The following is a 288,358-nucleotide window of genomic DNA, read 5'->3' as shown; positions in this document are numbered from 1 at the left end:
CGGCTTAAGGATGTTTGGCACCAAGGCTGATGAGAGTATGGAAAAGCTGCGGACCGTGAAAGCAGAAGCTAAATCCCTTAGTTCCGCCATTAGACAGCCTCAACACCCCTACCCCGGTTCATCTTCTTGGAGGGTTAAGTCCTTTCGATTCTACTCCTCAATTGGAAGAGGACAAGCCAGTCAAAAATGTCACAGAAGATTCCCTTGTGGTGGACGAGGGCGAGGTGCTAAGCCAGCCCAAGCAGCAGCAGTTTTACCTTCAGCCACCGCTTCAGCCACCTCAAAACCACTCTGAGGCCTTGACTCACAAGACCCCGGTGGGAAGCAGACTTACTCAGCATCTGAAAGAATGGCGGGCATTACTTCAGATGGTTGGGCACTGGAAACTGTAGCCCAAGGTTATTGCCTTCCTTTAAAAAAAAAAAAGCATCAGTAATCAGTATCATCCACCAGAGAACAACTCAAAGTTCTGGATCCGCTCCATGTGCAGGAAATGTTGACTCTGCTAGAGAAAGGTGCTATAGAACCAGTACCTGTGGCGGAAGGAACAAGGGTTGGCACTCCCCATACTTTCTAATTCCCAAAGAGGACTGTAACGCTCACCTGATTCCCATGGAGGCGCTGATCCCGGCTGGGCTGCTATCGTTTCTTCAATTGAGAAGCATAGAGCTCGGACGACTCTCAGGACTGGGTTTCCTCTTATCGAATGTCTGACTTGCAGGGTAAGTTTTCTGCAGGTGGAAGAAAAAGGGTTAATCACCGTTTGATGGGATTCCTTCTCCCACCAATCGCCAGTTTCTCCCACAGCCTAGCTTTCAACTTGTCTCGGCGAGCTCTCACCTTAGGCGTATAAATGCTGAGCTCTCCATCCTGCGTCTGGTGCCGGGGTGTGTGGATTCCAGTTACGTCACTGGATGAGTTCAGTGTTGAGGCTCAAGTCTTTTGTGGCCTTAGTTGTGGCACTGGTGCTGGGATGCCGAAGAGCGATGCCGCCGTTACTGCACGAGCGGATGCCTGTAAGTATACTGTAGTCTTTAGGCTTTAAAAGATGGGCACCTCAATAATGTCCCTTTTCCTTTGTTTCAGGCCTCGGGATGCTGTGGGCGTAGTTTTCCGTTGCCACTGCACGTGCCGATGCACGTAAGTATAATGATCGTTGGCCGCTTTTAATGGCACCTCTAATAATGTCCTTTTTCTAGTTTTCAGGTGCCAGGATGCTGCGGTTGATGCGGCCGCTTCTGCGCGTGCAAAAACTGGTAAGTTAAGATGAATGCGACTGCCTTCACCCGAACCCCTTTTTAATTATGTCCTTTGCCTTTCAGGTGCAGAGAAGCTGCCGAACAGAAGGCCGCGGTTAGCTCCGTTGCAATCACGGATGGATCAGGTAAGCGGGCGCGGCTGCGAGCGAGTTGCACTTTTCTAACCTTATGTTTGTTCTTTGCAGGTTTTGCCGGTGACTGGATTCCGGGATCTGGTAAGTATTGTTCTGTGTCTTTCTTCATCCACAGGTTGCTGCGCGGAAGCTGAAGATGACTCTGGACCTGGAATGCAGGAGCCGACTCGGTGAGCGTCCTGCTGCTGCTGCAGAATAACGCGAAGCACGTGTTTTCCATCGGGCGTGGTTTAAATAGCAGATAAGTGCTTCCAGTGTGTGTTCTTCCACCGGTTCCACCCAGGTAAGAAAAGAGTTCCTGAAGGGAGGGAATAGTTCCTCCCAGCCCTGATGGCTGGGGACTTCAACCAGACTGGATTGTTCTGGGTAAATATGCAGCATGGTCTGCCTCAGGTAAGTCCACCCAGGCATTATTACACTGTTAATCAATATGAGCCCGGCGCCTATGGCGCTGGGACTGAAACCCTTCATGAGCCTGCACCAAAGGCGCCAGGACACGGTCCAAAGGGCCCCTGTAGGGGTCTGCTGGGTCCGGAGTAGTGGAAGACGGGTCTGCTTCCGAGGGCGCTGGGCCAGTCCTGGCCCCTCGGGAGTAGCGCCCATGACAGCACCCCCCCTCAAGGCCCCTCCCAAACTTGTCCTCCCCGGGGGTTTTGGTTTATCGGGAAAGGTTCGGTGAAATTTCTGGACTAGACGAGGAGCATGGACGTGGTCATAGGGTTCCCATGACCTTTCCTGAGGTCCGTAGCCTTTCCAGTCGATTAGGTAGAATAGCTTCGATCTGATGATTTTAGAGTCCAAAATGTCTTTTACTTCAAATTCGGGCTCCCCATTCACTTGAATGGGCTCTGGAGGATTGGTCAATCTGGTTCCAGGTTGCATGGGTTTCAAAAGAGATACGTGAAATACAGGATGTATTCTCATATGGGTTGGCAATTCTAATTTAACGGCCACTGGATTAATTATGGCCGTAATTGGATATGGTCCCAGGTATTTGGGGTTGAAGGTGCGAGGCCCTTTAAGCGATAAATGTTTGGTGGACAGCCAGACTTGATCCCCAACCTGGTATTGAGGGGCATTGCTTCGGTGTTGATCTGCTCCTTTTTTGTACCTCTCTTTAGCTTGTTGTAGATGTGCAGTCGCTTCCTTAAAAGCTTGGGTAATAACGGTGTGCAATTGATCCACGGCGGGTGTTCCAAGATCTTGAGGTGGATCAAGGTTGGAGGTTCGAGGATGAATCCCATACAAGATGTAGAAGGGACTCTTCCCGGTACCCGAATGAACTGAATTGTTGTAAGCATATTCAGCTATCCAAAGGATGTCGTTCCAGTTACTCTCCGACTGTTGTAGCATGCATCGTAAATATTGCTCGAGAGTCTGGTTTGTTCTCTCGGTTTGCCCGTCGGTCTGGGGATGATGGCTGGTCGAAAGTCTTACATCGATTTGAGCTAATCGACAACAGCTACGCCAAAAGTGGGAAATAAACTGGCTCCCCCTATCTGAGATTAGTACTGACGGGAAGCCGTGTAGCCGGACGATGTTTTCAAGAAATACTTTGGCTAGGACTGATGCTGAAGGTAAGCCTTTTAGCGGAATGAAGTGGGCCATTTTAGAAAACAGGTCCACAATAACAAGAATGGTGTTGTACCCGGAACAGGAGGGTAAGTCTGTGATGAAGTCCATGGAAAGGGTATGCCAGGGACACGGTGGGATGTCTAATGGTTGCAGAAGACCAGCCGGCCTCTTCTTCTGACCCTTGTTTTGAGCGCACACACCGCAGGACATCACGAATTCCTTTATGTCTTTTCTCCACGAAGGCCACCAGAAGTGTCTCTTCACCTTTTCTGTGGTTTTGGCAATGCCAGGGTGACCCTCAATTAATGAATCATGATAGCAGGAGATTACCTGTCTTTGTAAATCGGCGTGTGGTAGGAACAATCGTCCTTGGAAATAAGGCAAGTCATTGCTTACGGTGAAATCTTTTCCTTTTTGTAACCAGTTCAGTAAGTCTGGTGAGGTTACAAGTTGTTTAGTTTTTTCTTCAATATCCTCAATGGATTGTGAAGAAATCAGACCCACGATCCTTTGTTCAGGAATTATTGGCACAAGTTCTGGATTGGCAACGTTATCTCCCATTCCAATTCGGGAAAGAGCATCCACTTTGCCGTTCTTGTTGCCGGGGCGATAAGTGATCACAAAGTCAAATTCAGCAAAGAATAGAGCCCAGCGAAGCTGTCTGGAGGATTGAGTCTTGGCGGTTTTCAGATACTGCAGATTTCGATGATCGGTGATCACTGTGACGGTGTGTCTGGCCCCGAGGAGATAATGCCGCCATGCCTTAAAGGCTGATTTAATCGCTAGAAGCTCTTTGTCTGTGATGGTGTAGTTGATCTCAGGTGCCGAGAACTTCCGAGACCAGAATGCCACAGGATGCAGTTGGTTAGTCTCTGGATCTCTTTGTGATAGGACTGCTCCCATTGCTAAGCTGGAGGCGTCGGTTTCAACGATGTAAGGGAGGTCTGGGCGTGGGTGTTTCAGTATTGGCGCCGAGGTGAATTTAGCCTTTAGCTCTTGGAAGGCTTGTTCTGCTTCTGCGGACCATTCAAAGCGTTTATTTTTTCTTAAGAGGGCGGTGATGGGTTGTACCACTCGTGAAAACTCTGGAATAAATCTACGGTAAAAATTGGCAAAGCCTAGCATGCTTTGAACGCCTTTCACGGAAGTAGGAGACGGCCATTTGAGGATAGCGTCTACTTTTCGAGTCCATGTGGACTCCTTTGGGTGTCAGAATAAATCCCAAAAATTCGACCTCAGTGACATGAAAAACACATTTTTCGAGCTTGGCAAAAAGTTTATGTTGGCGAAGTTTTTCAAGGACCGCCCTAACATGATTTCGATGGTCAGCTTCTGAAGATGAGTACACAAGAATGTCATCTATGTAGACGACAACGCAGACATCAATGAGCTCTCTGAGGACATCATTCATAAAATATTGGAACGCGGCCGGTGCATTGCATAGTCCAAAGGGCATCACTTGGTATTCAAATAGCCCATACTTAGTGCGAAAGGCCGTCTTCCATTCATCTCCTTCCTTGACCCGTACCAAGTGATAAGCTCCCCGGAGATCAAGCTTAGTATAAATACAGGTGTTTTTTACCTGGTCAAGGAGTTCCGGGATCAGAGGTAAGGGGTACCGGTTTTTTACTGTTATCTGGTTCAGAGCACGATAATCTATACAGGTTCTGAGGTCACCTTCTTTTTTTGGTACGAAGAACAGAGCTGAGGATGCAGGGGACTTCGACGGACAGATAAAGCCATTGGCCAGGTACTGGTCTAAATACTGTCGCAGATGAAGGTTCTCAGGCTCGGTAAGGGCGTAAATCCTACTGTAAGGGGGAGTTGCACCGGGTAGCAAATATATCTGACAATCGTATGATCTGTGGGGTGGCAAGTTGTTAGCCTGTTCCTTTTGAAAAACATCTTGGAACTCTCGATACTCTAGAGGTAATTGTGGACCGTCAGCCGTTACTGACGCTAGGCCAATGTTGGGTCGTGGATAACAAGTTGGTGTGCACTCTGGGAACTTTATCGTCTTTGCTCGCCAATCAATCTGAGGATTGTGTTTCTCCAACCAAGGAATCCCTAGAATTACTTGGAATTGAGGAGCCTTGATCACGTCGAACACAATTACCTCCTGATGCCCGTCTTGGCCTAGTATCTTCACGTCAGTAGTGGTATGGGTCACTGGTCCGGAGGCGATTTCCGTCCCATCCACCGTGGTAATGACGTCTTTAACCACCTTTGGACAAAGAGGTAAGTTCATCCTGGAAGCCAATTCGCGGTCCCCATAATTTCCAACTGCTCCGCTATCAATGTATGCCTTAATTGCATGCAAACGATCCGGTTGCTCTGGGTTTACGAGGACCATTGGCATTATGAAGTGCGAGGTCAAAGAACTGGTTTTTACACTCGGCAAGCGGACCTCTACACTTGTCGGGCGAGGTTGTTTCCCGGCTCAGGCTTTTCAGAACTCTTATCAGAAGCTCCCACTGTCTTCTTAGGTGGTTTCACCGGGCAATCTCGAAGAAAATTTCCTGAGTTTCCACAATAGAGACATAGTTGCATTTGTCATCTCCTGTCGCGTTCTTTCTGGGTTAGGGGACCCTTTACAACCCCAATTTGCATAGGTTCGACGGCTTCAACTCCTTTGGTGTGACTTTGAGGCTTAGGGAACACTCGTGTTTCAAACCTGGATCGATCTGCCTTCCTGTTTTGTAGTCTGTGATCCAATTGGACCACCAAATCAATGTACTCTGAACAATCCTGAGGAGGATTCACTACCTGGGCAAGGACGTCTTTGAGTTCGCCACGCAAACCCCTGTGAAAAAGCGTGATTCTTTTGTCCTCAGGCCATCTGGTTTCCACGATTAGCCTATTGAATGATGCAATGTAGGCCAAAAGATCTTGATTGCCCTGTCGTAGGGAAAGGAGTTCGTTGTCCAGGGCCTGCCCCTGGGAATGCCTTGCAAAAAGTCTTTCCATATTTGCCTGGAAGGTCGGGAAATCACAAAGGATCGGGTCATCCTGTGTAACCAGAGGGATCGACCAATCAGCGGCACTGCCGCTAAGATACGAAAGCACAAAGGCTACCTTAGTCTGGTCAGTCGGAAAGGCTGCAGGTCTACAAAGAAAGTGCAATCGGCATTGATTTATAAACACCGCAAACCTTTTAGGGTCACCAGAGAAGCGTTCAGGCGGTGCCAATGGCACATTTCCGGGTAGGTTGATTTGAACAGGATTGGCTGAAGCCGCTGGGATATAGCTCCCTCCTGAATTAGGTAGCGGGGTTTGCCCCGCTTGTGTCTGTAATAACTGTCTGGCGAGATCATCAGTTCGTTCTTTTGATATTATCAATTCCCTCCTAAGGGCATTCGTTTCCTGGCTGGCAGCATGAACTTCAGCTCTTAATTCCCCTAATAACTGGGCCAGTTGGTCTGTGTCGGAAGTTTCCATAGCGCCTGGGTAGGAGGTTATTGGTGGGCTTCGTGTTCTGTAACGCTCACCTGATTCCCACGGAGGCGCTGATCCCGGCTGGGCTGCTATTGTTTCTTCAATTGAGAAGCGTATAGCTCGGACGACTCTCAGGACTGGGCTTCCTCTTATCGAATGTCTGACTTGCAGGGTAAGTTTTCTGCAGGTGGAAGAAAAAGGGTTAATCACCGTTTGATGGGATTCCTTCTCCCACCAATCGCCAGTTTCTCCCACAGCCTAGCTTTCTACTTGTCTCGGCGAGCTCTCACCTTAGGCGTATAAATGCTGAGCTCTCCATCCTGCGTCTGGTGCAGGGGTGCGTGGATTCCAGTTACGTCACTGGATGAGTTCAGTGTTGAAGCTCAAGTCTTTTGCGGCCTTAGTTGTGGCACTGGTGCTGGGATGCCGAAGAGCGATGCCGCCGTTACTGCACGAGCGGATGCCTGTAAGTATACTGTAGTCTTTAGGCTTTAAAAGATGGGCACCTCAATAATGTCCCTTTTCCTTTGTTTCAGGCCTCGGGATGCTGTGGGCGTAGTTTTCCGTTGCCGCTGCACGTGCCGATACATGTAAGTATAATGCTCATTGGCCGCCTTTAATGGCACCTCTAATAATGTCCTTTTTCTAGTTTTCAGGTGCCGGGATGCTGCGGGCTTTATATCCGTTGCCACTGCACATGCCGATGCATGTAAGTATAATGATCGTTGCCCGCTTTTAATGGCACCTCTAATAATGTCCTTTTTCTAGTCTTCAGGTGCCGGGATGCTGCGGTTGATACGGCCGCTTCTGCACGTGCAAAAACTGGTAAGTTAAGATGAATGCGACTGCCTTCACCCGAACCCCTTTTTAATTATGTCCTTTGCCTTTCAGGTGCAGAGAAGCTGCCGAAGAGAAGGCCGCGGTTAGCTCCGTTGCAATCACGGATGGATCAGGTAAGCGGGCGCGGCTGCGAGCGAGTTGCACTTTTCTAACCTTGTTTGTTCTTTGCAGGTTTTGCCGGTGACTGGATTCCGGGATCTGGTAAGTATTGTTCTGTGTCTTTCTTCATCCACAGGTTGCTGCGCGGAAGCTGAAGATGACTCTGGACCTGGAATGCAGGAGCCAACTCGGTGAGCGTCCTGCTGCTGCTGCAGAATAACGCGAAGCACGTGTTTTCCATCGGGTGTGGTTTAAATAGCAGAGAAGTGCTTCCAGTGTGTGTTCTTCCACCGGTTCCACCCAGGTAAGAAAAGAGTTCCTGAATGGAGGGAATAGTTCCTCCCAGCCCTGATGGCTGGGGACTTCAACCAGAGTGGATTGTTCTGGGTAAATATGCAGCATGGTCTGCCTCAGGTAAGTCCACCCAAGCATTATTACACTGTTAATCAATATGAGCCCGGCGCCTATGGCGCCGGGACTGAAACCCTTCATGAGCCCGGCGCCAAAGGCGCCAGGACACGGTCCAAAGGGCCCCTGTAGGGGTCTGCTGGGTCCGGAGTAGTGGAAGACGGGTCTGCTTCCGAGGGCGCTGGGCCAGTCCTGGCCCCTCGGGAGTAGCGCCCATGACAAGGACAGAGGCTTGAGACCCATCTTGGACTTAAGAAACTTGAATAAGTTCCTCAGGAAGGACAAGTTCAAGATGGGTACCCTTTCCCAAATCCTTCAGGCTCTCCAACTCCAAGACTGGAGGGTGTCATTGGACCTTCAGGCTGCTTACTTTCATATGCCTATCCATCACAAGCACAGAAAGTACCCGAGGTTCGCAGTTGGTAGTTCTCATTATCAGTTTCTTGTTCTGCCATTCGGGCTGACCTGCGCCTGAGGTTTTTCACCAAGTTAATGGTGGTGGTGGTGGTGGCAGTGAGTCTCAGGGGGGGGGTATTCACATCTATCCCTACCTCGATGATTGGCTGATCAGGGCACAGTCACCTGAACAAGCCCTGTAACCTGCCATTCTCTCCACAAACTGGGCTTCTCCCTCAATTACAAGAAGTCCCTCATGATACCATCTCAAAGACTGCAATTTATTGGAGCAGACCTGGATGCTCCCTCTGGGAAAGTCTGGCCACCCGATGTGAGAGCTCATCATAGTCTGCAGATGGTCACCAAATTCCATAGGGCCCAGCATCTTCCAGTCTTCGATTTATTTGAGGTTGCACGGTCTCATGGCATCCTGCATTTTTCTGGTGCCAGAGGCTCGCCTCAGAATGAGATCCCTCCAATGGGCTCTCAGGACTCAACGGTCCCAATTCCCAGGCAGATTGTCAGACCACCTGAAAGTTCCAAGCAGAATCTCAGGAGCTTCTGTGGTGGGCTTGCAAGGACAACATTCTCAAGGGAGAATCTTTTTGGCAGCCATGGCCAGAGATATCGTTAGTGATTGACACCTCACTCATGGGGTGGGGAGCCCACGCCAACGTGCTGACAATCAGCAGTCATTGGTCTCTATCGGAGTCCAAACTACACATCAACCTTTTAGAGCTGAGAGCAACCAGACTAGCGCTGAAGGCCTTTCTGCCCTCTGTACGGAGTGAGAATGTCCTGATAATGACGGACAACACAGTGGCCAGGTACTACCTCAACAAGAAAGGAGGCGTAGGGTCACTACCACTGTGCCGAGAAGCAATGGTTCTGGGCAATTCAAGAAGGAATCTATCAGCAATTAACCTAGCCGGAGAGGAGAACACAATGGCACATGAGTGGGAACTAGCTCAGGAAGTCCTTCTAGAGATCTTCACCCTTTGGGGAACCCCACAAGTGGATCTGTTTGCAACCAGTGTCAACCGAAAATGCAAACTGTTTTGCTCCAGGGAATTTCCTCCAAGTGGAGGTCTAGGAGACGCCTTCGTAGTGGACTGGGAGTTTCCACTCCTGTACGTGTTTCCTCCAGTTCCAGTCATTCCTCATGTGATCAGAAGGTAGAGAAAGTTCGGGAAATCCGTGATCCTAATTGCTCCGGATTGGGCCAGGAGGACATGGTGCCCGAACCTTCTGGACATGTCAATCTGTCCTCCAATGTGTCTTACCACAAAGAGGGGTCCTTCTCTTGCAAGAGGAGAGTCGGGTTCCCCATCCAGAGGTCAAGAGACTCAATCTTCTTGCATGGTTTAAGAGGTTGGGATACAAGGATTAGGACCTCCCGGATGACGTAATGGGAGATCTTGCCTTTGGCCAGAAGGCCAGCAATGAAATCTTTGTACCGCTGCCGTTGGAACAAGTTCAATAGTTGGTGCAGGGATAAGAATGTGGATCCTTTTCTATGTGACACACCTATGGTGCTTTATTTTTTGTTACATTTGGCAAATCTGGGGCTCCAGATTGGAACAATTAAAGATTACCTGGCGGCGCTTTCAAGCACTCTTCAGAGGAATATTCATATTTTAAAATCCCTCTAATTATTCGATTTCTAAAGGGTCTAACTAACGTATTTCCACCAGTTCCATCCAAAGCCCCTGTATGACATCTTAACCTGGTGTTGACATTTCTTACATGCATTCCTTTTGAGCCTATACACATGCCCTTTAAGACTATTAACCCTGAAAACTGTTTTGCGAATAGCAATAACATCAGCCCGCAGGGTAAGCGAGTTGCAGGCACTTTCCTGTAAACCCCCACATACACTTTTCTATACAGACAAGGTTGTTCTCAGGGTGAAACCTTTCCTACTTAAAGAAGTCTCTGATTTACACTTGTCGCAAAAGATAACTTTGCTAACTTTCTATCTAACTCCTTATATTGGAAAGGAGGAGGAAAGATTACATAGGCTGTACCCATATATCAAGAATGGCTAAATTGTGTCAAAATGACCAATTATTAATTGGCTATACAGGCCCTAAATTGGGTTTAGCTGTTACAAAACAGACCCTATCCAGATGGATCAATCTGGCTATTGGCGAATGTTACAGGTTAGTGGGCAAAGACCCGCCGGAATGTTTGAGAGCACATTCCACAGGGGGCATGGCAACCTTTGCTGCTCTTCAGAGAGGTGTTCTAATCAAAGACATTTGTTCAGCAGTCACTTTTGTATCTCACAGAAACTCACCAGTTAGCGCAATGCTGTTGGGAAGGCTTGACAGCCTCAGAGCTGAGGTCAATGTCTCACCACCTGCCCCTCAGACATCCGTGGGTTCTGATACCTCCCAGGGAAATGAGCACTGGCTTAGCTGGTTACAACAGCGATGGGTGTCTCCTGGCCACCGAGCAGAGGATCCAGGGGGAGAAGGAGTGAGAATGCCCTCCGGTTTCTCACAACTCTCTAGTGTTCCGCCCTCTGTGGTGAATATGGATGCATCAAAATCTGACCTCAAGGAGGAAAGGTCATCGTGATTGGCAGTGGTGAAATACTTGCTGGAAGTGGACAGTTCTTGCCACTGGGCATTCAATAACCAAAGGAAACTGAACATGGGCCTGCTTCTCGCCTAGGTTTTCTGTCTCCTCTTCCGGCAACTGGGAGGGTCTGAACCTTGCACTCACTCTGTCAGTCTTAACCTGGTTGGCCGTCTCTTCTGCATCAGTGGGGCAATTTTGTCTGTAAACCTGCTAATGTATTTCTATTTAACAACAGGATGTTATTTTGAACAGAATCTACTTACAAAGTAGGCAATAACAGAGCAAAAGCAGTCCTAGGCTAAGATGCTTTTACAGGAATCCTGGTACCCGGTGCTTGTATACCATTTGGAAGAGGGGAATATAGCTAAGGAAGTCAAGGCCTCCGGGGGAGGTGGCGCAAAAGTAAGAATTGAGGTAGCGGTTGACCCCAACCGACTAATAATTGATTTGACGAGAAGTGAACTTGAGTCAAGATTAAGGCAGACTGAGCCTGGAGGCTAACGACCATCCAAGCAGGCTCTGCAAAAGGTATTAGCATGCGCCTTGCATGTGCCGCCTTGTAGAGCGGGTTCGAGAGATTAGCCTGGAAGGAATAAAGAGGGGTGGCAGCAGTGGGGATTCACCCAGAAATGGCAGGGCTAAAGTTCAGTTTAATTCACTGCCTAAGAATAGTGGGGCAGCAGGGGATAATTTTTTTCCAATTGGACCCTTGATGGGTATAGGGCCTATCATATAAAGGCAAGGTGAGGTAGAAGGGGAAGACCCTTTGAGGGATGGCTACCCCATTTAAGAGTACCCTTAGCTGCAAAAGAGTCGAATTGGAGGGGCTTTGCAGATGTCCCCTTACAGGTTTCTCATTTTGGAACTACAGATGGCGAGTCAAAATACTTAGCCAATGTTTACAATAGGGCATTGTCTCCAAGTGCTACAAATACCCCCTGCAATTCAAATGTGCCTTAAGGGGCTGCAGAAGATAAAACTGGGAACGTTTGAAGGCTGATATGTGGCAGAGACTGGCATCTCAAATTTGGAAGGGGTCTCCCGGAGGGGTTGTATGACCCCGAAGATAAGAGTATTGGCCATCCCAGCTCTAAGAATGAACGACCCAAAATCTAGCACAGAGGGCTTGACATTCTGGCACTGGTCAGTTAATATGAGATTGTTAAATGGTAGGATAGATGGAGACATCCGGGGTGGGGTAACATAGTAGGACCGGAGGGAGTTCATCCATTGATTATTTTATGGTGACTGTAAACCTGTGGAAGCAGATTGTGCACCTTAGTATACTGCCTGCCCTATACAGCGATCCCTATGGTCTGACTTTGGTGGTTCAGTCTAAAACACTATGTCAGGCAGGCAACACAATTAAACATCTTCAGTGCCTCTGCTGCAAGGGCAACGTTACCTAATGTCTAAGATGGGAGTTCGCACTCAAATCCAGCATAACTGAGCAAATCTTGAGGTTAAACACCCATAAATTCATGTTGTTGCTGAAGGAGTTGGTAACACCAGAGGCAATCATCTGAGACTGAGGATCTGACGAGGGGGATTAAAAAAAGATTTCTACTAAAGTGCACATCAGGTAAGAAGAAAAAAGTGGTTAATGGCTGGTTTGATGAGCAGTGCAGAGAAGCAAAAAGGAAGCTTCTCTTGTTATTCAAGTACAAGCTCTATCAGAGGCAAGAAATAGTATGAGCCAGGGCCTGTTACAAAAGAGCGGTGGAAACCCGGAAGCTGCAAATCGATGTCAAAGAATGGCAGGTACTGGAGGGTAGCCAGCTTGGATAAGAACTCAAAAAGCTTCTGGGCACAGGTGAATAAGATCCAAGTATTCGCACCAGTGTTCCAGGCTCGAGACTATGATCTCGGACAGTAGCTGGGTTATTCATTTTTCAAATCTCTACAGTAATAATGCTTATAGTGTTGGGGTGGTAGGACCATCATTTTGGGACTCTTAACTAACAACTCAGTGAAGTTGGAATATGCAGATGTAGTAAAGGCAATCAAGAGGTCAAAGAGGAACAGAGCGCTGGGTTCGGAAAGAATCTCGGCACATTACTATCAAGATCATATTAAGATCTGAGGACCCATCCTAACTAGGTTAACACATTTATGGTCACGGTTATTGCCCCGAAAGAATGGAATAGAATGATTATCGTTCCCCCATTTAAGAAGGGGTGCAGAGACTCTCCTCAATCTTATCGACCGATTTCACTTCTGAACTAGAGTTGTAAAATGCTTGGAAGATGCCTTCTGCGGATAATGGAGGAATGGGTGTCAGCAAATTCGATCTTGTCATCAATACAATTAGGTTTCGGTCCCTCACTGGGGTCTATTGACCAATGCCTTAATCGCTATTTAATAATTGCACTCTCACTTTAGATAAAATAAGATCCAGTGTATCTTGCATTCATGGACCTCAGCACTGCATTTGACGAGGTTAATAGAAGTAAATTATGGGAAATGCTGAGGTCCCACGACACCCACCTGGTGTCCTGGCTCCTCATCTCCCTACACAAGAAGAAAGTAGCTTGTGTTAGATCAGGGTCTGAGGGTCACTGCACGTCTTGGTTTTCAATCCAGGCTAGGGTCAGAAGAGGGTGTGCGTTTCCTCGGTTTTATTTTCCCTATGTATATGAACACAAAGTACCAGCAGACTGTCAGGTGGACATTCCTAAAATAGGAGGCAAGTCACTGCCGGTCCTAGTCTATGCGGATGATTCTGTGCACATAGCTCATTCCCCTAGAGGCTTGCAGTGCCTAATTAACATATGCAAAAATTATGGGAGAGTTGGACCTCCAGGTTAACTCGAAATCTGCAGTCATGTTTTGCGGCCCCACCCACCGAGGCTCACTTCAAAAAACTATTATGTAGCATGAGGCAATCACTCGGATATTTTTCGCTTCATGGGGCAGCATAGGCAACAGCCACTGAAGATAATTAGATCAATCTCTATGGCTAGAATCAGGCATATGGTAAAACTGTGCAGCTTTGAGGGGCTATGTGCATCAGAAGGCCATTCAATATGAAGAAAACAGTTTTTGGAAAAAATTGTTGGCAGTCCAGAACGAGCTGGGCTTGAGTTATATTACAGATGAGTTAGCAAGTGAACCCGTCTCGTTGTGGTTCAGGGTCTGGTCTAATCCCAATGCCTCGCTATCCCAGCACTTGTTAAAAAAACATTATACGGCAGAATGGTGCTAATAATATTATATGGCTTCTGTGTATTAAACAAATGCTGCAGAATGTAAATGGGGGGGGGGATTTCTAGGAACCAAGGCCATTGGCCAGGGCAATTGCCCGAGATTTGAAAAATAAGAGTTGCTGTTTGGCTTCATGAAGCGGGGCAAAACCTGACGATAGCAAAACCCTAGAACAGACGCAGGGTCGGATTTCCCCCCTCGGCCTGTTTTTTCCACATTTTTCTTTTTTTTTCAAAAAGCCTTTCATCCTTCTTAGGTCGATAAATGAGTACCAAGAGAGGTTGGGTGCTATTGTATGCATATTTGTTCTATAAAAGAGAGCTTAAGCGCAAGTACTACACAATAACATTATCATTTGGCCTTGGACGTCTGCTTGGATTCACAGTAATTTAGTGTACTTGGGACCAATGCTATTTGATGCCACTTCCTGTTTTGTCAAGGGGAGAAATGTCATGTTTCATCACTTCCCGGTATGTCACTTTGGGGTGGGGTCAAATGACATCACTTGCAGTGATGTCATCAGAGGTCAAGGGTCATGAGGCGAGGATTGGGACACTTTTTTTGGGTGACCGGGCCTATTTCTTGTCTCAGTCTGACCCTGAACAGACGCTTCATGCTTCTGGCCACAAATGACATTAAGGATTACTGGTTTTGGTCGCACAAGAGATCTCAGCGATGCCACATCATGAGAGCATATTTTAATTGTCTAAATCTGGGGCAAGTTACAGCTAACAGAACGTGATTAAGCATCCACGCATGATGCCCCTTATGTTGGGCTGGCAGTCCTAAAAATAAAAGTGGGGGGACTCGTCAACAAACGCAGTGGGGTGTGACGTCGCCAGAAATTAGCATAGCAATGTGAAACATGCACATTTCATCAAAATGGCTTTGCATAATCACCCTATTTGCACAGAATGAACGACATTTGCCTTTCATAAAATCAACACACACACAAAACCAAGAGAGGAGATTTTCTTCTAAAAGTATTTTTTAAAACATTAAAAGGTGTGCATGTTTTAAACTCCAAGAACCAATACAAATGTTTTGCCTGGAACATGCAGTACCGAAATGAGAGATTTCACCTTTAGTTATTTGTTATTTCTGTTATTTTTTATCAGGTTATATAGTGCAGTGGTGAAGTGTCCGGCCTGCAAACCTAACGACTGCGACTTCTGAGATTGCTTTAATTCATAAATTCAAAGAAGACTTTCAATGTTTCTCATTTCAGTTGGGGGGAACGGAGTCCACTCTTAGACAAAAGTGGGTGGACGAGTCCACCGTGTATACCCTCGACTTGAGCCCTGTGGGCTGGGGTGGAGGACCTGGCACACTTCCTATTGTTCTGTCCCTTGTATGCAAGGCTTACGAGGTGGCTGTTGGTTCCCACGCTTAGAGGGGAAACATTTCCCCCAGTATCACACAGCGCCTTTATTTCTGTTGATGGTGTAAACCCCCCCTATAGTTTGGGCTTTGTCGATCTTCATTAGCAGGGCACTGGAGCTCCGGCAGAAGCTAATACAGGAAAAGGAGCTTTTTTAGCTATGAAGATGTGTGGGGTTAGGCTTATGTTCATGATTTATGGGCGTTGGCCAAGGGGTTTGTTTTAATGTTTTTAAATGTGGTATATGTGTTCTTGAGTTTTAACTGTTTTTTTTGTAATTTTATGGATATTTATTCCCGAATAATGTTTTATTGACCGACTGGCTTTTACATAATAGAATTGTTGTATTTAAAGAGGTATTCCAGGTGGTGAAGGGGTAAGAATGAGAACGTAAATCAGTTAAACGATTTTTAATATTGCGAGCCTGAAGCCAGTATTTATGCATTTAAAAATTGTAGAGTAGTCGAAGGGCAGAATTCAGGGGAAGTGGGTTGGGCCGTTAGTTTGGATAGGAGGTTGGAGGGGCTTAGGATGCTACTTCTGTTCTTAGAAGGTGCAGTTTGAGTAAAGTTTTAAAGAGCTGAACTGAAGATATAGCTTTGTTGGCTAGTGGGAGACATTACAGTGGAGTGTGTCAAGAAATGAAAATGAGTGAACGCAGGGGGCAGCACAAAGTGGAGGGGGCGGGGGACTGCTAGCTTGTGAAGAGTCGAGAAGCGCATTGTTAAAGTGGGAGCGTACAGTGAGATGCATTCAGTGAGGTAATGAAGGGCAAGGACATGGATGGATTGATCAATAATTAGCAGAAATATAAATAATGATTTTGAATTCTTTGCACAGATAGCCATCCAGCGAGGGGATAATGGGTAGAGGTGGGAGGATCTAGGTAGGTTGAAAAGGGTGCCTATTGCAAAGTTGAGGAACAAAAGAGTAAAGAAGGAGACCTAGAAATAGGCTTGCACAGAGTCCAGTTTTCTAAGCACAATAGTAGAGAAGGTTTTAGTTGAGGTGTAGGTAGATTTTTCTAATGTTTAGGAGGTTGCGTCGAGTGACCGTGGTTATGATGAACTGGTAGAGTTTAATGAGAGCCATGGATGAGGGAGGACACTGTCTGGGGAAAGGAGAGAGGAGCATATGGCGACACTGGAGACAGGGAGAAAGAGGAATTCTGTCTTTCAAGAGTTTAGCATAAGACATACTAGAGCAATCCACTGGCAGATGGCAGTTAGGCAATTGGTTATACGTTCAGACTATCCAAATATCGTCAGCAAAGAGGTGTTAATTAAAATCAAAGGAGGAAATCAGTTTGCCAAAGAAGGGAGTAGGGTGAAGGGAAGTGGGCCCAGGACTGATCCTTGAGGGACACCCATGGGAAGGGTTGTTGGGAAAGAGATACTGGAGTGACTAGATTTGGAGAAGGAGCGATCAGAGAATTAAGACACCCACACAAGTAGGGTGTCCTTAAAGCCAAGGAGGGAAAGAGTTTGAAGCAGGGAAGGATGACCCAGTGTCAAAGGCAGCTGAAAGGTCTGACAAAAGAGAATGGAGGGCCATGTGGATGAGCTCAGACTCAGTGGAGTGTTTGAACCAGGATCCAGATTGGAGGCGATCAGCAAGGTGTGGACCTTGAGATATTTAAATATGGGGTTGAAAACGATCAAGGATTTTAGACTAGTAGAGAGAATGGTCTGTTGAATAAGTTGGTATCTTTAGGAGAGGTATGAGCGAGGGTGTTTTGTAGCAGGCTGGGAAGATACCAGTTGAGAGTCAAGTTGGGAAAGTAAGCAGAGGTAATAGGTGATTGTTCCTTAAAGTGTGGTGCAAAGAGTCAAATGGTGCACAGCATGGGTTGGCAAACTGAAGGAAGGGCTGAAGCCTATTGGAGGAAATGAGAGAGTAGCATGGTAGAGAGAAGAGTGTGGGGAAGATGGCATGAGGGAGGAAAGTGGGAGAAATATAAGTGTGGATAAGGTGTCCTGTATTTTGATGATTTTAGCAGAGAAGTAGAAGGCAAAGTAATCGGCTGACAAAGGAGTTAATGAGGGGTTCTGCAGAAGGAAAGCATGGACTGGCAGTACTGAATAGTTTTAAATATGTGGAATCTGAGATAATCTATTGTAATAAGAGACTTTGGCAGTGTTGAGAGCAGTGGTTGGGTCAGTAGAGTCTCCATATGCGTTAAGAAGAGTGGGGGTTGGGGGTTTGCACGATTGGCACAGCGACACAATGTTGTCCTAAAGCATTAGTTGGTCCGGGAGATGAAAGATTGAAGACGCAGACGGGAAGAGGTAATGGAGCGTGCAGGGTAGTCTTTACTGAAGGGGGTAGACTGCAGAGTTGAATTTGGTGAAGGCAGGTTCAATGAGGGAGCAAGCGGAGGGGAGCTCTTTGAGCAAGAGGTTGACTTTGTCGAGGTAGGAGACAATAGAGTTAGGCTTCAATTCACATTTGGAGTCAGGTGAAGGCGGTGGATAGGAGAGTGGGGGGGACTAGATAGGTTAAAGTGAATGAGAGTGGTCAGATGGGGGTAGGGGGGGTCAATTGTGGGAGCACATCAGCCCAGGGTCGAAAACAGGAATACAAGATTGAGAGAGTTGTCTTGGATGTGGGTTAGAAGGTTATGTAGGTTGTCTAGTGAGTGGTCGGAAAGTGTACTCAAGCTGTGGGTGTTGGGTATTAGTCATATTGAAAAGGTTGGGTTCCCCAATTACGACAGCAGGAACATCAGTTAGGAGTGCTTCAAGTCAGACATCAAGATCCGAGAAGAGGAGGTTGAGTGGTGGTGTCATGGGGAAAATCCAAGTATCAGTGATACGCATCACAGAGTTTGGGGTGATGGAAATCATTTGTGAAGAGAAAAGAGGTATTTTGCAGAGGGTTTGGGCAATCCTGATAAACTCGGTGAGATCTAAAGGGGGAGCACAGATAGAGGAGTTGGTTACTGGAGCAGATGAAGGGAAGCGTGTAGGGTAGATTAGGTTGGAGTGGGTGAGCTGGGAGAGGAGCAGTCTGAGTGGCGTTTTGGAGGTGAGTGAATAATGGGGAAACCAGGGAAGGAGGAGCCAGAGGAGTGTGGAGAAGAGAGGCAGTGGAGGGAGGCTAGAAGAGAGTGAGAGGGAAGGGAACAGGAAGGAAGGAAGAGGAGCAGGATTGTCAAACATGTGATAGGCAAGGAGTGATAAGGGGACCACAGGGCCTGTGTGACCAAGACATGTAATTTAAGAAATCAGAGCATCCTAGGCGACCAAGAAAGTGGCCAAGAAATGCAAATGTACAAATCACAGGGTCCTAGTTGACAGAAATGCAAATTAGGAAATCACAGTGTCCTAGGTGACCAGGAAATGCAATTTACAAGGTGCAGTTGGTATATGCATTGGTGGACGTTCATAACAGTGATTCTGTAGATTTAGCTGGTAGTTCTGCATTGATAGAAAAATGGAGGGAAGGGATCATAGGGCAGAATGCGAGGCCTGGGAACCCAAATTAGTCAAACAGAACCTGCCCTTTTCTGCACAGCTCTTTGCTGTAGACACAATGAGCACAGACACATTTGGACCCCCCTTCAAACTACAGAAATACATGTATCAAGAATCTATGGTCATGCAATAAGCAAGGGTAACCCCTTAAAGTCTCCTTGCCCTCCATCCTTTTGGAAGCAGAATAATAAACATGTGGCAATTTCTTATTTATTTTGTGATTTGGTTTATAAGTGGCATTTCAAGAGGAACATTAGCAATTTACCACCATTGTACTCATATTCTAGCATAGGTACAGGGCAGTTTTAAGCAAAAGGAGCCACAAGGAAGGTATATTGAACATAGTATAAAGGTAGGACACAGATCAGAATCTTTATGAAATCCGAACAGCAAAAATACAGAACACTGATTAGAACCCTCACAGAAAATACAAGTTCTCAAGCATGGATATAGGAGACAGATCTGAAGAACCAAGAAAGGCCCATACCATAGCATAGATGGTGTACAGATTAGTATCTACCAAGAAGGGACACATATCAGGACCTGGACTGACTTTTTATTTTTTATTATTATTTATTTGTTTTGGTTTTAAAAAGGAAAACCTTTACAAAAAAGAAACTTTTTCACAGAATACTTTTAATAAAAGAAAACTATGCTTAAGACAAGCAAGAAAGAAAAAAGGAAGAAAGTCCAAAAGGCTACAAAGGGGATCAGTCATGACACGGTAGCGCTCTCATGTCGCAGGTGTCTTCTTTTTACAATAGGATGGAGCTTTATTTCAAAACTTGCACTATTGTTGCGGTTAGCATGATCTCATGTCCAGCCATCAATCTGTCCCAAAAAAACTCTGATACGAGGCCCTCCTCTTTGGCCACAAATCTCCTGAGCAACAACAGTCTGACTTTCCAGGTTTCTTCGCACTCCATTAATAAGTGTCTTAGGGATTGTTTGCTGGGAGAATCGAAATGTTTTTTTTGCTTGGTCCCCCTGATTTCTCCTTGCCAAAATTTCCCTGATGTGGGCTATATTTGGCTTGAGTCTCAAGAAGATGCTTCTTGCTCTTTTGTCTGGAAATTTGTGTAGATAGCGAGGAAGAAAACTTAGCTTTTTATCCACCTTTAGAAATTGATTGGGAGGATTAAGGTATATCATTCCGGCGATTGTGTCAATCCAGTCACTTGATTCTAGTGAACTTTTCACTTTCAAAGGATTTGACACCAAGGTTTCTAGATTCAAATTGAGCCTGAGCAGGATTCCTCTAACTTTCTTCTCCAGGCTAAGGAGTATCTGAGATCTTGAGTTTTTAAGATGTTCATTCACATCAAAGAAAAGGGAGGCTTTTGCTGCAGTGATTACTTCGCGAAATAGTGAAATGAGTTTCCAGTTTGCTCGACACCCCAGATAGACTAAGCCTAGTTCAAAGCAAAGACTCAATAATGGAGTGCACATCGGGAGTGCTAAAGTTTTTTTTCCAAAGCAGACCCTCTAGTTTGTTCCATTTTATGTGCCATAGTAGAGGTGTTGCTTCCAGGCCGTAAAGTAGCACCGAGACTGCTTTGGCCATATAAAACTTGATCAGCGGAAGGATGGAAAATGTGCAAAACTTTGCATTCAGTTTTTTCATTTGTGGAATGATCTTTGCAGCTTTCTCCATGATAGCCATATTAACCTTGTTGTTAGCAGGGGAGGCAAATATCTCATAGCCCAGATATGCAAGTTCCTCAACACGGGGGATAGCTTTCCCATCCAAAAACCAGTTTCCATATCCTATTTCTTTTTTGGATTTTTGAATATAAGGATTTTGGATTTCAGAGGTTTGATTGAAAGCACATTTAGGGTGGCACTCTCCCCAAGTTAGTTTAAGAGACGCTGAAGTCCAATCGCAGATCTCTCCAATAGAACTATGTCGTCAGCCTAGGCTAGCCAGTGCATCCTCCTGCCATTGATCACTAGACTGGCCAGCGCCGACAAGAACGGAAAATCTCCCAAATCTGATAAAAAGAGGTCGAAGAAAAATGGAGCTCCCAGACAACCTTGCCTCATGCCTCTGAAAACATGTATAAGATCCAACAGATGTCCTTGGTCGTCCAGCCGCAATCTTATAGTGGTGTTCTTATGTAAATCAATTAGCATTGCTAACAAAGAGTCTGGGATCCCCCAACTGTATAGTTTGCACCAGAGTAAAGATCTATCCACATGATCGAATGCTTTGGATAAGTCTACGCAAGCCCCAAAGAGGGGGATATTCTCTTCCTCACTTGTCTTTTCGCTGAGCAGATTTAAGATTAGCCCATTAAGGCTAGTAGACAGCCCTTTTCTAAAGCCCGTTTGATGGCATAATAATATCTGCCTTGACCCCTCCCAGTACGATAGCTCTCTGAAAAGTAGCTGCATAAAGAGTTTGCTATCGAAGTCAAGGAGGGTGATTGGGCGATAGTTTGCCGGGCTTAGACGATCGCCCCCCTTGAAGAATGGAATAACAAATGCGTTCTTCCATGATGGGGGAAAAACCCTGGTCTTTAGGATTTCTCGAAAGAGATGATTTAGGATTTTGGCCCAAAGTTTTGGATTGTTTCTTACGACCTGATAAATCAGGCCATTTGGGCCTGCGGCTTTGGATGTAGATGAGTTAGATATTAATTCCAAGATGTCATGTTCGTCAAACAAGAGGAGCCACAGGGGGGTGGGGGGTCCATGGTCAAAATAAATTCTAAAGAACCCGAGGGTGTGAAATTTTCTGATAGATATTCCACCCATTTTTGTTCTGGGACTAGGTTGCACGGGGAGCTGTTAAACCCATACTCTAGTTGACCCAGCACTGCCCAAAAGTTTCTGGAGTTGTTTGCATTTAATAGGTTTAGCATTCATTCTCCGTCTTCTTGCAACCTTTGATGTTTTTGTTTTTTTTACCAATTTCTATAGGTCTGCTTTGCTTTTTTTAGTTCGTATCCAAGCATAGTGGAGGCACAGTACTTTTTTTTTTATATAGCGCAGTGTGTGTCTAAGTTCCCTCTTATTCCTTTGAGTTTCATCAAAGATATGAAGGTGTTCTTGTTTACCAAAGGCACCCATCTTGCTTGGTGGATGTATGGACCAAATGCATTTTCTGAATTTCTCTGGATGGGATTCTTCCCTCCAGGTCGAGGACGGTATTTCTTCTAGTAATTTATTTAATGTTTCCCCCCCCCCCCCTTGCTTATATTTTGTCACTCTCAACTTTCCGTTGAGACCCTCCAGTTCTTGGCCATTCTTGATGCGTCGCTAGTTATGCACATCAGGAAAAGATAATTCCAATCTTGCATGGTCACTGCCACCATCAAATTTTATATTTAGGTTAGAGCGAAGGCCAGACAGTCCCAAGGAGACAAAGATATAGTCCAAGTTGGATGCTGAATTCCATCGGTTCCAGGTCACTCCGACCTTGTCGTGTTCCATAGACTTTTCTTGTAGCATCTCAAGATCCCAAGTGGTCAGGAAGTACAGCCACAGTTTCTTTTTTTGATGGTCTCCTTCATGTTTGCCGGAACTCGCAACATTGATTGGTGATGCAGTCTGTGGTGAAATCACCAGCTAAGAGAATGTTTATTCCATCATGCTCAGTCTTAACCATTGTTAGTAAGGAATCCAGTGCTGCTAGAAAATGCTGAGTTTTGAGCTGGCAGGGTTCCAATAGATATTGATAATTGCCACTTCAGGGTGCGGTATATCTATTTTCAATTCTATTTTGCAAGCTTGTATTCCCATTATGTTGTTATATAATGGAATCATCGTTTTGATAATAGAGTTTTTAAGGGCAATTAACAGACCCCCCGCTCGTCTCCCTTTGGCTTTTTGGGAGGCATGAAGGTTTTGAATTGAGAAGCCCTCGATTTCAATTGGGTTTAATAACCATGTTTCTTGAAGTAGTAAAATGTCATTTACCCAAAGAGGTACTCTCAATCTTTTCTTTTTCAGATAACTAGGGCCTCGCGTATTCCAGCATACCAGTTTCAGGCCTCTTTGCCTAAAAGACCATTTTCCTCCACTCCTAATTTTAAAAGCATTTGGGAAATAACCTCTTGGAGCTTTGCTATGAGGTTTCCATTTGTACTTGAACCTGCGACCAGGCTCAAATCTAACGCTTTTGTTTCTCCAGCGTTGCCCCCCTTCTTGATGCCTTCTCCTTCCCCCGGGCGTTTCATGTTTGTAGGGCCTTCTTGTTTGTCTTCTTCCATGGCTTTATGTACCATGAGTCTTCCTCGGCCCAGCTCATTCCTGTTAAATAGTGCTTGCTGCGATCTTCGCGACTTTAGGCCAATTTCCACGAAAAACTGGTTCCCTTTGCATGGGAATTTCACATATTCAATATCCTCACTTGCAAATAAGTACAGGTTTTTAATGTTTTTGACATAGTAAAATATCACTGATCTACTGAGTGATTTGCTTTTGTTGTGGCCGATCAACCTTAGCCACACTTTTGGAATTATGTAGTCGGTCACTTCTAATTCCTTCTTATCGGCCAACACTTTGGCCGTTATTTCTTAAGGCTCCTACATGAGACTCCTGCCGCTTGATGGCTCCAGATTTTTGCATTTTCCTAGGCCATTCCAAGTACCATTTACACTGGGGGTGATCTCTTTAGGTGCCTCCTCTCGAGCATTTAAGATTTGTCTGGGAGGACAGGTGCCCAAGAGCAGTACAGATTTCTCAGTCTGTCTCAAAAAGATCAGTGGTAGTTTCATGGGACTCTTTGGGGTTCTTTTGCAGTTATAGGATCTGCAGCAGTTTGAACACCGGTTTTGATGTTTTAAAAAAATATTGGGGCTATTTTAATACTCACTTGTCCTTTTTTGGAGCTTTGCTCACTCGTGGTCTTAAGAGGGGATTTCACTGGGTCAGTTTGCAGGCCAGTCCTTGAACTATGCATCTTATTTTCTTTTGGGCCTGTGCTTTGTCTCACTTGGGACTTTTTCCCAAATTTTTTCAGGGCGGGTTCAATCAGCCTTTTTTGGTTGTCGCCCGTACTCTAGGCCGGTTCTGGAGGTGGAATGACGGAAGGGAGGGCTTCCAAAGTCTTATGATCCACAGGCACCGACAGATTTTTCAAGAACAAATTTGCTCTTGTGTTCTTTACACCATGATTTTTCTGTTTTTTGTATTTTTCTGTGTTCTTTGCTGTGGCAAAGGTGTTCAAGACCGAACTCTGCTCCCTTTTTCCCCGTTTTGTCCTCCTTCTTCCTTTATAGTTTTGGCAGGACGCTGAGGTCCAGGTGTCTTTGGTGGAAATAGTTCCTTGGGTGATTTTTTTCCTCACTCAGCAAGGGACTTCCTATGACCACCACGTCCTCAGACAACCACATTTGCTAATCTCCGGAATTCTTCCAGGTTTGAGTCGGATAATGGGGTGTCGTCGGATAATGGGTTACCTTCTAGGACCTCTTCACTGGAGGGATATCTTGGATTTAAGGGTTGCGATAAGCTCACTGAAAGATCTTTTAAGAGCTAGTGCGTGGTGGTGTTATCCTTTTTTCCCCACTTTAAGTAGCTGGAAGATTTGTGCAATGTTGAGCCCTTGTTTCGCACCTTCCAATTGAGTCTCCTTAAGAGTTGAGATCCGAATGGTATTCATGACATTGCTCAGGGCCACCATTGCCGATTCGCTTTTGGTCGTCTCATTTGTTAATTCCAGCAGAACACTGACTTGGGCTTGAACTTCCATTTTTAATAATTCAAATACTGAAACCAGAGAGTTTAACACAACGCTTAATGCCGACAATGTGCTTTCGCTGGCTTGTGGGGGAATATCTTGTGTGACTTTGGAGGGTCTGTCTGAAAGACCTTGCATTGTAGAGAGGCTAGCCTCACTTTGGATGTTAGATTTTGGCACAATGATTTTTCTGCAAACCCTTTGCAGGAGAGGGGCCATGTCTTCAGCCTCCTGCAAACATTCTATGGGATGCCATACTCTGTCTACCAGCTCTTCTGCATCGTTTACACTTTTATTTCTTTTTCTGGCGAAATGATTGTTGATTCGGTTCTGGATTTTGTTTGTAGTAATGGTGTATTCCAAACTCTGCTTCCATCCTTTCCGTAATGAGGTAAAAGGGTCAGTTTCCCCAGCTGTTTGTTGACCATGCGTGTGAACAAGCGCGTGTATGGTTATGGGAGTGTTCTAGTTTGGGGCTTGGATATTTGATGCAGCTGTCCTGTGTACCTCCCCTTCACCCTGAGCCTGTTCCAGGTAGGAACCTTCCTGATCAGGCATGCTCTCCAGGATGGGAGTGCTGTGAAGTCTCATTTGCACTGAGAGTTTTTGGTAAACAGACGGGGTGCAGAGTTTCCAGTGGCTCAGCACTTTTTTGTTGCTGTTATGCTTGCAGTATGGCACCGTTAGGCTCTGGTATTTTTTTTGCAGGATCCGGATGCCGGTTTCAAGTCTAAATTTTTGCAAACAAAGGGGTCGCTAAGATCTGGACAATATCTGGCGCCTCTATGGGGCTCCCGGTTTGCCACTGAACCACTCCGAGCCCCCACTTCTAGTAACTTGCTTGGCGTTACGTAGTCGTGTGTTGCAGCAGGAACAGCTATAAGGCTTTGCACAAGTCGCAGGATAGAATTTAAAATTGCCTCCGTAAATTACCTTTTGAAAAGGCTCCTTTCCTAGGAGCAAGATGATTCAAGTGCCTCCACTGCTTGCCTCCACAGGGGAAGGGCTGTATAGATCTTATTCTACGCCGTTGAGGATCCTCGAGCCCCCAGAGGCAAACAGCAGCAAAACAGCGTCGGGGAAAAAAACAGAACACTGCCCTTTACTCCGCCAGGCTTCACATTGCAAGGGCTCGGAGCTCTAGGTTTTACTTCCTGACCCATGGGGGCGTGGCTTGCTCCATAGATTGCCTTAAAGACAAAGGCTCCGATTTCCAATGATGGTACAGCGGTACCAACGTACTTCAAAGAGTCAGGTCTGCAACATGCAGGTCGCGTAGGGAGAATGCTGTTGCTCAGAGCTCCAGTGGTCTTGCAGTTCAGACCAGAGCCACAGCAGCAAAACAGCGTTGGGAAAAAACAAAACACCGCCCTTTACTCCACCTGGACTGAAATTAGGAAAGGGACATGGTTTTCATTACTGATAGCGAGCAAATCAAATATCAGTTTGGCATTCGATATATCAATGGTCACTGTTATGGTATATGAAGCACCATGAGTGAGTTTTCTGAAGAGTACCCGGAGAACAAAAATCACTATTGGTCGCTGAATAATTTGAAATATTTATGTGCTGGCAAGTGAAGCTGGTTAATTAAGTTGCCCTGGATCACACACTTCAATTAAGAGGTGAAGTTGGAATTGGAGAACATTGCGCATTTTCTGAATTTGACCAAACTATTTTCAAGTTCTGGTCATATAGCAAGGTGAAACCATTTGTGAATGTTTAACTTTCATTAACTAAAATCATACCTTTTGTGCCTTTGAAACTTCAGAAGCATCACAGTGCTTTTTTTCACTATTTGGGAGCCAGACACATCAGTCATGGATTGCAGTACAAAAGAATGGAGGAAGAGGTTCTTGGCTTGGAAAGTAACCAAATCCCAGAACCCAGCATTTAAAACAACTTCTTAGAAGCAGGTTTTGCTAAAGGTGAATGATTTTCATTTAATGTGCTCCATCATTAAGTGAAGTATACAAGTAACCCAACTTTTCTGGTTTCTTTTCCACTGTATTTAAATACACCCAAAAGGATGACGTGTAGATTGTCATTTATGATGCGTACATTAGAAATGTTACGAAAAAGCAAACACATTTTGGTGACAAATAAGCAAACTTGCAAATAAGCTTGCCACAGGCCTGTGAGATTGGCCTGACTTGCTTCTTTCCACCCAATGAAATGACCTACATAAAAGGGAAAAGGAGTGAATTTCCTGAACAATTCACCAAAATGTGAGAGTGCTAACATTTTCAAAGACAGAAAATTATTATCTAGTGAGATAAGAGGATTTGCCCAGGATCACTGTATGGTCTGGTGGTAAAGCAGGAATATGAGCCTGAACACTTTGGTTCCACAGCCTTGAATTTGGGCCCCTAATCAACCCTCACAACTAACACTTTATGCTCTTCACCAGGGGTCGCAGGCCAATGTTTACAACCCTCTTCAGAGGAACAGAGCTCTGAAAGTGCACCGTACTGATGTTATGTTCATTTTTATAACTAGTGCGATCGAGTAAAGTTATATTGTTCTGTAAGAGAGTAGGTTTTAGTATCCCCAAAGTATGCGTACATGTACGTTTATCAGCCTCAGACATGGGAAAGGCATTTAGCTTTGCCAGAATTTAATACCATGAGCTGGCATATGAACAAAGATCTATTTAACAAAAGCTTAACACACGGAGCTATCGTCTGAACCATACTGGCACTCACAATTATAAATATGCATTTCAACTTTGGAGTTGGTCTATATTAAATGCACAACTGTATGCACCAAGGAAGCATTATTAATGGATCTGAACAGAACGTACTTGTCTGCAACAGCTTGGCAGCAGGCTTGTAGCCTACCCGCTGCACTATACCATACCCTGATGTTTTATTTATGATTTTAAACAAATGGGTAATGACTTATTTCCATCAGGCAGCCATTTGCAGCCTCGATAAGGTGGGGGCTGGGGCAACATAGAGCCCTTTTTCCCTCCCATAAACCAGTCTCTGGTAAGGCGGTGAGAAGCCTTTGGATTGGGATTTGATGGATGAACAAAGGTTGGAAGGGCCAATGAGGGAGTTGCCTGCTTCCGGAATGGCCACTCAAGGGCAAAGGCCAGGCAAAATGGTGGTCCAAGTGCACAGAAGTCTTCCGCTAAGCTCCAACTTCACCAGGGAGTGAGCAGGTGGTGCTGGCTTCTGGCATTCACTAGCCACCTGGGTAATAAGGTCACCTCTTATGCCCATAGCCTCTTGGTGCCATTATTAAAGAGGAGGAGCTTAACCACCCATCTAAAGTCTGATCGACAGCACCCGATCCCACAAAAAATGCCATATTTAAAAGCTATCCCAGATATTGGGGCAAGGTGCCCCCAAGTTCCTCCTGGCAGTGCCACCTTAAGGTCGCAGAGACAAGACTGCCTCATCTGGGAAATTCCTACCCTGTCTGTGATCTAGAACTTAGATCTAGCTGAGCCTGGGGTGCCCCGAGTGGGAACTGAAGCCATGGCTGTCATACGTACCAGCATCAGTTTAAGGGTAGGGCAGACTTTTATAAGTCTTAGCAAATACCACTTCTGACACCACTTCTCAGGAGGCCCATGCAGGATGTACAAAACACCATACTCGGGAATGACAGCTCACAAGATTTTGATACAGAAATTAAACAAATGGAATGAAAGCAACAAGCCAATTTTGAAACCAAGCCGCTAATTCTAGGTGTCTAATACTTCTCACCGCCAGTGGCATTGTAGGTTTCCATGGGGTTTCCAAACCCAGTTGTCAGTCCAGGTTCTGCCAAGATTCTCCAGTTGAGACCGTCATTGGTAGTACCGGTAGGTGTTGCGACACAGACCACACCAGGTAAATTGTAAACCAGTTTTATTGTTCTGTCTTAACAATGAATAGGATACATGGAAGAAGACCCCCACCCAGCTCTGCAGTCCTCAACCAACTGTCGTTCTCAAACAATAACAAAGCTGAGGATTCCATAGCCTGGAATCATCTGACCTCACACATGACACAGAGTGGAATCAACATAAGAATTGCTTCCATCCATAATATACATTCATTGGAAAGCATATACTTAACACACCCCCCTCCCTCATCTAAAAAAAAAAACTATATTTTAATTTCATTGGTTATCTCAACATATCTACACAGCCACGTAAATTAACAGGGTCATAAAATAACATTGACAGTCTATAAGACTAAATATGCACACACTATATATATTAGTTCACTTCCTCATTCTAGCAACTCTGGACATATTCCATACCTGTCCACTTTCTAGCCTCACAGCATTTTCAAACACTTGGACAACTCTAACAGGATCCGAGTAAAGAGGTTCCCCCTTTCTGGGAATCACGGCCCTCCTTATCCTGATAAGATCCCCCACTTCAACCACAGTCCTTTTTCTAGGAAACCTCACATTGGTCTTTTTAACCCATTTATCTTTTCGAGCATCCATCCTCTTTCTTATATCATCCACCACATTGTCTGTTTCTCTCGCCCTGCCCAACCAAGCTGGAGACAATAATATATTCCCTTTTCGACCCGTCATCAGTTCAAAAGGGCTGAGACCTGTTTCAACAGACGGTGCCATTCGCAATGCATATAAGCGTTCTTTTACTGCAACTTTCTTATCTAATCCACATGCACTCCCCCCTCCGATTCCTTCCATGATACACCCGTTTACTCTCTCAACCATTCCATTCCCTGGGGATAATATAGCGCAGTCCTTTTATGCTTTATCCCACACTTGTTCAGATATTCTTGGAACAAACTCCCTGTGAACTGTGGACCATTGTCCGTTAGAATACTCCTTGGTAGGCCTTCCCTCTCAAATACATCTTCTAAGAATCTCACAATATTCTGACATGTTACTTCCCTCAACACCCTAAATTCCGTCCACTGCGAAAATGTATCCACTAAAACAAGTACAAATCTTCCTCATCCTCTACCCATATCAACCGGGCCCAACATCCATTGCCAAATCATGCCAAACTCCTTTTGGTGCATGCACTTTCCTCACCGGCTGAGCCACAGCTGACAAGTTTTTTCCTGATTTGATACAATCAGTACACTCTCCCACTCTTCTCTCAATTTCTAGGTCAAGACCTGGCCCCCAGTAATTGGCTGTTATAATCTCTTTGGTTTTATACACTCCTATATGGCCTTGATGAGCAATTTTTATCAATTTCTCTCTTAAACACCCTGGAACAACCAACTTGTCCCAACGCTAGAATAATCCCTCTTTCACTGATAACTCAAACCTCACCTCCCATAATGCTATCTCTTCACCAGATAACAGCCTCTTCTCCGGCCATTCCTCTGTGACAAAATTAATTATGCGCTTCCACATTTCCTCCGACTCAAACACATGAAGCCATTCCTCCCTCTGTATGATACCTTCCACAGTCACAAAGACCATATTGCCCACCTCCTCAAACTTGTCATGCTCATCATGAACATTTTCCACTATTCTTACTCTGGACGCATGATCCGCCTGTACATTCTATTTGCCAGATACTACCTCTATGACAAACTTATGACATTGAAGTCTGGTTACCCAGCAGGCAACTCTCCTCGATACTTTATCAAGTCCTTTGCTTTCAAAAATTGCTTTTAGAGGCTTATGGACAGTCCTCAGAGTAAATTCTTGTCCCCACACAAAGTTTCTAAGTTTCTCTATGCCCCAATGACATGCCAGGGCTTCCTTTTCCAAGACAGAATAATTGAGCTCAGCACCTTTCAACATACGAGAGGCATGCATCACAACTACCTCACTCCCATCCTCTCCCAATTGGGACATCACAACACCTATCCCCATATCACTAGCATCTACCGAAAGAATGGTCCTTTTCCTGGTATCATACATGGCTAAAGGTTTTGCCATGTCAATCTTCGATTTAATTTCCCTAAATTCCTTCTCACACTCTCTGTCCCATTTAAACTCCACTCCCCTTTTTAACAATGTCCTTAGTCTAGTCACACTATCGGCATATTTTTCTACAACACGATGATAAAATTCAATCGCGCCCAGAAATGATCTCAATTCTGCTTTGTTTCTCGGCACTTGCATCCTCACAATACCATCCACCAAGTCTCTTTTCTGTCTTAACCCATCTTCTGATATCTCATGACCCAGGTATTCTACTACTCTAGTTGTGAACACACATTTCTCCCCTTGTAACGTTATACCTCTTCTTTTGAATATCTAACACCATTTCAACCTTTTCTTTTAATTCCTCCTCGCTCTTCCCACATATCAATACATCGTCTTGAAAACACCATACACCGCATATATCCTTAAGAAGCTTATCCATAACTTTTTGAAAACAGATGAAGCAGATATCAGACCAAATGGCATGCAACGGAATTGATAACTCCCTTCATACGTAATAAAAGCTGTAAGTTTGTGAGATTCCTCATCCAAATTTATCTGGTGATAGGCACTTGCCATGTCTAATTTGGCAAAGAATTTTGCACTACCAATGCAACTTAATAGTTCTCCCATATTTGGAAGTGGATAGCGGTCAGCTATCACACACCGATTCAGTTCCCTTAAGTCGACACAGACTCTCAGATCGCCTTCTTCACCACTACCACTGGAGAAATCCACTCCACAGCTTTAGCAGGTTCAATAATGCCTTCTGACTCTAACTCTCTTAGCTCCTCACGCACTGCATTTCGCATTGACATTGGTAAAGGTCTGAGTTTAGCTGCAACCGGTATACTTTCCTCACAATTTTGTGTAACATCTCTTTAAGACATCCTACCCACTTTTTAAAAACTTCTGGGTATTTCAAAATTGTATCATTCTCCTTACAACCGATTTTATCAGTTTCTGATATAACATTCAATACTTGTTCTTTACTATTGGGATCTAACTTGATGCTCAAACCTCTTTGCTCCTTCCAACCAAGCAAAGTTTTACCCTCTTTAGTGACATACATTTTTCCACAGGTCGTTCTACCTTTAAACTTAAATTGAGCTTCACAGCATCCCAACACTTCTATTTTGCTTCCATTGTAACCCCTAGGATTCTTGTCTGAAGGCTTCAAATCTTTCATACGTCCACACACTGCGTTTTCATACACTGCTCTGGACATTAAAGTGATTGTTGAGCATGAATGCGCAAACATTTTCACTTGATGGCCATTTAGCTCAACCCAAGCAGATGGATGTTCAGAATCATCGGCTCCAGTACACTTCACCATATGCACCGTAACAATCTTATTCTCTGACATTTCACCTTCCTCTGATGATGCTACATCACACTCATCAACCAACATAGTGCCTTTTCCTCCGCCAGCGCAGTAATTCTCACAACAGTTTTCGAAATGCCCCTTACAAATACTACAATTGACCCGTCTACCCGGACATACAGGAGACGTCGATAAATGGCGAGCACTTCCACATCAGAAGCATAAATCTGTCATCCCTTTTAACACTTCCTTGCACCCCATCCCTCTGGGCTGGTTTATTCCACAGCTGACTTCCTCCCCCCTTACTCTGGTTGGGGTCATAGTGCTTTGCAGGTTTGGGCGTCTGTTTCTTTTTGTCTCATGTTATCTTTCTTTTCATCTCCCACTCTCAGCACCTCACAGGACTGAGGCACCTTTGTCTGTTTAACAGACAACTTAGCCACACATTGTAGCGTATGTTCAAATCTTGTGGCTATAGCCACGACTTCATCCAGGTTAGGGTCATCTTTTATCCACACTTCCTCACGTATCTTATCATTGGCACAATGTAGCATATTGATCTCTTATATGTTCATCCAATGTTGCACCAAATTTACAATTTATTGTTAAGTGTCTCAAAGCTGTAATATAATCTTCTACAGACTCCCCTTCGTGCTGGAACCTCATATCAAAATGGGACCGTTCAAGCACTGTGCTTATTTTGGACTCAAAATGCTTATCTAACTTTGCTAGGGCTTCATCAAAATCATTCGCTCTGGCTTCCATATCTAATTCCATTGTGGCTGGGAGCGTTTCAAAAATTCTTTGGCCTTCATAACCAAGAAAGTGCATCAGCATCGCTACTTTTCGCTCGACCGACATACCATTTCCACATGTAGCCTTCACATAATGAAGAAACCCCTTCTTCCAGGGGGGCCACTTAATCCTAGGTGGGCCTAGTGTGGGCAAAAACATTTGGGGTCCAGGTACACCTGACAAAGCCATGATATTCAGCACTCAGATATCAACCGGTTGATACTCTCCACTCAATCCACACTCACGCAGCTTAACTTGCTGAGATATCGGTCTACCTGGGTGCAGACCGGTGTGAGCACTATTAGATCACTGTTTCCAGTATTACGCGGTCTCACTTTCGCTTGCACCCTCACCTGTGCACCATTAGGAATGTGGTGAAAAACATTCACAGTGAGCTTACACCGCCTCCCCAATCGGGCCCTGGGCGGTCAAGTGAACACAGCTGGTTTGTTTGTTTTTCGCTCCTCCGCTGCAGGAGCACTTCCTGGTTGTGACCGTGCTTGTAATTTAGGCCAACACTGCCTCCCCAATCAGGCCCTAGGCGGTCAAGTGAACACAGCCGACTCGACTTCGCTCCTCCGATACAGGAGCACTTCCTGGTTTCTACCACAGAGAGCGGTCACGTGTCGGGATCTGCCAAGATCACGTGACAGTAGACGAGCGTGTGAATGGAGTCTCTCGTTTCTCCGCCAATGATTGGCTCAATCTGGGCAGCGCCCCTCAGCAGTGGGTCGGGCACAGCTCACAACTCACAGCGCTGGGTTAGCGTAGGAGGAGCCAATCCCCATCCGCAGCGCCTGGTATCCACTCGGCGCTCCCAACACACGATCCCTGTGCAGGGCAAATGAAGGAGCGATCCTCCACGTCGCCATTCGGTGCACCTCCTTAGCTGTAACAACAATTTCCCTTTCGGCTGCAGGAGCGGGGGGGTAAGGGGGAGGGGAGGCGGTGACTCACGCCCACAACCCGTACAAATCCGTAGTTCCAACGACGGGCTCCCGCCTCTCCTGGTGGAAGTAATAACATCCACTGAGTTGTCCTCTCCAACAACGAAAACAGCTGTCCTGCCGAGTGTTTCGTCTGTTCCACGGACCGGCGCGTTTCCAGCCTTGAATCCATCTCTAATCCAGTATGCAGCTCGAAATGAATAAGTAGAACGCCAGTCTCTCCTTCCTCAGGTTTGGGGGTCTTCAGGTCGCGGTCTGGTCGCCAGTGGATGCCGTTGACTTCAGCATCCCACCCTCGTCACCATTGTTGCGACACAGACCACACCAGGTAAGTTGTAAACCAGTTTTATTGTTCTGTCTTAAAAATGACTAGGATACATGAAAGAAGACCCCCACCCAGTTCTGCAGTCCTCAACCAACTGTCGTTCTCAAACAACAACACAGCTGAGGATTCCATAACCTGGAATCATCTGACCTCACACATGACAGAGTGGAATCAACATAAGAATTGCTTCCATCCATAATATACATTCAATGCAAAGCATATACTTAACAGTAGGTGCATCTTCTCTGTTGGGGTGAGATAGCGCCATGAATAGCCCCCTCCATTTCAAAACCCCTTACTTAATCCCAGGGCAGGAAACGCTCTTTCCCCAAATTATAGGGTCTCCAGCTCTTGGTCGCCCTAACTGTTCTGCTGGCATCCTTGCCTAGGTCTAGTCATTCTACCACCTGCAGATCCTACAGAGACACATGGCCCGCCAAAATCTTCCCGATATATATATATATATATATATAGTCCTATTAAGAGATTGCTCTCCTTTACTTTCACTACTTCTTCCACCAGCACCTACTCGGATCTTACTCTGCTCTTTTCCAGCTCTTATGCTCCTACTTTTACCACTTCTTCCTCAGAACATACGCTGCCCTCCTGTCATCACCTCCTGAAATCTTACTCCCCTCATTTGGTTTGCTATAAGCTTTGTAGAGTTGAAAATAGGCTTCACATTTGGGTCCCGTCTCAAAGACATGGGACGAACATGACCATACATTGGCTAAAAAGAAGTTATTTATTTGAATTTCACACAGGAGTGTCCGTATAGCACTAAACCCGTTCAGTAAATCTGCAGCAATAGAAGCTAAATAACTTCTCGTAAAATAGAGGAAGTTATAACAAAAAAAACATTTCTGATTCAATAAACTCAGGTTCGTCAAACGGTCTCTGGCTCATCCAAATGCTGCTGTTCCACAAAGCCACGGTCTATCCAAAACGTCAAATTCATTAAAATGCCGGATCACTCCCCAGAATCCATGGTGCTCGGAGGCAGGCATGGATAAGGGTTGCCACCTGACATAAGCTCTCCTGCTGTAGTTCTAGGGTTTGTCTTCTCAGAGTCTACATGCGGCATTCCCTCCTGGTCTGAACATATCTCACTAGTCTGTTCTATCACTCTCCTCACCGAACTGCCGCTCACTCAGGTAGGCTCTGTCCCTTTAGCCAGCTGTCAGCTAACTGTCCAGCTGTTCCGCAATGATCTTGTTCCACCCCCCTCCTAACAAATGGGCATTATCTCGCTGTTTTACACTAATCCTGTCTTTCCACGCAAATCCCCACTGCAGGGGTGTTAGGTCTGGAAAAGATCCAGGGCTATGCCATGTCAGGCCTGTCGGGTCTCAGGGCTAGCTAGCCTTTTGGTTATAGTCCCTGACCTATCCGGGGCTACAACTAAAAGACCTGGGGCTATAACCCGTACTGCCCCCCCCTAGCACCTCCTCTGCCCTTCTCACTAGCCTCTGGCCTTCTGCCAACCTATCCAATTATTGCTGCTTTTCTGAGTCGTCCTTTCCTCCTTCTCCGGCTCTTCCTCCACCCCAGTTATTCCTTTTCTCTGATCCTCTCTTGCACCACATTTTTCTCAAATGTACTCTCCTCCTTGATGGCCTTGGATTCCAATCTCCTCAATACTGTACCCTCCTCCTATTAATCCACTCCACTCTGCCCCTCAATATCTTGCTGCCACATTTCTTCCTCCTACTTCAACTCCCTCAAGATCTATTCAAGATCACTTGTTTGGCTCCCGTCTTCAAGTGTATTTAGTTGTTTTTTATGCAAAGGACTGATCACAGATTGTGCCTTTATTAGGCTGATCTCAATACCACCCATTCAACAAACTTCAGCAGTCATGCTCCGATGAAACACACCCTCGAGCCTAAACCTACCGCAGCCGGGTACACTCAAGAACTCAACCTCAACAAAAGAACCATCAGAACACAAGAAAAGACTGGATGGCAATTCATCAGTGCATCTGAACTTACCCTGCTCAAGGAACGCCAAACTACAGCCAGATGACTGATCACCATTCAAAGGCCAACTACTAACAGAAAACCATAGCACAGGGCCAACAACAAAAGCAGAGCCGTCGTCAAGCATTGAATCAACCCACACTCCCGACCACTGGTACCACATTTCATTAAAAAAAAAAAACCACCACCACCACAAACTCTTCATTAACAGGATCAGCATGATTCCCCCATCACATAGACAATGCCACAACTGAGTGAGAGCATACTATACATCCTGTCTTAACAAACCACCACTACCTAGGCTCAAGACAGACACCATGGAAGACCTCACTACCACCCAAGCATCCCTAGGACTATATCATACAGGAGACATCCTCCCTGTCAGACACATGCCCACCCGCCCCTCCCTTTCATGCAACAAACACTCCTCCTCGAGCCAACGTAACACTCACCTTCTCCCCCACCAGTCCATTTCACACTACATTTTCCCTCAAAATACACAGACATAAAGACAAACATTAAAACACTTAACTCTCATGCCCATGACTTGTCTTCCCCTACACGCTCGGCCATAACTGTCAGGCATGACAGTTGAATTTAGAACGACTGCTCAGATCGGTCTTTCTAAATAGTTTTTTTCTATTTTTGCACAAAAAGAAAGACATTTTCACCTGACACCTACTGAGTCACCCACTCATGGCTAGGCAGGCGGCATGATCACAGACCATTTTGGTAAGGTGGTGCATCACAGTTACCACGTTTTGAAAACACACCGCAAACTGTTGAGATTTCTCTTTTTTCCTTTTAGATTGATACAGCTGGATCAAAAAGGTATCTTTTCTGTTACCTCCCGCATCCAACGGATTGACAGTCAACTCAAACACACTCAAATTTAAAGATTAGGTTCTGTGGTTCTCAATCCATTGATCAAGTCAGCGGGAAATTGTCACTTACACTCTCTGCGATGTATAATATCTCACTTTTTTCTTTTTTTGGCGAGTCTTTATAGCTCATCCAAAGCTGTCACATGGGTCCTCCTGGACATCTAGGTTACGTGGCACCACCTCCCCAGGTGCCTTGGTTCACCTGGTTAGGGATCGAGCAGCCGACACTTTTAGCTTTGTGGGACCTGCAGGGGTCATCAGGCTACCCCTCCCAATCATAGCAGTGTAGTCTTCCCAAATGGAATGTGTAGACTCCCCTCCATGCAACACTTTACAGGATTGGGATAACGTCTCTTGTTCTCTTCCCCATCTTTCTTCTGCCCTATCCTCGTCCACATTTTCTATCTTGCTCCTACTTCACTTCTTCCTCTTTTCCTGCTCCAACACATTTCCTCCACCCCACACCACTTTTCGTCCTCCCATTCTTAACTTAACCCCAATTTGTTCTCTTCCCTTCCTATCTCCTCACTTGCCATACCTCGTCCTGCAATCTTCTAACACTCACTCTGTTTCCTCCTCACCTACTTCCCTGCTCCTCTCACTGTTCTTGCCTGCTTTCCACTCCTAACTTTCAGGGCCACCTCCTTAACTCCTTCCTCATCAAATCCTCAACTCTCCCACATGCTCCAATCTGCACTTCGAACTCCATATTCCTTAATACTACACTGTCCTCGCCTTCAGGACCCTTTTTATATCTCTGCATGTTCTGGAGCATGGCGTGCAATTGGTGGTGTGGAATATGCAGCTTGAGTGTAATGTGAATGGATTGAGCCTCTGCCAACTACAACTTTCTAAAATGAGGCATTGACAAGCTGAAGCTGATCACTCTTTGCCTCTGCTAATGAAGGTTATAAGAGTTGTGTCTGCCATTTTCAATTCTCTCAGCTTGTGCTGTTTGTTTCTGCAAGACTCTGCTTGCCCCGCCTACACTGCTCTGAGCCACTGTAAACCAGCATCTTAGATTTCATAAGCACATTTGCAGTTTCCTTTGCTCGCTGGGACTGCAAACCTCTGCATGATACTTTTCTAGTGCTGCTGGAAGGTTTACAGGAGCCCTCAGGTGCAGACCCATGAGCCACAACTCTCCCTTCTCGGTTTTAAACTCTTCCCCAGGCACATTTATGTTTGCCTTTACCTCTTCCTAGGTATGAGTTGCTGAGCTAACAAGGGGTGGCAGATTGGAAGTCAGGCCTGAATAAGAAGCTCCTGTCACTGCTACAAGATTATCACCCAGAGTTGCCTGCTGTCCAGTTAGGTTTGCCAAAGAAAATCTGCAACATTGTCCATAGACCACACTTCCCCACTCCCCCAGTGCCTATTTGCAGCCAGGCGACAGACAGGTGCCGGGAAGTCATTCTCCTGCTTTGCTTCTGCCTGGGGAATGGTGGGAGGGGATACTCACTCCTCACCTATACTGCCTTAAGGATCCCCCTGCAAGAGGGGATAAGGGCATTAGTCACACCCATGCCTACAGCTTTGCCCTTCTTCAGGTTGTGTCCATTCGTCGTAGCTCAGGCAAGTGCTAATTTAAAATGCAAGCAAATCATGCAAACGCTTCTGGATTGCGATGATGCAGACATACATTTGGGCAGAGGTAACATTAAAAACGGTTTTACAGGGCTATGTTAGCAAGTATTGTGGACACAAGCCATCATGAACATTTGCTTCATATTGGCTTGACTCACAATTATTCTGAGCATCATTATGAAAGTGTTTTATAGAGGCAATGATGACATATCGTTGGTGTAGAATCATGAAAGTGTACAGTGATAATGCTGGCATATCATTGGACAAAGCCATCACCAAAAGGTTGGAAAATGCTCCTGTGTACGATTAATAGCCGGAAATCTATGTCTGGTATATGGGTTATTTCATACATTTAGTTTCATTTAATTTGCTCCTTTATTCGGTATAAAAACCATAGAAAACAAATATAAAACAGAACAAAATCACCTTACAGATTTAAAACAATTTCTATGTACTCATCAATAAAAAGAATTTAAAAAGGAAAGTGGAGAGTACACTCGTAGCCTCATCAAAATTACCCAAATCTAGGTCAACCACTAAAAGCCTATAGTATGAGTTCTATATAAAATAATGTCATCACCCAATGGTCATAACCTAATTTCAACCAGTGCAACCAAGACCTGTGAATATAACCGGCTACAGCAAATACAATATGGTGCTCAGTGGGACATCTACATAACTTAATTGCTTTAATGGTTGATCGAAGCCTAGTGTCATGATGCCTACCTCCAAGGAGCCAGGTCCGACCCAGCAACCCCAGAGGCAGGCATCATCCCCCCCAGGGAAGTTCCAGCGGGCCCAAGCTGGGGCCCTTTGGACGCAGTCCTGGCGCCTTAGGCGCCAGGCTCATGTTGGGCGCCAGGCTCATAAAGCTGGACAAGTGTTTTTATGTGCACTTACCTGATGCAGACCATGCTGCTACATCCAGGACCTCTTGATGCCTGAATGGGACTACTTTACCTGTGGGACTACTTTCCACCTGGGTGTGGTCGGGGAAGGATACATACCTGATCGGTGGAAGGATACATACCTGGAACTTCTTCCAAAGCTATTTAAACCCCACCCGAACAGCCACACGTGCTTCGCGTTGTTCTGCACCTAGCAGCTGGACGCTCACCGTGTCTGCTCCTGCTTCTGGACTTCAGCCACGCCTGTCAGCATCCTGGGACACCTGCAAAGGGTGATAAGAAGAGAATTCGAGAGGAAGAAGGCCTTACCTGCTAAACCTGCATCACAGAGACATTTCACCGACGATCCTGAAAAGGAAGACATCATTTTTAAAAGCATTTCGCTCTGATCGCTGCAGCGCTGCATTTCACTCACCTTTCTTGGGCGCCTCCATCTTCAGCAGCGATCAACCGGATCCACAGCCACTTCCCAGAGCCTAGAGAGAAAAAGACAAGAACACAAGGTGAGAGAAGGAAGGGAATAGGAAAAGCTCAGTTTCCTTCTAAGACTTACCTGTTGGGTCATTCCCATTTCATTTCGGGTCTTGCTGCTTGCAGGCATTTTCCGGACCCCGGCCCCTATGGGGAAAAAAGACAAAGACATTAGATGAGCGAATGCAAAAACATTACCTGAGCGCTCATCTAGGACTTACCTGATCTTTACTGGAACTGCACTTTTCACTTCGGGTCGGCGCCATATCTCCGGCATTCCGAACCCCGGCCCCTACGGGGAAAAGACATCAACATCAGCGCTTTGTTGCAAGAAGTCTCCAAAGGAATCTTCATTCATCACCTGAAAAAGACAATGAACATTATTATTTAAAGCTTGAATTTTTGAACTTGCAACAGAACTTTTACAGCGCCTTACCAGTATAATCAAGCTTACCTGAACTCCCATCCAACCTCAATCCAGTGAAGTAACTGGGTTCAATGCGCCCCTGCGACAGAAGCAGGATGGAGAGCTCGTCCTTTCAGACCCTAAGGTGAGACTTCACGGGGGATCGTGGAAGGGTATCGAGGAGGGTTGGAAGGAAGTGGGAGGCTCGAGCATTATTCCGCCAGATTGTAATACTCCCTTTTCACGTACAGGAGGATATTCCTGCGAGCCAGTTTAGCCAGAGTAGAGGGGCCCGTCCTATCCATCTTCAGAGCCCTGCGCTTCACCATTGAAGAGGCATCAGCACTCGAAACCAGGCCAGCGCCCCCGTGGGAATCAGGTGAGCGTGACACCTAGGTGCCTCAAAAAGTGGCCTTAGATATCAAGTTCTCAGATATTTCAATTTAACATAGATAAACAAAAAAAATTGATAACAGTTCCCATGCCTAGGCCACATACTTGATCCACCTTGACTCCAAGATTTAGTAAAGGACAATAATTGAAGTGTTCCCCATCCTACACCAAATATACAAAGATTGGTCATATGGTTGTTGTATAAGGTCAAGCTAATGTTCAAAGCCAGGATCCAATTTACCCTCAATGTAAGTAGGTCCCAACTTGAAGCTTCTAGCCGCTTCCAACATCAACTCTTTGTTCCTAGTTTTTATCTGTATCCTAGGCAAGACAGGCGTAGCAATTTGTTCAGGGGTTCCCATAATACAGCTTCATTCAGCCCTATTAGTTGCTTCTTAAAGTGTGAAACTCATGGAATACATTTCCCCCCTCCAAATTCAACTGATTTTTTAATGCTGCTCTGTATTTCCCTAGGCTATCTGAACACCACAACCTATGCCAGTAAAATACGGGTTTTGCAGCTAATAAATTTCCGACAGGACTGATATCCATTTCCAAATGTAATAGTGCTGACGGTGAGCTCTGTGGCAACATGTGCTCAGTATGACTCCCACTGAGCTTCGGAGACGCCCTCTGTGTAGTGAATACTACTGCTACATTAAATATGTGTTTCTTTTTTCAAAGTTATAGTTAATTCAACCATTAAAAGGTTAAAAAAACATAAGTCCAAAGTTCTTTGTGCAAATTATAGCTTTTATCATTTATTGTGGCAGAGGCTCCAGCCGATGCATTTCGGACATTCTGTTCATCTTCAGGGCATGCTCTGTTACAATATAATCTATATGCAATTACTTCTTCATTCCCATAAAAGAATCAAACATCAAATTATATCACGGTTGTTTGGCTAGCACGTCACGTACTTCACTTCACATATGCTGATTGATGACAAGTCCTCTCATTCTCATTCAATGTTTGAGCAATCAACCGTTTCGTAGACCGCGCTATTCGGGATGCCCGCCACCTCGGAGCATATCACCTCAATCTTTATTGACAATTTTGCCCACTGGTAAATGAGAGGTAAACCTGGCCTTGGAAACCAAGCTCTGTGACAACAACAGTACATTTTTTAGAAAGGTATTTTCCATGGTCTCCAATGCTCCAATATTACCTTAGCCCCAAAATCTGCACCAAAAGATGAAGCCGGTATCACCTGCTTTCAGTGTAACACCAGGGCAGGTGAGATTTCTCCCCTCCCATGTTTTACAAAGAAAGAGTGGGTAGCCCCACTAAACATTCCCAGGTTGGAAAAAGCTTTGGTGACTTGAGAAGACCATCCACAGTTCGTATGATAACAAATGCCCAGATAATCGTTGAACACTGTCTGTTCCAATTTACTTTCTTTTACATGTCCACATTTGTTTTGCAAACTGTGGATTGAACACCAATATCTTAGTTGTATCTGTGTTCAGATGTAATCCAGGGATCTCTCAGTTATTTAAAAATATATCCAGAGTTCTTCTCAATCCCATTTAGTTTCATGGGAGACCCAAACGTCACTTCATCACATCAATGCTATTTATACGGTACTTAAGTATTTAGAATTTCAGGTGTATTTATTTAAGATTTATATAGCGCAAATCCACTGACCCTAAGGCTTAAGGGCGCTGACAAATACAAAAACAAATAAAGCAGCCAAAAATAGGTCGCATGAGATGAAGAAAGGGCCAGAAGACAGAAACTCAGACCGAGATGGTGTTAGTTGAACAGATAGGTTTGGAGTCCTTTTCTGAACACTCTGTTGGAGTTTTCAGTTCTCAATTGTAGAGGGAGGTTATTCCAGGCAATGTGGGCCGCAGAGTAGAAGGCTCCAACCTTGGTCTAAGATAATCTGCAAATTGGGACGGTTAGCTGGGAGAGATCATTAGATCTGAGGCTATAGTTGCTAATTTTAGGCCTGCATTCCTAGTTTAATGTGACAGTCAGTGATCTGACCATGTCAAGAGGGTCTGGGAACCCCTCTCAACCTGGGGCAGGAGGCCCATCACATACTTGCAACAGCCGATCCGGCCTTAGACGTAGGGGTTGTTAGTTGGGAGGGCTCCAGTCTACCTGTGCCTAAATTATCAAAGTGATATAAGTAATATAAAAAACAACTTTTACAAAATACAATCATCATCATCATCTTCCTACACAGTACCACTTTTACTTGCCCCATATCTGCTCTGCAACATGGTAACCAGTGTTCTTTCTTTTTCCCTAGGACTTCAAGTACCAAGATTTCTAGCGGTAAAGACCAAACCTGCAGCTAACTGGCGAGAGAAGCTGCAACATACAGAATATATGAGGTTCATCACAGACATCAAACCAGCAACCTAGACATTCCACTTATTCCAGATACAAACTGAAATTCACTATACCTTTAGCAGGCGACCATTATCAAACACTGGCTGGTCGGCATATGAAAAGGGAGTGGGGCTTAGAGCCAGTTATATGATCTCTGATGCCTAAGACCGGGCACCAGGGGAAAAGGAAGCCAACAGTTGGCCAGTGGAACCAGCTGAGGGGCAGACCCAATGGAAAAAAAGGCAAATGAGAGGAGGGAGGGTAAAATCAACCAAATTGAGATGCTTTGACCCAATGCTGATTTAGAGATTCTAATTTATTTTACTCATTTGTTAATTTTCCAGAATCTAAACATTATGCACTGGCTCCCCGTTTCTTTAGATCAATATACACTACTTTCTAATATTTTGTAGAACCCCCACACTTATACCTGCAACAGGAATTTGTTGTTAACCACTTTTATGCTTTAGCCACAATTCTCTTCTTCTGAATTTCATATTCCCCGGACAGGATTTTAACCTGTCTGTTGGCAATAGTCCAAAGCCATGGATGCAGAAATAGTGAACAGGTTATCACAGAATCTGCACGTGTTTTAGCAAGGGGCATTAACATTACACTAGGTTCCTATTCAAGCAAGCAACCAACTCTTCAGAATGATGTTGTAGAACTTTGAAACACAAATGCTTTAGCCTTGCAAATACAGTTTCAGAAGGAATAGTTCAAGGGCCTGAAACAGAACACGCTCCCATTCAGCTAGGCTGGCCAATTCCACCCAGATGGCTGAACCCCAGAGGTCAGTGCCTCACCAGACATAGCTCTGTCCTTAAACCATCCTAACATCCATTTTCTACTCTAATGCCCTATTATGCAAATTATATTCATAAAGGTCCGATTCTTCCCATTATCGAACACCAACCCCCCTCCCTTGCTCAATACACTCAAAGAAATATCTTGCGCCCACCACCTTCCCCTTTTTTAATTATCCCTGCTTTGTATACAAGATCTGACACGGAAAATATTTAATCGATATGCAGTCTTTTTCCCGCAATCTATTGATCGTGGGCAAAATAAAAGACAACAAACCGTCAGCCGCATTCTTCTTTGACAGAGACTGAGCCCTGCCCCATGCTGCACAGGGGCTGAAAGGTTCTTCCTTAGCAGCCTGGAAGAAAGACGGGGAGAGCAGGTATGTGAGCGTGTGTGTTGTGTTAGTATGCGATTTGGGTGCGGGGTGCAGTGTTTGTCCCGTGAGTGTACGTTTGAGTCTCTGCTTGGGTGTATTTTGGGGGGACGCACCAGGTTTGTGGTGGGGGAGGGGTTGTATGTAGGTTTGTCTGGGTGTATATGGTGTTTGGGGATGCACAGTGGCAATGTTTGTGATGGGAAGTGAGGGTCTGGGCGAGCGACAGCGAGGTTCGTTGGGTGAATTCCCGAAAAAGAAATTTCCACCAATGCAAGAGGAAAGTGATGACGGGAGAGGGGTGAGCGATTCCAAGGATGGCTTCAGGGGTAAACCCTCAGAAATTGGTCTTTCCCACAGGTTGAAGGCCCCTCCGAAAATAGCCTAAAACAAATGTCCTTTTTTGGATGCAGCCTTCAACGTGCAGGATTCTGACATAGAGCCTTATCACCCATGCCTGGAGCTACACTTCTGCCAGAATACGCCCTCCCACTAGCCTCCTCTAGCCACATGAAATCTTTGCTTTAGTCATCCCAACTTCTTGCAACAGAAGAGAGTAGATTTATTTATGCATCATTCTATTACTTCTACCTCTCATCATTCTCGATCTCCTAAAATAGGCTCACAGCACTTCTTGACATCACACAGCAGGTTTCTTCACATCAATCTATGACTCACACCACTTATTCACCCATGGGATCCCTAAACTCTCTATCTTTCCTTTCACCCATCAGTTCACCGTCACCTCCCTAGATACACTTCCCCTTCTCATCAAAACCTTCAGTTATCCCTTAAAACTACCTTCAACCTTGCTTCTACCTTAAGATACGCCTTTGATCCTATATATTCTGCCAACTCACCAATGTGCCAGTCTAGCCCCCTCCCATTCTCCTCACACAGTGATTGTCCAGAAATCCTATCACCCCGTACCCTGGTGATCTAGGTTTTCCAAAGAATTGCATTCAGACACTGCTATTCCAAATATAGGAAGGAGCCTCAAGCTAGCTCGGAATTATTCGAAATTAGAATTCTGAACATCAACCCCATCTCATGTATACCCCTCAACCTATCTAACAGACCCACTCTATCATTATAGACTTCAAAGTTCCAACGTCCACTTTGCAATTGGTGTTAGTCAATCCTCCTTAACCACACATCCCAGGAATCGCTCCTCCACCCCATACTTCTAAGGATTCTAGCCCTACAAAAAGGTGGATGCAGCATGTCAAGACAACTTTCCCGCACAGGTTTTTAAAGGTGCCCTACCATTTCTTCTTCCTCCTCCTCCCCACTATTAGACCAGAGGTTCCACTAGCAACTCCCCTATTCTGTCGAATAAACAGTGTCTCAGCCTCAGGCACCCAAATAGAAACTGGAGGACACTAAAAGCATCTACCTTCTTCTACATTCTTTTTTCTGGACTCACCAGTATCTAAACCTTGCACTTTTGGTACACTCAGTGCTGAGAAGATCGCCCTCTGCCTAACTACACCAACTTCATGTCAGGCTCAAAGGATCCGGGACAAACACTGCAGCCATTTTAACAACTGCGTCTTTTAACAGTCATTACCATCTAGATTGCCTGTTGTGCAGTATGTATACTGTTCTACTTCATGACTTTGCAAACCTATCAATAACTTCACAGCATGTCATTTTGAATTGCCTTACCCACCTTAAAATACATCGCAAAAAGCTCTAATTTCATTGTCTTTATACTTTATCCTTGTGCTTTCTCTTACGCTCAAAACGTCTATCCTGCCTACCACTACCATCCTTATAGTATATTATAAATAGAATGTGTATTTCCTTGTCTTTGTATTCTGTCCCTACATTTACGCTTATGTTCTAATAATAACTTGTATTAACTATGTTCAATAAACCTATTCTAATTTGCATGACAGTGTTGTATTTACTTTACTCAAACGTTACCTCTATCGTAAAACCCCTCAAGGACTAGTCAACAAACAGAAAAGTGTCTCATGCCTAGATGTATGGCTAATTAGAACGTACAATTTAAGAGGCACTTCAGTTAACTACTTTACAATATCTAAAGATATGCTTACAAGAATCCTATATTCTGCATACAGTCACAAGGTGATTAGACGCCCCGTGACCATTAGCTTTTTTGCAGTCAATATAACTAGGGCATGGATGGTTAACCATGTAACACTGGTTTCTGCCCAAAGCCGTTGCCACGCACCTAGCAGATACACTCGGGGCATAGTTCTCCACTGACTTAGTATTCTAGATGTGCTATAAAAGTTTGTGGACGTGTTGGTCAGTTTTAAAAAGTGACAAAACAAAGTTTGAATTTTCATACCTTTTGTTGAATTTACCAAACATATTATGCTGCATTTGAATAATGCATTAGCGTTAAATGTCTCATAGACATTCATCAGATGGTAACGGGCAAAAGCGGGGAGAGTGAAACCATTCAATTCGGAGAGTTTTGCATCCAAGGCTGGTATGCCAGGAATGCAGTGCTGTGATCATCTGGTTTAACGGGTAAATATACACACCTGAATCATTAGCTTGCAGGCAAAGCACTGAGAAATATTGAACTTTTTACAGAGCTGCCTGCATTTATATAGTTGAAGCAGTCCAGCCTTTTGTGAGCAGCCACACATTGGAGAAGTGCTTTCCAAAAATGGGGACTAGTGGATTTGAAAATATGTATGTCAGTTCGTGGTAAAACGGTCTTAGAGTGCAGGGTTGAAAAAAGCCGAGGAAGCATGTGCTGTGTATTTGTTTCACAGGCACAATTGCATTGCTGAAAAACTATAAAAAAAATATACATTTTCAAATTAGGTTTGTTCAGAGGGCCAAATACTGAATTATGGCAGTGGTTCCAACTCTTTATATTTGTCAGGAAAGCATCTTACGCTGCTATGCACAGTGATCAATCCGTTTTAGGTAGGTATGAACTTCATTGTGAAACCAATGTTCTGTGTTTGTTTTATAAATCCTAGTTTGTTTCAGTCTTTTTTTTTAGCAACTGCCAAATCACATTATGGCTTTTATCAAAGAGATGGCCACTGGCTTATCTGTGGTAACTTCGTTGTACAACAGGAAATACAATTATTCATTAAAGTGACTGGAATGGCACTTCTGTCATGCAAGATAGTGACTGGGTTTGACTTTGCTTTTCTTTATACAGCAGATCTTGCAGGACATTTCTTTAAAATGGAAGAATCAAGGAAGTCAAAATCTTATCTTGAATGCAATTCCTTACCGAGACTGCAAGCTTCCTCGACGACACTGCAAGGAAAAGTTGTTTTGGGCCCACTGCCCTTTCTCCAGCGTCCACTCATCCCCCAGCCACATCCTAACGCTTCCACGTTACAGGCATTGCCCAATCTCCCTTCCCCTTAGGCCCTCCTTCTCTCACACCACCACCCCCCACACCCCGAATTGGTATTCCTGCAGTTCAGGTGACCCAGGATCAAGCCCTCCGTCTCGGCTGCGAGATTCATATTCCTCATCGAGTATGCGAGAACTCGCCTCCTAGCAAGACTTTGTGGTAAGTTGTTTCAGGCCCACTACCCAATCTGCTGTGTTCCAGTCTCATTTCCCCTCTATCCCCCAGCCCCCACCCTAACCCTTCTGTGTTACAGGCATTGCCCAGCCTCCCTTCGCCTTAGGTCCTCATCTTCCCGAAGCCCTCACACAGACACCCCACCCCACCCCACCCCCCCCCCCCACACCCATCCCCTGATCCCCCCCTCCGGATTGGTGTTCCTCCAGGTCAGGTAACCCAGCAACACAGATTATTAAAAGAATCTCATAGGGCAGCCGGCAAAGGGCACCTTCCCTCCGAGTTTGCCTGTACGCCTGGCACCCTAGCCCTGCTAGATGCCATACTCTCCATCAACAGCTACTTTCAGGTAAGGGATGCCTGCTGTGTTGTCACACATGTAATAAAGTGTTCTGGGTTACTGTTTTTCTTCTGCGCCCTTATGGAAAGAAAAAATATGTATACCAAACTTTTTTCTTGATTTTGTAACAAATAGATATCTTTTATTCAAACATATTGTTATGTTTGTTGAATTGCCCTCTATGATAACACGTGTTTCGGCGAAACCATTGCCTTTTTCAAATTAGGGCTAGTTAATAAATCAAAATAGATAGTGATTTTTTGAAAACATAAATTGACAATCATGAATCAGGTTGTTGAAACATTAATGTACATGAGAAATGAAAACATTTTTGTTATATTCCTGCAATAATTAAATGGTTCAAAACAATATAAAAACATTTGGTTGGCCATTGGGGAGGGGTGAAAGGACGGATTGGTAAGGGATAAAAAATAAAACAACAAAGAGAAAGAAATTTGCAAAAAATAGAGATTAACGAAAAAGTTTTCAAGTACATTGTATTTGAAGGTAATTCAAATATTCATTTAAATTACATTAAAATTTGGTTTCATCAAATTTCTTACCTAATGTTTTAATTTGGATATTTATAATACTTGAAACGTTAATTACTGTGGACTCGAATAAGTCATGGGTTAAATCTCTGTAAATTCACACAAAAGGTAATGTTAAGCTTTACAGGTTGATTTCCCTTTTAATACTTAGATACTTCCGCTTATTTTTTACATTGCGTCAATGTTCCTGTACACTCTACTGGTACATTAAGGTGCTCATTTTTAATATTCGTCTACGGACTGTAGGTCCTCAAAAAATGGCCTCGGCTTAACTTAAATGTTTGTGTTGGTTTTACCATTCTAACATTCTGTTGTCGCTTAAAATTGCAAATGTCAAATGGGGTAATCTTTAAGCCTCAACGCTGTACTGACGTCCTGATAATTTCTCAAAAAAAACCTTTTTTCCATCTGCATGTGGGCTCACATGTTTGCGCTAGTTCCTAATGCAGCCCCCTAAGGGGACCCGCCTGTACGCTTACCTTCAGCCGCAAATACTGTTTCAAATGGTCCTCACGGTTCTTTGTCGTCTTCCTATTTATTTTCAGCATGATGTTAACTAGTCCTATCATTGTGTTTACTATGCTCTCCATATTGGTTTCCTTGCCTCACGTACGGGAGGCTAAGGACCACTTAACATTCTTTTTACATATTAGCATGAAAAAATGACTTTTATATGTACGTATATTTGAAACATTGTGAGATACGAATTAAAAGAAAGTATTTATTAATCTCCTAGTTACGCACCAATAGATACTACGTGTTGCTAAAAAGTTGTTTCCGACCTTGTGTTCATATCCATGATGGAATTCTATGCGAGTAAATGATTACATGTCTATTTTTAATCATAGTAACATATGTGTGTTCCTTGCTTGTTTACAATTGGTCCTTTTTTTGTTTTCTTTGTCGCGGCCATCTTTTGGTCAAAAATGCACGGAAAAACGCCAAATTGGTGACAATGGTCATTATTAATTGACACTCTGAAGTGTGTTGTTGTTGTCTGCCCCTGATTTAATTGGAGATGAAACAAAATAAATAAAAAATAAAAAATTAGAAAAGTGCTGGTCTGAAACAAGCCTTTACAAGGAAAGAGAAAATGTAAGTTCTTTCAAAATATGTGACAGCACCAATGTATAAAAATCATCAATTATATTAAAAGAGAATCCTTCAAAAGGTCCTGATTTTTGAAACAGACAATTTCATAAGAAAAAGGCCATTTCATGGTCTGAGTTGAGACCCCTTTCTACTGTCCGAAATTTACATATCAATTTTGCTTCCTCTTGTCTGAGTTTTGCTTCATGATCACCTCCTCTTGGGCCCAAAGTCACTTTAAGGCTGAGGAATTTTAATTTTTGTTTGGCTGTTAATTGGTGATTGCTTTGCCAGTGTTGTGCCAATGGTAAATTAATGTCCTGGCTTCCTATAGTTGAAAGTTGTTCTCTTACTCTGTTCCTGAGTTCCCTAATTGTACTCCCTATATACATTTTCTGACAGTCACAAACAATCGCATAGACCACAAACTTCGTTTTACAGTTAATGGAGTCTAGAATTCTTTCACTTATGCCATATGAATCTTTGAATATATATCGTGTTGGTAAGTGCATATCTGCACATGGAACAAGTACCACATTTTCGGAAACCTGCTGGTGGTGGAATAAGCCACGTGATAGGATGGTCTTTAACTTCTGGAAGAAAAGAGGGACTGAGAATGTTTTTGATGGTTTTCGCACGTCTGTAAGTCACTGTTGGATTCGTTCCTATGTACTTCTTTACATTCGGGTCCAATTGTAGCAAATGCCAATTTTTTCCTCAAAATTTTTCTTAGTACCTTATTGTTTGCACAATAATTCATGATGAAGTTGATCTCTTCTTTTCTCACTGGATCAACATTGATCATTTTAAGAGTGCCTTCTCTTTTGCTTGTAAAATTATTTTATCTCCATAGCCTCTTGTTTCGAATCTCTTTGTTAGCAATTTGCATTCTTCATTGAACGCTTTTTGTTCACTCCAATTTCTACGTGCTCTTATGAACTCTCCCTTGGGTATATTCCTAATCACGGAAGTGTAGTGACAGCTGGTTGAAAATAAAGTCGAATTGGCCTCTGTCGGTTTCCTGAAGGTTCTGGTGTTAAGATGGTTTTGTGCAACATATATATTTAAGTCTAAAAAGTTTATCTCTTCTTTACTTGATTCTCCTGTAAATTCAATTCCCATCGTGTTTTTATTTGCTCTTAATCTGAAATTCTCTAGTGCTTCTTTTTTCCCATTCCAAATCAACAAAACGTCATCTATGTATCTGGTCCATAAAATTACATGTTGTTCGTAAGCTTCATCTGTATAGATGTGCTTGTCTTCAAACATGGCCATAGTTAGATTTGCAAGTGCTGGGGCATATTTGATTCCCATCGCTACTCCTCTGGCTTGTTTGAAGAATTGCCCATTGAATAAAAAGACATTCTGTAGTGTCAACAATAACATTTCTTTCAGCATACTGACTGATTGGAAGTTTGATGCTGTTTCTTTCCGGAAAGTGTAATCCATTGTTTCTATTGCGGTATCATGCCTGATTGATGTATACAGAGATTTCACATCCCATGTTGCTAGTAGAAAACCCTCTCGCCATATAATTTCACCAAGTTTATTTATCACTGCAGTTGTATCTCTTAGGTAAGATTTAGTTTTCATGGCCAAGGGTTTAATGATATTGTCTATGTACTGAGCCATGTTCATGGTTGCCCAACCTATTCTGCTCAGAATTGGCCTTCCTTCTGGAATTTTGTCATAGTTCTTGTGTATCTTTGGCAAAAAATAAATAGTTGGCAGGGTTGGTTGTTTCATTTCCAAAAATTGTTTCTCGTCATCGCTAATGAGTCCTTGTCTGTGCCATGTTGTAATGGCTTCTTTTAGTTCCACTATGATCTCCAATTTTGGGTTGGATTTCAGTTTGGTGTAACAGCCGGGTGAGTTGATGTGGTTCATTGCCATTTGTACGTAATCTCTATTCATTACAACTATTTTGCCTCCTTTATCTGCTCCTTTGATAACTAGGTTGTTGTCATGTTTCAATTCTTGGAGTGCTTGTCGTTCCTTATTTGTTAAGTTGTCAAAAAAATTTTGTGGTTTTGATTTCTTTTTCATTGTTGAGTCACAATAGTCATTCAGATCTTTGGTTACTGCTTTATAAAATGTGTCCACCAAATTATCTGGCATTAGTTGTGGAGTAAATTTGGATTTCAATCTCAATTCTTGGGTGGAAAAGCTTGTTTGTTTTATTTGGAGTTCATGTAAGGTCTCATGTATTGGTCTGTCTCCTCCGTCTTGTATAGTTCTCAGAGTATGTATGTTTGTCAAATCTTCAATAGTCAATGGACTCTCCTTGTCTTTTCTTTCCTTAATTCGATAGTCTGTTACTTGAGTGTCGAAATATTTTTTTAATTTCAATTTCCTTACAAATTTAAATAAGTCAATGTGAACCTCTATATTATCAAACGTTGTGGTAGGTGCAAAAGTGAAACCTTTGTTTAATAATGATATTTCCTCTGGTTTAAGTTGGTGATTTGATATGTTGAATACGAGGTCCTTTATTTGTTCTTTTTCACTGCTTCCCTTGCTTTGGCTCTTGTCAATCTTCTGAAGTCTTCTGACGCTTCGGGATTTCCTGAGTCTACCACCCCCTCGTTTCCCCCTCCTCCTGTGGGTGGTTGTTGGTTGTGGCAATAAAAAACGTACTTGCTTTTGGTTTTGGTAAGTAAGTCTGTTCCCTTTTTTGTACCTCCGTATTTGGTTTAGAAAACCTTGTCCTTCTGTTGTCTCAGTTGTCTCGGTTGAGATTTCTTGATCTCCTTCAGATTCTGCATCAGAGCTGCCCGGGGAAGTATTAGGTGTGCTTTCATGCGAGGATGGTTTGCTGAGCGACTTATATTTATCATGGAAGGTGTACACCTTGTCATCTTCATAGTCCCTATTATCTCTGAAAAATGTTCGCATTTTTCTTAGTTTGATCTCATCTTGATATTCTTTTAGGATCTCAAACATCTTTTGATAGTTTTTCTCTTTTGTCGCTTCAAGGGCTTTCGCTTCTTTGATCTCTTTCTTAGTTTCTTCAATTTTGACTGTGATTCTTTTATGTTCCCTGGATGCATGTTCAATTAGGATTTCCAAAATGTTACAAGAGCTTTGGTTCAAATTCTTCTCCCAAGAGTCTGCTAGGTCCTTATCTTCATCTTTTGTAAAATCGGGAAAGATTAATATTCTTAAACCTCTTGGGATCTGTCTTAGATATATAGTTGTTTAAGGATTTGATCTCCCAGAATTTGTCTACTTCCTTTTTTGATAGTCTTTCTAATTTTACAAACTTGTATCGCAGATCTTCCCTTTGTTTGGGCAGGTTGGATCCAAATGCATGTGCATTACTGCCTTTTGGTGCAAATAGATTGATGGCATCTTCTTCTCTATTCTCTAGATATTCTGCCATTATGGTTTATTCTTGTTTCCTTTGGTGTTTGTTGGTCAGCGAGGTCCTGGGTGCCCTTCAAACAAATAAATAATGATTGAGGAACCTTTCTGGTGTGGGTTTCCCAAGGGTTTGACCCTTGTAAAGCTTAACATTACCTTTTGTGTGAATTTACAGGGATTTAACCCATGACTTATTCGAGTCCACAGTAATGAACGTTTCAAGTATTATGAATATCCAAATTAAAACATTAGGCAAGAAATTTGATGAAACCAAATTTTAATGTCATTTAAATGAATATTTGAATTACCTTCAAATACAATGTACTTCAAAACTTTTTCGTTAATCTCTATTTTTTGCAAATTTCTCTCTCTCTTTGTTGTTTTATTTTTTATCCCTTACCAATCCGTCCTTTCACCCCTCCCCAATGGCCAACCAAATGTTTTTATATTGTTTTGAACCATTTAATTATTGCATGAATATAACAAAAATGTTTTCATTTCTCATGTACATTAATGTTTCAACAACCTGATTCATGATTGTCAATTTATGTTTTCAAAAAATCACTATCTATTTTGATTTATTAACTAGCCCTGATTTGAAAAAGGCAATGGTTTTGCCGAAACACGTCTTATCATAGAGGGCAATTCAACAAACATAACAATATGTTTGAATGAAAGATATCTATTTATTACAAAATCAAGAAAAAAGTTTGGTACACATTTTTTCTTTCCATAAGGGCGCAGAAGAAAAAGAGTAACCCAAAACACTTTATTGTTTCTCAACCAAAACGGAGTAGAGGAACCGGAACTCCGTTGTTACAGTCTTTTGCGATCACCCCGAAAATCAGTGAACATATTACTAAAACAAACAGGGCGCTGAGGTCAAACTCTTGGGAAACCCACACCAGAAAGGTTCCTCAATCATTATTTATTTGTCACACATGTATTTTGCCTTCCAGAGTTTTTCATACGTAGGTTTGGCATTTAAATCTCACCACTGTTAAACTTTGCACCTCTTGCTGTTCCCAAAATAGGTCAGTTACTTTTGAATATTGCCACTGCAAGATTCTGCCACACTTACATTTTGCCTCCCAGAATCTTAACAACATAAGTCTGCCATTTTTATCTCACCTCTGTATATTTTGCTGCACTCTCATTTCGCCTCTCGGAGGCACTGCAGTGTCCGGTTTCTTACAATACCAGTCCAGAACCAAGTAAAACTGCTCTGGCCTTATTGCTTCACCCTTAAGACCCCAAAAAAGTAACCCCACCCTCCAACTAAGATACACCTCCACACTCACAACATTCCACTAGGGCCATCAGCTCCGACAATTGGAGGTTTCAATTAGTGCAGGAGAAAGGCCCCTATTCATCCTGTCAGACACCATCCTTACAGGTCGCCACCACCCACCCAACTTTGCACTCATGAGAAGCAACAACTAAACCCCCCCGCTCTCCCTTTCCTGCTGAGACAACCCACTCCTCAGTACTCCTTCAATCATCCACCAACCCTCAGATAGGTTGTCTTTCCAGCTCTCTCCCTTCCACCAGGCCTACCCCACTTTTGACCACTCCACTTCCACCCCTACTAGCTTCACCTGCCCACCAGCACTGCAACCACCCCATTCAGATCCCTTCTTTGCATCTCTAAGCACCTTGCGAGCAATCCATGCATCCACCCACCGCTCAGCTGAACCCCCAACCCTTAACCACATGCCACCAGCGCCCTCAAAATAGCTAAAGAATAGACACATTGCTTCCTGCATCATTTCTATGGAGCAATATTTCCCTTACATACGCCCAGCCATAATGGGAACTCTCACATCTACACCCTTGCCTCCTCCCCAACACTCCCAAACCCAGTGAAATCGCTCCTTAACCTGCTAAATATCCCCCAAGGTTCACAAGCCAGGCACCTCCCCACACACCTCTAGGAGAGTGTCACTGAACTCCCTCCTCCCTACTGGAATCCATCCCCATCTCAGAGACCTTATGATCCCTTCTCCCCTCTAACTCTACAGAATCCAACTCCACTAACCTATGTCGTCCCAGCACCTGGCACAATAATCCACACCCTCCACCACAAATTTCCATCTCTTGTAGCCACATTACCTTCCGACAGCCAGAAAATGTCCACCATCCCAGCCCTTACCACACATCCAGAACAATGCATAGGGCCTCTGTCTCCTCACCCTCCACCAGAAACAAACTGTCTTCCCCTGTGGGGACACACACACACACACACACACCTTGGACCCTGCACCAATTCCCACCTTCCCCCTATGATACACCACAAGCCAAGTGCCCAACCTCTCCTTCCAGCCCTCCCCCCCCTCTACAGCCTCCATCACTGGATCAGTCATCACCCTCTCCTGCCTCTGCATCGAGCCAACACCATCCCTCTGTAGTCATCCCTTCTCCTCCCTCAGCACACAACCAGAAGCTATCCCCCCCCAACTTCAAACAAACAACTAACCAGTTGTCAATTGCATTCACATCAATGACACAATAGGTAGGACCTTATTTCATCTGAATGCCCCAACATCATCTTCATCACTGAACCTGGTTCTCCCAAGACCTAGGGTCGATTGTAACCTGAGGGAAGGCTTCATGTGCAAATGTATTGTGCAAAACAGGGCCAGCAAGGCAGGTGGCATTGACATCGTTCACAAAGCCTCCTTATCCACCTCGCACTCCGATGAACAGGCTTGCAGTGCATACTGTGAATCCCTCTTGAAAAGATTCCTGTTCTCCCCCTCTTAGTCTTACAGTGTCATGCTCATCTATTGACCCCCAGGATACAATAGAAGCTTCGTAGAATCCCTAAGTGACTCTATAGAAGCAATCATGGTCTTCCACCTCATCTTACTGGACAGTCCACATAACCCGATCACTACTGGACAACCTGGAAACCTTTCATCTAACACAGCTAGTCTCTGGGCAAACCCACTCTGCTGGTCACACCCTAGATGCAATCTTTGGTTCAGACTTCTTCACCACACTACCACCACGCCCGCTTGTCTAGTCTGGCCACTTTACCATCCTCTTCATCCTCTCCTCTGTGGATCCACCCGCCCCTCTGGGTCCATTAACCCAATTCCACCTATAGAACACAATCAAAGTAACTCCTGATCTGGCAGAGACCCAACTCGCCTCCCTGACCTCCATCCTCCACTACTCTGGCCAGATCACCATCTCCAACTTCGATCACTTGCTTTCAGAAGCGCTCTGCTCCCTCTCAGATCTTTCTCTAACAGACAATGCCATTCACCCAGATGGTTCACCCCAGCCCTCAAAAAACAGAAAACCTTGAACCATATCCTGGAGCAGCATGAGCTATGCCTCCCAGATCAAAGTAAATTGTGCAGAAATACACAAAGCACTAAACATCCTACTATTAAAACAGAATCTCCAAAGCCCTACACCTGTCAAGGGAACTCTTCCAGCCCATATCTGAATTCAACGCCCCTGCCTGCACCACCAACACTCCCAGCCACACCCAATTCCTCTGACTCTCTCTGACCACTTCCACAACATAGCACAAGAGACACAAATTCATCCTCTCTAAAACTCATCGCACTCTCCCCCTCGCCCACGACATCAGAACTGCCCTCCATCCTCCCACTCATCGCTACCTTTCTCACCACTCCCCCCACCCCAGAATTCCTCAAGCTACTACCACTCAGCCGGGGCTCAGGATCTCCTGGGGAGTACCAATGCTGAAAGAAATCTTGACACCCACCTGCGCCGGCACCCTCGCAAAATACATCAACTCATGTCTTACTTCCTGTACCTTTCCAGCAGAATTCAAGACCACCTACATCAAGCCCCTGCTCAAAAAGACCAACCTCGACCATCTTAGCCCGACCAACTACAGACCCACCTCAAACAATGCTACATGGCTAAATTAGCTAAACGAGCAGAATACTCTAAACTATGCCTCTTCTCAGAATCAAACAGGAGCCTAGACTCTGCCGAATCTGGTTTCAGACTTTTACGAGGAACTGAATCCTGCCTGGTCTCCATCAGAGACAATCTCAACAGACACTCGGACTCTAATCCTACTCAATCTCTCGGCAGCATTCGGCACCATTGATCACTCCATCCTCACTAAGACTACATACCCTCGGCATCAGCTCCAAATTTGATATCCTCCTCTCCAACAGATCACAAATAGTACAACATGCCTCCGTTCTCCTCGGCTCCCCGCCCAGTCGCTCATGTGGTGCCTCTCTCTCCTGGCTCCTCTTTAACCTCTACCTCTAAAATAGCCCTGCGTCTACTGCCCCGATCTCACAACCGGCCTCTCAGAGATTGCACACTTGATGACGGCCAACCACATCCTACTCAATCCAGGCAAAACCGGGATCATGCTATGTGGTTATGTGGCAGGATTGCGATGCTAAGCAAGAGTACTATGCTTTATTAGGCAATACCATGTTATGTTATGCAATACAATGCTATTAGGCTCTCCCATACAGTTAGGCCTCAGACCCTCCATGTCACCCTCCCTGTGCCTGCTCTATACAGCACCCCAGACAGGCCAAAACCCGTGCTAGGGCAGAGGACACGTCAGACCTTCCCTTCCGCTTATTCTCTACATGTTTAGAATTAGTCCCATATATGGGAGATAACAGAAGGTGTTTCTGCGAATTCATAATACAACACGATGTCCACGCAAGGCTGCGTCACAAGTAAGATGTCGACAGTTCTTGCCAAATGTCTGTAATATCGTGCCAAGTAACACCCTCATTGTGAAAGTACAGAAACATACCAGTGTTTGTCTATGATATGTTATATAAACCGGCACTCTAGGGTGGGGGGCTACAGAGAGCTCCTTGTGCCGACTGCCCGAACACTTGCATGTTTTTTTCCCTGCTGATAACTCTGTATGCTGTATATTGGCGATATAAATACATGAAGCGTGATTTAACTGAGGCTGGCCAAGGGGGCCTCATCTCTGCCACCACAGTGGGATGACCACCCTCTGCCCTAAAAGCCACCCTACCCACCCTGTGGCTGCTCTCCATAGGCCCACCTCCCACTGCCAACAGCACAGAAAAGACTGTGGGGTGCATTAAGGACATGGACTTGACCCTGTCCCATCACATCAACTCAGTGGTAAAATGCTGTTACCTACGCATATGCATCCTCTGCCACCTCTTTCCTTACCTTACCACAAAGAATTTCCACGATTGTTGCTATCAAACTTTCACGTCTAAAATATGCTAACGCCCTGTACCTAGGGGCCCCCTCATTTACACCTTTCGCACAGCACCGTTCGCTCGCGTTTACAATATGGGCTGCTGTTCGAGACCTATTCATTCTCCACCTACCTTGAATTTAGCATATCTGAGATCATCTCAAAAACAAAATCCTGAAGAGGAAAACGGCGATTCACTTTTTTTTAATGCATTTCACTGCAGATACATGTGGAGGGGAGCTGCCCCACCCCCGCAGTTCCTCCCCATACCTCCACACATTCATTTTAACCCTCCCCCAACATTTATATATGCAGTGAAATGCTGCCTTTTCCATTCAGAATTTTCATCCTCAATTTGTATATTGAGTATTTTGGTACAATACCGATTTGGCAATAAACGTGCACACACGCATTTTATTACTCCCTTCATTACTTTTCAACACAGGCTACAGTCTGCCAAACGGCATTCAACCATACAGTGCTTTGAGGTCATACCAATGGCAGCAGGTGCTATACAAATACCACCTAACATCACGCAACAATTGAAGCAGTTTGTGCTTTTGTAATTAAAGGTTTTTGAGAAATTAGGTTGGAACTTCTCACAGCGCAGCTGGAAAAGGGGCTGCTGGTTTAGCTTTCCAGCACTTCAAACAGCTTTCCACCCTATGATAAACAGTATGTCAAATTGCAGTACAATGTGAAGGTCCTGACAGAATTGCAAGATGGTTTTTCAAATCTTCACTGTTCACACCCAAATCAGTTTTTTTGGAGCTTTTCTCCTTTCGCTTTCCTGGATCTTTGACTGTGTTTCTGGGGCCTCAGGAACTTCTCCATATGGCTCATAGTTCAGGTGTGCTTTTTAAGCACACGATTCTGTTACCCTCCAAGTGTGTTCTGAAGTAAGTGGGTGCCAGCTTTAATTTAAGTTTGGCTTCACCAGGGGTGCAGTCATTTTACAAGTGCCCAAATGAACCAGAAAGGTAGCCAAAGGGGTACTAAGGCAGTCCCACTCCTTGCCATTTTGTTTTGGCTATCCTTTTTTCAGTGGGTACAATGGGGGTGGGAGGGCAAAACTGCAGTTTTTCTGACGTGGTCTCATTCTAGACCCAGCCCTGCACCCTCTAGCGTGGTTGAAACCCTCCTGAGCAGGTTTATTGTGCCGTATAAAACCAACACACATCTTGTTTGACTGTTCAGCAGATTGTAGGGCTAGCATTCCAAGACGTTGTGTTTCGGCCTGGTGTTTAACTGAAAGAATGACTTAGGCCAGCCCCTGAGTAGAAGTGTTTTTCTAAGGGGAACCCGGTGCATCTTCAGATCATTGAGATTCTTACCTCAATTGCTTGTGAACTACCCTGAATATGGGTTGCTGCTACTGAAAATCAGGTTTGGCTACACTGGCTATTTTGTCCTTGCTCTCAGTTTCTTCTTTGGTCTGCCAGTCTCCTTTGCTAGGCGTTCTGGCTGTCCCATGCTGGAACAATTTACGGGTCATTATTGTGTCACCTTTCTGCAAAACCCTCCTGGACCAAACATCAAGGAAGGTCGTCTCCCTCAACTAGAAATGTGGTTGGTCACTTCTACTCTACCTCATCTCCATCAGTCCAACAATCTTCCGTCACTGTGGGACTGTTCTCTGTTGGCTGGCTGCCCAGTTAACCCTGTTGCTGCTTTTGGTTCTGGCTGGTGGCTCATTACTCTGGGCACACAGATTCTTGTTTTATAGATACAGGGTTCAAATCCATGGGTAGTGGATCCTTGTCCCAGCTCTGTACTTACTGGGTTCTCGCGCCGTCTCAGAACAGACTCTTTAGTGGCTGGCAGCGCAAGTATTTGTTCCCGGGTCCCGATATATTTCTTCAGAATCAATCTTTAGTGGTCCCTTGGTTCTAAAAACAGAGGGTTGTTGCAGCCCCTCTCTTCCGCTAATCGTTACTGACTTTCATTTGTCCGAATCTTGCTAGGCATCCATCTTCCTCCAGCTGGCTGGGTCTCGAACCTGGAAATCTACAAGGGGCAGGTCTCCTCTGGTTTTGTTCCAATGGAGTAGTTCTACAAAGCATTGACCTCCTGCAAAGTGACTGAAAAACGTATTTACCCAACAGGACATTTTACCTGGGCCCCCCACAATGGTCTCTGGAGTTTCCTGCCAAAGACTGATTTTCAGAATATAGTGATAGGTTGGGGAATTCAAGTATTAAATCAATGCCTTTCACTCCATTCCCCTTAGAAAAAATAGGGTAATAGTAATTCCAGTGGTCTCTTGTGGTCATCAAGTGTCTACTGAATTGTGGGAAAGAGCCTGGTCCTCTTCAATCCCAGTACTGTTGGACTATTTTTTTCTGGATGTTCATGGCCCCCTCTGTATTGTTCAAAAATGTTTAACCACTTCACTTTCTCTGTGTGCTGCACTTAAGTATAGAGTCTGTGCATTACCAGTTTTACTGTGAATTAGATAGAGGTTGCAAGGAATACGTTGACAGCTCACATATTGTTATTGCGGATTATGAACTAGACTAAGTAACGGGTTGCTTGTGTATAGGGATACCTTTCTCTCCCCCACCCCATAGCATTTGAATGTAGCTACGGGAGTGGAAAAGGTCTGCCAGACTTTTGTTTATTCTTTTATATATACTGTTCGAGTGCAGATGCACTAGAAGTATTTATTTGAACTGTCTGTGATTTGTGTATCCATGTAACAGAGTGTGTATGTTTCATTAGATCTGTGTAGTATCCTCTTGTGTGCAATGCAGGGACCAACTATACCTATCCACCAGCATTCTTCCCTCCCACGAGTGAACACTGACTGCTCTGCCATTACTGCCCATAACTAGAGTTTGGTCTATGTTGTGATTTGGACCCTGGCTTTCCTTTAAGACTGATGGTTTCACACCTTTCACCAGAAGATTGGGATGAGCTCAACGAGTCATTTACCTTTATTTTTAGACCCCTTCTCAGTGAATAATCCAAATATTTTGCCTTGTCTCCAGCTGGAAGACACTGAACTTCAGTGGTCTACCATCCTTTAAACACAGAGGTGCCTTTAATAGAGTTCTTCTAGTCCCTGAATCAATTTCCTAATCTAAGAAGGGAAGCATTCGCGCATAATGTTTAACAGCACCTACATCTGTGGACAGGTTTTCTCTCCGATGAAATGAAATAAATCTAGTCTGGGAACAAAAATGACTAACCACCTGCATGCAGTTCTTAGACTAGGCACAAGTTCACTAGAGCCTTCGATGGAAAAACTGTCATCCGAGAAACGGTGGTTTGTTGCGCGCAAACGTACAAAGCAACTGCATTTCCCAGTCTTTTTGATTCATTGGTCACTTGGTATTAGCCAATAGCAGAGACAAGAAGCCATTCAATTAGCAGATGTTGGACGTTACACATTTTTAAGTAACAAAATATGTTGCAAAGATGACCTGCAAACTACTTTATTCTACTAATCCTCAAGGCGTTTTTACTACCGTCTGTCTTTTGTAATTTAAGAAAGTTAATGTTACCATTAGGTTTCTTTGAAAGAATATTTTCCCAGGAAATGACAAACATCTTAAATATTTACTAAACAATTTTAAGTAAAATAATAGAGCAATAAGGACAATAAGTGCTCCTCCACATACCACTTTTCCCCTAGTTTTTACTAAATAAATAATGCTGCGGGAGGTGGCACATGGCGGTAACAACATATGCCCATCGACAGCCAGCTTCCACCCGATGAACAATCTGGCCCACGCAGGCAGTTTGTAAGATACATTCGGCTCTCCAGAAAAACGAGCTGTGCACCCGATTGAAAGCATTGTTAGCGATATACACTATCTTGTATTAATAACTGACATCCCTGGACAACCCGTGCATAAATGTTTGGCGCAATGACCTTGTTTTCGCAACGGTATGGCTGGCAAGTTATCGGCATTTGTAGTCTGCGTCAGTGAGCACCGTTGGTTGCAGTTTACCAGCTTGGAGCACCTACTACCTAGGCGACTATGGGAAATCAGAGAGGGGATGAGAGAATGATCCTAGCTTTCTGCAACTGAAAATAAAACAGATTCAGAAACTTTAAGAAATGGGGGGCTTCAAATAGGATAATTTGCTTAAGTGTTCAATAGGTTTCCACTCCTAAAGCAAGTGCTATGAATTGATTAAGACAGCCATCCAATGAGACTTACAACTGAACATCACGAGGGAGTGTGGCTGGTAATGCCTAAAAAAGAAAATACACTGTACCAAATGCAGTCATAAATGTTGAAAAGTGTATTTGAATGCAATGCCTTGGGTTAAGCAGGATGCCTCAGAACGTTGCCGTCAACACGGCCCCAGGGGCACTTGGACATGATTTGATGCTAGGCCTTCTGAGTTAGTAAAACAGTCAGGCCTGTACAGTGCAGTAGGGCAGCCAAGGGCATCGGTACAAGTGTAGAGCCGAGAATTTAGGAAAATATGTGGCGACTCAAGGCTAGTAAGGTAGCAGAAAAGGGTCTCGCTTTCTTTGCCCATCAAGACATCTGGCAAGTACAGGTTGTTCCCAATCCAGTATGGCCAAAGTGGTGGATGTTGTTGCCACCTAAGAGTTTTATAATTGCAGATTATTGCCCTCGCTATCCGCCCGTCATCGTGCAATGGTAGGTATATAATCAGCCGGTGACGAGATGGAGGTGAGACCCCCACCCCTTACAATCCTCTGTGATACTATGTGCCAATGGATTCCTGTTTTTTTTATGTGTGAGCTTTCTCCACAATTTCAGAACATTTACAGATGCCATCTCTTTACATAGTGTTTAGGGAGGGCAGGGCATTTTTGTGGAAAGCCATGTCCCTTTCCTCAGACCTATAAAGAAGGATCTAAACTGGAGAAATCAGATCAGGACATGGGGAAATCAGACAACTGCACCCCCAAACTATTTCATGTAAGGACTGCAATACACAGTGTTACCAGCAAGACCAGCCCAAAGCTATGGGATGGACTTTAGCAACCAACAACTCAGGCAGCAGAATAGGAAAATCCTTAATCAAAAAGGGTGTCAAGAGATCCCATTCTAGCAAAAGAATGGTGTGAGGAATTGCCATCTGGCAAAGAGCAGAAACACTCTTTTTTTTAATCTTAATTAATAAAATTATGCAAGTAATTCCATTTCACGAAGGGAAAGCTGATCAGATGTCCATGTCATAATCTCCATGCCAATAGCACAGTTTACACCTGTGTCCTGCTGAATGAGAACTCCGATTGGCAGAGTCTGCACTCCAGTAGCACAGAGCAGGTTCAGGAGTCACAGGTGGCTTCTTGGTAGCTGTTGCGACCGCTAAGTCTCTGCAGCACAGAGGCTGAATATAAACCTATATTATATATATATAAAACCTATAAACATATAAACATAAACATATAAACCTCCATTCCATAAAGTACATAACTATAGGAATGCTAACCTGGTGGCAAATAAAACACTGTCAATATAAGCCTTACCTGAGTTTGTGTCATGGTGGCTAGCATCTCTCACATCTATCCAAGCTACATCAATTTGGCATCATGTGTCCGCTCTGTAAACCCAGTTCAGCCTCTCTTTGTTCCTTTGTGAAGGAAGGGAACACCCTCCCCAGAGAGAGACAGACACTCCACAGGAAGCTGTCCTAGCTACAAAAATCAAAGGGCGCACACATTCTCAAAAAGGGTAGCCTCACACGAAGGTGCTGCATACCAAAAGGGCCATTAATGCTACTGAGAAGAGAAGGGGGGGATTTGTGTAGACAGAGGGAGCTCCCGACAGCCGGAACTGCAGAAAACAATTTGGGTGCGATGTCAGAAGGCCAAGTTCACTTATTCAAAGAATAGAGTGGAAACAAAGCAGGTTTGCTTTTGACCATTCATCTAAAGTATTTTGCCTTTAAAAGAAGCAATCTCTCACTCCTACTTTGAATCATCTTCAGACTTCAAACCATCAAGAAGATTTCCTTGGACCCTGGTGGGAAAGCAGTCCTTTCCAAAGTCACCAGTTGTGAGATGAAGGCAGGTTTTCCAAGGCAGAGGCAACGTCTATCCCCTGACCATCCCCAGGGACCATGGGGGGTGAAATGCTGATGGAACAAGAGCTTAATCTCTGCCAGCCACACTGATCCCTAGGACCTTGCTTTACTGATGGACCCCTGAAGGGGTGTGCCAGTGTCCCTCTGAACTCGCCCTGTCCCAGGGACCCTGGAGTGGGACTCTCAGCTCTAGAGAGCCAAGACAGTCAGGATTCCTACAATTTCACAGTCGAACCGCTGCAAGCCATGATTCAAGCATATTCAACCAAGTTCAAACCCACAGGACCCTCAGAGCTGCCGTTAGCACACACCAGCTTTTGAACCACCATTCAGCCCATTTAAACCATCACCAGCTAAAACTTGTTGCCTTGTTCAGCCCATTCAAACCATTTCACCAGCTAAAGCGTTGTTGCCTTGGCTCAAACCAAGAAGCATTGCTGCACTTGCATCACTTGAACTGCTGTTCTCACCACCCATCTCTTTGTCGCCACTCCAGTCGATGATCGAACCGATCCTGGTCTTCTCTCCGAACTACATCCTTTGAGCCTCGCACCAAACAGACTTGCCTGAACATCCAGTCACCAGCTCACCCGCCGAACCGGACCTGGTGAATTCCAATATCTGCATCACTTGAGCAATGCTTCGAACCGCAGCAGCCTTCTGTTTGACCCAACCTCAACATCTGCTTGACATTGGATCACAGACTCCTGCATTTCGAACATAATCAAACCCCTGAACAGCACAGAAAAGCTTCGTTTGCTGGTGTTAAACTGCCACAATACTGCAAAGATATTATTGACTGATAACTGCCCCCTGGTCTGGCCTGACTAAGATACATTAATCCAATGTTTCAACCCAAAAACATAACCTTTTTGGACACTGGTTTTTATTGCCTTTTCGTTCTCCGTCTCATTAACCAGAGTGCTGCATCTTGCTATCTTGCATGTTTTGTGTTCTTTCTACAGGGGAGGGTATTAGTAGTGTTTGCTACTTGGTTATTATGGCATATGGTGTGTTTCAAAAGTATATGTATTTTTACAGAAACTTGATGGGACATTCCTTTATTTTGGACTGTTATACTTTGCCATTTGGGTTGCTACTGGATCAGAGTCGCACCCCTCAAGAGTATAGCTTTCCCTCTGCCCAGGTTACCACAAAAGGTGACAGAGGTATATCACTTAAATGTTAGTTTTACTTTTATTATTGCATTCAATCTTGGTTTGTAGAAATGCAAGGGCTGAGAAGGCGCTTTAACCGCTACTCATTCTTGTACTTATGCAGAACAGTAGTCAATTTCTCACGAGCTCAAAGCTCTGGGGTGGATTTTAGCAACCTATACACATTTGGACAGCAGAATGGAAAAATGTCTTAATGAGTAAGGGGATCAAGAGATCCCATAGTTTCAAGAAATTGCACCAACGCTGGTCACAAAGGACACATTTACCCCTCTGGAATGTTCTTTCCGATGCTTGCTCCCTCCCACGGATTGCTCATGTATGATATCCCTAATCGGAATGCAGCTGTCCTTTGGAAACATTTCCGCCACCAGGGGGCGCAGTACAGCTGTGTGTCTGCTCCATCCGACGCCTCTATGCGCTGTATATGTCAGCGCCCAAAATATATAGCAGCCCCATGCTCGTGACCTCAGTCCCACCCTTTTCCCCTACCAATCTGAAGCTGAGGGACCATACATCCGATGAGGTACTAGCTTTCCGCCATATGGGGCAGGTAGCGAGGGTGTTGAGGAATCCGTGGGAGACCACTACAGATATACAAGTCATGTGTTCTTCTAATGGATTCCTTCCTCCCACAGATTCCTCAACTAGAATATATTCTGAAATCAGTGCGTAAAGCTGGAGATGGGACCACTACCTATAACAGAAATTCTGAAGGACTGCCCTACCAAAATGAGCATCCTGACCACGAAGGGAATTCAGGCAGTAATGCTAAGCACATGTATGCAGAAATGCCCACATCACAGCCTGGTAGATGTCCAGAATAGGGACTCCGTTCTGCAGGGCAGAGGTGGCAGCCATTCCTCTGGTGGAATGTGCACTGAGACCATCAGGGACAGTCTCGTCAGCCAGATCATAGCATTCTGAGATGCAGAGAAGGAACCACCTCGACTGGGTATGTCTGGTCACAGCACTGACAGCACGAATCCCAGCATTAGCCACGGAAAGCTGGTCATCTTTCATAGCCTCTAGTTCAAAAGATGTAGAACTTAAGGTCCCACACTGGGTCCAGAAGATGGAATCGCTCCTCTTCTTTGGAAGGGTAAGCCAGAGGAAAACAATTAAAATAAATAAAAACACAGGAAGATGGATCTTCTGATAGAGAAGTAAATCTGAGGCACATAAGGCAGAAAGGATGGTCTTACTCCCAAAGTCACCTTCTCTTTTGGGGGGAGGAGGGGAGGGAGGTAAAACAGACAATGCCTGGAGTTCACTCAACCATCTCGCAAAAGTGATGGCAACCAGGAAAATCACCTGGAAAGTGAGTAATCTGATAAAATAGGAATAGAGTGATTCAAAACAGACAAAACTAAATTCAAATCCAACGTCAGAATCAAAAATTGGCGGGAGGAAACTGGTTACACAAACCCTGCAGCAACTGCATAACAGCAGGGATTGTAACGAACAAGGCCTGTTCTGGGGACCACTTGAAGACCAAAATAGCAGTGCAGTAACCCTTTATAGGGCCAAACTGCTGACAAATTCGGCCAAGGATAGCAGAAAATCCAACACAGGGATAGTGGGCAGGATAAAGGATCAAGGTCCCTTTACCGGCACCAAACCGAAACCGTATGCCACCTGCAGGTATAAATGTATTTTGTAGTGGGCCTCCTAGCTGAAAGGAGCCAAATCGAGGATGTTGCCAGACAAGACCCATTCCTTGCATCTCTGTCCGAGTAGCTAAGCATGAAAATTCAGGATGCTGAGGTTCGGTGGAGGACCTGTCCTTCCGACTGGGAAAGCAAGTCTATTCTTTTTGGAAAGCGCCAGGGAGGGCAGATGGCCATGTCCATCAACTCTGGGTACCACGTTCCCCAAGCACAGACAGAAGCGATCAGGATCAACGTGGTCCCGAACAGGCGTAATCTCCTAAAAAATCAGTGGAATGACAGGGATCGTGGGAACGCATAAAGGAGGTTGAAAGTCCACTCAACCATCAGTGCGTTCACGAGAGCTCGCTGATGAGGAAATTCCCTGGGGCAGAACAACTTGCACTTGTTGCTGACACTGGAAGAGACGAGGTCCAGTTGAGGAGTCCCCCCCAAAAGGAGGAGATATCCTCCAGAACTTCCCGGCAGAACGGTCATTCGATTGAGCACAAAGTCTGTCTGCTCATGGCATCCACAGTGACATTCTCTTTCAGGCACATGGGACGCGTTCAGAGAAACTGTTTTCCAGAGCTCAGAACCACAGTCACATTGCTTCTCTGCACAGAGGCAAGGACACACCACCACCTTGCTTGTTCAGATAGTACATGCCACTCTGTTGTCTGTCCGTACAAGTTCATTGTTGCCTTTCATAGAGGGGAGGAAAGCGACTAGTGCCAGCCTGATCGCACTCAGCTCTAGCAAGTTTATGTGTTCCTGCAACTCTGCTGGAGACCACAGTCAAATCTGACAGGTGAGCACTTCAGCCAGTCAGAGATGCATACCTGACCACTGCCACCTCGGGCCAATGTTGACAAAACAACGTACCTCTCGGAAAGTTGTCCCATGTGGCCAACCACGTGAGATTGTGAGCCATCTGATCAGAGACCTGCAGCAAATGGTCCGACACGTGGCCCTGAAACTGCAACCATTAGCAACAGAGAAGCAACAGCAGCAATCTCATGCACAGCCTTGCTTCCGACACCACTAGGATGCAAGAGGCCATTAGCCACAGAAGGCGCAGGAAAGCAGAGTCTGGTCAGCCCTGCCCAGGCGAGTGTCCAAGACTGCTCCGATAAACCAGACAGGATGGGACAGCCAAACCAGAGACTTTTTGAAGTTCTGTGAAAAGCCCAGGCTGTGCAATAGAGTGCATGTGCAGAATAGATGCTCCGACACTAAGTCTGGGGTGCGAACTCTGGCGAGCCAGTCGTCCAGGTAGGGAAAGACATGAATGCCTTCTCTCCTGAGGCGAGCACCACCACTGCTAGCAGTTTGGGGAAAGCCCTGGGAGCAGAAAAAAGCCTCAACGGCAGGACTTTGACCTGCCAATGATGTTGGCCCACTACGAACCTCAGGTACGACCTATGCTTTTGATGAATAGGCTTCCCGAGGGTCCAGTGATAAAGCAGTCCTGCAGATCGAGGGCTTGCAGGATATGGGCCAGTGTAACAGTCAAACTTTTCCTTACGCAGGAACAAGTAGCCACAGATCCAGAATGGGTCATCCTTCTGCACCAAAAATAGGTGGAGTAGTGTAAGGAACGTATGGTGGCAATAACAAGAGACAGGTGACCACAGTTAAAGGGTGTTTTATTGAACTTTTGCAATGGTATGATGAACGCCCATCTAAGCCTAAATCTAAGATGGGAGCAAGCTACGACCGTCAAATAATAATAGAGTCCTAGTGGAGTCTTGTCAAATCAAAAAGGGCCTATATGATAAAAAAATTGCCAATCCTTACCACCAATTTACAAATAGTGTGGGTTGAAGTTCATCAAAAAAGAAAGAAGTGTTCACAAAATGTCAGGATGATTGGGCCACTGGCCTCCCTTCCCCACGTTTTCAGCACGGGGTAAGGCGGTTCACTCGAGCAAATCGCACACTCTGGCTTTGGTGGCACGAGGATACAGTTCTATTTTCAGAGTTCAGGACATCTTATGTCCAAGTTCTTTGCTCCTTGCAAGTCTCTTGACTCAGTGGGCCTGGTGTATACAATAACACGCAAACCTTTTCCTTTTTACGAGTATTCAATTTGGGCATTCGCCCTGGATCCCACTCAGCCAGGATCAAATCCTTTTCAAAACCAAAAATGGGCACGTTGAATCTCCCTATTCCAGGCTCAGATCCCTTTCAACTATGTTCAGATCATTTCTTCTCGGGTGATTCACGGTTCATCCCAGAACCCCCTCCCCCAGCCAGGCTCAGATCTCTTGGTCAATTAGTCTCCCTCAGACCCATTTTGATGTACTTTAAACTATCGAAGACTTTAGAATGTGCACAGAATGTGCACAGAATTTCGCAAGACCCGTTGCATGATTTCAATCTCAGTATTCCTTTTCTCACACTCGGCATCATTTGGATACCTAACAGAGACCTTCGAATGGTGGGTTGCCTCCCAAAATTCAATCACAAAGTTCAGTTACTTCTTTGGTTCCAATTATACTTGCGTCACTCCTTGCAAATGCATCACACACACACACACACAATTCTCTTCGTACAATGTTGCCGCTTGCAACCTTGGTTCAAAACACAAGCTCGTTTGCCATCAGTCTCTCCAACTCATTGGCCGTGCTGCCTTTTCCGACACTGCTTTGTTGTAGGAGCCAAGGACAGTACCACTGCGGCAATCGCTCCTCCCCGCCTTGGTTATCGATGCAGGAGAGCACCGGGTACCTCCGACACACGGTGCTGGTTTGATCATCCTTAGTACCTGGTCTTCAGTTTCTTACTTTCCAAGGATCATAAAAGTAACAGTCTTTAGTGGTCACAAATACTTCCCTCCTTGCGACTCTCTCTGCTCTCGCCGTCTTTCTCCTTGCAGTAAACTGCCATCTTGGAACTGCTGTTTCCTTGTGTGTTTTGCCTCACTCAGAGTGTGCATTCGTGCTCTGCCTTCATGTGGCGAAGTGTGATGGAAGTCAGGTGTGTTTAAAAATACATAATTGTCTGACCTTGCCTGTCCATGGTGTTGGGACATGTCAGGTATACGGCTCTGGTATTAGTCCGTTGTCGCTCACGGTGAACTGTCAGTGAGAAAGTTTGTGAGGGAAAAAGGGGGTTGAATTCCCAGGTATTCTGCCTGGTAGCATGGGGAAAGGGTTTTATTGGGAAGGGGAAATCGTGTTGCACCCTCCAGTGTCCCACTTCCACTCCCCGAGGACCCCTCATCCAGGTGATCCTCCCACACTAGTCCACCCCCAGGAACTGGATCCAAAAGTGATGGCCGTGTCCTGGTCACCTGGATGATCCCCGGGGACTAGCAGGTGAGACACCTTCCGAGGAGGGTACCAACTCGATCTCGCTTTTTGACAGAAGCTAGCGGACCTCTTTCAGGAGGATGGGGTCTGAACAAGGGGGCAGTCTGAGAGCTGTGGTCTGGAGGGCTCTGTAGGGATGGGAGGCAATACCGCTGTTGGATGACCTGTAAGGCTGAAGCTTTGGAGATGGCCCTTGACCATTCCGGATTCAACAGGCAAAGCCTCCCCTCATCGGCATTTAGTGGCATAGCCAGTCACTGAGGTTTTGGGGCCTGGGGTGCAGCGGGGACAGCAGTGACCGCCATGCCCCCTCTCTGGGCATCGCTACCTCTCGGGAAGCGCCTGCCCTGCAGACTGACCATAGCCTCTTGGGGCAGTCAGGGGAGGGATGAAAACCCCTGGACAGAAACAATGACTGTGCAGAGGACTGCAAGACAGCAAGCCCTAAAGACTAGCCATTGCCTTTGATGACTATACCATCTGGAGGACCTCATCAGCTTTGCCCCAAAAAGATTCTGCCCATCGAAACGTATGTCCAACAGCTCGGCCTGTACATCATCCTCAAATCCAGACATCCTCAACCAAGAGTAGCGTCTGACAACAGTTCTTGTATCCATGATCTGCCCACACAATATGCAGTGTCCACACCCGATTGCAACATCTTGCGGACAGCCTCCTTGCCATCAGTAACTATGGACAGAAAGTCATCTCTCACTCAGGGACATGTTCAGCCGCATTGGTGTTGCGGCCTGAACAACCAAACTCTCTGGTGAGGCAGGAGAGGAGAGAAACACCAGGTCTGATGCGGTGGGCCAGTGCTTCTTTGCAAGTTCCCAGTCCACTGCCGGAACAGAGGCATGTTTCTCCAACACTTGGAGAACAGGAGCGTCCACTGCCACATTGAAGGGCAGGAGCATTACCTTTTTGGGGGCATGATCCAAGATATATCACAGTTTGTACTGAACCTTTGATATGGATGGCGCTGACTACACCAGAGTACTGGCCACCCTAACCACCAATCAATGAAAAGCAGCATGAGGGTTTCCTGGGGTGGGAGCTGGCAGAATGAGAGTCTTCGGCCAGTACATCCTCACATCCCCCATAGAACTCTTCCAGGAAATCTCTCACCTCCCTAGAACCCAGGGGTTCCAAACCAAAAGGAACCTGGTTACCCTCCTCGACACAGATGTCATACATCCTAGAAATTAAGGAGTCCATAGGGAGTGTAGCATATTCCCGTGGAGCAGCCGTGTCAACGATGCTGATTGTCACCAACAACGAAGACAGAACCTGCACTGCAGCATTAGCACCCGAAAGTGGTGCCTGTCGGTGCCAAGGAAACTCAGCCGTGTTCTGGTCCAGGCCTGATCCCGAAGGCATGCAGGAGGGGTACCCAACCAGTACCCTCCCAGTCTTGATAGAGGCAGTGGGATCAGTCAGTGACACAGCTGCCTTTGCCTGAGCTGAAGTCGCCGGCACCTTGGGTGAAAGTGATCCCAGTCATCTGAAGTGGAGGATTTGGTAGGAAAAAGGTGCCTGTGCTGGTGCTCTGGTGACTCCCTGGAGCAGTGGCTCTTTTTTCAAGGAAGAAGAGGAATGTCAGTGTGAGGATTCACTTGGGGAGTGGGACCTATTCCGATGCAGCTTCTTTTTCTTCTCATTGCATGAAGCCACCCTGTCTTCAGAGCGGCTGTCCATGCCGTGCTTCACCCATCGCCTTGTGGACAAATGTCAATATCTTCCCGGCCCTTTCCTGCAGTGCATTCGGGTGCATGGACTGGCACGACCCACAATCCTGGATGTCATGGGCCTCGCCCAAGCAGTATAGACAAATCCGTTGTGGATCTGAGACAAACATCTGCCAGCCACAATCCGCAGATGGTTTGAAGATCGAGGCTCATGACAGTGGTCATGGCACAGAGCAAAAAACCTCAAAGCTTGACGAGCATGTTCGAGATTAGCAAACAAGGGTGCAGAAAAAAGGAACCGAGGTCAAGGGGCCCAGCGCTGCTATATAGACTGGCCCCAATGTAATATCTGGTGTGGGGCGTGTATAGATGTCAGGCGGAGTTGACGCAGTGTCGCATAGAAACGTTTCCGAAAAAAAACTGCAAAGGGATAGGTATATCATAGATGTGGAATCCGTGAGAGGAAGGAATCCATTAGAAAGAATCATTTAAGCTATCAGCAATGAAAGACTATTTGGATTTCGCAATATTCGATGTCAGACCCATAGCAGGTGCAGAGACTGCGGTGGGGGGCTGTGGACTGAAGCGTGGAGCATTTGGAACAGCACATTGTATATTGGCTCTCAGACAATCCATTATGTACTGGCTTTTTATTTTCTGTAAGAAGTCTGCAAGTCGCAGATAACTTTCTAAAGGAATTCCAGTGGCAATGTGAGTCTAGGGGAGAGATCCAATCACTAATTGAGGAAAAGAGTTTCTGGGCGTGTTCCTGGAGAGGATTTTATCATGATGTGCCAGTGGGCTTGTTTAAAACCAAAAAGTCTTGTCGTATTAGGTCAGCTGACGTATATTACATTTTTCAGCATGGGAGAAATACTCCATCCAACTCCTTTTAAATGGTTTACATTTTATTTTCTTTGTTTTCTTTACAACCAAGTCCTGTGGCTACCGAAGGGACATAAAACGACTAGCAAGCCAACCGAGTGTTACAGTTGTTGTATTAAGAGACAGGAAAGTTAATTAAATCACAGTAGGTTGAGTCACTCACATAGATGGGATTTTATAGCCTTACTAGAATGAATACAGAGGGGAATGCAGGTTCAGAGCAAGGTAAAAGATGCTGCCAGGGCTTCACGGTCACTGACCATGTAGCAGTTACAATGAGGCACAGAAACTTAAATCATAAACCACCACAAGACGACACATTCAATAATAGTACTTGGTCTTACAGCCGCCTTGATCCCAAGACCACAGCAATTTGAGACACCACCAGCATATTAACAGGAGGAGAGGCGAAAAATATTACATATTTTTATTTAGTACAAAAAGGTGCCATCAGAAGACCTGTATCCCTTGGTCCAATTGTTCTTTCTCTGTGATGTGCCGTAATTGTCCTCGGCCACAGGTCTCACCAATTCCATTCACAACTCTGTACAACAGAAATCCTCAACAGGTATTTAAGTGGACTTCAGCTTCATATACGTTATCCCATCACGATCAGCGGTCACTTGTATACTCGTCGGGGCTCACTGAGGACAACACCACCGTCCTTCATCGCATTACGAAAGCGCTGGACCTAGATTATACACCACACAAAAGAAAAGGAGCAAATGTAAAAGAAATGCTCATTAAGGAAAACGTCACAATGCTAGAATGTTAAAAGGTTATAGAGTGCAATTCCTGCACGAATGACTAGTGCCATCTGTGAAATCCAAGTGAAAAAACTGCTGCATCTCTGATTGGACAATGTATGAGAGAGCTATTCTTGGATGTGTTCTTCACACTCCTCTCTTAAGCTTCCCAGCAGATCCTTGCAGCACTTACATTTTATTCAATGGCTATTCATGTAGGTTCTAGGTACTAGAAAGAAATGTTATGTGCATAGGCTGCAGCTGGTATGTTTGGCAGTATACCTGTATGTGCCTTCAATGAAGTAAATAAATTCAAACGATTCCCAGAAAGCACTCAAACAATGCTACTGAAAACCAAAATAATTTGTCTTTTTTATTTTTCATGTAGATCAAGCATTGGACACATGACCCACATTCAATGTTTTCCCTTCCAAAGTGTGCACATCTCCTAAGGGAACTATATCTTTCCTTGCTCACATTACTACAATCTAGTTTACACCTCTTACTCTGACACACACATGAATCTGTCAGCTAGCAAATACAACAAACAAATATGTCTGTCAACTAACAAGTACATCATTTCTGCCACACGTTTCGATTAGTGATCCACATCATAGTTCTGTGGCCCCTACTGCGCTTATTCAAGGACATTTGAATTGCTCAAGCAAGTACTCTATAAACAAGTTTATAGAGCCGGGCCTTGTTTCAAAGACCCATTTCTGGCCCCTTGTTCACCATTTCCACTCCTGCTCCATTACTCTACAGATCTCGTGCCCCCTGTGCACATCTAAACCTGATATTCAGCAGGCTTTACTGTATGTTCCTTTCCATTTGCTGACTTTGCCCTGCGTTTGTAGTGCGCATCCATCTTCAGATCAGCTGTGCTTGATGATTGCCTGGGACAGCGCTAACATCTTCCCTGTCGCTGCGCTTGCAGAACGAGGATCTGTTTTGTTTTTTTCCAACTCATGTCCAGCTGACTTTGAAAAGTTTCTTCCCCGCATCTGCCCTAGTAGAATAAGCATCTGCTTCAACGTTTGATCGGCCGACACTGAAGGACCAGCTGGGAAGGCATTTCAGACGCCGCATCCGAGAGCGCATTTCTTTCTAACTTTGACTGCCCGAAGCCGACTCCAATCTCATTGTGGTAAGCCTTGTGGCAATCACTCCCAACAGGACCCTTTTACCCGAAAAACTAACGTGCACATTGTGATTTCTGGGCAAATCAAAAATGTCAAAAGTAAAGAATACAAAAAAAATTAAGTAAAGCATTTTCGATGGGGCATTTTTGTTGATTAATGCAACCACATTCCTGTGAATCGCACGTTGTGCAGAAGCACACGTGTTTGGGTCTACATTCATTATTTATGCTCCTTAGTCTGCTGGACTTTTTTCATTCCTTTGCCACAGTTTTTGCAGTGGCCAATGACTCACTTCTAAGATGGCGTTCGTTTTCCGTGGTGCCTGTCCCTGCCTACTCACCATTGGCTAACCTGGTACTCATATTCCCATTGGCTGGTCCGGAGGTGAGAGCCGGCCCATGTTTCAAAGGGCCCATGTCAGCTTCCATGTCTGCTTTACTGGCTGCAATCATGAGATTACAGCAACAGCCAAGCCCTCACTGAGGCTGCTACCCGTGGGCTATTGGACTGCCATGACTCTTACCATTTTCTGTTTGGGTTAGTTCCTCCCTTGATTTACCTGTACTTCCTTCTCAGAGGGTACTCTCAAATCTCCTTGTTATGCACTCATTTGAAGCTTTATCTATACTCACCTCTCCCATCCGACTACCACTCTATAATCCTTAATTACTGGTCTCCCATTTAACTTGAAAGTCAAACGTGGGTGTATTTTTGCATTTACTTGAAAGTCAAACTTGGGTGTATTTTTGCATTTACTCGAAAGTCAAACTTGGGTGTATTTTTGCATCTAACTTTGGCCACTGATCGTAACCTGCTAGCATAGTGACTGTTCAATACTGCTTTACTTGCTTACCCCTCCCTCTGCCTCCTTTTCCACTCATGGCGCTTTCTGTTTCTCCCATCTATTCCAACGGTTTCTCCATCAACTATCCTTCCCTTCTCACTAAGTCTGGAAAAAAGAAATTTAAAAAGGATATCTTGGCCTCCAACCCTGGTCTCCCTATCGCTGATACCTATACCAGCGCCTCTTCCAGACAGACCCTCACCGACATCCTCTTTGTTGTTCCTTCGCCATATCTATGAACCCCACAAATGATCTCTGTGCTTTGTCTTATCTCCTCCTCTCCCATTAATGGTGGCACCCGCTGGGATGTCCTCATGGCTTCTTTGGACTCCTCCAGAGTCATTCTTAATGTCTACCTAAATGACACTGTCATGGTCCAAGGTCCCATAGCCAATCTCCTCCTCTTTGATAGGCGTTTCCCTCGCCTCATCAACTTCCTCTCATCTCCAGCTGTCCCCTCCTCTCACTCCTTGGCTACCTTGCCCACTTTTTCCTCCTCCTCCCCTGCCACTCTTCAGGCTTCCTCCACAACTCTGCAGGGCATACCTCTGATTTGTACCTCTCCCCGGAAGGTCTTTAAGGCCGGCAACCTTCTCAACTCTTGCTCTGCTGTCAAACATCTGCCACCTCCTTGAAGAACTGGACCTTAATGTCCTCGGTCTTACGGAGACATGGTTCACGGCCAGCTCTGTCACAAGCTTGGACACTCTCCTCCCTGATGGCAACAAGATCCTCTCCGCACCCAGATCCACCCGACCTGGAGGGGGCGTAGCCCTGATCTTTCCTAAATGGATTCCTGCCACTATCATTCCCACTCAGATTTACTCCTCTTCTGAATGCCTTGTCTGCAGGCTATCAATCTCTCCTAGTCACTCTTACTGTTGCTACTCTCTACCGCCCCCCAGCCCCCCCGGGCAAATTACCTCTTTGTGGGCTGACCCCGCCTCCTCCCTCCTGGCCTAAACCACTCAACTCCTCCTCCTTTGTGACCTCAACATCCACCTCGATTCGACCCGGTTCCTCATCTCTGCTCTTTCGCAACCTCTGATGCCCTCTCCCCCTCTATCCTTCCCTCTGGCCCAACACACTCTGCAGGACACACACTTGATGTCTTGATCTCTGACCACTCTGCTCTCCTCCTAGGACCCCCCCCACATCCGGACACAACCCTGTCCCATCTCTACGCTTCTATCTCTGATACTCTTGCCCCCGTCAGGAGGATCCACTTGAAGTCCAAAGCCAAGTGCAATTCCTGGTATGACTGCGACCTAGCTACACTTAAACGTAAGTGTAGGGCGGCTGAGAGGAAATGGAAGGCTTCTTGCTCATCCTCTGACAAACTGGCCTGTCACCTGCTCCAAAGGCAATACCGACTCTCTGTCTGCACTAAGATGCCACAGAGACACGGGCTTGAATGTGGGCTCTCTTCTAACAACTCGGCCAAACTCTTTAAAATCTGCAAGGAGCTTGCCAACCCTTTGGCAGTCTCTACCCCTCCTCTTGCATCCCAGGATCTCTGTAATGCCCTTGCCTCGCACTTCATCTAAAAAAAACCAGGGCATCCTGTCCACCCTCTCCTCCCCTGCCCTGCCCCTCATATTCCCTCTCAGTCTGTGCTTGCAGACCTCCCCCCTTTAACTACCGCCCCCCCACCGTCCTTCTCTTCCTTTCCTATTTTCTCCAACGAGGTCGCTAGACAAGTCCGATCTATGAAAACCTTGTCAAAACAGGTTCATCCCTGCTCCTCTAAAAACAACAAGGAACACATTGACACCCACGCTCCTGGAAAAGCTGGCCATCTCTCAGCTTAACCTTCACTCAGATTCTGTTGGCTGTCTCCATGACCACCAGTCTGGCGTCAGAGCAGCCAAAAGCACGGAAACTGCTCTCCTGAACATCCGTGAAGATCTGCTCTCCAACCTGGAATCCAACATTCCCTCTGTCCTCATCCTTCTTGATCTCTCTTCTGCCTTCGACACGGTCAACCACACCATCCTACTCAACCGTCTCTGTGATAACCTGGGTATCACTGATCAGGATCCGACCTGGCTTACCTCTTTCCTCTCTGATCAACCCTCCCAGGTCCAACTGGGGTCCTTCCTATCCTCAAACTTCCTCTCTACCTGTGGGGTTCCCCAGGGAGTTAACCTCTCACCCTGGCTCTTCAACCAATACCTGGCGACTCTCGCCCACTGCATTGCCATTTTCTGTTCAAATTTCCAGTGCTACGCTGATGACAACTCATTTTCCGGCTGCCCTCGGCCACCTCGTCTCCCTCTCTCATCTCGGACTGCCTAACTGCCATTCAAGAGTGGTGTGCTGCCAATGATCTTTGTCTGAATGCCATCAAGACTGAGATCCGCCTCATCGGCACACCATCTCCATCCTTTTCCCTCACTCTCTGGCAGGACTCCCTGGGCCCTCCTCCTACCCCCTACCCGCAAGGCTAAGAACCTCGTGGTCATCTCTGACTCCACACTTTCCTTCTCCGCCCATATCTCTGAGGTCTGTAAAAAGTCCAACTTCCTACTGCACCTCCTCAGAGGTACTCTGCCTTTCCTCTCCTTCCCTCAGAAGCTCACTGTCTCCCAAGCTCTGGTTCTCTCTAGGTTGGACTATTGTAACAGCCCCTTTCTAAATCTACCTGCCTCTACTCTCTGCCCTCTGCAACTTATGCAGAACAGGACTGCAAGACTTGGCCTTGGCCTCAAGCCCTGGGATCGTATCTCTCCAGCTCTGAAATCTCTCCATTGGCTCCGAGTGAATGCAAGGATTACATTCAAAACCCTCTGCATTGTCCACAAGGCTTTCTGGGGCCTGGGTCCAACATACCTTCAGCTATCCCTCCGCAAATACCTCTCCTCTCGAGCTCTTCGCTCTTCTACCTCCAACTCCCTCCGGGTCAATTGTTTTTCAAAGAAATGATCTGGGGGTAGATCTCTGTCTTCGACTGGGGCCTCCCTCTGGAACAGCCTCCCTGCCACTCTAAAACTTAAGAACCATCTCCGGTTCCGGTAGCACCGCAAGACCTTCCTCTTTGCTGCTGCCTTCACTCCCCTCTCCCCTGTGCTCCTGGCCATCCTCTGTCCCCTGGGCCCAGGTACATACTCACCCTGCCACCCTCCTGCACTGCCTCCTGGCCACCCCTTGCACTGGGGATTGTATCTGTACCCATACAGCCCCCCTTTTTTGTTCCTGCTTTTTCTGCACTTATCAGACTTAACCAGTCTGCTGCCTTAAGCACAGCACTTGCTGACTGCACTACCACTGTTTATTGCCTCCTTTTCTATTTATTATGCATTTGCTCTCCTCTGCTCCTTACTTTCCACTCTCCCCCTTCCATGCCCCTTTTCCATGCACTTGTGCGTTCTCAATGTCACTGGGCCTAGTAAGATCATTGTTTTGTTGTGTTTCTCCCCTGTTCTCCTCCCATGCCTAGTCAAGCTCTGAAACACCTGTGTATGAGCGCGATACAAATAAAATATGTCTCCACCACTTGTTCACACCACAGTTATATGTACCATTTTCGATTGGGTGATATTGTATTTAAATATGTGCTCTGTAAAGCACTTTGGATAAAGGCGCTATATAAATAACACATCATTTTCACTATCATTACATCCAAAAGGAAAAGAGAGACAAAGGCAAAGAACATACAGGAATTATTCAGCAACCGCGTTCATAAATAAAAAATGATCAATATTAGCCACAAATATCAACTTATATTGTATGCTATCAACCCATTTAGGAAACCAAGTGCAAAACAACTGGCAATAGCAATTTTTAGTATGCCGTTTGCCATATCCCCACTTAAAAGCAATGGAAGTCTTGCATTTTTTAAATTTCACTCTTTTTACTAATCAAGATGCCAGTGTACACATTAATGCGTGCATACAAATGCACATTAATAGTTGGACCAATAAGGGGCACCCAAAAGTAAATGTGGACTCAGGTAAACATAATGAAGGGTCAGGATAGAGAGGATGTTACAAGATGGCAACCGCTAGTAATTTTATACAAGCCAAATGGCCATGGGTGAGGTGAAATGTCCTCGTTCTGTTAAGTAACTTTAAATAAGGATCCCAAAATGGCACCCGAGTTACAACGAACGCCAAACAAGACGTGGTCATCATGCAATGCCCTGTGGATACATTGTATCAGGTAAGGTTTAGAGTCTGTATTAGAGTAGCAGTTTCATAGAGGAGGCGCGGGAGCTAAGGAACACTAGGTTTGAAATGTGTGTCACAATTCAGACAGAAGAAAATATGAAACACCACAACAAAGAGGTTATGTGGTAGCTTAGAAGGAAGAGAACGCAGTTAAGTTATTTGGATAGGTAAGTAGACATTTAATATGAGCAGTTGAGAGAGTCGGAGTAAATGAATGTATTGATGGTGCTATAGCTTGACTTAGATCTTATAGGCTTATTTTGCAAAAAGAAAAGGAATTATGCACACTGGAACAAATGCTAAATACAGAATATTAATGCAGAAGAATTAAAGATGTTCAACGGAGGAAACAGGTAGGATTGGAAAAATACAATTGATAAGAATATTATTTGATATTTAGTATGGCCTCTTGATTAGTAAAAACTGTGAAATCTAACAAATGCAAGACTTTCATTGCTTTTAAGTGGGGATATGGCAAAAGACATACTAAAAATTGTGATTGCCAGTTGTTTTGAACTGGGTTTCTTAAGTGGGTTGATAGAATAAGTGTTGATATTTGTGGTTAATATTGATCCATGAATGAGGTTGCCGACTAATGTATTTTCCTTCCCTTTGACTCATTTTTCCTTTCGAACGCACATATAGCTGTGGTGTCTAATTGTGGTGTAGACATAGTTTATAGAGTACATGTTTGTTCAAATTGCCTTGAAGCTCTCTAGGGGCCACACAACTATGATGTGGACCACTACGAGAAACACGTGTTAGCAGAAATATGTACTTGTTAGCTGACATTCATTTGTTTCGCAGAGATATATGTAGCTGTCAGAAATTCATTCATTTGTGTGTCAAAGTAAGAGGTGTAAACCAGATAGTAGTTTTGCAAGCAACAAAAGATATCGTTTCTTTGGGAGATGTGCACAATTTAGAAAGGCAAAAATGATTGAATGTGGTTCATGTGTCAAATGTCTGATGTACATGAAAAATAAATTAGACAAATGAATGTGGTTTAATAAGCACTGTTCTTGGATGTGGACAGGCACTGAGGAAGATCAGTACTGGCATTGGGGCAACCACTGCAGGTTATACGTGTGATGGCAAAGCAGCAAGTGATAATCAGTGATTTGTACAAAAGGAGCTGTGGAACAGGACACGGTTGCATGGCCGAACTAGCATAGGATTGGCCCCAAGTGCATGAAGAGAGCTGTATGTGGATTCCAAGCAGAGATAACCGTGGAGCAGAATTTAAGTGCAGTGGTATGGTTGTATATTGTGCGCAAAAACCGATATGGCAGGTATGCTGCATGTGATACTTTGGCTGAACAGGATGCAAGGTCAGAATACTGGAACACATGTAGGTGGTTCAAACGGGTATAGTGACAGTTTTGTGTACAGTGTTTCAATATTGGAATAACTATGCATGTAGGATATTGTGCACATGCTGTTCCCAGTAACATCACACATCCCACCATATTCAGCCTGCCAGTTCGAGGTGCCAGGCTCAGTAACGCTCAGTATACTACCCTCCTGCTGTACAGCCTGGTCCTAATCCTGGGTCACACATGCGGAGCGGCCCTACTTCCTCACACATCACTACTGCTCGAAGAGAAAGCAGGTCTCTGACCAATACAATATCTATGGTACAGTCACACAGGAAGTTTAGGGTCAAACCTTGGGAAATGGTGCCAAAGTGCGACCACTGAGCCACGGCAGTGTCACTAACTGCTCTTTTGCAGCCATTAAATTAAAATATGCCTCCCCCTGAACAACCTTGTCTGCTCATACACGGTTTGCTGAGAAAAATGCAGTCGTGTGCACCTGCCAGTGCAACCAGTCTCATCCCCGTCACTCACTAACTATAGTTCTAAATTCCCCCAAAAAATGCATTCAGCAGGGTATTTGCCAGGGAACATTGAGGGCCTTATCTGCATATACATTTGGGGCAAAAGGAATAGAAAGCCATGTGTGAGGCCTCGCTGCCTCAGATCTTATCTCACGGTACTCTCCAACTATACTCTCACTCATTGAGAGAAAGTTTACCTTCACAGACGTCAATGCTCGATTTACCTTCCAATCACACCACCTACTTTTTGCCCCCCTCCTTTCCAGCCTAATAATTTCCCTGACCCAGCTCTCCGCCTTTCCCCTTTTCCATTTCCATCGGAGCATGGTGAGTGTTGCCCCTTCTCTGGTGAGTTTTTTTGAATATTGTAGTAGGCCCTGAGGCCATTTGCAAGCCCGCAACAGTCTGCTCTCACCCTGTGCCCGCTTCCTGCTTCCTACCCTCCCGATCCACCCACCCTGCTCTCATTGGTCTGTGGACCGTGTTGTGCAGAGTCTAGCGACTCTGCTGAAATCACTGGCTCCATTTCCATCGGAGCACAGTGAGCGTTTCCCCTTCTCTGGTGAGTTTTTTGAATATTGTAGTAGGCCCCGAGGCCCTTTGCAAGCCAGCAACAGCCCGCTCCCACCCCGCGCCCTCTTCCCGATTTCCCTTACGCCCCTCCCCGCCCGCTCTCATTGGCCTGCATAGTTCTGTGTCCCCAAGCCATATCTGATGCCTCCAGGGCAGCCCTCTGCCCGTGTAGCCCTTCGGCTAAGGAGCCTAAGGCCAAGGGCGGCTCCAACAGAGGCGGCTCCAGAAAGTGTCAGCAGGTGTCCGCAGGGGGAAGCCAGTGGCTAGGCGTCAACCATCCACTATAAGGACCACTAAGGTAGGAGTGGCCCTTGGGTGAGTAGAGCAACCACTCTATCCTAGAATCCGAGCCACTTAAACCCACATTAAACAATGTGATTACTCCCCACTGCATCTCTCTCCCTCAAGTTAGACAAAATTCAAGCAGTGTTTAATACTGTACTCCTCTGACCAGCTAGGCAAAGACCTCCCCCCTCTATACAGGTCTTTCAAATTTAGCAGGGGTTCGGTTTTCAAATTGCATTGTAAGGATTACTGTGGAGTGACACTACGATTAGGGGCTCACGCCTCATAAGATAACACAGTGAGTCCTAGCTGCACCCCTCAAAGTCACTTTTTTAGCTACCAGATATCCTTAAACCCACATAGCTAGCTCACTGCAGTGAACGCGTCCAGGAAGACAGGCAGTAAGGACAACCATCGATAACACCCAACTATATAACCCCTAACTACCTCCACTACCCCTCTCAAGACAGCGACTGAATGAGTCGGCAACACCGCCCAAAAATACCAACTACAGATAGAGCCCAAACTGGTAGCCGACAACCCCCCACACCCAGTACTACACCACAAAACAACCAGCCCAAAGCAAAACCAACGCAGCATCAGCAAACAAACAAAGACTAAAACAACTCTCAATCTTAAAATGCTGTGCAAACGACCCATTCCGAAGGAAAGAAAGAGAGAAGAAAACACACTCCGGAACAGCAACAGAGCCACAAGTACAGAACCCACCCCCAAGGACAGGAACACAAATCGAACCAACACTGTGAGAAGGGACAAATCCCTCTACTGAACTCCATACCTCGCTGACAACTGGTCACCAGAACAAATAAACCCAACACTAGAAGCAGCAACAAACAATCAAACACAACTACGCAGAAGGATGAACAACACTAGAAACAACAAAAACACGATCGATGCAATAACACCCTACATCACCAAAACAAGAGGAACTTCCAATCAACACCCACAACTCCTGGAAGACGAACCCGATGAAAACAAAAATCCACGACAGAACCTAGAAGAACTCTTCGATGACAATGACACTTTGGCACCAAGACCTTAACAAGAGATCGACCAGAAACGAAACCTCAAAACCGACCAGAAGACAACCCCAACAAGAAAGTCCAAACCAAACTACATCTCCAAACTCCACTGCAATCTAATAAACGCAAGATCCATGTCAAAACACTCAGATCGTCGGCCTATTCGGTGACAATGGTATTGACATCCTATTCATCACAGAAACATGGCTGGACCACAACTAAAAAAAATCACACTCCAAAGCTACCTTCCAACCAACTTCAAATGCCTACAAATAAACAGGGAAAACAAAAAAGGAGGAGGCATCGCAATAGTATTCAAAGAACACCTGAAAATAAAAACAGACGAACCGCTCAACATCATTAACTGTGAAACCATGGTTATACACCTAACAACGAGCCCAAAAACCAACATCACATTCATCCTGGTGTACAGACCGACATACGATGCAACCTTCGTCGACAACTTCATAGAAGCCATCACAAACATAGCCATCAAGCACAAACATCTAATCATCCTGGGGGGACTTCAACATCTGGTTTGAAGACAATTACGCCAACTCCCTAAACTCACTGATTGGACAACTCACCACCATGAAACTACGACAGCTAGTCAAAGGGGCAACAGACTCGGCAGGACACACTCGACGCAATTTTCGCCAAGGAAAAACTCATCACCACGGCACCGCTGATACAAATACTGTGGAGCGACCATCTCATCATCCCATTCGTGATCACCCCGCCAACTCAAGTCTACATCCAACCTGCTAAACTCACAACCATCACAAAAAGAAACTAGAAAAACAAAGAAAGCAACCTATTCGAACAACTGGAGATGACCAAACCCTCAACTACAGAACTAGAACTAGCTGACCTAGACGGGAAAGCGGAGCTACTACACAAATGGATTGCAGATACAATTGACAAGATCGCCCCGGAAAAACCATTCACCCCAACAAAAAAAAAAAGAAATTGTATTGGCAAAATGGTCCACTCCACTACTAAGCTCCATGAAAAAAGAAAAACAAAAAGATGGAACTGGAATGAGGAAAGAATACAACCCAGAAAAAAAGAAAGAAAAAAAAAAAAAAGAATAGCACTCTTCCGCGCATACAAGAAGGAAATCCAAAAGGCAAAGATAAGGCATTATGATGACAATCACCAATGCCACCAACACACAAAACAAAATGTTCAACACCATTAAAGAGATGAGAAACCCACCAGGCTGCGACAACACCCCAATCCCCTCAGAAACTATGCAACGACCTGGCAGACCACTTCAAGAAAAAAATCAATGACATCCGACAAACCATACAAAACAGACCAACCAAGCACAACACACAACCAAATGAACCCAACACAGAACCACAGCACAAACTCCAAAACTTTCCTGAAATATCAGCAGAGGCATTCGCCATGTTGGTAAAACAAAGCAAGAAAGCAGGATCACCCATGGATCTCTGTCCCCAGGACATCTACAAATCAATCCTCGCACAAGGAACGCCAGCATAATATTACAGAAACCTTCTAAATCTATCACTAGCAACAGGAACAGGAACTGTACCAAGGACCTTCAAATCAGCATATATTTGTATTTTGTATTTTATTGTTTATATAGCGCTTTACTGCAAAGCACTTTACAGCACAACAACCAGAAAACATCAAACATGGAACATAGAAGCAATAAAATATATATGAATCAAACCAGAAAAACAGCATGTGGAACAATTTGCATTTGGGAAGGAAGAGGAGAAGTATGGGAAGGAGAAAAGGGAAAGGGAGTAGAGAGAGTACAAGGGAGGGTGGAGATCATTGGGGAGGCAGGGAGAGATAAGGAACAGGAAGATGGAGTGGGGAGGAGAAAGAGGAGGAAGGGGAGAGAAGTCAGGGTGGGGGGTGTAGAAGGAGTGATTTTAAGGAGGAACGGAAGGAGGAATAGGTGGACAAGGAGCAGATAGAGAAAGGAAGGAAGTTCCTATGTGGGGGGGCAAGGAGCGGAAACGAAAAGAGGTACAAGGAGGTGGGGGAACAGATTAAAAAGATCAGCAGCGCGTAGGGAGCGAGAGGGGGCATAGACAGAGAGAAGAGAGGAGAGGTAAGGGCAAGGTCATGAAGAGATTTAAAAACGAGACAAAGGAAGAGGAATTTAAGTTGGGAGTGGAAGGGAAGCCAGCCTAGGTTGGAAAGTGAATTGGAGATGGAATCATGGGGCGAGAGAAGACAGAGGGTACGGATGGCAGAGTGGTAGAGGGATTTAAGGGGGGGGCGAGATGGGAAGAGGGGAGACCAAAAAAGAGAGAACAGTAGTAGAGGCGAGAAAAGATGAGGGAAGAGATTAAGCGTTTGGTAGCATAGAAAGTGAGACAGGAACTGACTTAAAGGATATTAAAGAGGTGATAGCGACAAGAGCGAGTAGTAAGGGAAATGTGGTAAGTAAAGGAAAGGGAAGAGTCAAAGTAGATACCTAGATTCTGGGCATGAGCGGGGATGGGAAGATCAGCTGGGGGAAATGAATGGAAAGGAAAGGGAGGGAGGAGGAAGTGTGTTGGAAGGGAAGAAAAGGACTTCAGTTTTGTCCGTATTGAGAGAGAGAAAATGCGATGACATCCAGTTTCTAATGGCAGTAAGACAGGAGGAGAGTTTAAGATGAAAGTCAGGGGTGAAGGAAGAGAAGGAGAGGAACAGCTGAGTCATCTGCATAGAAATGGTGAGAAATTCCAAAAGAGGAGATGAGAGGATATCAAAACAATTTTAAAAAACACAAGTGGGGGGTGTGGCCTGGAGCCGACCGTACGGCATAGCTCCTTAGGTGCTCCTGGAGAACCCCGTCGTCGGAGCGAATTTCCCGCAGAATAAAGCGGTCGCTGAGCCGCCCTTTCGCTCAACTGCACCATGAACACCTGCTGCTTCCGTTGAGTAGGGCTGGAGATGACTTTGAGCAGCCCTGTGGCCGTGGGAGCCCCGCACTCTCCCCAACAGATCAGAAGGGTGAAAGCCAAAATGGCGATCGGACTCCCCAGTGACTGCAGCTGAAGTGGGGGAGGGGCAAACCTCCATTAACGCCAGCAACACCAGCCATCCATGAGCGACGAGGGGCCTCGGATCCAACCCCCATCGTGCTGCACCAGCGTATGAACCCCGTGCAGAGCCTGACATCGTAGCAGCTGGAGATCCCGTGCTGGCACTACTGTGGAGGAACCTGCGAGTTGACAGCCAGCACACACAGCCAAGAACGAACACGGGTGCGCCGCCCCTCGCCTGAGCCAGCGCCGCAGAACACCGAGATGACCCCAGAGACTGCACCTGAACGCTCGGCTCAGCCCGTCTGGGGATTCCTGAGGCTGGAAGCCACCAGGAGAGCCCCTGACGCACTCCCGCGGTGCCCCCTGCCCGCGAAGCGGGAGGCGCCGGGTCCCGCTCCGGCTTCCCACATCTTCACCCAGCCAGACTCGTCCAGCCAGACGCAGCGGCGACCCCAGCGGACGGGGATCCCGAGTCCGGGACCCACCAGGAGCGCTCCCGCGCACACCCACGGGGCCCCCTGCCCGCGAAGAGGGAAGCGCCGGGACACGCTGCGGCCCCCTCCACATCTTTACCCAGCCAGACCCACCCGACCGGACGCGGTGTCGGCTCCTTATCAAACTCCGAGCCGGCTCCGTAGACTGCGTCGGAACGCACGGTCTAGCCCATCCAGGGATCCCTGAGGCCGGCCCCTGCCCACGAAGCAGAAAGCGCCGAGGCCCGCTCCGGTTCCCCCATCTTCACCCAGCCAGACGCGAAGGCGTCTCCCCAACGCACACCACACATCGCATTGGGGGTTCTGGAAAGGATTGCGAGACCCTTCGGCCAGGGTCCCCGCCATGGCCCGGATGCAACGCTAACCTGTGGACCCTCGCTCCATTGAGGCCCCGGTGGGGGAGGGGCGCTCCTCCGCTCCACATTTTTAGCACCCAGCGTAGCTGCAGACCTAAGAGCTCGCGGACTTCCATCCCCACAAGAGGGAGACCAGGAGAATCTCCTCCACATCCTGCGGTCCCCAAGCGAGTGACATCCATCAGGACCTGAGGCGCAGCAGCACAGCGGCCCTGAGCTCTCGCGGTGAATGCACCCGGCGCTGCGCCCCCAGAGGCTGCCCAGACTCTAGTGCAAGCCTGGAGAACGCCCACCAGCATCTCCCTGCTCGCCTAGCCCCTGCCTGGGAGGTCTGTGATCCGGCGGCCCGGGGGGCTCGTCTACACGTGAGTTGCCTGGCACAGAAACAGCCCTGCTACCCCCTACCTCCTTCTGGACTCGCATGCTTCTGTTGGCGCCCTCCGTCCACCGCCCCAGTGGTCCCCAGAGTCAGTGCACCTGGAGACTGAACCTACTCTTGGGGAATAGTAATACCTAAAACAGTACCCTCGCCTGCGAACTCACAAGCTAACATCAACATCCCCTTGAAGCCAGGGACAGCAACACCTGCGCACCCTTTTTCCGAAACTGCTGATCCCCTTTCCTACGCGTCCGCCTCAAGCCGGACTTCCGCGGGGTCTTGACCCCATCTATCACGCCAATCACCTCTCCTCCTTTCAGGCGGATCCTGACCTCCCGGGTCCTCCCATTAGCGCCGCAAAGATCGGCGGGCCGCTGAACAACCCATAAAGCCATCCCATGCTCGTCCTCTCCACCCGCACTGGCTGACCTGACCTTCTATGAGGTGGAGCTCGCCATTTCTCCCTGGCACCAACCCTGCTTAGCTGGGTTATACCTGGCATCCTTGCATAATTTACTATTCAATACTACAGCAGTCGCCCTCATCCACCCCCACCACACGACAAAACCATGGCGAAGAGTGGGAAAGCGGCGAAACAAGCAGATATCGCAGCAATGATGTCCAACCCGGGGCAAAACATGGCGAGCAAAACCCACCCCACCACCACAACCCAGCGCCCTCCCTTCACCGGAGCACCCGCAGGTTGAGCATTTTGCTACCAAAACAGACTTAAAAGACCTCCTAGCAGCCCTCACCAAGGAGATCCATAAAGGCACGGAGGAGGTCACCAAAAAGATCGCATCTCTAGACAAAAGAGTGGAGGAAGTGGAGAAGCGCACCGAGGAGGTGCAGAATGGCCTATGTGATAACACCTTTGAACTAGAGTGTGGCTTGAATAGAATAGCAACCTTAGAAGCCAGATGCGACGCACTCAAGAATAAGCAGGAGGACAGTGAGAATCGCTCCAGGCGCAATAATATTCGCATCCGCGGAATCCCCACCTCAATCACCAACGCAGATCTCGAGAGCTTCGTTAGTGATCTATTCAGATTCATTACAACTCTCCCCAACAGCACCCCGCTGGAAATCGACAGAGTCCATCGCACAGTGCCTAGGCAAGCCTCTTCCTCTCCACGGGATGTACTCGCCCGGATTTCCTTTTTCAAGGTTAAAGAGGAAATAATGAGAGAGGCCAGGTCCTCGAAACAAATTACTTTCAGAGGCGCAAACATCGCTCTGTTCCAAGACCTTGCAAGCATAATCCTCCAGAAAAGGAAAGCCCTTCGTAACCTCACGGAATGGCTTCAAGAAAGGAAAATACAATACAGATGTGGTCACCCCACATCTCTGTGCTTCGAATGGGAGGGGATGCGCAAACAAATCCGAAGCCCCAAAGAGGCAGACCAATTTCTGAGAATAAGATCAGCAAATGAGGACTCTGACCATGCTTCCTGCTCTCAATCCCAACCCAGCTCACCCTCATTCAATCGCTGGTCCCGTGCTAGCGGGCGGCGAGAGCCGCGAGGCCCCCGGAGGCAACGCAATCCGAACTGATCAGAACCCCTCACACATCTCCCTGTAGCCGATTCGCTAGACCAAGGTCTCTCTCCGCCTGGCGACCCCGTGCGCCTCCAGCCTCTCTCAGTTCCTCATCCTCCCCTCATCTCACACGGAGGGTACTAGGTCAACGCCTGGCTCCCCGGGGACCACCAGCGGACCCACGTTCTGACACTCAACCCCAGGCCCTTGTTTACCACACTGCCCTGGGCTCACCTCCCCAAGCCTTGGGCGGTCTCTGTTCATCTAGCGGGAAGCAATTCCCCAACGACGGGGTGTACCAGTAACCCCACGAATGAGCTTTATGGTCTCATTCTCATTCTTACAGTTTTGGGGGGGAACAAAGGCAGTTTTGAGCCTTGAGAACGGTTTACCCCCCCCTGAAGTCCCAGTTAACAGTTATAGTTCTTTTTGTAGACATCGGTAATTATAGCACTCCAACATGCTCCCTTATGAAGACTCCAAAGCCTTGAAGCCCTTGCATAAATCACTCACACAACACATGCTTTACACCCAGAACCATTAGGCCCGTACAATGCTAGGGAGATTTGCATCCTGATTTGGAATGTCCAAGGCCTCAACTCCCCCAGGAAGCGCAAACCGTTGGAGCACAGGCTAGCAGCTTTAAATGGGGATATAGTCATTCTCCAGGAGACTCACCTCTTACCAGCTGACGAACACCGAATCAAGTTCAAGCGCTTTAAACAGGGCTTCTTTGCCTCTAGTGGCGAGAAAAAACGGGGGGTGGCGATCCTACTAAGTGACAAATTCCCTCTTTCCAACCCCACAGTCAAAAAAGACCTGTCAGGCAGATACCTTTTTATCCGAGGCCTCATTGCAGAACAGCCAATCACAATTGCGGGGATCTAGGCCCCGAATGCAAATCAGGACAAATTCATAGATGAGCTACTCCCTCCGCTACTAACCTTCACCACAGGGTATCTCCTAGTCGGGGGGGACTTTAACTTAGTCCCCGACCCCATGAAGGACAAGTCACTTCCCCCATCACACCATGACTTCTCCCGAGCCCTTGCATTTGCCAGACTCCTTAAAGAGTCAGGCACGGTCGACATATGGAGGGTAGCCAACCCCGACGCTCACGATTACACTTTCTTCTCTAACGCACATGGAGGTCACTCCCGAATTGATCTACTACTTGCCACCAGCACCTTATTCCCATGCTTTAGTAATATCGAAATCCACACAAGAATGGTGTCCGACCATGCGCCCGTCTCAGCAGACCTCTCTATCGTGGGAGGCCCTGACCCCCCCTCCTAGGTTCTGGAAACTTAACAACACCTTACCATTAGATCAGGCGATCAGGGGCGAAGCAGAAGAAGCATTGATTAACTATTTCAAGGAAAATCAGAACCCCGAAACCCCAATTGGTCTGTTATGGGAGGCCATGAAACCAATCATAAGGGGAGTATTAATTAGTGCAGCCTCCGAGCAATTCCGAGTCTCCAAAATCCTCGCACAAACACTAGAGTCCAAACTATCCTCCCAAGAAAATGATCTCAAGACTAAATACTCCAGAAAGGCGGACAGGGAGCTAAAAAAGGCAAAAAGGGCCCTAGAAATGCACTGAGCCGATCGCACAGTGAAGGCTCTGGCATATACGAAGCAATTTTACTATCACAAAAGTAATAAGGCAAACCGATTGCTGGCCTATAAACTGCGGAAAACCCACACCAGAAACAATATAGTTACCCTTAAAGGCCCAGATGGAATAAGCAAATTTGCTACCCCAGACATAATTGAAACCCTATTGGACCATCATAAAACGGTCATGCAAGGACCACCCACATCTCAGGAGGACAGAGCCCAACAGCAGCGCTATCTGAAATCCTTTCACACCCCCACAATCTCTTCCCCATTAGACTCCCTAGAAGCCCCAATATCCTCAGAGGAAATTCTAGAAGCCATCAAATCACTTAACACCGCCCCAGGCACGGACGGCTCACGACCAAGTTTTACAAATTGTTTGCTCAAATCCTGACCCCACAATTAGAAATGAGTTGAATAGTACTGCTATCTACAAAACAGGTAACACTCCATGGCCGAATCAACTACCATCCTTCTGCAGAAGCCGGGAAAAGACCCTGAGCAAGCAGCTTCATATAGACCAATTGCCCTAATGAACACCTATGGAAAAGTCTACTCCAAGGTTCTAGCAGCTAGGTTAGCCAGGTTTCTCCCCGAGCTAATTCACAAATATCAAACAGGCTTTATTCCCGGGCAGAGGGATTCATGATAACATCAGGCGCACACTCAACATAATCGAGTCCGCGAACAGAATGAAAATTCCGCTCCTAGTAATTTCTCTCGATGCACATGAGGCGTTTGATCTAGTGAATGGGGACTTCATTCGGAACACTCTCACACATGGGCCTTGGTCGCAACTTTACAACCTGGCTAATGGCATGCTACGCACATCCATCAACGCAACTATGAGTCAATGGAAGGAAATCCGCAAGCATCTCTATATCCAGAGGGACCCGCCAGGGTGTCCCCTGTCTCCCTTGGTGTTTGCCTTATCGATGGAGCCATTCGCAGCGAGAATCCGCCTCAATCCCAATATTAAAGGGTCACGGTGGGCGGGACTGAACACAAAGTGGCGCTCTACGCCGACGATGTACTTCGCACGGTCACAGATCCAGCCAGCTCGATGCAACCCCTGCTTGAAGAATTAGAAGCATTTGGCGCATGTTCTGGGTTTAGGGTGAACTATGATAAATCCTCCGTCCTCCCGATCAACCTCCCAAGGCGCCAGGCAAATACTCTTTGTCCCGATCTGCCAATCCCGTGGGCTCACACCTCATTGGAGTACCTGGGCGTTCACATCCCCAAATCCAGCACGTTAATCTACAAACACAACTTCTCTCAATTATTTAAAACGCTACGCTCAGACATGAAACGATGGGACAAACAGGAAATCTCGTGGCTTGGCAGGGTTGCGGCGGTAAAAATGAACCTGCTCCCCAGAGTGCTTTATCACTGCCACGTGCTCCCAACTCATATCCCTGAAACGGATCTTGTAGCCCTGCAGCGCGATATTATGCAATTCATCTGAGGATGCAAAAGACCCCGCATCGCCAGGAAAATCATGACCCGCAGCTGACAACTCGGAGGTCTTGGGGCCCCGGACATCGCTAGATATCGGCGCACAGCTCAACTCGCGCACGCCTTCGCTTGGACCTGCTCAGGGGATTGCCCAGCCTGGCTGCAACTTGAAGCGTGGTGCACGTCCCCCTCATCAGACCTGCCCCACATCCAGTCCCGGAACACCCCGCCCGCAATATCACCGCTGCCAGCAACCTGCAATACAGTGGACAATTGGAAAACTGCAAACAGAAAGTGGGGAATCAAAAGCTCGTTGGGTCCACTAACCCCAATCTGGGGCAATCCAGGCTTCTCCCCCGGCCTTTGCCGCCGAAGCTTCGCCAATTGGTCAGAGGGCTGCCTCCACAGAATCTCAGACTTTTTAAATGAAGGCCAGCCGCTCTCCTTTGAGGACTGTAAAGCGAAGTTCAACATCACCGAGGAGGAACGATTCCGGTACACTCAAATCAGGCACTAGATCTCACAGCGCTCTGTTAGAGAACGAGGCTCCAGGAACTTAAGACCCGTCGAACTATCACTAACGGCATCCCCTCCAAGTGGCAAGATCTCTACCCTCTATGAACTCCTAGAAAAAAACAACCCTGAATCAAAGGAAAGGTACATGCTGAACTGGGAGCGCGATCTTGGGTGCCCCCTGGACCTTGAAGCCTGGGACAAAATTTGGACAAGACTTCACAAGAGCACCCAGTGCGTTACCAATAGGGAAGGAGGATATAAAATATGCTTTAGGTACTATATTACGCCGTCCCAATTGTATAAAGCGGGGGTGCGACCCTCACCGAACTGCTGGAGGGGATGTGAGCAAGAGGGGTCGCTTTTCCATCTCCTATGGGACTGCCCAAAAGCGGCACATTATTGGAAGGGGGTTCTGACACATATCCGAGCAATAACAGGCCTCAACATCCCATGGGACCCTGGAATCATATTACTAGGAGATTCGGGGGAAGGGGACCTGCCAATGTCAGGAAACGCAGCCCGCCTCTGCACCCACTTACTATTGGCGGCCAAGATCGCCCTCGCCCGTCTCTGGAAGCACCACAAGGGCCCCTCTATCCCACTCTGGTGGGCTAAGTGTTGGGATATTATTGTTGCAGAAAGAGTCACTGCATCCCGCCTGGGCAACCTTAATCCTTTCCTGAACACTTGGGCCCCATTCATTGACTATGCAAATCGTTACCCTGCCCTCACACTGAAGCCGCCCAGTGTCGGCTGGTTGAACTGAACCCCACATGCCTATAGCTCGGCCCACTTCAGAACCATCCCCCTCTTCTATTGCCTCCCTATCAGAATATCGCTATGTATGAGATGCATACTGAATTTCACCTTTTAATATCCATTCTTCCATTGTAATGAACTGTGTCATCACAATCTTGTGCTAATTCCGTCTACTGTTTAATTTGTTTTCCTCCTTTTCTGTTTGGTTCATGTTCTGATTAATATTGAATAAAATATATATTTTGAAAAAAAACAAAAAAAAAACAAGTGGTGACGTAGAAGACCTCTCCCACTACAGGCCGATTTCAAACATTCCTACTCAACAAAACTCCTTGAAACCTACATATACAAACTAACGCAAGAACACGTAGAAAAACACCACCTGCTAGACCAAGCTCAAGCCGGTTTCTGACGCGCAAGAGGAACAGAAACAGCACTACTATCCATCTGGGACGACCTAAAAACTAACGCAGACTAAAACACAACCTCAGCCCTTATTCTGCTCGACCTCTCCGCAGCCTTCGACACAGTTAGCCATGACACCCTAACCAAAAGACTAGAAGACATAGGCATAACAGACAACACTACTCTGGACTAAATCATTCCTAGCAGACAGAACAGAAACCGTATGGATTAAACCCTTCAAATCCACCCCACGAGTTGACAGTGGAGTGCCACAATGATCCTCACTATCACCACTGTACTTCAACATCTACCAGACTCCAGTTATCAGAATCTTCAAAAAATACAACATTACATGCTACAACTACGCAGATAATACTCAAATCATCTACAAAAATCGAAGACACCCAAGCCGATCACTCAACCCTAATTGAGTGTGTACAAAGTCTTCAACTGGATGAATGCCAACAATCTGAAAATCAACCCAGGAAAGACAGAAATCAGGATCATATCCAAAGACCAAGAGAACGAAACTGACATCCTGTGGCCAACGCAAATGGGAACCGCTCCATCACCATCTAAGGTAGTAATAAATCTGGGAGTCCTGATGGACAACACCCTAACCTTAGAACCACAAATAAATGCAACAGTCGAGAAATGCTTCTTCCTCCTCCACATGGCAAGAAGAATCCTACCTTTCCTCTCCTTCACGCACAAAACACTCACAATCATCGCCCTCATGTCAAGAACCGACTGTGGAAACAGCCTCTACCTCGGAATACCAGAATACCTCCTGAAGAAACTACAACAGATCCAAAATACAGCAGCCAGACTATTCCTCAAACTATACAGAAGAGACCACATCACTCCAGCCCTAAAAACACTACACTGGCTCCCAGTAAGACATTGCATCACCTTCAAAACAATGTGCATAACACACAGGGCAATCAGTGGACAAGGAGCAGAATTCCTACAAAAGAAAATAATCTACAAGCCAACGAGACTCATCAGGTCAAGCAATGAAATCCGCCTGGAACAAACACTTTACCTTAAGAAAAAACTTAGAGGCACCTCCTTCTACTACTTAGCTGCAAAAACCTGGAACATCCCAAAAGAAATAAGAAACACCAAAGATCACCTAAAATTCAGGAAATTACTAAAAACCTGGCTCTTCAACACCACAGACTCAAAGTGAAAACCGAAACAGAAAGGAAAAAGGATGACTAAACTTAAGAGGACACTGACAACATCCAGAACCGACTAAAACCACCACAACTAGACAGGTAACGCAGAGTCAAATAGAACACAAGTGACACTCATTAAGACAGGATCAACAACCCCAGCCAATCCCAGCCAACATCCTCACTCGCCCCATAATTGCTACCAGGTACCACACTGTTATAGAGTTATCTAAATGTTAGCAATCACCACACTCGAACTGAGTTGTGGACATTAGCAGGTACACTGGCCGTATGAGTGGAAAAGGAAGACAGGTAAGGTTATGAAGGAAGTAGATGGAAGTGGAGGCCAGATGTGAAAGGGACTGAGTACCGGACAAGTCCAGATCAGGACAGAGGCGCAGAAATGCTTCCACACCCCATCTGGGGAGATTATGCAAACCCAGCGCCTCACTTCGAGACAGAAATACCAACTAACCAATCCACTAACAATTTCCCTCTCTGCATACACCTCTCAAACTCCAAACCAAACAGAACCACAAACCTACAGCACAACAAACCGCACAAACGTTACTACATTGCAACAACAAAACATAAAAAAACACAGACTAACAACAGTACACAACGACTACCGGCCACAAACACCCCAGGCCCAGCCAACAGACCCACTGGGCTGAGGCCGCCCACAGCACATCGCTGCTCTCTTGCACTTTTCCAGCTTCCTCCCACTAACTCACCCTCTCTTTTTCCCCCTCTTTCAGAGCCGCCAGAGCGCCAGGGGACCACTCCAGTGGTGATATAGTGCGTGGTACAAATGTCCTTTAACATTAATCGCTCTGAAACACACTGCTGGCAGTGTGTAATAGCCATACAGGAAACCTGTACACACATAGAAGTGATGTAAGGGCTCTAAATTGGTCCTGTCCAATTTCCGGATCCCCTCCACCCGAATACGAGTCAACGCCCAATGGACACCTCAGATACCCCTCGGTAGGGGGACCAGGCAGGGGTGGCCCTATCGCCATTGGTCTTTGCACTAGCAATGGAACCCTTAGCCCAACACATCCACCTCCATCCGGAAATTCAGGGGTTCAAGTGGAAGACCAGTGCCACAAAGTAGCGCTCTATGCGGATGATGTGCTTGGTTTCTTGAGAGGCTCAGGCCTCGGTTCCCCCGCTTATAGGTCTGCTTGACCGTTTTGCACAGATTTCGGGATTCACAAACACGACCAAATCGAGTGGCCTGAACTTCTCTGAAACACCACAGGTGCTAAATGTCTTACAGAAAACCTTCTCCCTTAGCTGAGGAAATTCGAAAATCACATACCTCGGGGTGCACCTGACCCAAACCTATTCGGGCCTGGTGAGAGCCAACATTCCCCCGCTGCTAAAAGACTCCAAGGCGTCTCTACAAAAATGGGCCCTCCAGGAGATATCATGGTTGGGGCGCATAAGGGATAAATGACCTTGTAACCTCGGCTCCTTTACACATTGCAAGTGCTTCCTGTCGAAATTCCAGAGCTAGACTTACTAGATTTGCAGAAAGAAATAAGCTGCTTTATATGGCAGCGGAGAACACCCAGAATTCAGCGTAAGATTCTCACTCGAAGTAAGCAGCTAGGTGGTCTTGGGCTCCGCTCCATCTTAAGATATTACAGAGCAGCCCAAATTGCCCCTATCCTGGGCTGGGCTAATCCAGTTGACCCCCGCCCCCTCTAAATGGCGAGACATTGAACAACTTTTCTCCGGGTCTCACCTCTCTTACCTCCCCCTTCCTACCACGAGAGGCACGGATCTCCCGGAGGCCCCTCCTCCCAACCACGGAATCCATGCTTCGTTGCTGGGACAGGCATTGCACACTAAGGGGGATTCCCCCAGGACTGGGCCCCCTCCCCCCAATCACGCAGAATCCAGCCTTCACTCCAGAGCTCCAACCCAGTTCTTACCAAAACTGGCCAGGAACGGGACCTCTGAGACTGCAGGACCTCTATGTTGACAATACCTCATTGACCTTCGCCCAGTGCAAGGAGAAATTTAACCTCCCAGAGACGGAGAGATTTAGATATATACAGTTCAGGCATTGGACCACCAACCCGGCCGTCAAAAAGCTGCAACTAGGCCCCCCTCAGGCTTAGAGAGAACGTTCTCTGAAGGACAACGCTCACAGAGTAGCAACTTGCTATCGCCTTCTAGAAAACGTCCCAGAAGATGAGAAACTCTTATATGTTGCCATGGGAGAGAGAGTTGGGGATAGAGGTGTCTCCGGAGTCATGGCAGAGAATCTGGGACAGAGCACATAGGTCCTCCAGATGGACAGCCAGGGAATGCGTACTTAAGATCTGCTACCGATGGTACATCTCCCCGCAGGGGAGACACGCAATGAATGTAGACTACCCTGATGTATGTTGGCATGGCTGTGGGACAAAGGGAGACCTAGGGCACCTATGGTGGCACTGTCCGGTCATTCAATCCTTCTGGCTGGAGATCAGGTAAAAAATTAAGGACATATGCGGAACCCTCCTCCCCATGGACCCGTTAGTAATGTTATTGGGCGACACACCAGATGATGGGTCCTATCAGCAGTCTGGCCCTAGAGCTTGGCTAATCACACAATTACTTATGGTGGCCCGCCTTACGCGAGCTCGATTTTGGAAAGAACTAGAGGGTCCCCACATAGCGTACTGGTGGGTTGTTTGGGAACTTCTTGGAATAGACCAACTAACAGCTGCAATGGAAAATTGGACAGCCAAATTCACAAATATCTGGGGCCCATTCTTGGACCATGTTGCAGAGAAAGAACACTTGTATTTCCAGCCTAGATTGGTTAAATATCTTCTCCAGCCCTGACATGCTTCTGAAATGGGGCAGGTACCCACTGGATTGAAATCAGGATGGGGGGGGTGGTGTTACAGCGCCCCTGAGGACAATGCTGTGAGCTATTGGTAATTTTGTTGAGTTTTTTTTTCTTTTCTCTTCTTCTCTCCCACTTTTCTTTAGTTCAGAGAGCTACAGGATAATAAGCTAAACTACTCTACTCCCAGAGGTTGTTCATGAAATATATTTACTAGAGGAATTATAAAGATGTTAAAATGAAATGTTGATGCATTGTTTAAGAGAAACATTGTAATAGCAGTGACAAACGATGAATTTTAGCCTTTATGTGCATAAAGCTGAAGCCGACACAATGGATGAGTTACAAAGGTGCGGAACTGACTGTCGATTTGAGATCATATGATTAAGTAATATCGCCACTGGCTCCGATTCTTCTGATGAATTCAATGTTTTATCGATGTTTCAATAAAAAGATTTTGACAAAAAAGAAGTGATGTAAGGGAGGACTTGTGTGCAATGACCAAGATTCTGAAATAGAGAAAGTGCATAAGCAAATTTAAAACCACCGGACATTGTGCTGCTTAACTTGCATTTAGACACAGTGCTGCATGAACAAATATATTTGGGATAAGCCATGTGTAGTGTCCCAATTCTAGGCTGGAGTGTTGCATTTATTGACGAAAGAGCAGTGTAGGCAGCCATAAACACTGAACATACTGCATGCAAGCAATGCTGAAGATAATAGAAGGTCCCAATACTGGAACAGTAGCAACTTCTTTTCTCCCTTCGCCCCTTGTGTTTTTATTATATAAATATAATTTGGGTCGAATTGTAAGAATACTCAGTGTCATCAGTGAAAATATACTCTATTAACACTTATGTAAAATAAGAAATCCAAGTATATTGGGAAAGGGCAACAAATGTTTTAGAGGTCTAAAAATGTTAAGTGCACTTTTTTAATTTTAAGATTTAGAAAAACTATTAACTTTAAAAAATACACACAATTGTACATAGTGGACTGTGGGTTGTGTCCTGGGTGAGCCACGTGTGCAGTACCCATTGTCACATGTTATTTTATTTGGTGTACTATAGAACCCTTGCATCTTGGCCTGTGTCTAGGCAGAGGGCGTTGGACGCGAGATAAGTCAGGTAACGGGAGGAGAGCAAGATTACTGTTGGTGCAAGGCAGGGAGGTGTGCAAATAAACAACTACATTACATTTTTTTATTGTATACATACAGCCCTATAAAAGGCTGTATACACATTTTCAACAAATCAACACTACATCTTAAGCAAAATTAAACATAATATAAGTCATTCGGAATATCAAAATCACGTCATATCATACTCATCCTTCAAAATATCAAACACCACATCGCAAAACTTTACAACATAATGAATTAGGTTAAATTACTCTTTAAAAACTCCACCCAAAGCATTTGCTGGTCTAAATTTGAACCTTCATCACTATATTTTCTTTAAAAAAAATTGCCTTAGGTGGTTCAAACAAAAACAGTGTGTTCTGAAGTGCGGCGTGGATTATAACAACTGATCACTACATAGCCCACAAAATCTACTTCCCCGAGGTATACCAAGGTGCCCACCTAATACCTCCAATGAGGTCATACAGTTACATTTAATGCCCAGATATTTTCTAACAGTATTAACGTATGGATAAGCCGCTGGAAGGCAGCCACTCTTTATATAGCTAAAAAATGCACCACTGTTAGATTTGATTGCCAGCGACACAATTTGTTGCTGTGTTGGGCTTGCAGTAACCCTCGTAATGCCACCTTGAATTTGCCCATCGAAAGTTGTAAGATGCCCACATCCAATTTATTAGCTTGAACCTCATTACAATATAAAAGATAGCATCTCAGCGGGACATCCAATAACTTGTAGTCCGACATTTAACCCTGAATCTGTGTTTCATCGCCAGCGGTAACTAACTTCTTATACAATAATAATACTTTGTGAGAGAACCGCTTTATAGCTACTCATTAGTTTCCAGAGTTATATATCCGATCGGTAGCATGGCGTGTCCTAAATCATTTCCTTAGACAACTGCCTTCCAGTTTTTTCAGGCGTATGATAAACTTGCCACCCCATATTCCAGCCCCATAAGTCATTATTGATCTAATTTTCGTTTTATATAACGTAGTTAGTGACAGGAGACTGTGCCCACCATGAGTACCCAGAAAAGCAGTAATTGCTCCCAAAGTCTTATTAACCTTTACATTCACTACTTCCCACTGATTAACCCATGTCAACTTGTCCTCCACAATAACACCTAAATATTTGTACTCCCTCACTATTTAAATTTCCTGATTCTGAAGCTGCCAATTATAACTTTTCACTCGTTTATTCCCTTGCTTGAAAATCATTATCTTGGTTTTGGCATTGTTGATTCTCAAATCATTAGCTTTTGTTGGAGACCTTGTGGCGTATAGTCCAAGATCATCAGACCGTCAGCATAGCCTAACCAAGACAATGACAATTTTTCAAAATTTACGGGACAAGTTCCAGCTTCTTCTAGGGAGTCATGTAGTTCAGCCAAGTAACGTTTGAATAAGCAGGGAGCAAGAATGCAACCCTGCTTTACACCTCTGGAGGTTTTTATCAATTTGGAAACCTTTCCTGCCTGATCCATACGCCGCTGCACCCTAGTATCAGTGGAGAGTGCCACAATCATACACAGGAGGCCACCAGGTACTTTCAACGTGTGTCTTTTTTTCCACAATTCGCTACGACTGACTGCATCAAATGCAGACGAGAAATCTAGATAGGCTACATAGAGAAGAGCCCACCTAAAGCATGTATAGTCAACAATACTAACTAGGGTTAATAAACTGCCAGTGGTTCCCACACCTTTGCGAAAACCAGTTTGATTAAAAGGCAAAATATTTGCATGGTCACGCCAATCCTCAAGCTCATTTGAATATCAGCAATATGGTACTGTCCTGCCAAGCCTTCAGAACTGTACCTATGTCACTAATTGCCATAATACTAGAAAGTTCCCTGGCCCATAGTAAAGGATCTTCGTTCAACAAAGCGTTATAAGTCTCATGCGTTTTTTTTTAATTTCTATAGTGGGCTCGCAACCATCTCTTGAAAAGAGATCTAGCTGACAACTCTTTACTTAATGACATTGAACTCACTATGGTCCCCGGATTATGATTCACTACAATTTCTCATACATTCTTTCTCAATTTCTTTTCTCTCTGCAACTGTATGTCGAAATCTGGTCTTTCACCCCTTGGTGTGATCTTAGGTTGCACAGTAATTCAACCCTTTCTACTAATCTCAAACACCTTCTCTTGTATTTTAAGCAGTAATCAAGGCATACAATAAGCCGTGTCACACAGCAATTTGCTGTGCAATTCTGTCAGTTTGCTAATCAAATTGACACTTGTGTAGCAAAGATAGCTATTTAAGTTGCCCTCTTCAATGAAGAGGGCAATATCCGCCAAACGCGCATACTTTTCTAACCACCTTCACTCCCAAGCCTCTCATCCTCATCATATTTTTCAAACCCCCTCTCATCTCCTCTCCCCTCCTGCTCCTGACCCCTCCTCTACTTCTCATTCTCCTTCTGACTTTGCAAACTTCTTCTCTGAAAAAATTCTCTCTTCGCCAAAAAATTGTCAGTTCTCCTTATTCCCCTCCCACGCCCTCCTCACACTCCCCCTCAGCTCACGTCTACATTTTCTCCTATCACTCCCTCTGATGTTTCTCTCTTCTTAACTAAATCCCATCCTACTGCCGCCCCTTCTGACCCCATCCCAACCCTTCTTATTCCCAAAATTTAACCCCCTCTTATTACCTACCTAACCTCCTTCAACACTTGCCTCTCCACGGCCACCTTCCCTTCTGCCTTCAAGCACGCCACTATCATCCCTAGATTAAAAAAAAAACCTTCTGCTAAACCTCTTCTCACCTCTACCTTTCGCCCAATTTCACTTCTACCTTTTCTCTCCAAACTACTTGAACGCTTAGCCTATTCTCAGCTGTCAACTTGTCACTTCCCACTCTCCCCTTCACCCCCTCTCAATCTGGCTTCCGCCCCAAACACTCCACTGAGTCCGCTCTTACCTATGTCCTTAACTCTTTACCACTCGCTATTCTAAACATTCCTCAATCCTCATACTCCTTGACCTTTCTGCTGCTTTCGACACTGTCGATCACCCCTTGCTTCTCAACACTCTTTCCTCCCTTGGATTCAAAGACTCTGTCCTTTACTGGCTCTCCTCTTACTTCTCCCACCGCTCTTTCGCCGTCTCTTGGGGAGGAAAAACCTCTACTACCTTCCCTCTCGAATACAGCGTCCCCCAAGACACTGTTCTCGGACCCTTCTTATTCTCTCTTTACACCTCACTCCTTGCCCCCATCATCCTCTCCTTTGGGTTTTCTCACCATTTCTACGCTGATGACACCCAGCTATTACTCTCCTTTTCTTCCTTCACCTCAGATTTACATCTCAACCTCTCTTCCTGTTTTACTGCCATTAAAGACTGGATGTCATCTCACTATCTCTCTCAACACTGACAAGACTGAAGTCTTGTTCTTCCCTTCTAACACCCTACCCTCTCCATCCCGCCCTCCTATACATTTTCCCCCTTCTAATCTTCCCATTTCCAACCATGCTCGTAATCTAGGCATTTACTTTGACTCTTCCCTTTCTCATCATATCTCCCTCACTTCTCGGGCATGACGCCATCATCTCTAACATCCGTAAAGTCCGTCCCTCTCTCACCTTCCATGCTACCAAACTTTTTATCTCCTCCCTCATCTTCTCGCCTTTTCTATTGTTCCTCTCTCCTTCAGTCTCCCTGCTTCCCATCTTGCTCCCTTCAAATCCCTCTACCACTCTGCCATCCGCACCCTCTGTCTACTCTCTCCCCATGACTCCATCTCCAACTCGCTCTCTTACCTAGGATGGCTCCCTTTCCACTCCCAACTTAAATTTCATTTCCTTGGTCTTGTCTTTAAATCCCTTCATGACCTTGCCCCTCCTTACCTCTCCTCTCCTCTCACTCTATACACCCTCTCACTCCCTTCGATCTGCTGATCTCTTCTTACTTTCTGTTCCCCCACTACATTGTGCCTCCTCTCGTTTCCGCTTTCAGCTCCTTGCCCCCTTATACTGGAACTCCCTACCTCTATCCGCTCCTCCTCCACCTATTCCTCCTTCCGCTCCTCACTGAAATCACTTCTTAATCCCCTACTCGACACTCCCCCCCTCTCCTTTCACCCTCTGTGTTCCCTTCACCCTGTTTTCTTTCTCTTTACTTTTTCCATTCTCTCCTAAACTCTCCTCTCTCTCTATAGCTCACGTCACTCATTACTCTTTCCTTCTCCTTCCTTCCCCACCCCCCTACTCTCCTGTCCCTCATATGCAAATTGTTGTACATACCGATTTTATGGCTTGATTCATGTTTACTGTTACTGCTTCTACTGTTCTATGTTTGATGTGTTTTGTTGTTAACTGCAAAGCCCCTTGGATTAAGGTGCTATATTAAAATAATAAATACAAATACAATGAAAGCACAGCTCGCCCTGCATTCCTCTCTTGCCCTCTGTGCACTTTAAGCCCTAATGGAGAGAAAGTGCAGCAGTAGTCCTCTCCTCCACTCTTAAGTGCCAAAGGCATATGTGGGAGTGCTAGGCAAGAATTTCTTTTTCTTTTTCAAATAATTGCAAACCAGAAATAAACGGGATGCTACTTTTATTAAGCTTTCTATATCTTGACTGGCAAAGACCAGTATGTGCCAACTTTATATATATATTTTTTTAAAGACAGTCATGCAATTCCATTCCTAAAATGTAGGTTGTTACATAATGTATAATTAGAGTATTGATACTGTAAAACACTGCATCATTTCAATGCTTTACAGTAAAGTTTAGGTTAGTGTATCTAAATTTCATTGTGTCAACTATATTTCATTTTGTTGAGGAAAATTCATCATATTGACAGGGCAGCACTTTTGAAAAAGTATTTGATCACATGATCAAATGCTTTTGATGGCAAACCTAGTTCTGTAACTTGCAAGTTGCATACATCTTGCAACTGGTGCTCAGCCCATGAGCGAACCCATACTCCTTGACATTCTATATTCTTACCCAGTTGATTTATACCAGGTACCTGAAATTGGGATGACCACAAACTACAATATTCCATCTAGTTTGCCCAGTTCTCTGCCTGCTAGGCAATCCACTCTGCTTAGACTTTCTTTCCGCTTACATAATTAATACACGAAGCGAACTAGATGCTTACACAAAATGGTGATCAATAATTCCATCCAATCTGTAAATCTACAGATCTATTGCAATAACAAACACTGTTAGCCTCCAGAGCTGGCTTTGCTTTATGATATATATTGCATTATATATTACTACCTGCAGCTGGCCAAACTGTTTTCAGATGCTTTATCATATCTATTTGTGTCCATTCATGCAGCTAATCTTTTACATTTTACAGACACTCAGCTGTGGCTCGCAAAGTCTTTTCCCCACTCGCATAGTCGAGTACATTTTATGAAGGGCGAGTAGCATTCGCAAGAGATGTTTGAAACTTTTATGTAACATTTACTTTGTGTGCAGTACACGTCAAACAAAAGTTTCACTGTGCATGGCCGGCCTCTGGGTAGCAGCAGTGTCACAAACAAAGCGGGTTTGTAGTGACATGCTCCATTGTACCCAAATTGCATTTTAAACTTGTTGGACTCCACTGCTCTGGGTCGAGTGCATTTCTCTTAGGTTGAATAGGGAAACTAAGTTACCCGAACTGCAGGTCTAGCTGAATTTTAAAGACTTTGCCTGGCCTGACTCCTCAAACTAATGTCTTATTTCAGGGGTACGCAAAACTGCTGTATTGTTGCTCATTTCATGTCTTTGGTACAAATAACCTCTGGTGACATTAACAATATTAGTACAATATTGCTAATCAAATGGGTCTGTTTGCTAATCAACAAAATGTTAATTAGCAAACTCTGCTTATCAATTCTTGAAAACTAATTTATGCCTTGGTAATACTTGAAATTTGTCAATAATATGCTCCCCGCTATCACTTTGAGGCAAAGTATTTATTCTCATTAGGTAAGAGTTTATCTCTTCTTGTAGTATCCCTCTAGCCCTTTCTAATTTGTCATTGTGCAATATTTAAGTTCATTATTCACACTTATTTCACCGGCCTCCATGACTTCACTCTCTACCCTTGGTCCAGGTAAGAGTGCACACAGCGGCAAGTGATCGCTTTTCTCTCTGATTAAAATGGCCATGTCAATTATCTTCTCTACATGTGGCAGGCTAATTAATAAATCTATCGTTGAGGCCGATTGAGTCACCCGAGTAAACCCGCTCGGTTGATCAGCAGCACAATTTCGGTTTAGCATTGTAAATCCTGCCAACAACAGTAAGTTATCCCACGAATGTGCCCTTTTTATTATATTTCAATTTACTAGGAGAAGCATATTTTCCAAATGTACTGTCTGCTACCACCCAGGGAATAACTGCATTAATATCTCCCCCCAGGATAGTGCCCATTTGTGTTTCTACAGATGCCAACATAGATATTATAGTCTGTAAAATGCTTTATGTCAGCTAGTCTTCGGAGGATCATATACATTGTTCAGAAATAATTTTACCTTCTCCACTCCAGTTACTCTCTCTATTCAAACCACCAGGCACAGATTCTGTACTTAGGGGATCTGTCAATATGCCAGTAATCAACCGAAATATGCAAACCTCCAACCAGGCCATACCTTTTCTCCTTTGGTAGCCAAGATGTTTATCGACTACCGCCCTACAAACTGCAACTCATCTACCATCAACGTCCAGTGCAATAGGAGTATAGAGAAAAGGTTGCAGTATTCATACAATCCCAGAAATGACCATGTCCTCTGGTGTTCCACAAACACAGTAGGATCCTGCCATCAGGATTGTTTAGAAAGATAGGAATGGAAAGCTTTAGGGATCCACTTCAAAACATTCCCGAGATCAAATTTAACTTCAGAATTCTTCGCAGAAAAACCTGTGTCGAATATTTACCCACCAACGAGCCACACCCTCCTCCTACAATTCCATCAGTATCCAGTGCCCTTGGTGTTGTTTCTCTTGTTTTAATCTTTGGAATACATACTAGCTTATATTCATAGCCTCCTCTAAATAAATCATATTCATGCATCTTAAAGCTTAGTGTATCAATGGATCTGAACACAATATTTGAATCTGGGCTCTCAGCATCTTCTACCTGATCGACCAATAAGATATCATCAAAAGAGATTACTCTTAAGGGGATGATACAGCGCAATATCAGCATCATCACCGGACGATTAATCAGAGGGTGATGTTCATCCCTCCTAACTACCAACGTACAAGACAGAAAAGCCTTCCTCAGGCTCCACTACCATGTTATCAGTCGTCATAGTGTCACGGTCACTTTTGATGGGTTTTTGTCTGTCCCAAACCCCATGAGAGGAACAAGAACTGAGCAAACTTTACAGTAATTCTTGCCTGATAACATTCAATCAGAATCAAAACATTTAGCAAAGTGCCAGGTTTAAATCGTGGGTAGATACGAAAAACACAATAATATGATGATCAATTAAAACATATATAGATTACCAACCAATTTCATTAGTAAACATGAAAATAAATTGCAAAACATATACATCATAATTTCATAGGCATTCTTGGTGAGTTTGCATGAGCATGGTAAATATACAATATCAGTTAGGATTGATTGCCTAATACCAACAGATATCTTTGTTAGGAAGATTTTTTTTCATCAGGACAAGTCGGTGTGTCCCAAAATGTCTTCTAATATAGGGTACAATGCGTTTTGGGCTAAGGCGCCCTTCGTCAGGTAATGGACATCTGGATTTTTCAGCTGCAAGTAAAGATAATAATAGTGTGTAAATAACGCTTTAAGAAGAAGAAGCAGTTGAGAGGGGGTTAGTTTCCAGTGTTACTCATCCCACCACTAAACTCCACTTTTCCCTCCATGAAGTTATCCATCGCAATGGAAGACGGCTTTGGCACCTCCTTTTTAGCCAAGCTGGTGCGAATATCTTAATTCTTGGCCTCATTACTGTTAAAAAGTCTAGTTCCAATTGCAGTGGACAACTCTTCCTCAACCATCTCCATATCTGCTGTGTTATTAGCCTCAGACAAGATTACTCTTAAATTCCCCAATGGTAATATTCAGAGCGGTTACACTGTCACATGCCAATGGGGTAACATTAGGAACAAGTTACTTGCATCTACATGCCAGACCCATGCTGGAGAAGGAACAATTACAGGTAAGTAAGTTGTTCCTTCTCCAGCATGGGGTCTGGCATGGATTCACATGCTCATGAATAAGAGAATACATAGCAGTACACACATGCACAACCACGGGAGGTGGCAACAGGCTCAACATTAAGCAATACAACAACTCAACATTAAGCAACTCTTACCTCCTCACCAAGCTCACCTTAGGCGAACAGGTTGTGCAGCACTGCTTGGCCGACCCTGGACTCCTCCCTGGAGTCCCGATCGACGCAGTAGAATCTTGTGAAGGTGTGCGTCGACCTCCACGTCGCAGCCCTGCAGATGTCCAGCAGGGGCACACCATACAGGAACGCCGTGGTAGCAGCGATCGCTCTGGTCGAATGGGCTCTTGGACGGCCGGGCAGCTGTCGGTTTGCCAACCGGTGACAGTGCATGATGCAGCCAGAGAGCCATCTGGAAATGGAAGTCTTCGAGAGAGCCTTCCCTTGATTCACAGTCCCAAAGTTCACAAACAGCTGTGACGTCTTCCTTAAACTCTTTGTGCGGTCCATGTAGAACTTCAGCGCTCTAGCTACATCCAGCGAGTGCAGAGTCCTCTCGGCCGGCGACGGGAAGAAAACTGGCAACACAAGGGCTTGTTGAGGTGGAAGTCCGAGGGCACCTTGGGCATAAAGGATGAGTGTGTCCTCAGCACCACCCTCGTGTCATGAAAAGTCAAGTATGGGGGCTTGCAAGATAGGGCCTGGATCTCTCCCACTCGTCGTGCGGAGGCGATGGCCACGAGGAAAGCTGTCTTCCATGACAGGAACTTCAAAGGCGCCGAATGCATAGGCTCGAATGGGGCCCCCATGAGCTTGGTCAGCACCACATTAAGCTCCCACGCTGGGGCAGGAGCCTTCACCGGCGGGAATGATCGGAACAGTCCCATCATGAATTCTTTCACCAGGCGATGAGACCACAAGGACGCCCGTCCCGTCGTCCTGGTACATCGGGAGATTGCAGCCAGATATATGAGGCGTGAGCCAGTCCAGCTTTGGCCAGCGACAGTATGTACGGCAGTACTTGAGGGGCCGTAATCCGCAGAGGGTTAATCTTCTGTGCACGGAACCAGATAGAGAACCTCTTCCATTTATGTCCGTAGCACTTGAGAGTTGAGGACGCCCTGGCCTTTGCAAGAACCTCTCTGCAGTCGGCTGGGATGTCGTACCCTCCAAACTCTAGTGCTGCAGGAGCCAGGCCTGCAAGTTCAGCGACTCCGGGTTGTGGTGAAGAATGGCGCCTCCTTCTCTGGAGAGAAGGTCTGCGTCCGTCGGCAGCTTGACTGGTGGGGACGTTGACAAGTCCCGAAGGTCCGGGAACCAGATCTGTCTCGGCCACGCCGGTGCGACGAGGATCATCCTGCACCGGGACCTCTTGAGCTGGTTGATGAGCCGGAGCAGCAACGGCAGCGGAGGGAACGCATAAAGAAATAGGCCGTCCCAGGGGAACGAGAAAGCATCGCCCATGCTCCTCGGCTGGGGGAACCTGCTGGCGAACCTCCGGCACTTGGAATTCGTCGCCGTCGCGAAGAGATCGATTTGGGGTTCGGCCCATCGTCGGAAGAGTAGATCCACTTGATCCTGGCGTAGTTCCCACTCGTGGCATGAGCGCAGCTCCCTGCTGAGTGAGTCGGCGATCGTGTTTTTTATTCATGCCAGATGAAGAGGCACCAGAAACATCCCTTGGGCAACGGCCCAATGCCACAGATGTTGGGCTTCCTTGGATAGGGCCGGGGATCTGGTTCCGCCCTGCTTCCGGATGTAGAACATCGTGGTGGTGTTGTCGGTGAAGATCCTCACCACCTTGCCCTTGAGGGATGGAAGAAAGGACATGAGGGCCCAGAACACCGCGCAGAGCTCCAAGATGTAGATGTGGAGAGACTTCTCCTCCGGAGGCCTCTCGCGTGAAGATCTCTGGAGTGTGCTCCCCAACCTTCCAGGGAGGCGTCCGTCGTCACTGTCACCTGGTGAGCTGGGGTCTGAAAGTCTGTGCCCGCCGACAGATGGGAGCGGGTACCCCACCACCGGATCGCCTGACGGAACATCTCGTTGAGAGGGATCCTGCCCTCGAAGCTGCCCATCGACTGGATCCAGCGGGCATCAAGGAACTCCTGTAAGGGTCTCATCCGAAGCCTGCAAAGGCGCACCAGATAAATGCAGGAGGACATCATCCCGAGGAGGGACTTGATGGATCGTACCTTGGCCATGTCCGTGGCCAGCAGATGCTGCACCTTGCCCAGAATGGTCCTGGTCCTTTCCTCCGAAGGCGAGGCCAGCCGCGCCACTGTGTCGAGCTTGGCTCCCAGAAACAGGGCGACTTGCGACGGAACCAGGTGGGATTTTGGAAAGTTGGAGAATCCCAGGTCCATGAGCAGCCGGACGGTCTTCGCAGTGTGCTCCACGGCGAGCTCCCTTGTCCTTGCCCGGATGAGCCAGTCGTCCAGGTAGGGGTAGACGTGGATCCCCTGTAGGCGCAGCCGCGCCGCCACCGGTGCGAGGCACTTGGTGAACACCCTGGGTGCCGACTTCAATCCGAACGGGAGGGCCTTGAACTGGTAGTTCCGCCCATGGACCACGAACCTGAGGAACTTTCGGTGTCTTTTTAGAATGGGGATGTGGAAGTACGCATCCTCCAAGTCCAACGACGACAGGAAATCGCCCTCCTCCAGCAGTCCCAGCACATGCTGGAGGGTGACCATACGGAACTTCTGTGCCTTGATGTACTTGTTCAGTCGTCGTAGGTCCAGGATGGGGCGCCATCCTCCTGTCTTCTTTCTTACGAGGAAGTACCTTGAGTAAACTCCGGAGCCCCGAAGCCTCTTTGGGACGAGCTCGATGGCACCCTTCTTGAGCATCGCCCTTACTTTCAACAGTAGTTGAGGGATGTGATTTTCCTTCCTGGCCACGGGTGGAACGCGAGGGCACTTCTTCTGAAACTCGAGGGCGTGCCCTTGGGCCAGGGCATCCAGCAACCAACGGTCGGTGGAGATGGACTCCCACACGCTGACAAACCTCGCCCGCCGGCCTCCCACCGGGGTGCTTCGGCGAGGGCACCAAACCCCACGGTCGGTTCAATCTTGTTTGGAGGCCGCCTTGCCTCCTTGATGACGACGGGCACCACCTGACTTGCCGCGTCCCCTGTGGGCTTCCTGGGATGAAGATCTTGCCGCTTGGCGGTAAGTGGAGGAGCCACTGCCGGATCCCTTGGAGGCACCTTGTCTGCCTCCGGAGCTCCGAAAGGACGGCTGTCATTGTTGGAGCACTCCCAGTGCCCGGGCAGTCTCTGTGTCTGTCTTGATGGCCTGAAGGGACTCATCAACCGCCTTTCCAAACAGGTTGTTCCCGTCGAAGGGCATGTCCAGAACCTTGGTTTGTACGTCCCGGCGGAAATCCGTGGCCTTGAGCCATCCTTGTCGTCTCAAGCAAACGCTGTTGCCCAACTGACGGAAACCGGTGTCGGCGATGTCCATCGCCACCGTGATGGCGTGGTCCGAAGCAATCTCCCCCTCCTGTAGGATTTCAAGGGCCTCAGCCCTTTTTGCATCCGGAAGGAAGTCTAACAGAGGGGCGGATTTTGAACCACAACTCCGTCGTAGCGGGCTACGATAGACAGGGCGTTGGCCGCCTTGATAGTCGTCGCTGCGGATGAGATGATCCGTCGTCCCATCGTGTCCAACTTCCTGCCCTCGCCGTCCGGCGGGGAAGTTGATGTCGAGGCCGATGCCCCCCCAGCTTTCTTCTTTGCCGCCGATGAGACGACCGAATCCGGGTTAGGTTGTGCCCGAAGGCACAAGGGGGCAGCGTCGGGGACCCGGTACTTCTTCTCGTACAGGTCCCTCTTTGCCGGCGCCGTGGCAGGGTTCTTGAGGAGGGCGAGCCCCTCATCCCAGATGTCATCAAGAAGCGGTACGGCGAGGACCGTCTTCCTTTTAGCCTCGCGCCGTTGGTAAACGAACCCTTCTTTCTTCTTTTCTTCTGGGCAGAGCTGAAAAAGCTCGGATGCCCTGGAAATCATGGCATGAAAGGATCCAATCTCGTTGGGTGGGGACGCCCGAGCAGGGGGCGACGGGGGACACGTCCCGTCGTCGCCCCCGTCGTCATCTGTACCTGTCGTAGCCGTGTCCGTGCCTGTATCATCCCCGTGGGTAGTAGACCGGGAGGAAGGCAGAGCAGGCCGCAGAGGTGAGAGAGGTGGCGTAGGATGCGTCGTCCTCCTCGTATGCGGTGGACGCTCCGAAGGTCCTGGCTCCGGTTCCCCCGTCAGGTCTGGCTCAGGTACCTCCGTCGGGGGAAGGGGCAACCTTGTCCTTATCTCCGAGCATAAGGACTGAATCGCAGACAAAATGGCCGCCAAGGTGTCCTGCGGCGCCGGAAACGACGGGCGCGAGGGCTCTTGAGGAGCCTTGTCGGCGACACCGTCGCTCTCGTCGTCGCCCTCGTCGGGATCCCTCCCGATGGGCTGGGCCTCTTCCACGACTTCGATGTGCTCTTCTTCAGAGGTCGTGTCCGTATCAACGATGGTCACCAGCCCCTCCCCCACCTTTTCCAATGATGACTTTGTGGGGGTCTTCTCAATGGGCCTGAAAGACTACTCCCTCCGCGGTGGCAGGGAGACTCTGGGACCTGAGGGCGCCTCCACTGGTGTAGCCTCCACTGGCTGAGCCAGGGCCGCAGCAACATCCTCAATTGAGGTCTTAGCAGGGTGAATTAAGGTCATCGCCACCTTCTGGACGCCTGGGGCCTTCACCTTGGGGGGAGGGTCCAAGCCTCGCTCCCCCTCTGCCGGAATCTTCGAGATCGACCGGGGCCTCTCCAGAAGCTTCGCCGGGTTCTCGGACTTCCTCTTACCCGAGCCAGAGCGTTGGCTCGTGGTTGATGGCGCTCGGGGAGGATGCGCCCTGCCTGGCAGCCAAGGAGCCCGACCGTTCGGCGCTCCCGGTGCCCGCGGACTCGCGGTGCTTAGCCTTTTGTTGGGCCCCCCGTCGCCGGGGCACCCTCACAGGACTTAGAAGACCGCTCAGACTTCTTTTTTCTTCTTCTCGCCTGACGGGCTCTTCCCTTCCAGCCAGTTGGCGAGATGGAGGTGGCGATCCTTCATGGTCCGCTCCGACATGTTGTTACGCTCACCTGGTTCCCACGGGGGCATCGACCGGAACTGGGCCGCTGTTATTTCCACCAGCGTGACGTGTAGCGCCGAGATGACTGACTGGACTGGTCCGCTCAGCCTAGTTTGTCTGGCTCGCAAGAATATTCTTCTGCAAAGGAGAAGAGGAATTAACCACCCGTGGAATTGAGTGTCAACCCACCTTCCCCACTCCCATTGTCTCCCCACTGATCACTCTTGATGTCCCCTCCTTAGTCTCACCTGATGGTTTGGAAGGATGAGCTCTCCATCCTGCGTCGACCGCAGGGGCGTGTTGATGACCAGTTACTTCACTGGCGTAGAGGAATTGGTGAGTTCCAGTATTGACTCTAAAGTCCAATTGTTCATAAGAGTTCAAATGTCTGCTCTTCACTCTGTCCGATTCCTTGCAGGTTGCCGATTAATCCACTCGAAGATTTCCAAATGGCACTCGGTAAGATTCAGGTAAGTCTATTGTGTTTTTCCCCTTAGGGGCCGGGGTACGGCGATGAAGCAGAGTTGACTGTGCCGACCCGAGATGAGGTGAGACCCCTGTGGTAAATCAGGTAAGTTTTTGTGGGGGGTAACTGGTATTGTCCTTGCTTTCTCCCCTTAGGGGTCGGGGTACGGCGATGAAGCAGAGTTGACTGCGCCGACCCGAAATAAGGTGAGTACCTCCCGTGGTAAATCAGGTTAGTCCTTGGAGGTAGCTTGTATGGCCTTAGAGAGTCCCCTTGCTCACCTTGCTGTCTTTGTCTCCTTAGGTGTCGGAGGGCGGCCGCAAGATGGAGAGAGCGTGATGGAATGCTGAAGTACCGCCAAGCAGGTGAGTTCAGCGCGGCGCCGTAGGAATGCGAAGCGATGCTCCAAAGACTTCTGTCTTTCAGTTCCGTGGCGAATTGGATCAGGATTCAGGTAAGGATTAAAGTTAAAACTCCTGTTCTAACCTTTATCCTTTTTGTCTTCTTGTTTCAGGAGTCCCAGGACTGAAGTGGGCGTGGCTGAAGACTGGAGCTGCTGAAAACGTGGTGAGCGTTACGCTGCAGCAAGCAGAATAAGGCGAAGCACGTGTGGCTGTCCGGGCGTGGTTTAAATAGCCTTGGAAGAAGATCCAGGTAAGTATTCTTCCACAGCCCCACCCAAGTAACAAAATAGTCCCTTCAGTAAAATAGTTCCTCCTAAGCCTCATTTGGCTTGAGTCTTCATGCAGCATGGTCTGCCTCGTGAGTATGCAGCATGGTCTGCTTCAGGTAAGTTATCAATAATGAGCCTGGCGCCCATGGCGCCAGGACTGACTATCTTTATGAGCCTGGCGCCATAGGCGCCAGGACTGTACCCAAACAGCCCCTAACTGGGGCTTTTGGGCATGCTCCAAGTGGCATGATGCCTGCTTCCGGGGCTGCTGGGCCTAGTCTAGTCTTCTGGGGGCAGGCATCATGACACATGTTCCCACAAAACACACAGTCCTTCTCCTTGTGCGTCTTGTCCTCATGGAGACAGAGGCATAACAAATGCTCATCCTCCTTGAAAACATTCTGAAGCCGGCATCCAGGGCAGGTCCTGAACAGCTTCCCGGGCGTCGAGCTTCCTTTCTCCTGGGCCATGTCCGGGGTAGGCCTCGGAACTTCTGGAATCCTCCAAAAGCGTAACTCGACGAATTCTTCACCCTTGAGGGGCGTAGAAAACTCCAAAACGGATCCCTGTTGATCGGATGTAGAAACGGTGGAGCTTGAGGCTCTATTTAACCGAAAAATGAGAAAAATCTCCTGAAAAAGCACGAAAATGCAGCAAAAGCTCGAGAGCTACAGCACGAGCACTCCCAACACTTGAACGTGCGGTAAAAATCTGAGGATGGCTGCCGGAGGCGGGGCTTAGGGAGAGGGCAGACATTGGCTGGGGGCAGTATGACCCAGAGACCAGTGATTGGTTACTACTAAGAAAGAGATCAGAAACGAAACTGATACCGATATTTATCTATACCGAGGATTCCCGGCCTGACGACGGGGAATATTCATGAGCATGTGAATCCATGCCAGACCCCATGCTGGAGAATTGTTATTACCTTCAACCTTGTGAAGTACCACCTCAACCAACTCATAACCAGCTGCTGCATTTTCAACTAATATCTTATCAGTATTAGAAACAATTTGCTTTCTTCTTGACATTCCTACTAGAGTAGGAACACGCTTGATGAACTGGTGATTTTTTCTTCTTTCTTCCTTCTTCCTTTTGACTTTCAAATCCTCAACTCCCAGCTTCTCATGCCCAACAAGCTTACCAGGAGACAGGGGATTAACAATAGCTTTCTCAACCATCTTCTCAACTTGGACAGTCTACTGTGAGAAACCTGAAGGTGTCTCACCCGCTAGTCCCCGGGGATCTATCATCCAGGTTGCCAGGACACAGCCATCGTTTTTGGATCCAGTTCCTGGGGGTGGACCAGTGTGGGAGGATCACCTGGGCGAGTTATCTTCGGGGAGTGGAAGTGGGACCCCGGATGGCAAGACGCGGTATCCCCTTCCCTATAACACCTTTACCCCAATATCCCAAGTAGGATACTTAGGGAACTCACCCCTCCTCCCTTACCCAACACAAACACTCTCACGGACACCTCACTGTGAGACAAAACAGACTAACACCCAAGCCGTATACCTGACATGTCCCAATACAATTGTCTGGCAATTACTATTGGCCATTACACACACCAGACTTCCATCACACTTCACCACACAGATAAAAGGCGGAGCCTGAGAGCACACTCTGAGCAAAGCACACGAGCAACCAGCAGTTCCAAAAAAGCAGTTTAATGCAAGGCAAAAGATGGCAAAACCAAAGGATTACAAGGAGGGAAGTGCCGTTGACCTTTTCAACGAAATACTTATTTTCATCACCCTTCGAGAATAGGAAACCTAAGACCAGGAATCAAGGCTGAAGAATCCTGCATGGAGTGTCTGAGGTAACCGGAAATCTCCCACGTCAACAGTTAAGGCAGGGAAAATCGTTTTCCGCCGTCCTTGGCTCCTACAACAAAGCAGCACCGGTGAAGTCAGCACAGTCGGTGAGTTGGGGTGTCAACTGTGCAGGGTTTGTCGCTCACCTCAGACAACAACTCTATGTCCTCACCTGCTTCGCTAGAGCTAGTCAGCTTCTCTTTTCGCCTTCTCCTTCCCAGTGGTTTCTTCTTCTTGTGGTAGAGGTAAGGTTTCCCTCGGAGGGAAGCCACTATGCCTGCCTGCTAAGATTAAAGAGCTAGTGGCCACTTCTCAGAGAAATTCGGAATAAAGCAGAAAAAGCCTATTGACGCTGAAAAAAAACCTTGCTGTTTTCCTTGGACTACAACAGAGTGTTTGTACTAAACCTTGTAGATGTCCAGCGGAGATGTAGGCGTCCAGGAAGGTAAATGGAGAGCGGGCAGACACAAATAGCCCTGTGGAAGTGGAGAGTCCAAAGTCAGAACAATAAAGAGTGATTCTGGAAGGTAACAGGAAGACCAGAATTATTTTGCAGGAATCGAGGCAAGCAACAGAGAATAGGGAAGAGACTTCATAAAAGCAGAGCGCTGAGGGGAGAGCCTTGCTCAGGAAGAAAGCTCTGGCAAAACCAAAACCCTAAGAGCAAGTGCTCGGAGCGAGGAGCCAAGCAGGAACGGGAAAGCTTAAAAACCCAGAGACGGGGGAAAAAAGCCAGACAGGCAGCGGAGCCGTGGAGAGAACCAGAAGGCAGATGGAGCCGCGAGAGTTCGGCTCTGTAGAGGGAGACAAGCACACACGAGAATCCCAAGCAAGAAGGTGAGAAAGTGCTCTGTAGCGAGCAAACACAGAAAACTAGCGTCTTTCCCCCAAAGCACAACAAAGTAGCAGGGTTGCAACGTGCCGACCGCCAGGTGCATAGAGAAATGCAGCCCGGCGGCAGCCATGTTGGAGAAACACTAGACCTGCATGCTCATTATGGAACAAAAGTGTTGTGCTGATCAATGGAGCCACATTTTCCACCGGCTCCACAAACGCCTACGGGGGGAACCGCCTGACATGGGGAAGACTAATACCAGACCGGTCTGTGTTGAAGTTAAGTTTACAAGCAGCAACACTGTATTGTGAAAACTGAAGAGAACAGCATATGTGGCAAGTGACACACACACAATTAAACAGCAGATAAGTGATTGAACTTTGAAGCCAAGATACGATATCATAGACAGAGTGGTCCGGCACCACATGGGTGCTCTTACGAATGTCTGTTAAGTATCCAGCTAATAGGTGGCAAATGTGAGTAGTGATAAAGAATTGTGAAATTGAAGTGGTCCTGCAACAGCTCACGCAAAACCTGTGCACATTCAAAAGTCTTTCATAATTGATGAAAAAGCATATGAAGTTGGTTCGAACCCGGCGGAGGGAGATCAGCTAAAATCTTTTAGCTAAAGAAAGTTTGTGTAACGTTATATTGGAAATTGGAATTAGTACGAGCCCGGCGGAGGGAGACTAATTGAACATTGTGTTAAAACAAGATCTGAGCCCAAACGAGGGGGATCCAAGACCTGAGCCCGACTGAAGGGGATCCGAGATCTGAACCAGACTGAGGGGGGATTCAGGGTGTACTGCGAGTCATCCCCGAAAGAATATTCTACAAGAAATTGGATGCATAAATAATTTACGAACATTGCGTTGCGAAGATTTGAGGTGAATAGTGAATCGGCTAAGAAATGGAGTACTTTTGAAAATCTGAAAGAGGAAAAAACAGTGCTTTGTCGCATCAGGCCCTCTGAACGAAGAGACTTTGAAAGGCAAAGAGACATCGGCACGGAAGGCCCTGATGCTAATGATTGAACTGCATCCTCATGCTAGAAAAGCCGGAGACTGTGCTAAGCTCCAGTGTACCACTTTGTCCCATGCTGAAAACGTGGGGAAGGAAGGCCAACGGCCTGAACATCCTGATGTATCAATGTGAACACTTTTCTTTTTCGTAAAATTCTTTCTCACACTATTTCTATTTAGAGCTAAGGATTGGCAATAGGTTTATTAGTATAGGCCCTTTTATTTTGACAACACACCACTAGGACTGCGTTATTAATAGATGATCATAACTTGCTCCCATTTATAGATTTCGGATTAGACAGACGTTTTTCAAACCCTTTTTTGAAGTTCAATAAACACCCTTGAACTGTGGTCACTTGTGTCTGTCTTACTGTTGACACCATGCCTTCCTTACACTATATTTTAAGAAATGTAGTTTCTTAAAATGGAGGAGATTGCATAGCTTTTAAGTGGTTTCATGCTAGATGAAGTCAGGTGGTATTATTATGGCCTGCATGAGCATAATTGTGCTGTGGGTAGAGGGATGGTGCAGTTGGAGTGTAGGGATGGTGAAGTTGGAGTGTTGGTTAATGAGTGGTGTAAAAGTGAGGTTGTAGGGTAGAACTGGATTCCTGGCAGACTTCAAGAGCAGAATAATTTGAATTCGACAGGTGTTCAAGAAGGAAGGGGCTCAATTCTGGGATGGTTCCAGCAAACCAGGCAATCTGGTCACCTTAAGAACGGGGGTGTGATGCCAGAAAGGAAATCGCAGATTTTTGTAGCATTCTGGTTTGCTTGTTATTGAATCTCACCCTGCACCTATGGTTTGGTTTCACTGGCAGTAGAAAAGACAAACATCCCCACATGTCTACTATATTGAAGGGACTTACTGACTCAGACTTTAACTCCCATGGAATGGCTTGGTATATCATGTAACTGATCCCAGCCTCCAGACAACGCTGGGCCAGCACCCGCCCGACATTCTCACAGGCTGTTGCATCCCGAAAACTGTACAGATGACGCTTGATGGCCCACTCCTGAGTGGAGGCAGAAACCACGACACTGCCATTGCTGTGCTCCACATAACCGATCACATGATGCTGCGAGCGCTGCAGGCGCAACCTGGCAAAACAATAGCAGAGACAGTACATTACTTCAGAGGCACGCACATATGACTATAGATCATAGTAGTTTAACAAGTAAAATATTTTGTCTTTAAAGAGGCAAAACAGTTTGTTAATGTGTACAAGCTCTTCTCTTCTTTCCTCTTGTTTGTAACCCATTTAAAGAGTTATTAATCTGTTCAATGCTGTAATATGTCAGAAAGGTTAGTATTCCATGCACAACTTCTTGGGCCAGTTCTGTGGGTTTACTGGCATAAAAAACATAGTAAGATACTTCAGCTGGGTATGCGACAGCTCACGAGATCTAGGTTTGATGCAGTTTTCAATCTTGGCAAAAGCCAGCTCAGCCATTCATCCTTCCAGGGTTGATAAATGCACACGAAATTCAGTTGGGTAATAATTGAAAATTTAAAAAATAAATCTATGTAAAGCAAGTGCTACATAATATCAGATTGTTACTATAAATAAGCCAAACTTTGACATTATTAGGTGTTGAATGTGTTTGGCGTAAAAAGAGTGCAGTAAATTATCATCAATCAGGGTGAGTTTACCTTCCAAGTAGGCAGCTTGTGTTTTGTTCAGTTGCAGACCAATTAGAACAACAGGATGGACCGCCTGTCAAAGTGCTTCTAAAGGCTTGATCCTTTGACAAGATACATGACACTCCTAATGCAATGGGGGGACGAGTACTTTTTTTTAAATGTTGGAAGCAAATGGGGGCTATTATAAACATTCAAATGTTGGGAAGGATACAGAGAATATGTGATTACTTGTGCATAATCCGTGCGCATACAATGGTCACAAACCATTGAGAAGACAAACGGTGGCCTCTAATGAGGTTGACATTTAAATATGTAGGACATTTTTGTCCTTTACCGCAATAAAGTCTTAGTTCTTAACTGATACAGCTGTCACCTTTTTGGACAGTGTCAAAAAGGAATAAAGATTGAACATAACATTTTAATGCCCCATCTATTCTTCAGGACATGCAGCAATTAGTGAGGATTACACCTTAGGAAACCACTTGAGCTTTATTTTATTTTTTTAAGTCAACTGATTTTGTGTTAAAAAAAAAAAAGAACTGTTTTACAAGTTTAAACAAGGAGAAAATGAAAAAACACCGACATAGTAAACAAATTAAATTAAGGATCAATAAGCAATGGTCTCATAGTACTTTGCAAAGGCTGCAGCTATTTCACAGTCTTCCGTAATTGCACTACCCTTCCCCATCCGATAATTCCCCTGACGTCAAGACATAAATTAGTTTTCAAAAATTGATTAGCAGTTTGCTAATAAAAATGTTCTTGATTAGCAAACACACCCATTTGATTAGCAATAGTGCACTAATACTTTTAATGTCATAAGTGGTTATTGGGATCCAAAAACATCAAAGGAGCATCTATACAGCATTTTTTTGTACCGCTGAACTAAGATATCAGTGAGACGAATCAGGCCTTGCAAATTCTTTAAAATTCCACTAGACATGCAGGTGAAGTAATTTAGTTTACCTACTCGACCTAAAAGAAATGCACTCGGCTCATAGCAACGGGGACAAAAATTGTAAATGCACTTTCTTTAAAATGGTGCGTGTCACCACAAAACCACTTTGTGTTTGGCACACTGCTGCCAACCAGAAGCCAGCTATGCACAGTGAAACCTTATTTGACATTTACTGCAAAAAAAAAAAAAAGTTATTACGTCAGAGTTTCAAACATCCCCTGCAAATGTTACTCGCCCTTCATAAAATCTACTGGACTATGCAAGTGAGCGAGTGGACTTTGCAAGCCTTGGCTGAGTGCTTGTAAAATGTAAAAGGTTAGCTACATGAATGGACAAACAAATCGATTTGATGAACAGTTTGGCCAGCTCTTTCCCGGAAGTGCTAATTAATAATGCAATCCTAATCATATAGCAAACGGAGCTCTACAGGCTAACTACAGTGTGTGGTATTGCAGTAGATGTGTCGATATACAGTCTGGATGGAACTATTGATCATTCTTTTGCATAAACGTCTAGTTAGCCTTGTGTATTCATTTTGTAAGAGGAAAAAAAGTAAGACTAAGCAAAGTAGAAGGTGTAGCAGGCAAAGAACTGGTCCAACTATGTGGAATGTTGTGGTCTGCTGCCATCGCACTGTAAGGTAACTGGTATAAAACTGCTCATGCATTGAGCACCAGTTGCACAGATAAGTGCAACCAGCAGGGCTGGTCAAAGAACTGCTAGAACTAGATTTGCCATTAAAAGCAGTTGGCCTTGTGATCATGTACATTTTCAAAAGTGTTCAGTCACCAATGTGATGGTTCTTCCCCAACAAAAATAGATCTAGTCGACACTGAGATTTAGATACACTAGCCTAAACTTTACTGTAAAGCATGGAGACAATGCAATGTTTTACAGAAGCAATAATGCAGTTCTGCATTATGCAACACCTAAATTGTTAGGAATGGAATTGCATGACCATTTATTATGAAGTTAGACATACAAAGTGAATACATCTTTGCCATACAGACTATAGTTAGCTTAATAAAAGTATCATCCAGATTACTTCTCGTGTTCTAATGTTAGAAAAAGAAAAATAATCTTGCCTAGCACTCCCACTCAGGCGTTTAAGAGTCAAGATGATTACTATTGCACTCTCTCTCCATTAGACCATTTGCTTGCAGTGAACAGAGAAGAGGGTGGCGAGAGCATTGAGAGCCAGAGAGTTATTCAGCGTGACCAGTGCTTTTATTTAACAGGATAACTTAAAATAGCTAACTTGGCTACACAAGTGTCAATTTAATTAGAAAACCCACAAAATTGCATAGCAAATTGCTATGCAACATTACTTATTTTATGCCTTGTGACGTACCTAGTCCTCTCATCCTTCTTCTCCAACCAGGCAAGCATCTTCCCTGCCTCATATCCTTCACATATCCTGCTTTGTTTGTCACACTGGACCTGCCTTGCATTATCCCGAGAGATATTTCAGAGCACTTCCCTTGCAGTTAAGAGATCTATGTACCGAGGGGGATCTGGATCGAAGAAATTCTTCAAGTCTCTCCGCATCTAGTTCAGCCTCTTATCCTTTCTGTCTGGGTCTTGCGTTTTGCCAACATTGAGGATATTTCCCCTCTGAGAACAGTCTTGTAGCCCTCCCATAATGCTACTGGGCTATCAACCGACCTGTTAAATGTGAAGTATTTATCTGTTTTGGTGGAAAGCAAATATAATTATTTAAACGGCCAATGTAGCTTAGGTTTGGTTCTATTTCCTTTAACTTCCACAAAAAGTTATGAGTAGTCTGAAATTCCCCTTGCTAGGAACAGGATTCAAACAAGTCTAAGTGTACTTTTGGGGAATAAAGCAGTAATCAAGTCTAAACCAAGTTTTATCATGTGTTTTTATCATGTATGTGTGTGTAAAACTCGCCATGCAATGGTTAGGCTGATTGTTGTTGCGAAAGTATGGAGCTTAGTGGGTATGTTAGGGTTACTTTCCCGAAGATGTGTATGGGTCCATGTCATTAAAATCTCCCTGAGAATCCAAAAATCTGCATGATGGTCCAGCATTAATGTCTGAAAAGTGATCTAAAAAGGTCAATAGAGAGGCAAAGGAGCATATACGGCGATGGTATCCATAGTGAAGCCCCAGATGTCCCTTGTTAGCAGAACAAATCTACCTCACGAGTCCTGTTTTACAGATACATAAATGCCTACCGTTTAAAATCGCATCAAAACTAGAATGTTCCTGGAGTCCCCTGCATGGACCGAAGTCCTGTAGTGCTGTCTTCTGAAGAAATGGACTTCCAAGCTGGTCAGATGTGTCTCAAGAAGAAGGGCCACATCCGGTTAGTTTCTATTGAGAAACTCCAAGACAAGCCCACCCGTTGATGGGTGTACACAGGCCGTTCACACGCCAAGGTCAAAAAAATGTAAATTCCGGTCTGCAACGTCAGCCCCCATTTAGGTATGTGGATAAACTAAATATAAACTACATTGGTGGCCAGATGCCACAAGGGAACCAGTCAAAGGTGTAGTTTGAGTAACAGAAAAAGCCAATCTAAACTCTTTCGTAACAAACGTCCCCTAACTTCCCCCACCCCATACTTCGACACAACTAGAAATATTTGTTGCCAGAATATAGAACCACTTATTCATTGTTTTTAACAAATACTTATGTAACCAACAACTGAAAACTATAGAGGAAAAACAATCACAGAAGTTGAGTGGGGGACAGAGCAGCTGGGCCATCTTTGCCCAGTGGAACTAGCATGGCCTTATTGTCCAAAACTCCAAAACTCCACAGATACATCATCATGTCCTTTGATTTGTAAATTTGAGTAGTCCTGCAAAGATTTAAGGGACAGTCGATCCCTAGTCCAGGATGTTCATGTATTCTCAGGCAGAGTAGCAATGGGTTTTCAGGGCCTGGCTGACAAGTTGGGGGGCGGGGGGGTGCTTTGGGTGGGTGGGGCGGACTGCCAGATCTTGTGGTGACTGAAGAGCACTGCCATGCTCCCTTGGCCCAGTATCAGTTCTGTATGCAATTCCAGCCACGTTGATGCTTCACAAGGCTCAGAGAAGAGTAGAGTGGTGCCGTTAAAATAAATCTTGTGCTGTGCTGGAAAGAATAGAGCATATTTAAGCGACCGTGTCTGCAGCCTCTGATTGACAGCCTCAAACGACTGACGGGATTTCTGAACTTCTCTGGTATAGTGTAGGGAAAAAGTAATGTTAGCCCTTTGGAGCGTGCCATCTGTGGTATCGCATCCTGATCGCAGTAGTTTACGGGTTTGGTAACTACCGTCCATCGTGAGGCACCTGGAATAGGCTGACTGGGAAGGGTCCAGTGTGCCCTTTCAACAGCAAAAACATTTTGAGAAACTCTGGGATTGCATAGGCTCAGCAAGCAATTTTTCCAGAAAACTCCACAGCTGGGACCCTCTTGTTTCTCAGGAAACACCAGATACGAATATTGTTAATTCTGTAGCAACACTCACTTTCCTCAACTCAGCCCCCCACAACCTTCATCCGGTGCAACATATCCGTGAGTCGGCACTCCACTGTCCAGAGAGTAACCTCAGAGCCAGAGAATGTTTTTCCTGCGTCTCCCACTCGAGCAGCCAATTTATGTAGATCATGGCGCAGTAGTGACACATCAGAGCTAAACCCATCCTCCTTCCCCTCCATGGAGGCTCTGGAATCTGAAACAGCAATCACATCAGCCAGGGAGAGATTAGCTGGTAAGGGTTGCGTATCCTGCATATCTCCAATGTGTGTAGCACTTTTCACAAGGGTGGGGACAGTCCCTGTGTACGTATCTATTTTTTGCAGAGTTGCAGCATCTTAATCTCATCTTTCGGCCACATTGAGAGCTTGGGAGCAGAATGGAGCGGGCAGGGGAGAATGAGGATCAGATCAAGTGCAACGATGGGAGGCCGAAGTACAACACTTGGTCGGTCCACATAAAGTTGGAGAAGCTGAGGGACTCTGAGGGTCTGAGATGGAAAGGCCATGTCGAGGCAAGCCAAATAGTAGAGGCAACGCTCCACCAAGCTCACAGAACATGGGCACCAGGTGGCACCAGACAACGCAAAGCCGGTGCACCACTGCGGTACGATGCAATCCCGCCGAGGATCGGGTGTCCGAGCAGGCCGTAGATGGCCCCAGTGGGGATGGAGGGGGAAAGCAAGTGAGGCATGGAACGCTCAGGTGCCGGAGCCTACCAGGGGCGGTTTTCTGTAAAGTCTGAGCAGCCCAGGAGTTGCCCCAGCACCCAACCTCTGAGCATCTGTTGTATTCCCCTCTCGCCCCCCCCCCCATATCACCTGTTCCCTGTGTATGGGGCCACAGCGCCACCTCCTGGAATGTCCCAGTCACTCTACGGATGAGCATGCAAACTGCACAGGTCCCCGGGAGGGCCAGGAGCACTCCCATCTCTGTCAGGGGTAGCATGCAGATGTACCTCGCATCAGGCTGACATGCGGGATGGCAGTGCAGAAGCCAAGTCCTCCGTCTCAAAGCCAGTGCCGTAATCATATTGAAACACGTGAGTGCGGTTGTCCCAGGGCAATCCTGCGCCTGATTAACTGTTTACTTCAATGCAAGAAGGGAAATTATGACAGGATGTTCGACCGAGCACCCCTTTGCTGAATATCTAGGTTCTGCTTTTAGCTCCTGCTCATCAAATCCCGATTTCAATCCCGGTATAGTATAGTATTCTTCCCAACCAACACTACTCATTCCATAATATTTTACCAGAGAAGAATGGCACTGTGAGGAACGGCCCACCCATCCTATGTTTACTTCCCCCTGTATCCTCCTCAGTCACCATTACGCACAGTCTACTCTGGGATCCATCCCATCTGACGGCCAGCTGGAAAATCCCAGATTCATTTCTGCTGGGTTCGTCATAGTGCAGTAATACTTAACCGGTGAAACAGGCCTCCACGCTTTAATAATACACCTTTGAGCACATAGCACGCCCTTCATGCAGCCAACCTGACTACCTTTTGTACTACCACTAAAAACTGACCACATTGTTTAAACACTTATTCTCAGGAGCATCAAATATTGGCCTTTCTATTCACAATTATGCTGTGAGACACATCCACTGACTCCACAGGCATGCAAATCATTACAAACCATCTCTTTCCTCCAACCCCCATTCTCTCATCAATACAAATATGTTCTGTTTTTAACCTTCTCCCCCCCTTAACCTTTCCACTTCTTGGTTATCCTTCTCCGCCCTCTCATAGACCATGGACTACCAAGAGCACAATACGCTACACTCTGGCAAGCCTCAGAGCTGCAAGACCACTACTGTAGGTCCAGCATTAAAAAAACTTCTAACAAAATGAATATGTAAAAAGCACAGGGCAGTATGCCATCAAGTACAGACTAGATCTATCAAAGTGCCCACTGCGATCAATCTCAATCATAATATTATATATATATGATTTTGATCAGTTTTTCAAAAGATTTTACTAAAAAAAAGTGTTTTGCTACTAACGCCATGAAGGTGTCCAGCGCCTCATCTAGGAAGAACAGAATTACTGATATTGAATGTCTGACTTGGCAATCTTGGCTGAAATTCCACTCAATACTATCAACATTAATCTTGAAGAGCTTGACATCAATCTGTACTGGCCTGGCAGCTCATACCTGAAATGCAAATCTAAAAATTCAACACGGCCCCACCCCCGACCCCATATCCATCAGGGGCTGCATGGAGACGTTCCATGATCTTTGCATAGCTGATTTGCAGAAACTGTGATTGTGATCTATTTATTTACACAATCGCAATCTCACTTAGTCCCAATCAGTCCTTGCATGAGTTACAACACATTAATTAAACCGTCATTAAACCCTCAGATAAGGGCTCCAATAGTGTGTTGCTACATCATGTGAACTATGTGGCAGAAGCTTTCATGATTGCTCATGCTATCTGCAACTGCCAACTAATTCATTTTCTAAGATCCAGACCGACTTCGTGGCATTGCCTACCAAATGGTGTGAGCTTGGTATTGATGACGATTTGGTGAAATCCCTGACCCCTCCTTTTTTCACCATTCCTAACATTTATTTTTTGCCAAAAGTCCACACATTTCTTATTCGGCCTCCTGTGAGACCTATTGTTACTTTATCAGGTTCTTTGGTAGAAAATGTGTCCCGCTTTATTGATGAAACTTTGATTTCTTGTGTTTCTCTTACCTTAGTTTCTGCGGGATACAATGAATTTTCTGCATCACAATAATTGGGTCCTACGGGAAGAGGGATTGATTATGGCCACTTATATGTGGTGTCGCTTTACACCTCTATAGATCATTCAGTTGGCGTTAATGCATTTAAGTATTTTTGGGATACACTTTCTCTTAATCTTTTGTCTCACAGCACTACGATTTTGGAGATCGTGACATTCTGCCTTACAAATAATGTGTTTTTGTTTGAGAATGCATTTTTTTTACTAAGTGCGAGGGACAACCATGGGGCATACGTTTGCTCTCTCGTACGCCACCCTCACCGTGGGTTGGTGGGAAGCTACTCTTTTGTCTGAGATTATATCAAGCATTTGCCTGACCAGATTGTAGCCTGGTGACGTTATTTCGATGTTTTTGTAATATGGAAGGGGACGAGTCTGGCTGGGCCGATTTTGTGAAAACGATCAATCTTAACAGTTTTCATTTGGCTTTCACTGAGAGTCATAGCACCTCTGAAATAGTGCATCTAGATGTTATCACTCTGCATGTCGATGGTTTACACGGTTCCGTGTACAAAAAGCCTACCAGCTTGAGTCTCCCTTTACATGCCACCAGTAGTCATCCAGTCATCTGTAAAAGAAGTATTCCGCATGGGGAATTTGTGAGATATTGGATAAAATTCAATTTGACAAATGTTTACAAGCATCCTCGTGTTAGGACAGTTTTTCTGAAGTCCAACTAAGGGCTTAGTAAAACCATTCAACAGACGGTACAAGGCTCCACTCTTAGTACAAGGCTGTACCGCCAGAGTTCATGGTAGCGTAGACACGGCAGCCAGGCTTATCTTAGGAAAGAGAGGGGGCTGTAGACTCAGTACAAAGAAATTGTGTTATACGTATGGTCCAAAGAAACACTGAAACACTATATACTGTAAAAAATAAATTGTTTATTTAAATACAAGTCGGCCCAGATAAAACATGGGGAGAATACGTACTACCATATTATATATCACCACATTTATAAAAGCACAACACTATGCTTGAAGGTGCACAGACCAAAGCATATAACCTTATTTGGAACACCCAACAGGTGTTCTAAGGAAGACAAACCAATGTATACATATTCATTATAGGGCGGGTTACTCTATAAGTTACTTTCAGATTACTTTACAGTAATACAAGAGTAGTAGACCCCATCAGTTGTACTGTGACGCTCAGCAAGAACTCACATGGTAATATCCACTGGACAATATACTTTTCTGATCTAGTGAACCACAGAGTCTAGGAACAGTATAAACCTATAACTCTGATACACAACAGTTATTCTAGGGAATGTGGACCTTGGGATGTAATATTCAATCACAGTTGCTTTTCAGTTCACAGACTAAGGGAAGCAATCTTTCTTACTTATTATAGGATAACATTGTAATAATCAAGGTAAGTAAAGCTTACATACTTTTGTAAGGAGCTACCAGCAACCTAAAAGGTAAGTATGACCTGGACAGACTTATTCTGGACAGGCTAACAGTAAGTCAGGGGAAGTAAGACCCAATTGGGGACACTCATACAAATATCCTAACAGGAATAATAAAGTGAAACCAACAGCATTACCTTTGGGGAAAAGGCACAACCAATTCACAGGTGAGTAATTTAACCTGCAACACACATTCAAGGCAAGTAAGAACTTTTGTAACTGTGCACTCTCAGAGTAACAGTTACCAACCAACTTCTTTTACAAGTAAGTAACTTTTTAACACTTGTTATTCTTTCCATTTGCTTATCCAGTCCTTCCCATATTCTATAGCATGAGTTCACTCAGAGGCAGTAGAAGGACCCTAGTGGTCTAGGTGCCAGCTGTAGGCAGGGTGAGATAGGATTCAGTTGTCTGCAAAGACAGAATTCCAGTGTAAGACTGTTCAAACAATTAAGTGTTTCACTGTAAAGTTAGTGGAGGGTCCAAGGACTTCAGAGAAGACACCCTAGGAGGATTCCACAGTGGGCCTGGTGAACTGGATGACTGGCCTCCCAATCACAGAAAACTCCCGAAAGCTATACCGAAATCTCAAAGGCTTAAGGTAGGTAAAATATCCCAGCCAGCACAGTACCTCAGCACAGAAGAGAGTTGCAGCAGGAAGACTTCAGGATCTGCAGTCAAAAACCAAGTTGATGGATTCCTTTGTCAAGAAGACAGAAGACAGGACTTTGGAAGGGCTTTTGCAGCAGGGATCACGGAAGGCAGCTCCAGGCAAGAGTTTCCTCACAGCTGGATGCAGCTCTGTGGATTTGGAACCTTTTCAGGAGCACAGAAGACAGAATATTGCTGGTTGGATTCTCGTCGTTTGCAAGGTCCTGCACTCTAGTGAGGGGACTTTTTGGACTCTAATCGTGCCTCTGGAGTTCCATGAGGATGCCCACGAAGTTTCAGCAAGATTTGGAAGACCGTGCACCACACAATGGCTCAAGGTCCCAGAGTATTGCACAACAGCAAGGTCGCAGCATGGTTTGGGATGGCTCCAAATGCAGGTCTTCTTGAGTCTAGTGGGTCTCACCAGGCTCTGGATTGGGGTCGTCGTTTTCAGAGACCCCAGGTCGATTGGAAGGGATGGCTACAGCAGGCTCCGGTTACACAGCAGGCTCTCCGGTCGCTGGACATCGTTTCAGCTGCAAATTCTTAATCTTCCTCTTCGGATTTGATACCAGTGGTCAACTACTTCATCTTCCAGGTTCCGACTTTAATGCAGGAACCAAGCCAACCAAATAGCCTTGCAACATTCAAACATGGGGGCGTTGGCAATCCTTTCAGGTCAGCCAGTCTCCCAGTTTAAAGTGGAATCACGCACTTGGGCTGAAAGACAAAGGGCTGCAGGGTTTTGGACTCCTCCCTCGCTTCCTGCCTTCACAGATATTCTGGAGCCTGGGCGGGGAGTCCATAGTACTCGCACCAAAGATTAAAAAAAAAATTCAAAAAAAAAACAAATCACACAAAGGAATTTACCACCCGGGATGTCAGAAGAAGGGACAAGAAAGGACAGGGGACACTAAAATGGTGAAAAAACTAGATGGGGGCCACTGCCTGCGGTAAAGGTGCGCCGAATTAATAAAGGGTATCACTGCTACCAACCATTTAAAAGGTAAGCTTGTCTCTGTAACATAATTGTTCCAGATTTTGTTACATTGCATCTCCCTAGAACTCCACATAAGGTGGGGTGTGCTGGGGGAATAACTTCAGGTTTCTCACACAAGTAGACCTCAGGAAACCCTTATTCAGGTGGCAGGGGAGGGCTGGCGCTCTCAGATCCCAACCCTCGGGGTGGACAAGTGAGGGAGGATCACCTGGGTAAGGGAGCCCGGGGTTACGCTCATGGAATTGCCCCAGGGGAGACGCGGTATTGTCCCAGGGAAGATGGAGAGGAGGACAATATACTTGAGGCCTTTGTAGGTTATAATACATTTACCCACCTTCCTCCAGTTTAAACCTACCATCCCCTTTGTATGTAACAAATCCCCTAGGATCCCACACCCCGTTACATTCAGAAACCATCTCTCAGAATCCCTGCTTTCCTGTTCCCTATCCAAATACTCCCAATCATTCTTCACGTCCCTCTGGTTATTCTGTCTCTAACACCCAGTATATGGCATTGACCACATGTTACCATTCCCACCCCCGCCCCTGTTCAGATCACGATAAAAACTCTGGTCATTCTTGGTCATTCCACAACCCCTACCAAACCCCTAGTAAGAGAACTGTAATCCCATATAACAGAACTCTAATGCCCTCCGGCCCCCCCATTCACAACCTGAACATTTCTTTACCTTGTAACAAAAAGCAGACTTTATCTGACATGTGCCGACACAAGAGTCAGGCTAAGTCAGGCAACTGACTTAAATCACACACACCTGACAGCCCTTCCTTTTTCCCACAGGGATAAAAGGTGGAGCAAGAGCACAGTACGAGCAAGGCAGACCCCATGACAAGACAGCTATCCAGGCCGGCAGTTCCAAATGAGGAGAAAGGTGGTGAATATCAAGAGGCTGATAAGGAGGGACACGACCTTGCCATTTTCGCAGACCCGCAAAACCTCTGCAGAGGGAATCATAAGACCAAGGACAATAGGCAAAGTTTGCTGCAACAGATGTCAACGGTTCACAGAGTGTGTCGATGCTGATAAGCAGGAGCGAGGGAAACTCCTGCTACCGTGGTACCGGCCTGGTCTCCAGGTACGAGGAAAGCCAAGCGGTTCATCACAGCTGAGTCAAGGGGAGAACCGATAAGAGCTGGGCTGTGGTGAATGAAAGTCGCAAAGTGGCAAGTTGAATCAAGTTCAAATAACTGTAAAAGTGTTAATGGGGAGGCGTGGCCTGGAGCGCCAGCGATGTGGCAGCTCCTCTAATGGCCTCCGCATGAGGCCCGCAGCCTTTCCTTGAAGTTACCAGGTTCCCGCTGTCCTTCCACAACGCAGATGCCCGCAGCTGATCGCGGAACGCCATGGGCTCGGATGGTGGCAGACTGAGCCCCTGATGCTTGCTAGCGCCCCGCAACGCGGCTGACTAACCTGCCGGCGATGGCCGCCGCATGAATCCAAGATGGCGGACAGGCCACGTTAGTATCATTACAGAAGCTCTCTGGCAGACATCTCTGCCGCTGGAGCAGGGTCGGGAGAGCCCCTAGCCCCTAAAGCACCCTCCTCGCTCCAGCGTTCCCCAGGGGTGTCCATCCAGCATTTGGGATCCTACCGCCGGCACGGCATTGAAGTAGCCCCGCCGAGGACCCTCTTCAGATCCTCCACGCGGGGTGGTCGCAGGCCCCTCTTGACGCCCTCCACCCCCTGCTGGAGAGGATCCATCACCATGTGTTGGCGGAGCCCCCCCCGCCCCGAGGACGTTGTTAGCCTCCGAAGGCTTGGCAGAACAGCGCTCTCTCTGCATTCCACTCCCTCTCCACCTTACTTGCTTGACCTGCTGGATGCCCCGGAGCAGAGGACGCGCGGCCTCCTGCCGCCCAGACAGCAGCCGCCATCCTGCTGAGAAGGTACCCCGGAGGGGGCACACACAGAAGCAGACCATCACCTGGTGCGGCCCCCTTCAACTCCTGCCAGAAATTCTACACCAGCCCACCCTCCTACAAGATTGTCATTGCACATCCCAAATGTTATGCTTGTTAAACCTCCCTCTCCAGCCTTGACCAGCAACCTCGCTAACTACACATGGCACCATGCCTGGGCGCACCACGCCTACACATACTTCTCTCCAGACCATTTGGCCTCTCTAACCCGTCCAAGCACAAATGCGCCGTTCCCGCTCAGATGAGCACAAACCACCACCTCATACTGTCACTTTGTGTTCTGCAAACTACCAAGCCTACCACAAACCTCCCGTCTCAGCTACCCCCACCCAGGCCTACCCCCGAGCCACCCATCACATCCCTCAGCAGCCCCCTCAGTCCATAACACCTTGCCTGTGCCCTAATCAACACACGCTCTATGTGTGGCCATGCCCCTGACATCCACCACCTCATGCTCAACAGACTGGACCTTCTGGCCATAAAGGAAAGCTGGCTGCACGAGGCAGCTGGTTCTCCCCCCCCCCTCCCATCTCTTGCCATACCCACCAGCTACTCCATTCTGAGAGCTGATAGAGAAGTTAACCAAGCCAAAGGAGTCGCCGTCATCGCCAAATCCTCCCTCCCATCGGAGCATCCCTGTTCCCATGCTTGCTTGGCTACAAACTCTTATTAGCTCACATTTAATCCAACCCCCAGACTACCATCCACATACTACTGCTCTACCGCCAACCCAACAACCTTGGACGCACTGGACGCCGACATCCCCCTGCTCTTTGCCCCTCTCCTTCAGCCCAAAACCAAATTCCTACTCATAGGTGGTTTTTACCTAGGCTAAAAGACCCCACCGAAGTCCACAGCCCTCACTACTGCTCTAGAGGAGAAGAATTTCTCCTAAGCGGTTTCCTCCACCACCCATGATGAAGGCAGGCTCCTTGACTGGATCCTATACATAAACTCACCCATTCAAGTCACTTCCATTGACCCTGTATCCTGGACAGACCACTCCCTGATCTGCTTCACCATGTCCCTCGCATCCATCCCCACCAAAAGCCAGCATCTATAAGATCAGAATTAATGAAACCAGCTCTAACACAAGAGAGCTCTTTAAAATGCTCAAGGAGCTTGAAATTCCAGCCCCTCCTAGCGACAGCTTCCTAAAAGACAGCCTGGTGCTCCCTTATGCAATAAGCGTAAGCTAACAAAACCCACAACCTCAGACAAAACTATTTGAAAGAAATCCCTCCTCCCTTCTCAGAATCGAACACCCCTCTACTCACCCCCCCTCTGCTCCCACAACCCCCATCTCCCAGACAGATGTGCTCACTACCATACAACACCTCAAAGCATCCAACTGCACAGGTGACATCAGCCCGCCCCACCTCATCAAGTTGTGCGCTGACTCACTCACACCCACTATTGCCAATTTCATCAACACATCCTCCAACTCCCACATAGTACACAACTCCATCAAAGCAGTCTGGGTTATGCCGTTCCTGAAAAAAATCTTCCATAGACCCCGACGTCCGCACCAACTAGCGCCTTATCACTATGGTACTATACCTTCTGAAGTTTGACCGTTCTGCCTATTCAAAACTTCAAACTCATCTTGAAACCCACAACCTACTGAGCCACTCGCCAATCCGAGTTCAGGCCCAGACAGCACAGAATCAGCCCTCCGTGACCTTAAGATTCAGTTCAAAGACATCTGCAGCGCGGGGGATCTCGCCATCCTCTTACTTACCTCTCGGTGGCCTTTGATCTCCTCGACCACCTGTTCCTATACCACCACCTAACTGCCACTTTGAACCTCTCTTCTGAGGCAGCTAATTGGATCAAGTCCTTCCTGACTGGATGATCCTCCAGGGTCTTGGCTGGGGCTGAAGCAGATGACCCTATTCCTGTCTCCTATGGTGTCCCACAAGGATCTTGCCCGTCACCTACAGTATTGTACACATAGCCTCCTACAACCATCTGGATAGCCTAAACATCCCATACACAAACGTTGCCAATAATCTGCAGGTCCTCAAACTCAACAGTAACCACAAACTTGACTCAGCCAACATTAACCACATTTACACCATCATGCAGGCCTGGATGCCCACACATCTCTGCCTGAATTATGACAAGACAGAGCTCCTCATCGTTGGCACTCCGCACCACCTCAGCCCTGCCTTTGCCTACTCCTGCAGTGATGGGATCATCAACCCCGTATCAACCCAAGACAAAATACTGGGAGTTTATCTCGACTCAAAGCTAAACATGCAGAAACATGTCAAGGTGGTCGCAAGTCCGCTGCCTACTCAACGAAACTCATCAACCTCTGCAAAAAATTCCTTAATACCAGCAACTGCCTCACCCTAGCCAGGGCCAACGTTGGAAGTAAATTGGATTACTGCAATGCCATCCATGCAGGAACCTTGCAAAAAACCTCAACAAATTACAACTGATCCAAAATAACTCCCTCGGGCAGCTTGGGGCCTGACACAATCAGATCACATCTCACAAGCGAGACACGAAGCGCACTGGCTACCAACTAAGGCATGCATAGAGTTAAAAATCCTGTCCATCTTCCATCACTGTCTTCACAACACTGCCCCCATACCTCACCAATCGCATCACAAAAAAGCCCAACCTACCCTCCTCCTCCTCCTCCTCCTCCTTCATCCATCCATCTCCCCCAGATTCAACAGAAAAAGAGCTGGTGAAGCTAGATCCACCATCATTGCTCCCGCCATGTAGAACTTCCTACCATTCTCTACCAAAAGAGGAACCCTCCTACCCTATCTTTTGCAAAAAAGTAAAAACTGCACTGTTTAATAAATATCCCTTAACTTACAGGACAACCTAACCAGAAATGTACTCCCTGTTAACAAAGAACTGTAATTCTGCTACCTATATTTTAACCTCTCTAGCGTTTCGATACCTCCATGTCTGGGCGCTGCCAACTAATAAAGTAAATAAACCATCATTGCTTTCATTAAGGCCCACTCTTACGGGCAACCTCATTGAGGGACAAATTGGTGTCCAGTTTCCTCCAGCCAACTTCAAAAACATCTGTACAGAGTACATGGTTGTCTACACTGCCTGTTGGTTTTGCTAAATGCTATAAATGTAAGGTGTGTGCCCATGCTGTTTCTCAGAAATCGTTTCAACATCCTGTTACTGCTTCTCCATGTACCCATTAGACATTGTATTACACGCAATACTACCTTTGTGGTCCATATACTTTGAAGCCTTTGTAACAAATGGTACGTGAGAAATACTACGTGTAAGCTTAAGATAAGGATCCTTTAACATGAGAGCTATTTAGACTTCTGATCCATACTATCCCATGGGGAAACATTTGAATGCACCTTTGGTTACCCATTTTTTAGAATGTAATCATAGTCAACATGAGGTAAAGTGGTGGGTCCTTGAGAAGGTCACCGGAACAGATGCTGCTAATACAGCTAGCCGTCTGTCGCAAATAGAACAATGGTGGCTTTACCACACACAGAGTTTCCTAAAAGGTTTTAATCAGCAAGAAGAATGGAACCAATACACTAAATGGGGATCCACTTTATTACAGTCTGTGACCCTGCACGTATAATCGTACAGTTTCACTTCACAAGATACATGTAGCATATTAACCCCTGTACTTAATGTGGGGATTCTTACTGCTATTTTTAGCAGGAATATGGCTTTTTTTTTTTTAGAAAACTAATACTTACAGATCAATATATTTTTTTCTTTGAGCATCTTTGCCACTCTGACAAAAGCTTTTAGCCATATGGCACACTGAAATATACTCATTGAGTAATATTTTGCCTGTATTACTTATTCATCAGCTCTCCTTGATGTTTTCTAATCTCGCAACCAACCAGAGGCTGCGTCTGTCATTTGGGACTCAATATATCGAATAGGCATGACATTGCTAAGCACCCTAATCGTCTTACAGTTGTTCGAGAGTGAATCCCTCTCAGCCTCATCTATTAGGCTTGGCAGGTGGAGCACGGATACAAAAGACACGTGTACTTTACATTTTCCATACTAAACAGATTAAACACAAACGTAATTGTGAAACTCTCATATTCCATCACGTTTGACCGAGAGAGCTTTTTGTCCTGTCTTAGTCTTTATCTTTCGGGCTTGTTAGAGAGAGAACGGATATAAAAAGTATGTGCTTTCAATTCTGGGTCAATTTGTACATGTGGGACCCAGAGAGGATGTAGGATACTATATCCAAGAAAAGAAAACAAAACAAAACAAAACAAAAACAAAAACAAAAAGACAAACACGCTCACCCCTAAGAACAGACGGAATCAGTAAATATGTGTTCCTTTTAGTAACCCACAGATTAACCTAGATAGACCCCCACGTGTCCACAGACACACTTTCTCGGGCCCTCACCTGACCGCGTACGCGAGCGATTACAGGAGAGGTAGCTGCAAGGTAGTACCTTTTAGGTAAGAGCTTTCTCTAAAAATAAAAGGATCCAACCAAACGGGTGTTTGGGACATTACCTGATGTGTTAATGGTTTTGTTATAGAGCGAGACGAAAAGGCTTCGACCGAAATGACTATCGTTAGAACATATGTATGACAGATTCGAGGCAAGAAAGATTATGTCTCACTAAAGCAAAGAAAAGAGCGCAAGGTACACTGACCACACATATTGTTGAAATAATGTTTAGGATGGGAGGAGGGACTTTGTTTCACCATTCTCTTCCCTTCTCTCCCGTTTTCCATTTGATCTTATGGCAGATTGAAAATGTTTATTTTGACCAAGACATTTATAAGAGAACCTGGAACATTCCACTAGTTATTACAAGACTTACTAAATGTTTGCCTAGTAACAGACTTCGGTTGTTACTTACTCACTGCTAGACATTTGATATTTTCTTGTATTCATTCCAGTGGACCCAACATCACGACTAGATCACGGGAATCATTAAGAAAGAAATATTTGGAGCTTTCTGGACTCTTGCCCATAGGTAAGACGCCAGATGTTTTTGATTTAAATCTACTGACTGAGCTATGCTGCTCAAGAGTGGGAACTAGCCAGGGCTGTTACTGATACTGTTTTAGTTATCTGCATGTCCAAAGATTGTTACAGAGGTCATGAAAAGGTATTTACATTCTGTTTTTGGTATATAGTGGCACAATCAGATTTCAAGGTCAGGCAGACAGAGAAATTTCACCCTATCCGGTTTCCCACCGCACATACTGGGCCAGATGTGAATGGGCCATTTCGAGTTTAGAAATTAGAAAACTGAGGTATGAGCTAGACATTGAAAGTCGCTCCCTAATTATAAATTTATTAAAAAAAGAACCTGGAGAGAAGAGACATGAGCTCTTTAATAGTATGTTATTTGTTTTTTTTTAGAAAATAAATGTTCACACATCCTGAAGATGACTCACACAATTTGTCTGGAGGACATCTACCAGACCCTGTTGAGTCGAAACTATTGTTACAGTCCTTTACAAATGGGAGAATTACAATTTGGGACCCCTATAGTCCATAATGTTTATAATGTGGACAATTATTAGTGAATGCAATTTGCTATTAAGTATATTGTAATTGAAAAAGTTTACATGAAAACTTTGAGTTCTCAAAATGATGAACTGTTTTAGAACTGAATGGTATGTATGGAGTATGAATGAATGTTTTACTGAACTAGAATTTGTATTTGTATTTTTACATTTTGAATCCTCATTTTATATCTAATCAGAATGAAATAAAATAATGATCTCAATCGCCCCAGTTTTTTCTAATTTTTCCATCTGGTACTATCACTGTTCTATATGATATATGAATAACAATTCCCAGCAAGCTATTAACTTTATTTGGTGTTGCACATGTGGACATCCATCCAAGAGGGTCAGAGATAGAACTCTCCAACTTCGTCAGATTGAGACAAAATGAATTCTGGATTGTGATACTAAGGCACCCCATGGCCACAATGTTGATGAAGAACTTACACCTTTATTGCATTAGGATTAGTATTCTTTGTGTTTCTGCTGATCTCATCTATTTTCTGTTACTGTTCTGTTCAGTATGGTTTGGTGCTTTTTCCATTTCATTTTAGCTAATTCTTTCAGTTAATTAGTTTAATATTTTCTGATGAATTCATCCTAGTCTTTTTGTTCATTGTAGCTCTTACCAATATGCTCCACTTTGTTTTTTCTTTAAATAATGCTTGAGTTTATCCCGTCCTTTCAGCGACATTCATCAATTGGTTCGTGTGGTGTATAATGACATAATCGCCATTTTATTTATATGTCGTCGGTGGTCACCTATTTGGTATTGAATATGGCTGTGTAGTTTGGATGCCCTCCTGCTGACACCATGCAATGTGCCTCTTCCAGCAGGCTCTTTGGCCTGGATTCTTTGTTTCGATTTACATTTAGTCTTTCCTTTCATTCCTGGGTCGCCTTTCAGATTTCTTAAGGCTCCCACGGATACACTTATTGTCTTCTGGCCCGCTGGTCCATTCTGTCCTTGTTCACAGCGGGATTGGGTCTTCGTAATGGGGGTCAATAGGTAGGGTCATCACTCTACACATTTATTTTGCTGACTTTTTTTGGTTTAGTGGTTATATATGACATGCAATACTTCCCGCAATAGCATTTCTGACGATGGTATCTGCTTAGATTCCCATGCTGTGAATATGGTCCGACATCCAGTGGTAACCGCAGAGTATTGCATCTCGTCTTTCGGGGACCGAAAGGGGACATCGGCATAGGCGTGTCCGTAACACTATCCCTATCGTGACGTGTAGTGTACCCACAATCCCTCACGCGCCGAGGTCCCTCCGCTTGTATTTTTTCTGCCATGAGGGAGCCCAAGGCTATAGTGAGTGAGTACATAAAGGGAGAAAGTCGTAAAACGTCTATGTTCCTTCCACCAATCGAGCGGGGAGGTAGGGAGGGCGCATGTGAATCTAAGCAGCTACAATCATCAAAAATGTTATTAAGGTAAGTAATGCATGTCTTCTGATGCTTGTTAATCTGCTTAGAATCACATGCTGTTCATAGACTAGCGAGCTGTACCCCGAGTTGGAGGTGGGTTGTGAGAAGGAACAGTAGAGAAAAGATGTCTTAATACTGCTTGTCCCACCTGAGAATCAGACCTAGAATGAGTGTCTGGGCAATAGTGTTTTGTAAAGGTGTGTACAGAACTCCAGGTTGCCGCTTTGCAAATGGATTCAAGGGGAACATTTGCAATGAATGCTATGGATGCCCCAGTGCCTCGAGTAGAATGTGCTCTAGGCTTGAAGGGCAGTTCTCTCTTAGAAAGAGAGAAACGTAGTGTGATGCATTTGACAATCCACCTGGAGATAGCTGATTTAGAGACAAGATCCCCTTCTCTACCAGCTGCCACTGAAACGAAGAATTGTTTTGTCTTCCTCAGTGGTTTAGTTCTTTCCAGGTAGAACATGACTGCCCTGCGCACATCTAGTGTGTGTGGGCTTCTTTCGGCCATGTTAGTAGGGTTCTGGAAGAAAGTGGGTAGTTCGATTGATTGGTTCACATGGAACTTTGAGATAAATGTAGGCGCAAACCTGGGATGTGTGCGCAAAACTTCCTTATCTTTGTGGACTGTAACAAAGGTGTCTAGAAGAGCAAGAGCCTGTAGTTCACTAACCCTTCTGATAGAAGTGATAGCCACTACAAAGGCTGTTTTATAAATCAGGCCTTTCAGACTTTTTTTATGCATAGGCTCAAAGGGGGCTCCCATGAGCCTGGTCAAAACCACATTCAGATCCCATCCAGGGGCTGGGTGAGAAATGGGAGGATAAATCCTCTTAACCCCTTCCATAAAGGCTTTAATCACCGCTATTTTCCACCACGACACCTTTTGTTGTGATGTGGTGTAGGCTGACAGAGCAGTCAGATGAACCTTTAGGGAATTGTACACTAACCCAGTGTCCAACAGATGGGTTAGATACAGCACAATGTGTGTGGGTGAACAATCGATGGGATGGACGCCCTTGGAGTTGCACCAGATGACAAAACGTTTCCATTTCCTGGCATAGCAATAACGTGTATTCGGTTTTCTCGCTTCCCTGAGTATGTCCATGCACCTCGGAGGGAGTTGCAGGTGTCCAAACTCTATGACCTCAGGAGCCAAGCTGCTAAATTCAGAGTTTGTGGGCATGGGTGTAGGGTCACCCCCCTGTCCTGAGACAACATGTTGTACGGGCAGGGTAGTTTCACTGGTGGGGAGAGGGACATTTCCATCAGGTGAGCGAACCAGGTTTGGCGGGCACACATGGGGGGCCACCAGTATCATGGTAACTGGTTCCTGGTGCATCTTGTGCACTATCTTGTTGAGAAGGGGAGTCGGGGGGGGGGGGGTGTTGACAAATTTCCCTGAACATGTTATCCAGAGACCGTTCCCCTTGGATCGGTTCTGGGGGTACCTGGAGGCGTAGTCTTGGCATGGGCGTTCTGAGGTGCGAACAGGTCGATCTCTGGGAAGCCCCATTCTGCAAAGACGTTGGACACAATGTCTTCGTGCAGCCGCCATTTGTAGTCTTCGGGCAGAGGAAAATCTCTGCCGAGTACATCTGCCAGAAGATTGAGTTCCCCTGGAACATGCTGGGACAACAGAAACATCTTGTGTTTGAGAGCCCATATCGAAATGTTTTGGGACAGCTTGGATAGCCCTGGAGAGAGAGTGCCCCCCCCCCCCGTTTGTTTAGGTAGTACATAGCTGTAGTGCTGTCCGTTAGAATCAGCACTGTCTTCCCTTGCAGTTGAACCTGAAAGGCTTTCAAAGCCTTGAATGCTGCTAATAACTCTAGTAGGTTTATATGGTTGGACGCTACTTGAGGAGACCAAACTCTGTGTGCTGTCTGCTGAAGCAGATGAGCTCCCCACCTTGTGAGAGATGTGTCTGTAGCGAGACTGGCTTCCACTGCAGGGGTGGTGAAGGTCATCCACTTCAAGAGGTTTTCTCTTGACCACCACTGCAGAGAGAATGAGGGCTGGCAAGACAACTACCAGATCTTCCCATTGTCCGCTGGCCTGACACCACTGGCTGAGCCACTCTTGCATGGGACGCATGCGCAGCCACGCGTGGGGAACCAAGTACATGCATGACGCCATCATTCCTACCAAGCACATTGCCTTGCGCATCGTCACCTCCCGACTGGCTACATATTGAGGGATCTGAAAAAGCATGTTCTGAAACCTCTCGGAGGGGAAGACGAGACCGTCCTTTGTCCAAATTAGAGCTCCCAGAAATTGTTTTATTTGACTGGGGACTAAACTGGATTTCTTTTTGTTGATTGAGAAACCCAGACTGAAGGAGATCTATTTTTTGGGTGTTCGAAAAACATGCGTCGAACGAGTCCCCCAGAATGAGCCAGTCGTCGAGGTAAGGGTAAACTGGGACTGAGTCTGCGCAGGTGTGCTGCTGCCACTGCCAGGACTTTGGCATTGCCTCGGCGCAAAGGTTGTTTACCAAAGGGGAGCACCTTGAATTGGTAATGCCTGTCCTGGATCAAAAACCTTAGGTATTTCCTGTGCGCTGGCAACATTAAAATATGAAAGTATGCATCTTTCATGTCCAATGTTGCCATGTAGTCCCCTTGATTCAACAGTGGGATTACCTCCTGCAGTGTTACCATGCTAAATTTCTGGGGTTTTATAAACTTATTCGCTGGGCGCAGGTCTAGAACAGGGCGCATGGTGAGGTCCTTTTTGGGTACAAGGAAGTACACAGAATAAATACCCTTGTTTACCTGAAGAATAGGGACGGCTTCTATTACCCCTCTGGGAGGAGGGTTTCTGTGTAATTTGTTGCAGAGACTTTAGAGTCTCATGCTCCTTCTTGGCTGTTTCCAAAGCCTCATCCACGGCTTTCCCGAAGAGGTTAGACTCCTCAATGGGTTTATTAATGAGGGAGGCCTGAGTTTCAGGTTTAAACCGTGATGTATGCAGCCAAGCGTGTCTTTTCAGTAGGGTCCCTTGGGCCAGGGACCTGCCTGCAGTTTCTGCAGTGTCTAGAGTGTTTTTGATGACATGCTGGTTAACTTGTCTTCCCTCCATTACAATGGAGAGAAGTTTTGACTTGGCGGGTTCAAGGACCTCTAGGAGGCCTTCCTGGAGCAAGTGCCTTTGGGCGTCGGCATAGCTTGTCAGTAGTGTAGTATTAGCAATCTGCGAAGTATATGCGGCCGCCGACGTGACACGTTTGCCAAGGGCATACAGTCGCTTGAATTCCTTGTCCGGCGGTGATTCCCCTGTGGCAAGGGGTACCCCTGCCCTTTTCCGAGTGGTAGTCACTACCAATGAATCTGGGACGGCGTGTCCTCTGATGTATAAAGGGTGGGGAGGGGCAGAATAATAATTTTTCGCCTCTTGGGATCACCGCCCGAGTTTGAACTGGTGACACCAATGAGTGGGCCACCCTTCTCTTGATAGAATTAAGGAGGGAGATGGCCTGGCTAGATGGAGGCTTCTCCTTAAGGATATCCTCTAAAAAATCCTTCTCAGGTACAGCCTCTTGAGTGGAAATTTTAAAGTATTCAGCTGCTTTTTTCAACAGAGTTGAATGCCATTTGGTCATCTACAGGAGAGGCCTGGCGAGCCAGGGTGGACAGAGGAGAATCCAGGCACAAAACATCAGTGTCCTGATCTTGCAGTGTCCATGGGTCTTGACCTTCCTGCTGGGTTTCTTCCCAGTTCTCCATAGTATCCTGTTCTTCCTCATAACTTTGTCGGAGTGAAGCTTCCTCTTCTTCATTATAAATGTCCCCATATGAGTCCATGTGGACAACGTCCTCCTGCTGAAAAGTAGAAGACTGATCTCCTTGAATTTGGAGGTTAGGGTCTACCCGAGCCCTTTTCGGGGGGAGGATCAGTAAAACTGATAATCTTCTCCAGCCGAACCATACATCTTTCGAACTTCTGTGTAGTCCATTTAGTGGACCCAAACTGGCCTATGGGTGGAAGGTTGGTGTTCTGCGCCCTACAGCGTTGAAAAGAGCCTTTTAGGGTGTCGGAAAGAGGCTCTTGACTATCTGCGTACTCATCGTAAGAATCGGGATCCCAATTCGTCAAAACTTTTTCCGCGGCTTGTCCCATAACTTTAGGCAGGACCGGGGTAAGACCCACCGCCGCAGTAATTCTTTCAATGCTGCTTTTGATAGTCGCCGAATCGGCGTGAGACAGAGGTTCCGATGGTTTATCGGTAGGCGTAGTACCTTCCGCGGCGGCAGAGGGCCTAGCGGTCGGTTTTTCGGGTAGAGGCGTAGCCATAGTTTTCGGGCCTACCGCGGCCTTCGGGGCCGTTGAGGCATCGAATTTCCGCGCTTCGACGTGTAACGTTTTTGGAGCAGCGCCCTTACTTGATCTAGATTGCCCAGTTGCAAGACGCTGCTGCGGATGCGGGGAAGGCTTTGGATCTGAACGATCCGAGGGAACCGGCGAAGTTTTCGGTGGCCCTGTTGGCGCTTTTACCTTTTTCGACAAAGATGTCGAAAACAGTGTAGGGGTTGTTAGCTAAGTGTGATGCGCTTGTACTCCCCTGTCGCCGGGTGTTGTCCCTGTAGCGAGACCAGAGTCAGGCCTTAAAGGGTCAGGGACGGGCGTGGTGGACCTAGAAGTGTCCGCCTCAAGGTCTATAACATCCGCAACGGATGTTTGGTCACCGAAGTACCCCCCTTCACTCTTAGCGGGTGTGGCGGTGGGGGAAGGGGATTCCACTCGTGACATACCATACGCGGCCCACCGCTTTACAAGGCACTCCTTAAGCGTCTTAGGCCAAAGGAGTTTGCAGGCTGCACACCGCTCTCGTCGTGCTCTAGGGGGAGACAGGCATTACACTTCCTGTGTTTGTACTTCCAAGGATATCTGACCCTACACTTAGGGCAGAATCTAAAAGGAGTCTTTTCCATAGCTAAGGGGAAGGATGACCAGACCGAAAGGGAAAAGAGGGGAAAGGAAGAAAGACATACCGACAACATGGCCACCCTGACCCCACTCTCCCTACTGTATAGGCCGGCCAGAGGGCCCGACCACGTGGAAAATCCAGCCGCCAGATTTTAGGCGCCGAAATCCACTGCCGTAGACGAATCCCCCGTAGTCTTCGTCGAAAATGTTCTTGGTGAGCGAAATGACTTAACGGGGAATAACTGACAAGTTGGTAAGATAAACAATGTCTCTAGTAAGGGCTCTGCTATAGGGCGAGCAGTTATCTGGGTGGAAAAAAACAATCTGAGGGACCTTGGCGCGTGAGGGATTTTGGGTACACTACACGTCACGATAGGGATAGAGTTACGGGCACGCCTATGCCGACGTCCCCTTTCGGTCCCCGAAAGACAAGATGCAATACTCCGCGGTTACCACTGGATGTCGGACCATATGCACAGCATGCGATTCTAAGCAGATTAACAAGCGTCACAAATTTTGATTCCGGCATGCACTACTGCCAAGCTATTGATGAGTCATTCTTCATTGTTTTCATGCGTCCCATTTTAAGGTCCTGCTGGCTAGCATGGCACATGCACGTCAATTCATTTGCAGTTGTGACATTTGCACCTTTTTGTTCTTTTAAAACACTTCATTGATTTTCGTTCACAACCTGTTAAACAAAACGTGCATGCATGCAACAGGCGGGTTACCACACAATATAAACAGCGTCTTGGAGCATAGTCCAGGTCGTCACCACTTTAACCAGGTGCACAGTCCCAGGACAATCTTGGGGTCACGAGGATCTTAGGAGCCCAGTTTGTGGGGGGGGTTAGGGAGAGAGGCTTCATATGCTAACCCGCAACTGTGATCACACCAGGATGAGCCATACACATCCGCTCACAGCCCCATTGAATTTCATGGCTTTCTCTATTACTCACTAAGATTGCTCTGGTCCGACTCTGCAGGGGAGAGGAGGGCAGGGCAGGGGAGACATTGTTTGGATCATGTTATTCCAGGCATCAGTCTGCATGCTGCTTTCATGCATTCCCTTCTGTAATGCAGTGTGCCATGCGACCAACATCGTACGTCTGCCCACCATGCTTTTATGTTCGGCCCTTTGATGGATTTCCAGGCCATTGCAATTCTGCCTTTTGCCAAGATATATCAGGAAGAGTTTAGGTGGCCGAATATGCAGTTTGAAGCCGCAAGTGGCCGCTCTGGCCTTGATCCGGTCACAAAATGCACCAGCACTAGCAAGTCTCAGGGCACCGAGTCGAAAGCTTTTACTGCGTCTAGGAAGGTCAATGCACTGTATCCTGGCAGATAGTTGGTCTGATCCGCAGACACCATGTTGGTATGGGTGCTCTTGCAGTGGTATGTGCCCATCTCGCTGTCAATGTGGCATGGTCCGAAAGGGTCCTTGCCTTGAATTTGCTCTGTAAATTCACCCTGGGTCTCCATTCCAGTGAATATGTAGTCTATCCGTGTGTGCGCGCCATGAGGGGCTGAAAAATTGGAGTATCCACGGTCCTCCCCTTGCTTTTCCCTACAAACGTCCGCTAGGCTGAGGTGGTTTAGGAGGCTTTTCAAGGATTTTACTGGTGGGGCTGGCTTCCTGAACTCAGTGTCAGACCGGTCTAATAATGGGCTAAGTATGCAATTGAAGTCCCCCCACCAAATTTATGTTGCACCTCTGTAAGGGGCTGTTAAGAACCCAGAGGCGTCATCAATGGGGGCATATGTATCTATCAGGCACACTTCCCTGTTTTCCTGTTTTCAAGTAGGCCATGCACTATCACCAACCGTCCTTCCTTGTCCTTTTTGATTTCTATGAGTTGGAAGGGGACATTAGGGGCTACCCATGTCAGCACTCCTCTCGCATAAGTGGAGTACATTGAGCCATATACCATGCCCCCACCATATCCTTGCGATTGTGGATTGCTTATTATCCGAAAGATGTGTTTCTTATAGTAGTGCCACTTTCACCCTTCGTTTATTTAGCCATTCATACACTCTTAGCCGCTTGACATAATTGCTCAGTCACCTCACATTCCATGTGACTATGTTCATGCCCTCAAAATGTGTCACTGCAGTCTGTTTGGAGCTTCACTTGTTCCCATGGGCCCACCAAATTCTACACTTCCACGTTCTGCACCTTACTTGACATCCTGTGAGTACCTCTGCCCCTCACTGAATCTCCGAGATCGCCCCTGTTGCACAGTGCCTTGCTAAGAATGTCCTTTCTCTCCATATGTCTTCATAAGATCCAGTCCTATTTTTTATTTGTGCCGTCTTAACTGGTAATCCGACCCATAACCGCTCCCTGTTCAGGATATGTTCTCCAGTCTCAACTTCAACCAACAAACTTTAACTGTAAGCAAACACTGAGCCTCCCCCCACCATTGCGCAGGCTCTGCTGCCTTTCTCGTGCTATCCTACATTGCAGACAGCTGCATTTGGCAGCCTGATGCCTTACAACTGGCATCTAAAATTGGTTCAACGTCGTGGCAACAGTTGGGCATCAGGCACATGTGTGAAAGGTTCTTTCGCTGCCTCCCGCTCCTTTGAACATTTCAGTCACTCCTGTCGGTAACCATTTTGGAGGTCAATATTCAGACCGGGGCTCGATTATGAATTGCTCACGGATAATCATTCGGATGCATTTTCGACGTTGTGTCTGCTCGCTATTTGTGGAATGCCTTGTTCGTCCATCCAGGCATGGGCTTCCATGGTGGCTTCGAAAAAGTTGGCTTGTCCATTATGTAACACTTTCAATTTGGATGGGTATAACAGCATATATAGCAGGTTAGCTTGTCTCAGGCGCTCCTTCGTCAAGCCAAACATTGCCCTGCATTTTTTTTTTTAAACTAGCGCTGTGTAGTCAGGGAAGATGGCTAGTTTGGAGGAGTTTCTGGTTATTGTGCCACGTTCTCTCAAAGTGAGGATCTTCTTGCGGTCTTTGAGTTAATGATTTTGGCAATTATGGGCCTCTTGGACAATGATGTATGGGCTCTCTCCACCGTGCAGCCCTGTGACAACCTGCCAGAGCCGACCGCCTGCAACAGCAGATTTTCCATGTAGTTCGTATGGTCCCTGCCCTCTTCCCCCTCCGGCAGGCCCAGTATTCGAATGTTATTTTTATCGGGATCTGCCTTCCGCATCTTCCTCTCTGTGTTCCAGGGTTGTAGCCTTCCGAGCATGTTTGTAATTTGGGATTGCACCCTAGTGATGTTGTTGGCGTTTTCTTGCACCCGGTGTTCTGCAGTGCCCATTCTGTCCGCTAGCACCCTTACATCCTGGCTTAACAGGCCCATGTCCACTTTTACCGCATCCATTTTGTGCTCCAGCGCAATTTTAGTGCTGCAATCGCTTCTAAAATAGGATCATCCTCTTGGTGCTGCACTGGCATGTTAGGTCGCATGGCATCACTGTGTTTGGCTTTGCCACTGTGCTTTTTTTCAGGCATTTTGATATTTCTTTTGAGGTGCTGTGTTGGCTCAGCCCAGAAATTTTTGCAAGGGCCTGCAAGACACACTCTGCGCCTGGGGCTTACGTGGGGCGCCGGACTGCTTGGCTCCATGTCTGGCGGCTGTTGTGGGGCTGATTTGTGTCACCCAGTATATCACTTAGTCCCCGTAGGTCCAGATGAAGATGTGGGCGGGGCAAAAAAGGTGTTCTGCCTTACAAGGACCCCACGGCCTGCCGTCCTGTGGTTAGTGTTCCCTCTCCAAAGGATGGGGTTTGGGGGGGGGCTCAGGCTATGCGTGCTCCTCCCTGGGGGGGCTTTCCCATGGTTAGTTAGCTGCTGTAGCAGGGCTCTGTCCAGTGGCTCGCCCCCACTCATGCGCCAATATTCTTGGTGTACTCTGTGCTGCTGGTGCTGGCTCTAGGCAAAGGTTCCGGGCTACACAGGTCGGGAATGCGCCATGGCTCCAAGGCATGGTCATGCAGTTCCCAACACCCGCACCAGTCTCATTGTGTGCAGGGATGTGAAGCCTTCACCTTGTGCCGGTGCGTTTCCGAGCCCAGTCGCTGCGAACATGCTCTGGGCCACTGCAGTCTGCAGCAGGGATGCAACCTCCCCCAAGACGTGTTGCTGTTGGTGGGCTGCACTCTATTCATGGTCTGCACACCACTGCTGCGCTGCGGGTTCTCCGACCTCCCCGCCGAGCTTCTCACCTGTCGGTGCCCCAGCTCTGCCCCGGGCTCCAACTTCTTGCTGTCCGGATGGCTTGCCAAGTCGTTTTCGGGCTGCTGTCTTCACTGCATCCAAGGCGCGCCCATCGCTGCTATCTTATTTTCGCACCATCCGCGCTACGAGCACTGCTCCTTCTGATTTATGCTCGAACACCACACGAAAGCACTGTGGCACTCGGGTGTTATTCTTCAGGTGTTGCGACGCAGGATTTTGCAAGTTGCTTCTTAAAACGGACCAATCTTAGGATCTTGATTTCAGATCTAGCGGGAGCTCTCTTATCTGCTGCTTTACTGTATGGCATTTTGACATTTGCACCTTATGTGGTGGCCTTTTTAGCATACACAGCTTTTTCTATCTAATATTTGCGGTTTACTGTTTATATATTGGCTGCTATTAGCACATGCACTTTTAACAAAGTTACTCATCATAGTGACTACCTTACTCCTAGTCCATAGTCCCCTTTCCTCCATACTTGTGGGAGATTCCCAAGCACTCCTCACAGGTAATACAGGTGGATGGAAACTCCTTACTGAAAAAGGTTTTTAAGAACAGCTTGGCCGAATTGAGCATCGGCCCTGGAGCTCTGCCCAAGCAGTAAGGCTTACAAAAGGCAGCCCACTTAGATGCTTTGGCAATGGTTTCCTAGAGAATGTATTTTTGGAAGGCAACAGCAGCCGCTCTGCCATGTACAAGATGAGCATGAATGCCCTTTGGAGGTTGAAGGCCCTGAATGGTATACGCCACTGAGATACAGGAAGCAATCCATCGGGAGATAGCTTTTGAAGCAGGTTTCCCTTTCGGGTCTCCGAACGTAACAAAGAGTTGTGAGGAGCCCCCCGAGTTCAGTTGTTCTCTCAAGATAGAACTTCAGAGCTCATCTGACATCCAAGTTGTCTAAAACTCTCTCGGCATCTGAGGACGGGTTCGGAAAAAAGACAGATAATGAAATAGATTGATTCAAATGAATGTCAGTCCCTACTTTAGGAAGGAAAAAAGGACGAGTACGGAGCACAACCTTATCCTTATGGAAAGTGAGGAACGGGTGTTCTACAGACAAAGCTTGAAGCTCGCTTACTCGCCTTGCCGAAGTCACTGCAATCAGGAATGCAACCTTCCATTTAAGATGCTTCACATCCGCCGTACCCGTGGTTTCAAATTGTTTATGGCATAAGGCGGGGAGGACCACATTTAAATCCCCTTTTGAATGAGGATTGTGAACAGGTGAAAAAAGATGTAATAGTCATGCGAATTGCCTTTTAATGACCGAGTTTGTCAAAGAAAAGGAACAGTTGTCAGTGGACAGGTAGGTGGCAATAGCCGACAAGTAAGTCCTACAAGACAAGACATGAATGCTCGAAGCTGCCAGATACGATATGAACGAAAGGACAGTGTCAATCGTAGCATGTCTGGGGTCCAGCTGATTAGCTAAACACCAGTGGCAAAAACAGAGCCACTTACTTCTATACTGAGACCTCGTAGAGGGTTTCCTGGCCGCTTGGATAATGCGCATATAGTGCTCCGACAAGTTAAACAGCACTAAGGATTTGAATTCAGGCACCAGGCCGCCAAGCTAAATGATTGTGGGGAGGGGTGCCACATCTGCTGATCGCACTGGTGAAGCAGGTTGGGAATCAACATCAGTCTGATCGGAGCACAAATTGACAGATGCTGAAGTTCCGAGAACCAGAATCTGGCTGGCCACCAAGGAGCTATGAACAGGAGAGTGCAATTCATTGTATTCATGAGCTTGCAGAGCGATCGATGAATAAGAGGAAGCGGTGTGAAGGCATAGGCCTCATGATGTGCCACAGAATTCCAAGAGCGTCCCCTAGGGAGAAGGCCCAGAGACCGTACCAGGATGCATAAAGAGGAAGTTTCCAGTTTGTCGAGTTTGCAAAAAGGTCCACATCCGGAGTGCCCCACTGGCAAAACATGGTGGCGCGGACTTCCGTGTTCAGTTCCCACTCGTAGCTGAGCTGGCTGCTGTTTGCCAGCTGAGTGAGTCTGCAGTCGCACTGAATTGACCCGGAATGCGTACTGCCAGCAGCCAAATGCTGTGCTGGAAGGCCCATTCCCAAATCTGAATGGCAAGGTCCACAAGAGGTGGCGATTTGGTGCCATCCTGCTTGTTGATATAAAACATCGACACCGAGCTGTCCGTGCGGATGCAGACCAGCCTGTTTGTGATGGACGGTTGGAAAGCTTTCAGCACCAGAAAAACAGCCAGGAGTTATTTTTAAAATTTATATTTAACTGCTTGTCCTGCAGCATCCACAGATCAAAAAACCTGGAGATGATCCAGTGTCGCACCCCACCTGAGAAGGGAGGAGTCCGTGGTAATCGTCACTTGTGGGCGGGGCTCCTGAAAGGTGGACCCCACTGCCAGATTGCTGGTCGAAGACCAGTATAGAAGGTCTGCCATCATGCAGAATGGAACTGGGATCATCTTGGAATCCGAGTCCAAAGCCTGTCGCCAAGAGCTCCGAAGAGCCAGCCAGGTACGCCTCATTTTGAGACGCGCAAGAGGGAGAGCAAGTACGCATGAAGCCATGAGGCCCAGAAGTCTCTGGAACCACCAAGCCGTCATGTGCTCTGACTGGATGAAGAGCTGACACGTGACTAATAGATCCTCAATCCTGTCAGCCATCAAATACACCCTGGAGTCGACCGTGTTCCAATGGAAACCCAGGTCTTGGGAGACAGTCATGGAAGATTTCTGCCAGTTCACCAACAGCCCAGGATGGAACAGGAGCTGGAGGAGAGACTGGAGATTGCTCAAAGCCATCAGTGGACAAGGGATGCCAGTCGTCCAAATACAGATATATATGAACACCCTGTAGCCGAAGGAAAGCTGCGATGACTGACATCTTCGTAAAGACAAGCGGCGCCGAGCTGAGACCAAACGGGAGCACTCAGAACTGGAAATGCTTCCCTCCCAGGGAGAACCGCAGATATTTTCGATGTGGCCTCCATATCAGGATCTGCATATATGCATCCTTAAGGTCCACTACACTGAGCGAGTCGCCCTTCCGAAGAGGACTTTATTTGGCAGTGCATGATCATCTTGAATTTCTCTTGGGGAAGAGTAAGGTTGAACTGGGAAAGGTCGAGGATGGTGCGCAGGCCAGCCTGGTTGGGTTTAGGCACCGTGAACAGACGAGAGTAGAAGCCCTCCCCTTGTTCTCCAAGGGGAACAGGTTCCAACGCCTTGAGGTCTAGAAGCTTCTGAACCTCGGCTCTGAGGAAGGGTGTCCCGATCTGTCGGAAGGGAGGGTTGAAGGGTGGGGTAGGGGGGAGGGGCAAGCGAAAACCCGTCCGGCCAATGGACAAAACCCACCGGTCTTCGGTGATTGTCTGCCACGCCTCCAGATAAGACGAGATTCATCCTCCCACCAGAGTCTTGTGCGACCGACAAAAATCATTTTGCAGATTTGTCACAGGGAGACTACCTGCCCCTGGAGAAAATCGACCACATTGTTGTTGGACGGGTGCTGCCAACCGGGAAGTTCAGTTCTGCGGGCCTGGCAGTCCTGAAACCCCATGAAGCCAAAGAAGGATGGAGACTATGACCCTGACCTCTGTGTATAAGGGGCTTTAGCAATCGCCTCCTCAGGCTGGTCAGGGAACTTAAGCAACACCTTAGCCTTGACACAAGGATCCTCGGCAGAACACTGGGGGTCTCAGATGTTTACTGGACAGCTTGGATGATGGCCCCAAAATTAGCCTCCAAAAAGGAGGAACCTCGGCAGAGCCGGTAAGTAACAGAGGAGTTACGGTCAATGACCACCCTTTTTGCCCCCTCGTCCGTGAACGCAGGAATGCTGAGGAATCCAACTCACAGACAAGACCTTCAGAGCAGGTGTCTCGGTTTTGTCGGTAAACACCTTAGCCTCAAAGAGAGGAACCTCAGGCTTTCGCCAGGTACGTGTAGCTCCCTCGAGAGGGGCCTCAAGCCGTGGCTCGATACAGAAAGCTCCAGGAAAGGAGTCCTCAGGGCATACCCCCGGTGTCTGTGTGGAAAGTTCCAGAAACAGAGACCTTGGAGCGAACCCCGGTAACCAAATCCACAGATGAACTGGGCTAAAGAGTAGCACCTGAAGGGTGAACCTCGGAACGTGGTCCGGTTTCGGCAGGTCCGTCGTGGGAACCATTGGAGAAAACGCTGGTATGCCTGTTAGGCCTGCGAGGCACCTCAGGGGAACCCCTGGTAGCAGAGCTGCTCAAGTCCCTCCCGGACCTGGAAGTCCCCCGGAAGGAATCCCCCAACCAGGGGCGCCCTAAAAAGTAAGGAACTTACCAGGCGTCTCTTCTTTTCGTCAATCAAAAGCTGAAAATGAGGTGGATGAATGCGCTGAAATACTTCCTCCCACCGAAGACTATGACGCTGGTGTGCCCAGACAGAGATGGAGTCGCAGTAGAAAACACTAATCCCAACGATGGTCCGGGCCCAGACACTCCAAGTAGAGAGAATGGGGATCCGCCCTAGCGAAGCGACGCTCACATGAACAGCAAAAAAATCCCAGATGCTGCGGCATAGACGGAGGACTACGCGACCGCAGAACCGGAGCAGGAAAGAAGGACAACGGGAACAAAGAAACGATTCTTCCCGGTGATGCAAGTGCATCCAGCCTCGATCGCACAGATAAAAGGACAGAAAGGCGATGCAGAGCTCAGGAGGGTGGGGTTACGGCCGCATGCGGTACCCCGCGTAAAAAGAGAAAAAGGACAAACATTTTCATTTTTGATGCTTTTTGACGAAAATGTGCTCCGGTCCCGTCCCGAAGGACGGAATGTCCCACAAGTATGGATGAAAGGGGTCAATTGACTTCTGGTGCAAGCTGCCCCTCTCGATGGCTGGTAGGGCGGGACTCCTTAAAATGGTGGCACTCCCGCGCCTTCTACACTTCTTCACCCATATCCCTTACAATATCCCGCAACATTTCTTCAGAGACTTGAATAAACTTTGTAGGAAACTTTTATGGTGGGAAGGAAGGCACAGAGTCGCCCTAGACATAACACAGATACCGTACGATAAAGGAGGCCTAAAAACCCCCAACTTTGAGCTCTACTATATAGCAGCCCAGCTCAAGCATGTGATTCAGTGGATGGCTGATGACGCCTCAATGGACACACGCCTCTTACAGCCCCCAGACGCACCCTGGTTGCTCAGGGACCTTCTCTGGATCAAACCAGCGCCAAAAACGCATAATACACACCTAATCCGCCTGGGCACCCAGATCTGGAATCGGGCCTGCAAATCGGTCAAGCTGACCGACCCTTACACCCCACGAATCCCAATAGCTGCCATCATGTCCACCAGACCAGAGGACCGAAAGGCGATCGGAACATATGGGAACCCTCTGGTGTCGCCACCCTGGGTGACCTGGTGGATGACCAGGGCATCCACACATTTCCTGAGCTGCACGAGTTGACAGGGGTCCCGCTGGGTCAGTTCCTTCTACACGGGGCGGTGTTGGAAAAGCTTAAGAAGCGATGGCCAGATGCAGAATCCCTCTGCGCCGGGCACGAGGCCATCGAAAACTTGCTGAGCGTCGCAGAAGGGGGGCACGAAACCTCGAGGCTCTATGAGATCCTAATTGACAACACCACACATAACGAACTCAAATGTAAAGGCAAATGGGAATCTGAACTAAACACGCAGTTTGGAGACACGGAATGGGAAACCATAACACATTACCACAAAAGAGTTTCCAGGAATGCCCGATTCCAGCTTATTCAATTCTATATCATCCACAGAGCCTACCTTACCCCAGCTGTCATCTCAAGATTCAGCGGCACCGGTGTAGCGACGTGCCCCAAGTGCCAAGAACCCACAGCCACACTGACCCACATGTTCTGGGCCTGCCCGGCCATACAGACCTTCTGGTCCCAAATTCAAGCTAGGGTAGCAGAAGAGGACATAACACTGGACGTGCAGTCCCCCAGGGCCTGCTTATTGGGCTCATACCCGCGAGGCAAAAAGAACAAGCCCCTTAACAGACTCAAGGATTTAATGTACATCCTGGCAAAAAGGCGTCTCGCCATGGCCTGGAAGCGCCCCAGAGCCCCTAGACTCATAACATGGTGGGAAGACCTCCGTAAATGGACTGTGGCCGAAACCGGGGCCTGGGAGCTGGCGCACCAACAACAAAAAATTGGCGACTCCGAGGACCTTTTACAATGGATAGCCCTCACAGCAGCTCTGTTCCGCCCTAAAGAGGACAGCTCCTCAGGCGAGGACCTGGACAGCCCAGGCTCACCTTAGCGCAAACAGTAGACAGCCCAACGTCCCGGTCTGGGTTTGCATTGGGGGGGAGTTAAAGGGGGTGGGAGTTACTATTGACGCATAACTGATTACTATGTTGATGATGCTGGTTGTATTGTATTTTGAAAAAACAATAAATATATTTAAAATAAAAAAAAGTATGGATGAAAGGGGACGGGACGTAAGAATAAATATGCATATATATATATATATATATATATATATGCATTTGCACCTTCTACATTGGCTGCTACAGGCACTTGCACTTTATGATTCACACGTGTGGTTTAAAGTGCTCTTGCCCGTCTATCATGCATTTGCGCACTGACAGCTACCAGCAATCCTATTTGAGGGTGCTATAATCACGTGTACTTTATCTGCATACATATACATTTGAAATGTATATATCAGTTTCTATAGGACTTGTAGTTTATCATGCATGCATAGGCTTTAAAGTGCTTTTATCAGCCCAACATGCATTTGCACACTGTCCATTGGCAGCTACCAGCACTCTCACTTGGTTCCATGGATTTTTACATGTAAATGTCTGTTGCTGTTGGCACTCCCGCACTTGAGTTCTAGTGCGCGTGCATGCTATTTTCATTGGCCTTTTTTGTTAAACGTATTTGCATTTATTCAAGGGTGTACATTTAATCCGTTGACTTTTTTTACTGATTTTGTTATGTTTTTAGCTCGGTTTAACCAACATGAATTATTTGACAATTCACCATAATCATCCTTGTAGATTTATTATTGTTGGACATGTGTATTTAATTACTTATTGGCATTGGTTGGGTTAATCCTATTGTGGCGAGCTCCATTCCAACCAGTCTCCCTGCATGTCAGGTTCCAATAACATTTGTTGCAAAAAGGGTAAAGGGACTACTCTACTTTATAGTGATCAGTAGTCACATGAACCTGTGTGTGAACAAGCACTTTTTATGCAAAACGCTTTACTGTGACTTATTTGTCCAGTTGTACCCTGCAGGTTATGCTTTTTTTACAATAACATTTCTGTGTAACTATTTCACAGACTTTTGTCATCTGTTAGTCTATCCTGTTCTTGGAGTATGGTCTGCCTATGTTTTTGCAGCATTTTCGTCCCGTTATATATTACAAGGCCTGTGGCAGCAGCTGTGTAGTTATGGTTAAAATGCTCAAATCATAAGCTGCCCAAAAAGCGCTCTTCCTATAACTTTGGCATCGTTTGATGAATCCTCACTAGCCTTTGCAAAAAAATAAATAAAGTATATGGCCACCTCCAAATTATTCTGCAACGTTTGGCGGGAAAGTTATAGGTGTGGAGGTCCCAAAACTTTAGAAATCCTCAGACATAATAGAAAAATAAAAAATTGCTCACGCTTCAGCCAAAACTGGAGGCCGGATTTGCACCAAACTTGCGCGAGGAGTGCCGGTTTGGTCCCAAAGGCATGCTTTTGAAAATATGGTTTAAATCCGTCCAGTATATATATATTTTTCTTAAGTGACCAAAATAAAAAAAGGTCAAAGAAAATTATTGCTATCTGGGTCTGGTCCGCGGGCTCACTTCCTGATTCGGAGTCCGCTGACATCTCAGGACGAATCAGAGAGCCGGGTGATGTTCGCAGACATCGAAGGCAGCCACTGATTGGTCAATTAAAAACGTGAAGTGCATCAAAACCTTTGAAAAGGGTGCCATGTTGGATTTGCAAACTACGCCCGTATTCCGCAAACATTGCAGTAAAAACATATTAAAAAACACAACCTTAGACTTGTCAAATTAATTAAATGTCTGGGGATCTGAGGGTGATGAGGATAGAATGGGATATGGCCATAAAAAGCCAAAAATTAGTTTTTTTTAATCTCAGATGTCCGGGGACATTGCTGGGATGTTTGCGAATTTGACAAGTGTTCGAGGACATCCATGCATATTTCTGCATTGTAGGGTTGCTGAAAAGCAGTTTTTGGATGGCTTATAACTTTGGCACCACTAAATTAAACTGCATAAAGGTATGTAATATCATTTCAGACCCAACACCAAATGGTTCGGCAAAGTTTGGTGCTGTTTTACCAAGAGGGGCAAAATTAGACATGGGGTCTCAACATTTTTGGATGGCTTATAACTTGGGTGCCTTTTGGCAAATCTGCATGAAAGTTTGCAAAACGATAATAGACACACCCTTGAATGTGTGTGACAAGATTGAATGGATTTTGTCAAATGGGGGCTAAGTTATAGGATTGTATTTTGTATGTACATTTAAAACATGGATGGGTTTGCAGCAAACTCATGTAAGGAACATTGGTAAGGACCCGAATGCATGGTTTTGCAAATGTGTCCGTTTTATTATTTTTAAAAGTGTCATAATGTAGGTATAAACATAGTGATATGCCTTTGGTGATTGAGGTATATAGCCTGTCGCCATGGGCAGATTGTCGGGGTCATGGCCATGACCCGGACAATCTGCCCAATGGTCAGGACCACGAGGCACTGGCAATGGGGTTAAAGTGGGCATGGCCACCAGGTACTGGCTATATGGTAATGGGGCAGTACGTTTTGCCAACACTGGGGGCAGATGGGCACACTAATGTGGTAATGTATTTTGTGTTTCAGTGGGTGGGCAGAGGGAAATGGCTGAAAATTGTGTTTTTTTTCCCAAATTTCAGAGACATTTCCCTCTGCCCACCCACCGGGACACGCTGCCAACAAAGGCGTTCCCACAGGTGTTCCGAAGAAAACGCTACCTCACATGTGTGCGTACACCTACCTGGGCGCAAAGTTAAAAGGCTAACCCACTGGTAACCTCAAGCCTTTTGGCAGAGCATATTTTGCTCAGGAGGACAACCTACAGATTTGGGCCTAGTGTGTCGAAGCCACCAAGGAAAACAGGAAACCCATGCATTTCCGAAAAGACACCCGTGGGCACCCTCCTTTCCACTAAAAACATCCATGGTGGTTTAGTGCCCCCCAACACCCACCCAAAACAAGTTATAATTTGTTTTATTTTTGTATTTCTTTTGCCCCTTTCCTAGGGGCAGATGGGCACATTAGTGTGTCCATCTGCCCCCAGGGTGGACAACTTCCTAGGGGCAGAATGCACTAGCAATCTGCCCCCAGGGAGGGCTACATGAGATTCTCCACCATCCACTTAGGGTAGGGGGAGATGGCCGCGCCCCCTTCCCCCTTTGAAGGCACAAAAAGTCCTGGTGGTCTAGTGGGCCCCCACCCAAATCTTCATGTATATTTTTTTATTTTTCCATGGGCAAGATGAACACCCATCTGCCCCCAGGGGGCCCAATACGTATGGCCCCATGCTTTGGGGGGCCGCTTACAGTAAGCAGCCCCCTTCCCCCCTCATGTCACTAACAGATCCTTGGAGGTCTAGTGGCATTGCTGGGCTGGGATCGAGCGCTCTGATCTCCCCTTTCCAACGGCATCTCTCTCGATCTGAACGGCACAATAGCCGTTCAAATCGAGGGGGAGAAAGGTGGAGACTTGCCTTTCATTTTCACAGCAGCATCCCGAAATGGCTGCCGCAGTGAAAATTACTTTGTTTCATGTTGGCATGAGTAAACAAAGAAATCCAACCCTCGGGCCGTGAGGAGGAACCTCCCCCTCAACATAGTGTTGGATTTAAGTTGGATGCGATGATCGCACAAAACAGATTGCCAAAAAGGACGAGATACTTCGTCCTTGGCAAGAGGTTAAAAAGTTTACCTTTTTCAAGAACAGGGTAGATATCATGATGAGGTGTGTAGAGTGCACGTAGTCTGTTGTACTCTACGATGCAAGGAATGTCAGCCTTGACTTTGTCTGCATGAAAATGGACTCGAAATGGTCCTTCGAGTGTACGTGAACATGAAAGTGCTACATAACTCATACCTTCTTTAAAGACTGTGCTGCCAATGTCAACTAACGCCTGATCTAGGGTTAGAACCTGTGATTTGTAAATAGTGACTGTATATGTAAGAGACAGAATTGCTCCCTGTGTACATACATGTCCTTGAAAAGGAATCATGCGGTTGAGCATTCTATCCTTTTAACTTCTGAAAGTTTGTCAAAGTGGATGTTGACAAACTGAAAGTTGTCGTCATGTGGATACGTCTGGTAGCCAACAACTGTACCAATTGCTCCAGTGACTAAACCTTGCTCCACGTCAAGGTTACATTTCATTATTACTCTGTAGTTTAAACACAACGTTAACATTTTCTCCAAACCAGCTGTGTTGAAGATACAAGCCACTTAGTCGTGTAAAGCCCCCCCAAAAAATTATTTAAAAAAATAATAATTGTCACAAGTCTCTCCCCTTCTCACCTGTTTTTCTTGTTTGCTTGTGACCTTCTTTGGTGACTTCTTTCGCACGGTCCGGCATTTATATAAGCCCGTGTGCTGGTCTTCGGATTCCAGCATGAGAAAGTTGTTTATACTCCAGGATACGTTTTGAAGTCCAGGACGGAAACAGGAAGGAATAGTGTTCGGGCTCGGAGGCACGGAACGCCGTGACTCGAGCGCGGGCAAAAACCCAGGAAGTTCAGAGGTAAGTTAGAGGGAAGGAACGAAGTAGGAGGATTCAAGGAACTGGGAAACAGGAGTGAGGAAAAAGCCCAGAGCGAACTCCGACAACACACGTCCAACTACAGCGAGCGGTAGCGTTGAGACACGGAGTGTCGTGGGGCGTGTCTGTCTTGTAGCGTGCAAAGCGTGGAGCGCAAAGACTGGCAGGCTACGTTCCATATCAGGCGGCCATGTTGGGAGGATTATTGCATTCAGTCCTCTATGGGTAAGGGACCACAAAGTCCAGAATGGACACAGGCGACGGTTCATGACAAAAATAACTTACCTTGCGTTTAATTTCTCTCCCCACCCCCTTCAATTGGACATTCTATCCGCGGACACCGCGGACGGCACATGCAACATCCGGGTCTTTTGAGGATGACAGGCATGGAAATGAAACCGTGCAGCCCAGGGGAATTGGTCAATCAGGTTTCCTGGGTGTGGTATGCAAGGAGAGTTTGGCAGAAGGTGCATTTGTGGAGAGGAGTGCAAATGGCTATGTCTTTCAGGTGGCACATTGTGGATTTTGGGGACTTGTGGATCCATTGGTTGCAGGTGTATGCAAAGCATTGTGGAGTGGGTGAAAATCTTTGATTTCATCATGTTCTTGTGAAATGGTATGGGGTGCACGGCATGAACTGGATGGACTTGCTTCCATTTTGTGTCAATTTGGTCACACTGCAACATCGGACATTATCATTGTTCATTGTGGAGGGACCAGTTTAGGGCATGTAACTGGAATTTCCCTGCAGTTTGCAATGAAGGAGACATTTGGCAAAATGAAGGAAATGGTCCCAAACTCTCGACCAATTTCTTCTCGCATTGCTCATAGACAGATGTGGATGTGCTGCAGGTCATTTGGTCCGCAAATGGAGAAAGCGAGGCACAATGTCAACACAGCTGTCTGTGCATTTTTTGAGAGATGTTGGCATGACGTCTTTCGATAATGAAAATATGAAATTATTAAATTGGACATTGGCAATATTCTCCGCTGAGATGGAGTACATCTTACTGATGCCAGTAATCAGCTGTTTCTGAAAAATATTCAAAATGCTGTAAAGCATTTCTTTCAAATGTATAAAGCATTTTCCAGTAGGTGGAACAAAAATGCATGGAAGGATGGTGAAAACAAAATGCCTACTGTTTTGCAAGTTGAAAGAAAAAGTTTAGTTCAGTACAATGTTTCTTAGTTTACTTTAAAACTTGAAAAAAACGTTATTTTTTATTTTTGAGTTTTTTTTGTTTTTTTTTTCCCACAGGAGACACAAGTGAGATGGAAGGGAGGGGAGGGAAGGAAGGTTCACCAACCACAGCGACGAAGGGGCAGGTGGAGAGAGGAAGATGTTGGGTGGGCCTTAATCAGATAGGGAACAGTCTTTAACATGCTGCCTGACCACAGCCTCGAAAGCACTTTCAAAGCCGCTCATCCCTACAGAGCCACAGTACATAGAGACCACTGTCATCCTCGAAAGATAAGGGTCGACTGTCTTGTATGACCTGCGAGGGTTCCGCAGGGATCCCTTGTGGTGGCAGGAGCAGAAGATGAGGGTGCAGCACTGGCAGTCAGACCTTCCGAACTGCTGCCTTGTGATTGGGCCCGAGGTGGCGCTGCATGGAGGTGGTCCCGTAGCTGTACAGACCAGTTTTACAGACCAGTTTTTCCACGACAAAGTACAACCTTGCACTCAGTACATCTAACCTTGTCTGTCCGAGTCTTAGATACATCCCCCCCCCCCCAACAGTGGTAAAAAGCTGCCACACCCAGGATTCACGTCGGGAGCTGGAGAGAAGGACTTCCAGTACCTCATCCTCCTCTTGATCCACCTCTGTATCACCACACCTGTTCCCCTCTCCAGGCTCTCCAGGTGGTGGTGGTGGTGGGGCAGCTGCAGCAGCCATGGAAGCCATTCTCAAGAAGTACAAAGCAAAGATGGGCAATATCCCAATCAGCAGCAGGTGCATACACCTAAACAGCCAGAAACAAAATGAGTAGTAATGGGTGGGTCCCTTTAGAGGGACTGTCCGCGGCGATCCTTAGAGAGGGCCCAAAAAGTTATAAAAAGTTGCCAGATCAACAAAGAGACATCTAGGAGCTCCGCAAGGGTGAGGTTTCAGCTTCAAACACCCTGGATTGGCCAAAAATACAGATACTCCCGACCTGCAGCGTGTGCGGTCACATGACGTCCCTGGACGGCTGTGGACAGGATGCCTGTCCTGCCGACACCTATTGCGTAGGACAGGCCCAAAGTCCCTGAACTAATATAAAATGTGACATGTGCGAGCAGAATTGTGCAGACAAGTGCGTTGTCCGGGGGCACAACAAGAGCAGTTGCGCATGTGCCCCAGTGTCCGTAGGAAAGGGGTAGAGTCCCCGAATTAATTAAAAGTGCGACACAGCAGTGCGGACATGTCTGGACAGGCACGATGTCCGGAGGCACCTCCATTTTGGTTACAGACAGCCGCGCAGTCTGCCAACTACAAATTGGGCTTTACAAAATAAATATGCGCACCAACAGCACACATTTATTAAAACAAACACATAGAAGCCATTAGGAAAGAGATGGCGCAGCAGTATGGGAAACGTATGGTGGAATTAGGGGTTTCTATGCACTGTTCATGAGGGAGGAAGGGATTGAGGTTTCATCATAGTGTCTTTCATTTGGGGACTTTGATGGGGATGATTGGTTGGGACAGGGTGAATAGGCACAAGTATAAGTGGTATTGGATGTTTTCTTTAACATGATTTTAAACAAATCAACTGTATAAAATTATTATTTAGTTCATCCATTTTTGCAGCTAGGTTCATTAGTTCATTTTCTGCATTTGCTGTTAAGGGCTGTCTGTGGCCATCTTCACAGCCTTTAATTGTAATTCCGGCCCACTTTCTTCATTCCTACTACGTACTGCTAAAAAGAAAACCATATTTTAGTGACATCCCAAACAATTACATCACTTTTTCTGGTTTAAAAAATGGATTCTGTACAATTAGAGTGGTTTCCTTCACTCATTTCGTCATGGGGGGAAATGTTCTTCAAACCACTCCAGTGTGCTTGCCATTTCTGATAAAAGAAAAGAATACTGCTATTTCTTAGAAGTTATGTACACATAATACACATGAAAATGTTACAGAAAGAAATACAGTGTACTTACTATTTTTGTAAAGGTTTCTTCTGGAATAACTGCCAGCTGCTTCTTAGTGTGTATGCAAGGTTCCACTGAGGTAATAGTGTTAGGTGTACAGTTCAGCTTTGTGGTTGGTGCATTCCATTATGTTGTGCAACCTATGAAAACATAGTTCTGGTTTCTCAAGTACATAATTTGTATACAAATTTGTTTTTGGATGTGATACATATATCTTATTGCTTCATGTACATGTCTTTGCCCATTGCAGGATACAACAGTGTAAGGTGATCCCTGTGCTTTTGGGCAGCGTGAATGCTGTCCAAAGTCCGCAGACTCAGTGGCTTTCACAATGGGGGCACATGGAGGGGGGGGTCAGTATGATGTTAGGGACATGTAGAAAATTAAGGTTATCCTGGTAAAAACCCATGAAATTCAGTGAAAAAACTTTGTTAAAAAGGGACGTTATGGTTAAGTTGCACTAATAAAAACCCATCAAATTCAGTGGAAAACTTTTCTAAAGGGATATTATGGTTACAAGTAAAATCTAAACCCCAGAAATTCGCCAGTTATGGTAAGGTAAGCAACCATAACTCGCGCCACGACTGTGCAAATTAAGGTGTCCAAACTCAGATTCAGGAGCCAAGCTGCTAAATTAGTTGTCTGAGCATGTACTATTAACCCGTGATTCTGTGACATGTAAGGGGATATTAGTTTCATTGGTGGGCAAATGGACATTTTTAGGAGGTGGGAATACCACGTCTGACGTGCCCACACTGGAGCCATTACAATCATTGTCAAGTGCTCCTGGTGCATTATCTGGATTACTTGGTTCAGGAGTGGGGTTGGAATAAAAGTGTATACAAATATCCCTGACCAACTGATCTGCATTGTGTTCACATTGGACCCGTTCTGAGGGAACCTGGAGGCATAACATGGGCCTTTTATGTTTTGTTTTTGTGGCAAACAAGTGGCTGTCTGGTTGGCCCCAAAGTGTAAAAATGTGGTTCAGAATGTCTGAATTTAATTCCCACTTGTGTTATGAGGATTGATTTGCGTTTCTGCTTAGTGTGTCTGCTAGGCAGTTGTGTTCACCCGTATCACGTTGAGGTTGGAGAAGTATTCTTCTTTGGGGAGTAGTTCCAAAACCTTTGTGTTAGTATTGACAGATCAGGGAGCGAGTATCGCCCTGTTTGTTGATGTAAAACATGGCGGTTGTGTTGTCTGTTGCAATCAGCACATTCTTCCCTATTCAGTGATGATGAAAAACTTGAATGGCTTTGTAAACTGCTAGCAACTCCAGAACATTGATGTGTTTTCTGCAAAGTGGCTGTGTCCACATGTCCTGCGCTGTATGGTGGAGACAATGGGCTCCCCATCTTGAGAGTGAGGTGCCTGTTGTGATGTGTGTTGGCAGGTTGACGAAATGTTTTCCTTGTAACATGTTTTCCTTTGTCCACTATTGAAGCGCTAACACCACTGTTTTCAAAACCTCCACTAGATCGTCCAATTGCCTTTTGCCTGCACCCATTGTTTCGCCAAGCACGGTTGCACTGGACACATGTCAAGCTTTGCATGTGGCACAATGAAGATGCTTCATACCATCATGCTGAGTAGGCATGTTACCTTTCTGACTTATCTGACGACCGACTGTACAACAACTGATCTTTTTAATAATTATTGGACCCTCTCGTTAGAGGGAAAAGACCAGAGTGTCTTTAGTCCGAATGACAGCCCATAGCAACTGCTTTTGCTGACTGGGTATTAGGCTTGTCTTTTTGATAGAAAAACACAGCTGATGGATGTATTGTCTTGTGCATTTTGGTGATATATCTTTGGTGTGTCTCCTGTTATTAGCCAGTCATCCAGATAAGGGTACACTGGTATACTTTATCTACGCAGGTGCACCATTACTACTGTTAGTACTTTTGTGAATAACTGGAGGTGTGATGCGATCCCATAAGGAAGCACCTTGAATTGGTAGTGCGCCGCACCTACTTTGTATCTTAGATATTTTCGATGCTCTGGCAGCATTTAAATATGAAAGTATGCATATTTGATATCCAGAATTTCCATAAAGTCTCCCTCTTTGAGCAACGGGATGACCCCTTGCAATATTGTCATTCTGAACCTTTGTGATTTTTGACTTATGGGTTTGCAGGTTTGAGGTCGAACACTGGGTATTTTTTAATTTTGACTTTCTTTGGAACGAGGGAAGTACACAGAATAGATACCTTTGTTTACCTCGGATGGCTGGACGAATTCTATCGCTCCCCCTGTTTAGTGTGTCTCTACTTCGGCTTTCAGAATTTGTTGCTGGACTAATGGGACTTTCCTGTGTCATGATGGGAGATCGCTCAGTTGTTCTTGCAACTCCACGATGTTGACAAAACCCACTTGTCTGAAGTGATCCCCTTCCATAAGTGGGCAAATTATGTAATGCGACCCCCTACTAGGGTGATATGGGAGGGGGCCTTTGCGGGTGTGGTCAAACCTCGAGTGGCTTAGCCTACTACATCCCCTTGTGAATTGTCTGGGAAATTGAGGGGTTCCTAGTTGGTAAACCATAAGCTAGAACCTGCACCGGCGGTATAGCCAGACTGGCCTGAGGATCATGGGTAGCTCTGGCTAAGAAAACTACAGTGGTTGGAAACAGAACCTCTGTTGATTAGGTTTATTTGAAATTTGGCCCAATGTCTTAAGTGTTTTATGTTCTTTCTTGGCAGTTTCGAGAGCATTGTCTACTGCTTTGCCAAATAAGACATTGTCCTCCACAGGCATGTTTAGCAGTCTGTCCTGAGTCTCTGGACTAAACCCAGAATTTCTTAACTATGCATGTTTTTAATGAGAGTCCCTTCTATAACCATTCTTCCAGCCGTTTCTGCAGCCTCAATAGTGTTTTTGATGTTATGTTATAGATAAAGCATCATGGCGCTAAACTGGCAGAGACACTAATTAAAACTAGAAAATAAATGTTTTAATGGAACGACGAAAGGACAGATGATCAGAGGTGGCCCGCAGGGAAAGAGGAAGAGTTCCAGGCCTTGGCTGCAACAACTGAGAAAGCACAGCCACCCATACGGGAAAGTCTGAACCGGGGGAATTGAACCATGAAAACCGACTGAGAGCGAAGAAAGCGTGGCGGAACATAAGGAGGAAACTGCCTGAAGATATTCTGATTGATGGTGTTTGCAGGTTGTTTGCCCTCTATTAATGTTTCCAGCATTTCAAACCTAAGAGGCTGCTAGATGGTGCTAACAATGTCGTTCATGTGGTACTATTGGGCCCCCTTAAAGCTTGCCATAAGAGCTGCATTATTGGCAATATGCATTTGTAAGTGTGAAGGTGTAGAAGCAGGAAGGGGTCATTGTGTGGGTTACAAACTTTTATTAAATTAATAAAGACACCTCTCTCTCTCTCCCTACTTCTATGGGGCTTGCCCTGCCTCAGCTTAGGAGAACATGAGCGAGCGTCAGAATGTCCATCAAAATGTCTCCGTCCTCTGGCAAAAACCAACTAATCTAACACTATAAACATAAGCCTTCAACTAGTGAAATGTGTGTTTCCTTCACCAGGAGAATGACTGCCATCTACTGGTTTCTTGCTTCCATCTTATATTAGAGACTTCTTCAATGTTCAATTACAAAGGGCATGCGGAAGGACTCCCTTCTCATGGTCCTTCTATACAAGTTCTCCACAGTGGTCTTTAAGCACCCCTGCAGAAAACTTTAATTCGTCTCTGTAACTCCTTCAAGGAAGTAGAAGCAGTCATAGCCTTATTTGGCTTCCATTTACCATTCTGGCAAGGGAGATGGACCCCTTTCCGTTCTACTTGGGCAACAGTACTGGATACAGAGTCTGCTTGCTCAGTGGTAGTGGGTTGACCAATGTGCTATGGTTGTATTGGGCTGACCAATGCGACGAGTGAGATGGCTCCCGCTACACTTTGGCTTCCCGGACCACTCCCGGTCTCCCCCGTCGTCCTGGTTCCCCGTTGGGACACGGCTCCGGTTCTTCCCAGGGGTGCACGTTCCTTCCTTTCTGATTTCCAACACCTATGCAGCTCCGTGGCAGGCTCCAGCTGGTGGTCTCGGCACGGTTTCCAGACCTCAAGTTCCAACTTTCTGCGGCCGAGCCACCACCTCGATTGTTTCTTCCTTCTGGCAAGTCGGATCCCAGCAGGCTCCAGGGACATTGTAGCAGCATACCGTTCTGAGTGGCCACCACCTGCAAGAACAGCGACTCTGCTCCTCCCAGTTTGAACCTCCCGGGCAGGACTTGCGTGTTGCTGGCTTCCGCAATCTAAACTCGCTAGTCCTTTCTTGTTTTCAAGACTCAGTGGCACTCTTCATGCCACTCTTCATGCCTCCAATGAGTAAACCTATTGCAGTACTTGACTGGTTTTGCATATGGCATCTCATATTCTTCATCCCAGGATGTTGTACATTTGTCTTAGTTATGGCTTTACAGGAACACATGATTCCACTATTCATGGTTGGAGAAAAGGGTGACCATGTGCTAAAGGGGTTCTGTGACAGGGTTGTAGAGATGCTTTTCCCGAGGTGGGCGTCCTTATCTCCAAAGCAGGGACTCCCTCCGTACAAGGTCCTTCTGCATATTACCATCCCCAGGGAGACTATTGAGTAGCAGCCTAACCTCCTCAGCTTCATAGAAAAGGGCTCTCTTATTGGGAGAAGTGCCAAGACCTGGTGAGTTGTCACAGTAGGCAGCTGATGTTGCCACCTTCTTCCCTACGGCATAAATCCTCTTACTCCCTTTATTAGGCGGTGCTTCGGACATGGCTACGGACATCCCAGCTTTTGCAGCTAGTAGCAACTACCAGTGAATCAGGTTGGAGATGCCCTCTCGTGAATAGCGTGTCTGTAGGTGATGGCTTAAACTGCTTTTCAATGCGTGGATTAACAGCTTTGGTTAGAGCCGAGAGTTGATAGGCATGGTGTCGATCTCTTGAATTACTGCAATAACAGAATATATTGATTTATTTGCTTTTTCTTGTTGACTATGTCATCAACAAAAACTGTGTTTCTTCTTCAGACTCATGAGTGTTGATCTTGACAAATTCAGCTGCCCTTTTAAAGATTATACAAAATGTGATTATCTGTGGGTGATGAAGATATAGGCTCATCCATGATGTCTGGAGATGCAACAGTAAAGTTATCTGGCTCCGTGCACGTGTCCTCCTCAGCAAGCTCATCTTCCTCCCTGCATGCACCTCAATTATGGGATCTACCCTACTGTTTTAGGGGGAACCTCCTCCTGTACAACATGTTTACATTTTATCAGATGTTTGTCCAAAACAAATCCATGAATGAAGCCATTTTATCTAGTGTTTTTTCAGACCTATCCTTTGTCCATAGACCACTAGGAATACCTTGCAGTGGGAAGACCACTTCCTCCTATTGACCTTCCTGTGTTTGTTTCTTATGGGTGTCTACTAAAAAGGAGGAAGTGTTACCTGTGTAACCCGATTTCAGTGCATCTAGTAGAGTCAAAACAGTATGTTACGGCGTGAGTTGTCTGTCTGTCTGCCTCTCCCTCTCCCTCCCTCTTCCTCCCTCTTCCTCCCTCTTCCTCCCTCCCTCCCTCTCTCTTCCTCCCTCCCTCCCTCCCTCCCATAATGGAGAACATGGAGCTGAAAGCAGATAGATTTCCAAGTGTAGAAACTCTGCTATCAGGCATTCTAAATTGCCTTTCATCATCCTGGTCAAGCAGGAAGGTCTCGTTTTGGCGAAGCTCTCAGATCCAAGGCCTAAATTCAGATGGAGGCAGAGTTAACACTCATTGCAGCAAGACCGCTTTGAACTGATAAACGTGTTCATGTTGGATTTACCATTTTAGATTACTAAATAGATATCTGTGTTGATTTAAAAGTAATTAGCAAGGAGTATCTTGTACGCGGTCAGCGTGCATTCTCACAGATTTCGCTTTGTGAAGGAGAGTAGGTTTCAGGGTCAATAAGGAACCTGCAGCAAGTGTGTGCACACCTCATTAGAGAGTGGTGTTTCCCCAACTGCGTGTGTATACCGCCAGTGAAGTTAGTGTCTCAATTTGGAGCGCTCGCACACAGCCGAAGGCTTTCCAGAGTCACAGCTTTCATTGTCATAATTGATAAAGTTTCTCTGTATCTCGCAGAAATCATTACATAATACAGTTTCTGAATTTAGCTGAGGTGCTTACTTTGACCCTGGAAGAAACGTGGCAGTAGTCAGCAAGTTAATTAGGAATTCCTTTTTCTTGACAGTTGAACTTTTAAGTAGAACTCAGCAGAGTAGTTAAACAAAAGTTAGGCAAGTCTTCAGCCAAAAAGTAATTTGAAAGCTCAAAGAAAGTTCACATTTAAATGTTAACAAAGCTTCTTCTTCAAACTCAAGAGGGATAGTTCATTTGGAAATTAAGTTCTGAGATATTGAAGCAGGAATCAACGTACTCCTCCCAGCTCTTCGAGGAAGAACACAAGTACAGGTAGTGCCATGGGTCACAGTGGGTGCAATGTCAGTTCAGAGAGCAGAAATAATCGACAACTCTTGTGTTTTCTCACCCTCTGCAGATTCTCATTTAAGTACGAGACATAGATCAGTTTGTTATTTTATCCACTTCCGCCTTCCCCCAGAGGTGTTTCGGATTTCAGCTGCAGACAGGTTCAGTTGTTAACCAAATGCTTTGTGGGTCTGCAGGGTTCAGTAGCTCCTGTGGATCAAGTTATGCAGGACCAGACAAGTGGTTCTTGAAGCCGACCAACGGCTTGCTGAGGTTACGTGCTTCACCAAACCCTTTGTGCCTTTCAACAAATGTGTTGAAATGGCAGGAGTGGGTGTTGTTGTGAAGTGGTATGCTTCTCTTTGTTCGGAGTTGTCATAGTGTGCGCCGTGCCCACCTCATACGGGTGTTTGATATGTTTGGATTTGTCACCAAGGGAAGCATCCATCACAGAGCATGATGCCTGCTGTTAGGAGCAGGGGACTGCCACTTGGGAATCTTAATTTCCCCCATCAGACATCTCTTCTGTATCACTAATGAAGCTGGGACTGGCATGCTCAGCCTCGGATTCCTTTGCGCCGTAGGGATATTCTGGTGATGCCTCAGCCGGCATTACGTAGGCTGCCCAGTGTTTAGATCGTCATTCCTTAAGTATCTTCGGTTTACAGAGCGTTCATGCTCAGCATTTAGTGCCCTGGTGGTCTCTAGGAAGACAATGGTTACACAGATGTGTATCCTTCAAGGGAAAATTTTGGTTACATGTGGGACACGATTTACATTGAGTTTTCTCCATGATTAATGCTGGTGAATAGTGAGACTATATGTATTCTGGGGGAAATGTACGAAGACATTCTCCTTTATCACGTCAACTGAGTTTCCCCCTACTCTCCTTACTGTGTAGGCGGAAGCCGGAAGAGTTGTAGGCAGTCATGGGCCGAACCCAGGAACCCTACAAAGACGAGCAAGGCTGTTGTTGAAAGTCGCAGGAGCTGTTGAAAGGTGGCGTTACAAAATATTTTGAATTTGTATTAATATAAATGCTCAAGCAACAAACTCCAATAGCTTAGAACTCTACAAAGTGCGACCAACCCGATGGCGGGAAAAAAAGAACAATCTAAGGACCTTGACGCATGAAGGATCAAGTGTACAGTACATGTAACATTAGGGATAGTATTACAGGAATCATGTAATGCTCTGCACCAACCACTAGATGTCGGCCTATGCAAAGCTTATGATACTAAGCAGAACCATAAGCCTCACAGATCTATATATATTATAGGGAGGAGATAGCTGCCCTATAGTTAAGGTGAGTGACATGAGCCATAGGAAATCTGAAAATTCTATTGATAATAACTTTGGACTTGGTTGACTGATGAAAGAAAATGTCAGTAACCTGCCCTGGTTGTTGAAGATCCTTTGGGCATTGCTTGAACTGCAGCGGTGTGCCCACGAAGGGGAAGCCTTCTTGATCTGCGCTGTGCTTGGTCCCATCCATCAGGCCTTGCCGTATGCACCGACTTGCTATTACGACCCCCTGGATGACGCCGGCCAACGCACTACACTACGGATACATAGTGGCCAGGTACACAAGGAGTAACCAGATGGCTGGAGCCCTAGCTGCTGCAACTGCTGTAACGAATTAGGGTTCTTGTGACTCACTGAATCTGCCTGACAGCCTTAGACTCGTGCACACGACTGGCTTGGGAAGACGGAGGGCCATGGAGGTAGTTTGGTGTGTCACCTGCTGAGACTAAGGGATCACCAGATTAATTACTGGTAGTCTGATTCTGAAATTAATGCCCTTTCTGCTTATGAACTGCACTATGTCGCTGAGGGACAGACAACCACTACGTTTTAGCACCTATAGAAAACCTTATGTGAGATAAGGACACCCTTTGATGCGCTGTATAGATCTAATGGGGGCTTGCAGACCCCGGAACAATCTCATGCTATATAATTCATTGATAAATTGCTACACCGCCATTAACTCTGTACGTCTGAGGAATGGGCGGACCAATGGCTGCCCTCCATCAATGTTTGATTATATTACCTGGAATATAGCAACAGCAAACAACCCGGATGGCTAGAGCTCTAAATAAGAAAAATGAATTAAAAAAACGACGACGTCCCCTGTGCGTTTGACGCCAATATGAGATACTATACTATGCTGAAACTACTGCGCCCTCTTACTTGACTCTACATTATTATTCAAGACTCATAAACCTACCACAGACCCTGATGCACTTGCAGCTGAGCGGAACCCTACCAAGGACTAGAGCCGACAGATACTATCTGGCATCGACCGTAGAGATGTAGGTGCTATCATATGAAGAACACTACGCCCCTGTTATGCCAAATGCCAAGATGAAGGGATCCCAGAAGAAGCCTATTATGGACTAATTTGGCCCTAAACTCTCTCAGAGAGATCTCTTCAGGATCCTGAGGATACACCACAAACTGATGCCACAGTATTTGGAGCAGGAGGGCAAGGTCCTGGCTGCAATCACAGCACTACGCACCTCGATTGAAAATAAAATAGATGAGGTCAAAATAGAGGTCAAATTACTACAACAGGATATTAGATCTTTTCCTCTAGAGTTGCAGTAATGAAGAACAACTCCTGACAGTGAAAACCTACGCTGAACCATTTAACACTACAGTGCAGGACCTGGTATGCAGGAATAGAATCCTGCACCAATGAGCTGAAGGCAGGCCCCGCCGCAGGAATGTACATATAATTCGACTCAGTGACGGGGGGTTAGGGCCCGGATCCAACGCTATACATTGAAAACCTCCTAAGAAAAAAATTAAAATAGGGGTTGGGCAGCTATCCCAGGGATTCACTGTTGAGAGGGTGCCACAAGTGCTCTTCCTCGCACGATCATTGCACGTATCCTTAATTTTCAAGGAGATTATCCTCACATTTTCCAGAGAAGGGGGCACAAAAACATGGAACGTCTGAAGTAGCTATTTACCTAGACTGCACTCCACTGGTGCAAAAGAAGAGAAATATGTTCGTACCAACCAAAGAGAAGCTACGCAGTCTGGGTCTTAAATATACGTTACTATACCCGGCAAAACTTAAGGTGCAATATAAAGGCAACGCATTATTCTCCGAGCACCCTAAAAAGTAAAACTGTGGATGCATGAATGTGGCATGGCACCTGGACCAGAGGAGACCAAAGGAATCTGGGGCTGGCTGATCAATATTTGAAGCTCTTTCTGGAATGATATCCAACCTGCATGCAACTGACACCGTGGCTGACTTTGAGCGTTTAGTACTGTGTCATTTTAACCCAACGCTGCCTTGGGGGCCTGCTTTGAGGACTCCTACTTGACATTTGGATTGTTCAATAAGGCTCAGGCGACCACAACCTGAGGCGGATTTGTCACTGGTGGAGCCTGTTATGATGGTATGCACTATACATGCTGACCCCCATCGCATCACTGCTCTTGGGAGGGAGCAAGGCTTGAACGGAATTTCCTCTTTGAGCCACATGTTCTCAATGTTTGGTTTGTTGGTATATGGGTTCACATTTTTTAGTATTGGGCAAGGATATGGTGGGGACGACTTAAATTTCACAGGGACAGGAAACAGGAAGACGGAGCTGGGTGGGATGGGTAGGAATATGGACGCAATGATAGTACAGCAAATAATTGGTTGCTTTCGGTCTTTGAGATGTAGGTGGACGCTAACTGGGAATCTCCCTTTTGCCTTAGTGATGTCACAATTTAGGATTGTGTCTTGGAACGTCTGAGGAATGCCCTCATATGAGGAGACTATGGATTGTTTCCCACTTACAAAGAAAACGGCCAGCGGCTGCCTCACTCCCATGCGGTATTCCCCTCCTTTTTTGTTCACCTAACCCATCCTATTCTTTAGTATTCTCAGAGGTCCCAACCGCCCCCCACCTCCTTTACACAAACAGTGGGCCAAGGAAGAGGGTGGCTGAGATTAGCGAGACTAACTCTCATACATCGAACTGGACATGTATTATTATTATTATTGGGTCAGGCATTTGACTTTAAGTGCACACACCTGATACCAATTAATACTCCTCACATGGCTAAAAGGCACCCCTCACACTGGTCCACCCCCATGTTCTGGATCCAAAGGCAAGAAAGAAAGACAGAAAGAAAGGCAGAAAGGCAGAAAGAAAGACAAGAAAGGCAAAGAGAAAGACAAGAAAGAAAGGCATCAACAGTAAGACAGACAAGTTACCACAGTTCAAGGGTGTTTATCGAACTTCAAAAAGGGGTGAAAAATGCCCATCTAAATCTAAAGATGGAAGCAACCTACGGCCATAAACAACAACGCAGTTCTAGTGGTGCCTTGTCAAAATAAACTAATAAACCTATTGCCAATCCTTATGTATAAGTACGAATAGTGTGGGAAAAAGTGTTAGCAAAAAGAAAGAAGTGTTCACAAAATGATATGTCGGGATGTTCAGGCCATTGACCTCCCTTCCCCACGTTTTCAGCACGGGACAAGGCGGTACACGCTAGCATAGCGCATTCTCTGGCTTCTTTAGAATGAGGATACAGTTCAATCATTAGCATCATGGCCTTCTGTGGCCAAGTCCCTTAGCTCCTCAAAGTCTCTTCATGCAGAGGGCCTGATGTAACAAAACAAAACTATAGATTCTTTTGCTTTTCCAGATTCTCACAAATACGCAATTCAGGTAACTCACGCTTCACCCCAGATCTCCCTCAGCCGGGCTCAGATCCCCTTCTCAAAACAATTAGTCTCCCTCAGCCAGGTTCCGACCAATTTCAATTAGCATCAACTATCGAAGACTTTAGAATGTGCACAGGGTTTGGATTGGCCCATTGCAGGACCACTTCAATTTCACAATTCCTTTAAATTGCTACCTTTCAGATTGGATACCTAACAGAGACCTTCGAATGAGCATCCACGTGGCACCGGATCACTGTCTATGGTATCATATCTTGACTTCAAAGTTCAGCCAGTTATTTGCTTTTTTATTCTATTCACGTTGCTGGTCACAAACGCTTCACACACTGTTCTCTTCAGTTTTCTCTATGCGATGTTGTAGCTTGCAACCTTGCCTTTAACAAAGACCGGTCTGGTATCAGTCTCCCCAACTCACTGACTGTGCTGACTTTACTGGCGCTGCTTTGTTGTAGGAGTCGAGAACAGTACTATGGCGGAAAGTGATCCTCCCCATCTTGGCTATCGACGCGGGAGGGCCCTGGATACCTACGACACACAATGCAGGTTTCTGCAGCTTTGTTTCCGGGTCTTACGTTTCTTATTCTGAAAGGCTCATGAAAGTAATGGTCTTTTTTCTGAAAAGGTCAAGGTCCCTTCTTGCAACCCTCTTCGGTCTTGCCATCTTTCTCCTTGTATAAACTACCACCTTGGAACTGCTGCTTCCTCATGTGCTTTGCCTTGCTCAGAGTGTGCTTTCATGCCCCGCCTTTGATCTGTGTGGGCAAGTGTGATGGTAGTCAGGTGTAAAAATTAAGGAGGGTGAGGCACGCACTCCAGGTCCTGGTCAATTAAACCTGTTGCAAAAAATATATATCTGCGTTAAATCCCAAAATGGACAAGTATTCACCAGGGTTATATCCCTTCTGCTGCAATTCAGTTGCGCAGTATTAATACTGAGCAACTGAAATGCAGCAGAAGTGATCTAACCCGGTTAATATTTGTTAATCTTTGGGATTTGCAGCAGATGGGATTTAACCCTGGTGAATACTTATCCATTTTGGGATTTAACCCAGATATATATTTTTTGCAACAGGTTTAATTGACCAGGACCTGGAGTGCGCGCCTCACCCTCCTTCATTTCTTCACTGGTAGTCAGGTGTGTGTAATGATCGGTAATTGCCTGGCCTTGGGAGGCAGATCTGGGATGTGTGTTCGAGGATAGGCAGTGGGAATCAGCAATGTTTGTAAAGAAGGTTTCTAGAAATGCAAGATTCTGCCCGTTATCGCTGAATATCCTCTATAGAACATACATGACGCTGCAGAAAGTTGCAAGCTTTAATAAATGGGCACCCCCTTGTTGCCCATGGTGCGGGGATGAACCTGCAGATTTTAAACATATGTTTTGGCTGTGCTCCTAGAGTCCGTCCCTTTTGGCTCCAAATTCGACATGTATTGGAGAAAGCAGGCGTGCAAGGACCCCTGAAGAATGCTTGCTTGGCATCTACCACATTTAGATTCATTCAAACATAGTTAAAGCTATGGACTTGGCTTGTGTTCTTTCTAAACGCAGAATCGCCATGTCGTGAAAGACCAATTCTGACCCTGGTTATGCTGCATGGTGGGGAGATTGGCTGAGATGGTCCACAGCTGAAACGACTGAACGGTGCAGAGCCCTGAAGAGGGGCACAACAGAGCCTGCGACAAATTTAGAGTCCTGGAAAGCCCTACTGAGAGCAATGCTCCTGCGCTCCAATGATAAACTGCCTTGAGGGTTGCGCTGTTTGTACATCCTTATGAATGAAATGGGAGTCGACCATCTTTTTAATCTGAAATAGTCTGTAATCTATGCATGTTGCTAAGCCAATACTCTGTGCTCTACGTTTCCCTGCCCATTATATTGATTACTTTCTGTACCTGATGCGAAGTCATGGATTTACTAGTGCTTTTCTTGTCCTATCTTCGCCCTGCTGTTTTGATTGTATTCTTGTTCATTCATTGTTCTTATTCACTTGAAAATTTCAATAAAAAGATTTAAATATATCAATTATGGGACAGGTTTGCGGTTATTCAATCCAGTATGTTTTAAAATATTTGACAGGAGAAGGTTGTTGCCCCCCCCCTCCCAAAAATATAGCTATATCTCCCATAGTTCTTTGCACATGAGTTTTTTCCAGAAATGAAAAGCTGCCATTTTTTTTTTTGTTTGTTGTGAGCGATTACCGCAGTAATACCAGGGAATGCAAAAACGAAAAATGCAACAACAAAAAAGCTATTTGGAGCAGGAAAAGGGATGGAATTGCATCAGGCTAGAGGCGGGAAGTGGGGAAGAGGATGCCATGTAAAAATGCTATGCCAAATTCATCCATATCATTCCTTGGAAAATAGAGCTTTATTGGCCATCACGCTTATAAACTCCAGGCTCGATTACTGTAACAGCATGTTCTCTGGTATTTCCCCCCCCAAACTTGAATAAGTTGCAAGTTCTTCAAAATGGAGCATTTAGGACGATTTATGGACTTGGTAAAGCAGAGTGTCATTCCGTTCAAGCGTGCTCTTCATTGGCTACCGGTGATGCACCGTATTCGGTATGCAGTAATAAAAATCGCGGCAAAAATGTCGCCGATACAAAAAAAAAGATAAAATGCAGCGGTTTGACGCGGTAAAGGTGAACCCCGTTATACCATTTAAGGGGAAAAGGGGTTACGGGGGTGTCCCCCGCATCCTTTACATGGATTGCAGTGGCAAAACTACAGCATTTTTGCCACAATATTTTGTAACCACAGCAATTTTTGCCGCCATTTTAACACATGGAACCCCATATTCAACATAAGGTGATGTAATTGACTCAGAAATGCATTCATGGTGGCGCCCCTAGCTACTTTAGCATGTGAAACCTATTAACAGAACTCTTCGTTCTAAACTGCAGCATTGCGTTGTGCCAACCAGGACAAACTGGCCAAATTCAGAAGAACCAGTTTTGATATCTGGGCCCTGAAAAAGTGGAATCTTCTTCCAGCTGATCTGCAGAATCTTTCCTGTACCAACACAAACAGGATCTGAAAACTTTTTTCGATAAGGGCCCGACTGATCGATCTTCTCTTCTGTTCCTTTATTTATTTGATATTTTTAAGGCCCCTATACAACAAATGGTGTTCCAAGGTGCCACAAGACAAAAAGGGGTGGGGTCGGGGGGCCAGAGGGGGGAAAAAAGGGAGAAAGATAACAATAACGTTCCTACTAGACCTTGTGACCTTCGGACCGTGAAAGTGCAGTAACAAGAAGTGAGAGAGGGTGGGAGTGGGGTGCCGGTCAGCGCGGATGCAACATTTCCTTTCTGGAAGTCAGATCCACAAGAGTGTTCTCAAAACTTGCCATGGCACCACCAATCCCCACTCCTTGCGTCGTCGTGCAAGGGTCTTGCTTCTCCCCCTCACTCTACAATATCTTCACCAAACCCCTATTCGACCTCCTGGATGACATCTGCATAGCCTACACAAACTATGCTGATGACACCCAAGTCCTCCTCCCACTGTCAGGAAGCTATAACAAAGACTCCATCACCATCAACAGCACCTATTCATCCACCCATCCAAACCTGGATGGTAGAGAACTATCTGACTAAACAACAAAAACGGAGATCCTATTGATGGGATCACCCACACTGCTGAAGAAACTTGACCCACAATACTCCTTCGCCATAGACTGGATACAGATCCCCGTCTCTACCTCAGTAAAAACATTGGGCGTCCATCTAGACTCATCCCTCTCACTCACCAGGTACATCAACGTGAGCTCATCAGCTACCTACACAGCTAAACTCATGAATGCAGCTAGGCAATTACTGACGCCAACGAGCTGTCTATCGCCTGAGCAATCAATGGAGCCAGATTGGATTACTGCAACGTACTCTCTGCAGGCATGTCTAAACAGAAACTTTATATAATCCAAAACAACGAGCAGCTCTCAACATCCCAAATAGGGACCACATTTTAGCTGTGAGAAGAGTCCATTGGATTCCTATCTGTGAAAACTCTCGCAATCACTCACAAATGTCTATCCAACACCGCCCACAATGCTTGTCGCAAAGGAATTGTGAAAACCAAATCCACCAGACCGGTACAGGCCCTCCACGCTCTCCGTCTGGTCCTTCATAAAGTAAAAAGAGCCAGAGGTGGAGGCTCCAGCTTCCCAACGGTGGCAGCCATTAACTGGAATGCCCTCCCACCAGCCCTAAGAGCAGAAGCCTCTTACTGACCTTTCCGAAAGGCATTCAAATGTGGCTTTTTGTCTAAAGACTAAATCGGGCCCTCAGAACTTGAACTAAGAGACTCGGAAGCTAAGTCGCTGACACACCTACCTTTGGTACTGAGCCTGTGGACACTGTAAATCACTGCATAAGATTGCATGCTCTCACCCCTGGACATTGTAAATCACTGCATAAGATTGCCTGCTCTTTTCCCTGTATATAACTGGTTTCACAACAACGTCCCAATTCCCCCTGGCTTAGGCGCTTTACAAATAAAAAAAATAAAGAGAGTACAAGGGAAAGGAGGGGAGCTGGGGTGGGGGGAAAGAGGGCCACAGGGTCTAGGAGTGTGCTAAGGCGAGGTCAGGAAGGCAAGTGCAGGGGGCAAGGGTCCACATGCTAAGTGTGAGGAGGTGGGTGGACTGGGCGGAGGGGGCCTGGGGCCATGTAGAACCCAGAAGGCACCATGTAGCCAGTAACTGCGGCAGATGGGGATGCTAGCAGGGGGGGAGGGAAGGAAGAAGAGAAAAGGAGAGTCTAGAGGAGCTTCTGAAACTTAAGGAGATCCGGCTCAAGCCTGAGAGGATCAGGGAGACCATTCCAAAGGGAGGGTCCTACAGAGAAGAGAGATCTACCCCCACTCTCTGCTTAGAGAAGAGTCTGATCTGCACATAGTTGAAGCTAGAGGACCAAAGGGCTCAAACAGGGAGGTATTTATGGAGAGATATTTGGATGTAGCAGGGTCCCAAGCCCCAGAAAGACTTGTGGATGATGTAGAGGGTCTTGGACTTTATTCTAGCAGCAACCAGGAGCCAGTGGAGAGATTATAGGGCTGGAGAGATGCGGTTCTTGGGCTAGAGACCCTGCAGTCCTGTTCTGGATTAGTTGAAGGGGGGATAAAGTAAGATTGAGGAAGAGGCTGTTGCAGTTTTTCAGCCTAGATAGGACCAGAGCTCTGGCGACATGGAGTTTCTGGGGGACGGTGAGGAAGGGGAGTGCGCCTCTGAGGAGGTGCAGCTGATATTGGGCCTTCTTGACAAGGTCAGCAATGTGAGGAGAGAAGGACAGAGGAGTCAAAGACAACACCAAGGTTTTTTTGCCTCACAAGAGGGTGAGGGGACCCATAGAGGGCGACCAGCTGCAAGGAGGGAGCTGGGGTCCTAACTAGAAGGATCTCAGTCTTACTGGCATTAAGACAGAGATCATTGGCAGCACACCAAGGCCGAATAGCAGTCAGTCAGAGATGAGAGAGGAAGAAGTAGAGAGAAGCTTGAAGGAGAGCGGCGTGTCATCTGCATAACACTGGAAATGAGGAAAGAAGGAGATCAGGTGGTCCAGAGGGGCAAGGTAGATGTAGAAAAGCCATGGTGAGAGCATTTAGCCACAGAAGGAGAGTGTGATGGAGGAGAGAAAAGGGCCCTGTTGAACCTTGACCTGTGTTGGTTAGTCTTGGCGCCCTGAAACGCTTGGGTGTGTGGAGCTCTATTTAAACATTAAAATACATCAATTGTAGAGTTTGGGTGTGGTCTGGAGAGCCTGTTACAGTTTGAACGATTTCAGATTATCGGGGGAATCCCGTAAGATTCCTGCAGCAATAACGCAAGACGCACTCGGAAAGAAAATGTGTCACACGAAGGAATGACTGAAAGGAGGTAATTGGAGAGAAGGGAGCAAAAAAGCAGATGACGGGAGTGGGGGGTGGGGAAGGAGGACAATGGAAACCTGTGAAGGCAAGGAAGATTTGTTTTTTTTTGTTTTTTTTTAGCGTCTTCACCTTATCGCGGGAATACTAGGGGAATACCAGAAGCATGAGTAGTTAATTGCCTCTATCTGTAATTCATTGCCATTATTGTGAGAATTCAGCAAGAATCTGAAGAGTAAAAATCAAACGAAAAAAAATGTTATACCTAGTGGGGTCAAAGGAATCTATTGATGCAACATGTACAGTGGCCATGGCTAGTGGGCCCCAAAGAAAGCTATTGGTGCAATATGTACAGTGGCCACGGCTGAAAGCCATAGCTAGTGAGCCCCAAAGAAACCTATTGGTGTGCCATATACAGTGGCCATTCAGCCATGGCCAGTGGCCATTCAGCCATGGCCAGTGGACACCAAAGAAATCTATTGGTGCAATACGGACTGCGGCCACAGCCAAAGGCCATGGCTAGTGGCCCTTAAATAAACTATGTTATAACAAAACCCTTAAAATTCACCAGATGTGGGAAGAGATTTCACTTCCCCCGTTGTCCATGAGCACATAAATAACACATCATTAGATCCTAGGGGGTCATCAACTGGGGGATGCTGAGTTAAGATGATAATCACTGCCGAGATCGGCTGAATTTTAAGGGTTTTGTTGCGTTAAATCTGATCACCTTAACTAAACAATTTTCTGTTAATATCGATTAAAGAAAGAAAAACACCTTCCAACATGGCTCCACACTCAACAGGACGTCTCAACTGTACATCACAATGGCCACACAGCACTGCATGGTTTCTCTTTACCACGAAATTTGCTTTAATCCATCAGACATCGGATAAACATAATGAACATGTTTTTTAAGTTTCAACGGACGCTTCCCCCGAACAGGCTTCCTCGGGTGTGCTAGGTTGAATCCTACTGGTTGGTACCAGAATGTGGCAGCAAGCAATTCTCGTTCCTGTAATTCAGAGCTAAAAGGGATTCAACTCTCCTCCATTATCCCATTATTCAGCATTTGCCCTCATTCCCCTCACTGAGGGCGAAAGATGGAAGAGAGTTAGATATTGGCTGTCTCTAAACTACAGATACCAGTAGTCCCTGCTGCAACATCCTGGTACTTAACAGAAGAATTCAATCAGCCTCCCTGAAGATTGCCGAGGCAATAAAGCGAGCTAGCAGGAAATCATCACTGACTGTTGAGCTAATTGCAGCAGGGACCCAGAGCCACCCCCCGCCAACCCTCATTGGTTTGCACATATAACTGGAGATTGGGGCTTCACCAAGGCTACACATGCCTGACATTTTGGGGTGCTGCACTGTTGGTAACACCCCCCTGCCACCCTCACTGAGGGCAAATACTGAATAATGGGGGAGAGCTGGATCCCGATTGCCTCTGAACACCAGGAGCTAGAAATCCTTGCTGCAACATACTGGTACTAGTTGGATTCAACCGTGCACACCTGGAGGAGGAAACCACCAATGGACTGTGAGCCGTTTGCAACTGGGACTCAGAGTTATGCCTCTACCACCTCGCTTGCATCTGCTTAGATCACATGCTATGCATAGATTAGCGAGCAGTACACCTGGAGAAGGAGGTGAGTTGCGAGATGGTACAGCGGCAAATAGATATTTTAGCACTGCTTGTCCCACCTGCGAGAATGCTTTGGAGTGTATGTCAATGCAGTAATGCTGAGTAAATGTATGTATGGAGCTCCAAGTAGCTGCTTTGCAAATGGTGCCTAAGAGAACATTTGTAATAAATGCAAAGGTAGCTCTTGTACCTCTGGTAGAGCAAGCTCTTGGTGTAAAAGGTAGAGTATTTTTAGCTAGTGAGTAGCAAAGTTGTATGCACTTGACTATCCATCTGGAGATAGCGTTCTTTGAAATATGATCTCCTTCCCTACCGGGTGCTATGAAAAGAATGTTTGTCTATTTTCCTTAGTGGTTTAGTTTTATTTAGTACAAGATCACCCTCCTTACAACTATGGAGGCTTCTTTCAGCCGAGTTAGATGTTTTTTCGAAAAACGTAGGTAATTCAATGGACTGGTTAACATGGAACTTAGATATGAATTTAGATGAGAACCACCTTGTCTTTGTGGGTGATGATAAAAGTCTCCTACCGATAGTGCCTGTAGCTCACTGACCCATCTTATAGAGGTGATAACTTACAAGCGTGCCTTTCTAGTAGCTAAGAGTTTTAGAGTGTCCTCGTGTATCGGCTCAAAAGGCGGACCCATGAGCTTTGTGAGTAAAACATTAAGGTCCCAGCCTGGTGGGTGGTTTGAAACGGGAGGGTATAGTCTCTTTACTTTGATAACGGGTACCTTCCACCAAGACACTGTTTTGAGAAGTAGTGTAAGCGGACATGGCCACTAGGTGTACTTTGATGGAATTAAATATGAACCCAGAGACTAGCAGGTAAAGCATATAGTGGAGAATGTTAGATGGTGAACATTCAATTGGATGTAGGTTTTGCGATCTGCGCCAGACAAACCTTTTCCACTTATTAAAGCAACAGTGTCTCATGTTGGGTTTCTGTGCTTCTTTGAGTATATCCATACACCTTTGAGAAAGGTTTAAGTGCCCAAACTCTATGCCTTCAGGAGCCAAGCTGCCAAGTTCATACATTGAGGGTGTTGATGGAGTGTTGTCCCCTCATGCTGGGACAGCACGTTGAAGGGGCATGGAAGTTTGATTGGTTTGCACATGAACATAGCTAGTTTTAGTAGGTGTGGAAACCATGGTTGTCGTGCCCACATAGGAGCAATTAGGATCAGAGCAACTTGTTCCTGGTACAGCGTGTGCATTATTCTGCTGAGGACTGGTGTTGGTGGAAAAGTGTAACAAACTTTCCTTGACCAACTCATCCACAGGCCATTCTCCTTGAACCCTGGTTGGGGAATCCTGGATGCAAAGTCTGGGCATTGTGTATTTAGGTTTGTTGCAAACAAGTCTAGAGTTGGATGTCCCCACAGGGTGAATAGTTTGTTTGCATTGTCATTGTGGATTTGCCACTTGTGTGTTACACTCACCTGGCTCCCACAGCGGCGTCGATCGGACCCGGACAGCTGCGGCCTCCTCCAACGGGAAGCGTAGTGCAGAGATGACAGACTGGACTGGACCGCCTAATCTTGTCTGCTTGACCCATAAAAGTATTCTCCTGCAAGTGGAGAAAGGGATTTAGCCACCCGTGGATTCTAGTAATGGCACCCCACTGTTCTCCCCACTAATCACCACCGATATTAACTTTCAGTAAGCTCATCTTATGTTTTTAAATGATGAGCTCTCCATCCTGCGTGGAATGCAGGGGCGCGTAGATACCAGTTACTTCACTGGTTTGAAGGCGCTGGAAGAGTTCCGGATGAATATGGACTCCGAAGTTCCAGGCGAGAACCCGTATGTATAAAGTTTAAAGAGTTCAATATGTCCAATGTTCACTCTTGTACATTCCTTTCTTGTGTTGCAGCTGGGTCCAAGAGAAGATTGTCTTGTGGCAGCTGTTGGTGTTCAAGTAAGAGTCTGTATTACCAAACACTGTCCGGTAAAAGATGCGTGTATTTAAATTGCTGGTTTCTCTCTCCTTACAGGTGTGGCGTAAGAAGTTGCGGTTTGTTACAGAATAATGCCTCTGGTTGTTAATCAGGTAAGTCTATGGTGGAGAGGTTGTATTTGTTGGCTCACTCGGCTCACCTTATGTTTCTTTTGGCCCTACATGGTGGAATTCAGCGAAGAAAATGGAGGCTGCGCCGGATCGAACAAATGCTGTGAGGACTGGCGAGTATGGCGTGGCGATGCAGCTGGCGATGCAACGCGTGTAGAATAATGTCCTTTTCAAGTTCGAAGACGTGATGGATCCGGAATGCAGGTAAAGATTGAAATAATATCTGTGTTCTAACCTTTCCTTCTTTCTTCTTTTGCTAGGAGCTCTAGATTCGAGACGGGCGTGGCTGAAGAGTGGATGCTGACTGCAGGCACAGTGAGCATTACGCTGCTGGATGCAGAATAACGCAAAGCATGTGCTGCTGTTCGGGCGTGGTTTAAATAGCCTCCAAAGTAGTTCCAGGTGAGAAGTCCCTAGAACCACACCCGAGTAAAAAATAGTCCCTGTAGTAAAATAGTCCCATCCAGGACTCACGTTGTCTTGGATTCATTTGCAGCATGGTCTGCATGAGGTAAGTAAAGTCTATGAGTCTGGCGCCTATGGCGCCAGGACTGATTTCTATTATGAGACGACTGAACCCAGACAGCCCCCAGCCGGGGCTGCTGGGGTTTTATTAAATATCTGGATGCCTGCTCCCGGGGCGGATGGGCTTGATCCGGATGCCCGGGGGTAGGCATCATGACATTGTGTTCCTCGGGTAGAGGACTTCTGCTTAGAGTGTCTGCTAGAGCATTGAGTTCCCATGGTACAGGTTGAGAAACTAGGAACATGTTCTGCTTGTGTTCCCACTTCCAAATTTTGGGGGATAGCCAGGACACACGTAGAGTGTGTCCCTCCCTGTTTGTTTAGGTAAAACATGGCAGTGGTGCGGTCTGTGAGGACTTGCACTGTTTGACCTACTAGATGCTGTTCAAACGCTTGTAGTGCCTCAAGTACTGCTAGGAGTTCTAGAAGATTTATGTGATTTTGGGCTATAGCCTGTGTCCACAATCCGCGTGCTGTGTAATGAAGGTAATGGGCTCCCCATCCTGAAAGTGAGGGAGATGTTAGCATGGCTTGAACTGGTGGATTGCGAAAGGGTTTTCGTTTGAGCAAGTTGTCTTTGGACTACCAGCAAAGAGCTTGTACTAGGGTTAGCAAAACAACCACTAGATCGTCCCACTGACCGCTTGCCCGAGAACATGGTTTTGTTAACCACTCCTGCATCGGGGGCATGGGGAACTAGGTAGATGCATGAGGCCATCAAACCAAGCAGGCTCATTGCCTTGCGTACGATTATCTGGCTAGCGGCTAGATAATAAGGTACTTGAAACATGTTTTGTGCTCTCTCGTTTAATTTGAGGGGAAGACTAACTTCTCTGGAGTTAGTAAATCGCTCCCAGGAATTGCTTTACTTAACTTGGGACGAGACTAGCTTTTTTCTCGTTGATAGAGAATCCCAATTGAAACTTGATTTTTCTTTGGGTGTTGCATTTGCATATTTGAGGGTCTCTCCTGTTATTAGCCGGTCGTCTATAAAAGGGTACACTGGGATTGACTTTATGCAAAGGTGCTCCGTTACCACTGCTAGTACCATTGTGAACAATCTTGGAGCAGAGGGTATACCTAAGGAGAGTACCTTGAATTGGTAGTGTTCTCCCGCTATATGGAAGCACAGGTACTCTGTGCGTTGGGAACCTTGATATATGAAAGTATGCATCTTTCAATATCCAATGTTGCCATGAACTCCCCCAGTTTAAAGAGGAATTATCTCTTGGATTGTTGTCATGCAAAATTTCTGTGGCTTGACATATGTGTTCGCTGGGTGCAGGTCTAGTACAGGGTGCATGGTTAGGTCCTTCTTTGGCACAAGGAAGTAAGTTGAATAGATACCCTGATTTACCTGGTTCGCTGGGACTATTTCTATGGGGTCTTTTCCCTGCAGGGGCTTTACTTCTTCCAGTAATATGAGCATTTCTTCTGGCGTCATGATTCTGTGTCTTGACGGATGGTTGAGTGGTTTCTGCAGACGTTCTATGCAGTACCCTCCTGCCACGGTGGACAACACTTGTGCGAAGTGATCCCCCCCCTCCCAAGTGTGGGTGAACTGAGAGATGCAACCTCCTACTGGAGTAGCATGGTAGGGGACCTTAAGCAGGGCTTTATTGTTTGGAGTCAGTGGAGCCTCTGGTGGAAGAGGCCCTACCTCTACTCCTGGGTCTTTGTAACCTCTTAGAAAACCACTGGAAGACTGTCCCTGTGAGTTACCCCATGATGGTGACTGGTTTCCCCGACCATAGTTTGAGGAGCCTTGTGGACCTTGTCCACGGAAAAATCTTCTAGTGTTGTAATGCCCCTCTTTGGACAAAAGGTTTATTAGACAGTTGTAGTAATGATTTTAAAGGAGTCATATTCTTCTTTGGTACTTTTCAGTGCATCCTCAACTGCCTTGCCAAACAAGGCATTAGGATGATGAGCATGTTAAGTAATGTGGCCTGCGTTTCTAGCTTGAAGCCTAACTGCCTTAACCAGGCATGTTGTTTAATCAAAGTGCCCTCAGCTATGATGCGGTCTTCATTGTCAGCAGCACCCACATTGTTTTTTTCCAATGCAAACTTTTGTGCCCACTGTAATTGTTTTTGCAATCTGAGATTGGAGTGGCTCAGGGACGGCTTTAATCTGATGTTCTAACGAGTTCAACATATGGCAACCTTAACTAGCCAGAAAAGTGGTATTATTGATTTTATTTTATTTAGATTTGTAGAGTGCACTGCAGCCCTTGGGCATCGGGGCGCTAAAAGTGGAGCATACGAAGGCTTGATTCTGGGTTACATGAATGCCGCCCATGGAAGGTTCTTAGACAGGGTACAGGTTTATACAACATAAGTGTGACAACGGTTGCATAGTTACAGGCGCTACGGTTGTCAAGGGAAGTTGAATACAAACATATCATACAAAAAGTCTAGTTTTGATAGCCTTGCAGAAGGCAGCATGAGAGTCAATACGCCTGATGTGCGGAGGTAGATCATTCCAATTGTTTGCAGCCTGTGTATGGAAGCTGCTTCCGCCAGCACGAGTTTTGTGAGTTTTAGGAACAGTGATCAGGTTTGTGTAAGGCGTTCTGGCTGGCCCGGACGAGAGAGGTTTGGAGATCCTCTGGGCCAAGTAAGGAGGGGCCAGGTCGTGTAGACACTTATGGGTGAGGGCAAGGGTCTTGAATATGATTCTCTCCTTGACTGGGAGCCAGTGAACTTGCCTCCCGAGTCCTGAGATGTGGTCTCTGCGTGAGAGACTCGTGGCGGCCTTAAGGGCATTGTTTTGAGCAATTTGTAATTTAGCTATGTTTTTCCCTGAGGTTCCAACAAGAAGGGCGTTGCAGTAGTCCAATCTCGAGCCAAATATTGCCCTCACGATGGTGAGACAGTTTTGCTGTGATAGGAACGGCCTGAGTTGATGAGTGGAGTGATAGACCAAGGAGGATGGGATGGCGTTAACCTGCCTGTCCATAGTTAGGTTTGGTTTAAGGTAAATGCCAAGGGTCTTCATCGCTTGAGACACAGTGATGGGAATATTGTCGACAGAAGCAGTTGTATTGTTTATCCAGCTTGCCCAAGTTGGACAGGGAACCGATCAGCAGAAGTTCAGTTTTCTCACTATTGAGGCATAACCAGTTATCTGCCATCCAGGATTGGATTGTAGAGTAGATTGAATTGAGGGTGTTCGCGTCTGACGAGTAATCGCCCAATAGGGGGATGAGTACCTGTGTGTCATCAGCATAATTCGTCTACGAGATGCCCAGGCCGTCCAGGATTTTGAACAGAGGTCTGGTGAAAAGGTTGTACAAGGTGGGAGCAATGCATGAACCCTGGGGGACACCGCATTTAATGATGCTGGGGGTGGCACAAGAGGATTCTGAAAATACCTTCATTGCTCGCTCCTGTAGGAATGAGGTTATCCAGTTGCAAGCCCTAGGCGAAAAATTTGCAGCGGTGGTGAGATGTTGGCACAGGGTGTGATCCACCAGGTCAAAGGCAGCTGATAAATTGAGTAGGATAAGGAGCGCTGGTTTGCCAGCGTCTGAGGTCATCCATTTGCTTCTTAAGGTCAAGGAGGGCCATTTCAGTGCCATGACGAGGCCGAAACCCTGACTGCCGAAGACCAAGGAGGTGGTTGTCTTTTAGGAATGTTTGCACTTGCAGACAAGCTGCCTTGTCAAGTATTTTGAGTAAGAAGGGGACAGTGGTGATGGGCCTGTATTTCCCAGGGACCGATGGTTTTTTAAGGAACGGACAAACCCACGCTTCTTTGAGTCCAGTTGGGACGTAGCCTGAGGAGGCATTAATGAAGGCTGTGATGAGAGGGGCAAGGGACGGAGCGCAGTCTTTGATGACTTGTGCTGGGCAAGTGTCCCCTTTGCAGATGGACCGTTTAATGGATTTGAGGAGTGTGATTACTTCGGGGACGGTCACGTCCTTGAATTCAAACAGAGAGTGAGTGGGAGTGGTAGGTGGGGGTGAACTGCTGTGGCTGTTGGCTATTAGATTACAGAGTGCTAGTTGGTGAGCAAGGATTTTGGCGTGCAGGGTGTCAAGTTTGTCCAACATGGCCAACTGCATATTATTACACAAAGCTTCGTCCTTGAGGAGTGTAGGAGGTAGAGGGGCAGGGTTCTCCAGCTCTCTGAAGATAGTAAAGATTTCTTTAGTTCCTGATTTAGCGTTAGAGATTCTGGTGTTGAAGGATAAGGCTTTAGCTTTGATGATGGTAATTTTGCAGTCTTTTGATAGAGCCTTGAAGGCTGCTAGGTTGGGCTCGTTGGGGTTGCTTTTCCAGTTGGATCGTGCAACCCTTTTTTTTGGAACGTAGCTCTAGGAGCTCTTGGGTGAACCAGGCGTTGGCGTGCTTGACTTTTTTTTAGGGCAAGTGGAGCCACAGTGTCAACGGCCTGGGTGATGGTGGTTTCAAGGTTTCAAAGATATTTGCTAGTATCTCAGGATCGTTGGAAATGGGGGCGGGGGGCAGTAATGCTGGCACCGAGAGGTGTTGGGCGAGTTTTCCTTCGTGAGCTGCCTGGAGCTTCGAGAGTGCAGCTGGGAAAGGGATATTAGGCTTAGGCTGTTCTCTGGAGTTAAGGATATCAAACTTAATGCAGTGGTGATCAGACCATGGGATGGGAGTAACCTTTTTGAGAAGGACTGGGCAGTTGTGATGGGACACCTAGTCTAGAGGAGAGCGGCCCTTGATATGGGTGGGCTGAAAGATGGCTTGGGAGAATCCAAGTGTGGAGAGAGCTTTGTGGAGGGCATTGGCGTGGGAGTATTTAGGGTCGTTGAGCCCTAAGTTGAGCTCACCAAGGAGTATTATTTTGGATTATTTTTTTGAGGTTGTTGGAGAGGGAGTGGATGAGGGCTTCTTGAAGGTCGGTTGTAGGTCCGGGGGGCTGGTACACTACGTGGAAGGTAATTGTGGGAGACTTAATTTGAGCAAAAGAAAGTCGGGGCTCTGGTCAAGGTCACATTGTAATTTCCTGATCTGGAGAGTGTCCTTGGCAATGACTCCTACACCGCCCCCTCTATGAGAGGAGCGGTCTTGTCTGTAGATGGTGTAGCCGTCAGGAATGGAGAGGGTGAGGGCAGGGCCGTAGGTGTCATTGAGCCATGTCTCGCTCAGTAAGACTAGGTCAAGGCTGTTGCTGCTGATGAGGTTGTGCATGTCAAGGGCGTGTGCAGGTAGTGATCAGCAGTTAATGAGGGCACATTTAAGAGGGGCATCAGCCAAGGGGAACATTGTGGTGGTGGGCTGGGCAGGAGTAGCGGTGTTGAGGTGATCAGGGGCGGTGAGCATGGGGGCGGAGGTGGTATGGCTGGCCACGAGTGTGGTGACTGTGCCACAGGGCATCTGTGGGATGAGTAGAGGTGGCGGGGAGACAAGTAGCACTATGGTCTCAGCTGTGGGAGAGTGCAAGGTAACATCAGTGTGGGCGCACGGTATGCTAAGCACATTAACATCAGCGCCTTCACAAGGTGCCATAATAGCATCAACAGGGCAGTGCATTGAATCAACAGCGGCGGCACATGGTAAAGTAACATTAGCAAGGCAGTGCAGATTATAATGAGTAGCATTAGCAAGGCAGTGCAAGGTGGCATTCATAGTATTAGCGTTGGCATGACAGTGGGTATTACCTGGTATGGCAATACATTTTATAGTAGAAACATATGCAGGATGGCTGAGAATTACTTCAGTGGGCGCACATGATTCAGAAAACATTCCAAAAGGGGAAAACCGTAGTAGCAATGTCAGTGCCCAGCACGGATTCATCGTTGATGTGATCCGGCATTTGCGGCATGCAGAGAGAATGGACCGATGCTGGTGTAGTCATATTAGCAGCCGAGGGCAGGTGCCTTGTGTGCGTAGATGTATTGTAGGGGGTGTATTGGCCAGTAAAGGCGTATTGGCGCGCGGGGAAACACGAGCAAGTTCGTAGTGGGGGATGCTATGGGGCACACACTGCTGCATTCGATTGAAGGAGAGGAGTTGTGGTGCACGGCCGAGTTGCACGCTAGTCCTTGAGCAGAGGCAGACAAACCTGCAGGCAAGACTTGTGATAGGGTGACTTTAGAAGGAGTGTAGTGACTATCCTGTGAGGAAGGGGCTGAGATGTTGTAACTATCAAAATGTTGGAGGTTTTCGACGTCTTGGATTTGAAGTGTGACAGGGAATATTTAATTCCTGTATTTTTGACGCGCTAGAAGAGGACGGTGAAGGTTTCGACACGTGCTCTTTGGCGTGCGAGAGGCAATGCCTTTTTAGGCACGATGTCTGAAACGTGCCTGGTCGGCACTAATTTCGGAGACATGTCATGCTGCGATCGCCATGGCCCAGACGACAAAGATGATTTGGAATACTTCTACTTAGACATTGCGTGGCAATGAAGGGTCGACAACGTGGTCGGCGTTCTGCCATGAAGGAATGTCCTTAAAGCATTGTGGTGTGTATGTATGTATGTATGTGTGGTCTTTTTGTTGCCGGGTGTTTTCACCGTAACTGGACTGCTGGCTTGCTTAATGGAGTTGGGGGCTCGCATATGGGATTCTCCTGAACCCTGATTCCTTTGGCATCACTTAGGATGCTGACAATGCTGGATTCAATAGCCACATCTATGGAGGCCTCGGCCTGCATGTCCTGGACGGCCCAGCGCCTAGTTAGACAGTCCTTTTAAAGTCTTTGTACGAAAAAGCTTGCGGGATTTGCAGTGCTTTTCGGGGTGATCCCTTGGAAACAGTGATTGCACACCTTGTGCGTGTCCTTCCAGGGATACTTCCGATTGCAAGATGGACGGAATTTAAAGGGTGTTTTTTCCATAGTTAATAGGAAAGGCAGCACAGCGATAAATGGAAACATTCAGATTAGGCATCTAAAGAAGTGTATGACCTGCCCCCACTATCTACTGTAATGGGCTCAGGCCAGGTGAAGCCTGTGTAGGCGGCAGTCACTGCCTGTCGAGGCGGTTTGGCGGTTCGTCCGCAGATGTTGTTCTTGGAGCGCCAGATGATGGGCCTTTGTAACAAAAGAATAGGTAAGAAACTTATATTAAACGTTAGAATATCCAAGGCATTAGCCAGAAGAACTCTGCAAACTTGCGACCAACTACGATGGCGGAAAAAACCTATCCGAGGGACCTCGACATGTGAAGGACCATGGGTACAGTAGACGTCACTTTAGGGATCGTATTACTAACGTACCCAGTCGATGTCCCTTTTCGGGTTTCAAAAACAAATCACGTAATACTCAGCGACTACCACTAGATGTCAGCCTAGTCATAGCATGTTATATAACTATATATAACTATGTCCGTAAAATCATAGAGCGACATTGCCGTGTTCTCATTGTTGATAAAGATTTGTGCCCTCTGCTCTCCAAACGTCCAACAATGACGTACAAACGTGTACCCTCGCTTAGGGATAAACTAGTTTCTAGTTTTTTCTCACCCATCAACACTAATTCTTCTCTTACTAAATCACTGATGGTCTCCCCTATAGGCTTTACTAAATGTTTTAAATGTAAGGCCTATGCTCATGCAACTGCGTGTAAATCTTTTCTACATCCGGTCACCAAATGTAATCAGCTAATCAAGTACTCAATGAACTGTGATACTGCTTTTGAGGTTTATGTTCTTTCATGTCCCTGCACGAAATGGAATGTTGGGAGTACAACATGTAAGCTTAAGCTCAGAATATTGCACCACCTTAGGGCAATCAAAAACTCAGATCCCGCATACCCTATGGCCAAGCACTTTAAGCAAGAACATAATAATGACCTTACTCTTCTTAAATTCTTCGCAGTGGCACATATTCCGATCCATCCTAGGGGTGGAGACCGCGTGTTAAAACTCAGACAGCTGGAGACCAGATTCATTTTGGATTTTGACACCAAGTTCCCTAATGGTCACAATCTCGATGAGGAGCTTTATACGTTTTTGGGCACATAAGAGTATATATCCCCCGCTGCCTTTTGGATTGTTTTGCCTTCCTCTACTAATTTTTTGATCATACGTAGTTGACGGGAGTGGTTCTTTCATTCTGTATTCTTTGATTTTTTAATTCACTAATTTGTCCCTGGTCTATATACAAGTTTTCTTTTTTCTTTTCACCATTATGGTGGCTGCATTATCATTATTGTTTGTAATTGGTATTGGTTCCATTCTCAAGCTGCTGCAATCACGACCTTGTAGGACATTTGGCACATTTTATTTTCCTTATGTAGCCTGTGGTATTCATTATATGGTACTCTGTTATTCTCTTCACTTTGGTTACTTGGTCGTTTTTTCTTCAACTTTTTGTTACAATACATACTTACCTGTGTACCCCGTAGATTATTTTATTTTTTTCTTTTGTCCAGGTATTTAGTCAGGCCCAATGATTCCATCTATGGGTCTCATGCTCACATTGTCCGGCCATAGTTATATCTGGTTTGTTTGTATACGTTCACAGTTGCTATGTGTAGATGATATAACCTGCAATTTTTATGCCATACTGCTGCTAATTGTGGTTACCAACGTGATTTTGCTTATTTGCACATTTTCATGTTGCCCTTTATTTGCTTGCACTTTATATTTTTCTCAACATTGGTCTCAGTATGAAATGTTATTCGGCTGACTTGTACAAATTATTGCTGCCTTGTATTTTATTATCAGGACTGTATTCTTGTTCTTTTGCACATATTGATGTTGCGATCATGATACATTCTCTGTTGTCTATCACATATTTATGCTGCTATGTTTGCGTCCTTGCACAAGATCTATTGCTAAGTTGACTTACAAAAGCCACTATTGCTATGCACCTTGTTACCAGGACTGCATTTTTGCTCTTTTGCACATATTGTTGTTGCGAATGTGATGCAATGTTTAATATCTTGTGCATATTTATGCTGCTATTTTGCTTGTTTGCACAAGGCCTTACTGTCCTTATTGGACGCCATGGTGGCTCAGTCAATCTATTTTGTATAATCTGTCTCGATTTGCATATACTTTTTACCTTGATATGACATACTGTTTGGCCTTTTAATCTTCGTATATATGATGGCACTGTGTCGCTTTTAGCCTGATTTATATTTGACTGATTGATTTATATATATATATGTATTTTGATCTGATGGGGTATTGTAATGTTATTCTGTTAGTGCACTTTGCACTCACCCTACTGCTAATTGTGTATTGTAATTTCTTTTTCTAGACCGGTAACACAAGTAGGAAATTGGGGTGCATGGGAATTGGCTCATATGGCCATGTTTTTGTATTTGACCGTTTGTTTGCCTTTGGTCTCTATATTTAAAATAGGTTCATTTCGATCATTCTATTGGCCTATTCTATCGGTCCTGTTTGGATTTATCGTTGGCCATTATCTGATTTTCTCTTCCAATATGGCCGCCATTGAACCAGTCCTTTCATGCACCCCTATTTCTACTGACATAGTTGATGGACTACATGCTCTTTTAACTGTGCTTTTGTCCTTTGTTTCTTTACATGATCAAGCGCTCAGTTGAGCGTGAAACGTGTTGTAAGCAGGTCGTGCCTATAGGCGTCCTGCCTCTGTTTGTTTTTGCTGTTTCCCCAGCCGTTTGTTTTGCACATTTTGTGCTGTCTGTTTTCATTAAATGGGTTTCCTAACTACCTCTTGTGAGCTGCGCTTCCTTCTTTCCCTTTTGGATTGATTGATTCTATTGGGTCCACGGAGAGTGCGGTCCTTCCATATATATATATATATATATATATATATATATATATATATATATATATATATATATATATATATATATATAAGGCGACAGCTGCCCTATAGTTAAGGTGAGTCAGAATCCCATAGGAACACCTCAAAATTCTATCGTTAATCGCTTTTGATACAAGTAACGTATTTGACCAACATTTTGAAAGTGATTAAGGACTTCAGGCCTCCCCACCCCCCCCGGCTGCAAAGATCAGTTAAAAAAAAAAGTTAAAGACGAAAATACTTTTATTTCCTCCAAAAGCACGGCCTACTTCCCATTCATTTTTCCCATAGACAAAAAGATACATTTTTACCAAAGCGGACAGCCCAAACCGCTGGATGGATTTGGACCAGGTCGCTACAACTTGGGCACGAAGCGTTGACTCGCAATCCATGCGTGGCTTGGGGTTATTACGTTCAGAAGTTATTTAAATATTTGATGGAGAAGAGTGTGTTCCCTTCTCAAAAATAGATAGCTATATCTCAGGGAGTTATCCGAAACCAGGTTTTTTTTTTTTTTTTTTTAGAAATGAAGTGACCGCCATCTTCTTTCATTCATTGGCTTTATTCATAAAAGCAACACAGCATAAATGCATCGTAAGCACTTAGCACACCAATAAAATACAATCATGCAAAAAACCTTGAATTTCAAAGGTTTTGTTAAAATGTATTGCTCACCTTAACGTCCCTGCAACTAAAGTTTTTCCTTGAATATATATATATTATGGGGGTGGTGGACGCCGCTCTATAGTTAAGGTAAATCGGACTCCCATAAGAAACCCGAAAAAATGAATTGCTAATAACTTGACTCGTGCAACGGATTTGGTTGCAATTCTGAAGACAGCTCGCTCACCCCCCTCCCACTACTCCCCAGACTGCACATTTTTGGGAATGATTTGTTAAAACCTATCTTATTAACAGTTAATAAGTAAACAAAAAAAGCAATTTCGGCCTAATCCCAATAATTTTCCCATAGACAAAAATGTCAATATTTCGCACTGCAAAGCCCAAACTGCTGGATGGATTTGGACCAGGTCTTGGCACGAAGCGTTGACTTGCGATTCTTTTGTGGTTTAGGGATATTCCAAAAAGTCTTTTTTTTATTTGATGGAAAAGGGGTGCTCTCTTCTCCAAAATAGATAGCCTTATCTTGGGTTGATTGCCAAGAAACCAGGTGTTTATAAATTAAACAGCCGCCATTTTTTTTTTCTCAATGTGAGAGATGGCTACGGTTATAGCCGAGGGTATCCAAAAAAACAAATGTCGAAGAAAAGGCTTTTGCCAGTCAAAAAACATGCAAATGCCATCCAGCTAGATGTGTGGAGGAGGCAAAAGGACACCAAGTGAAATTTGGGAGTAGGAGGGGGCCTAGGGACTGAGTTTGCAACACAAAGCTTTTCTGTAACCTCGTCTATCAGACAGAATAGCCACAAATAGCTGACATTTCAGACCAAACAGAGAGCTGTGGGGAGAATGGGAGAGGGTAGGGGAGGCAAGGAGCTGATTTTTTTACCCAGCCATTTTTCAAATATTTGCGGCTATAAAACTACACATGCACATGACTATCTGTAGTTCATATTAAACAAGGCATATGGGTCCCCCATCCATACAGTAACCAGAGAAGACCCTGCTTAGCTTTAAAGCGAGGAAGGGGCTAGCTCCCTTAGGCCATGTTGCCTAATAAATTAACACAAGGTACAAGACCACTTAGAGAAACATGGCCTTAGGGGGGACCTATTCCTAGCTTTGAAGCTAAACAAGGTCAGACCCGGTTACTGCGCGCATGGAGACAGTCCACAATCCTTGATGGCATGTTTTCTCTTAGTGTTAAATATCTCATAACACACTAAGAAAACACACGCCATCTGCATTTATTTTTCAAACTGTACTGTCAGTCCTTGAAAGAACTGCGCTCCTCTAAAGGACAAACTGCCATGAGGCCCACATCAAAAGAGCAACTACAGCTGGTTAAGGAGCTGCTAATACATGGGGAATTGTAAATTCAGCTTGCACCTGTAAGGAAACTAGAATATATATATGATGCATTACTCACCGTAATCGATACAAGCATCAGAAATACGATTACGGTGAGTAATGTATCCCTTCTGAGGCTTGTGAAATCTGCTTAGATCACATGCTGTGCATAGATTAGCGAGCAGTACCTGAAGACGGAGGTGGGATGTGAGAAGGGTCATGAGCAAATAAATGTCTTAAAACCGCTTGTCCCACTTGTGTATCTGCCTTGGAATGGGTGTCAATGCAGTAATGCTGAGTAAAAGTGTGAATAGAGCTCCAAGTAGCTGCTTTGCAAATGGTGTCAAGGGGTACATTTGCAATGAAAGCCAGAGTGGCCCCAATGCCTCTAGTAGAGTGGGCTCTTGGCGTGAAAGGCAGAGTTCTTTCAGAGAGGGAGTAACACAGCTGGATACAGTTAATAATCCACTTCGAGATGGCACCTTTAGAGACGCAATCCCCCTCTCTGCCTGTAGCTACGGAGACAAACAGTTGATCTGTTTTTCTTAGCGGTCTGGTTTTATTTACCTAGTAGAGGACCGCCCTACGCACATCTAGGGTGTGTAGTTTCACCTCAGCTGAGCTTTGAGGGTCCTGGAAGAAAGCGGAAGCTCGATGGACTGGTTTACATGGAATTTTGATATAAACTTAGGTGAGAACCTAGGGTGTGTGCGTAAAACCAGTTTGTCTTTATGGACAGTAAAGAAGGGATCCTGCACTGACAGAGCCTGAATTTCACTGACCCTTCTTATAGAAGTAATAGCTACTGAGAAGGCTGTTTTATCAGTCAGGTGTTTGAGACTGCTTTTATGCATGGGCTCGAAAGGGGGTCCCATGAGCTTGGCTAGCACCACATTAAGGTCCCACCCTGGTGGTGGGTTTGAAATAGGAGGGTGAAGTCTTTTTACTCCTTCCATGAAGGCTTTAACTACTGGTACTTTCCACCACGAGACCTTGCTATGGGAAGTGGTGTATGCCGACAGGGCTGCCAGGTGTACTTTCAGTGAGTTAAAAACCAATCCTGCATCTAGCAGGTGGAGCATGTATGTAACAATAGTGGAAGGAGTGCAATCAACAGGGTTGATTTGTCTACTCTGGCACCAGATAACGAGCCTCTTCCACTTGTCAAAATAACAGTGCCTTGTGTTTGGTTTCCTAGATTCCTTTAGGATGTCCATACACCTCTGTGGTAAATTGAGATGTCCAAACTCTATGACCTCAGGAGCCATGCTGCCAGGTTCATTGAGTTGGGCTGCTGGTGCACTGTTTGACCTTGGTGCTGGGACAGTAGGTTGTGCCAGGCTGGAAGTTTGATGGGCTCGCATACTGCCATCTTGCGTAGGTGTGGGAACCACGGTTGTCTTGCCCACATGGGAGCAACTAGGACGAGCGTCATCGATTCTCTGTTCATCTTATTCACCACTTTCCTGGAGAGGAGTTGGTGGAAAAGCGTACGCAAACATCCCTGACCAGTTCATCCACAGGGCATTCCCCTGGGAGTCTGGTTGGGGGAACCTGGATGCAAATCCTGGGCATTGTCTGTTTTCGCTTGTGGCGAATAAGTCTATAGTGGGGAAACCCCACTGAGAGAAGATATCTTCTATGACCTCTCTGTGTAGAACGCATTTGTGTTCCTCTGGGAGGGAGTCTCTGCTCAGAGCATCCGCTAGGGAATTGAGCTCCCCTGGAACATGTTGTGATGACAGGAAGATGTTCCGTCTGAGTGCCCATATCCAGATTTTCTGGGCAAGCTTGGACAGATTTGGCGAATGAGTCCCTCCTTGCTTGTTCAGGTAGACCATGGCTGTTGTGCTGTCCGTCCGGATTTGCACGGACAGGTTTAGTAGGTAGGGCTCGAATGCTTGAAACACTCTGAATACTGCCAGAAGCTCTAGCAGGTTGATGTGGTTCTTGGCCACTGAGGGAGACCAGAGACCCTGAGCTGTGTGGTGGAGATGGTGAGCTCCCCACCCCGTCAGACATGGATCGGTAGTGACTACTGCCTGTACTTCGGGATCGTAAAAGGGTTTCCCCTGTGCGAGATTCTCTCTTGTCCGCCAGTGAAGGCTTTGTACTAGTGTTGGCAAAACGACCACTAGATCGTCCCACTGAACACTTGCCTGAGACCACTGTTTCGCCAACCATTCCTGCATGGGACGCAGGCGCGCGTGGGGGACCAGGTAAATACATGACGCCATCATGCCCAGTAAACGCATTGCTTTGCATACCGTTATTTGGCGACCGGACTGATAATGCGGAATTTGCAGTAGTATATTCCGAATTCTTTCCTCTGAAGGAAAGGTCAACCCCTCTTGAGTATCTAGGATTGCTCCTAGGAACTGTTTGGAGGTGCTTGGCACCAGGCTTGACTTTCTTGTTGATTGAGAAGCCTAACTCGTGGAGGAGGTCGATAGCCATTGAACCAGTCCTTTCATGCACCCCTATTTCTACTGACATAGTTGATGGACTACATGCTCTTTTAACTGTGCTTTTGTCCTTTGTTTCTTTACATGATCAAGCGCTCAGTTGAGCGTGAAACGTGTTGTAAGCAGGTCGTGCCTATAGGCGTCCTGCCTCTGTTTGTTTTTGCTGTTTCCCCAGCCGTTTGTTTTGCACATTTTGTGCTGTCTGTTTTCATTAAATGGGTTTCCTAACTACCTCTTGTGAGCTGCGCTTCCTTCTTTCCCTTTTGGATTGATTGATTCTATTGGGTCCACGGAGAGTGCGGTCCTTCCATATATATATATATATATATATATATATATATATATATATATATATATATATATATATATATATAAGGCGACAGCTGCCCTATAGTTAAGGTGAGTCAGAATCCCATAGGAACACCTCAAAATTCTATCATTAATCGCTTTTGATACAAGTAACGTATTTGACCAACATTTTGAAAGTGATTAAGGACTTCAGGCCTCCCCACCCCCCACCGGCTGCAAAGATCAGTTAAAAAAAAAAGTTAAAGACGAAAATACTTTTATTTCCTCCAAAAGCACGGCCTACTTCCCATTCATTTTTCCCATAGACAAAAAGATACATTTTTACCAAAGCGGACAGCCCAAACCGCTGGATGGATTTGGACCAGGTCGCTACAACTTGGGCGCACGAAGCGTTGACTCGCAATCCATGCGTGGCTTGGGGTTATTACGTTCAGAAGTTATTTAAATATTTGATGGAGAAGAGTGTGTTCCCTTCTCAAAAATAGATAGCTATATCTCAGGGAGTTATCCGAAACCAGGTTTTTTTTTTTTTTTTTTTAGAAATGAAGTGACCGCCATCTTCTTTCATTCATTGGCTTTATTCATAAAAGCAACACAGCATAAATGCATCGTAAGCACTTAGCACACCAATAAAATACAATCATGCAAAAAACCTTGAATTTCAAAGGTTTTGTTAAAATGTATTGCTCACCTTAACGTCCCTGCAACTAAAGTTTTTCCTTGAATATATATATATTATGGGGGTGGTGGACGCCGCTCTATAGTTAAGGTAAATCGGACTCCCATAAGAAACCCGAAAAAATGAATTGCTAATAACTTGACTCGTGCAACGGATTTGGTTGCAATTCTGAAGACAGCTCGCTCACCCCCCTCCCACTACTCCCCAGACTGCACATTTTTGGGAATGATTTGTTAAAACCTATCTTATTAACAGTTAATAAGTAAACAAAAAAAGCAATTTCGGCCTAATCCCAATAATTTTCCCATAGACAAAAATGTCAATATTTCGCACTGCAAAGCCCAAACTGCTGGATGGATTTGGACCAGGTCTTGGCACGAAGCGTTGACTTGCGATTCTTTTGTGGTTTAGGGATATTCCAAAAAGTCTTTTTTTTATTTGATGGAAAAGGGGTGCTCTCTTCTCCAAAATAGATAGCCTTATCTTGGGTTGATTGCCAAGAAACCAGGTGTTTATAAATTAAACAGCCGCCATTTTTTTTTTCTCAATGTGAGAGATGGCTACGGTTATAGCCGAGGGTATCCAAAAAAACAAATGTCGAAGAAAAGGCTTTTGCCAGTCAAAAAACATGCAAATGCCATCCAGCTAGATGTGTGGAGGAGGCAAAAGGACACCAAGTGAAATTTGGGAGTAGGAGGGGGCCTAGGGACTGAGTTTGCAACACAAAGCTTTTCTGTAACCTCGTCTATCAGACAGAATAGCCACAAATAGCTGACATTTCAGACCAAACAGAGAGCTGTGGGGAGAATGGGAGAGGGTAGGGGAGGCAAGGAGCTGATTTTTTTACCCAGCCATTTTTCAAATATTTGCGGCTATAAAACTACACATGCACATGACTATCTGTAGTTCATATTAAACAAGGCATATGGGTCCCCCATCCATACAGTAACCAGAGAAGACCCTGCTTAGCTTTAAAGCGAGGAAGGGGCTAGCTCCCTTAGGCCATGTTGCCTAATAAATTAACACAAGGTACAAGACCACTTAGAGAAACATGGCCTTAGGGGGGACCTATTCCTAGCTTTGAAGCTAAACAAGGTCAGACCCGGTTACTGCGCGCATGGAGACAGTCCACAATCCTTGATGGCATGTTTTCTCTTAGTGTTAAATATCTCATAACACACTAAGAAAACACACGCCATCTGCATTTATTTTTCAAACTGTACTGTCAGTCCTTGAAAGAACTGCGCTCCTCTAAAGGACAAACTGCCATGAGGCCCACATCAAAAGAGCAACTACAGCTGGTTAAGGAGCTGCTAATACATGGGGAATTGTAAATTCAGCTTGCACCTGTAAGGAAACTAGAATATATATATGATGCATTACTCACCGTAATCGATACAAGCATCAGAAATACGATTACGGTGAGTAATGTATCCCTTCTGAGGCTTGTGAAATCTGCTTAGATCACATGCTGTGCATAGATTAGCGAGCAGTACCTGAAGACGGAGGTGGGATGTGAGAAGGGTCATGAGCAAATAAATGTCTTAAAACCGCTTGTCCCACTTGTGTATCTGCCTTGGAATGGGTGTCAATGCAGTAATGCTGAGTAAAAGTGTGAATAGAGCTCCAAGTAGCTGCTTTGCAAATGGTGTCAAGGGGTACATTTGCAATGAAAGCCAGAGTGGCCCCAATGCCTCTAGTAGAGTGGGCTCTTGGCGTGAAAGGCAGAGTTCTTTCAGAGAGGGAGTAACACAGCTGGATACAGTTAATAATCCACTTCGAGATGGCACCTTTAGAGACGCAATCCCCCTCTCTGCCTGTAGCTACGGAGACAAACAGTTGATCTGTTTTTCTTAGCGGTCTGGTTTTATTTACCTAGTAGAGGACCGCCCTACGCACATCTAGGGTGTGTAGTTTCACCTCAGCTGAGCTTTGAGGGTCCTGGAAGAAAGCGGAAGCTCGATGGACTGGTTTACATGGAATTTTGATATAAACTTAGGTGAGAACCTAGGGTGTGTGCGTAAAACCAGTTTGTCTTTATGGACAGTAAAGAAGGGATCCTGCACTGACAGAGCCTGAATTTCACTGACCCTTCTTATAGAAGTAATAGCTACTGAGAAGGCTGTTTTATCAGTCAGGTGTTTGAGACTGCTTTTATGCATGGGCTCGAAAGGGGGTCCCATGAGCTTGGCTAGCACCACATTAAGGTCCCACCCTGGTGGTGGGTTTGAAATAGGAGGGTGAAGTCTTTTTACTCCTTCCATGAAGGCTTTAACTACTGGTACTTTCCACCACGAGACCTTGCTATGGGAAGTGGTGTATGCCGACAGGGCTGCCAGGTGTACTTTCAGTGAGTTAAAAACCAATCCTGCATCTAGCAGGTGGAGCATGTATGTAACAATAGTGGAAGGAGTGCAATCAACAGGGTTGATTTGTCTACTCTGGCACCAGATAACGAGCCTCTTCCACTTGTCAAAATAACAGTGCCTTGTGTTTGGTTTCCTAGATTCCTTTAGGATGTCCATACACCTCTGTGGTAAATTGAGATGTCCAAACTCTATGACCTCAGGAGCCATGCTGCCAGGTTCATTGAGTTGGGCTGCTGGTGCACTGTTTGACCTTGGTGCTGGGACAGTAGGTTGTGCCAGGCTGGAAGTTTGATGGGCTCGCATACTGCCATCTTGCGTAGGTGTGGGAACCACGGTTGTCTTGCCCACATGGGAGCAACTAGGACGAGCGTCATCGATTCTCTGTTCATCTTATTCACCACTTTCCTGGAGAGGAGTTGGTGGAAAAGCGTACGCAAACATCCCTGACCAGTTCATCCACAGGGCATTCCCCTGGGAGTCTGGTTGGGGGAACCTGGATGCAAATCCTGGGCATTGTCTGTTTTCGCTTGTGGCGAATAAGTCTATAGTGGGGAAACCCCACTGAGAGAAGATATCTTCTATGACCTCTCTGTGTAGAACGCATTTGTGTTCCTCTGGGAGGGAGTCTCTGCTCAGAGCATCCGCTAGGGAATTGAGCTCCCCTGGAACATGTTGTGATGACAGGAAGATGTTCCGTCTGAGTGCCCATATCCAGATTTTCTGGGCAAGCTTGGACAGATTTGGCGAATGAGTCCCTCCTTGCTTGTTCAGGTAGACCATGGCTGTTGTGCTGTCCGTCCGGATTTGCACGGACAGGTTTAGTAGGTAGGGCTCGAATGCTTGAAACACTCTGAATACTGCCAGAAGCTCTAGCAGGTTGATGTGGTTCTTGGCCACTGAGGGAGACCAGAGACCCTGAGCTGTGTGGTGGAGATGGTGAGCTCCCCACCCCGTCAGACATGCATCGGTAGTGACTACTGCCTGTACTTCGGGATCGTAAAAGGGTTTCCCCTGTGCGAGATTCTCTCTTGTCCGCCAGTGAAGGCTTTGTACTAGTGTTGGCAAAACGACCACTAGATCGTCCCACTGAACACTTGCCTGAGACCACTGTTTCGCCAACCATTCCTGCATGGGACGCAGGCGCGCGTGGGGGACCAGGTAAATACATGACGCCATCATGCCCAGTAAACGCATTGCTTTGCATACCGTTATTTGGCGACCGGACTGATAATGCGGAATTTGCAGTAGTATATTCCGAATTCTTTCCTCTGAAGGAAAGGTCAACCCCTCTTGAGTATCTAGGATTGCTCCTAGGAACTGTTTGGAGGTGCTTGGCACCAGGCTTGACTTTCTTGTTGATTGAGAAGCCTAACTCGTGGAGGAGGTCGATAGTCCTTTGAATGTTTATCCTGCAAATTACTGGGGTTTCCCCCGTTATGAGGCAGTCGTCCAGATAAGGGTAAACCGGGATTGCCTCCCTGCATAGGTGTGCAGCCGCCACCGCCAGTACCTTGGTGAATACCCTTGGTGCTGAAGCTATCCCGAAGGGCAGTACCTTGAATTGGTAGTGTCGACTGTCCACCTTGAAGCGCAAGTACCTTCTGTGCACTGGGAACATGGAAATATGAAAATAAGCATCTTTCATATCCAAGGTTGCCATATAATCCCCTTTTTTAGGAGGGGGATTACCTCTTGTAACGTAGTCATACAAAACTTTTGGGGCTTGACATACTTCTATCGCGTCCTATCGCGTCCTTTTCTAGCAGAATGGCGATCTCCTCGAGGAGAATCTTCTGATGTTCTAAAGAGTGTACTCTTTGTCGTGGAGGATGGTTCCGGGGATGCTGCAGTAGTTCTATACAGTACCCTGTGGATACTGTTGACAGCAACCATCTGTCTGATGTGATCCCTTCCCAAGCCTGGGTGAAGTTGGAAATGCGTCCCCCTACTGGGGTTGCGTGAGAAGGGACCCTGAACTGAGCGTCACTGCTTTGGTGGAGGCGTGTCGCCTCCCTTACTGGGGCTGCCTCTGCCTTTACCACGACCTCTCCTATTACCCCTGCCGTAACCCTGGGTAGACTGTTGGCTGTTGTTCCACTGTGTACCCTGCCCCTGGGAATAGTTAGATCCTCTCTGGGAATTTTGGCCGCGTGGGCGACGAAAATTACTATTCCCTCTCTGGTTAGGGGGTTTATTGGTTAACTGGCCAAGGGACTTGAGTGTCTCGTATTCGTCCTTGGCATTCTTCAGTGCGTCTTCGACCGCCTTACCAAACAACAGATCGGCTTCCACCGGTTTGTCCAACAATGATGCCTGGGTTTCTGCCTTAAAACCAGACTGCCGTAACCACGCATGTCTCTTGATAACAGTGCCTTCTGCTATCAATCTGCCTGCGTTGTCCGCGGCGTCAAAGGTTGCTTTCAAAATGCAACCAGACACGGCTCTACCCTCTGCGGAAATCCGAGCTAACTGGCCCTTTAAAGGTTCAGGAGCAGAGGCTATGAGTGCCGCGACTTCTTCCCACTGATGGCAGTTGTAGCTGGCCAACAGGGTGGTAGAGTTTGCAATCCTTGCTTGATAGGCGGACGTTGAGGCTACTTTCCTGCCGAAACCATATAGTTTTTTGCTCTCCTTGTCGGGAGGAGCTTCGGACGATGACAAGGGTGTTCCAGCCCTCTTACGAGTGTTAGTGACAACTAGGGAGTCTGGCTTCAGATGTCCTCTTATATAGAGAGTGTCAGTCTGGGCTGCCCTGAAAAGTTTTTCAACCCTGGGATTGACTGCTCTGGTGAGGTTCGGGTTCACCAGGGACAGGTCTATTCTTCACTGAATGGATTTAAGGATCGGGATGATCTGGGCAACAGGCCTCCTTTCTCCCACTAACTCCTCTGTGAAGTCCCTCTCCTCCTGGACACCGTGGGTGTCAATATGGAAATGTTCTGCTGCACGTGCGAGAACCTCGTTTAGGAGGGGTTGGTTATCGACAGGGGAGTCGGTAACCGGGGCTTCGTTTTCTACCGGGGAATCTACTCTGTAGGTTTCAGGGTCTTGCTCTGCCTCTTCTTGGTCCTCATCATCCACATAGTATCCTGTCCCGGTTTGCTCTTCTACCATGCCAAATTCTTGGTCCTCACCAAAGGAAGCCTCTCCTTGATACAGTGAGTATGGTTGTATCTCGAAGGGGTCTGTAGACCTCATCGGTGTTTCAAACCGGGGCTTCTTACTCAGGGGGATAGGATCATTGGAGCCTGAGGGTGTCGCCCCTTGTGGATCATACGAAAGGAAATGGTCTGGATTTTTATCGTAAAAATCAGCCAAAGAAGACATCCTTGACATGACCACATCTATGTCTTCACTGGACCATTTTTTGGAACGGGAAATGACTCTCAGCAAGACTCGGGGATTTATCTTGAGTAGATTTCCTGGTTTTAGACATATCAGCAGACCTGGTCTTGTCTGTCTGTTTAGGGGGAGTGGTGTGTTTCACAGGTGTGGAAGAGTGCAAAGGCTGCTTCTTCTGCTGTTTTCCCCCCTCCCCGTGAGTGGAAAAATGTTTTCCCTGTCCTTTTGTGGCTCCGGAGGTTTTCGACGCCTGGCGTCGAGGATCGGGGGTAGGGTCCCTGTCCTTCGAACGTGGGGCCTCGCTGATTTTGTCTGCGGGCTCCGACTCCTGGAGCATGGCCTGGGGGTGGAAGTCGTCTTTGTCCTCCGACGATCGAACTTCTGTTAGCCTAGGGAGCGAGGCACTCTTGGCAAGAGTGGATGATTGCCTGGAGTCATGCGGCGATCTCGATCGAGAACGCCCAAAGGACACCGAATCGGACCGTTCTGTTTGTGCCTCTTTCCGAGAACTCGACGTCGTCGAGTCTCGGTTGGACTTTGTGTGTTTAGTGTGTGTGGTGTGTGAAGCGCTTGTGTCGCCGGGGGTCTTCCCCATAGCCACCCTGCCGGACGACCTTCCGAGGTCGGGGACTTGCGCTCGGCTGTCTTTTGACGCCGTAATGCCCTCGCCGTCCGAAAGTACGGCGTCTCTGCCATCGCTGAAGGCGCCCTCCACTGCCATGGCCGCTTGCCTGGCGTGGTGGGCCCAACGCTTCGTCGAACGGTCCTTACGTGTCTTAGGTTTAAACCTACTACACGCTCTGCAGTTCGCTTCGGGGTGGTCCCTCGGCAAGCAGAGATTGCACGTGGCGTGCCTGTCGACCCAAGGGTATTTGCGATTGCACTTGGGGCAGAATTGAAAAGGGGTACCCTCCATACGCACCTTGAGGCAGCGGGCTGTTAAGTGTAGGAAATGTATAAGGTGTACCTATATACCAAGAGTGTAAAGTATGTACAACCCCCCACTCTCCCTACTTGCAGGGCCGAGGCCAGAGGCCTTCCAAGGCCCGGGCCGAGGCCAGAGGCCTTCCGAGGCCCAAATCCGTCGTACAGCAGCCGACGTTCGATTTCTTCTCCAGCCGGCGTCGAGTGTCGAAGTTCGACGTTGGGATGGGGAAGGATGTAAATAAATTAATATTTTAGCAAAAGTATGGCTAAGGCCAGGGGATTCCGCAAAATGCTTCCGACCAATATGGCGGAAAAAAACAAACTGAGGATCCTAGACGCGTGAGGGATCTTGGGTACAGTGGACGTCACACTAGGGATAGTATTACTGGCACGCCCTGTGTCGACGCCCATTTTCGGGTTTCGAAAAACAAACTGTAATACTCCGCAGCTTCCACTAGATGTCAGCCTATGCACAGCATGTGATCTAAGCAGATTCCACAAGCCTCAGAAATATATATACATACATACACACACATATATATACACATACACATACACACACACACACATTAATGATCTATGTTCCCAGTGCTCTCCAAGAGACAATTTAATTTTTTTGCCTTTTGCTGAATTGCATTCTGGTATTTGTAGTGTCCCAGTCAAGATTTGGGGTGGGGGCATAATGTCACAATTGTACACTTTTTGCCCAACATATTTTTGTAAGGATGTATCTATTTGTGTGACACTATGGTAGGTGTGCTTTTCAAGTTATCTTTTTAAAGCAGGGCTGTTGGAAAACAAACATGGAGGTAAAGCGAGGAAATGATGAGGGCATGCAAGCCATGAGCGTTTGCCCAGGATGTGGCAAGAGAAGTTGCAATCCTGGACACTGGTGCAGTTATTTCCCATCGATTGTGGCTGCTTTTCAGGGCACAAGTAAAGGACACGTGGGTGGACAGCACAACTTGTTTACAGAGGGCGGTAGCAACCCCTTGATTTTTTGAGGTTGGAATGCTTGAGCACGTATTTGGCTACCAGAATTTTACTCAGGTTGTCATGTTCCCAGTGTGGACGCTTACCCACAAGACCACAATCACTTGTTTTGTATTGGAATTTTGTTTTCCGGGGAATATTTCACCACAGATTGCTCGGTTTAAAGGGTGAGGACCGTTTATACTTTGCCAGCATATTTACTAGAACATTTCCTCTCAGGTTATTTTTTCTAGTGTTCATTATTAAACTTTTTTTATTCCAATGGCATTTTGTTTCGCACACTTTCTTCTAAGGGGAAGGTTAATTGAACTACATTTGTATATTTCACTTCAAGATATATGTTAACTTACTGTGCATATTCACAGGTGCCGGCTTTTGATTTTCACAATGGGGCAAAAGTCCCTGGGAAGGTTATTCTTGCAGCCGGTCACTTTTTTCCCTTTTCTGTGCTGCTAAAATGCGGTTAGGTCGGGCTGTACGACTGTGCGATGTATCAAACAGTCACCAAGAGACCGACCATCAAACAAGAGGCTTGCAGCACGCTGGTTAACCAAAGTGCGTCATCCTTGGCAAATAAATGAATCTCACTGCACATTGCCTAAAACAATTGCGAGTTCTCAAAGCCTGCCATTTTTTTTTATTACTATTCTTTTTTAACACAACAATACCACTGTCAGAACAGGTCAAAATCAGACTGATTGATGGCCGTCTTTGGGTGATGGTTGCATTAGGGTGGATTTCGAGGTTAACCTCTCAAACCTGGGCATATGTTACCCCTGCTGTCAGTCATGAGAGATATTACCCTACTTATGCACGCAATGAAACAGTATATATATATTTGTGTTTACACACTGGAAAAAACACTTATCTGTGATTGTTTGAAGAGTGGACACAGGAAAAAAACAGATTCTGAAATGCTTTGAAAACACTGGAAAAACACCCGAGAAGTAAAAAATAAAATAATAAAACAGGAAATCCCCACTATAATTATACATGTGGCAAAGGCAAAAAAGTAATTTGAAAAAGTTTAGTGATTTAACAGATACGAGGTCAGGGGTGAGAAATCACTGGCCGCTAATTGCCTGGTAGTGTTCTAAAATGGACAGTGGGCACGGCCATGGCCAATGGTGTGGAAATTAATCTATGGAAAAACAAAACCCTTGAAATTCAATGAAGGAAAGTTTAGTTGCAGGGACGTTAAGGTGAGAACTTGCACACAAAATAAACTGACATTCGGCTAAGGCCACCTTAACTTCACACCCCCTGTTGCGCAGTCTTTGACCACAATGAGGACATCTATGGTGACATCACAAATTACATCATTTTAACGATGGATTTCTGTGTGTCGTCTAGCACATACCATTACATTTACTATTACATGTACACATTTTCATCCACTTCCTACTAAAAAAAAAACATATGTTGCACCCTGTCCTAGGTTTAAAAAAAATATATATCAATAAACCCTTACCATCAAACTTTGCACTGGAGTGCCTGCCAGAGTCTGGTGTAATATAAATGTCTAAACCAGGTCTGCCAGTCACTCAATTTATAAGCACTATGTGTGTCCTTCACTGAAGTCCCGTTTAGAACAAGCATTGGCAGCCAACAGTTTTGGCTTATATAGAATGGCAGTAAACCGGTTATAACCTTAAAGAATGTATTAATAAAATGGGTGAAGTGGCCCATGGTACTTGAGTTTGTAAGTTCTTAAGAACCAAGCACATTACAGTGGATAAGACATGGCCTATATTATAGTCACTGCAGTTTCCTCACAAACCCTGGATGTCCATGATGTGTTCAAGTTGTGCAAGGACATATCGGGTACTATACCGTGGTCTGCACCACCACCTTGGGCCTTTCTTTCTTTGGTAGAAAAAGAAATCCCACATAGTACTTGCTGCATTTTTCTAATCCAGGGTACACCTACCCTGTGAAACTTTCTGCAGCATCAGTTTTGGCATAGCCCACACCATTACAAAGTTAACTGGCATTTCAAATGTTCACAGACGCTGCAGGGATTGACAAACACCTAGCACCCCTTAGGGGTGCACTTGTCCAGCAGAGTGCAGTAAGTACTTAGTTAATAGTACCATTGTAATGCGTTGATTCATCTGCACATTACAGTGAGGGTGCTAAACAGCATTTGTTTTTGAATGATTTCCACATGTGCTAGGCACCGCACAAACTAAGAAAAGTCTTTGTGAGAGTTCAAGTGTCTCAAGTACAATGCAGAGGAGTAAACCGCTACTACTGATCACAATCGTGTCCCTGTACAAAATCAAGTCACACAATCATTTATGCACTATAAAGAAAAACATTTGATTCTTGAAATTTAATTTGCACCAGAGAATGGTTTTATAAAGCCAGTCACTTAACAAATAAGAGTTGGAAAACATTTTTTTTAAAAATAGTATTACATATTTACAGTTACTTTTGGTCCGTTTTCTGGCCCATTGGCCATAAATCTGACTTAGGTTCAAACGAGTGAAAGCATAGCCCCTTCAACTTGCCCTCAGCCGCTGCTCTTCGTCCGCACATGCTTTCTTGATATTATTTTTGCCTCTTTGGCATAGTGCTCTGCTAACACCCAATTTTGAAAGTGCGAACTTTAACTACACTTCAGGTCCATCATTTCTTACTCGCCCCAATGTCACTTTCACTCGCATATTTAGAGTGTACATTTTGTAGCCTGACTTAACTTTGATTAACTAAATCACAATTTAGGTTGTGGCCTTAGCCGTGGCCTTTGCCTTGGCTATGGCTAGTGGCTAGTGTTGTACAATATACAGTGGCCGTGACTGAAGGCTGTCACGGGCCATGGCTAAAGGCAACAGATAGTGACCTTTTAATGTGTTAAAATATAAAGTAGGCACGGGCAAATGCCATGGTTAGGGGTCCTTTAGTGTTTGAAAATATACAGTAAGCACGGGCAAAAGCCGTGGCCACTGACCATGGCTGAAGGCCGCTACTACTGCCCCTTAATGTGTTAAAAATACAGGGGGGATGGGTGAAGGCCATGACTAGTGGCTAGTTGGTGTTGTGAAATATACAGTGGACACGCTGTGGCCACTGGCCGTGGATGAAGTCCATAGCTAGTGGCCCCTTAATGTGTTAAAATATTCAGTGGGCATGGTCAATGGGCATGGATACTGTCCAGTTAGTGTTGTAAAGTGTATAGCAGGCAGGGCTGAAGGCCTTGGTCACTGGCCATGGCTAGTGGTTAGTGTTTTAAAATATACAGTGGACACAGCCACAAGCCATGGCTAGTGGCCCCTTAATGTGTTAAAATAAACAGAAGGCATGGCCGAAGGTCGTGGCCACTGGCTACAGCCAAAGGCAATGGCTCTTTAATGTTTTCAATATACAGTGTACACAGTTAAGGGCTGTGGCCACTGGTCATGACCGGTTAGTGTTGTAATGTAATTTGTGAGGTCAGTGATGTCAAAGATGATGTAATTAGTGATGCTACCAGGGATGTCATCATAGTGGTCAAAGGCTGAGCAACAGCAGGCGCAAAGTTAAGGTGGCTTTAGCTGAATTTCAGGAGGTGGGGTTTGCATCAAGTTATCACCTTAATGTTCCTGCAACTAAAGTGTTTTCCTTGTATATATATATTAAACTCATGCCCAAGTTGCTCATCTGAGCTCTCGGTAAAATTGTCAAAATGTGCCTGTTGAAGTAATTGCTAAAGTATTAACGTTCTAACACACATCTACATTCCAGCCTCAAAGGCCAGTACTCTTGAAGGCATGGACTGAGGTGGCAACATTTTTTTTTTTTTTTTAAATAGCCAGTGCCAGGTAATGAGGGGCGCTGCTCACCTGTGCCAGTATTCTCGTGTCGGCCACGTGGTCTGCCAGCCACGGTCCTTTCTCGCCAGTGCCATTCGCTCCAGGTTTCGTGGGTTGCGATTATTGAAATCTGGGTTCACCAACTCATTTTCATTTGTGTCTACTTCACCATCTTGTGCGGGCTGGGCTGCAACCCCAATGGCCAGATGTCGAGACCCTAAAGTAAGAAATAAGAGTGAGAAAATTGAGCAATACATATAAATAAAAGTATACATAGCAATATCCACTGTTTGAGTAGGGGGACTGGACTTGGGAGGTGGGAGCCCCTCAAGGGTTGAGGGAAAGGTGTACCTCAATTGCATGTTTGTGCAACTCCATTTTTCTACTAAAAGCATAGGATTCGTCTAGTGACTCATTGATGACCTTGTCACGAGCCCATATGAAGCACACCAAGTGGGTAACAGTAAAACAGGCTCTCCAATCTAAAGTGACAATGGTTCAAAATTGGGACATTCCTACCACACTCGGGAGAAAGCGTTCCTGGGCCTCAATGGGTACGACAGACGTTTTATCAAGTGATATGGGACACCTGACTATCCCGTGAATGTCTGGGCATCTAAAAAGATGCTTAAGAAAGTCACTGGTACTCTTGCCTACCAAACCGCTTTCCAAAACTGAAATGATAACTTGCGCTGGGCTCCAGTTATAAAGATCCCAGATTGTGAAGAGGAATTCATTATCCAGACAAAAGCTTGTGAATTTGAAATTGGATCAGTTTCAGCGCAGATAAACTCAGAAGGGGTGGACCAATCTGTTGCCTGCATTAGCAGGCAACAGACTAAAAGAATAGAACTGGACTGCCACTGCGGTTAGTTTGGGCATTGCTGAAACCCAATATTTTTGGTACTCGTTTTACCATCCAGAAAGACCAAAGGTGGCTCAGGTGGTTAATGGTCACGCGGGAAAAGAATACAAGTTACTTCACGAAGCCATATCCCTATATGGACTGAATATTGACATCCAGCAACTTGTACCGCAGCACTCTAACAGAGATGGCCTCGGTAGATTATTTGGCCTGGATGAGTGAACCCTTAGAAGGGTGGTAGTCTCAACCATTTGTGGCTCTGCGCATGTGGAAAACTGCCATCAAGACAGCCTGATCCCATTTCAATCCAGTTTCTGAAAGGGATTTCTGCTAATCAGACTCCCCTCCCCTTTTCATTATGCCCCATGCCAAAAAAACAGTGCACTCGTGGGCCTTTGGTGAGTTATTCTCCCGACACCTAGAGCACCAGTTCTGAGGTGGCAGTAGGGTAGGTTAAAAGGTCACATGTGCATGCTCTTTAGCTGCTGGACCACAAAGGTGCAACAGGCAGAAGTGGAATGTTAATAGTCAGCACCTCAGATTCAAACCACATTCGGGTATCCTAGTCAGCCTGGTGGCCCGATAAACTATCATGCTTAATACATAGTGGCTACTGCGGGTCACACAAATATCAGCCACAGCAGTTGGATGTTATACTAGTGTTAGCTCTGAGAGAAGTGTTTTGGCTAGGAAAGGGCTGATGTGTATTAGTTGTCTGGCCTGGATGTCTCCCAAAAGTCACGTAGGACAATGCCCAGGAAGCAGTCTATTTGAGCCCTTACACTCACCCCCCCCCAGGATGGTAATACCTTCCTCCCAGTTCACAGGACCCCCCATCCCCCTGCCCCCAGAAGTCACCTAAGATCCAGTCCTTCAAAATGGAGCCTGGCATACAAAGCCACAATCTCACTGGGCTCCTTTTGAAGTCAGCAGACAGGGAAGAGGCGGAGTTAAAGTAGCTAAAGGACAAGGGTAGCTACAGAGAGGGGTTCAACCATCTTGGTTTTCTCCTAGAACTCAACTGCCTGTTCCTCCCCACTTCCTACAGACAACTGACTCTGGGTATGATGTCAAAAGGTAAAGGACACTTCTTAAACCAGCCTTGATTGGACCCCTGACAGCAGGCTTGTTTTGGACAAATCCACTAACATTTTGCCTTTATGAAGGGGCGGGTGGGGTGGGGGGGCCTTCTTAATGGAATCATCTTTGTATTCTTCCAAGAAGAAAAACTTGCTGGAACTCTGTACAGTCGATTTCAAAGCCTTCTGCCATAGAGGTGAAGACAGAGCGACAAGGCAGAGGAAAAGCCATCTCCCCCTGTCCCCACCCGCCCCCCCATCCTCAGGGAACAGTGGGGTAAACATTTCTGTGGACCAGGACCTCTCTGCTGCCTGTGCACTGGAGCAAGGGTCCTGCCCACTGGAGGGGAGGCAAAGGATCCCCTGTAGGTGCCAGGAAACTTCCTGTACTGAACATACAGAACTTGTACTTGGAGATGCTGGATTTGGCCTCACAAAAACCCAGAGGCCCAGACACTTCGAGCTGCTACAGGACCCAAAGAGCTGCTTTTGGCACTCTATGTTGTTCAAACCGCTGATCGGCTCTTCGAGACATCCAGACGCTAGCTCGACCCAAAGAAGCAGACCACCTTGACTCATTCCGATCGCCGGCTCGACTCCGTGGAAGCAACAGACTCGAATGAGGACTTGGCCTGCTCAAAGGTAATGACTCTCCTTCCCAGAAGCAGCATATTGTGGTCTACGCGAACCATTGGAAGCCATCTAAAAAGCAGAATCAATCCACAGGAAGCTAGTGTTTTGAACCAATTTGATGCTGAATCACCAGTGGGACCTGTGATGAATCAGAGGTGATCATCCCAAAGACCATAGGCAGAGACCTTTCTCATGTGGCCAGGGAAAGGCAGACAATTCCTGATCCTGACCCTGGGCATAGTGTTCTGCAGGAGGATCACAGGGGAGGGGACTTGGGTCAGGAGGAGTGGGAGGACCCTCGAACTTCCCCAATGATCCCACAGTTTTAATGGCCTATTGTAAAGTTGAATCTTTTGAAGTAAAAATAAAGAACATTAGGGACTTCAAGTCCAGAATGCTCTAGGTACTGGGATGAGGAAGAGTGTCTCAGAGGTGTAGAACTGGAGTGTGCTGTCTAGCGGTTCTAAAGACCCACAACTGAGCAGGACTTTTATATTTAAGGCCCCCTCAGGTGCAAGCCATTATAGGTAGACAGTAGCAGAAGAAGACAGAACAACCACTGTGTTAGGAGCAGAATGCGGTGCCGAGAGAGTCGTAAAAGTACGGTAGGAGAAAGAAGTTCTCCTGTTGTGGCGTCCAACTCCGGTAGTTGGTGTTCACTGGCATGTGGAAGGAGCAAGACAAGCTCCCTTTTAGCACTGTGCAGGCCACAGGAGTGTAACGGAGCTGTCAGACATCAAGGACCCAACGCGAGAAGATAAGGTAGCAGTGGGGTGAACGTACGCACAGGGAAAGATCGGCGAGTTGGCATTCATTAGGTTACCCAAGGGCGCTACGCGATAGACCGCTGGCTGCCAGCAATTCTTTTGAATACCAAACTAATTAAAGCATTTTAGGCATAACACTCATATTGAAAGAAAGCGAAAGGAGAAAGATTGTACTCACCATTGCCAGCGTAGAGACGGGGCACTATTTAAACAAGATTATAATCAGCATTGCCAGAGGAGGCAATACTTATCTTTTACAACAACCAGCATTGCCTAAGCCAAAGAAGGGCAATTATAAATAGAAAGGGAAACAGCTTTCCTAAAGAGAGAACCATGAACAAGAGACATTACCAGCAGCTAGCGGGTGTAAGAGTAGGAACTCTGAGAAACCTGAGGGTGTTCACACAGATAGACCCAGAGGATCTTTTGTTCAGATCTCCAGGGCACGGCCATTGCCTTTCAAACCAGACTCTGGGGGTGGACCGGTGCAGGAGCATCACTTGGACAGGGGGTCCTTAGGGACTGCGGGTGAAATGCCCTCGGTAGAGACGCAGTTTTCCCCCCTTTCCAGCACACCCCTACCTAACACCCCCCGGTTGACATGGGATATGTTAAACCCAATTTTCCGATAATTACCAGAAAAGCAGACTTTGCTACCCCCACCCCCCTCCCCTTTCCGATACAAACACAGACAAAGAAGAGAGGGTTTGAGAGATGAAGAGGACTGAGAAGAATACAGATACAGAAGACAGTCTCTTCCCTTTAACAAAAGACAGGCAAGGTCAGGCCACCCTTGACAATCAGTCTCACCTGAGACCCATTAAGCCCTCCCTCACTATAAAAGGCAGAGCCCACAGGCACACACTGAGCGAGCTTGGGATGCTGGAAGGTGCACAAAGCCAAAGGGAGAACATTACAGCTGGAGAGATCATGGAAGGCCTGGAGGAAGTAGGACTTCCTGATTGCTGGACCTATGAGTACAAGGGAGGCTGCAGTGTGGAGAGGGGAACTGCACCTGCAGGAAGCCAAACCAGGGGCAGCTGGGGTTACCTAGCAGTGACCACACCAGAGCTCCTCCCCTGTGCAAAACAGGCAAGCACAGGCCTTTGAGGGGAAAGTGGAGAGACCCTGACCTCAACAAGTATCCTCATAAACTCCGACAGAGTGCCAAAAGGGGTAGCAAGCAAAGTGGGAGCCAAATGAGAAGAACAAGTTACTTTCTTACCTGGTAACGTTCTTTCGATGGGATGGTCCGACGACATATTCCATATCTATGACAGGTAATGTCCACAGCTGTGCTGCTCTGGAAAATCTTTGGCGTCTGCGTCGATTACGTCGATGCGTTGTCCCCGATGACCTCCTCCGACGGCCGACGTCACCCGATGTGATAAGTAGGACGCACGAAGTCCATAGCCTCAGTTATAGTTTTTTCCCAGAACGTGTGCCACCAGTTTTCTGCCAGTCAGACACACAAGGCCTTGCGGAACGCAAGCTGCAATCGCAAAAGAAATTCTGCAGCGGGGAAGGCAGGAAGGGAGCGATATGGAATACGTCGTCGGACCATCCCATCGAAAGAACGTTACCAGGTAAGAAAGTAACTTGTTCTTCAAGGGGATTGGGTCCGCCGACGTATTTCATATCTATGACAGACTCCCAAAGCAGTACCAAACAAGGAGGTGGGAAAGAATTTAGAATACAAATTTAGCATGCCCAATCAAATTGCGGAATAGAGAACTGCCTTGCCAAAGGCCAGATCTTGCCCTGTGATGGAATCGAGGGAGTAGTGACGTACAAAGTATGTACTGAAGCCCAGGTGGCTGCATCACAGATGTGACGAATAGGGACTCCCCTCTGCAGGACAGTAGACGCAGCCACTCCCCTGGTAGAATGGGCCCGCAAGCCAGCCGGAGGATCCTTACCCGCCAAGCAATAACACTCGTAGATAGCTAAAATAATCCAACGAGACAAAGTCTGTTTCGTCACAGCTTGTCCCAAACGATTTCCAGCGTAACCAATGAAAAGTTGATCGTCCACTCTGACCCGGGACATGCGCGAAATATAAAAGCTCAACGCTCTCCTAGGATCAAGCCTATGGAGCCGCTCCTCTTCCTTACCAGGATGTGGAGGAGGATAGAACGCCGGAAGAACCACCTTCTGGCTCAAATGAAATTCCGAAACCACCTTCGGAAGAAAAGGAGGACGTACTCTAAGGACAACCCTGTCCTTATGAAACACAGTGAAGGGTGGCTTAACTGAAAGTGCCTGTAGCTCACTCACTCTGCGAGCGGACTAACCGCAACCAAAAATACAGTTTTCAGAGTTAACAGCCTCAAAGGGCAAGAATGTAAAGGCTCAAACGGAGCACCCATAAGAAACTTAACAAGGTTCAAATCCCAACCGGGCACCAGAAAAGGTGACAGAGGGAACACATTAGTGAGCCTTTCAAAAACTGCGAAATTAAAGGAATCTTAAAATAGGAACACTCTTCAGACGAGCGCTTAAATATGGACAGCGCCGCCAGGTAACCTTTAATGGTCCCCACTTGCAAGCCCCTGTGGGCCAAGGAAAGCAAAAAAGACAGAACCATGGGAATGTCACATTCAAAAGGATCCACATTCTTAACTCTGCACCAGTCGCAGAACTTTCTCCAACGGCAACGGTACAGAGACTTTGTTGCCGGCCGCCTGGCCGAGAGCAACACCTCCATCACATCTTCAGGGAGGTCCCAATCCTTATACCTCAACCTTTCAGAAGCCAAGCGTGAAGGTTGAGGGATCTGACCTCTGGATGGAGAACCTGACCCCCCCCTCCCGTGAGAGCAGATCGTCTCGGTAGGGAAGACGACGTGGAGGGCAGATGGATAAATCGAGAAGGTCCGGGTACCACATCCTCCGGGCCCACGCCGGAGCAATGAGGATCATCCGGGAACCGAACCTCCGTAACCTCCGCAGCACTTGCGGGATGACGGAGACTGGAGGAAACGCATACAGCAGTGGAAATGACCACTCCACCACCAATGCGTCTCCTAAGGCTCCTTTTGGAGGAAATTCCCGCGAGCAAAACCTTTCGCACTTCTCTTTGCCTCCAGTGTCAACCGGATCCACTTGAGGGGTCCCCCAAAGGGCGAAGATCTCCAGGAGAATCTCCTGAGCCAGCTCCCACTCGTGAGAGATCGTGCTCTGCCTGCTTACAGCATCCGCCGTCTCGTTGTCGTCTCCGGTCAGATGGACAGCCGAGATCGAAACTTCCTGCTGGATGGCCCAGATCTCAATCTGCATTGCCTCCCTGCACAGCAGAAGTGACCCTGCCCCCCCACCCCCATTTTGTTGAGGTAGTGCATGGCCACCGTGTTGTCCGTTAGAATCAGGACACTTTCCATGCACAGTCGGCAGAAAAGCCTTCAGGGCTAGCCTGACGGCCCTCAGCTCCAACAGATTGATATGGAGTCTGGACTCCGACGGAGATCAACGACCGCTAACTGTCAACTCGTTGGCATGAGCTCCCCATCCCGTGAGGGGTGCGTCCGTCACGATCGTCACCTCCGGCCAGGGCAGCCAAAATGGGGTCCCCCTTCATCAGATTGCCCTCGACGGCCCACCACAGAAGGTCCCGGGCTACCGAGGGCGGCACCTGAACAGGGTCCGACAGCCTGCCGGAGGACTGAGACCACTGGAGCTTGAGTGCCCACTGCAAAGATCTCAACCGCAGACGAGCCTCTGGCACCAGAAGAATGCAGGATGCCATAAGGCCGAGCATTCTCAAGAACTCAGACGCTGGGATATCCTGGGCAAATTGAAACTTGTTCACCATCTGCTGAATGTGAAGAGCCCTCACCTGAGGAGGAAAACACTGCCCCAGGGACGTGTCGAGCACTGCTCCGATGTACTGGAGCTGCTGCGTTGGTGTCAAATGGGACTTCTTTAAATTTAGGGAGAAGCCCAGCCTGTGAAGGGAGTGGCAGGTGACGGACAGATGATCCAGGACTTGCTTGGCAGAGCTCCCCCTGATCAACCAGTCGTCCAGGTAGGGGTAGACGTGAATCCCCCTTTCCTGAGATGCGCTGCCAACACCACCATGAGCTTGATGAAAACCCTCGGGGCGGAGGTCAATCCGAACGGCAGGACCCGAAACTGAAAGTGCGAGTCGCCAACCGCGAACCTCAGGTACTTCATGTGCCGATCCATCCCAAGCACAAGAAGTAAGCATCCTTGAGGTCGAGAGACACCAACCAGTCCTGAAGGTGAAGGGCCTGGAGGACTTGAGAAAGAGTCACCATCTTGAACTTGTCCTCCCTGAGGAGTTTGTTCAAACCGCGCAAGTCCATGATGGGTCTCAATCCCCAGTCTTTCTTCGAAATCAAAAAATAAGGGGAATACCATCCACTGTTCCTCTCCGCTACAGGCACCAGTTCTATGGCACCTTTGTCCAGCAGGGCTTGAATTTCCTGCGCAAGGAGCGGATCCGGACACTTCAAAGAGAGGTTCCCTGGTAGATTGTCGTGAGGCCTCTGCCGAGAAGGAGAGGCCTCCGCCTGCACCACCAAACTCTCCGGAGTGGGGTGCCTGGACAAGTAGCAGGGGTCGCTACTGGCTGGACGGTATTTTCGCGACAAAGACTTGCCCACTGCCGGGAGACTCAGTCCAAGCCGCCGCCACCCTTCTCTGCAGAGCCATATGAAACGGCAAAACCGGGTCAGTGGGGAGACCGAGATCAAGAATGTCCGTGAGATCATCCTGAACTAACTCCCCTGGGGGAGCTGACCAACCCAAATACTCGGTGACCCGAGACAAAAGGCGCCGATATGAAGAATCTCCATGAGTGCCAGGCTCCGGCCTACAAAACTCCACCTCCGGAGAGGTGTCCAATCCACTGGCATCATGCAGTGACTGCCTCAGGTCATCAAACTGGCTATGGCCCGAGAGAAGCTCATCTGGAATCGTAACCGGAACCAAGCCGACATCAGAGCCTTCATCACCCTCTGAAATGTACTCCAGGCATGGAGAGGAAGGCCTCTGGGGACTAAAGCAGTGCCTGACCTTAGCCAGAGCCTTTCTAGGGGCAAACCCCGTGCCACGGGGCCCCTCTGACACCACCGCCTCGAAAGGCGTCGAGGGCGCCGAACGAGTCGGCGTCGAGCGAATCGGCGTCGACGTCAGCTGCAGCGCCGGCAGCATCGGCGGCGTCGACACAGGCCTCAAAGCTGGAGCTCCGAGCGGGTCTCTCGACGACCTAGGCGACCCACTCGGAGGCGGAGCCTCGAGAGAAATAGTAGACGACCTTGGCGCCACAGGAGTCGACGTCTTCTTCGAAGATGGCACAGTATCACGCGGTCTCCAGCGCATTGGAGACCGGGACCTGGAACGGGCATGGCGAGAACGGCTACCCTTGTCCAAGCGGGACCTCTCCCGCGAGCTGTGCCGACCACCCGAGCCTGAAGGCGTACGAGCGGTGTCTCTCGACCGGTGCCGACCGACCCCACTCGGAGGCGCAGACGGACCGGTGCCCTGCGATTCAAGAATCGCTAGCATCTGCTTTCCGAAGGAAGCCCATTCCTCCGGTGTCGCTTGCATGGAGGGATAAGCGACCCGCCGACGGGCGGAGTCCTCAGAAGAGGACGGGGAAGGCGACCTATGCCAACGCTTCCGGGAAAGCCTCGAAGAGGCGGAGGAGTGGCGAGACAGACTCCTGAAAGGAGACCCACTGGACTTCCGACGATGACGCGGAGAGTCGCCCCTCGAGTCATCCGTCGAAAGCCCCGCAGACCTCAACTTCCGGGGCTTAGACACCCGGCCTACCGGCAGCTTCTTCTTGCGTTCCCGCAAGGCCATTGCCGTGAGCGACTGGCAGTCACAGTCGTCCGTATCGTGGCCCTCCCCGAGGCACCAGAGGCAGGCGTTGTGCGAGTCTGTGACCGACATCTTGGACCCACAGTCCCCGCATTTCTTGAAGCCTGGACGCGGGGTTGAAGACGAAGTAAGCATCGCCACGAACAGGTCTTCACAAAAAAAAAAAAATCGAACAGGTTCAACGAAACGAGAATTCGAAAACAGCAAACTCCAACGAGTCGAGGCGCACCGAGATTCACGAATTGAACACGTTCGCGGAAAAAACGGAACTGAGACTATGGGCGTTGTGCGTCCTACTTATCACATCGGGTGACGTCAGCCGTCGGAGGAGGTCCTCAGGGACGACGCATCGACGTCATCGACGCAGGACGCAGACGCCAAAGATTTTCCGGAGCAGCACAGCTGTGGACATTACCTGTCAAAGATATGGAATACGTCGGAGGACCCAATCCCCTCGAATGAAGGCTTCTGGAACTGGAAGTCCAAAGACATTTATTTAGATAACTATTGAAGGGGTCCAAGTCCGACTGAGGGAGACCCTTCTGTGACCTTTGGAGGGGGTCCGAGGGAGACCTCTGGAGAAAACCAAGAAATAAACACACACAGCCGATGAGTTGGCAAGTGACCAGGGAGACCGGTGTGGGTTAAAGATTGAAGTGGCAGACCTGTGAATGTACTTTGAAGTAAAAATATAGCTGCACTGAGTAACAGAGTGGTCCGATGAAACGAAGCAGCCCACTCGAAAGTCTCTGTGAAACGTGGATGGTTAGTAACGAGAAAAATTAACTGTTAGTTGAAGTGGTCCTGTAGAGGTCTGTAAAGCAAGCCATGCACATTGTAGTAGAGTTTTATCCTTGAAGGTGAGTATATCATGAAAGGGACTACGGGCCTCATTACGACCCAGGAGGCGTTAACCATGGCGCTCTTAGCGCCATGGTTGACGCCGGTAATTTACCGATTCCGCCATGGTGAATGGCGGAATTACCGCCCCATTCCAAGGTTGGTGGGGCGGTAATTCCCCATTCACCATTGGCCCTTCCCCATTCCCATTTCTGCCCTCATAGGGCTCAATGGGAATGGGGAAGGCGGTAATTACAGTACCACAAATTTCAGTACCGTAATTACCTCGAAAGTCCCTTTGCGGGTTCCTTCCTTAACGGCTGGTAAAAGTATGGTTTTTGTTTTGGTTTCAGTCCTGAAAAGGCACAAAGTGTGAAACAGGAGTGTATTGGCACTTGTGTCCCCTTCCCTCTGTACAATGAACTTAAAATGTTCCAAGGTGGACAATGATCAGAGCCCTCCTTCCTCTTGCTATACCCCTTTCTGATTTTGCAGGTGGAGTGGCTATGAAGAGACTGCATTCGCTGTTGGCGCTTTAAACAATTAGTACTTTCTTTTTTACACTTAGCTGTGCATGTCGTACTAGACTAGGTCAATGTGTGGTTTGAAAGGAGTTTGAGCATCTGGGTGTATGATTTATATATGCAGATGTAGGTGTAAATGCTTGTGCAGTCACAGTGTTCTGTAAAAGAATGTATCAGTATTAATGGTCAGGTACAGTGCGCAAATGAAAGAAATGGGGATTAAATGCCCATTTCCTTCAGGTACTCATATTGCATGTATCAGCATCATAATATAGCCAGGTACTTCAATTAAATATGAACTATCGCCATCATAGGCCATAACACTCCTGCTGTAGGATGGATACTGTTGTGATATGGCTAGGTACTCGCTACAGAACCCGGGCACTGATTTAAAACAGTATATAAACACAAAGAGGTTGAGGGAAAAAGGTGAGTCACAGGCAAACCCTCACTTTAAGGGCGGAACCCTTATCAAATAACAAAGGCTCATGACTCCAACTATAGCGTTATTTTAACAGGGTAGGTATGAACCAGCCTACATTCTCAAATTACAAGACCAACATCAACAGATGAGGAAAAAATCCCAAAGTTTCTATTTTTTGCATAAGAAGAGATGTATATCAGTTTGATACACAATCAATTAGATTACCCTCTCATGGACTTAATCAAAAGAGGAAATGTGTAATCCATACATTTTTGATAAAACGCAAACATTAAAGAAACACCACACTGTACGGAACCGAGGTAGCGTAATTCCACAACTTGGTCTCGTACACAAGAAAGGTCTAGATGATTCAAGGCCTATGCACAAATAATCATACAGTATCGATTACTCATTGATTGTTCACCCAATCTTGACATTCATACCAGTCATACACACTGTTGAAGTGTTATTCATTCATCCACACAAAAATGAATTTCAACATTAATTTAAAACAAGCCCAACATGTTTCTTTCCTATCTCAGGTTTACTCCATGGAAATTCTTCAGGGGCAGAATCAAAGTGGCAAACATAACATCGTGACAGTGATTCATAAAATGATGCGTAAAAAAGATTACAAAAAATGAGGTCTGTGTGTTGGTTTCACAGGAATTTCAGTGTGTTACTCCAAGGAATCCTAGTACAAGAGCTTCATCGGACAGTTCTCCCTGTAAGAGAACGGTATATGTAATAGAATTACCAGGTTACTCACTGTAGCGACCACCTTACTCCTAGTCCATAGTCCCCTTTCCTCCATACTTATGGGACATCTCTCTGTCCTGTGGGAGGGGACCGGAGCACTTTGTAAAAAGGATCCACATTTTTTCCAAAAATGTGTCCTTCCTCTCCTTCTTGCGCGGGGCCCAGCGCGCGGCCGTAACCCCGCCCATCAGTCCTTTTCTATCGCCAGGTCAAAGACCGATGAGCAATAACAGAGGAACCTTATTAGAGGGGACGGCGGGCGGGCGTATGGAGGAAAGGGGACTATGGACTAGGAGTAAGGTGGTCACTACGGTGAGTAACCTGGTAATACTCCTACGTCCCGTCCCCTTTCCTCCATACTTATGGGAGATTCCCAAGCACTCCTTAGAGGAACTATGGGTGGATGGAAATACACCTCACTGAAACAGGTTCTTCAGCACAGCCTGACCAAACCGAGCATCAGCCCTAGAGCTCATGTCGAGACAATAATGCTTACAGAAAGCAGATGGGGAGGCCCAAGCAGCTGCCCTAGCGATGGACTCCCAGGGGACATATTTCTGAAAAGCAACCACGGCTGCCATGCCCCGCACCAGGTGTGCATGAATACCCTTAGGAGGTTTCAGCCTTTGGCCGGTGAAAGACTGTGATGCAGGCAGCGATCCACCGAGAAATAGTTGCCTTAGACGCCTGCTTGCCCTGAGGGTTACTGAAGGTCACAAAAAGTTGAGAAGAACTCCTAAGTTCGGAAGTCCTGTCCAGGTAGAACTTGAGAGCTCTTCGGACATCAAGACAGTGTAGAACCCTCTCAGCCTCAGAGGCAGGGTTCGGAAAAAAGACCGGTAGGGAAATAGACTGATTCAGATGGAATTCAGTCACAACCTTCGGCAGAAAAGCCGGGTTCGTCCGAAGGACTACCTTGTCCTTGTGAAAGACCAAGAAAGGGTGCTCCACCAACAATGCCTGGAGCTCACTTACTCTCCTTGCTGACGTAACTGCAACCAAAAAGTACTTGAGGTCCACAGTAGCCATTGCTTCAAAGAGTTTATGGCACAGCGCCGTCAGGACCACATTTAGGTCACACGGCGGGTGTGGATTGCGAACCGGAGGGTAGAGGCGCGTCAAGCCAGCAGAATGCCTCTTCACCACTGGGTTAGTCAGCGAATAAGAACACTGGTCTGTAGAAAGATAAGCGGAAACCGCTGAGAGAAGTCTTGCATGACCGAACATGAACCCCTGACTCTGCTAGGGACGACACGAAGGACAGCACCATGTCAATCGTGGCCACCCTTGGATCCAACTTCTTCTCCAAACACCAATGACAGAACCTGAGCCATTTACTCCTGTATTGGGATCTGGTCGAGGGTTTCCTGGCTGCCTGGATAATACGCATGTTATCCGTAGACATATTCAGATGCTCTAAAGACTTGAACTCAGGCACCATGCCGCCAAGCTGAGCGATTGAGGGGAGGGGTGCCACAGCTGCTGTTCCCCTTGGTGAAGAAGATCGGGAGTTACTGGTAACCTGATCGGCGGATACACCGACAGGTGTTTAAGCTCCGAGAAAGAAAACCTGGCCGCCCACCACAGGGCTATGAGCAGAAGGGAACAGTTCACCGAATTCTTCAACCTCCAAATTGCCCGGTGAACCAGAGGCAGAGGCAGGAAGGCGTAAGCTTTCATGTTGTGCCATGGAATCTCAAGAGCATCCCCCAGAGAGGAGACTCCCAGCCCCCCTCTGGAGGCATACTGAGGAAGCTTCTTGTTTACCGCTGTCGCTTAGAAGTCCAACTCTGGTGTGCCCCAACGCGAGTAAATCCATGAGAGGATGTCCGCCTTCAACTCCCACTCGTAGCTGACTACTGTCCGCCGGCTGAGGGCATCCGCTGTGACATTCAGCTGGCCCGGGATGTGTGCTGCAAGCAGCCAGACACCATGAAGCACGGGGACTTCGTTCCCCCTTGCTTGTTGATGTAATACATTGACACCACGTTGTCCGTGCGTATGCGGACCACCTTGTTGACAATGAGCGGTCTGAACGCCTTGAGCGCCAGAAAAATCGCCAGAAGCTCCAAATGATTTATGTGCAGGAGCTTGCCCTGAGGCGACCAGAGGTCTGAGACCTGAAGAAGATCTAACGTTGCACCCCAGCACAGATGGGAGGAGTCTGTCGTGATCGTCACCATGGGGGCCGGGTCCTGAAACCTCGCGCCCACCGACAGGTTGCTGAGAGATTACCACCAGTCCAGGTCCACTCTCGGAATCCGGAATCATTATCCGCTTGGAATCCGGGTCCACAGCCTGACGCCAGGAACTCCGAAGAGCCATCTGGGTCCATCTCATCTTCAGACGAGCAAGAGGAAGAGCCAGCACGCACAAGGCCATGAGGCCCAGGAACCACCATGCCGACATGCTCTCCGACTGCACAAATATCTGACACGTGACTAACAGACCCGCCATTCTGTCCCCGGTCAGGTACACTCTGCAGTCGATAGTGTTCCAGCGAAAACCCAGGAAAATCAGGTCCTGCGAGACCGTCATGGAAGATTTCTGCCAGTTCACAGACAGCCCAAAATAGAACAGGAGCTGAAGGAGAGACTGGAGATCGCCCGCTGCTGTTAGCGGACAAGGGTTGCGTAAGAGCCAGTCGTCTAAATACGGATACACATGGATACCCTGGAGACGAAGATAGGCCGCAATCACTGACATCATCTTCGTAAAGATGCGCAGCGCCGAGCTGAGGCCAAAAGGAAGCACTCGAAACTGGAAGTGCTCCTCTCCCAAAGAGAAGCGGAGATATCTCCTGTGTGGGTTCCAAATCAGGATATGCATATATGCGTCCTGAAGGTCCACAACACTGAGCCAGTCGCCCGCCTGCAAGGAGGAGCGTATCTGGCTGGGCGTAATCATCTTGAATTTCTCTTGGGGTAGGAAAAGATTTAACTGGGAAAGGTCTAGGATGGTGCGCAGGCCAGCCTGGTTGGGTTTGGGCACCATAAACAGCCGGGAGTATAAGCCCTCCCCTCGCTCCCCGAGGGGAACGGGTTCCACAGGTCTGAGGTCCAGAAGCTTCTGAACCTCGGCTTTGAGGGAGGGCGAGCCCGACAGCTGAAAAGGAGGGTTGCGGGGTGGTGTAGGTGGTAGAGGTAAGCAGAAGTCCGCTCGAGCGACTGACAAGTCCCATCTGTCTTCTGTGATGGTCTGCCACGCCTCCCAATGAGATGCAATGCGTCCTCCCACCGGGGTCTCGTGCGAGCGCGGAAAACCCTCATTTAGTAGGTTTATCGGTGGTGGTGCCACCTGAACCTGAGGAGGAGGCTGAGGAGCGGGAGAAAAACCGCGTCCTTTGTTGCCTGTGGCGGTTATTCCCTGCAGGGGTATCCACTCTGTGAGATTTGCGGTCGAGGAAGACCCTAAAGCCAGAGGAGGGTCGACTTTGTGACAACGGTCTCTGGGTTTTGAAAGGAGCCTTAACCAGGACAGACAATGACTTGGCTGTCTGAGTGCTATCCTTCGTCTTGGTGAGCTCTACATCTGTTGTAAAATGAAAGAGCTCCTTCCTATCGAACGGAAGGTCCAACACCTTGTCCTGCACTTCTTTTGAAAACTTAGTGGCATGCAGCCACGCCTGCCTTGAGTTATCAACCCCCAGCATAGGCCCCAAGCCGAGGTGTCTGCATGATGAGCCGCAGCCTCCAGGAGAGCCTGGGCCAAGCCCCTGGCGTCGGATAGGCCACCCTTGAATTTCTCTAATTTCTCGACCGGGATGTGCTCCTCAAACCCCGACAGACCTTTCCACATCCGCATGTTAGCTCACGCTAATATCAACTCAGCATTGGCCTGCCTGAGCTGCAAGGCTGAGTTGGCAAAGATTTTCCTCCGTAGGGAGTCAAGGAGCTTGTCCTCCTTACCCAGGACCTGAGTAGCCGTCGTGGAAGAGGATGCTGCAGGTCTGGATTGCAAAGTGGACGCAGCCCCCACCGTGGTGGAGGGAGAGTGGACAAGACGACAGGGCCACCTCTTCCGAGGAATGTAGCCTGTACCTCGCGTCAATTTTCTTATTGACAAAGTGTCCCGAGTGTGGCTTTTCCCAGACTCTTCGGATCTCGGCCACTCCTTCTGCAGGAACAGGCCGGTACGCTCGAAGGGAGACAGAGTGAACGCCCCAGAAAGCACACCCTCCTGTGGAGCGGGCGCCTCGGGCACCGGAACATCTAAGAAACTCATGTCCAGTACCCGGTCATGAAAGGCTCTGATAGAGCGGGGAAGGTCCTCTTTGTCCTGATCGCCTTGAGGGTCATCTGACAGGTCAGGATCCTGCTGAGCCGTGTCAGGCACTGCCTTGTCCACTGGGGACAACGGAGGCACAGGCGGAAGAGACGGGGAGGCACTACGGGCAAGGGAGGCGCCGGCGGAAGCACCGGAGGAACGGGTGGAGCCGGAGACGCAGGTGGACATATCTCCTTGAAAAGCCCTTTGAAATATTCCCTCATGGGGTCGGTACGCAGAAGTGCCTGAAATTTACCGAAAAAGGCGTCTTCAGGAGATTGTTTCGTAACCTGAGGAGGCCTCTCATGAGGTGGACAAATCCAGGGACGTAACGGGGAAGGGTGCCACACCGGCCCCTCCACCGACGTATCCTCATAAATCAAGGGTGCCGCCCCCGCGGGCAACAAAATATTGTGTGGAAGAGGCATTCGGGCATTCCAATCAAACCGGCCGGTAAGGATGCGCACAAGGGACCTTAGGTTCACCAAAGGGACCAAGCCTTTACACCAGAGGCCGATGGTGTAGTTGTAGGGGTAGCACCTAAAATGGCCGCCGTGGTCATGGCGGGAACGGGCGCCATTTTGTCCTCATCTGAGGGGAACTGCGGCACGTGAGGAAGTGAGGCAGGGGTCCCCGTCGATGGATCAGGGGTCTTAATCTTAGCCTTAACATAAGGAACCTCGGCATTGCCGGTACTATGAGGCCTGGAATGTTTTTGAGACATACCAACTGCCAAATTAGCCTTCGAAGGAAGGACCTCGGCACTGCCGGTAAAAGAAGAACTTTGCTTCTTTGCCCCCTCAACAGGTCTGGTGTCACCACAAGAGCGGGAACGGGGAGCAACCGCTTTCACCGACAAGGCCTTGTCCAGCCTCTCAGGACTGTTGGTAGCTTTAGCCTCTGAACGAGGGACCTCGGACCCAAGCCCGGTAACAGCCTTATCTGCACGGGCCTCGAACACCCGTTCGGTAACAAGCCCAGCCAAGGCCTCGGGGCGCACCCCGGTGTTTTTGAGGGAAGCCGACAGAGAGGCCTCAGAGCAAACTACGGTACCCCATTCAGTAGAACTGGGTCTACAAACAGCCCCCACAGGAGGGGCCTCGGAGCGTACTCCGGTGTTAACAGGCCCCTTACGGAGACCCTCGGCGAAAACTCCAGTAGATTGTGCCCAATGTGCACCTCAGAGCGAACCCCGGTGAGAGCGATCAACGCCCCTCCTGGACCGAGAGGAACCCGGAAAGGTATCCCCCGGCCGGGGTGCTCTGAAAAGTAAAGAACTTACTGGGCGTTTTTTCTTCTCGTCAATGAACGCCTGAAAGTGTAAAGGAGGTGATCCGTCGGAACACCTCCTCCCACCACTCCAACCGACATTGAAGTGCCCGGACTGAAAGGGAGTCACAGTAAAAACAGGAGTCCCAACGGTGTTCCGGACCCAAACAGTCTAAACAAAGAGGATGGGGATCCGCCCTCGCGAAGCGACGGTGCCACGATGAACAATCTGGAAAGTCTAACTTGAAAGACAGACAGGCTAATAAACAAACGCTAGCGAGAGCCAGAGAGGAAAAAAGGGAAGAAAATCTTCCGAGGAAGTGCGTCCGGCCCCGATCGAGCGGAGAAAAGGACTAATGGGCGATGGGGCGGAGCCAAGATGGGCGGGGTTACAGCCGCGTGCCGGGCCCCGCGCAAGAAAGAGAGGAAGGACACATTTTTGGAAAAAATGTGGATGCTTTTTACAAAGTGCTCCGGTCCCGTCCCACAGGACGGAGAGATGTCCCATAAGTATGGAGGAAAGGGGACGGGACATAGGAGTATATCAATTTCTAGTCATACTCGTGTTAAATACAAAAGTACTTATCTTCAAGAAGCTTAAAAAATAAGGCTCCAGAACACGTGAAGCTTACAAATAGCTTTCCAAAACAGCAAAATATTTCCCGTTTAAGTTTGGTTTAAAAGGACAGTGCTGGTTCCAATATTCTAATTCTTAGCTATGATTCACCATACAAAGTTGATGTAGTGCTAGACATCAGAAATGACATGCACAGGTCTAGCCTTGGTACAGTAAAGTATATTCCCTCTAAAGTGAAATAGGAGGAACAGAGTAGAGAAAGAAATAGAAAACAGATGGGTCAAAACGTTACCACCGTTCATCTTGCTAGAGAGTCCTATACTCATGGCTACTGCGATAAGAGTGTGGCCCATAGGTCCCCTCCATTATGACGACTGACGGGGCGAAACCAGATGCCTGTGTGGGGTTTTGGCTGATCTAATCACGTCTGTTCCAGTAATTCATGGTGCCTCATACACTACAAATAGCAAGATACGCACAGTTAACCTGGTTTTTTAAATTCTGTCTCGGAGTAGCAAAAGCTGATTTTGAACGTGTATGAATCTTACACCGTGGTGGAGAGCTCTATAATTATTCCGTCGGATGAACGTAAACTTTACACGTCCACCAATAGTCACTCTCTAGTTCACTCGGCTCATCGTCCTCACGCGAACGGCCAGCACCAGGTGAATAAGGCGTTCAACTCTAAATGGAGTATAGAAGCAGAAGGCTGCGTTAGGCGTAGGTTGCCGAAATGTCTCAGTCTGGGTGATTGTGGTGAAGTGTATAGTGCCGCCCAAACCCTATTGCAAAGGTCTTACCAGGCTTTGGGAAGGTTACAACGTCCTTCTCTGTGGTACGGGTCATAGAATCGTCTCTACCAACACAATGAATTGTGTGGCACACGTCTGATCAGCAACTGACCAGTGTTGCATCCAATAGGTGGGGATCAGTGGCTACACCGGGTCTAGGGTGGAAAGCAAGAGAGGGATTTAGAGTCAACCGACTGATTACACAGGGTTATTGCATGCGGGCATGTGGACAAGATATATTCGCGTTAGTCATCATACATGCAAGTGCAGTGTTAAACCATTAATTAGCTAAATGGCTTGCTTGAGGGGTGATACGTGACTAAAAACGTGTCTCTCGGGAACCCATTAAAGCAGTTAAAAATGCCACCCCCCCATGCTGTTAGGGGAGGTAATACTGTTTTAATACAGCCAGATCAAAAAGGAACATGTGGCAGGTACTGGAACATGCTTAGGTACTTGCGTCATATGCCAGGTAGCCACACAGATGCGCTCGAACTCCACTAACATGTAAACTTTTGCATGATAGAGACTTTTTTTCAAACAAATTTCCAAATAATGAAATCATACGATGTGGTCGATCGACAAAACATGAGTAAAGCAACTATTAAAAGATAGTTCATTTAGAAACGGATTGTTTGGGAAAAGTGCTGGGGGTGGAGTGTGGGGGTCTACTGCTGCATCAATAAAACAGGTATTCCCTCCATAGGGCTAGTCTAACCCAACAGTTCCAGGAGGGGTCAGATCATAAATTGTTCCGATTGCATACGTCTTGGGGATACTGTACTCACCCAGATATTCTAAACACTCAACGGTCTCTGTGATATGTTTGCAATTTTTGGCCCCAGACTCTGGGATAGTATTCCTATAGAGATTAGGGCCTGTGAAACGCTGTTGCAGTTTCGCAAGGCCCTCAAGACCAAGATGGGATTAGAGGTGGACCCTATTCTCCATTTTTACTGAGGGATTTAGCCACTTGGTTGGTCAGCTTCTGTTATTACCAGCTGCACCTTTATACGGTTAAATCCGTCCTGAGCGGTTCTAAATATTTAAATACAAATATAGATCCCAGCAGCTTCACAAATCAAATCTAAAAATCTATTAAAAAACAAAACAATAATTGGTTGGGATAAACACCTCCTAGCATGGTCTATGTCAATATGGGATAAAGTATTATTATTCCTATTAAAGGGCATAGTGGTTTCACCCAGGTCATCTAAAAGCAACAGTTGCAGGGATACAGTGCCCACCACTTCTCGTCTCAGGTTGTGGGCAGAGGGATATGGTGCCAAGCTGTTTCCTTGTCACATGTCATCTTTAAAAGGGAAATTCCGGCTCACTATTTGTAACCCACACTAGGGGATAGTGCTAAACGCACATCAGGTGAGTAGCTAAGGGATAGGGTGCCTTTCTCTACTAAGGGATGTAGTGTCTTTTACACACTCTGCTAGGTAGTTAGAACAACGTTGCCCTGCCAAGCTATGTAGCCTTGGTCAGGACATGCAGAGAGCCCCAACCTCTGCAGCATCATCTGAGCTGGCCTCACAAATAGTACAGGAGCACATGTAGAAAGAAACATGTTCCATTGCAGATTTAGTGAGGAAAAGGTGGGACTGGTTTTGGGTATTAAGAAGCTAGCTATAGATGAATAATGTGTATGGCGTCACTATGCTGTGTACTACAAATGAGGTTATAAAGGGAGCCACCACCTAATTACATGAAATATCAAAATATCAGTGATCTTACCAACATTGACCTAGAACTCATGACCTAGAACTCAATGATGTTTCAAACATTTCTACATGTATAGTAGAAATCAATAAGAGCACTGGGGGTGGGGCTTATACGTTCAGGTCTTCATCTTTCAATAATTTATTTTTATTGTTGGTTTCAGGTAAAAAGTTCAACTGATGTTATGGAAGGTGTAATGCAAATATGTCAACCACCGTCACCCAAACGCAAGCGCTAGAATGGTATAGAGGCTTTATTTCAACATTAAAAAATAAAATCTATTGGAAAAAAACATCCAAATACGCGCAAAGATAGAATTATTATGTTGGGTCCAAGCTACTAGCCAGACCAACAAAAAAAATAATCAAAAAAAAATAATCACTTGTTCAGTTATCCACCTACACACAACATACCATTGCTTACTCACCGAGAGTCCTTTATCACTGGCCAATGTCTAGTGTCAAGTGCAAATTATGATGTCTGAAAAAACCTTGCTTCAAAAATACAAATGTAGAAGAACTAAGCCAATATAATGCAAGGCGGCATATATCCTGTTACAAGAGGACAGATACAGAAAGCACAGCACCGCACAACACGAAGACACTAGTGAGAGCTCAATGAGCAGGAGCTTCTCTCAAGATCCCAAAGTACTGGTATGCAATTACAAAAACATGCCTGCTTCTTTTGCAACAGACCTGAAGCTAGGTGGCATCCATTGCACAACGTTTGCACAGAAGATGCAATGTGCATAGCTGTAATTATATTTCCACAAAATGTGCTGTCCAGTCAACTAGTTCTTATCCTATGTAAATCTGGTTCTAGGATTACCACAGTATGCTAACTTACTTTCTGTAAACGCAAGACTACAAGACCAAACAAGCATTGGGAATTCCAACTGTTTTGGTTTTTGTGTGCCTGGTAAATAAAAATGCCTAATGCTTATACAAAAGCCAAAACTTTTGGTTTTTGCCAAAGCTTGTTTTTAACAGGACTACAGTGAAAGACATGCATAGTGCTTATACATCGAGTAGCTGAAGGCAGAGCTGTTAAGACATTTTTATTTCATCAGTAGCACGTTTACACGTCCAAATAAGTAATGAACTCTCAGAAGACTGCTTTGAAAAAACACTGGCAGGCCCTACGAGCACAAAGTTTGGTGGTAAGCCTTAAAAAAGCCATCTCAAACGGATTCCAGGAGGATGTGTTTTGGATTGGAAGGGGCAAGATGTGGGTGGAAATGGCCATAGGGTTAGCATGGCCATGGGCAGTCAAAAGGTAATAACCAAGCAACACCTTCAATCTTTGTATCCCTCCTCATATGCCATTTCTCCCCAGATGTAGTCTAATGCAATACTTCCGGTTTACATGTGATGCTAAACCACCGCCTAATCAGCAAAACTAAAAAAATAGACAACTTGAGAGTTCAGTTATGAGCCGTCACAATTCATGCTAATACATGTTCCTTTTTGCTCACTGCATACACATACTTATTTTTCAGTTGTGAAAGAAGGCACTACTCCCCACAAACATGTCGTAAATGATATCCCTAAAACTGCGGATTTCCCAGTCACAAACTCTGACATGCCCTTCTTTATACCTTAGCACTTCCATTACCCTAAACTCGGATCTCACCAGCAATGCACACATCCGCAAGCTCTTACAGAAACTGCAGTTATTCTCTCTTTAGACAACAATCAGAACATATACAGCCTAAACTACTTGGATCCAGAATATGACATTTGAATATACTCAAACAAACGTGGACAGCTTGAAGCAACAGATTATTCAGGAAGACTGCATGAACTTCATGGCGAAAATGACTTTGAAGAGGCACAGAAACCTAGTCAGAAAACACCAACATATGTTTCGCATAATTTTTGTTACCCTTCGAATATGTGAAAATTAAGGCCTTGCCCCAGGAACTAGCCAGTGAAGAGGGTTGCCCGGATCCTACCCCTGCTCCCCCTCTCACCACACATGTGGGCCAGAACCGAAAGAATCATGAACGCTCTTACCATTTCAGACCAATTCCCAGCAGACCTATGATAGACAAATACTTCAAATGGTACCCACTAAGCCAACCCTACAGCTCAGGAACAGTACAATCATTGACCAGAGTGGACGAGGAGCACCAGGATGCAATTAAGGATACTTTCATTCAGTCTCGACTAAAAGCGACAAGACGATATGCTCAATGTCGATAGAAACACCACGAGCCGCACATCGGGACACAATCACACACCAGAATACACGAAAAACACATGCTTACAGTTCTGAAGCTAGAGGACATATACATACTGTCATTGCTTTATCATTTTTTCACTAGCTTGACTGCAGCAACGCAGAAACCGCAAGAAGCAAGAGATCCTGTGCAAAGGATTGCAGATGCTCATATGCAACTAACCCTATGGTATTGCAGGGGCACCCGAGGGACCCGACAGAGTCAAACAACTAACCTATGGGTACTATAAATTAGCACAAATAAGTAGACATGTCTTGGCTTAGAAATATTACAATAGGCCACAACCGTTTCAGTAAAGGCTGAGCTGAATTCAGTGCGAACAAGAGAGCAACCCTGTGGGACAGGACCTGCTGCCAAGGCCACCAAGATACAAGTGACATTCCACTCCCTGATCTGCATTAACAGCACGGTAGACATGGACAATTCTCAATTCGTCATAAAATCAGACTAATTCAGAGCTGCAGTGTTCCGAAACACGGTCTCCGAGCAAGTGAACCAGCCAAAGCCGATAATCAAAACTAGCAGCTGTGACAAAGGAGCAGTCTCACGCATCCAGACAGAGCCTGCAAAAAAGTAGTCATTTCAAAAGAAACCGAATGTAGCATGATATGAGCGGGCACTCTCTCAGTCGTTGGTGGTGCACACGTTACAATGCAGACACAGTTGTTCTTATTACCTTGAGAAGGTACACCTCGAGCTGAGAACCATTTCGATCACTGGGGGATGTCAGCTCTGTAGACTGCAGCCCCCACCACCCAGGTTCAGGGACCACCAGCCAGGCCAGTAGTGGTCACGGTCCTGGTCCAACGAGATACAGGGGCAGATGTCATTGTGTCCAAGGGGAAGGGACGTGCAGTGAAACAACCTGGAACCAACACCCAGGTATTGCTGGCTACCTGTAACGTACCCTACTGTCCAAGCATCAGTGTGTGATGCCACAGCCCTGTCCTCCAGTGCTCCAGCCCCTACTGACACAAGTGTTACCAGCCACACAGGCTCTGCACGACCTTGCAAGAAGGCGAAGAGTGCAGTATCAGAACAGGCTCAAACCCAACACACGGCACAGGAGACCCACACATCGAGGAAGAGGAGCTTCAATGATGAGAACTCCAGATCCTCGTGGACTATGTGCGGGAACACGAACGTGACATGCTCGTGCAGGCAGGGAGCACACATACGCCTGCTCAGCGTATGGACCACTGGCAGCGTGTCACGGATAGAATCAATGGCTTGGCAATGAGAGGCGCACCGCTCCCTGAGGTAGTGAAGCGTTGGAATGACATCCGGCACTGAGCCAAAGAGAAGCTGGCTGTCAACTTTGCCTCTACTCTGGTGACTGAAGGTGGGTGACCACGCGAGGACGATGAACTCACTCCACATGAAGAGCACATTAGTTATACGATTGATGTGGAGCAGAACCAAGGCGTGGGAGACCTGCCAAATTATGAGGAAATGTCCGGTGAGTGGTGAAGCATGTGCATCCAGGAGATGTGTGTATGGATTGAATGAAGTGTTCAAGATTGTCTGGCAGTTCTGCCTGCATTTCCGTTACTGCCATGGGTGAACCATGTCATGGTGGACTGACATGGGCTTGTACACCTGCAGACTGCATACAAACGATGTGCTACACACCGAGACAATCTTCATCACCACACCTGCTCCCTCCTTTCGTGTCACTCTCTGCCCAGCCTCTCTTGGCCCTCTTCTTGCTCAAATCTGTGATGGCGGATAGCCTGGGATCATCTTCCACTCCATAGTCTCCTTCTCTCCTCACATCTCCGACGTCTCTGAGAAGTAACCCTAGCAGCTGCACCACATCAGAGGTATTCTTCCTTTCCTCTCATTCCCCCAGCAGCTTCCTGTCTCCAGAGGACTGGTCATTCATATGCTGGCCTACTGCAATGGCCTCTACCAAGATTTCTGTGCTTTTACTCTTCCGTCTGCAACTCATCCAGTACAGGCCTGTGAGAATGGTCCTTTTGTCTTGGGGCCAGGTATTATTTCTCCCCTGAACTGTGATGATGGCACTGGCTCCCAGTGGATACGACTGTTCAAGGTGTTAACACAGACCATGCAGACATCTTTAGGTTTAGTCGGTTTTGGTTCCAAAAGTGCTCCTCTGTTATTCTTAAAGGCCCTTTTTGAGCTTGCCTGCAGCTGTTTGCAGGGTTGCACTGGCCACATGTGTTTTAGTTGACTCTTTAGACATTACTAATGCATCTCAAGGAGATTTTTATTATTTTTTGATAGTGGGGGTCAGTTACTCCTACTCCTTTTGAGACGAGCTCTTAGCCCTGCCTTTGTTTCTGCAGGACTCCCTATTTCAATCTTCGACTGGAGCTGCACAAGTGCGGTTATTCATTTCTGACGTTCTCTGAGAGCTTTCCCACACTTGATACTCTCCTCGACCTGCCATTTATTTATCCAGGCAGGTGAGTGTTTTTCTTTGGTCCTCTAGGTTGTGACCTGTCAATCCTACTGTTGTCCTCCTATTCAGTTTTGAGTGTTGTGAGCACTGATTTTGCTTTTTGAAGAACAGCCAAAGTAGATGCTTTTCTTGCATTCTGTACATTATAGGACAGATTTTCTCTCCTACTCCAACTGATCCTTTGAAGTTGCGAGTCCCCACAAGCATCAATCCCGTGAGCGGTTGCATGCGGACCAGGCCAGAGCTATGAATGGTGAACCTCCCTTACCACTGCCACCTTCTAATGTTACACCAGATGGTGGTGATAGCAGCGACAGCTCGCCCAATCCATGCTGGCCGTGTGGCCTATGCACCCATGGAGGTTTTTATTTTCTTCTCAACATCCACACATGGTGTTGATGTGCACCCTGCCCCTCCACACTCCTGGGTGCTCCCCCCACCGCCCAGTCCAACATGGGCATTTTTTATTTTCGTTTACTTGTTTCCACCCTTCCGAAGATTGGTGACTTTACTGACCATTTTACACTGTTTATTTTTGTTGCCATTCTGGTGTCCTCACTTGTGCATTTGCTAGTCCTTAGTTCTGAGTTACGGCGCGCATTATTATTTTGATGTGTGAGAGTGAGTTATTTCTGAACGTGTTCCGGTGAGCGCTTTGTGACATTAGTGTCATCTGTTGGCCATTTATTTCTCAGTTTTGACATTGCATGCCATGGCATGGTGGGGCAACCAGGTGACATGAAGTGTGGGAGGGTTTAGGTGACATACCGGCATTTAGAGATGTACTTTGTCATGGTGTTAGCGGCATACTCCATCTTCCATGTGTTCATTATGTGCACACCAGATTGAGTTAGTTGAAGTTCTAAGGGATGCACACAATGTAGCACTTCCAAGAACACATTCTCAGGGTGGTAAGGTTGGGACAGATGATTGTCCCTTTGTCATCATCAATTGTCACCTGGAATGTGCCATGGCTGTGTGCCCGCCGCAGGGGTTGGATTTTAGATGAAAAATTGTGTCACAAGCTGGGTACGGGCAGCCTTGCCAAGTGCCCTTTCCCCTCCCATGCGCAGTCGCTGTGCATGTGGTTGAGGATGTGGGGGCACCACCATGTCCACCGGTACGTCATTTTGTTGCAACGTTGTGCAAGACACATGCTGCCACAATGATCCTGCACACAACTGGTGGTGCATATAGTAGCTCACCATCAGAGTGGTCAAGGGAGCGGAAGCGCGACTTTAGAACTCCGAATGTGCGCTCCACTATGGCCCTAGTTGCAATATGGGCCGAGTTGTATCTTACCTGGGCTGGGGGGGTGGGGTTCCTTATTGGTATCATCATGTAGGTGCTCAGAGGGTAGGCACTTACCCTGTGGAGGTGACATGGTTTGTCAGTGGTGTGGTTTTGTCTGTGTGAGACTGAGACATGCATGCATTTGCAGGGCCATTTGTACTCACCAATGAGCCATGTGTTGCCATGCCTCCCAGCTTCCAGGGCTCGGTGTAGGGGTGCCATTCTAAATATGAATGCATCATGGGTGGACCCTGGATAGTTAGCATATACAGGGGTAATGATTCCCATGCCATCACATACAACCTGCACATTGATGGAATGCCAGTGCTTGCGATAGCGATAGATTTGCTCTGTGGCCCTAGGTGGACGTAGGGCCACATGGGTGCAATCGATGGCACGAAGCACTTTAGGGAAGTGCGCCACCCCATAAAAGTCCTGGACCACAGCCTGCCTTTCTGCAGGTGTTCTGGGCATGTATATGTGCCTGCGCACTGAGGGGCGTGCAGTCATGATTGCCAACACCTGGTGTAGGCAGCGTGGCTGCGAGATGCCCCCGACTATGGCACTTGTCTGCTGAAATGACAGTGGCCAAAAAATGCAGTACATTGAGCACCTTTTCGAAGGGACTAAGTGCTTGGGAGCACAGGGTGGGTGATGTGGTCATCCTCCCACTCCGTGACCAGGTCTAATATGATATGAAGTGGAAACCTATACCTGCCATAGACCTGGTCATCCGGCATCCCAAAAAGGCTGGTCCTGGGTGGAAATGGTACATTCATCATAGCTGTATACGCGCATTGGCTGTTCGCACCCTTTTTATGCATTTTTTTTCATGCATTTTTTCGTGCACGGTGACGCTTATGCCTGCTTTCGCGTGGCGGACGTGTTTCCGGATTTGGAGGCTTTTTCTGCGCACCGGAGAGCTCTGTTCGACTGCATGACTACGTGTTGTTAGTGTGTGTGTGGGCACTGCAAGGATTTTACTGTGGTACTTCCCACGTTACGCCCACATTTTCGCTTGTTGTTCCCCATTCCTTGTGTTCTGCCCCTTTTCCAGTGACTGCAGTACACCCCTTCGTTGGGAGTCTCGTGCAAGACATTAGTGGTGTTGCACTGACGTGTTGGACACGCAGGGATTCAGCGCAAGTCTCGGGTAACCCTCGCGCATTGTGTTCCATGAATCGACAAACGGGCGCTTGCATGTGTTTTCGTGCGCAAGTCCACATTTTTCGGTGCAATTAATTCTATGAATCGGGGCCTTGGACTTTATTCAAGAAATAATGATTTCATTTAAAAAGGAATTCATCCTCCCAGTGCGGTATTTGCCAACAGATATATGGCAGATTATATATATATTTATATATATTGTGTACTTTTTTTATTTATTTTGTATTTAGTTGCGGTAGCGGCCCTGTAGTTATGGTTAAGTTGCTCAACTCATAGGAAGAGCACTTTTTGAGTGGGATATAACATGCCCCCCCTAGACAAATCTTCACAAATCTTTGTAAAAAGAGTATATGGACCCCTGGAATGATTCTGTGAAGTTTGGTGCGGTTTTGTCAAGGGGGGGGGTGTGCAAAGTTATACAGAGTTCTCAAAATTTGTCAAAATCCTCAAACTCAATGGCAAATAAAAAATAAATAATAATAATAAAACTAATGAAACAATCTCTGGGGAGGTGAGGGACGATGAGATATGGCCATTAAAAGCCAAAAAACATTTTCTTCTCAGATGTTCAGGGGCATCCATTCCCATTTCTGAATTACAGGGTTGGTGAAAAGCAGTTTTTGGATGGCTTATAACTTTGGAGCTGCTCAATGAAACTGCATGAAATTTGCAATATCATTCTAGACTTGACCTTATTGACAAATCGGCACAAAGGTTTGCAAAAAGATTTTAGATCCAGATTTGTATGTTTTTGCAAAGTTTGGTGGGATTTTGTCAAGAGGGGGTAAAATTAGAGAGGGTTCTCATTTTTAGATTGCTTTTAACTTTGATGCCGTTTGACGAATCTGCACAAACGTTTTCAGTAAGTTTATAGACCCCACCTTGCATGTTTGTGTAAAGTCAGAATGGATTTTGTAAAATGAAAGCTAAGTTATATGACTATTGGCCATGACCACAAGGGACCGCAGTGGGGTTAAAGTGGGCATGGCCACCAGGGACTAGCTATGTGCTAAAGTTTTTGAAATCGGGATAGGTTTGAATAGGAACAGAAATTCTCCTTGTGGCTACAGCCCTAGTGTTTGACAGGATTGCAGCAAACATCCGTGAGGGGCATTAGCAAGGACCTCAAAGTAGGGTTTTGAAATCTGTCCTGTGTTTTATTTTTTCTAAAGTGTCAAAATACAAGTACAAAAAAAGTGATATATCTTTGGTGTCTGGGCAGTGGGCCTGGCCCGCGGAAGGACAAATGTGTACTCTGATTTGCCTATTCAAGGCATAAATTAGTTTTGCAAAATTGATTAGCTGAACTTGCTAAGTAAAAAATAATTGATAAGCAATCCAACCTAAATGATTAGCAATTTTTATATCTTTATTTTTAAAGGGATGAGCAGTTAATTGCAACATGGCAATTGCCTCAATAAGGCGCAGTTGCAACTAACAAAAAATGTTTTACAGAGGTTATCTCTGGGCCTTTTTAACTGTGCAGCGCAGACAATTTATCACATGGATATTCAATCAACGTTTAGAAGGCCTCATGCCTGCACGTTGTTAAACGTGCGGGATGTCAAGCAAATGGATGGGAATAATGTATCTCCAGCCAATCATCGAGCAGGAGAAATATTATTCCCAGACACCACATTACACACATTGAATAAAGCCTACAGGTATACATGCCTTCTAAATGCTCCTTGAAGTGTGGGACAGCAGAACAATCACTGCAGTCCACAGGAGGTGTCTGGGCTTTTCAACCTTTTCAGTTGAAAGGGGCCCAAGCCTGGGAGGGTCCACCAGCAACTGTCCCCATGTTGGCAGTCAGGAATCTTATGACACTGCAAAATACTTCTTATATTCCATACTTTAAATGCGTACTTTGCAGTGCATATATTACACACATAACAAGCTGCTAAATTTTTTGGAGTCCTTCAGGCCATCACCTTCTTTGGGCTTCCTCAGCATCTAAAGGGTCACAGTGTTGCCTTGTAAGCCGGGTGGCTTCAGAATAGACCCTTGCTGCTAAAGATGGATTAATAGCTTTTCAGTGGAAGTTTAGTGTTTCAGTTCCCCGCTGTCTGGCAGTCTTGTGATAATCTGTGGTATTAACCACCTTCCTATGCCCCCAAGGTGTATTTCTTTGTCTTCATTAGAATGTATATTTGGTTGTATTATTTCATTTTTATGTATTTGTTCTAATTTACTTAAGTGTAAACGTTTCCTGTAAACTGTAAAACACTTAAAAAGAATGTTTGCACCCCACGGGTGCCTCAGACTTTCTCTGCTCCAGGCTAAGGGGCCCCCAAACATCAGATTAAAATGGGCCTGCATGAGCCATGGCAAATCTTCAGCCGGCCCTGCTGCAGTCTAGCACTTTAAAGACATCTAGAAGGCCTCATGACTTTAGGTTGTGTTTTCAGTGCCAGAATGACCATTAGCAAACGGCTGGGAAGGTTTAAGGTCATTTAATCTAAGGTCATTTAATCTAATGCCATTGCATCTAATGCCATTCCATCGAAATTCCATCGAAATTTGTCCATCTAAAAAATGTCCATCTAATGCATTTATTTTCTTCATTTTTTGGGGGGTCCCCCCCAAACCCTTGTTTTCTACCCTTTAAAATGCACCTGAACAGTAATGAACCCTTTCCCCCCCCAACAATATGCAATAGATGGACATATTTCGGTGGAATGGCATAAGATACAATGGTATTAGATGAAATAACCAGATACCGGCTGGGAAGAATACATCTTCTACCAATCATCGGGCAGGAAAAATATTTCCAGGCACTGGATAACACACAACCTCTTGATAATACAACCTGCAGGCAGATCTGCCTAACATCGCCCGATTCTGTGGCTTATTTTTAAGTAGTTGTCCCCTTTTTCAATACAGGGAAAGGCGAGGACCGCGTTTATAGGAATTATAGGAGCTGGGCTGCAGAAATCACAGGGTTTTTTATTTTCAAATTTAGGCAGGTCTGCCTGCAGGCATATGACCTTGTAAATGTTGCTTGAAGCACAACGTGCAGACAAATCACTGTACTCCCATGTTTCAAAGAACATTAAGAAGGCAATGCCTTCAGGCAGAGAGGCACTTGTCACCTCCCCCCGCCCCACTCTCCCCTGTCTGTTCTCTTTGAACGAGTGTTATTCTGCAAGCATAAAGAATCCAGATTGATTGGCATGCTATTCTGAATCACTCAGGCTGGCCTCCTCGCCTGTTGGCTTTGGCTTAGTGAAGCATTAATATGCATCTTGCAAAATTAGCAAGTGCTTCTCACTTCAAAAGGGGGGGCACGACTGCCTTATTGTGGTCAGCCTTGATTGGGAGTAGGCGGTGGACAGGCCAAGCTGTTTGATGCCGAGCTGTCGGGGAAGTAGGAATTACAAAAGCAGAATACTGCAAAGCCAGCCAAGCAGTTTAGCGACTTCTGCTGAGTTGTTATAGGTTTAGACCTGCCTATAAATGCTGCAAATGGGTTTTAAAAAGGTGGATGGATCCGGCCCCTTCGCTTCGCAGTATGGGAATTTCTGACTCCCCACCCCCCCCCCCCACCCCCAAAATCGCAAAATTTGGTTCTGCCCCTGTGACGAAAAACAAAACTTGGCACCCATAGCTACAGGCAGTGGCGTACAGAGCGGGTGGGCCATGGGAGGGCAAACTGCCCCTCCCTACTGGCTCTTTTGAGAGCCTGACCGGGAATTCTGTCACTGGGACACCTCTCGTTTGGCGCCTCAATGAGGGTGCCCAACAGGAGACGTGTCCCTCTGCCAGGACAATGTCCCCAAAGTCTGTGAGCTAACGTGAGCCATTAGGCACTGATGGGAGGGAGGGGGTTATTAGCAGGGACCTTTGACCCTCTAGAAATGTGCATGGGAGGGAGTGATCAGCATTGAGAAGGGTATGTAATACTGCAACCATTATGAAATAACGACTATGGCTTTACCCAGGGTGGATTTGTTAGTCTAACATTAATGTGCATGATGGTATTGTGACTTTGCATGAAGGATGGGGAGAATACAAATAAAGCCATCTGCTTATATTTCAATATATTTCTATAATGATGTATATAGTGTAAAGTCAATTATGAAAGGGAAGTTTCTTATGTAACATGCTTTGCTTCCAAGGCATTGCAATAAATAAAGTATTATTTAAGCACATGAAATTCAAAGAGAAGACCTTAACAAATATCTATATCAACTAAACCTGGAAAGATGTGCTCAGTTGCTTAAATTGTCCACATCCCGGTTTCACCATTTAACCAAAGTGTGTGATCCCGGGCAGATCATTTAATCACACTGGGTCTTCTCTGCAGCTCTGTGATTCACTTCAGAGCTTATGTTAATATATCATGCTGTTACATATATATTTTTTTTAAACTGACTATAAAGTTGCTCCATAACTAAAAATAGTGCAATTTAGGTATTTTGCACCACAAATTATTTGCCACTTGGCTTACTTTTACCAAATGTATTCTAATGTCACTTCCATGGGGCCTCCATGTATCAAAGACTGATGATGCTCCTTGCAATGCCTTTTCTGAGAAGTAATTTCTGTTGGTGCAAGCCATATGCAAACTAGGAGGTTGGTATGTATTTTGCCCCAGAGCGCCTGGACAGAGCTCTAATGGATGAGTTTCCAGCATCTGTAATGATTCTGCAGTTGTATTTATCTTTGTTGCGTTAAAATGCCGTCTACCACTAATCTTACCAACCAAAAAAGTAGATTGGGGCAGGGGTGGGCAGTTTGCAGGTGCAAATGAGCCCATATGAATTGTGCGCACTGCATTTGAGGAGGAAGTAGCAGGACCTTTTTAGTTGCTCGTCCACCTCCACTCCACCCCACTCTTGCAATGCAGGATACTCCCCTACCTACAAGGCAGTGTTATCAGTGCTGTGGCAGTGTGAGCCCCGCACTAATAACACAGCTCGAGTGTTTGTAAATGTTTTTTGAAACGCGGGACGGACGCAAATGACTGTACCATGCTCCAAAACACTGAGAAAGCAATATGCCTGCAGACTGTTTTATCAGTGCAGGGTCCATGTGAGCCCCGCACTGATAAAACAGCCTGAAAAGACGTTCTAAAATGTTCTTTGAAGCACGGAATGGCAGCAAATCACTGGAGTCCCCGCTTCAAAGAACAAGACCATATGCCTGCAGCCAGTTTTATCAGTGCAGGGCTTTTACAGTCCCCTGCACTGATCAGACAGCCTGCAGGCATATCCACAATGGCTGGGCAGCCAAGCTGTGACTCGCGCGGTCCCTCCCGTGCTCTGCCCTCTGCACATGACTACTTTGAGATGGCAGCCTCTCCCACTCTGTCTTCATGTGCGCGCTGCACCACAGGCCAGGCTAAACCTGTAACCCTCATTCTATAATCATGTTGCAGTTTGTGCCTTGCTATTGGGGAATGTGGCATGGCCAAAGCCCATGCCCATGGATTGTGAAAACTGACCATGGATGCAAGGCCATTGGTCACATTATGAGGGTAAAGTGGACACTGAACTAGGATGCGGGGCAGGTTCAGTGGATAACAGGGGTGGTTTGGTGGGGCTGAGGTTATGGTCGAACCTTATGCCATAGGCATTTCAATGACGATTTGCATCCACAGCATGCGTTGATAAAGCCACACAAGTTTGTGTTGCAAAAATATATTTGTTAAAGGAGTTTTATAGTCCTTTCATACATATTAAAAGAGGAATTATTAATAGCTAATATACAGTGATGTAACATCATGAAACATGTTCCCTTATAAAAACGTATTAAATTGACTATAAAAAAAAAACGTTTTTTTTTTTTGTAAAAAAATAAAAGGGACGTTATGGTTAAGATGTACCCCATCCTTGGGACTACACCTCCAGCAGGTAGCCAGTGGCCTCCCACCTTGGCATCCCTTGGCACTTGCCTCCGGGACACCCATGAGCACTTGCCCAGCCGTACTGCCTTTTCTATTTATGCACTTTACTTACTGCATAATACATATGTGCATTTATAGGAGCACTGTGTACAATGTTTTTGTATAAGTAAGGGCAATGCAGATGCAAACAATTTGTAGAACATTGTTAAGTGGCAGTTGGTGTGTGGAAGTTTAATATGTTGATAGGGTTATATGTAGAGTTTTTGGAAGTGATTGGTGGATGGATGTGTGACTGTTTGAAAGCAGGCAATGAGAGAGTGTTACAAAACTAAAAGTAAAAAGGGTAGAATGGCTGTCCTGTGCGATGGTTTGCACGTGCCATCCAGGGCTTTTAATGATGCATGGCCTGGAAAGGGGACTGCGGAGACCGCAGATAGTTAGTGCATGTATTATGGTCTTTATGGTATCCTAGAGAAAACAAAGTATTTGGAACAGAACATTTTTGTCCTTTTATGTTTTTCTCTAGTATACAATTGTCCATTATTTCCCATTAGCATAATATAAAAGGCTAATGGAAATGTTGGAGAATCTTGAGTCCAACTACTTTACTGAGAAATGTAAAGTAGACGAGTCTATAAGATCATTTGTTTTAGTTATATATTTTTTTAACTGTGAAAGGTGGTGCCTAAAGACACCATTTTTGCATTTTTTCTATTATTTTTTGTATTTTGTTTGTGCAGGAGAGGTCAGGAAGTAAAGTGCACCAGTGAAAGATACAGGGGTGTGGGGGAGGGTGGACATGGAAAGATGTTGTGTGTGCCTTGAATCTAAGGTAAGGGGCAGTGTTTCTCATGCTCCTTGATTGCAGATTCAAATGCACTTTGAAACTGTTCCCCTCTGCAGAAAATAAGGACGACAACCTATTGCATGGAGGTGGGCCTGTAGGAGTACTGCCCAGGTTGTCCCTGAGCGAGTACAATATTGCACTCAGTGGAGTTAGCCTTTATAGCTTTAGCCTTTGGTACTCCCAACGGTGGTAAAGAACTGCCACACCCATGATTCTGTCTGGGTGCTGGAGGTAGGCATTTCCTCCATCTCATCTTCCTGGTCCGGTGATTGTTTTCTGCATCATTGCACTTTTTCCGTTGTGGAGGCCCTGCAGGTGGTAGTAGTGGCGGCTCCTGAGGAGGAGGGATGGCCATGGCTGAATCCATTTTTGAAGTTAAATAGCAGTTGTGCTAATATTGTTCCAGGCATGAGCTTGCTCCTGGATTGGAAAAGGAAAATCAGTAAGGATCGAGCTAGGAACATTGCAAGGGTACATTTTCAACTTGAGGCTTCCTAGATCAGCTGAAAATGCAGTTTCGAGCTATTCGCCAAGCACGGACCGTTCACTAAGTGCAGAGCCGTTCGCGGACGCAACATCATACCACGTGGTCATGTGACACTGTCCATAAAGTCTGCAATGACGTCAGCTAACAGAAAACAGTGCTTAAAAGTTTCAGAAAGTTTATAGAAGTTTAAAAATGTTGCTAGGAGATGGGGAATGGCACGGTTTTTACTTGAAACTTTCTAGATTGGCTGAGAAGGCCGATATATTGGGGCAAGTATGATATTAGAAAGTTGTAGCACATTCGGGTGCACTGGTAAAAACTTAATTGAAATTCATTGAAAAAAACGTTGTAAAAAGGGATGCTATGGTTACAAGTAAAACTGAAAAACCCCAGAAATTCGCCAGTTATGGCAACCATTACTCACGCTACCAGCGTGCACTGCTAAGACTAGCAACAAGGACATCATTGATGACATCACATGAAATGAATGTTGATGAAAAGTCCTTACAAGGGGTTGTGTTTATAATGTTGGTAAATCTTGAGAGCCATCATGAACTGCTTAATGCATTAAAAAATGTACTTATCTTAACAGAACATTATATTTGAGTGTTGTTAATACAGGAACGTAATCATACATACATATAGGCAATGGTTCCACCATACACCATAGAAGTACAGCATTTTTTATCTGGTAACATTGGCCAGTAAAATAATAACTTCAATCCAAAGAGAATTTTGACTAATGTTAATTATGGAATAAATAGCCAACAATTGAAGGCTTATTACACACTTGTGTTAGCAGAAACAATACATATGAAGACCCACAATGTATACAAATGTGAGGAACATACAGGGGAAAATCCAGTAAGGAGGAAAGAATCAACATCTTCAGATAATGTCAATAACATTAAGTGCATCTTCACGTGTACAAATTAACAGTGCGTTGGAGGCCTGCTCATTGCCCCGTGTATGTGCACCATGAGCTCAGGCCAAAACGTAAGGAAATTACTTTAAGAACATACAAGGGTAACATATATCATTGTTTCAATTTTCATATTCTGATTGTCAGTGAACAAAAACACCTGGCCTAAATAGGTCGGTGAACAAAAACAAGGTGGCCATACATGTGATATCAATGACATTTGTGATATCATCTTTGATGTCCTGGATGTTAGTCTTAGTGCACGGTGGTGGCGCGAGTTAAGGTTGCTTAGCTTACCATAAATGGCAAATTTCTGGGTATTTTCGGTTTTACTTGTAACCATAATGTCCCTTTAACAACTTTTTTCAAATATATATATATTAGTCGAGAAAAAAGGGCAAAATCATCCCTGCAAACCTGATTACTACAGCTACCAGAAGTCCTTAGAGCAGAATCATGACCGATTGATAACACCTGCACTGGCTGGGCGCTGCAAGCAAAGACTGCCTCCCTGACAATGTGAAGAGCACAGAAACCAGTAGGAGGAGAAAATCAGTGACTAAGTAGGTTAATTGCGCAGCGAACCAGAGTGCGTATATATTTGCCCCTAGGAGTTCCCACCTCAGGTGGCGCACAGCCTTCTGCTTTAGAGCTCTCCAACACATCCAAATCGGTTGGCTGTACACTAAAGTGCTCTGTACTCAGTTCTTTTCATCAGTGTTCACAAATCAATGAAGTTTGTAAAACATACCATTCTGTAATCACAACTTGATAAAACGCTACATATAATGTAGCATCTCCTCCAATACAAAATTATCCAAAATTAAAATGTATCAACTGAATTCTCTCCAATATGATCAATTTGACTTTCCTTAAAAACAAATTAAATTCAATTATTTTCTACAAATTGTCATCCTTTAGTCATACAAATGTTTAGCTAATTCCTAAGCCTTATATCCATTTGTTTTCTTCGTATTGAACTCTTTAAATTAGTCTGGACTCCAATGTATGTAACTTACATTTCCTATTACCCTTTCTATTGTGTTCTGGTACATGAAATCTAATTAGAGTTGCATTACTCTCATGTTCCTCAGAAAAATGTACCGCCAAAGGATAATTAATATCTTTGTTAATAATTGCTCTGTAATGTTGCAGTATTCGAATATTAAGCTGGCAGATAGTTAAACCAATATAGGTTTTCTTGCAAGCACATGAAATTGCATATACAGCATATTTAGTTAAACAGGTAATTCTATGAGTAATGTACCATTTGTTCTGTTCTTTTATTCCATAGCTTACCACTGATTTGGACTCAACAAATCTGCACACTGTGCATGCATTACATTTTTCAAAGCCTCTTCCTGCAGTCTCTTTTTGCAACCAATTAGCATTTAAATTCTTAGGTTTCAACATACTCTGGGACATTACATCTTTGAGAGTTTTAGGTTTAGAGAATGTAATTTGAGTATTATTCTCCAAAAATATTTTTCAAATCATTATCTGCTAGTAGGATTGACAAGGGTTTTCTGCATTATAGCTCTTATGTTTTGTGCTTGGACACTGTACTCAGTAATGATTCGTATGCATTCATCCAAAAATGTTGATTCAACCCAAGTCCTTCTTCAAATGCGTGTTCCATGATAAATAAATCCACCTGGTAGAAGAAGAAAAAAAAAAAAAAATAAATAAATAGTTCTTGAAAAAGAAGTCATCTTGAAGACAATGGAAGGACTAAACGTACACAACTTCTAAGATTACCATCTCGTATTCAACAGTACACAAACATTGGGTCAACCGGTGATAATATATATCCCTATCATGACAGTGGATGAGCTGACGGCGGTCATAGCCCAGCTCCCGACCGGCAAATCCCTAGGGCCCGATAGGTTACCAGATGAATTCTATAAGAAATATAAGGATACCCTGGCCCTGTGGCTGCTAGAGACAATGGAGGAGGCATACGAGAGGGGGAGGCTTCCGAGCAGCATGTCGGAATGGGTAATAGTACCGATAGTAAAACCAGAGAAATCACCTCTTGATTGTGGGTGTCCTTGATAAACCAGGACTCCAAGATCCTTACAGCGGCCTGGCCAACCAGCTCAAAAGGGTTATACCCAGACTGGTGCACCCAGACCAAACGGGGTATGTGCCGGCAAGGAATACAACGTGAAATCTCTGCAGACTCCACCATGTTATAGACAAGACGAACCAGGAAGAGGGGGGAAAAGCGCAGAGGCATCGTTGGACGCCATAAAGGCATTCGACTCAGTGAACTGGGATTGGCTTATGGGAGCGCTGGGCCACTTTGGGATAGGGGAACGGTACCTACGTTGGATTAAGCTCTTATATAAGGATCCAAAGGTGAGGGTGAAAATGGGCAGACATGTCTCAGAGGAGTGGAGCATAGTACGGGGTACGAAGCAGGGATGCCCGCCGTCTCCAATGTTGTATATCCTGGCCCTGGGACCATTTGCAGTCATCCTAAGGGCGCAGTAAAAGGACAAGGGAATAGTGATAGATGGAGAGGTGCACCAAATATCAATCTATGCAGATGACATGCTGCTTTATGTCCAGAACCCACGGACACACCTGTCGGACCTGCTTGAAGCCCTGGGAGCATTTGGCAGGCTATCGGAGATTACTGTCAACGAAGGAAAGTCCTTGTTGTTCCCATTGGCTGGTCTGAGAGGCGAGACACCAGACCGATTACTGGATTTTGGCCTCACATGGACCCCACGCACTTTTAGATATCTAGGAGTGGATATATAGCACGATACTTAAGAGACACATAAAGGATAATGCACAGGTGGCCCTGTACAAAATAGGGAAGGCCATGCAGTTTTGGCGGACACTACCTTTGAGGATGATAGGAAGGACGGCCTTGTTAAAGATGAAAGTCCTACCCCGCCTTCTTTACTACTTCACAAATATTCCTTACAACATTCCCAGGACTTTCTTAAAGCAGTTACATGCCATGGCAAGGGGATTTGTGGGATGAGGGAGAAACAGGGTGGCACTGACTAAATTACAAAGACTACGAATGCGGGGGCGGAGGGGGAAATCAGGCTCCCATACTTTGAGCGGTACTGCTTGGCAGCTCAACTCTAGTTCGTGGAGCAGTGGCTGGGCCAGGACATATCCATAGACTCGATACTATTTCGATCGTCGCTGCAGCGATATTACCTAAGGGAGCGCCTGTAGATGGACATGGCCTCAGCCAAAACTCTCCCCAATATGGTGAAGCTGGGCCAAGCCATATGGAAAAGGGCATGGAAAATTCAAGACATAAAAGAATCCTGCTCTAGGAAAATTCCTCTGGCAGGAATTGATGGCCACATAGCAAACCTGGCAACGTTCAGGACACAGTGGGAGGATAAGGGGGTAGCCCAAAGAGGCAATCAGTGGCAAAATGGGCATTGGGTAGACTCCCAGACCCTGGTAGAAAAACATGGCATACACAAGGGCCAATTCATAGTATATAATAGATGATAAGGAAAAGGAGGGAGACCCTACCGGAGGATGATGACACAGGGGAGGCACTGGACTACGAACTACTAGGAGCCAACAACAGGAGGGAATTACAAGCACGAGCGAAATGGGAGCAAGAACTTCAGAAACCTTTCACCGATTGAGGCATGGTACAGGGCACTCAGGTATCCAAAGAAAGTGTCTAGGAACGCAAGGTTCAGACAGATGCAGCTCTATCTCATACACAGAGCATAACCGACGCCAAAGAGAATATCGAGTATGGGGAGCAAACAGATCCAGAGCTGCCCGCACTGTGCAGAGGAGCTGGCAGATATGGTGCACATGTTCTGGTCATGCCCAAGAATAACACATTTCTGGGACACTATCAAGGAAAGAGCGCTGAAGGAAGGTATCCAGATGCAGGCATGGTCGCCAGCCTCCTATTTGCTGGGTCTGTTCCTGAGCGGAGATAAGCAGGGAACACACCTGGCAAAAATGAAAGACCCAATGACGATACTGGCAAAACGCTGCATAGCAATGGCATAGAACACAAGCACGGTCGATGGAGGGGTGGTGGGAGGATCTGAACAAATGGGCAACAGCCGAGACATCAGTGTGGACAAGGGCGACGCAGAGGGGATAAGGCAATAGTGGGTCCAAGATACTAGCATGGAACGCACTCATCCAGGAATTGTTCGGAAGCAATGAAAGACAACATGAGCGAGTCAGGTGGCCGGGCCGAGAACTAACAGACGACAGAGGAAGCTCCGAGACCACGAATCAAGAGGAGTCGAGAGAGAGGAGGTTGGCAAATTCGCACCAGGGTGGAAAGTACAAGATGGCTCAGGAATATTTTGGACAGTGGCAAAAGGGCCCTGTCGTGAATCGAGCAGTTAAGAAAATAATAATAAGGACTCCAACAAAAAGTGCCAGTAGATGTGTTGTGTTTGTTGTAATTTAAATGGTTATTTGTAATGTTTTGTGTTGAAAATGCAAATAAAAAAATTAAAAAAATAAAATAAAAGCTGCTTGGGAATGTCTTATAATTAAGCATTGGGACTCATTTAGAAGAGAGTTATATCATAATGAGCCATATATAAACTCAACAAAGCTATGGTTTACATTGTATGTGCAAGTTATATTTTTGGCACGCTGGGTACTAAGTCATTGCTCTCGAGAAGTAGCTCCTAGTCACTCTGGTGCTTCATACTCAGGAGCTGGTTTTAGCTCCTGCTCATTAAATACTTATATGATTCCTGCTTAGGCTATAAACTACATTCCCATTGGAGGTCTCTCGCTCTCTTCCCCCCCTCCCCCAGTCCTTCCCCTGTTTTTTGGTCCTTTTTGCCATCTCCTCCAAACCAACCCATGCTGCCTCCTACATCTACAACTGAAGAAACAAAATCAAGTGGGACATCCGAAGATCATGTGGAAAACCTAGTAGGCAGACATGGGAGTTTCCATCACAGAACCCCAGTAGCGCAAAACAAGGGAGCAAGAAAAACACCCAGTGAAGCCAATCACAAACCACATTTTTTCTACTTCACAAAAATATTTGGTCCCCCGTCAAAATGCATACACTAAAACATACATAAGATGCTGGCACTGGAAGGTACACACTGATACTCTCCTTCACCTAGTTTATGAATGCAATGCTGTTAACTCATACTGGGGGCAGGTTTGGAGCAGATCTCCAGCTCCATTATCATCTTCAGAGCAGTTATTTCCTACATCAAGAACAGAAACAGAAAATTCTGGCGGTTGCAGCAATGGCAGCTTGACAGCTCTGCTCCTGCCCATACAACCTTACTATTATATAATTAAGGCAGATCCAGTTGAAATGATTGATGCACCTACCAGCAGGAGATCAGAGTTGGGCGTGGATTTGAAGAGGGACTTGCTGATACTCTGAATGGAGACTCACAGCCCTCAAATAGAGTCAGAGATGAAAGTGAAAGGAGCCTGGTGGGAGCTAGACCTGAAGGTCAATCAGCTGAAGATTATCTGTGTGAAATCATGGATGAGGTGTGCTGTCTATTGGAAAGACTAAACAAACTGTACTTGAAATGAAAAAGGACCCGTCCATGGTAAACAAGCGTATGGAAGAACTGGAAACAAGGGTCTCTGGATCTGAAGATAAACTGTTGGCCCTAGAGACAAGAGTATAAACCATGTCAGTACTTCTGGAGACAGCAAACAAGAGGATATCTGAACAAGAAAATTATAGTAGAAGATCTAATCTGAGAATTAGTGGTTTCCCAGAAGGTGTGGAGAATGGTCGTCCTACAGAACGTACTGCCAAAATTACTGGATGTACCACCAGGGAAAATATTGGAAACTGAACTTGCACCAAAGCCTGGAATGAGCCAACCCCCAAGTGTCTTTGTGGTGAGGTTTTTGAGGTATCCTGTGAAAGAAATGCTGTTGAGAAGATCTAGGGAGCTAGGCGTGCTTAAATGGGGCGCAAAGTGCACTATTATGCTATTTAATGACTTCAATAAGGAGATAGTGTCACAAAGAAAACTGTTTGCTGAGGCCAAAAAGCTTGCAAGGGACAAAAAAAAGTGTTTTATTATATGGTCTACCCGGCTGTTTCAAGGGTCACTACAGATTGAGTGATGCACTCATTCACAAACCAACAAAAGGCGATTTCATTTTTTTAAAGATTTGCAGGCCAGCCAGGGTGAGACTTGAAGCTCTTGCAGCAAGAAACTCTGAAGAGGTATTATGTTTGTGGAACAGACTACTTAAAGAAAAAAAGCAGAAAAAAGGACACCGTAGTTGAATAACGGAGTGTTCCAATTTATCCTGAGGTTTGCTTGACGTTTCGGTAGGTTCTTTCCTTTAATCTCCCTTGTAAGAAGAAGCTTGTATATGGCGGCTACGGAGGCTGCCTAGAAGCTTATCTTTGTTCTAATGACTTGGCCCTCAGAGGTAAACGTTACAGGGAATACGTTTTTACTGTTCGGATTGCATCACAATGCATCACACGCTACTAGAGATCATCTTGGGAAGCATGTCGCGTGAGTGGTTGGAATCTAGACTGCATCTGCGTGTCATTACGCTTATGTACTTTTCCGTCTGAACTCCAGCCCCTATCAGCTGCTCACCCTGTCTTAATATGTTTTGTGATGGCAGCCAATGTGGGATTGATGTTTCAATATTGGGAGCATTTGATTTACAGCAGCTGCAGGTCAGTCTCGCTCCCTCTCCCTTAATCCTATCGTCTCACAGACCCGTGGTTTACTGCGTGTCCATTGTAGTGCTTGGTGGGCAATGTTTGGCCTTTCTGCACATGGCCCTTGTCCCTGCTACCCCCGCTAGTTGGATGAAGTGCGTGTTGACAGCATCAGCCCGTGCGCAGACAGAAAATTATGCAAATATCCATGCGCACCTGCTAGCAAAGCACACCATGCCGTTCTATTTTTAATATCTCCTTACAGAGCGAGAAAGAATAAATCCACTCGCAAACAAGAATCCTTCAGCCCCCATCCACCTCTGACAATCAGAGTCCAGAAACACCTTTTACGAACATGCAGCACATCTACAAATTCCACGGAGTAAACATCTTATCCTGGTCTGACTCTTGAATGAAATGAACCCGGTGCGACGCCGTGGCTGCCAGCACCTTTCGTTTTCAATGTATTGAATATATGCGACAACTATTGATGCTATCTCACAAAGTGCGCATTTTTTCCGCTCATGCTGGGATACTTCTGATTCTGTATCTCTGGAGAGATAAAGTCAATTTTCCAAAATAAACAAAGCTTCTAATCGGCTTTCAGAAGAATAAGAACATACTGGTGGTAATCCTAGTCCTCTTGGAACTTTCTGCAGCATGCAGCACTGTTGATCAAGTTACAGGTTCTTACCCCCTCTTCCTATTGGATCACACTGGGGACATGGGTTCAACGACAGCAAGAGTCCCACCCAACTGGGTCGGCTTTGTCACCTGGCTGTTTGACACAAATATGAAACTACGGGTCACCATTATTGAAACCTCTTCTTCGCAATCTATGCAAACTATACACAAATAGGATTGAACATTGGAGTGGGGCGTTGCTTGGTGCAGAGGGGGGTGGCAAGCTAACCATTTTACTCCTGCTTCCTTGTATGATGTAGTTACTGAGGCTTTGTAAAGGAGTCATTTTGGAAAACAACAGCCCAATGTAATTGTTAGTTTAAAATTGGCCGCAGAATTCACCAGATAATGAATTTAGGATACCAATGAGGAGCCCTTATAGTGTTCCCTACATGCACAATTCAATGTATGCTTTCATATCCCACAGAGTTTGTTTTTTTCTATTCCCCCCATTCATTCCAAATACAAGTTATTTCTTCATCTACACGTTTAATGACAGAGTAATGGACATAACACCAGGCACAAAGATAATCGTGGACTGGCCTCTGAATGGATTATGTGGACCTATCCTCTGTTTGCTATAACACGCTGTCCTTATCCACGTCCACTGCCACTCACACACTGTAGTTGCAGACAATCCTCGATTATATTAATTTGTATATGAATAGATGCATTATAGACATGGTGGGGTATTTTGACTGTGCTAATGGGGAAGAGAAGGAGGCTACTAACTAGGATATTATTGTTGTTGTTTAATATGTGTTGCTGAAATGCTTTCTTGTGCACTAGTAATGATGTATTCCCAACATAGATTGTGTGTGTGTTTAGCAATGACCTAAAACCCTGGAAGTAATTCTTGGACAGTGTCACAGTTGTGTACTTAAGAGCATAATTGCTCACTGAAATTGTGTGATGTGGGAGGGATTGGGGTGCAAGAGGTTAGTAGAGATGCAAGTCTAGCTGTAAACCTGGAGTCCAAGAAAAGGAGTTTTTAAATCGGTCTCTGGGCCAAATCAGAATGTTAGAGGAGAGTAACTTTTTGATTAAAAATGTTTTATACGACATCCTCTGTAGATCTATTTGAGTAGGGCTTTTGGGTGAGTTATTCTAGTATGAGTGTAGGATGTTTTGTCCGGGTCGCAACTCGCACTGCTGGACTACGAGGCTGAAGAGGCTGTGCAAGGCTTGTAATACATCTAAATGTGGGGCATGACAATAGATGCTAGCCTTTTCATATGTATTCTTTTGTAGAGGGCATGGGTGTATAATGGGAATCACAAGTGCTTTGTGTAGGCGAAACTGAACAGGGATTTTGAACTATGTTGGACTTCTGGATTAAATGGGGTCAAATACAGAGGCGGATTCCATAACGTGATACTATTAAAAATAGTAATATTGTGGCTTAGATAATCTGTACAACAATGCCATTAGAAAGGAAGTACTACTTTGAATATGCTTGTGATGGTTTTGTTAACCCCATCCGTCTTCACCGTTTGATGTATTTATTGAACCTCTTGCCATTACGCCACTTGCCATTTCCGCGCTCTGAAATACTTGTGTACAAGCGCGATAGAAATAAAATATCAATATGCTTCGAAATCACCCAGGTGTAATGGGTATTCTTTTTGGGGATTATGTCTCAAAAGTCCTTTTGTACGCGGATGACCTTTTAGTCCTCATCTCAAATCCAGAACTTTTGACATTACAGGAATTTGGTTGCTTCTCTAATTATAAAATATATGTCACAAAGACTTATTTTCCCCCATATCCCTTTCATGTCATAGGGGGTTGTTTAATGTGGGCCGAGAGGTGTGGGTAGAATCAGGATTTAAGTATTTGGGCATTCATGTCAATAGAGATATCGAATCTCTGCTTGTAAATAATATCCGCCTGAAAATTGAGTAAATAAATAGAACGTGCTATAAATTAGAGAAATTTAAATTGACGCTATGGGGTAAAGTTAATGTAGTAAAAATGTCCCTTCTCTCAAAATTACTATATGCATTTAGCATGCTCCCTCTGCCACTCTCAAATACACTATTATTTAGTATTAATAAGCCCTTGAATACATTTGTTTGGGGTGGGTAGGGAGGGGAGGTTGGGCCAGAATCCCGAAAGAGGTGCTTCTGAGACCGGTGCATCTAGGTGGTTTTGGGTATCCAGACAAAACGTTACCACAAAGAAAGCATTTGCATTGCGTACTCTGCATCACTGGTTGTTGGCTGATCAAATTAGTAGTACATGCTGGATTAAAATTGAGAAGGAGTCGCTTTCGCCCACACCTCTAGATGTTATTCTGTTTGCAGATAAAAGATTGCCAGTTGGTACGACTCCACCTTTTATAAAGCATGTTGTGAAAGAATGGCACAAGAGTAATGCGATTCAAGATGAGAAATACCTTCTATGTGCAGACTCTAGTCTGTGAAAACATACAGCTGCGAAGCAAGGTAACCAAGCACTATCGTGAATTTCATGGCAAAGAGCAAATATTTGGAGAATTGGTCAAGTCCATGATGGTCAGAATATGGTGGACTTCTTGCATTTTAAATACAAGCCAAAAGAGATTTATCGTTATAATGTTCTGAAAGATATCTTTGCTGTACTTTTGAATGCTGTATTACATGATCCCCTTACAATGTTGCACCTTTCAAAGAATATGACTCTATCTGCACCTACTTTATGTAAGTTAGTTGCTCCACCTACATCCCATTTGACTGCGCTATGTGGTAGAAGGAACTGGGAATCAGATTTTGGGTTATGTATTGTCGGATTCTGAATGGAATCGAATATGCATGGGTCCGTTTACATATAAAGTTGTCCTAGATCCAAGATACACGCAACAGAATTAATTATTACATGTATTGGTCCCACTGGAACATGCGCTTGTGTAAGCTGTGTAATGAAGATTTTGTTGGAACTGTCTGTAAAAATAAACAAAAAAAAGGGGCGGGTACAACGTTCCATAGGCTGTGGTTGTATAGAAAGATTCAGTTATTCTGGGATGCTGTTTTTTTAGAGAATAGATTTGGTTTTGGGTCAGTCACTCCCAAGAGACCACCCTCTCTTTGGTGTGTTGGGCCCATTTCCCTCAAGTATTTTATTGGCAACCAGTAAGATGTTCTGGATATATTTAGCCCTCCTTCTTGCTAAGAAACCATTCTTAAATTTTGGAAAAGCAACACTTCCCCATGTGTTGATGATTGGTTGCAGAGTTTGTCCCTCTTATCTAAGAAAGAGAAGGTATCCTTTAGTGCTAAAGATCAACTTCACAAATATAAGATGATCTGGGGAGGATTTAATGATATTTATGCTTATTCTCATAAACTAGTTTTTATTTCTTCCCTTCATCTCTTCTTGTTGGCATTTCTCATTCTTTTATTCTCTCCACCTTTCTCTGTCATATCCTCTGGAAAACTGAGCTGATACAATGTACTTCTAAAAAGTGTTAACCTGTATATTAATATTACTGTATTTCAATGTATTGGTCATGTTTATATTATTTGAATAAACAAAACTTGGAAAACAAAAAGAACAGGAACAGGCTACCACTTCACCTCATGCTTACTGCCACAATAAAATATATAACTAATTATAAATTAGCAGACAAACACCACTAAGCTAGATGGTCTCTGATATGTTAAAACATGAGATTCGAGAACATTTTTAAACTATAACTTTACTGTATTAGTAACAAAGTCTTAAATTGCAGCAAGGCATTTAGTTATTCAAAAGTAAGACCTGGCAGATCGAACCCACCATCCGACCACCCAACAGCGCTCTAGTTGCCACTCTTGGAACCGCCACGGAATCCGTGAGACACCAGAAGTGGAACGCAAAGGAGGGCATGTATGCGGAAGACTGGTTGCCAGATCTACCCCCTCTCATGACAAAGACAGCATCTAGTCTGCTCTGGAAGAATATAGCAACAAAATAACTCACCTCCATCACTATACCACTCTAGCTCCTTCAAAACAAACTCTAGTATCCAGAAATGATTAATGGCCGTACAAACTAGTACGAGTAATAGAAGTTTATTACAACCAAAAGACCCCAACACTAAACCGTGCTGAAGAGCTAATCAACTCATCTGGCAGGTCGTTACTGCGTGCGCAATAACATTCCATTTAGAATGCTGAATGTCATCACAAGCACACGACACTCAATGAATAGGGTGCATGGATATGACATATGCCCCTTCTTGTACTATCCCCGGAATACCCTGTGCAACATCACCAAGCTACAGGCAAAAAGGCAAATGATGCATAAAACAGAGGATATATAATATATAATACATAAATCAGTAAAACAATACACATTTTAGAGATATATTCACACCTTACTCAGTGTGGCATTAATAATATTAAAGACTATGGAAATTATATATTTGACATTTCATAATCACAAAGTCTCAATGGTACTCTCTTTTTACGTCCACACCTGGTATTCTTCATCTCTGCACCTTCCTATTCCTCCCCACCATCCACACTTTCCTGACTATCTTCACTCCCTCTGCCCATTTCAAGAACATGTAGGTCCCCACTAAAAGAGTTATCATTTTCCTGTCCCTGATACCACTTAGTTCCCACTGCCCCCTCAATGGGAGAATTACATTCACCCATTTAAAAAGTCAATTTGTCAACACCACAATATAAGGCAACCCTGTCCATACACCGTTTACCATCACTCGTCACAATGTGTTTTTTCCAACCTTGATAACTAATTGGATCAAAACAACTTAAACACCCCTTCGAACACTGAGCGTTTTTTGATTCGTACAAGGTCCCCAACACACACACACGACCCGTAGTTCTAGGACATTACGATATGAGAGAAGGCTGTTCTTCCTCACATAACCACTGAGGACACATTTGAGAAGCATCCAAGGCACACAACGAGGCCTGCATCCATTTATTCCTTCATTCCTCCTCTCTTCTACTGGACAAAGCCCTTCTTCCTACACCCCAGCAGCCCTCATCCTGCCTGTAATTCATCTGGGGTCAGCGCTGTTTCTGGGGTAAGCCTCAGGAAATTGTGGACATAACACACGTCAGTGCGCTGACTTTAATTTTGTTTCTTCTAAACGCCTTATTAACATGTTTGCTTGAGGCCAGCATTCTGCTTGGGTTTTCCTCCTTTTTGCTCAATCTCAATACATGCCTCATTGTGTTCCGCCCTCCAAGATGGCCCTACCACGCTTTACCCAAGTTTGTACCTGCCTTTGGCTAGCCCCTGCTCCCTCTCCCATTGGTTGCCTTGGTCCTTGTAAGCCAATAGCAGCAGCCCAGAGGCAGGAGCTGGCCCATACATCCAAGGCACACTACGAGGCCCTGTCTGCTCCCTGTCCGCTGCCTGGACGTTCTGGGTGGTCTTCTTACACCCCTCACCAGCATGGAACTGGTGCTCCTGCACCTCCTGTTGGTTTCAGAACATTTTGTGCACACCTACACTTCAGCGACCATGGGTTAGTTGCCTCCTCAACTGCCCCCCCCCCCCCTTAACTTTCACTATGTCACTCTCCTCTCCTGGATGTTTACTCTTTCTGCCTATGGCTGTGCTACATTTCATCTTGCTGCTAATGGAAATTTTGCTGTGCCCCTGTGGCTGTACTGCATTTTATCTTGCTGCCAATTCAAATTTTGCTGTGGCTGTACTGTATTTCATTTTACTGCTAATTCGAATTTTGCTGTGCCCCTTTGGCTGTACTGTACTCTGATTTTGGCTGCGCCCAATGACTGCATTGTGTTAGCCTGTTCTGCTGTTCCGATCCTGCTCCACTAATCCATCCTACTCCCTGCCCTTCTCTCACTCTCTTCCCCTCATCATCACCCTGCTCTACATCACTCATTGCGCTCTCGTTTTCTCCTATCTTCTCCAATTGTTTCCCCATTGACTACCCTTCCCTTCTCACCAAGTCTAGCTGGAAGAAATTCAAGAAGAATATCTTGGTCTCAAACCCTGGTCTCCCTAACCCTGACACCTCTACCAGCGCATACTCCAGACAGACCCTCAACGACATCCTCTGTCTTTTCTTCACCTAACCTACGGACTCCCCATATGGTCTCTGTGCTCTCTCCTTTCTCTTCTTCTCCCACTTACTCTCCCTTCTCTGTACTCTTGTGAACTCTGCGACTATCTCTCTCTATTCTTCCCTCTGGCCCGACTCACTCCCTAGGGCGCACTGGATATTCTCATCTCCTCTGACCTCCCCCTCTCTAAACCCCTCACCACTCCTCGCTCTTGGGAGTGACCACTTTCTCCTCATCTCTCCCTCTCTAACCCGCAGGCCAAGCCTACTCCAACACTGCCACCTACCTTTTCGGTCATCTGGCTCATGAAACGTGTGTCAGTTGAGGCTTTCGCTGCCACTTTCTCTCCCCTTCCTCCACCTCTGGCTGACTCCCATCCTGACACTGCCCTTACCAAGCTTCACTCTGCTATCTCTGATACTCTTGATGTACTTGCCCCTGTCATGAGGATCCGCTTGAAGCCCAAAGCCAAGTGCAACTCTTGGTATGACTCTGACCTAGTTATCCTGAAATGCAAGTGTAGGGTGGCTGAGAGGAAATGGAGAGCTTTGTGTGCACCCTCTGAAAAACTGTCTTATCGCCTGCTCCAAAGGCAATACTGGTTCTCTGTCCGCACTAGGAAGAGAGCCAATATCCAAGCCCGCCTCTCTGTGGTATCGAACAACTCTGAAAAATCTGCAAGGAGCTAGCCAATCCTGCTGCAGTCTACCTCTCCTTCCCCCTCACAGGCCCTCTGCACAGCCCTGGCCTCTCATTTCACCTCTAAAACCAAGCACATCCTGTCCACCCTCTCGTCCTCTCTCTCTCCTCTACCTCCGGCGCCCCTGCAGCCGCCTCTCCTCCCACCTCTTCCTTTCCTCTGTTCTCCCCCAACAAGATTTCCAGACATGTCTGATCTATGAAAGTCTTGTCAAAACAAGTTCTTCCCTGTTCGTCCAAAACCATCAAGGACCATTTGACACCCTCGCTACTACCCTGGCCAACTTCTGCAACCCCTCCTTCGCCTCTAGTGCCTTCCTCTCCCCTCTAAAGCACTCTCTTGTGCACCCTCTTCTCAAGAAACCCACAGCCGACCCCTACTGCCCGGCTAACTATCGCCCAATCTCTATCACTCCTTTCCTGGGCAAACTCCTGGAAAAGCTGGCCATCTCCCAGCTTAATCTTCACACCAATTCTGTTGGTTGTCTCCACAACCATCAGTCTGGCTTTAGAGCAGCCAAAAGCACGGAAACTGCTCTCCTGACCATCCGTGAAGACCTGCTTGCCAACCTTGACTCGAACATCCCACCAGTCCTCATCCTACTCGATCTCGCTTCTGCCTTTGACACGGTCAACCATGCTATCCTGCTCAATCGCCTCCGTGATAACCTGGGTATCACTGATCAGGCCCTGGCCTGGCTGACCTTCTCCAACCGACCCTCCCAGGTTCAATTTGGGCCCTTCCTTTCCCCTATCTCACTCTCTACTTGTGGTGTTCCCCAGGGGTCTAACCTCTCTCCCTGGCTTTACAACCAATAACTGGCACCTCTTGCATTACTGCTCCAATTTGCAGTGCTATGCGGATGATAAACAGCTCGTTTTCAGGCTCCCCTCTGCCACCTCTTCTCCCTCCCTCATCTTTGACTGTCTGTCTGCAATCCAGGAGTGGTGTGCCGCCAACAACCTCTGCCTTAATGCCAGTAAGACAGCGATCCTCCTCATCAGCTAGCCTGCAACCTCCTTTTCCTGTCACTCTCTGGCCGGCCTACCTTGGCCCCATCCCTGCTCCCACCTGTGTGGCTAAGAACCACAGGGTCATTTTCGACTCCACGCTTTCCTTTTCGCCATACATCTCTGACATCTCTAAGGAGGTACAGTTGGTATTCTTCCTTTCTTCTCCTTCCCCCAGAAGCTCACTGTCTAGAGCTCTGGTTCTCTCTAGGCTGGACTATTGTAACAGCCTCTTTCTAAATCTGCCCGCAGCTACTCTCCGCCCTCTGCAACTCATCCAAAACAGGACTGCAAGACTTGTCCTTGCCCTCAAGCCCAGGGATCATATCTCTCCAGCCCTGAATTCAAGACCCTTTGCATTGTCCACAAGGCCTTCAGATGCCCGAGTCCACAATATCTTCAACTCTACCTTCGGAAATACCTTCCTACTCGAGTTCTTCACTCCTCCACCTCCAACTCCTTCAGGGCGAGTCGCTTCTCTAAGCAACGAGTTGGGTGTAGATCTCTTTCTTCGGCAGGGGCCTCCCTCTGGAACGGCCTCTCTGCCTCTCTAAAACTTGAGAACCATCTTCAGTTCCTGAAGCACCTGAAGTCCTTCCTCTTTGCGTCTGCCTTTGCCTTTTCTCTCCCCTGCTGATCTCCGTCTGCTTCGGCATTGGGCATCTGGCTACCTTCTGATTTGGGGTCCAGAGCCCTGCCCACCCAGCCGCACACCTCCACTGCCTCTTGGCAATCCTTGCACTTGGGTGTTAATCTGCAACCCTACAGTCCCCTTCCTGCACTTACTAGACACCTGTTCTCTGCTCCTTTCTTGCACTTACCAACTGCTGGCCGCACAGCCGGTTTGATCTCATGTTCAGCACTTCCCATTCTTCCCCTTTCCCTTGCACTCTCTCATCCCCTCTCCCCTGCCCTTGCTCATTCTCAATGTCACTGGGCCTAGTAAGATCATTGTTTTTGAACTCCCTTGTCCCCCTCCCTTCCTCGTCACGCTCTGAAACACTTGTGTATGGGAACGCTATAAATAAAATATATCATATCTTCCTTCCTCTCATTTTATCAAAGGGCTATACTGTTGTGAGTATATGGGAAGTGTCTCTATACACCTTATTCATGTACACAGCCCTTCCACACCATTCCATTCGCAAATGCCAGCTGAATTGTCTCTTTGATGATACCATTTACCCTCGCAAATAATCCAATTGCTTTAGGGCTGTATAGAGCTGTTTGATGATTCTCTATATAATGGCTTTCCAAGTAATTGCCTATTTCAGTAGAAACCAACGGTACCCGTTATCTGAAATGATAATCATAGGGTATCCCTCTCTCAATAAAAAGAGTTTCCATAAATTCAATGAGGGACTTCGTGGAAATGGTAGGTAAAAATTAAACTTCAAACCATCTTGAGGCATAGCCTACAATAAACAATTGCAAATCTATTTTCTGAACCCAAAATACTCATAGGGCCCATAAAGTCAATGGCCACTTTTTCCCCACGGCCGTTCTGGAATCTCCACACTGCCTAACTCAATTTTCTGAGTTTTTAGCGATTTGTCAAAACATAGAACACAACATCCTACTTCAATCTCAACCATAGAGTCCATTTCTGGCCACCAAAACCTTGCTCTTAACCTCCTCTTGGTCAGACCTTTACCCAGATACCCTGCATGGGCACACTTGACAAGTACACTGCGTAACAGTAGGGGAGGAACTAGCCTCTCCCCCCCTCGTTAGACCCCATTGCGAGCTGCATAATTAATCTCTTATTTTCTCATCTCCCAACCAGGACAGCAACCATGTTCACTCTTTGCAATGGCATCCTTCACTTCTGCATCATTATCAATGCCCTTCATCCACAAACCCTTTGAAAACTCATAATTTACAGTGTTCGCTATTTGGGCTACCCATTCATCACCATTCTTTTCACCAATCTCCACCCCTTCCCTAGGGACCTAGACAGGCAGTCTGCTACAGGATTACACTGTTCTGGAACAGACTTAACCACACAGTTAAAACCTTGCAAAGCAGACAACCACCTGGCGATTCTAGGAGTAGCTAATCCCAAACCTGTAGTATTAAACAAATGTGCTAATGGTTTGTGATCACTCCTGATGGTATACAGGATGCCCCAAATTTATGTTTTGAAATATTTTGACGCCCAATAACATGCCAGGCTCTCTTTCTCAATGGTGGAATACCTTGATTCTAGTGAGGACAAAGTCCTTGCAGCAAATGCCACTGGAACCTCAACACCTCACCTGCTCTGATAGTACAGCACCAATGCCCCTAGAACAGGCATCCACAGCGATTGTGGTTTCATGAGCAGGATCAAACTTATAAAGAGTGGGAGCATTTGCTAACTCTGCTGTTTTCTTCTCTTCTGCCCCACACAAACTCTCTGCTACCCTTCAGCAGATCTCTCAAAAGAGCACATTTAGAAGAAAAGTTCTCAACAAATTTTTAATAAAATTCCACAACACCAAAAAACGACCTTAGCTCATCCCGATTTGTGAGAGACTTAATTTCCAATATTGCATGCACCATTTCCGTGCAGGTTTATACACCTCTGTTTGTAAGTGTGTGTCCCAAAAATGTTAACTTGATGAACCTTAAACGGACACTTCTTATTTTATAGTTAACCCAGCTTTTCCCAGCCTCCTCAATACTTCTACCACTTTGACATCATGTTGCATATCAACATCGGACAACTAAGCCTTCAAATAGATCTTCCATAATTGTTTCAAATACTGATGCTGCAGAAGCTAACCCTAATGGTAATCTCTTGTAGAAACGCTCGCACGAGTGCAATGAATGCCGTAAGAGCTTTGGAAGATTCATGGAGATCCATGCAGAGGATAAGTCTAAAGAAGAATACCATTCAGCTTCATCCATAATGGATAGCAGTTTACAAGGATATTCTTAATTAAATCTTGCAAATCTACACATAACCTGATCCTGCCATCTGGATGCTGTGTAATCACCACAGGTGAAAGCCATGCACTACTCTCCATAGGTTCAATAACGCACTGTTCAAAAATTCTGCAACTCCAATTTAACCTTTTCCCTCACGCTTAAAGGAAGGCATCTTACCTTATGTACACTGGCAGTAGCGTTTTCCAATAACTGAATCTTATGTACATAACCCCTTAGTCTCCCAATGCCACTGTAGAAAAACCTTTCCAAACCTTCTACCCATGTCATCACTGAATTTCTCAGACGCATGCCTTGCTACTGTGCGTACTTGCCACTCTTTGCCAGGATGCAATTCTAGCCCAAGTTTTCCATGATATTTCCAGCCTAAAAGACAATCTCCTTTGGGAGCACCATATACCTTAGCATGAATGTGTTTGTCACCATGTGCAACATCACACCACACAAAACCTTGCAAATCTATTCTCCCTCACCCGTACACTCTGGGTTGGATATCTGTATTATGTAAGGTGTGTTTTTTCTCACCCTAAATGCCCTTGTATTTAGCTTTGGAAATGATAAGTGTGTGGCGATCCTGAATCTGCCAAAGCTCTAACAACATTACCTGCCAAAACTATGTCTATTTTCGAGAGGAACATATTCCCCCATCTTCATCATCTCCCACCTCTCCCACGATGTGAAGCACCTTGTTAGACCAGATGTTTATCATCCACAACACAGTTCACACCAGGTTCCCCCACCATCACGTTTTTGTAAAATCTAGCAAAATGACCTACTACGCCACACTTTCTACATCTCCCCCTCATAGACGGGCATTCTTTTGGGTTTAAACCATGTTTTTCAAACCCACACCAGGACATATGACCTGTATGCCAAACCTGTTGGGCATTATTATTGTAAAGCCCAGATCTGTTGCTCTTCTTTAATGCACAAATCTTTGACTCTTCTTCAGGCACCTCCCCACTTTTTAACATCTGAACAGTTTCCTTCCCGTTTTTAGCACTTATCTCTTTCAAACATTTGCTTGTAAACTCAATACCATTTGCAATAGACAATGCTTTAAGTAAAGGGGGTTCTTAGCTTGCCACAACCTCTCCTATATTTTAGAATTTGACGTGTGCATCATTAATTGACCTCTTATATATTCATCTTCTGTTCCGGTAAATTCACATGAATTAATAACCCCCTTAAAACAGCAATAAAACTGTCTCCCAACTCCTTGCTTTCTAGAGAAAACCCTGTATCTTTCAAATACCACATTAACTTGCTTGCCATATTGAGCCTCCAATTTCCTCATGGTTATACCATACAGACCAACCCCATCTCCACCCCCCACCCAACATTTTCTTCAACATCTGGTTGTTTTTAATCACTCTCACAGCCTCTGTGCCCACACAGCACATAAGAGTTGAGAATTTCCTCTCATCTGAAAACCTTTCAAATCCAGATGCTATAAAGTAAAATTTCAATCAATATTTCCAATCCTCCCAAGGGATTGGAGGTTCCCCAGGAGTTGCCAAAAATGTGGGGAGTGGGCTTAAATTCTGCATTACTAAAAATAAAAACAATCCAAACAACCAAGAGCCAGGAAAATTAAAAGAAGAAAATCAAAGATCACCATGTGCAGAACTGACCTCCCACTGCACAAAACGTATATGTATGTCGTACAAAACGATTGCCCACCTGAGTGACGTAGTCACAGCCCTGGATTGCCCACCTGACAAACTGACGTTGCCCTGGTAAGACGTAGCCGCTGTGATGAAAGATGATGTCCCCCAACACTGTCAGCTGATGTTCATTCAGTGTATGCCAAGCTCGGGAAGCATTACTGAGGGTAAAGTTGCTAGGAGATGCAATCCCTCACCCTTCACCATAAAATGTTACTCAGCGTTTAAAGAACGAGACCACCACATAACTGCCTCACCAAGTCAGGGGCCAATCGTCGTTGTCCGTTCCCTCACCAGCGTTGGGGTCTTCAGCTTACTTCACAGCCATGTGATCCTCTCACCTCGTCACCAGTAAAATGTAGTATCCGGAAATTATTAATGTCCATACAAACGAGTATGAGTGATACGAAGTTTATTACATGCTAAAAGTCCCCAACACTAAACGGTGCTGATGGGTGTTGTGATGTGTATACAAAACGTATATTGTACATAGTTATTCATCCCCTTGCATAAACATTCTGTAACCCTGACTACACCTTCGTGTATGATTCCAGAATGTCATATGGAATCATACACGAAGATGTCCAACTGAAAAAGGTTGGCCTCCTGGGGGCCCTTCCCAATAAACTCACAAGTATATTATATACCGCGTATCGTGATTGATTCATACTATACTTGAAGACTTCCCAACAATTGGCGACGAGGAACTAGGGAAGGGGTCCCCGGATGCGGTACAGGCGAGCTTCTTGACTCACATAACCGCATCAGAGAATTTGATGAAGCGGCAGAACCCACGGCATAACAGAAGCAACATCGAAAGCAAGTGGGGATGATGAGGGTGCAAGTCGCAAGCTTATTAAAAAAAAAAAAAAAAAAAATTTAGTGGTGCTTACATTGATCGGCATCTTACGAATGCTGCGCGGGGCTGCGGGGCCAACTGTAGGAAAACACCTCCTTGCGTGCCGCCATATTAGGGACGTTGAATGTTGCCGTGACAACGGTAAACAAAACGCGATAAACATGATGTGATACGCCTACTCTACGAAGCCGCGCATGAAAGTACGTTTCAACTGCATTGTATTTATGAGTGTAGCGGACGAAAGCGCAACTGTTTGGGTGAAATGAACAAGCGTTTTGATTAAAAGACTGAACATTAGAGGCTGCATGCCATTGAAAACAGACAGTGCCCGACTCTGAATTGAAGCCTCAAATAAAGCATTGTACAGGAGTCACTGCATTTGAAAACAGGATTGGAGTGGAAGACACATGTATGTGCCTGTTAATGCACGTTAAATGAGATCAAAGATTTTATACACAGTAGGAAGCAGTGTAACAAGAGCATAAACGAAGTCAAATTCAAGGTGAAAAACCAAGTGAACAAAATAACACTGAGGTTACTGGTTTAACAAGCATACACTATGCAGAACATAGCAGCACCAGTAAAATTTTTAGCATTGACCGGGAACCCAGTATGCCCTTGGGAACAATGGCAGGATAATTTTCAAGTATACTTGAGGGCAATAGGAGGTTCCAAGTTCAATGACGACTTAAAAGAAGCTACACTCCTAAACTGTATAGGTGCAGAGGCGCTCAGAATTTTCAGAACTTTGCCAGATTTGGATGATACGGCTGGAATCTCAGGTGAATCATCAAGTGGGGCCAGGAAATATGACACGGCAATTGCTAAATTGAATAAACATTTCGGAAACAAGACCAACATCGTGTTAGAGCGGTACAGGTTCTTTTCAAGGAAACAAAATAAAGATGAAGCCATAGATGCTTACATGGCTGCATTGTGGGGTTTGTTGGCCATGTGCGTGTTCACAGGGGTGGCGGATTAATATTTGAGAGATCAACTGGTTCTACATGCAGCAGATCCACGCACCCAGCAGCGTTTGTGGCAGGCGAAGAACCCTACATTAGACCAAGCAATTGAAATAGCAAGGTCCATTGAACTAGGTGAAAAATGTATGAAGGAAGTCCAGAACAAGGTGGAGAATGCAGAAATAAAGTCAGTACAAGAAGCGAATGAAGGACAATATGGCAGGGAAGAAGAGGATTTATTTGCCATAGTCAAAAGATTAGTCAAGTCTGATATTGGTGGTGGATACAGGCAAGAAAAAGAAAATGCATACAGGCCAAGTAACACGTGTTTTAAGTGTGGGTGGTTCAAACACATGAATGCAGAGAAAGACTGTCCAGCCTTTTCAGCAGAATGCTATAAATGTGGACAAATAGGCCATTTTGGTAAAGTTTGTCGCAACAATAAGGGAAGAGGCAGGTCCAATACTCGCTATGTGAGGAATGCTGGTCGCTACGGTAGAGGAAGAGGTACTGCCACGACAAGCATAAAGGCGTTAGAAGAAATTGGTGGTCCGAGTAGCTTGATGGCAATAACGGATAGATTTGAAGATGAAGTTCAAATACTAGCTTTCACACCAAGTGAAGGTAGTCTGGGCCCATGGTTGACACAGGTTCTCCGTATACGATGGTTGGAGTAGAGACTTATGTGACCTTGCTGAAGAAAAAGATGGAAGATGTCCAATTAACCAAGATAAAAGCAACTGGTTACGGAAAGACGCCTATCAACATTATAGGTTACACTTGGGTACATCTGAATTTCGAAGGAAGAAAAACATATTGTAAATTATATGTGGCCGAGAATGGGTTTTCCATAATCAGATGGTGGGAACAAGCATCGCTGAAGATCAGGATACATCCAGGTGAAAATGTGCCCATTCTTTGCATTACTGAGAACAGTTGTAACACAGCTGAAAACCTAGCAAAAAGTTTTCCCAAAGTTTTCAATGATAGAATTGGTGTTCTTAAAGGTTTCAAACATTGCATTATACTCAAGAGAGGAGCGAATCCAGTGGTACATAAAGTGAGGAACATACCGATTGGCACCAGAGAAGCATTGAAAGGAGAACTAGAGAAATTGTGTACACAAGACATAATTGAACCAATTGAAAGTTCGGAATGGTTGTCCCCGATTGTTATTGTTAAAAAAACAGATGGCTCAATCAGAATGTGTGTCGACCTAAGATTTAAATGCCAACATTTGGGTGGACCGCCATCCACTGCCAAATATAGGAGAAATGCTGACCACGATGAAGCCGGCGTAATACTTCACAACACTAGATCTATCGTCAGCATATCACCAAGTAGTGTTGGATGAAGAGTCCAGGCATTTAACATCATTTATAACGCCATTGGGAGCATTCAGATATAAGAGGATGCCTTTTGGATTGGCTTCGGCAGCTGCCGTGTTTCAGAGACTGATGCATCATTTGTTTGACGGTCTCCAGGGAGTGCATTATTTCCAGGATGACATCTTGATATCTGCAATGTCTGAAGAGGAGTACGATGCAAAGTTGTTAGGTGTGCTACAAGTCATACAACAAAAGGGCATGACACTTAAAATTGAGAAGTGCAAAATAAAGAGAAATTAAGTAACCTACTTGGGTCATCGCATAAATGCAGATGGTATAAAGCCTAAAGAATCATTGGTTGACACCATTCTTAAGATTCCTGATCCAATCAATAAAGATCAACTTCGCAGTTTCTTAGTCTTAACATAATATTATTCTAAGTTTGTGGATCACTATGCTGACAGGACTGAACAGATGAGAAACCTGATGTGCAAAAGGTACAAAGTTTAATTGGTCTGAAGGATGCAGGAAAGAATTTGGAATGATCAAGACTTTCATCAACAAAGCACCAGCACTCAAAATGTTTGATTCAAGTGCTAAAACCAGGATATCAGTGGATGCCAGCAACATAGGCTTAGGGGGTGTCTTAGAGCAAGTACAAGGAGGTGAGGTAGTTCCCATCGCTTTTGCCTCCAGGACATTGAGAGGAGCAGAGAAGAATTATTCTACCATTGAGAAGGAAGCTCTGGGAGTTAAATGGATTTTAGAACATTTCAAAGGGCTCATTTGGGGTATACCTGTGGATATTAGGACAGATCACAAGCCCCTTATACATGTTTTGAATTCAAAGAACCCTCATATGACATCGCCACGCATAAGGAGGTGGACATTGATTATCATGCAGTACAACGTCAATATAAAGTATACACCTGGAAAAACGAATGTAGTAGCGGACTGTTTTTCTCGTCTACCATGTGATAGTGGCACTAATGATGGTGATGACAGAAGAATTAACGGAAGATCAAAATATGGAGTGCATAATAGCACATGTACATCCCCGCTTTTCAAAAGAGGAATGGATTGAAGCTAGAGAACAAGACTCTAAACAAAAACTGTTAAGAGAAGCTATTGGAGAGAACATCAAATCCTGTGAGAAAATAAAAGATGAATTGACAAGTGACAATGCATGTATTTATCGAGGAGATCGGATTATACCTCCGAAGATTATGAGGGAGAAGATTATGAAAATTGCACATGAAGGTCATGTTGGGAGAAATTTAACGAAAAGAAGAACGAGAGAAGCCTACTGGTGGCCTAACATGTGGGGTGAATTGGAAGCTTTAGTTAGAGATTGTACTGCATGCGCAGTGAGTGATAAAGGTAAATCAACACATCATACCACTACAACCAGTAGAGATTCCTAGTACCGTTTGGACGAAGCTAGCAATTGACATAGCTGGACCATATGAGACTCTGGGACCACAAAAAGTATACTTCATTGTACTGGTTGATTATACGTCCAAATGGGTGGAATGTGGAATTATTAAGGAATCAATATCAGCAATAAAAGTAATGAAGTTTTTAGAAGAAATCTTCAACAGAGAAGGTGAGCCACAAGAATTAATATCCGACAATGGAGCTCAATTTATGTTACAAGAAATTCAAATTTTTTTGAAAGCAAGAGCCATCAAACATAATACTACAGCCTTATATCATTCCATGGGGAATGGATTAGTAGAAAGAATGAATCATTTCATAAAAGGAATTATTCAACTGGCCATAGTTAACAATTTACCATGGAAAGACGCTTAAGGAAGCACTCAATACGTACAAAGTCACCCCACATTCAGTAACTGAGGAAGAACCTTTTACATTGATGAGAGGCAGGATTGCTACAGATTTAGACCTGCATGGTTAACAAAAAGGAGAAACAAAGAAATACATTTGCAGGACATTGTTGACAAGGTAAAAAGTATACAAGAATTAGTATGATAAACAAAAGCATGTGCAAGAGAGCAAAATTGAGGAAGGTGACTGGGTTAGGGTGAGAGAACCCAGACGTGTGATGAAAGCAGGGTCAAGATTTCGCCCTCCTCAAAGAGTAATAGAGTGCTCTAAAAAGTCTGTGACTCTGGAGGATGGAAAGAAGTGGTTGTGTGATGTAATCCTAGCAAAGGAGGAGGAAGTATTGAGAAATGGAAAAGAACAAAATATAAATGGAGAGAGGTTTAAAGACAAGTTTAATGACTCAATAGATATGAACAATGAGAAGTCAAAGGATAGAGAAACACATGAGAAAACAATGGAGAATGTTCATTCATCTTCAAGATCCAGGAGAAGGGTGTGGAACCATAAACAAGACTATATATATTATTGAATCATTGTTGCCCACATTCATCAATACATACATGTATCCTTTTCATGGTGTTAAAAAAAAATAGAGAAAAATGTATATAGTTTGATATATTGTTACAATGTTTAAAAATATAGATATCAAACAAAATGCATACACAAATGCTTTTGTTTAAATATAGAAGGGAAGATGTTGTGATGTGTATACAAATCGTATATTGTACATAGTTATTCATCCCCTTGCATAAACATTCTGGGTCCCTGACTACATCTTCGTGTATGATTCCAGAATGTCATATGGAATCATACACGAAGATGTCTGATTGAAAAAGGTTGGCCTCCTTGGGGCCCTTCCCAATAAACTCACAAGTATATTATATACCGCGTATCGTGATTGATTCATACTATACTTGAAGACTTCCCAACAATGGGCTAATCAACTGTCACCTGGCAGGTCGTTGCTGCGGGTGCAATAACATTCGTTTTAGAATGCTGAAGGTCATTGCGCGCACACCACAGTCAACAATGAATAGCATATGTATGACACAAACCCTTTAATGCCACATCACTATCTCCTATGTCAAAACAATCTAACACCAATACAGAACATTACAAATATCAAGGCATTTAAGGTCTTAATTGCCCCAGCGCTTTATGATTCATGCATTAACAGAACACCCGATTTATTTAATCTCTTAGCAAACTCCACCCCAACTGACTCCTGCTACTGGCCATGCAAATTCTTAACAAGTTACTTGACCTGCAGATTTAGTAGGATTATTTGACCTACTCAATCTAAGAGAAATGCACTCAGCCCATGGCGACCAGTGACAATTTTATCAGTGCTTTCTGTAAAATGGTTCATGTCACCATAAACCCACTTAATGTTTGGTGCACTGCTGCCACCCAGAGGGCAGCCACCAGTGAAACTTTTATTTGACATTTATAAAGGTCAAATAAGTTTCAAACATTCATGGACTCACCACCAAGGTCGAGTACCATGTTCATAGATGATGCTAGTAATAGAGTAGATTTTGAGAGCTCTATTCATATACACATCTTAAATGATCAGGTCTAGCCTGGATTAAGTGTTTTTATAGTACAATTGTAACATCTTATTCATATTTACATGTGAAATATCATACATAATCAGGCTGCTGTATACACACTTAAATGTTCAGTTGAACATAACATTGATGTATGTTGTTCACACTGGATTATGTTTATGTAATCACTGTAGCGGGGGTTATATTAGTCGGCTATACGTGCTTATTTAAAGAAAACGTGAACATTTACAACGCAATGTGACCGTGAAACGTGACCTTTAGCAAACCTACTTTCAATACAAGACAAGGGAAGATAGATACGGTTGATCACATACTCGCAAAATTAAATCCGCTTAAGCGGCATGCAAGTTGGGTACTTTTGTGAACATTTCGGCTGTATGTGGGAATCTGTGCACTGTCCCACGCGATGCATTTCCGAGTATAGTTCAACAAAATGACTACTTCCACACATTTCCAACCACTTCAGTGCACTCCCACCACCCCCATTCTCCAGTCCTGTGGAAGTTGCCTACACCATGTACATGTCCACTGTCCCACGGCACCTCTCCCTACGAGTCTGCGTACTAGTGTGCACCCGCTCCCTTCGTAACACTGTGCTTCTTCCTACACTTATTTCAATCTTGTGCCGGACCACATATTCACCCTTCCACATGCTGTCAACCAGTGTTTGTTGTGTCCTTGAAGTAGATTACCGTTCCGTATGCTATTTTCACTACGTGACATAAATGTATAATTTACCCCTGGCCGAAGTTAACAGCCTCTTGCTGCCCCGCAGCAAAGCCATCCCCAGGAGTCAGAGCCTCGTTTCAAACCTGCTAACCAATGCCCCCAAAATAGGCAGCTGGTTCCTTTATCCTTTCTAAGAAACGGACCCTAGCAACGTTCCTCCTAATCACGTGAGTTGCACGTTCCATTCTAATAGAAAAACTAGAGAGGGCCAACGTTCCACCAGAAACCGTGTCAATCCTGGACGCCATGATGCTGGATTAAACATACATCGGTGCAATTATAGGAAATTGATTGCTGTACGTTTTATTTTATGATATTCCTCTGCTGGGAAATACATGTTACAAACTAGAATTATCCGTGAACAGGGAACTTGGGAATTTTTGTGACCGGTGTCAGACAGCTTTACTAGAAGATAAATGCTTACAATCAAAGCCTTGCATGTACTGATGGCTGTACAGTTTAGTATAACACAGCAATAAAACACGAGGTAAAATACATTCCTATTTATTCTACAGGGGAGTTAAAATCAGATGTTAGTGGTTGGTGATACCATTGCAGTTAATCGCATAATTGCCAACAATGATCCATTCCAATCTTTTGGTGCTTATCCATTCGTGGTTTTTTCATTGCATTCTGGGACATGAAGTCAGAATTTCAAAATGGGAAAAGTGGAACTGCCAGTCCCAGAATGCATAGCTCTCAACTCACCCGATTTTGGCGGGTGTCACCTGCCTTAGAAGCAGACGAATCACCCGCCAAGTCCCTCATATGCACATTCACTTCTATGGGCCTCTCACCCGCCAAAAAGAAAACCGGGTGTTTTCACCCGCCTTGGTGACAAAAAAGGTTGGGAGCTATGAGAATGTAAAGAGAAAACAGGACTGGATAAGCACCTACAGATCGGAATGATTCATGTTGGCAACTATGGTTAATAGAGTTACAGGTTTTGGCTATTGATAACGTTTTTATGGGTTGATGAGCCCATTGAAGTTTATGAAGAGTGTGGGACTTGCTGTGAGGGAGAAAATATTCCTGTGTGGGTAACGCCCTGCAAATTAGGAGGAGTTGAGAGTCAGATGTATGGCATGCAGATTGTTGGGAGGCAGAATTCAGATGTTCCATACTAACGCTCAGGAAAGTCAAGATTCTATTAAAGACACAGAGGCAAAGTATTATGCTTGCTCTCTTTATTCACTACTCGAGCAGCAAAAACCAACAAGATAAACAAAAAAATACATTCAGCATATGAAAGGACAATCTCTTTTAATTAAAAACTTGAATGTCTCTGTAGTGTTGTGAAGCCACAACTGATGTATGTGAGCAGAGAGGGAGCTGGAAGGCATGGGGAGCCAGGGTGTGCGGTAGGGGAGGGAATAGTTAGTTGCATTTAGTCACGAGGGGGCACATGAGAAATAAAGAAGTGTGTTAACCTACTCCTGTTGTCCGTGCCTGATTTATGGTGGAGACAGGATGCCATGTGGGTATACACACCCAACCTGGGATTGCACATTGGCGACGAAGGGGACATCCCGCTCATGCCGGTGCTCCGAGTCTTCAAGCAGGCGTCTGAGTGCATGTGTCATGGAGGACCACGGCGTGCTGTGCAGTCGTGTTGATACAGTATTACCATAGGTTTATCCCAAACTTTTCAGACAAAACAGCTAGGCTGACAGATAAACTTAAGAACACAGAAACCCAGAAACTTCATTGGACTGACGAGGATGATATATGTTATAACACCTTACAACAAACACTGTGCCAGAACCCAATCCTAAAGGTAGTAGATTTCTCAAAGGAATTTGTATTTCAAAGGGATGCCTCTCTTAGAGGGTTCGGAGCAGTCCTATCACAGGTTTGAGATGGATTAGAACATCCCATCTTGTTTACGAGTTGCAAACTTTTCCCACGTGAAAGAAATGACTCTGTGCTGGAATTAGAGGCCCTGGCCATCAAGTGGGCCATCATCCACCTTAGATACTACCTCTTAGGAAGAATGTTCACACTCGTCACTGACCATTCTCCACTAGTTTGGATTAGCCAACGAAAAAGACTCCAACCCTCGTGTCATGCGACGGTTCCTATGCCTGCAGCCCTAACGTTTCACTGTGGAACACCGAACAGGTAAAGACCAGGGGAATGTAGATTTCCTTTCCCTGTTCTCCTGTGAAACTGATGTGGCTACAGCGCATGGAGGAAGGTTATGTCAGAAACCTGAAGGTGTCTCACCCGCTAGTCTCCAGGGATCTGTCATCCAGGTGGCCAGGACATGGCCATCGCTATTGGATCCATTCCTGGGGGTGGACCAGTGCGGGAGGATCATCTGGATGGCGGGTCTTCGGGGAGTGGAAGTGGGACACCGAAGGGTAAGATGTGGTATCCCCTTCCTTATGACACCTTTTCCCATCGTACCAGGTAGGAAACTTATAAACTCATCCATCCCTTTCCCGACACAAACACTTCCTCATGGACAGTTAATCGTGAACATACCTGTATACCTGACATGCCCCAACACAAGGGTCAGGCAGAGTCAGGCAATTACTGATAACTACACACACCTGACTTCCATCATACTTGCCCAGACAGATAAAAGGCGGAGCACAAAAGCACACTCTGAGCAAGGCCAAACGCATTAGGAAGTAGCTATTCCAGGTTGGCAGTTTAAACCGAGGAGAAAGGCGGCAAGACCAAAGAGGACGACAAGGGGCGAGTTACCCTTGTCCTTTTCACGAAAGGATCGCGACTTTCAAGAAGCCTCAAGGAAAAGAAACATAAAACCAAGAATTCCAGTTGACAAGCAGTGTAACGTGTGTCAAAGGTACACAGGGCTCTCCCGCATTGATATCCAAGGCAGGGAAAAGTGATTGCCACCACGGTACTGTCCTTGACTCCAATCGTAAAGCAAGGCCGAGTTCAGCACAGCCAGTGAGTCAGGAGAAACTGATATCAGACCGAATTGTGCTGTGCTGAAGGTTGCAAGCGGCAACATTGTATGAACAAAGAACTTGTGTGCGATTGAACTTTAAGAAAACCCAGTTAACTACCAGATACAGAGGGGTCCGGCGCAGCGTGGGTGCTCACTCGAAGGTCTCTGTTTGTTACCCTCAGAGCATGTGAATTTTGAATGGCGAAACCGAAGTGGTCCTGCAGCGGGTTAAGTTAAATCCTGTACACATTCGAAAGACTTACATTACATACAAACTGAAATTGGTCTGAGCCCGGAAGAGGGATTCTAATTGGTTGAAAAGGGGATCTGAGCCCAGAAGACGAGGATCCAGTGTGAACAGTAAAACTCACCCATGATCATATTGTGGTGGTAAATGTGAACCCGACTGAGGAACGCTTGCAAATTAAAATTGGTCTGAAACCGATCGTGGGAGGCTAATTGTGAAAGAAGGATCTGAGCCCGGCTGAGGGGGATCCCGGACGATGAGTAAAGTGCCCGACTTGAAGGTTTATTTGGAAGGAACTTTACTTTGTTGTTTCGGTGCATCAGACCCCTCTGAAGCAAAAGACTTTGCGCAAAAGAGACTTGGGCACAGAAGGCCCTGGTCTTAGTAAAAGGAACTGTGACCTTGTGCCAAAGAAGCCCATGAGTGTGCTGTGCTCGAGTGACCTGCCTTGTCCCGTGCTATAAATGTGGAGAAGTTAGGCCAACGGCCTAAACATCCTGACTTACTTCGTGAACACTTCTTTCTTTGTGTGAACATTATCTTACACACTTTTTGTTATATAGTTTAATGTTTGGCAATAGTTTTTTTTAGTATAGGCCATCTTTATTTTGACGACACGACTAGGACAGCGTTTTCTATTATTTGATGGTCGTAGTTTGCTCCCATTTTAGACTTAGTTTTAGCTAATTGAATGCCTCAGTCATTTTTGTTGGCCATCGTATCTTCTTGTCCCCTTTTTGTGCCTCCTCCAGTGCACTCAGTAGAGGCCGGGTGTAAGTGCTGTAGTCGAAGACCCATGCCCTACAGTAATTGCATAACCCAAAGAACTGCTGCATCTCTCTGCCTGTTGTAGGTTTTGCTTTCCTGCGTATTGCCTCCGCCCTTTCTAGCGTCACTTGTCAGCCATTTTGGGAGATCATCTGCCCAATGTATAGAACTTCTTTTTGACAGTACTGTAGTTTTGGCCTTGTCCACCGTGTATCCTTGTCAGCTAACACTGTCAGCATGTGCACTGAGTCATTTCTACACTGTTCTTCAGTCGTGCTGCAGATCAATATGTCATCTACGTATTGTATGACCGTGCTCTCAATCTGTACATTGCCTAGGTCCATCTGGACGACCCTATTGAATATGGAGGGTGATTCACAGTACCCTTGAGGAAGTCTTGTATGTTTCCACTTCTTATTTCTATATAGAAATGAAGTCAAGTCTTGTGAGCCTGGGTGTAGTGGTATAGAGAAGAAAGTATTCTTCAAGTCTATGACCGTGAACCAGGCAGCTTCTGCTGGAATGCTGCACAGGATTGTCACTTTGACAATATGGTTCAGAGGTCGCAAGTCCTGTATAAAACGCCATGACCCTGCTGTTGCTTTCTTAACAGGGTACACAGCCATGTTGCATGGTGATGATTCTGATGACACTAGGATGCCTTGCTTTACTAGTGCTGCCATGGTTTCATAAATGCCCTCGTCTGCCACCCTTGAGAGTGAATATTGTTTCACTCGTGGTAGAATCGCTCCTGGCTTCAGCTTGATCATCAACACTCCCACCCCCTTTAGAAGCCCCCACATCATAAGGACTAGTGGTCCATAAAATGCTGGGGACCTTGGCCAAATCCTCCTTGAGAAAGGTCTGTGGTGCCTTCAGCGCCATCACCATTCTCTGAGATACCTCCCTGTAGTGTATCCTCACCCTATATGTGATGCTCATTTTGAACACCATCTCATGGTCTGATCTGTTGTCCCTGAATAGTTCTTTGTCACTGTGGTCAACCTGTATCCTTCAGCTACGGCCATCACTGCTCACCACGGTCGCCCGGTGTCATCTGTCCCATGTGCTGCTATCCACTCATCTCCCACCATTATTGCCTCTAATTCTAGTGGCACGATAGTCCCTTCCGCTTCATCCAGCGGTACCTCTAGTCTGAACAAGTACTCATTTGGAATATGTCATATCTTCCCTTGAATCCCTGGAAGCCATGCTATTGCAATCTCAGTCCCATATTGGAACAGTTCCTCATCCACTGGTCTACCCTCTGTACCCTTCATCCACAGTAGGCTTGAATTATTTTCTGTACATTGAGAATGTGTATCCTTGGTGTGGAGCACACTATCCCCTTGTCTGTAAATGAGATGGTCATTTTAAGTCTGCTCATAATGTATTTCCCCAGTATTTTTACAGGTGTCTGTGGGGAGTAAAATAAGGGTAAGGATAGACCATGTTCCCCTATAGAAAGTGAAATGTTGTCTGTGAAAGGAAGCACTTCTGTAGCCCCAGAGAATCCTTGTGTATTCATGGCATCGCCTGACAACCTGTATTTCCCCTCCTGGATGCAGGATTTAGTTGCCTCTGTGTCTACAAGAAAGGAAAATGTTTTGTCGCCTATCGTCACCCCTATGGATGGTTCCTCCGCGGCGTTGGGTGTAAACGACAGGATGGAACACATCAAGTCCATCTGTGGGCTGTCCTATTGAGGGTACAAGGACATCTCGGTTCCCAGAAATGGGTTGTTCCCCACAATGGTGACCCCCCCATGTTCCTAATGGGGACTGCTGCTATGGAGTCTGTGCGTACCACTGTCCCGTCGTTTGGTTGCGCTGTATCATGTGGTTGTAGTACCTGTGGTGTCGGGTATGCGTAGAGCATGTTACCTTGCATCTGAGGCATCTGTGGTGATTGCAAATACTGCGGTATAGGTGCTTGCATCTGTGGTGACTGCGTCATGGGCTGGTGTGGCTGTGGGTATGCGCTCAGTGCCTGTCCTTGTTGGTGTGTCTGATCCTATGTTCAATACTCATCCTGTTCCACCTGATATGCTGGCTGGTATTGCATCCCCCCTTTCTGTTGCCCCCCCCGTCTTCTGCACACTCTTGAAATGTATCCAGCTGCACACCCAGCACTGTGGTGGCTCCCTCCCCTGCCCTTGGAAACCCCCAGAAAAATCCCCTGGGCCCTGCTCCACCTGCTCCCCATATCCTCGAAACCCCCCTGGAAATTCCCCTTGGTTGTGATGTATCTGTGGTCCATACCCACATCCTCTAGGTGGCCCCCCTCTTCCTCAAAACCCTTGCTACGCATTCCCCCGCCCCATGATATGATATGATATGATATGATATGGTATTTGTAACGCGCCTATACACAAGTGTTTCAAGGCGCGACGAGGCAGGGAGGGAGGGAAACAAGGGGAAGACAGACAAACGATCCTACTAGGCCAGGTGTCATTCAGATCGCGCAAGTGCAGAGGTAAGGGGAAAAGGAGAAAGTGCAGGGGGAGGAGGAGGGGGGGAAGTGCAGTACAAGGTAAGTAGCGTAATAAAATAATAAATAATAAATAAAAGGGCCAGCTGGTGGCAAGTGCGAGGTAAGTGCAGAGCAAGTGCTGGGAAGGGGGCTGTAGGGATACAGTGACAGTCCCACAGTGCAGGGGGAGCCAGGGAGGCAGTGCAAGTGGAGAGTGGCTGGGCCCTGGACCGAGGTCACTGAGAGTGGCCCAGATGCAGGTTTAGTGCAGACTTCAGTGGGGAGTTAAGCAGGTTTAGCAGGGGAGAGGGAGAGAGAAGGCAGAAGCGAAGAGGAAGGTTTTGAGGTGCTTCCGGAACCGGAGATGGTTCTCCTCGAGTTTCAGGGAGGCAGGAAGGCTGTTCCAGAGGGAGGACCCTGCTGCGGAGAGAGATCTACCCCCAGCTTGTTGCTTAGAGAAGCGGCTGACCATGAGGGAGTTGGAGACGGATGAGCGAAGGGCTCGTGAAGGAAGATATTTAGGAAGAGAGAGTTGAAGGTATTTAGGCCCCAAGCCCCAGAAGGCCTTGTGGACAATGCAGAGGGTTTTGAACTTAATCCTCGCAGCCACTGGAAGCCAGTGAAGAGATTTCAGTCCTGGAGAGATACGGTCCCTGGGCTTGAGGCCAAGGACAAGTCTCGCAGTTCTGTTCTGGATAAGTTGCAGAGGGCGGAGAGTGGAGGCAGGCAGATTAAGATAGAGGCTGTTACAGTAGTCCAGCCTTGAGAGAACCAGGGCTCGGGAGACAGTGAGCTTCTGGGGGAAGGAGAGGAAGGGAAGAATACCTCTGAGGAGGTGCAACTGGTAGTGTGACTTCTTAGAGACGTCGGATATATGAGGAGAGAAGGAGAGTGTGGAGTCGAAGATGACCCCGAGGTTTTTAGCCTTGCAGGTAGGGGCAGGAAGGGGGCCAAGGGAGGCCGGCCAGAGAGCTGCAGGGAAGGAGGGAGTGGGTGTGCCGATGAGTAGAATCTCAGTCTTACTGGCGTTAAGGCAGAGGTCATTGGCGGCACACCATTCCTGGATAGCAGACAGACAGTCGGAGATGAGGGAAGGAGAGGAGGAGGCCGAGGGTAGCCTGAAAATGAGCTGGGTATCGTCCGCATAGCACTGGAAGTGGGGGCAGAGAGCGGCGATGCGGTGGGCAAGGAGTGCCAGATACTGGTTGAAAAGCCAGGGAGAGAGGTTGGATCCCTGGGGGACACCACAGGTGGAGAAAAAGATGTCAGAGAGGAAGGAGCCCATTTGGACCTGGGAGGGTCGACCGGAAAGGAAAGAGGTCAGCCATGCCAGAGCCTGACCAGTGATACCCAGGTTATCACGGAGACGGTTGAGCAGGATGGCATGGTTGACAGTGTCAAAGGCAGAGGAGAGATCGAGCAGAATGAGAACACATGGAATGTTGGAATCGAGGTTCAGGAGCAGGTCCTCACGGATGTTCAGGAGAGCAGTTTCCGTGCTTCTGGCCGCTCTGAAGCCGGATTGATGGTCATGAAGATTACCAACATATTCAGCATGGAGGTTAAGCTGGGAGATGGCCAGTTTCTCCAGGAGCTTGCCCAGGAAGGGAGTAATGGAGATTGGGCGATAGTTGGCCGGGCAGGAGGGGTCGGAAGAGGGTTTCTTGAGGAGGGGGTGCACAAGGGAGTGCTTGAGGGGGGATGGGAAGACTCCAGAGGCGAATGAGTGGTTGCAAAAGTCAGCCAGGGCAGGAGCCAGGGAGTCGATGTGGTCCTTGATGGTTTTGGAGGAACAGGGGTGAACCTGTTTAGACGAGGCTTTCATGGATCGGACTTGTCTGGAAACCTCATCAGCAGAAAAAGGTGGAAAAGCAGAGAAGGAGGGCGGAGGGGCGGCTGCAAGAGAGCAAGAGGAAGAGCCGGGAAGAGAGGGAGGGAGGAGAGAGGAGGAGAGCGAGGACAGGATGTCCTGAGTTTTTGAGATGAAGTGCGAGGCCAGTGCAGTGCAGAGGGCCTGGGAGGGGACAGGAGAGGTAGAGACTGCAGCAGGGTTGGCCAGCTCCTTGCAGATTTTAAAGAGTTCGGCCGAGTTGTTAGATGCCTCAGAGATGCGGGCTTGGATAAGTGCTCTCTTCTTGGTGAGAACGGAGAGCCGGTATTGCCTTTGGAGCAGGCGGCAGGCCAGTTTGTCAGAGGATGAACATGAAGCACGCCATTTCCTCTCTGCCACCCTGCACTTGCGTTTTAGGGTGACGAGATCCGAGTCATACCAGGAGTTACATTTGGCTTTGGGCTTCAGGCGGATTCTCATGACGGGAGCAAGGATATCGAGAGTATCAGATATAGAGGAATAGAGCATGGAGAGGGCTGTGTCAGGGTGGGAGTCAGCCGAGGGGGGAGAAGGGGGCGAGAAGGTAGCAGCGAAAGCCTCAACTGACACGCGCTTCATGGGTCGGATGACCGAGAAGGTGGGTGGCAGTGAAGAGGGTGGCTTTGCCTGTGGGGTAGGGAGGGAGAGGTGGGAGGATAGGAGAAAGTGATCGCTCCAGGAGAGAGGAGTGGAGAGAGGGAGGGAGAGGGGAAGGTCAGAAGAGATCAGAGCATCAAGAGTGTGCCCTGCAGAGTGAGTAGGCCCAGACGGGAGAATAGAGAGTGAGAGAGAGTTGCAGAGTTCGCGGAAGAGACCAGTGGGGGGACAGGAGGCATCGAGGTGGATGTTGAAGTCACCGAGAAAGAGGAGTTGGGTGGTTGAGGACAGGAGTGAGGAGGAGAGGTCAGCCCACTCAGAGAGGAAGGAGGAAATTTGACCAGGTGGCCGATAGATAGTAGCCACGGTAAGGGAATGGCTAGGAGAGAGAGAAAGTCGGCAGACAAGACATTCAAAAGAGGAGTAGGTCTGCGTAGAAGTGACAGTGGCAGGAATCCACTCAGGGAAGATAAGGGCAACACCACCCCCTGAACGGTTGGGCCTGGGCACGGAGAGGATCTTGTAGCCGTCAGGTAGGAGTGTGTCGAAGCTGGTGGCAGAGCTGGCAGTGAACCAAGTCTCAGTGAGACCGAGGACGTCGAGGTCCAGTTCCTCAAGAAGGCGACAGATATCAGAGGAGTGCTTGATGGCAGAGCGAGAGTTTAGAGTGGCAATGTGGAGAAGGTTGCCACCCTTGAAAAACTTCCGGGGAGGGGTACAGATCAGAGGTACGCCCTGCAGAGGTGTTAGAGAAGGAGTTGAAGAGGGAGCAAGAGAAGGGGCAGGGAGGGAGGGGAGAGGCAAGGTAGCCGAGGACAGAGGAGGGGGGACAGCGGGAGCGGAGAGGAAGTTGATGAGGCATGGGAAGCGTCTATCAAAGAGGTGAAGGTTGGCCTGAGGGCCTTGGACCAAGACGGTCCCGTTAGCATAGACATTAATGATGGCTTTAGAGGAGTGGAAAGGGGCCAAGAGGACATCCCAACGGGTGCCACCATTAATGGGAGAGGTGGAGAAAGGAGAGAGCACAGCGACCATGTGAAGGGTCCATAGGTCAGGTGAAGGCACGAAGAAGAGAATGTCAGTGAGAGTTTCCTTGGAGCAGGCGCTCGTGTAGGTGTCAGCGATAGGGAGGCCTGGGTTGGAGACCAGGATGTCCTTTTTAAGCTTTTTCCTACCGGATTTAGTGAGGAGAGCAGGATAGTCAATGGAGAAGCAGTTAGAGTAGATAGGCGAGATAGAGAGCACCATGGAGTAGGAGGGGAGGCGGACGACACGAGTATGCAGACAGGAAGTGAGTGGAGGGCACTAGTTTACCACAATGCAGATCAAACAGTAATGCGTAGTAGGTCAGGGCCACCTAAGTTTGAGAATCCTGCGAGGGGAGAAAAGCACCCTAGTTTAACACAATGCAGAGCAAACAGTAATGCGTAATAGGTCAGGGCCACCTAAGTTTGAGAATCCTGCGAGGGGAGAAAAGCACCCTAGTTTAACACAATGCAGAGCAAACCGTAATGCGTAATAGGTCAGGGCCACCTAAGTTTGAGAATCCTGCGAGGGGAGAAAAGCACCCTAGTTTAACACAATGCAGAGCAAACCGTAATGCGTAATAGGTCAGGGCCACCTAAGTTTGAGAATCCTGCGAGGGGAGAAAAGCACCCTAGTTTAACACAATGCAGAGCAAACAGTAATGCGTAATAGGTCAGGGCCACCTAAGTTTGAGAATCCTGCGAGGGGAGAAAAGCACCCTAGTTTAACACAATGCAGAGCAAACCGTAATGCGTAATAGGTCAGGGCCACCTAAGTTTGAGAATCCTGCGAGGGGAGAAAAGCACCCTAGTTTAACACAATGCATGAGTCCTCAATCCATGGGTGGCGGTGCATACTGGGGCTGGAGTGACCCTTTTCCTCCTGTGCTTGTCAGCGCTGCCCCTTCCATGGCATATTTAGATAGCTTCCTTTGTACCAACTTTGCGTCCTCTTGCTTCCTTTCCTCACACTTTTTCCTCGCGTTTTCGTGCAATAGCCTACAATGGTGTACTATTGGGAGCTATATTTCTGGCCATGGTGTTGCCTCCATAACCACTAATTTCGTAAGCTGCTTCTGTACCGGTTCTGGCAACCAGTGGCACAATATGTGGTAAAATAATGCTACTGTTTTGTCCTATGTTTTTCACGTTTCAAGGCGCCAAAGCTCTTGGATTGTCTGAATATAGTGTAAGGGGTCTTCGTCTTCTCCCATTTCACGTGCCATAATCGCACTAATGACTGATGTGTCTGGGCATTGTGTCTTCAGAGCTTGCCATACGGCTGGGTCCTGGGTGGTCAATCCTGGGTACCCCGCCCTTCTCCATACATCATCACCAACTTCCCCGAGTATTGCCACTAGTAGTCCCTTTACGTCTTCCACTGCTAACCTCTGTCCTGCTGTCATTATTTTAATTTCACATATCCATTTCCCCGCACATGCAGTTAACAAGCGTAGCCTATACCTCAGGTTTTCCTTGTCTATATGTTTCCATGGTAATATTGAGGTTGCCCCCCTCCTTTTTCCAATAGGGACAGCTGTGTGAACCCTATCTCCCTGTTCGGTCCTCATGTCAGTCACGCACATCTATCCGATCCCCCAGTGTTCTTAGTGTCAGTACATGCTACGGCCGTCTCCCCCTTCCTTCGTCCTGGGAGAACCCTGAGTCTCTCACTATATGGGAGCAAGCTGTTAGAGTTGTGTGATACACCTCTTGTCCATGGCGTCCAATCATCCCTAACATCCCTTGGTGTCCCTAGGCATCACTGTATTTGTCCCCCCTCTTCTCTTTGTGCTGTCCCCCGGAGACCTGTGCTTAGATCGCCCTCTTTCCTCTTCCCCACTTTCCCCTGCATCCTCTTCCGAGTTGGTTTCCATATCACTACAAAAATAGCCTACAAAGAGGTCGTGTCTTTCCCAGGCTTTCCTCTGGAGTCGATCATGTCTATGTTACCCTTTTCCCACAGGACCCCATACCTGTCCTGTCTGATACAGTGTTGGTTCTGCCCTGCGTGGTCGTGCTGTCTGGCTCCACTCACCTACCTACTCCCCTTTTGTCATCTCTCGAGCCCATTGCCCACTGTGCCCTTATGTCTCTGATCGCGCATTCTTCTTCCTCCTTCCGATTTTGCTCTCGCATAAGCCGATCTAGTTGCCCCTTCCTCCATTCCCTGTTCACTAAAACTTGCCTTTCCTTCTCATCCTCCTCCCTTCGTCTCTCAATCTCTACCTGCTCCTTCCTTCTCCTCTCTTGCTGCTCCTGCTCTTTCTCTTCCTCCTTTTGCCTGTCCCTGCGTGCACTTTCGTGTCTCTCTTCTGCTTCCCTCTCGCTTAAGACCTTCAATTTCTTTGGTCGCCCACGTTGCTTCGTGTGAGAAACTCATGGTGACAACAAGTAAGACAGACACAAGTGACCACAGTTCAAGGGTGTTTATTGAACAATGAAATTGGCATGCAGGGTTGGAAAAATGCCTAATCTAAACCTAAATCTAAGATGGGGACAGGTGTTGACCATCAAATGAAAATAAGGCAGTCCTAGTGGCAGTCCTAGAGGCGTCAACTCAAATAAAAGGGCCTATACTAAGAAAACCTATTGTCAATTCCTTACGCTAAATAAAAAGGGGTGTGGGGTTAAGTTTCAAGAAAGAAAGAAGTGTTCTCAAATGATAAGTCAGGAGGCGGTAGCCTCGGTCTCCCTTCCCCACGTTTTAGCACGGGGTAGAATGGGAGCTTGGAGCACAGTACTGTCTTGGGCTTCTCCAGCACGAGACGACAGTTCCACTGGCAGTTCTCAGGACTGTCGATGGCCAAGTCTTGTTTCCTCTGAAAGTCTCTTGCCTTCAGGGCCTGATGTGTTTCAATAACAAAAACAGAGTTCCCTTTAACAAATGAAAAGTTTGTTCCCAATATTCACTGGGCCGACCCCTGCTAATTGTTTTCCACAGTTCAAATAGGGTGATCACTTCACCCCTGTTTCTCCCTATTCTGGGCTGACCCTTCTCAATTGTAATCCACAGATCTTAATTTCTTTATAAACAGTTCCAAACACACTGTTTCTTGGGACTCTAGACTCGGCCCCTCCTGGGATTTGCTTCCTAGGTTTCCTCTCACTGCAAGGTTTACCTCCCTTTCTTTCAGCCAACTTATGGATCAAAGTCTTTTGATTGTACAGGGCTTTTGCTCGAGCGTCACGTATGACCACTTTGAGTTCCTTTGGCGGCCTTCCTAAGGCCTTCTGGTTTCTGTAGTTTCTCAATATGAGGCTTGACCAGAGTCTCCTGAGATAGCATCCACATCCACATGGTGGCATTTACCCTCTGCAGCTGGTCTCCCCTTCACACTTTCAACAGTTCTTTTTAAGTTAATACATTTTGGTTAAAAAACGTGCCACTTTGCGATTCTCACTCAACACAGCCCAGTGCTCATCAATCCTGCCCTTGACTCACGGGCTGTGATGAACCGCTTGGCTTTTGGCTTCTCTGGAGTCAAGGCTGGTACCACAGGCTCGGGAGTCTCCTCTGCTCTGCCTTGTCAGCACAGGTTTGCCCTGTGTAACGTTGACATCTGCAGCAGGACACTTGCTCTATTGTTCTAAGGCTTTCCTCTATGAAGGTTCCATGGGTCTGGGATGAAAAGGGCAAGGTTACTTCTCTCCTCGCTACCCTCTTGATTTCCGCCGCCTTTATCTTTCGTTTCAACTGCCGCGTGTTAGCCGTCTCAACGTGCTGTCTGCCATGTTCACCTTTCTCAAACTGTGCTCTCTGGCTCCACCTTTTATACCTGTGGGGAAGGGAAAGGGCCACCAGGTGTGTGTGATTCTGATCAATTGCCTGACTTTGCCTGACCATTGTGTCAGGACATGTCAGGTAAACAGTTTCATCATTAAAGAGGTTGTTAGAGGCTTTGAGTGTTCTACGTGAGAGGATGGGGAAAAGGTGTCAAAGGAAGGGGGTACCGCGTCTCACCCGTCAGCGTTCCACTCCCGCTCCCCGACGATCTCTCATTCAGGTGATCCTCCCTCACTGGTCTACTCCCAGGAACTGGATCCAATAGCGATGGCCATGTCCTGGCCACCTGGATGACAGATCCACAGGGACTAGCTAGGGAGACACCTTTAGGTTTCTTACATTCTCCCATTGTCTTCCCATCTAAGAATCTGTCCCACCAAACACTCATTCACACCTATGCTCTCTTGCCCCGCCTTCGTGCCCTTCGGCACCTCACTGTTCATTCCCTTTCCACTGATCGTTTGCCCGATCCTCTTCTGCCTTTCCTCCTTTGCATACGGTGGAGGTTGAACTACTGGGTTTGAAAATTCTTCTGCTGCTTTTAGCTCCCGTAATGAGTAAAGCCCTTGTTCATCGTCTGTGTCCTCTGCTTTTTCGCTCGCAGGAGAGGGTGGGGGAGCGAAGGGTGGGGACACTGGTACCGGTGCCTCCTGTTAGCTCAGCATCCATTGACGCCTCACCACTTCCCCCTCGCTCTCTTAAAACATCTGCCACAGCTGGAATATTGCCATGCGGTTGGCTAACTTCTTCCCCTTAAAAGTGTCCTGTAAGTGTGTCAGTAGTGATTGCTGCACATCCTTAGACAAACTTCCGCATTGTGACCATGGCTTGGTCAATTTACCTTCAGTGCTTTTCGTCCATATATTTACTAATCGTTTCCTTATAGGCCGGAAGGGTCTTACATAAGTGCTGTAGGGGCGTATCACCCCCGCACTTCCTTTGGCACATTGCTCTTAAACTTGACCTCAAATCGAGGCTTTGGAGCCTCTGTTGTTGATAAGCACACAGTAAAAGACAATTCTTTTACTCTTTCTCGAGCCTCTCTGGCTCCACAACAATCTAACAGGCGTGCTTCGCGGACCGCCCCTCAGCAATTATCCTCCTCTTCAGGCTCACTCACGGATTTCAGGCATGCGCCTTTCGCACACCACTGCCGGACAACCTCCACTGTCAATCTCAAGTTTCTCAACACCGTTTCCACAACACCTCATGCTCTCCAAGTCCTATGCACAGACATAAGGGGTGACCTCACCAACTCACTGAGCAAGGTAGGGCTAAAGATCACTTACAGCGCGCACAATGCTAAAATCCTGTTGCACAAAAATACACACAACCCCAACATGAACCCACAGCTGTCTTCCTACCTCCTAACAGGAGATACCAATATTCTTTTTGTGTTCAATCTGTACCTATAGCGCCGCCTTAAAGATAAAACGCCTCTGCCAGACTTAACCAGACGATTCACCTTCCGCAGTCTAGGTGAGCTCCCTTTGCTAAACCATATGGGGATACCATCATCAATGACCCGAGCTACAACACCCAACCCACAGGAAATCCAATATTTACATAACTTCTGTCATCCGTGCCCTTGAATCAATAGTCTAGGTTTTTCACCAGAAGCTTTTACCTCAAGACCAAATGTGCCCTAACCACAAATATGACATCTACCTCTGCTCCTGTCCCTACTAAACTTGACAGTCCAAAATAATACCAGATAATACTTTGAGGGTACTCAACAATACTCAATACCACCCTTGCACCCCCCATTACTTTCCCGTTCCCATATATTGCTGTGTGGCTGTGTCAATTCTTACACCCAGTGATCTACTGGCACTGCTCGGCTGCCTGCGTCTCCCAAAGCTGCCACACCACCCTTCTGGTCTGCTGGACTCCTCACGGACGGCGATAAGGATATTTCCCAGGCTGCCTCCTGAACGGCCTTTGCACAGGCACACTTGGCCCATCGTCTCGAAACTGCAAGGTGCCCTGCAGCCCTCCAGGCACTGCGGCGGGAGAGTTGGCTTTGTACGAACTGGCGTAGCCCAACCCGTCCTCTGCTACCAACCTTTTGGTGTGGAACCTGGTATACCAGAGGCCTGGGGATTGCTCTTTGGAGGGCCCAACAACCCTTACCCCAGAATAACGGAGAACTCAGCCAAGGGCAAATTCAACTGTCTTTATTACAACAACAAAAAATGACAGGGATCATACAGGACAATCTCAATTCTCCCAAATTCTCCACTCCCCAAGACACGTTCCACAATTTTGTCTTCAAATGGCGTCATCACCTGGGACCTCCCCCAAAAACCTATCTTACATATTGATTGGGTGCTTAGAGTGCTATCACCTATTTCATATTCTTAGAGAGGCACAGATCCACCCTACTGATGAGGTCCAACCAGACAGAAACACGTGTCTGGGGTGGCTCTTGGTAATCTTGTTCAGAGGAAAATTGCCTAGCATTTCGGTGCTGGACTGCTCAAGGGCAGGACAAAGACTGATATGTTTGGGATATTTCTCCTCTGTGGAAGATAGTGAGCTAAAGAATCTCGGGAAGGCTCTCGAAACCAGAACTAATGTCTGGCAGAGGGACTGCCAGGACCCCCCTTGTTAATTTGCTTAATGTAGGTAGCTTTGGGTCTCACGCTAAGTTATTAGGGGAATCCAGACATGGGCCCCTTGCTCACTATTCTTACAGAGGCACAACTCCACCCTACTGATGAGGTCCAACCAGACAGAAACACGTGTCTGGGGTTGCTGTTGGTACTCTTGTTCAGGGGAGAATTGCCTAGCATTTCGGTGCTGGACTGCCCCAAGGCAGAACAAACACTGATATGTTTCGGATATTTCTCCTCTGTGAAAGATAGTGAGCTAAAGAATCTTGGGAAGGCTCTTGAAACCAGGACTAATGTCTGGCAGAGGAACTGCCAGGACCCCCCTTGTTAAATTTGCATAATGTAAGTAACTTTGGGTCTCGCCCTAAGTTACTTGCGGAATCCAGACGTGGACCCCTTGCATACTATTCTTAGAGAGGCACAGCTCCACCCTACTTATGAGGTCCAACCAGTCCGAAACACATGTCTGGGGTTGCTGTTGGTACCCTTGTTCAGAGGAGAATTGCCTAGCATTTCGGAGCTGGACTGCCCCAGGGCAGGACAAAGACTGATATGTTTGGGATATTTCTCTGTGAAAGATAGTGAGCTAAAGAATCTGGGTAAGGCTCTCAAAACT

General features: G+C 46.2%; 1 protein-coding gene across 2 annotated transcripts; it reads right to left on the bottom strand.

Moving 5' to 3' along the window:
* Positions 1 to 73,110: 73,110 nt before the first annotated feature.
* On the bottom strand, positions 73,111 to 271,589 carry MRPL18 (mitochondrial ribosomal protein L18). 2 transcript variants are annotated; one of them, XM_069628837.1, is made up of 5 exons: positions 271,448 to 271,562; positions 227,519 to 227,664; positions 208,900 to 209,086; positions 118,004 to 118,235; positions 73,111 to 73,389 (listed from the first exon to the last, which is right to left on the bottom strand). In XM_069628837.1, the coding sequence occupies exons 2-5, from the start codon at positions 227,562 to 227,564 to the stop codon at positions 73,318 to 73,320; spliced, it is 537 nt and encodes a 178-aa protein (XP_069484938.1). In that variant the 5' UTR covers positions 227,565 to 227,664; positions 271,448 to 271,562; the 3' UTR covers positions 73,111 to 73,317. The 2 variants fall into 2 exon arrangements, with proteins under 2 accessions (XP_069484938.1, XP_069484937.1); XM_069628836.1 differs by lacking the exon at positions 227,519 to 227,664 and having other exon boundaries at positions 271,448 to 271,589.
* Between the last annotated feature and the right edge of the window lie 16,769 nt (positions 271,590 to 288,358).

Source organism: Ambystoma mexicanum, chromosome 12 (assembly GCF_040938575.1).
Source record: "Ambystoma mexicanum isolate Mex_15411 chromosome 12, UKY_AmexF1_1, whole genome shotgun sequence".
Classification (NCBI taxonomy): domain Eukaryota; kingdom Metazoa; phylum Chordata; class Amphibia; order Caudata; family Ambystomatidae; genus Ambystoma; species Ambystoma mexicanum.
The sequence above is the reverse complement of the archived record's forward strand: the minus strand, read 5'-3'. Positions and strand labels throughout refer to the sequence as shown.

Excerpts from the sequence above, each read along its gene's own strand:
- MRPL18 (XM_069628836.1), bottom strand. The coding sequence starts at position 271,493 with ATGGCTTTGCTGCGGGGCAGCAAGAGGCTGTTAACTTCGGCCAGGG. Across the intron at positions 209,087-271,447 it reads GCTGTTAACTTCGGCCAGGG|GGTCTCGACATCTGGCCATT; the intron begins GTAAATTATACA and ends TTCTTACTTTAG. Across the intron at positions 73,390-118,003 it reads GGGAGTTAAAGTCTGAGTCA|GTCCAGCGCTTTCGTAATGC; the intron begins GTAAGTCCCTTC and ends TGTATAATCTAG.